This window comes from Biomphalaria glabrata, chromosome 10 (genome assembly GCF_947242115.1).
Source record: "Biomphalaria glabrata chromosome 10, xgBioGlab47.1, whole genome shotgun sequence".
Classification (NCBI taxonomy): Eukaryota; Metazoa; Mollusca; class Gastropoda; family Planorbidae; genus Biomphalaria; species Biomphalaria glabrata.
The window spans coordinates 26,139,631-26,422,205 of record NC_074720.1 but is presented as its reverse complement, the minus strand read 5'-3'; the positions used below and the strand labels follow the sequence as shown (position 1 = coordinate 26,422,205).

Sequence of the window (282,575 nt, the reverse complement as noted above, 5' to 3'; positions counted from 1 at the left end):
AATACACTATGATCCTATCACTTGTCTCAGTACACTATGATCCTATTACTTGTCTCAGTACACTATGATCCTATCACTTGTCTAAGTACACTATGATCTTATCACTTGTCTAAGTACACTATGATCCTATCACTTGTCTCAGTACACTATGATCCTATCACTTGTCTAAGTACACTATGATCCTATCACTTGTCTCAGTACACTATGATCCTATCACTTGTCTCAGTACACTATGATCCTATCACTTGTCTCAGTACACTATGATCCTATCACTTGTCTCAGTACACTATGATCCTATCACTTGTCTCAGTACACTATGATCCTATCACTTGTCTAAGTACACTATGATCCTATCTCTTGTCTAAGTACACTATGATCCTATCACTTGTCTAAGTACACTATGATCCTATCACTTGTCTCAGTACACAATGATCCTATCACTTGTCTAAGTACACTATGATCCTATCACTTGTCTCAATACACTATGATCCTATCACTTGTCTCAGTACGCTATGATCATATCACTTGTCTCAATACACTATGATCCTATCACTTGTCTCAGTACACTATGATCCTATCACTTGTCTCAGTACACTATGATCCTATCACTTGTCTCAGTACACTATGATCCTATCACTTGTCTCAGTACACTATGATCCTATCACTTGTCTCAATACACTATTATCCTATCACTTGTCTCAGTACACTATGATCCTATCACTTGTCTCAATACACTATGATCCTATCACTTGTCTCAGTACACTATGATCCTATCACTTGTCTCAGTACACTATGATCCTATCACTTGTCTCAGTACACTCTTATCCTATCACTTGTCTCAGTACACTATGATCCTATCACTTGTCTCAATACACTATGATCCTATCACTTGTCTCAGTACACTATGATCCTATCACTTGTCTAAGTACACTATGATCCTATCACTTGTCTAAGTACACTATGATCCTATCACTTGTCTCAGTACACTATGATCCTATCACTTGTCTAAGTACACTATGATCCTATCACTTGTCTCAGTACACTATGATCCTATCACTTGTCTCAGTACACTATGATCCCATCACTTGTCTCAGTACACTATGATCCTATCACTTGTCTCAGTACACTATGATCCTATCACTTGTCTCAGTACACTATGATTAATCACTTGTCTCAGTACACTATGATCCTATCACTTGTCTCAGTACACTCTTATCCTATCACTTGTCTCAGTACACTATGATCCTATCACTTGTCTCAATACACTATGATCCTATCACTTGTCTCAGTACACTATGATCCTATCACTTGTCTCAGTACACTATGATCCTATCACTTGTCTCAGTACACTCTTATCCTATCACTTGTCTCAGTACACTATGATCCTATCACTTGTCTCAATACACTATGATCCTATCACTTGTCTCAGTACACTATGATCCTATCACTTGTCTAAGTACACTATGATCCTATCACTTGTCTAAGTACACTATGATCCTATCACTTGTCTCAGTACACTATGATCCTATCACTTGTCTAAGTACACTATGATCCTATCACTTGTCTCAGTACACTATGATCCTATCACTTGTCTCAGTACACTATGATCCCATCACTTGTCTCAGTACACTATGATCCTATCACTTGTCTCAGTACACTATGATCCTATCACTTGTCTCAGTACACTATGATTAATCACTTGTCTCAGTACACTATGATCCTATCACTTGTCTCAGTACACTCTTATCCTATCACTTGTCTCAGTACACTATGATCCTATCACTTGTCTCAATACACTATGATCCTATCACTTGTCTCAGTACACTATGATCCTATCACTTGTCTAAGTACACTATGATCCTATCACTTGTCTAAGTACACTATGATCCTATCACTTGTCTCAGTACACTATGATCCTATCACTTGTCTAAGTACACTATGATCCTATCACTTGTCTCAGTACACTATGATCCTATCACTTGTCTCAGTACACTATGATCCCATCACTTGTCTCAGTACACTATGATCCTATCACTTGTCTCAGTACACTATGATCCTATCACTTGTCTCAGTACACTATGATTAATCACTTGTCTCAGTACACTATGATCCTATAACTTGTCTAAGTACACTATGATCCTATCACTTGTCTAAGTACACTATGATCCTATCACTTGTCTCAGTACACTATGATCCTATCACTTGTCTAAGTACACTATGATCCTATCACTTGTCTCAGTACACTATGATCCTATCACTTGTCTCAGTACACTATGATCCCATCACTTGTCTCAGTACACTATGATCCTATCACTTGTCTCAGTACGCTATGATCCTATCACTTGTCTCAGTACACTATGATCCTATTACTTGTCTCAGTACACTATGATCCTATCACTTGTCTCAGTACGCTATGATCCTATCACTTGTCTCAATACGCTATGATCCTATCCTTTGTCTCAGTACACTATGATCCTATCACTTGTCTCAATACGCTATGATCCTATCACTTGTCTCAATACGCTATGATCCTATCACTTGTCTCAATACGCTATGATCCTATCACTTGTCTCAGTACACTATGATCCTATCACTTGTCTCAATACGCTATGATCCTATCACTTGTCTCAGTACACTATGATCCTATCACTTGTCTCAGTACACTATGATCCTATCACTTGTCTCAATACGCTATGATCCTATCACTTGTCTCAATACGCTATGATCCTATCACTTGTCTCAATACGCTATGATCCTATCACTTGTCTCAGTACACTATGATCTTATCACTTGTCTCAATACGCTATGATCCTATCACTTGTCTCAGTACACTATGATCCTATCACTTGTCTCAGTACACTATGATCCTATCACTTGTCTCAATACACTATGATCCTATCACTTGTCTCAGTACACTATGATCCTACCACTTGTCTCAGTACACTATGATCCTATCACTTGTCTCAGTACACTATGATCCTATCACTTGTCTCAGTACACTATGATCCTATCATTTGTCTCAGTACACTGTGATCCTATCACTTGTCTCAGTACACTATGATCCTATCACTTGTCTCAGTACACTATGATCCTATCACTTGTCTCAGTACACTATGATCCTATCTCTTGTCTCACTACACTATGATCCTATCACTTGTCTCAGTACACTATGATCCTATCACTTGTCTCAATACGCTATGATCCTATCACTTGTCTCACTACACTATGATCCTATCTCTTGTCTCACTACACTATGATCCTATCACTTGTCTCAGTACACTATGATCCTATTACTTGTCTCAATACGCTATGATCCTATCACTTGTCTCACTACACTATGATCCTATCACTTGTCTCAGTACACTATGATCCGTGAAAAAGTTTTACGACTTAAATTCGAACTCAAGGGCCCAAGCTTTCCAAAGGGAACTAAATCAACTTTTACCACAACATCTGTCAAGTACAATTTCTTTCCCTTGTTTCATACCAAACAAACTAATTTTTTACCAATAAATAATTAACTAATTGTTTATGTATTTATTGATTCTTGTTTTGTAAGGTACAAGAAATTGCTAATAATAACTTGATGGAAGATTGGGTGTGAGAGAAATAACTACCAACTTTAACCAGACATACAGAGTGAGTTGATAGAAGCTTTGTCAAAAGTGAATTATACAGTTATATTTAGTATCTTTTGTCTTCAAAATGTATTTTTTATTTCGAGACATCTGGAAAAGCATTTCATACTTGAGTTATTCGAAGTTTTGTTTTTGTATTTCTAGCAAGTAAAAAAAGATTAACACAAAAAAAGGAACATTACTTGTCAAGATCATTTATTGTTAGATAACACACACGCACAGACATATACACACAGATTACATGAAGTTCAATGACAAAATGGAAGCTGAAATTAGATTGGCTACGTCTGATCTTGTCATCCACTTCCGCTGTAGCACTGACACTGGTGCCACTTCGTTAGAAACGATTGTGGACAAGCTACTGACTCCCAAGTGACCTCTGGGTTGTCCCAGCCAAGACCAACTGTGACCTGACCTCTGTGGTTCTGGAGGTTGAAGTGAACTTCGAATCCATGGAGATTGGGCGAGTCTTGGTAGTGGCGAACAGAAATGAAAGTATTGATTGACTTGTGAACAGAAATGAAAGTATTGATTGACAGATGAACAGAAATGAAGGTATTGATTGACAGGTGAACAGAAATGAAGGTATTGATTGACAGGTGAACAGAAATGAAGATATTGACTGACAGGTGAACAGAAATGAAGGTATTGATTGACAGGTGAACAGAAATGAAGATATTGATTGACAGGGGAACAGAAATGAAGATATTGATTGACAGGGGAACAGAAATGAAGGTATTGATTGACAGGGGAACAGAAATGAAGGTATTGACTGACAGGTGAACAGAAATGAAGGTATTGATTGACAGGTGAACCGAAATTAAGGTATTGATTGACAGGTGAACAGAAATTAAGGTATTGGTTGACAGGTGAACTGAAATGAAGATATTGATTGACAGGTGAACAGAAATGAAGATATTGATTGACAGGTGAACAGAAATGAAGGTATTGATTGACATGTGAACATAAATTAAGGTCCAAAGAAAGAATCAAATAGTAAAGTATATTAAACATAGAGAAAATACACAAATATATAAATAAAAGTTAACTTTACTCTGTACTCTACATAAGTTCATTCTGTCATCTAGATCGGTTTACTCTGTCATCTAGATAAGTTCACTCTGTCATCTAGATCGGTTTACTCTGTACTCTACATAAGTTCATTCTGTCATCTAGATCGGTTTACTCTGTCATCTAGATCGGTTTATCTGTCATCTAGATAAGTTCACTCTGTCGTCTAAAGTTCCTTCTGACATCTAGGCAAGTTCATTCTAACATTAAGAATAATTAAATCTAACATCTAGACTCTGTCATCTAGATAAATTCACTCTGACATCTAGACAAGTTTACTCTGACATCTAGACAAGTTTACTCTGACATCTAGACAAGTTCACTCTGACATCTAGACAAGTTTACTCTGACATCTAGACAAGTTTACTCTGACATCTAGACAAGTTCACTCTGATATGCTCATTCTGTCATCTAGAAGACCTAATGCTCAAGCTTCTTACTTGTGCCAGGTTTTCCAGTCTGAGAGCACCATTCTGGACTTTGGCTAGACGTGCAGACATTGGTAATCATAAATATATGCGGTGTTAAGACAACTGGTGGTGGTCCAAGCACTGCACCGTAGCCACCGCCTGGGAAGGATACCGACATTCTGTTGAAACTAGTTGACATTTGTTTTGAGACTTTATTTTAATACATTTGATTTGAAACTTTATTTTGTGACATTTTGTTTTGAGACTTTATTTTGAGACATTTGTTTTGAGACTTTATTTTGATACATTTGATTTAAGACTTTATTTTGAGACATTTGTTTTGAGACTTTATTTTAATACATTTGATTTGAGACTTTATTTTGAGACATTTTGTTTTAAGACTTTATTTTGAGACATTTTGTTTTGAGATTTTATTTTGATACATTTGCTTTGAGACTTTATTTTGGTACATTTGATTTGAGACTTTATTTTGAGACATTTGATATGAGACTTTATTTTGAGACATTTGTTTCGAGACTTTATTTATTGTGATACATTTGATTTAAGACTTTATTTTGAGACATTTGTTTTGAGACTTTATTTTGGTACATTTGATTTGAGACTTTATTTTGAGACATTTGATATGAGACTTTATTTTGAGACATTTGTTTCGAGACTTTATTTATTGTGATACATTTGATTTAAGACTTTATTTTGAGACATTTGTTTTGAGACTTTATTTTAATACATTTGATTTGAGACTTTATTTTGAGACATTTGATTTGAGACTTTATTTTGATACATTTGATTTGAGACTTTATTTTGAGACTTTATTTTGAGACATTTGTTTTGACACTTTATTTTGATACATTGATTTAAGACTTTATTTTGAGACATTTGTTTTGAGACTTTATTTTGAGACATTTGTTTTGAGACTTTATTTTGAGACATTTGATTTGAGACTTTATTTTGAAACATTTGTTTATTAGACTTTATTTTGAGACATTTGTTTATTAGACTTTATTTTAGACATTTGATTTGAGAACTTTTACAGAATTGATTTTTGTATAACGCAATTTTCATGCTTTAATCTCTGATCCAATCACTTTATGCAAATGTGGATTTTTTGGAGAAGGTTTCCATGCTGCCTTTAGCAACACAACTCAGCTCAAGCCGGGATTTGAACGCGAAGGCACACATCGCACATATTTGTTTTGAGACATTTTTTTTTAGAAATTTGTTTTGAGACATTTTTTTTTAGAAATTTGTTTTGAGACATTTATTGAGACATTTATTGAGACATTTGTTTTGAGACATTTATTGAGACATTTTTTGGAGAAATTAGTTTTGAGACATTTTTTTTTAGAAATTTGTTTTGAGACATTTATTGAGACATTTATTGAGACATTTATTGAGACATTTATTGAGACATTTATTGAGACATTTATTGAGACATTTATTGAGGCATTTTTTTGAGACATTTTTTGAGACATTTGTTTTGAGACAATTTTTGAGACATTTGTTTTGAGACATTGTTTTTAAACATTGTTTTGAGATATTTTGTTTTGAGACTTTTGTTTTGAGGCATTCTTTTGAGACATTTGTTTTGAGACATTGTTTTATAAAATTGTTTTGAGAGATTTGTTTTTAGACATTGTTTTGAGACATTTTTTGACACATTTGTTTTAAGACATTGTTTTTAAACATTGTTTTGAGACATTTTGTTTTGAGACTTTTGTTTAATAAAATTGTTTAGACATTGTTTTGAGACATTGTTTTATAACATTGTTTTGAGACATTTGTTTTGAGACATTGTTTTAAGACATGTATTTTGAGACATTGTTTTATAACATTGTTTTAAGACATTTGTTTTTAGACATTGTTTTATAACATTGTTTTATGACATTGTTTTGAAACATTTGTTTTGAGACATTGTTTTGAGACATTTGTTTTGAGAAATTTGTTTTGAGACATTTTTTGAGAAATTTGTTTTGAGTAATTAGTTTGAGACAATGTTTTGAGACATTTGTTTTGAGACATTTATTGAGACATTTTTTGGAGAAATTAGTTTTGAGACATTTTTTTTTAGAAATTTGTTTTGAGACATTTATTGAGACATTTATTGAGACATTTATTGAGACATTTATTGAGACATTTATTGAGACATTTATTGAGGCATTTTTTTGAGACATTTTTTGAGACATTTGTTTTGAGACAATTTTTGAGACATTTGTTTTGAGACATTGTTTTTAAACATTGTTTTGAGATATTTTGTTTTGAGACTTTTGTTTTGAGGCATTCTTTTGAGACATTTGTTTTGAGACATTGTTTTATAAAATTGTTTTGAGAGATTTGTTTTTAGACATTGTTTTGAGACATTTTTTGACACATTTGTTTTAAGACATTGTTTTTAAACATTGTTTTGAGACATTTTGTTTTGAGACTTTTGTTTAATAAAATTGTTTAGACATTGTTTTGAGACATTGTTTTATAACATTGTTTTGAGACATTTGTTTTGAGACATTGTTTTAAGACATGTATTTTGAGACATTGTTTTATAACATTGTTTTAAGACATTTGTTTTTAGACATTGTTTTATAACATTGTTTTATGACATTGTTTTGAAACATTTGTTTTGAGACATTGTTTTGAGACATTTGTTTTGAGAAATTTGTTTTGAGACATTTTTTGAGAAATTTGTTTTGAGTAATTAGTTTGAGACAATGTTTTGAGACATTTGTTTTGAGACATTTATTGAGACATTTTTTGGAGAAATTAGTTTTGAGACATTTGTTTTGAGAAATTTGTTTTGAGACATTTTTTGAGAAATTTGTTTTGAGTAATTAGTTTGAGACAATGTTTTGAGACATTTGTTTTGAGACATTTGTTATCTCAATGTTTCTCATTATGTACTGGACAATGCTTGTAGACTGTACTAGACATGATTGTAGACTGTACTAGATATGCTTGAAGACTGAACTAGACATGCTTGTAGCCTGAACTAGACATGCTTGTAGACTGAACTAGACATGCTTTTAGACTGAATTAGACATGCTTGTAGCATGAACTAGACATGCTTGTTGACTGAACTAGACATGCTTGTAGCCTGAACTAGATATGCTTGTAGACTAAACTAGACAATGCTTGTAGACTAGACTTTACATGCTTGTAGACTGGACTAGACATGCATGTAGACTAGACTTTACATGCTTGTAGACTGACTAGACATACTTGTAGCATGAACTAGATATGCTTGTAGACTTAACTAGACAATGCTTGTAGACTGGACTAGACATGCTTGTAGATTGGACTAGACATGCTTGTAGACTAGACTAGACATGCTTGTAGACTAGACTTGACATGCTTGTAGACTGGACTAGACATGCTTGTAGACTAGACTTGACATGCTTGTAGACTGGACTAGACATGCTTGTAGACTAGACTTGACATGCTTGTAGACTAGACTAGACATGCTTGTAGACTGGACTAGACATGCTTGTAGACTGGACTAGACATGCTTGTAGACTAGACTAGACATGCTTGTAGACTAGACTTGACATGCTTGTAGACTAGACTTGACATGCTTGTAGACTGGACTAGACATGCTTGTAGACTAGACTTGACATGCTTGTAGACTGGATTAGACATGCTTGTAGACTGGACTAGACATGCTTGTAGACTGGACTAGACATGCTTGTAGACTGGACTAGACATGCTTGTAGACTGGACTAGACATGCTTGTAGACTAGACTTGACATGCTTGTAGACTAGACTTGACTTGCTTGTAGACTAGACTTGACATGCTTGTAGACTGGGCTAGACATGCTTGTAGCAACGTTATAATTAGATCACCAGATATTTCCACTGGCCGTCTGCCTGTAGTTCCTGCTGACGTCAGTTGGACATGTTAACTCGCGTTTCTATTCTCCCTTCACCAACGTTTTGTCCCAGTTTGACATTAAAGAAAATATTCACGCAGTGCCACTGATAACATCTACGGTCGTACAGTTTGACATTAAAGAAAATATTCACGCAGTGCCACTGATAACATCTACGGTCGTACAGTTTGACATTAAAGATCTATTCACGCAGTGCCACTGATAACATCTACTGTCGTACAGTTTGACATTAAAGATCTATTCACGCAGTTCCACTGATAACATCTACGGTCGTGCAGTTTGACATTAAAGATCTATTCACGCAGTGCCACTGATAACATCTACGGTTGTACAGTTTGACATTAAAGATCTATTCACGCAGTTCCACTGATAACATCTACGGTCGTACAGTTTGACATTAAAGATCTATTCACGCAGTTCCACTGATAACATCTACGGTCGTACAGTTTGACATTAAAGATCTATTCACGCAGTGCCACTGATAACATCTACGGTCGTACAGTTTGACACTAAAGATCTATTCACGCAGTGCCACTGATAACATCTACGGTCGTACAGTTTGACATTAAAGATCTATTCACGCAGTGCCACTGATAACATCTACGGTCGTACAGTTTGACATTATAGAAAATATTCACGCAGTGCCACTGATAACATCTACGGTCGTACAGTTTGACATTAAAGATCTATTCACGCAGTGCCACTGATAACATCTACGGTCGTACAGTTTGACACTAAAGATCTATTCACGCAGTGCCACTGATAACATCTACGGTCGTACAGTTTGACATTAAAGATCTATTCACGCAGTGCCACTGATAACATCTACGGTCGTACAGTTTGACATTATAGAAAATATTCACGCAGTGCCACTGATAACATCTACGGTCGTACAGTTTGACATTAAAGATCTATTCACGCAGTGCCACTGATAACATCTACGGTCGTACAGTTTGACACTAAAGATCTATTCACGCAGTGCCACTGATAACATCTACGGTCGTACAGTTTGACATTAAAGATCTATTCACGCAGTGCCACTGATAACATCTACGGTCGTACAGTTTGACATTATAGAAAATATTCACGCAGTGCCACTGATAACATCTACGGTCGTACAGTTTGACATTAAAGATCTATTCACGCAGTGCCACTGATAACATCTACGGTCGTGCAGTTTGACATTAAAGATCTATTCACGCTGTGCCACTCATAACATCTACGGTCGTGCAGTTTGACATTAAAGAAAATATTCACGCAGTGCCACTGATAACATCTACGGTCGTAAAGTTTGACATTAAAGATCTATTCACGCAGTGCCACTCATAACATCTACGGTCGTACAGTTTGACATTAAAGATCTATTCACGCAGTGCCACTCATAACATCTACGGTCGTACAGTTTGACATTAAAGATCTATTCACGCAGTTCCACTGATAACATCTACGGTCGTACAGTTTGACATTAAAGATCTATTCACGCAGTGCCACTCATAACATCTACGGTCATACAGTTTGACATTAAAGATCTATTCACGCAGTTCCACTGATAACATCTACGGTCGTACAGTTTGACATTAAAGATCTATTCACGCAGTGCCACTCATAACATCTACGGTCATACAGTTTGACATTAAAGATCTATTCACGCAGTGCCACTGATAACATCTACGGTCGTACAGTTTGTCTGAGGCGATGGATGGATGTCAAAGGTTCCACTCCCTGAATAGTTAACAAAAAGAGATAGGAAAATGAGTAAGGTAAGTGGTAAGGCTAGCTTCAATATTGCTCACAATTTATGTAGACAAATGAAGCCATTTTCCGACGCATCAAAAAAAGGTTAAAGATAACCTTCAAATTAACATTAATTAATGTAAGTACGGCCGTACGGGTTTCCAATAAAATTGTTTCAGGTCAATTTCATTTCGTTTTTTTTTTTGTTGCCTTTTTAGGTCACGTGTCCAGCGACACGTGTTGGAGATTAAAATGGCCTCAGTTTGAATTAGTTTGGACATCACTGATTTAGACCAACAAGAAGAAATCTGTGCAATTAGAAATATTTTTACCAATTGTGTGTGTGTGTGGGGGGGTAGAGGTATCTTTAAAAGGTTTCTGTGCTTTGAAAATTCGCTGTTTCTTTCATTTGTCTGGACCAGTTGGGAGAAATATGGGTGGAGGAGAAAGAAAGGGGTATCAGGGTGATCGCTTTTAAAATGTATTTATAAAATTAAAAAGTAAGTGATCTGACTTCGACCTGAGGCTGAGGCCTCCCCAAGCCAATACAGTAACCACTGTACCTGTAATAGGCTTCAGAGTTATTTACAAACTATTCTTTCTACAAACAATAAAGGGGACTAATTCAGCTTATACCACCTTTATAAGTCAAGTACAATTTCTTTCACTTGTTCGAAATTTTAAACAAAATAATAAATTACCAAAAGATAATTTACTAATTGATTATTATTTTTTATTGTTCTTGTTTTGGCGGGTAAAAGAAATAATTGTCCAAAATTTCAGCTTGATCCGAGGTTGGGAAAAATAACGTGTACACACTTTTTACCAGACAGAAAGAGTGAGTTGATGTAAGCTAAAAATACACAGATCTTGGGTAAAATACTCGTCAAAGAAAATACTGTAAATGTGTACTTTCACATGCCTTGTTTGAGGTCTTCTCTTTCTATAGCCTGTATCGGTTTTGATCCCAACTGCCCGTATGTTTGTGCTGAAGTTTTTCCCCCTGTCAGTGACACTTAGAGCCTAATGATGGCAGTTTGGTTGAAATACAGAGCTAAGAAATGGAAAAGATACATAAGGAAAAAAAGTACTTCCGGTCCATCTTAGTTTGGATCAAAGAAACGAAACGCTTGTAGCGATATCGACCATGGGCGGGGTCTGGGGGGATATTTTCCCCCCCCCCCGGCCCCCTCCCGCTAAAAAAGTATATTTATATGTATGTATGTGTGTGTGTGAACATAATCTTTATTACATTCTGACCCATCATTATTTCTAAAGATGTTTATTGTGCCCTAGAATAGGTTCTTCTTGGAGTTAGTGGAAAAATTGTAGACTCCCCGCCATTGCCAACAAGGAGTCTGGGGGAGCGCTAAGAGCTCCCCCTAGCGCGTAGCGGAGCCCCGCCGCCGAGCACTATTTCTGGTATTGAAAGCCAACAGAATGCATATTCTGAGGTATCTACAGTGCATTTTCCTGCTATTAAAAAGTTTTATTTCAAACACCTAATGTGTTATTCTTATTGACCCTCCCGTGCCGTTCGGCGCATTAGCCGTTCAAGCTGTTTCCTCAAAAATCGTCACTGGTAATGTCTGAAGCCTGTTCCCACCTGCTCTAAGGACCTCCATGAATGTGTGGCGCCAATTTGTACTAGGATGTCATTGCAATTCTTATGCGTAATTCATTTTGTCGGAGAACATGTCCCGCAAACCTCATGCGACGCTCTGTCACAATCTTACCAAGGGGTCGACTCCCAGTTCGGCATAGCATTTCCTTGAGTGAGACCCGATCTCTATAACTGACTCCTAAGATCTGTCTTAGCTATCTTTGTTGAGCCACATTTAGTGTTTTTCAATGTCGGCAGATGACTATTCAATGCACTTTATTAATGGAGCCCCGCCACTGGTAGAAATGTGTAACTTCTCTTGAATACGCTCTTGGAATTAGGTGACTGTAGTTTGCTTTAGATTTTATATTGAAAAGGGAAGTTCTATCGTCAAAATCATCTGTTGGTGGTTTTAAAATAAAAAAGCTCTGGAGTTGTTGTTTTTTAAATTCAAAACCCCATTTAGCTACGGTCATAGAATTTAGTAACTGTAGTTTGCTTTAGAATAATATTGAAGATAGAGGTTTTCCACCTCAAAACGCTCTGTAGGGGGATTTTAAACTCAAAACCATGGGGGGAGGGAGTTAAACTTTTATATAAGCCATCTGTAGGAGAGGGATTTAAACTCAAAACCCCCAATTGGCTTGGCTACGCTCAAATAATTTTAGTGTGTATGAAGATGTATTTTTTAGCATCAAACCCCTCTGAATGGATGTTTAAACTCAAAACCCCTTTTGGCAAAGCTCTTAGCATTTTAAGTGTGTAATTTGCTTTTTTCTTACATTGAAGATGTATTTTTTAGCTTCAAACCCCGCTTTAAACTCAAAACCCCTTTGGTTACGCTCATAGATTTTAGAGTGTGTAATTTGTTTTTTTTTATATTGAAGAGGTATTTTTTACCTTCAAACCCCGCTGAAAGGGGGTTTAAATTCAAAACTGAGTCAAAACCCATTTAGCTACGCTCATAACATTTTGAGTGCGTAATTTGCTTTTTTTTTTATATCGGGTATTGAAGAGAATTTTTTTTAGCTTGAAACCCTACTGAAACCCTAAAGTAATTAGTGCATTTAAAACAAAAACAAAAACAAAAAATGAACGGTTCCATCATTCGGGGTGTCATTCAATATAGAAAGTGCCAATCCTACGAAAGATTTAAAAAAAAAACGGCATTATTCCGTAATTTTGGAATCTGGTGAAAGAAGCTTCTCGCGCCTCAAACTAATGAAGAATTATTTAAGCTCAACAATTCTCAAAGATAGATTGAAACATTTGGTAATTCTTGCTGTTGAGCGTGATCTATGTAGGAAATAGAATTTTTATGATATACTCTATGACTTCGCTACACACAAGGCTCGTAAAGTAATTCTGTACGTAGGAAAGGATGAATAAAATGAAAAGACGAATGCATTTTCTAATATAAACTCTTAATTTTCACTTATAATCCGTATCCCTACACAAACTGGGCCCAGCGAATTCTGTTTCGCATAGGGCCCCACAATGTTTAAGTCCGGCCTTGCTATTTAGTGACGGGTGAATATACATATTAGATTACTTGTTCTCTTTCCATGACTTCTTGGTCACAATGGTTAAGTCCGGCACTGCTATTTAGTGTTTGTCAAATGTTTGACATGTTTCAGAGTTGAAGGACGAAGGGAGCGGGCAGAGTTTGAGAAATCCAAACGACAGTCCAGTGCGCAAACCGCACGTCCAGGCAGTCATCCGTAGTGACCGGTGAATACTAGTGTCGCGGGCCACATGACCGAAAAGAACAAAAACGTAATGAAATGGAACTAACACCATTTTATTAGAAACCCGTGGATCTAGCACTGACATTAATTAGTGAGATGTTTGAAGTTTGTCTTCTTTTCTACCCTTCGGAACAATGGCTTCATTTCTCTACTTACAATATGAGCAACATTCTATCTAGCTTAACCACCGACTCATTTTCTTATCTCTTTTTGGCATCTATTCAATCCTTCAATCTCTAGGCGAAGTTTAACAATATTTTATTCGCGGATCAAATCAAGAATGCTGCCATATTTGTTTGTTGTTCTTTAAACAGCCACACTATCTTTACAAATCAAATACATTGGCTCATTGTCATGTTCCGCTAAAAAAAAAAAAGAACCTTTCACTTTCTATTAGATTATACATTTAGTCTCATTTCATAAACATACAAAGGTCATGTTACCAATCCATCAGAGAAAAAGTTAAAAAGTTAACGTAGGTAAAAATAACTTTATCAACCCTTTGGAGAGGGGATTTTCTACACTTTGTGCCGTCGTTTCGGGCCGGATGTAAACACTTTGCGGGCCGGATCTGGCCCGCGGGCCGGATCGGGCCGTATTTTGGGTATCACTGCTATAACGGACTCCTAAAATCCGTCTTAGCCATCTTTGTAGAGCCACATTTAGTTCTTTTCAATTTCATTGCACTTTATTAAAGGAGCCCAGCGGGTTTTTAACTAAAATATACCTGGAGTTGTTTTGTTTTTAATTCAAAACCACATTTAGCTACGGTCATAGAATTTGTTGACTGTAGTTTGCTTTAGAAATAATATTGAAGAGAGAGGCTTTCAACCTTAAAACGCTCTGTAGGAGGATTTTAAACTCAAAACTATCTTGAGGGGTTTTAAACTTAAAAAAAAGCAACTTGGAAAAGTGGGGTTGAAACTCAAAGCCCCCCCCCCCCCCATATTGGCTTGGCTACGCTCAAAGAATTTTAGTGTGTAATTTGCTTTTTTTTCTATATTAAAGATGTATTTTTTAGCATCAAACCCCTCTGAAGGGAAATTTAAACTCAAAACATCCAATAGGCTTGGCTACGCTCATAGCATTTTGATTGCGAAATTGTTTTTTTTTTAATTTTGAAGATTTATTTTTTAGCTTCAAACCCCGCTGGCGAGGGGGGGGGGGGGGTTAAACTAATATCTCTTTGGCTACACTCATACAATTTTGAGTGTGTAATTTGCTTTTGTATATTGAAGAGGAGATTATCGTAAATTTTGGAGAGGGGTTTAAAATCAAAATCTTCCTTAGATGTGCTCTTGAAATTTGGGGATAGTCGTTTGCATTTTTTTTATTTTATAGAAGAGGGGGATTTAATTGCAAAACCCCCTGGTAGGGGGTTTCAAACTCAAAACCCCAGGTAGGGGGTTTTAAACTCAAAACCCTTAGGTAGGGGGTCTCAAACTCAAAACCCCTAGTAAGGGGTTTTAAACTCAAAACCCCTGGTAGGGGTTTTCAAACTCAAAACCCCTGGTAGGGGGTTTTAAACTCAAAACCCTGGTAGGGGGTTTTAAACTGAAATTCCTTTGGCTGTGCTAGGGCATGTGATGGTTTAGTATTAAAAATACCTAAAATAAACAAAATTGAACCCCTACCCCCCCCCTGGCTACGCCCATGGCTGGGTGTTTCCTCAAGTGTGGTTTGAATTTGATTATAGAAATTATCTTTGATGGTATCTTCTGCATCCTCTGTAGGGGCATATACTTAGATGGTAGTGATTTCATTTGGGTTTGTGTGAAGTCGAGCTGTAATGATGCGGTCGCTGACTAGCTTCCAGGTAATTAACGCTGAAGTTGCTATTTTAGACATGATGATTCCTACACCACCAATTTGCTCCTTGTCGTGTCCTGAAGATATTATGGTCTTGCCATCATTAATTATTTGTCCACTTGATGTCCACCGCATCACGCAGATCCCAAGGATGTCCAGCCGGTAAGTGTCAAACTCTCTTAAAAGTTTGACCAAATTACCGCATTGGTTCAGGGTTCTTACATTCCATGTGCCTTTAAATGGAGAAACCTTCAACGAGATAGATTACATTTGCATCCCCAAACGATGGAGGTCATCTCTATTAGACGTGGGACAAGCAGAGCAGCGGATATTAGCTCAGACCATTACCTTGTCAGTGGCAAATGTAAGCTCCGACTGAGACGCCAACCAAAACGAGCCACACGACCCCGCCCATTTAATGTAGACAAGCTTAAAGACTGCAATCTTGCAGCACAGTTCCAATTGAAACTAAAGAACCGCTTCGAGGCTCTTGCAGATATACTGAACCTCGATGAAGAGTGGGCCAACTTCAAAGATACCACTATTGAGTGCGCGGAAGAAGTTATCGAAAGGAGGTGAGGTTCATACAATGAACGGTGGATACAAGACAGAACATGGAAATTGATCGATGAGAGGAAAGAGGCCAAACCTAGACGAGATCAGAAAAATGAAACACAGGATCGCAGCCTAGCGGAAGAAGCCTATAGGGAAGCAGATCTGAAAGTAAAGAGAAAGTGTCGGCGAGATAAACGGGACTGGATTGAGCAGAAGGGACAAGAGGCACAAGCAGCTGCAAGCAGAAATGACACAAAAACTCTCCATCGCATTGTCCGAGATCTCACTGGAGCAAAGAGTGGACATGGAGCACCGATAAAAGAAAAGCGAGGCAAAACTTTGCTAACTAAAGAAGAACAGGATGCAAGATGGGTAGAGCACTTTAAAGAGACCCTTAACCAACTGTCGCCAGACCTGACCTACACATTCAAGGACACCTCTCCGGACAATGATCTCAAGGTCAAGACAGGCCCAATAACTACAGAAAAGGTTACCATGTAGATGAGAGGCTCAGAGAAGAACAAGCAGGCTTCCGAAGAGGCAGATCATGTGCAGAGCAGATTTTCGTTTTACGAAATATCATAGAACAAAGTCTTGACTACCAAAAACGGCTAACGATCAGTTTCGTAGACTTTAAGAAAGCGTTTGATAGTGTCCACCGAGAATCACTATAGAAAATAGTTAGAGAATACGGCATCCCAGAAAAATTCATTCAGATCTCACGACACCAGTCTACTTGCTGCATTAAAACAGAAGAAGGATCAACAGAGTTTTTTAGCATCGAGACAGGTGTGAGACAGGAGTGCAACTTATCTCCATTCCTTTTCCTCCTAGCCATCGACTATATAATGAGGAGAGCAATGAACCAGACTGCCTTTGGTATTCCATGTCGTGAACAAAACCGAATGACGGACTTGGACTTCGCCGATGACGTTGCACTACTCGGGGTTACAAATAAATGCATACAAGAAATGACGGACCGCCTAGATAGAGAGGCACCCAAAACTTGGATAAGACTAAAATTTTGCGAGTAGGGTATAAAGCAAAGGGTGCCCCCGTCAGAATTTGCGAGTCAAAGCTTGAAGAGTTGGACAAGTTCACTTACCTTGGCAGCATCATAACAAATGATGTAGCGTGCCAAATAGGAAAGGCAGGGAGCATTTTCCAAAGGCTGCAACCTATTTGGACAAGCCAAGCCATTGGACTCGAGACAAAAATACACAATCGTCATTCCAACTGCAACATATGCAAGTGAGACATAGAAGTCATCTGTCAAAATTGAGAAAAGACTAAATGTGGCTCAACAAAAATGGCTGTGACGAATTTTGGGAGCAGTTACACAGATCGGATCTCAAACAAGGAAATCCTATGCCGAACTGGGAGTCGAACACTTAATGATGTTGTGACAGAACGTCGCATGATGTTTGCGGGGCATGTTCTACGACAAAATGAACTACGCATACCAAGAGCTGCAATGACATGGAGGCCAATACGAGGAAAACGCAAACACGGACGTCCTCGTATTACTTGGCGACACACCTTCATGGAGGACCTCAGAACAGTGGACACCAGGTGGGAGGAAGCTTCAGACATTGCCAGTGACTAATCTACACGGAGACAGCTTGCCGCCCAATGTGCCGAACGGCGCGGGAGGACCTAAGTCTAAGTTTGCTTTAGATTTTGTATCAAAAAGGTAAGTTTTATTGTCAAAATCTGTGGAGTTTTTTTTTAAATTCAAAACCCCATTAGCTACGCTCATAGAACTTGGTGACGTGAAGAGAGAGGTTTTCAAACTCAAAACTCTCTGTATGAGGGTATTTAAATTCAAAACCATCAGGAGGGGTTTTAAACTTTTTAAAAAAGCCCTCTGGAGGAGGGGGTTTAAACTCAAAACCCCTCTTGGCTTGGCTATGCTAATAGATTTTTAGTGTGTAATTTGCTTTTTTTTTTTATATTGAAGAGGTATATTTTTAACTTCAAACCCCGCTGGAGGGGGGCTTAAGCTAAAAACGCCCTTTGGCTACGATCATAGCATTTTGAGTGTGTAATTTGCTTTTTTTTTATATTCAAGAGGTATTTTTTAGCTTCAAACTCCATTGAAGGGGGGTTTAAACTCAAAAACCCTTTGGCCACGCTAATAGAATTTTGAGTGTGTAATTTGCTTTTTTATATTGAAGAGGTGGTTTTTAGCTATAAACCCCGCTGGAGGGTTTTTTAAACACAAAACCCCTCTTGGCTACTCTCAAAGAATCTGGTGACTATTGTATGGATAGTCTTATATTGAATAGGGGGTTTTATTGTACATTTTGGAGGGGGGTTTAAAATCAAAGTCTTCCTTAGTTATGCTCATGGAATTTGGGGATTGTCGTTTGCATTATTTTTTTTTTATTGGTTATGTTTTATAGAAGAGGGGGGTTTGATTGCAAAACCTCCTGGTAGGGGGCTTATAAACTCAAAACCCTCTTGGCTGCGCTGGGGCAAGTGATGGTTTAGTATGAAAATCTCACCTAAAATTAATAGAATCAAAGCAAAAAATCAGTCCCTAAATTCCGCCCCCCCCCCTTAGGTGGGGATTTCATTTCGGGGGGGGGGGAAGTGAACCCCCTGGCTACGCCCATGATATATATATAAAATAAAGAATAAGCATAGTTGTAAAAGTGCCAGGTGAACTGTAGTTGATGACTAGGTAGACACAAGTCAACTGGAATTATTTGACTGAAAGTGTCAGACTGTCGTCCTAGTAAGTTGTTACTTTCCTACTATGGTCATTTGTGATGGACTCAAATAAAAGGGGAAATCTTCCGCTGGATAGCCCCGCCCGGCTAGACAAACGTCTGACCGGTGTCACTTAGATAATTGTGTAGATAATTACTAGATATCTAGCAGGTTAATAGATACACACTTAGAACGATACACCATTATTGTGTCGAAAACCACTGGGGCCGTTAAAAACGAAATAACTAACCTGTTGGAGTCAACTTGACACATTGACCACAGTTGTGACCACAGAACGCATTGTTACCCCCATCATCAAAAAACTTTTGATTAGGTGCCGCAACGTAGTCAGCCAGGTTCCAGGCAAAAGGAGCGTCTGTGAAGAAGTCATGAAGATGTCAATGCTGTTCTCCATGCAGCTTGTCATGTTTGTCATGCAGGCTATGTCAGTAGCACATTTTAAGTCAGTGTGTCATGTTTGTCATGCAGGCTATGTCAGTAGCACATTTTAAGTCAGTGTGTCATGTTTGTCATGCAGGCTATGTCAGTAGCACATTTTAAGTCAGTGTGTCATGTTTGTCATGCAGGCTATGTCAGTAGCACATTTTAAGTCAGTGTGTCATAAAACCGTTTTTAGTTATGCCGTATAAGTTGTGTGTCATGACATCAATTCAAAATCAGTATGTCATGAAAAGGAGGCGCGGTGGCTGAAAGATTAAACGCTTAGCTCCCAAACCTGGAGTCCTAGGTTGGGATCGCGATGAAAACTCTGATTTTGAATTTCGGAATTTCTATGGCGCCCACGAGTCCATCCAACTCAATAGGTACTTGACTTTGGTTGGGGAAAGTAAAGGCGGTTAGTCGATGTGCTGGCCACATGACACCCTGCTCGTTAACCATTTGCCAAAGAAACAGATGACCTAACCATCATCCACCCTATAATGGGTCAGTGTGCAAATTTAAATCAACATGTTATAACAAGTCAGTGTGTCATATTAAATCAGCGTGTCATAACGGGTCAGTGTGTTAGATTACATTAGTGTGTCGTAGGAAGTCAGCGTGTCAGCTGGAGTCAGTTAAACATAATTCATAAGTGAGTCATCATTGCGTCATTATAAATAATATGTCAAGAAAAGTCAGTGTTTCAGTTTTTAATCAATGAATCATGACTACACAGTGTGTCAACGCAAGTCAATAAGCATTTCAGCCAAAATCAGTTTGTCTCAACAGGTCAGTGTGTGGCAGAAATCAGTATTTCATTTGAAGCCCTCAATTAAATCCTATGGCTTGTACATATTGTCAATACTGACTCAATAACAGTTAACTGAAGAAGTGGAACAACGCTGTCTTCCACTAGCATTCCCACAATACACAATGACTACTGCCACTATAAATCACCGACTTTAGGAAATGCAATATTTACCCTGCGGGGAGAGGAAAGATTTATGTGGAAAAAGAAAAAAAACATGATATTTTCAATGGTCGTTAAGAATATGTGTGCATGTGTATGTGTGTATGCGTTTGTGTGTGTATGTGTGTATGCGTGTGAGTGTATGTGTTTCGAGTTTTAAAAAAAAACAACGTAGGTGGACCACTACAGTTAACGCTTGTTCAAAATCTGTAAATCACAAAAACTGAAAGCTTCTTGTTAAACGTTGAGATCAAATTTCGAACTAATCATTGCCACTTATCTCCCCTATTGCTCAAATTGAGTTATGGTTCTTTGTTTGTTTTTACTCATAAATCTTTTCTTGAAATATTCTCAGAATATTTAGTACCACGTGACTCAAGGCTGTACTTTCATTTTTTTATTTCACTTGACTCAAGGCTGTACTTTCATTTTTTTATTTCACTTGACTCAAGGCTGTACTTTCATTTTTTTATTTCTCTTGACTCAAGGCTGTACTTTCATTTTTTTATTTCACTTGACTCAAGGCTGTACTTTCATTTTTTTATTTCTCTTGACTCAAGGCTGTACTTTCATTTTTTTATTTCACTTGACTCAAGGCTGTACTTTCATTTTTTTATTTCACTTGACTCAAGGCTGTACTTTTATTTTTTTATTTCACTTGACTCAAGGCTGTACTTTCATTTTTTTATTTCACTTGACTCAAGGCTGTACTTTCATTTTTTTATTTCACTTGACTCAAGGCTGTACTTTCATTTTTTTATTTCACTTGACTCAAGGATGTACTTTCATTTTTTTATTTCACTTGACTCATGGCTGTACTCTAAATGTTTTTATTTCACTTGACTCAAGGATATACTTTCATTTTTTTATTTCACTTGACTCAAGGATGTACTTTCATTTTTTTATTTCTCTTGACTCATGGCTGTACTCTAAATGTTTTTATTTCTCTTGACTCATGGCTGTACTCTAAATGTTTTTATTTCACTTGACTCAAGGCTGTACTCTAAATGTTTTCATTTCACTTGACTCAAGGCTGTACACTAAATGTTTTTATTTCACTTGACTCAAGGCTGTACACTAAATGTTTTTTATTTCTCTTGACTCATGGCTGTACTCTAAATGTTTTTATTTCACTTGACTCAAGGCTGTACACTAAATGTTTTTTATTTCTCTTGACTCATGGCTGTACTCTAAATGTTTTTATTTCACTTGACTCAAGGCTGTACTCTAAATGTTTTTATTTCACTTGACTCAAGGCTGTACTCTAAATGTTTTTATTTCACTAAATGTTTTTATTTCACTTGACTCAAGGCTGTACTCTAAATGTTTTTATTTCACTTGACTCAAGGCTGTACTCTAAATGTTTTTATTTCTCTTGACTCATGGCTGTACTCTAAATGTTTTTATTTCTCTTAATTTATGGCTGTACTCTAAATGGTTTTATTTCTCTTAATTTATGGCTGTACTCTAAATGTTTTTATTTTTCTTAATTTATGGCTGTACTCTAAATGTTTTTATTTCTCTTCGAGAATTTCTCCTTCTATTTGAGTTTGAAACCCTGTCGCTTGAATCCCCTGTCGTCCTTTACGGTGACCTTCATTTCTAAAGGACAGTCTCAAACTTATCAAACAAAGAAATACATTCTGAGTCTAGATGTACTAGAGCCTAATCTTTTAGTTCTAGTCAACAGTTTTACAGAAGCATTTTTTAAAATTTACATCTAGAACGAATTTACAGCTAATAAGTCTAGGTTGCAATCATAAGCCAAAGTCTATACATTTAAAAAATTATACTGAAGTGTAGGTATGTATTATATAAAATGTTCTACCTAAATCTGTTGGTCCACACCCACATGCTCCCTTATGATTGTCTGTATACAGTCGGACACTTGCACAAGGTAGGCCACTATACTTCAATATGCCATGACTGTCATTGTGACATCTGGAACTCCCGAGAACCACACCTGAGGAGAAAGTGAATAAAGTATGGAGCATTCATTCAAAACATCACAGTGCAAACACACATCTAAGTACATTAACGTACACATCAACACATCCAGGTACATCACAGTACATATCAACACATCCAGGTACATCACAGTACACATCAACACATCCAGGTACATCACAGTACATATCAACACATCCAGGTACATCACAGTACATATCAACACATCCAGGTACATCACAGTACACATCAACACATCCAGGTACATCACAGTACACATCAACACATCCAGGTACATCACAGTACACATCAACACATCCAGGTACATCACAGTACACATCAACACATCCAGGTACATCACAGTACACATCAACACATCCAGGTACATCACAGTACACATCAACACATCCAGGTACATCACAGTACATATCAACACATCCAGGTACATCACAGTACACATCAACACATCCAGGTACATCACAGTACACATCAACACATCCAGGTACATCACAGTACACATCAACACATCCAGGTACATCACAGTACATATCAACACATCCAGGTACATCACAGTACATATCAACACATCCAGGTACATCACAGTACATATCAACACATCCAGGTACATCACAGTACATATCAACACATCCAGGTACATCACAGTACATATCAACACATCCAGGTACATCACAGTACACATCAACACATCCAGGTACATCACAGTACATATCAACACATCCAGGTACATCACAGTACATATCAACACATCCAGGTACATCACAGTACATATCAACACATCCAGGTACATCACAGTACACATCAACACATCCAGGTACATCACAGTACATATCAACACATCCAGGTACATCACAGTACACATCAACACATCCAGGTACATCACAGTACATATCAACACATCCAGGTACATCACAGTACATATCAACACATCCAGGTACATCACAGTACATATCAACACATCCAGGTACATCACAGTACACATCAACACATCCAGGTACATCACAGTACATATCAACACATCCAGGTACATCACAGTACATATTCAGGTACATAACAGTACATATCCAGGTACATCAAAATACACAGATGAATATCCAGGTACATCACAGTACACATATCCCCATTTATGACTGTGTAAACATCTGTAAGTGTATTTGCGTCTCTTTCTCATTCACCATTTTGTTGTAACTTTTAAGTTCTTGGTCTTCAACACACATAATTGTATTCTGTACTATTTGCTATGATCTAAATTGGAGGTACATATGAGGCGGGTGTACACCACTAGGCAACTACTAATGAATGTCTTACCACTGAAAACAAGAAGGCAAACAAATTGGCGTAACATTGAAGTAACAAAACATTGGTACACTACAAGACACGACTGAAATGACTATTCTATCAAGATTTGACCATGATTGTAGATGTAGGGCACAGATTTGTTTTGTAAACAATTTTTAGCGTCCTACTTTTTCACTCTAAAACATGACAGTAAGAGTGTACGTTCCTAAATATAGATTTATCTTCCAATTTGACTTCGATGTACATTTCCAACACACACAGAACAGAACCTAGACCCCACACTATCTCATGCACTGTGGGCAGACGTGGGTGGTAACACAACTTTAGGGGCCAGAAATGGTCCATGGGTCGTAGTGTGGGCATCACTTTAGTAGATAATAATCTCCAGTAAAAATCATATCTCCTATAGTCTTCACATGTCCAATAATCGTCGTCTTTTTTAAAGTAACGTCTGTATTATATAAGATAAGATAAGATAATAGTCATACCTTATCTTGTGTTATAGATTGCAGACGTTTTTTTCAAAATGAGAAGATAATTACGTCCTATGTCAATATAGTTAAGCACGTTAAATCAGTGACTTAAACTCTGCTAAGTCGTTGGTTTTCCTGGCAATTCCATTCTCTAATGGCACTAGGGAAGAAGGAGCATTGTACGAATGTGTCCTAGCATATGTAATGTAATGTAACAAGCCTATCTCCTGTAACAATCCTATCTCCTGTAACAATCCTATCTCCTGTAACAATCCTATCTCCTGTAGTAGTCCTATTTCCTGTAAAAATCATAAGTAACGCGATAATCCTATCTCCTTTGATAATCTCCTGTATTAGTTCCTAATGACTTGAGTTCCTGTGCTTGTAGTGAAACTCGGAAAAGCTTTCATCACAACGTTTCACACTTTCTCTCCTAATTGACGATGCTAACGTTGATTTGACCTCATTAACCAAATTGATTTTTGGATTTAAAAACTTTACTTTGTGTTGTGTAAAAAGAGCATGCATTCCCCTAGACTTCGATACCAACTAGAACATTGTCTGATCTACAAACAAACGAGTTATTGAAGTTTAACCAGAACAAGACACAGTAAAATTCAAATGAGCAAAAAGAATGATTTTATTGGACTGAGGAAAATAATTACGGAGAGAAAGAGTTAAACTAAGTTTCAGAAAGTAAAACAAACCGAATGGATACCCAGAACACGAAACATCAAGTAGTAGATGGATACTGCAATGTAGCTTTGTATCAAGTAGTAGATGGATACTGCAATGTAGCTTCGTATCAAGTAGTAGATGGATACTGCAATGTAGCTTGGTATCAAGTAGTAGATGGATACTGCAATGTAGCTTGGTATCAAGTAGTAGATGGATACTGCAATGTAGCTTCGTATCAAGTAGTAGATGGATACTGCAATGTAGCTTCGTATTAAGTAGTAGATGGATACTGCAATGTAGCTTCGTATCAAGTAGTAGATGGATACTGCAATGTAGCTTCGTATCAAGTAGTAGATGGATACTGCAATGTAGCTTCGTATTAAGTAGTAGATGGATACTGCAATGTAGCTTCGTATCAAGTAGTAGATGGATACTGCAATGTAGCTTCGTATCAAGTAGTAGATGGATACTGCAATGTAGCTTCGTATCAAGTAGTAAATGGATACTGCAATGTAGCTTCGTATCAAGTAGTAGATGGATACTGCAATGTAGCTTCGTATCAAGTAGTAGCTTTGTCTTGTTTACTTCGTATCAAGTAGTAGATGGATACTGCAATGTAGCTTGGTATCAAGTAGTAGATGGATACTGCAATGTAGCTTCGTATCAAGTAGTAGATGGATACTGCAATGTAGCTTCGTATCAAGTAGTAGATGGATACTGCAATGTAGCTTCGTATCAAGTAGTAGATGGATACTGCAATGTAGCTTCGTATCAAGTAGTAGATGGATACTGCAATGTAGCTTCGTATCAAGTAGTAGATGGATACTGCAATGTAGCTTCGTATCAAGTAGTAAATGGATACTGCAATGTAGCTTCGTATCAAGTAGTAGATGGATACTGCAATGTAGCTTCGTATCAAGTAGTAGCTTTGTCTTGTTTACTTCGTATCAAGTAGTAGATGGATACTGCAATGTAGCTTCGTATCAAGTAGTAGATGGATACTGCAATGTAGCTTCGTATCAAGTAGTAGATGGATACTGCAATGTAGCTTCGTATCAAGTAGTAAATGGATACTGCAATGTAGCTTCGTATCAAGTAGTAGATGGATACTGCAATGTAGCTTCGTATCAAGTAGTAGCTTTGTCTTGTTTACTTCGTATCAAGTAGTAGATGGATACTGCAATGTAGCTTGGTATCAAGTAGTAGATGGATACTGCAATGTAGCTTCGTATTAAGTAGTAGATGGATACTGCAATGTAGCTTCGTATCAAGTAGTAGCTTTGTCTTGTTTACTTCGTATCAAGTAGTAGATGGATACTGCAATGTAGCTTCGTATCAAGTAGTAGCTTTGTCTTGTTTACTTCGTATCAAGTAGTAGATGGATACTGCAATGTAGCTTCGTATCAAGTAGTAGATGGATACTGCAATGTAGCTTCGTATTAAGTAGTAGATGGATACTGCAATGTAGCTTCGTATCAAGTAGTAGATGGATACTGCAATGTAGCTTCGTATTAAGTAGTAGATGGATACTGCAATGTAGCTTCGTGTCAAGTAGTAGATGGATACTGCAATGTAGCTTCGTATCAAGTAGTAGATGGATACTGCAATGTAGCTTCGTATCAAGTAGTAAATGGATACTGCAATGTAGCTTCGTATCAAGTAGTAGATGGATACTGCAATGTAGCTTCGTATCAAGTAGTAGCTTTGTCTTGTTTACTTCGTATCAAGTAGTAGATGGATATTGCAATGTAGCTTCGTATCAAGTAGTAGATGGATATTGCAATGTAGCTTCGTATCAAGTAGTAGCTTTGTCTTGTTTACTTCGTATCAAGTAGTAGCTTTGTCTTGTTTACTTCGTATCAAGTAGTAGATGGATACTGCAATGTAGCTTCGTATCAAGTAGTAGATGGATATTGCAATGTAGCTTCGTATCAAGTAGTAGATGGATATTGCAATGTAGCTTCGTATCAAGTAGTAGCTTTGTCTTGTTTACTTCGTATCAAGTAGTAGATGGATACTGCAATGTAGCTTCGTATCAAGTATTCACTTTGTAATGTTTACTTCGTATCAAGTATTCACTTTGTAATGTTTACTTCGTATCAAGTAGTAGCTTTGTCTTGTTTACTGTGTATCAAGTATTCACTTTGTAATGTTTACTTCGTATCAAGTATTCACTTTGTAATGTTAACTTCGTATCAAGTAGTAGCTTTGTCTTGTTTACTGTGTATCAGGTATTCACTTTGTAATGTTTACTTCGTATCAAGTAGTAGCTTTGTCTTGTTTACTGTGTATCAGGTATTCACTTTGTAATGTTTACTTCGTATCAAGTATTAAAAATTGTAACAATGTTTGCATTGTGGTGTTTGGAACTTAATTGTAATACGACTAACCTTATTTTCCTCACACCTTTACCTACATTCTTGTAGAAAATATTTGAAAAGGTACTTTATACAAGCAGACATATTTTTAAAAAAAACTCAATGAAAGCAAGACAAAAAAATAAAATCTCTATACGTATTTTTTTATTTACCAAGCTTATATTTACTCACTCTGCTGTCTGGTAAAAAGTTTGTACACGTTATTTCTCCCACACCCAATCTCGGGTCAAGCTGAAATTTTGCACAATTATTTCTTTTACTTGCCAACACAAGAATCAATTATAAAAAATTAAACTATTATTAAATTCATCATATTTCCTTTGCGTTCCTCATGGAACATATATATAGTTCGTCCATCGTGGTTCGATGATGACCACTTTGTCATCAAGGGGGCTGAGGGCTTTGCACTGGGGTTTTATGCCTCCTCATGTGGCTGGTGAGACCTATGTGAGCCGGGATTGTTCGGCTGCACACTGGGCAGGTTATTCAAGCTGGAGCTAGTGTCATTGGCCTTGCTTTTCTTTTCTGGCGTTTTTATTCTGTCAGCGTTGTTCTTTTTTCCTCAGCAACCTGTGCGCCAGTTTTCACAGCGCGACGCCATGATGCTCTGTCATGTGCCTCTGTCTCCCAGGTGCCTGGATCTATGTTGAACGCCTTCAGAGAAGCTTTGAGGGTGTCCCTGAAGCGCTTTCTTTGACAACCTTGCGAGCGCTTTCCTTCGCTTAGTTGGCCATACAAGAGTCGTTTAGGGATTCGGTGGTCTTCCATTCTGTAGACGTGAGCTGCCCATCGCAGCTGGGACTGCATCAGGATTGTGTGGATGCTTTGCAGACCCGCTGTTCGAAGGACTTCTGTGTCTGGTATTTTGTCTTGCCATTTGACATTTAGTATTTTTCTCAGACATGTCATGTGGAAGTGGTTTAGTTTCTTTGTATGTTTACTGTACACTGTCCATGTTTCTGAGGCATAGAGCAATGTAGGGAGGATGACGGCTCTATAGACCCCTAGCTTGGTGTTTGTGGTGATACCACGTCTGTTCCAGACATTTGTAGATAGTCTGCCGTAGGATGCACTGGCCTTGGCGATACGCAGGTCGATTTCACTATCGATTTTTCCATTTCTGGAGAGTGTGCTGCCAAGATATGTGAATCTGTCCACTGCGTTTATATCCTTTCCATTTATAGTAATGCTTGGATCCGAGTAGGCTTTCCCAGGAGCAGGCAGATATAGACTTCAGTCTTGTTCGTATTGATGGTAAGGCCAAAGTCTGAGCATGCTCTTGAGAAGTCACTGACGATGCTCTGCAGATCGTTTTCAGAGCAGGCATTTAGGGCACAGTCGTCAGCAAATAGCGAGTCTCTGATTACTGCTGCATTTGTTTTTGTTTTTGCTTTAAGCCGCCTCGGGTTGAATAGGTCATGGAACATAGGGTCTTAGTAAAAACACGCCACTCTCCACGGTCTCTTGCTAGTTTTTTAATGGCTTCCCAGCTCTTTCCTGTCCTCTCGGCTTTATTTAGTACACTGCGCTGCCATGTTCTTTTTGGTCTTCCTCTACGTCTTGTGCCCAGGGGGTTCTACCCTGTGACTTGTCTAGCTCTGGTGTTGGTATCTTTTCTAAGGGTGTGACCAATCCATCTCCACTTTCTAAGATCTGCACTTCTCTATATTTCTCTGTCCACCCATCTCCCACAGTTTGGTGTTTTCTATTTTGTCGTACCAGTGTATTTTTAGGATATTTCTCAGACATCTGTTAACTAGTTAATTAACTATAGGTAATTAATTATTTAGTTTGGTATCTCGAACAAAAGAATTTCTCTTATCAGCTGTTGTGAGACATTGGTCCAAAATAATGCTAAGCTTATAAATAAAAAAATCGCATGTGAATGTATGAATAACTTTGTTTTAGATGAAGTTCATTAATTATAGTTGCTTTGAAAAAATGATCATGGGTCTTGTCATAATAGTCATAGATCTATAAAATTTTTGACTAGATTTAAGTCTAGTATACTATATAAACCTATATACACGCTGCCATCGGGACCTCACCAAGGCTTTCGACACGGTCAATGGTTAATGGAGGATTCTGGCCAGACTCGGATGCCCACCTATGATCCTATCCATTCTCAAGCAGTTTCATGTGGGACAAAATGGCCAGATCAGACACAATGGTGACCTGTCTGATCACTTCACAATAGAAAATGGCGTGAAGCAGGGCGGTGTACTTGCTCCTACTCTATTCGCTATCTTCTTTGGCGTAATGCTGGGTCAAATGAGGCAAGGATTGCAAGAAGGCATCGACATCACGTTTCGTTCGGACGGCAATCTTCCAAGTCTACTATGCAATACAGAAAACAAAAGAAATGGTCATAACAGAGCTTCTCTATGCCGATGATTGCGCCCTGCTAGCTCACAATGAACATGATCTCCAGATGGCGGTCAACGAATTCGCATATGCTGCCTCCTCTTTCTGTTTATCTATAAACCTCGGGAAAACAGAAGTCTTGTTCCAGAAGTGACCCAATAAAACCTTCTCAGCCCCCAAAGGTCACCGTAAATGGACGTCTCCTTAACGTGTGTAGACCACTTCACATATCTAGGAAGAAAAGTATCGAATGACACCTCACTCTCAAGGAAGTTGATAACCGTCTGACCATGGCCAGTAGTGCTTTTGGACTCCTCCAGGCGAGAGTTTGGCGGAATAGATCGCTCCGCCTGCCTACAAAAAAATATTTACCAAGGAGTGGTTCAACCCTTCTATATGGATCTGAGACATGGGTATTATACAGAAAACAACTAAGACTACTTGAACGCTTTCACCAAAGATGCTTGAGCTCCATCATAAACATAAGGTGGGCAGACAGCACTACAAACAGCGATGTCCTTGCAAACGCCGGTATGGACAGTATAGACTAGTATAGAGGGACTTATAGTCCGACAGTTACGCTGGGCAGGAAACGTACCCTGTATGGGGGACGAACGTATGCCAAAAGCAGTCTTTTTTGGTGAGCTAAAAGGAGGTTGACGTAACAGAGGTGCCCCACGGAAATGCTGTAAAGACGAGATAAGCCGCTTACTTGCCATAGCAGTCAGAGAGCACCTGGTTGCATGCGGTCTCAGAACGAGACAGACAGCTGAAGGTCACTCACAAAGGACGCGGGATGCACATTTGAGACCAAAAGGAAATACGCTGCCGAGGACAGACGCAGACGTCGAAAAGAAAATCTTAATCGACCACAGGCGGACAATGGTAATGCTTGCCCTGATGGGAAAATATGTAGCTCACAGCTGGGTCTGCGTATCGACGGGAAATATTGCATTCCTCATGACTCGATGACAAGCCTTATTATTATTATATTGGCGTTGAAAAGTAGATCTATAAATAGATGTATATTCAATATTGTATAGATAGTAGATCTACTGAGTCTGATCTACTAGTTATTGAATTTTTCTAGATCTAGATATAGACTCTATATAGAATAATCTAGATCAGTGGTTCCCAAACGTTTTTGTCTCGTAGACCCCTTGCCATCTTTTCTGTTTTTCGGTAGACCCCCTACTTAACTTGCAAATTTTTGCAAATTCATCAACATTGTTTTAAAAACTTATTTCTAACTGTAGCGAGTTGAAGAGTGAAAAGTAATTCAAAGCTACACATGAAGTTATAGAGATATATCTTTGTATTGAAAAGATTCAAATTTAAACTAATTAAAATAACAATTAATATGTATTGCTTTTTCACCAAACACACTGGAAATGTTTTTTCAGGTTTATCATCCACTGCTACGGATATTATGTTTCATATAGAAATTGTTGTTCTATGAAGTAGTCCTTGAAACATTAATTATTTAATTTGCCTTAAGAATCATTGCAACAGTTTTCGCCAAATGTAGTTTCTTGTGTGTTTCTTGATCTACCACGTGTGGCTCAAACATGGGCTGCGCTGAACTGTTTCCACTAAGAGGAGAAGGGGCGAAGGCAAGTAACTGGCACCCAAACCAGTAAGTTTCGGGCAGGAAGGGCTCATTAGCCTTGGCTTGCTACCCACCTAGCAGAAGGAAAACTGAATTCAAAACTCTGCTACCTTGCAACTATACCCAAACATGGAAAAGGTTTTGTGGGTCAACCCTGAGGAAAAATATGGAGCCGACGACCCTTAGGTAGTTTGCAGCTAACAGCACTATACCCTGTCAGAACCCGATCCCAAACTGTATATATGTCGTTTGCAAAGAATTACATAAGAAACGTTTAATTTTATAACGCATGCCACCGATGTGCTCTTGAATTGTAGTGTTGCTAAAAGAAATTCTTTTATTAATCTCAGACGTAGGTTTGTGTAAAACAGTGTTTAAAACTACAGCAACTGGTAAAATCAATGTTTTATCTCTAATGTTTTCCGTATTTCGCTATAAGTAAAGAGATGATGATGATGAACGAGATATTGCAAGACGCTCACAAACCATCAACTTCTCATTATGATGTCGAAGAGAGATTTTGTGGGTCTATCTAAACTTTATCTTTTAGTGTTCGAAAGTTTTTCAAATCTTTATCAATTTTGTCAGTGTGGCATTGTCTCAGATGATCCTCCAGTGTCATTGGTTTCATATCATCTTTAAAAATGCACTAACGCAACCGCTTGCTTGACAAGGAAGGAAGGAATCCCAATTTAAAATAATCCACGCTGTACAGTCTACATTGCTTTTTGTGAAGCATTAGATACGTGTAGACAAAATGAAGCTATTTAAATAAGCATTGACATTGAATACAACAATTTTTCGTTTGAATAGCAGGATAAATATTTAAAAGATTGACTAAGGTGCAAATCATTTTTTTAGCAGTCTCTTAGTGTATGAAAGAATTACATTAATGGGTTGTAAACATTATTTTAAGCCACAACCTGTTTAAATGAAATCTGTTATCGTAGACCCCCGTGGACACCTCATAGACCCCCTATTTATTTTTTCACTTTCGTAGACCCCTTGGAAGTCTTCGTAGACCCCTGGGGGTCTATATAGACCACTTTGGGAATCACTGATCTAGATAGTAGATGTAGGCCTATCCTAATTAATAGACTTTAGTATGGTAGAACGAGATTTAGACTAGTGACAATCTAGTCTCAAGATAGAATCTAGGTTTCTATACTAGATTCGATCTGAAATGTAGATCTAGATATAGAGTCTACTTAATGACAATGGCCTTGATTCCGAAGATTAATGATGAGTGCAGTGTTTACTATTTATTTGAATGTTTCACGAATCACATGTGCCCATGTGGTGATATGACTACGCATACGGTATACGCAGAATGGCGTGATCTGTTTTCGCGGAACCTAGTGCGTCTTGACGGCTTTTGTAAGTTTGTCTGTTGTGCTGTACGAGATGAAAAAAAATATGTTGATTCTAAAGTTCTAGAACAATAGATCTATTCCACTTAATTTATTAACATAAATCGACTAATTTCATTTATAATATGTAGCTCTAGATCTACTTTTTTACCAGCGCATTCATACAGATTTTAATATATAAATTTATTTACTCTAATAAAGAGATGTAATTTAGATCTATACGGTGTTAGCGAAAAAAAAAAAAAAAAACTAACCTGGATTTTTCTAAAATTTGATACTTACTGAGTAATAGTAAAACAGCACCTACCTAAATGAATCTTAAATAGAGAGCAAAGACCTATATTTATTGTAGTATATATAGGTCTGTGATTTTATACTATATAACTTTCGTAACTTTTTCTATAGAGAAATGACTTTTGTAATTTCTTTTACTGAAAATTTCGGCTATTAAATTTGTATGTGCAGCAACAAAGCCCATTGGTAAAAATATTTCCAATCGCACAATTTTATTATCGTTAGTCTAGATCTAATTCCATGAATATAAGCTTTTTTTTTAAAAAAAAAGAGCATTTTTTGTATTATGTTTTTTTTTTATCCTTTATTTCAATATAAGATTATAGTGTGAACGATCAAACGGAATAAGTCCGAATAGGACAAAATATTTGATCCATCAATCGAACACTATAGGTCACAGCTAATCTGTACTCTAAGGATTTGTGATTTAAAGTACATACACTAGCTCCATCTACATCCGGATTAGACGTCTGTCCACACGTCTCACGTCATCTCTCTGTTTCTAGAATCTAGAGTCTATTAGATGGTATATTAATGCGCATAGTCCAGTCAGTGCTTCTGACACAGTTTCAACACTAAGACTAATCGGTCATCACATCTTGATGCACTTTAACCAGAGTTGAAAGACATTTGTGTTTCCGTCCATTTGATCCTCAGGTTGCAGTCTCTCTACAAACATGAGTCTAGAAGGAGGACAACATCGTGTTTTCTTTCTATTCAAAAAGTGTGTCTGTGTTCGGAGTTTTGTGGCAGTGTGTGTATGTGTACATTAGTTTCTCCTCCAAGGGTGAAAGTGTTTTAATGTGTGGTTGAATGTGGATGTTTGCTCTGTCCTAGCTGCTAACAAAACAAAACCCATTTACTAATAATGTCTGGCTGACACTCAAGTTTTCTTCACTTAAGGAATGAACGAAAAGGTTTTTGTGTAGTCAAAAATATACTTTTTTTAAAACACTTATTTCAGTAAATAAATAAATCGATCATTGTTTTGTGGTTTAAATCAAACAAAAATCTATCACTCAATGCTCTTTCGACAGACCACAGTAAATGATGCAATTAAATGAAGATATTGTATAATGTGTAACTGACCGATCTTACGTATGGGGTCGGAAGCCCTGATTGAAATTCAGAACAATAACCAAAATGTAACTTCCTCAAATCTATTATATCAAGTTCTTGGCACTGACCATTCATTCACAGTTATCATCACTAATTTTCCCACTTGCCGTGGACGATAAACTACGAAAATTTAACCTGTTCTTACTAAAGTGAAGGCTAGAAAATCAAAGCCATTCTCAAGATCGAAGCCGCAGCGGTTAAAATATACCCAAAAGGATTTTGTATTCGTAAATCTTAGCAACTATGTATTTGACATCCGATATTTCAATGTCTAAAGTACACAACAATAATTCCTTCCGCTTAAGCATGTGTCAACACTTTCATTCCGATATGAGATTTATGTATATTTCTAAACAGATCTACTAGATATTTAATGTAATTCTCCTCTAGGTGTAGATACTTGTCAGAGTGAATGTGAGGGATTATCCTTAGATCGTTGTGATAATCAAATGTGTTTTTACATCTGTATTAAAGCCTGTGTGTGTAGAACTATTTTAAAACGACTAGATCTACAAGTAGTCCTCTTTTGTAAAGCAAACATTAAAAAGACCTAACAGTTGTAAAGATTGTGATATTTTATTAATTTAAGTATTAGCTCAGTCAATCCTACAGACTTCTGGTGCTCACAAATATGAAAACCTAGAAATGACTCTCTGAAATCAATTTCTTTGGGTAGTTCATCATTGGAGTTCACTAAAAAATAAAACTCATTTAATACACTTTTGAATACTTCTTGAGTGCAGTCAGCCATGATAGAGATTGGCAAAGATTTGACCTGCTTTAGTATTTTTGCTGAAATTGCATTGCCCAGCAGGTCTATTATCTCGTTTTGAATCTGTGGGTCGAGGTAAATGGTTTGTGTCTTCTTAAGTCAAAACTAACATTCACAATGCGATGAATTACTTTCAGTCTGTAACTTGGACAATGTGCTCCTTGTTTGCAACGTTCTCAGTCGTTCCTATTGTCTGTATGTTTGGCAAGCTGATGAAGTGAAGTTATAAGTAGACCTATTGTCTGTATGTTCGGCAAGCTGATGAAGTGAAGTTATAAGTAGACCTATTGTCTGTATGTTTGGCAAGCTGATGAAGTGAAGTTATAAGTAGACCTATTGTCTGTATGTTTGGCAAGCTGATGAAGTGAAGTTATAAGTAGACCTATTGTCTGTATGTTTGGCAAGCTGATGAAGTGAAGTTATAAGTAGACCTATTGTCTGTATGTTAGGCCAGCTGATAAAGTGAAGTTATAAGTAGACCTATTGTCTGTATGTTAGGCAAGCTGATGAAGTGAAGTTATAAGTAGACCTATTGTCTGTATGTTCGGCAAGCTGATCAAGTGAAGTTATAAGTAGACCTATTGTCTGTATGTTAGGCAAGCTGATCAAGTGAAGTTATAAGTAGACCTATTGTCTGTATGTTCGGCAAGCTGATCAAGTGAAGTTATAAGTAGACCCGTTATCTGTATGTTCGGCCAGCTGATCAAGTGAAGTTATAAGTAGACCTATTGTCTGTATGTTAGGCAAGCTGATGAAGTGAAGTTATAAGTAGACCCGTTATCTGTATGTTCGGCAAGCTGATGAAGTGAAGTTATAAGTAGACCTATTGTACCAGCTGATGAAGTGAAGTTATAAGTAGACCTATTGTCTGTATGTTCGGCAAACTGATGAAGTGAAGCTATAAGTAGACCTATTGTCTGTATGTTAGGCAAGCTGATGAAGTGAAGTTATAAGTAGACCCGTTATCTGTATGTTCGGCAAGCTGATGAAGTGAAGTTATAAGTAGACCTATTGTACCAGCTGATGAAGTGAAGTTATAAGTAGACCTATTGTCTGTATGTTCGGCAAACTGATGAAGTGAAGTTATAAGTAGACCTATTGTCTGTATGTTAGGCAAGCTGATGAAGTGAAGTTATAAGTAGACCTATTGTCTGTATGTTAGGCCAGCTGATGAAGTGAAGTTATAAGTAGACCTATTGTCTGTATGTTCGGCAAGCTGATGAAGTGAAGTTATAAGTAGACCTATTGTCTGTATGTTCGGCAAGCTGATCAAGTGAAGTTATAAGTAGACCTATTGTCTGTATGTTTGGCAAGCTGATCAAGTGAAGTTATAAGTAGACCTATTGTCTGTATGTTTGGCAAGCTGATCAAGTGAAGTTATAAGTAGACCTATTGTCTGTATGTTTGGCAAGCTGATCAAGTGAAGTTATAAGTAGACCTATTGTCTGTATGTTTGGCAAGCTGATGAAGTGAAGTTATAAGTAGACCTATTGTCTGTATGTTTGGCAAGCTGATCAAGTGAAGTTATAAGTAGACCTATTGTCTGTATGTTCGGCAAGCTGATGAAGTGAAGTTATAAGTAGACCTATTGTCTGTATGTTAGGCAAGCTGATGAAGTGAAGTTATAAGTAGACCTATTGTCTGTATGTTCGGCAAGCTGATGAAGTGAAGTTATAAGTAGACCTATTGTCTGTATGTTCGGCAAGCTGATGAAGTGAAGTTATAAGTAGACCTATTGTCTGTATGTTCGGCAAGCTGATCAAGTGAAGTTATAAGTAGACCTATTGTCTGTATGTTAGGCCAGCTGATCAAGTGAAGTCATAAGTAGACCTATTGCTGTGTCAGGGTATAAACCCGAGAACATTAAAACCATCCGAACGACTATCCAGTGCACAGACCAGACGGCGAAGAAGCCATTCAAGTAAAAGACACTATTCCATGATCAATGTTATTCTTGCTCTATCTTTAAAGGTTTTGTTATAAACCTCCTTCCTAATGCAGTCACGATAAGTAGCACAAAAGTCAACATCTTCAACGTTTCTCTAAGTAACAGAATAGGCTGTTTCTTTTTCTTGATTAATATCTAATTGTAAGTATAAATCTAGATTTCTGGTAATAGAAAAATGAAAAAGAAAAGTTGCTTACTTTAAAAAAAAAAGAAAAAAAAATTAATACTAACAACGGTTTAATTAACATGAAGAAAAAAAAACACAAAAGAAAGAATAAGACCCAAACGTCACCACCATTACAATAAACCTGGTGAAAGCAGTTCCTTACATCAAGGCTGTCCAAGCCATTTGTAGACAGACTCTAGCTGAAACCACGGATTAATGTTTTGAAGTTAGTATAAAGTTTGATAACGTTTAGGAGATTTTAAGGAAACTTTTCTTACTATGCTGTAACCCCCCACCCCTAAGGGATCTTGTAGGACAGGCCACAATTGGTCATTATAATTAGTCAGGGCCCAGGAGTAATGAAACCCATACGCGCCATGTAGTGCCGTATTTAGCTTTTTGAGACATGGGGCCCCAAATAAGTCCAGATATCATATGTAACTACTAAATATTTCTTGGAGGCCCTAAGCTAGAGCTTATGTTGCATAAAGGTGTGGGCCCCTTAGTGGTCGTGAACCCAGGTTCATTGAATCCATTAGCGCCATGGATGCTACGCCACTGCTAGTGCTTTAGTGAAAGAAATGTATTTAGCACTAGATAGACCCAAGCTATCGGCGAAGTAACATACACGGGGCATGTGAACTAACAGACACGGGGCATGTGAACTAACAGACACGGGGCATGTGAACTAACAGACACAGGGCATGTGAACTAACAGACACGGGGCATGTGAACTAACAGACACGGGCATGTGAACTAACAGACACGGGGCATGTGAACTAACAGACACGGGGCATGTGAACTAACAGACACGGGGCATGTGAACTAACAGGCATAGGCATAGGCATTAGGCGGCAAGCTGTCTCCATAAAGATCTGTCACTGGCAATGTCTGGTTTAACTATTAATATCGGTCAAACCCGGGTATGAACTTCTTAGTGTCCGACAGTCACGCTGGGCAGGGCACGTCACCCGTAATGGGGACGAACATATCCCAAAGGCATCTTTTTAGGTAGCTGAATGGGGGTGGCTGTAACAGAGATGCCCCACGGAAACGCTTCCTTAGAATACTAACGCAATTGTTTTTATGTCTCTTTGGAAAAAATATGCTATTTTACTTTGTTACAAAATGCATGTTTTACCCTATAACGTAGAGATTTTGCGTCACTTGATGTTTCGTACTAAAGACTTAATGAATATATTAATTGCAATATTAATGTCTGAACGAAACCATTGAGAAGTTACACTGTAAAGACTTTCTTCCAAGCCTATAATAACCCAATACTTTTACGCAATCAAAAACGACACAACGTTGAGACTGTAGGAGGACTTAAGAGACTTTCTATTTAATCGCCATGTACAATTACATTTAGAACTAACAGAACACAAAGCAACTCTTCAGATTTGTAGTCTTTACCCGATCATTCATTCTCGTAATTACAAAACTATTCCCATAATGACTTCGGGTATCTACCCTTCCTTAAGAAATGTTTCAACCGAACGAGGCTCGGTCACGTGGAATTAAGACGTTAAACAGGTAACATTACAAATCAAAAGAATAGGTGTCGTCACGTGTATCCCATTAAGTCAAAGTTAGTACTCAAGCACGCGCCACTGAATAATTGGTCAAACAAACGCAGTCTCTTAATGGAAACATTTACACTCATGTCACTTTGACGTCACAAGGACACATTCTCCCACGTGACCTCGGGATTGTCTCAGCCTAAGGTCGTGGTGATCTGACTGGGCATGGTTCTGGAGACCACAGAGGACCTCGCAGCCATGGTCATTGACTCTAACTGTAGAACTAGATGAGTGAGTTTGAGCCGATCAACCCGGCATGGGGTCATGCAGATAACTCTGACACTCTGCCATCATGGTAGACTTCAGACAGACAGCTGAAGATTAGAGGACATCTGTTACTTCGCTTACAACTGATTTGAGTCATTTAATGGAGGCTTAGTCCAAGATTATTTAAAATTAGATATAAGAGGGAGGAAACTGCGACTCATTAGGAATCGGAGGTGACAAACAGTAGAGAAACAAAGGCGGGGTCAGAAGGAAGGCAGTAGTAAGAGAAGTCAAGGTCAAGTACAGTCTAGGTCAGAGGTAAGAAAAAATTCTCTCTTTCTCTCTCTCGCTCTCTCCATACACACATATATATATATAGTTCGTCCATCGTGGTTCGATGATGACCACTTTGTCATCCAGGGGGCTGAGGGCTTTGCATTTGGAGGGGGGGATGACAAGTGACTTGCACAGTGACACACATATATATGTATGTATGGAGAGTGAGAGAGAGAGAGAAAGAGAGAGAGACTTGCTCGGGGCTCAAGGTGACCTACATCCACGAAAACTTTGACCAGGCATCCTACAAAATGATGTCCAAAGAATGGGACAGAGGAAATGACTGTATGAGGTCATCTTTTACAGAAACAAAATGCTTCACATTAAATTGAGACTTAAGTTTGACTTTTGTGCTATAGACTGTTTCTAAAGAACCCCAAGAACTGTAATAAAAAAATTGTTTGTACTTTCATTCTCGTCTAGACCAAAATACAAATGTTATTCTTTATGCTGATCTTGTGACCTTGAAAAACTTTTTTTTTTTGTTTTTTAAAGTTCAAAGGTAAACCATGTTCTTTGATTGTGAAGTTCTTGATCTGACATTATACAAACTTCTTAGAGCTGTTACTCTAGAATAGCTTGTAACTCTTTACAGTCTTTACTTTGATATTGGTTGTAAGAAGTGGAGGATGTATCTCTAACTAGCTATTTCTTATGTGAAAGTAAAAACAAAATCAAATAAAATGTGGTTTGGCTTAACTTGCTTGTGTGTTTGACTCAAACAACGAAAAAGACTCTTGACCTCCGACCTTGTCTCTGACATTGAGATTCAACATTTTATTGAAAACTATTTTGTAGCTTCAACAGATTTTTAGTTGGTAAAAAATATTTTCAGACAGCGAACATTTCTTGTAACATTCAAAAAGTTTGTATGTACATCTTTCGAGGTCTTCCAACGTCTGTCTTCGACTTCCTCAAGGTCACATTGACAGTTAGTTATTTCCACTTTTAGTTTCATATTTCTTTTTTTTTAACATTTGTTTTACACACACACACCCAAACCCATTGTAAACTGCAATATGAGCTCTTGGTTTCTAGCTCCCACGTGACTTGTGTCCTAAAATTCATTCAAAGAGAAAACGACCAAATGGTTTCCATAGAGACAGAATATATATAATCAAAACATTTCCCCTCCTCTCATTGCCAATGTTAGTTAGTTACCATGACAACTGACAAGGACAAGCTTGTGGAAGACCGACTTTTAGGTTCCTTCTCTTCTAACAGAGTGGAGATCCAAACATTGAAAACTTTGTCCCTGTTTCTAGTGGAGCATCTTTCTGGTGCCGAGGTCCGCGGCGTTCCAGTACCACCTCATCGTGGTCGCCGCGTGAACACTCCTGCTCTTAAAGGAGTGACCAAGGGTACTGGTTGCTTGCCGCTGATGAATGAGTGGGATCCAACCCACCCCAGGGACTAAGCCCTTAAACACTAGGTCCCTCCTGATCTTGCAAATAAACATCTGTGGGGTAATACCCAAAATGTTAGAGCTCTCAAAACTCCTCCACGAGAGGGCAATAGACGTGGCTTTACTACAAGAGACACTAACTGGCAAACGCAATGCCAGTATTACCGGTTATACTGCATTTAAGTGCAAGTGCACAGACTGCCGGGGGCTCATTACTTACGTACGCAACAACCTGGTTGCTACACAAGTCCCCGGTCCACGAGTGCATGGGCGTACCGACGCCATCACCCTTGAGGTACATAAACTCGGGCGTAAACTCACGGTAACTAATCTGTACAACCCCCTCCCCCAAGCACGAAATTAGTCTCGAATATGACTGTACTAATATCAATACTCACAACGTCATCACAGGAGACTTTAACGCTAAGTCTCAGCAGTGGGGCTATGATTCAACCGACTCGTCGGGACATAAAATCCATGAACTTTTTAATAACTCTAATTTGTTCTGTCTGCAAAATAAACATACTCCCCCAACTTTATACCATACTGGAAATGGCAGCCAATCTAGACCAGACCTTACTCTAATTACAGCTAATTTAGAATCTCACACACAGTTCCAAGTCCTAGACGACATTGGGAGCGACCATAGGCCCATATTAGTTACAATTGCCCTCTCAGAGGCCAGTGGTGTAACCCCAAAAGCTCTGCGTAGGTGGAGTTACACCAAGGCGAACTGGCCAGCGTACGAGGCAGCAGTCGACACTGCCCTTATGAATCTAGCGGTGGAGGAGAGGGACGTCGATACTATCTACGGCGAAATAACAGCAGCTATGTTGGGTGCGGCCAAGAGGTTTGTCCCGCGGACTTATCCTGGTGTAAGGCAGAAACGCGTGTGGTCTCAGGAATTGAATAAGCTGGTCCTGAGACGTAAGTGAGCCCGGAGGCTTGCTGAACGGAAGGGTACCCCTGAAATCCGGCGGGAGTACAATCGGCTCTGCAGAGCCACGAGTGAACTGGCCCGACGCGTCCGGTCGGACCATTGGAACGCTGCCTGCGCCGGGATGGATCTTCGGGACTCCTCGAAAGCCTGGCGTCTTCTGCGAAACCTTGAGGTTAAAGATACAGCGCGAACGGCTGCCCCTCTATTGTCTCCCAGAGGGCCGGTCTCAACGGTAACCAAAATGGCCGGCTTGTTGAATCGACATTTTGCTAAAATCAGCAAGCCCGAAAAGAAGTCTGCCATGTCCAAGGCCCTCAACAAAGAACGTAAAAGACTCGAGAGGGAGCCAGATGAGCCTGAAAGCCAAGCAACGTGCAACGCGCCCTCTGTCGTGCTGAGCTGGACAGAGCGATAGCTAAGTGTAAAAATCGAAAAGCTCCGGGGCCAGACAAGGTTACCCCTGAGATGGTAAAACACTGGAGTTTATGAATCGAACCTCGGCAGAGTCCAGACTGCCCGGGGCCTGGAAGAGTGCTGTCATTGTGCCAGTCCTTAAGAAGGGAAAAGACGCGACTAACGTGGAGTCCTACAGACCCATTTCACTAACCTCAACTCTTGGCAAAGTTGCTGAGCGAATGGTTAACGAGAGGCTACTTTGGTCCTTTGAGAGTGCCGGTATCCTGGCCCCAGAGCAGGCCGGCTTTAGGGCAGGCTTGAGCCCGATCGACCAGGTCACAACATTCGCACAAGAGGTGGCCGACGGGTTCCAGAGGTCTGAGAGCACATATGCAGTGTTCATAGACCTAAAACAGGCTTACGACCGTGTGTGGAAGCAAGGCCTCTATCTTAAGTTAAGAGCCATGGGTGTGCGGGTCAAGATATACAATTGGATACAATCCTTTCTGTCTGGGAGGAGCACACGTACAAAATACCAGCACTCCCTTAGCAAGCCAAAACAACAACTCAATGGCCTGCCGAAGGGCTCCGCCCTGTCCTGTACACTTTTCATAGCCTTTCTTAATGATTTGCCCAGCTCACTACGGTCCAAAAAACTGTGCTGATGACATTGTCCTCTGGTCAACCGGGAAGAAAGCCGACCAAATCCAGGCGGCACTTCAGGCAGACCTCCATACCATCTCCTCGTATTGCGACAAATGGCAGATTTTGATAAACATTGCCAAAACGACCTGGTCCCTGTTCAGCCTAGGGATCGACATTCTTAAGGCTCCATTCGAGCTTCAACTCGTTGGCTGCGACTCCAACGTGAAAATACGCCAAAATATTTAGGGGTACCCTGGACAGAAAGCTGACAATGCTCCAGCACGTCCAGGAAGTTGAATGAAAAGCCTCGGAGAAGTTAGCTTTACTAAGAAAGCTGGCCAGCACAAAGTGGGGTGCCAAAGCTGACATGCTACGCACATTGTACTTAGGGGCAGTCAGATCACAAATAGAGTACAGCTATACAGTTCAAGTATACCCTAGTAAAACTGCCCTCGAATCACTAGAGCGAGTACAAGCACAGGCCCTACGGTTCATTTATGGCACCTTTCGGACAAGCCCAACAAATCTTAACAAACGTGGCACCCTTACATCTTAGGAGGGAGAGGGCAGTACTTACGGCCTACGAGCGCTACAAAAGGGGCGACTCTAGGCTACCCACCTCAATTTTAGTGCGACAGTGGAGAGAGAGGAACCGCATCAAAATGCGATCGTTCCTCCATATTGCGGCCAATTTGTCTAAATCAGCTGGGCCTATTAGGAGAATTAGTACGTGCCCTCCGTGGAGGAGATTGCCGGCCCCACAAATAAACCTGTCCCTGATAGGGCAAGAGGGAGCCACCAAGAGGCGACTAACACCTGCCATTCTCCAAAACTTGGCACCCATAACCATAAAATCCTACCCATCAGATGCCATTTTCTGCTACACCGATGGGTCGGTACTGAGGGACCCCGACAGATCGGGGTTTGGCTCCCTTATCGTCTACCCCGACCGGACTGAACCAGACAGGCTCTCTGGTCCATGCGGCTACGCATGTTCCATGGACGCCAAACTCACAGGGATAACTTGGGCGTTCGAGGCCATTAGGGCCCGAATGCTCCAACACGAAACTAGTACCACTACGGTGGTGCTTGTCACTGACTCTCGCTCCAGTCTCCAAGCTATGGGTTGCGGCGGGGGAGGGTCGCCCGTAATAGAAGAGGCAATCGGCGCCGCAGATAACATCCGCCGAGCTATTGGAGCTGTCGTTTTCATGCAGTGGGCGCCTTCACATTACGGCTTGAGGGGCAATGAAACGGCAGACGCCCTCGCAAGGGAGGGTGCTTTGGCAGCCACACACCTCGAAGTACCAAGCACGTACTTACAAGCAACGGCACAAATCCGAGCACACATTCATCAGAAGTGGTTAAAGTCCTGCGAGGAATCCGACAGAGCACGTGGTGTCTGGCAGCGCATGCGTCACCCAGATCGCGACGATCCATTGTGGCGACTGAGGAGGTCAGAGCAGTCAATTATTGCGCAGTGCAGAATGGAACACTGTCCTATTGGGGCATACTTTGCCCGGTTCCGCACGAACTTTGACTCCCGATGCCGTCACTGTGGAGAGAGCGTCGAAACAGTGTCACATGTCTTGTACGAGTGTCCCCAGCTCCGCGAGCTAAGGGGGGACTTGCCTATGCAGTCACTCGACTTGTATGGTAGCTATGAGGCACTACGCCGGACGGCTAAGTTTCTTGCCAGAGCACTACGGGAGGACTAGTCCTTCCTGCTCTGATTTTTCAATAGGAGTTCATCTCAGGTGCCGAGGTCTGCTTAGTCCAGCAGTCAGGGCCCCCCTTAGGGCACTGCAACCTATGCGGTCACAGTGGGCCCCGCACTGTCATAGGCCCCGTGCTAACTCTAGTTGTAAAGTATTAAATTAAACCATTTTAACTTAACAGGGTCTCCGCTGCCTCCTGATTTTCCAGGAGCTCCTGGAAATCTCCTGAAATTATTAAAATATAAATAAATAAATAAATTATGGCTTTTATATAGCGCTACTTTCATGCTTATATCATGCTCAGAGCGCTTTGGTCCAATCTCAGTTGTGGACCTGTGGGGGAAGGGGGAGGGGGTATCAAGGAGAAGGTTTTTCCATGCTGCCTTTAGGCGCTCAGTAAACACAACTCGAGTCGGGTGTCGACCCTCGAGCCCCCTTCATAGGTAGCCAAGCCAAGCTATGTTCAAGCGCACATCGCCTCTCGACCACGCTTCCTGAAAACTCATAAAAATGTCCTGAAAAATAGACAAAATTGTCATTTCGGGGGTGTCATTCAATATGGAAAACGTCAATTCTACTCGCGATAAAACAAAACGTCAATGTCAGCTTTCATTGAATACAAATAAGGCAAAGTTTAACCAAAACAAGAAGTTCCAATACTTTATTGACTGTAATAGTCACTGGCATATAATTATAGATATAAATCTCTTACAAAAAAATCAAAAGCGATATTTTACTAGTCGATAGTAAATCGAAAAGGCAGGAATATTTATCGGCTTTTTGTTAGAAAACAACCTTCTATTGTAGATGGTTCGTAAATTAATTTGACCGTGATTTTGTACTTAGTAAAGTTTGAACAAAATGCAAAGACGTATTTATTTTCAAACAAAAAAAAATCTTAATTTTCCCTTATTATCCTTATCCCTATCCAGACTAGGCTTCGCCAATCCGTTTCGCATAGGGCCCCGCAATCTGAAGGACCGGCCCTGTCAGCAGTTTCGGGGATCTTTTCAGATGTTCTAGCTGTTGGGGTCAGTTAAAATACATGGACCACAATTGCGTTCGTACCAGGTCATGTCTCCACTGTCAGCAACAAAATCTTCATGAAGTCCAAATGATTACCGCACAGTTGAACTAACATCCATTGCCATGAAATAGTTTGAAAACTATGTACTTCAACAACTTCTTTAACACCCTAAATCCTCACCAGATTGTCTACAAAGCAGCCAAAGGGAACAGAGGATGCAATTCTGTTCCTTCTACATCCGCTGTATCAGCATCTCGATGCACCCAATTCTGTTCCTTCTACATCCGCTGTATCAGCATCTCGATGCACCCAATTCTGTTCCTTCTACATCAGCTGTATCAGCATCTCGATGCACCCAATTCTGTTTCTTCTACATCAGCTGTATCAGCATCTCGATGCACCCAATTCTGTTCCTTCTACATCAGCTGTATCAGCATCTCGATGCACCCAATTCTGTTCCTTCTACATCAGCTGTATCAGCATCTCAATGCAACCAATTCTGTTCCTTCTACATCAGCTGTATCAGCATCTCGATGAACCCAATTCTGTTCCTTCTACATCAGCTGTATCAGCATCTCAATGCACCCAATTCTGTTCCTTCTACATCAGCTGTATCAGCATCTCGATGAACCCAATTCTGTTCCTTCTACATCAGCTGTATCAGCATCTCGATGCACCCAATTCTGTTCCTTCTACATCAGCTGTATCAGCATCTCGATGCACCCAATTCTGTTCCTTCTACATCCGCTGTATCAGCATCTCGATGCACCCAATTCTGTTCCTTCTACATCAGCTGTATCAGCATCTCAATGCACCCAATTCTGTTCCTTCTAACATCAGCTGTATCAGCATCTCGATGAACCCAATTCTGTTCCTTCTACATCAGCTGTATCAGCATCTCGATGCACCCAATTCTATTCCTTCTACATCCGCTGTATCAGCATCTCGATGCACCCAATTCTGTTCCTTCTACATCAGCTGTATCAGCATCTCGATGCACCCAATTCTGTTCCTTCTACATCAGCTGTATCAGCATCTCGATGCACCCAATTCTGTTTCTTCTACATCAGCTGTATCAGCATCTCGATGCACCCAATTCTGTTCCTTCTACATCAGCTGTATCAGCATCTCGATGCACCCAATTCTGTTCCTTCTACATCAGCTGTATCAGCATCTCAATGCAACCAATTCTGTTCCTTCTAACATCAGCTGTATCAGCATCTCGATGAACCCAATTCTGTTCCTTCTACATCAGCTGTATCAGCATCTCGATGCACCCAATTCTGTTCCTTCTACATCCGCTGTATCAGCATCTGGATGCACCCAATTCTGTTCCTTCTACATCAGCTGTATCAGCATCTCGATGCACCCAATTCTGTTCCTTCTACATCAGCTGTATCAGCATCTCGATGCACCCAATTCTGTTTCTTCTACATCAGCTGTATCAGCATCTCGATGCACCCAATTCTGTTCCTTCTACATCAGCTGTATCAGCATCTCGATGCACCCAATTCTGTTCCTTCTACATCAGCTGTATCAGCATCTCAATGCAACCAATTCTGTTCCTTCTACATCAGCTGTATCAGCATCTCGATGAACCCAATTCTGTTCCTTCTACATCAGCTGTATCAGCATCTCAATGCACCCAATTCTGTTCCTTCTACATCAGCTGTATCAGCATCTCGATGAACCCAATTCTGTTCCTTCTACATCAGCTGTATCAGCATCTCGATGCACCCAATTCTGTTCCTTCTACATCAGCTGTATCAGCATCTCGATGCACCCAATTCTGTTCCTTCTACATCCGCTGTATCAGCATATCGATGCACCCAATTCTGTTCCTTCTACATCAGCTGTATCAGCATCTCAATGCACCCAATTCTGTTCCTTCTAACATCAGCTGTATCAGCATCTCGATGAACCCAATTCTGTTCCTTCTACATCAGCTGTATCAGCATCTCGATGCACCCAATTCTGTTCCTTCTACATCCGCTGTATCAGCATCTGGATGCACCCAATTCTGTTCCTTCTACATCAGCTGTATCAGCATCTCGATGCACCCAATTCTGTTCCTTCTACATCCGCTGTATCAGCATCTCGATGCACCCAATTCTGTTCCTTCTACATCAGCTGTATCAGCATCTCGATGCACCCAATTCTGTTCCTTCTACATCAGCTGTATCAGCATCTCGATGCACCCAATTCTGTTCCTTCTACATCAGCTGTATCAGCATCTCGATGCACCCAATTCTGTTCCTTCTACATCAGCTGTATCAGCATCTCAATGCACCCAATTCTGTTTCTTCTACATCAGCTGTATCAGCATCTCGATGCACCCAATTCTGTTCCTTCTACATCAGCTGTATCAGCATCTCGATGCACCCAATTCTGTTCCTTCTACATCAGCTGTATCAGCATCTCAATGCAACCAATTCTGTTCCTTCTACATCAGCTGTATCAGCATCTCGATGAACCCAATTCTGTTCCTTCTACATCAGCTGTATCAGCATCTCGATGAACCCAATTCTGTTCCTTCTACATCAGCTGTATCAGCATCTCAATGCACCCAATTCTGTTCCTTCTACATCAGCTGTATCAGCATCTCGATGAACCCAATTCTGTTCCTTCTACATCAGCTGTATCAGCATCTCGATGCACCCAATTCTGTTCCTTCTACATCAGCTGTATCAGCATCTCGATGCACCCAATTCTGTTCCTTCTACATCCGCTGTATCAGCATCTCGATGCACCCAATTCTGTTCCTTCTACATCAGCTGTATCAGCATCTCAATGCACCCAATTCTGTTCCTTCTAACATCAGCTGTATCAGCATCTCGATGAACCCAATTCTGTTCCTTCTACATCAGCTGTATCAGCATCTCGATGCACCCAATTCTGTTCCTTCTACATCAGCTGTATCAGCATCTCGATGCACCCAATTCTGTTCCTTCTACATCAGCTGTATCAGCATCTCGATGCACCCAATTCTGTTCCTTCTACATCAGCTGTATCAGCATCTCGATGCACCCAATTCTGTTCCTTCTACATCAGCTGTATCAGCATCTCGATGCACCCAATTCTGTTCCTTCTACATCAGCTGTATCAGCATCTCGATGCACCCAATTCTGTTCCTTCTACATCAGCTGTATCAGCATCTCGATGCACCCAATTCTGTTCCTTCTACATCAGCTGTATCAGCATCTCAATGCACCCAATTCTGTTCCTTCTACATCAGCTGTATCAGCATCTCGATGCACCCAATTCTGTTCCTTCTACATCAGCTGTATCAGCATCTCGATGAACCCAATTCTGTTCCTTCTACATCAGCTGTATCAGCATCTCGATGAACCCAATTCTGTTCCTTCTACATCAGCTGTATCAGCATCTCGATGAACCCAATTCTGTTCCTTCTACATCCGCTGTATCAGCATCTCGATGCACCCAATTCTGTTCCTTCTACATCCGCTGTATCAGCATCTCGATGCACCCAATTCTGTTCCTTCTACATCAGCTGTATCAGCATCTCGATGCACCCAATTCTGTTCCTTCTACATCAGCTGTATCAGCATCTCGATGCACCCAATTCTGTTCCTTCTACATCCGCTGTATCAGCATCTCGATGCACCCAATTCTGTTCCTTCTACATCAGCTGTATCAGCATCTCGATGCACCCAATTCTGTTCCTTCTACATCAGCTGTATCAGCATCTCGATGCACCCAATTCTGTTCCTTCTACATCAGCTGTATCAGCATCTCGATGCACCCAATTCTGTTCCTTCTACATCAGCTGTATCAGCATCTCGATGCACCCAATTCTGTTCCTTCTACATCAGCTGTATCAGCATCTCGATGAACCCAATTCTGTTCCTTCTACATCAGCTGTATCAGCATCTCAACGCACCAAATTCTGTTCCTTCTACATCAGCTGTATCAGCATCTCGATGAACCCAATTCTGTTCCTTCTACATCAGCTGTATCAGCATCTCGATGCACCCAATTCTGTTCCTTCTACATCAGCTGTATCAGCATCTCGATGCACCCAATTCTGTTCCTTCTACATCCGCTGTATCAGCATCTGGATGCACCCAATTCTGTTCCTTCTACATCAGCTGTATCAGCATCTCGATGCACCCAATTCTGTTCCTTCTACATCCGCTGTATCAGCATCTCGATGCACCCAATTCTGTTCCTTCTACATCCGCTGTATCAGCATCTCGATGCACCCAATTCTGTTCCTTCTACATCAGCTGTATCAGCATCTCGATGCACCCAATTCTGTTCCTTCTACATCAGCTGTATCAGCATCTCGATGCACCCAATTCTGCTCCTTTTACATCCGCTGTATCAGCATCTCGATGCACCCAATTCTGTTCCTTCTACATCAGCTGTATCAGCATCTCGATGCACCCAATTCGTATGCACTAACCCTGAATCATTGACTAGGGATCATCAAAATGATTAAGACATAGATATAGATATAGAGATCAAAACGTCTGTCTAGTCAATGAAATTTTGTCTTTTTTTTTTTTTGAACCTTTTGTGTGTGTGTGTGGAAGGTTCTTTTTTTTTCAATTTTTTTTTTATTGAACAAGGAAAACTTTTTTTAAAAAAATTAAAAAACAAGATTACAAAGAGAGGCGGCCCTCATAGAATTCACCAATGGACCAGGAATATTCAAGCCATAGTCTTGTTTTGATCGTTTAAAGTAATACAATTTTAAAAATCATTTGTCGTTATTTTGCTACTACTGCTCCCCTAAGCTGTAAGGAGATAAGCTATTTCCTTAATGCATTATAGATGTAAATCTTGTTCAAATTGTTTAATACATTTAAACCTAAATATAGATCTAGATCTATATCTGGCCTCTATTTAGTCTAATGTTGTCAAATGTATAATGAGGATATGTTATCAATGCGCGCTATAAAAGTAGTTCTTATTTTTACTTACAAAATCTTTTTTTTTTTAAACTACATTTCAATCGGTATTCTATTCAATGAGTTAGTTAATAAATGGAAAATATATTTTATAATGATTCATTGAAACTTTTTCCATTGTGAACTTAGATGCAAATTTTGCGAATCTATGAATGAAGCTTGAGTTATTATTGAAGAAGTCCATGACCTTTTAAAAAAAACTTAATCTCGCCTTCAGTTTTTCATTGAAAAGTGGTGTATTTTTTTTGAAAACTCTGCTTGCATATATAATTTTACAAATTAAATGGTTCACTTTCGGAAAAGAAAAAGTAGCCATTGCATCTAAACTTTGAACGATCTAAAATATCATGATGTCTTATTTTCATTTTCTCTTCTAGTTTCTCAGATCCAGACGGACAGACAGGCCACACAAAACTAAAAGAGTCTATTTGATGAAACCATTGTTAGAAATTTCAAATATATTATTATAGTTACATAGTTAATTATAGTTTATAATTATGAATTATGAGATTAACTCTGATTGGTTCGTTGGGGAAGTTTGGGCATTATATATTGGGATGGCTGCAAGTAATTTTGAAAAAAACTAAAATAATAATGTAGGAAATGATTATATGTATATATGTTGTTGGATGTTTTGTTGTTGTTTGTGGTTCTTTACCTGGTTTAACCGAATGAGAATTAATGAAGATAATATAATTATATTGTACAGTGGTTTACAATAATTTTTGATATTTAAAGGACGTTCGATGAACATCGAACTTGGGGGGTGTTACGGTCGTAGCCCAGCATGGTGCGAATGGGAAAAAAGGTGTGAATTTGGGTATTGAATGGAAGGATGTTAAAAACAGGAAGCCAAAAGGAGATGGACAGGATGAGAGATGCAATGTCCATGTTCACGTAACTTGTTATAATATTAAGAGTATTTCTAGAGTAAAACCTGAAAGTGTCTTGTTATTTTGAAGAGACTTGTGTCGTAACTTTTCCCCTTTCGGTGGCCGCTAAAAATCTAATTAAATAGATAGAGCCTCTATGAATGCGTTGTTAATATTACAGATCTAGAACTACACATTATAGATGAGATTAGTTGTATGTTGCTTCGGAACGAGACAGCAGGAGATACTTACAAAGGTCGACAGACAGAGAAAAGAATATATATCGACCACCGGTGCAAAACAGTTATGTCTACTCCAAGTGTGGCAAAATATGTAGGTCGCAGATGGGCTGCGCAGCCACACGAAATACTGCATTCCTAATTAATATTTGAACTCAAAGACAAGCCTTATTATTAAAATGTATAGAGTTTGGGTGTATTAATTAGTGATGAAGCTTTTAATGCAAGAGTTGAATTAGTCAAAGTAGTTGATTTTATATTTTAGTAAGATAATAATGTTATATCACTGAACGTTAATAAATAATTGACTTTGATGTAGTCCAGCAATACTCCAAAATTATGGAAAGTAATATTTTATTTTGATACTAAATTATTACACTATAAATCTAAGCTTTAAAATAAATTGTACATTTATATTTAGACTTCAATGCTCCGACTTTTATGTCCTAAAATATATTTGATGAAACCTTCTTTAGAACACTAAATCAATGATTTCAGGTCTATCAGGGACAAGGGCGGTTTTTGACTTTGCCAAAAAATCAATGCATTACCTTGTAACCTAGAGATTTAGGATCATTTGATGTTACATGTAGTAAAGAGGTTTTCAAAAACCCATAACGAATACTGCGCAAAAAACATTGTGCTTCAATGTTCCTAGATTGACTAAATGTCAGAACGTAGCCATTTGAGAAGTTACTCTGTAAAGACCATCTTCTAAGCCAATCATAGGCCAATTATTGCTTGACGCAAACGTTGCAATGACTCGACGTGAGCAACGGTTTGGCTTGACTTCAAATTCCCTTGTACAGTGACAGTTAGAACTGAACATAGTAGCAAATCAGGGAGGGGGGAGAGGGGGAAGCGGAGAAATGAAGGTGCTGCTTGTATTTGATATTTTTAGGTTTTCGGCACAATTTAGGCCATGTCGTGCCCGCTACTAGTAGAAAGTGAGAGAGACTGAAGAAAGAGTGAGTGCGCCGTGAAATTTCCATGTAACAGACACACTAAGCCGGTGTATATATATATATAGTTATAGTTATTGATATAGTTATAGTTATTGATATAGTTATAGTTATTGATATAGTTATAGTTATTGATGTGGTTATAGTTATTGATATAGTTATAGTTATTGATATAGTTATAGTTATTGATATAGATATAGTTATTGATATAGTTATAGTTATTGATATAGTTATAGTTATTGATATAATCTTGTAAAGCTCACTGGCGACTCGTGATGCACATTGGTGTGGGTAAGAAAGACGGGCTACGTGATATGAAGATGCTGTTTGAACCATTACTTTATTTTCTCTTGATTTGATGACTTAGTTCATTATTTATCTTTATTATTAGCTCCCTTCTCCTTCTCAATTTATAACACTTTATATATATATTTTGTTTTTACATTTTATTAATTCATTATGTAACGGAAAAACCTAATGTTTAAAATCTCATTAAAAATAGATATTAAACACTATACTCTAATGTCTTTGGCTAATCCCTGATAAAAAAAAACGCGTATACATTTTAAAGTACTCTTTCTCTGCAAATATGGCAGACTTTTAGATCTATTAGTGTATTAATATTGAAGAAGATAGAGGCCTCAACAAAAATGCTGCACAGGACCTTCACTTACTAAAATCCGGTACTTTTATACACATCATATATAATTCCCCGCTTTTTTGTCGCTCGCTATTTTGTCGGGAAAGTTTGCGCCATTTTTTCGGTGCTATTTTTTCCAGGCTATTTTGTCGGGTCACATGACAACTCACATCCAAAATTGACATGCAAGCAAAATTTCAAGACAACAGAGACTACTCTCAAATGGAGTGATGCAGAGCTGAGTCCTGACTCCAAGACTGTGGGAAGAAACTGGTAGAAATTTGGAACGCCAACATCAGCTTATTTTTCTTCAGAACAGTGTCACACTGCGTCCAGCAGCCTAGTTCCATCTGGACTTCCTCTGGAACGTTTTTTACGTCAACTGCGAACGGAGTGGCAACTAGGAAAAACTGTGGTTCGAGAGCAGTGAATTGCTAAAAGTGGTGTTCAAAATCTTCCAGTAGTCTGGAGAGGATGTCTACGTAGTCTTTCAGGCGCTGTGGTTCAACCGTAATGCTCCGTAGAAAAGACAAATGAGCCAGGTTTCCATCTGCCAGCTGAGTGGCCCACAAAGTCAGCTTGCATCTAAATGATTTGATGCGGTCAAACATCACGATTATCAGCTGCTTTGTGCCCTATAGTTGTGAATTGAGTGCATTGAGATGTTGCGTGATGTCAGTAAGAAATGCAAGATCCGACAAAATATTGGGTCACTGAGCTGAGGTATGTTTCCGTCTTTCATTGCCATGAACAATGCTTTTTCCTGTCTCAGTTCAAAAAATCTCTGCAGCACCTTTCCAGGACTCAACAATCTGACTTCCGTATGATAAAGCAACTCTCCGTATTCCGTTTCTAAATCAGCTAGAAATGACACAAACTGTCTGTGGTTGAGACCCCGTGCACGTATGAAGTTCACCGTCTTAGGACAACATCCATCACGTTCTTCATTTGTAGACTTTTGCCACAGAGTGCTTCTTGGTGCAGAATGCAGTGTATGGCTGCAAAAGGTCCCGACAAGCTGAGCTGATTCTGTTTATCTATCATTGATCCAACAACACCAACCTTCTCTGAACACATTGCTGGTGCACCGTCCGTAGCCACTGAAACAAGTTTTTTTCCCACGGTAGCCCACACCTGTCAATACAAGCTTCCGGTTCTTGAAACACGTCGCGTCCAGTCGTCGTTCCTTTCATGGTAGTAAGTCCAATAACTCTTCAACAATATTCAAGTTTTCGTCGACCCCACGAATGAATACGGCACAGTATGCGGTGTCTGTTACACAAGTAGACTCGTCCAGTGCAATGGAATATGCTGCAAAGTCTTTTGCAGCGGCAATCAGTTTCTGTTGAACATTGGTCGCTGACTCGGTGCTTTCAACTGTTTTCACAGACAAACGTATGCCTTCGAAGAGCTTCTTTTTCTTGGGGCAGATAATTTCACACGCCTGTAGCATACACTCTTTTACAAACTGGCCTTCAGGGAATGGTCGTGATGCCTTTGCTATCATCTCGCTAACAACAAAGCTTGCCTTCACAGAATCTTGACACATGTACCCCATCCCTCCCCATCTCCCTCTCTTTCTCCTGTTTCGCTTGCGCGTGGCCTGATTAAACACGCGGCCAAATGGTCGGAGCAGTGGTATGATGGTGCCCAGATTCTAGCCGCTAGCGACTAGCGGTTAGAAGCAGGCCACCGTTCACACAGCTTCTGCTGAAAGCCTAAGCGGTCGGTGGACGACAGTGACACCTCATTTACTGATTTGTGCAGTTGTAAATCATTTCACGGCTTATATGTGGTCATTGTAAATTTTATGTAATTTTTTAAAATTCGCGGACGAGACCGCGGGCCACACAAAATAGTTTCGCGGGCCCGCGGGCCACGTGTTTGAGACCCCTGTACTAGAGCATCAGCCACGGCATTGCCCCTCACGCCGAAGTGCGAGGGCACCCACTGCATAACGATGACAGCTCCAATAAGTAGGCGGATGCTATTTGCGGCGCCTAATGCCTCTTCCACCAATTTGGACTTTCCCCCTAAGCCAGCCATGGCTTGGAGGCAGGACTGGGAATCGGTAACCATTACAACGGTTATCTTTTCGCGCAGTTTTTGGAGCACGTGATTGAGGGTATTGGTTATCGCCGTTAATTCTGCATCAAAGCTACATGCGCCGAGGCCGCATGTGCCTGACAGCTTTTCTGGGTCGAGGTCTGGGTAACAGATATAGGCCCCATACCTAGCTCTTACGGGGTCCTTCATGACCGACCCGTCTGTGTAACAGTATATGGCATCGGCCGGGTAGGTCTTTAGTGTGTCCAATGCCATTTTCCTTAGTAGGTCCGGGTGTGTGTGTCTTTTTGTGGCCCCCTCCAACCCATGTATAGTGAAATTTATGGGAGGGATGGGCTGTCTCCTCCAGGGCGGGCACGTGCTTATCCGTCTAATTGGGACCCGGTCAGTGGAGAGGCCAGCTTGTGCACTCAAATTTGTAGCGCAGTGCATAAATGATGTCCGTTTTATCCTGTGTTTTTCTCTCCAATGACTGACTAGTGTATGGGTCGGGAGCCCTGGTTCGCCTCTTTTGTAGCGTTCCAGGGCTGTTAGCACGGCGCGCTCTCTCCTCAGGCTGAGAGGAGCCACGTTGGACATAATTATATTATATCCATCAGAATCCTCCACTTTATTTCCCCTCCATCAAAAAGCTAAACTCCTACACCTACGCTGTCTAAGGAGACTTCATCAGGTGAACAGATTTGACCACATATCAGACTTTGAAATCCTACAGTTGTCACATATGAACAGTATCAACGCCACAGCAAAAAGTTGCCATAACAATTGGTGGGATATGTCATCCGTATACCAGAAAATTGGCTTCCCACAGGACTTCTTTATGGGTAGATGTGAGGAGGAAAGAGATCTTACGAGGGACAACAAAATCGTTACAATGACATTTAAGAGCTCCCTCAAGGAGTGTGACATATTAACTAATTTCTACAAGAATAGTTAGAGCCGATTTTGAGAATCGTATCCACACAGATTTTTGTTTTTGCTTCAGACTTTTTTTTTTCTTACGAAGAATTTGCAAGTTGAGAAGAGGAATTGTAGAAGTATACAAATATAACAAAATGAAAATGATTGAATTATAAGTTTTATTGTTCTTGTCGCCAAATCAACTCAAACATTCAAATCGTCATGAGAAAACATCAAATGCGAACTAATTATTATCCAATCAAGTTTAACATCCACAAAAGTTGACTTTAATGACATTCACACTGACGATAATTGTTGGCTAAATCTCCAGGACAGCCGACTTCTTCCCAAGTTGTCTCAATGTTGTCCCAGTTCAAGTTATTCACTACTTGACCGTTGTGGTTTTGAAGATCAAAGTGAACTTCATAGCCGTGAGCGTTGACCTGACCTAAAACGACAAAAATTCAGGTAGCTTGAAGACCTTTAAAGATAGAAATGAAATAGCCTCTAACCCCATGAAGCATAGTATCTCTACCCTCAATCATGTTTAGATGTTTTCGAAAATAAATTATCTAATATACAAAGTAGAAAGTAAGGCGTATGTATGTATGTATGTATGTATGTATGTATGTATGTATGTATGTATGTATGTATGTATGTATGTATGTCCCCGTATAGAACTCAAAACCATTTGACCGATTTAGATAAAACTTGGCAGAAATGTTCCTTGGATACTAAATTAGACCGTAGTGTATGTATTGTAGCCCTAAAACAAACTTAAGACCCTCCAAAAAAAAAGTTGCCCAACTCTATAAAATTATTGTATCTTATAAATCTAGGCCATGTTTACTTGCTGTGTCTAAATTACTCTAAATGATGAGACAAGACCGAGAGGTCACGCATGCGCAGCAGAGATGAAAATCTCTAGACCTAAATTAGCTCTCATTCAAGAAAACATAATTTTGTTATTTTACACATGGACATACAAACACGTGTCTATTCATTTCATTATTTGATTCATATTAACATTCAAATTTGAGTTCACAAAACATTTTTTCCATAAAATCGTTCGCTCTAAATGTAAATAGCTTTAAACGTCTTGACATACTTTCCCGTAACTTGCGGCACCATTATATCGCGTAGTGATACAAATGAAATGAACGTCAGAGGTCATAATATCGCAAATTATAAAGGCAAATTATTAAACTAATAAACTACTTACATAATACAATTTACTTTCCAATGTGTTTTTTTTAAAGCATTTAAGCCTACAACTACCGATCTGGTTTTAATTTTAAGTCTTTTTTTTTCAATTTAATTTTTTCTTTCAGATTACTTATGCGCATTTAGATCTCTTAACAACATAGCTACGAAATGATGAATGAAACACGGCTTATGTATCTAGGTCAACACATTACACCTACTTTTAGGTCGACACAAGCTCACATCACAGTGTTTATAGTCTTTTACTATAATAGGCTCAAAGTGGCATTCAAATTGTTTAGATTCTAAATCTAGAGCTACATAAAATTAAACTAACAACGTTATATAAACAATTACATTCACGCGTTCAATTTGATTATAAAATATTAGATGAATTGATTTATTTTTTAAACTATCATCTTTTTGTTCACGTCATTATTGAGTATTCAAACGGAATCAATGCATAGAGAGAAACACCCGGACAAAATGAAAGCTAGTTCTAAATACAATTGTAATAGTTATACAGATATAGTGCATCTGTTACACTCAATTGAATTTGTATAAAGTCACATGGAAAAAAAAATTATATTTCATTATGTTTTCAACTATAGATAAATTTAAGAGGTTCTAATCACGACAGTTCGTTGATAGCACTTGTGATAGTCACGTGATGCATACAAAATATAATTAACAGGGTTGGATATTGCGTGAATACTAAATCAAAGTTTACATACACTGGTTCTACTTACTAGAATCTGGTAAGTTGGACAGATCTGATTGGTTCTACTTACCTGAGTCTGTTCATTTGAAATGATCTGATTGGTTCTACTTACCTGAGTCTGTTCATTTGAAATGATCTGATTGGTTCTACTTACCTGAGTCTGTTCATTTGAAATGATCTGATTGGTTCTACTTACCAGTGCCTGGTTTGCCACGCTGACCACACCATTCTTCGTTTCCTTGAATCGGGCAGTCGTTGGTGACAAGGAAAACCCGAGAGTTCAAATTAGGAGGAGCTCTCCCCAGACCAGGAACAAAGCCACCTAGCGAGAAATGTCATTGTCTTTACAGACACAAGTTATTGGTCATTGATAGACAAACATAGATTATTTTTTTTTAATAAAGGAAAATTAGAAAATAAAAAATAATTTAAAATGAAATCAAATAAAGAAATCGATGATCTTATAAACATTGATGAACTTAGAAACAGACATCTTTTCAATGGATGCTAAAGAGTTCTTGTGCACTGATGAATTGATTTCTAGGCTAACTAAACTAAGCTCTAGCCAAGGGCCACCGACAGATTGGGGGCCCACCCAAAAAATATACGAACGCGAATGTCACATATGCTTAACTACTTAATAAATACTGTATCAATCACGTTTAAAATCCAATGCCCAACTTTCAGTGTAATTTTAAATATCTAATTCTTATTGTATACTAGAACTAGAGCGTGTAATAAGTTCTTTTACTTTGTACAAGGGGATTCCCCATGTGTTCCCCAGTGATGTTGCATGCGCATAATCTTAGTGAGTGTGCTAGGCAGAAGAGACAATATTTCAGAAGTTTTCTTTAGTTTATAGGACCACACCTTGCTGTGCAGTCGGGGGAGGGAGTCTCTGGGAGAAACAACTGCCTTTGGAGCTCAGTAAACACAACTTTGTTCAAGCGTACTTAGCCTATCGACCACGCTTCCCGTTGTTGCTGTTGCCAAGAACATGCTGTAAATTCACAGTTTCTCCCACACAGAGCTTCTCTTTCTCTGGTGGAAGAGGACAATCTAAAAACCTCTAAAGCATTATTATAATCCAGCAAGTCTACCCGCCATCAGGGCCGGTCCTAGCAATTGCGGGGCCCTATGCGAAACGGAGTGCTCGGGGCCTATTCTGGGTAGGGATAAGGATAATAAGTGCAAATTAAGATTTTGTATTAAAAAATAAATTCGTCTTTGCATTTTATACATTCTTAACTAAGTACAAAATCACGATCAAATAACTTTACTTTACGAGCCTTGTGTGTAGCGAAGTCATACAGTAGATCATCAAAATTCTGTTTCCTACATAGATCACGCTCAATAGCAAGAATTGCCACATTGTTCAATCACTCTTCATGAATTGTTGACCTTAAGTAATTCTTGATTAGCTTAAGACGCGAGAAACTTCTTTCATAAGATGCCAAAGTTACAGTTCAAATCTCAGCTGCAAGGAGTAAATTGCAGTGTTCACAATTCTGTTGAAACATTTTATCCTGTAGTCATCTTCAGCTTTTTGATGTATGAAGTTTTCCACAGATTTATCATACTGCCTTTTTCTTTGACTTTTGGCTGGAAAGATTGCAACAACATCCATGTTTCCAGCCAACTTCTTTTCGCTGTCACAAGAAGAAACAACAGGAAGAAACGTAAAACGTTCATACACAACCACAAGCTCTTTCACTTCAACCCTTATCTGAGAGATACCAATAACATCTGCTCGTTGTGACTTAAGTCTGGAGTACAATCCAATATCACTGCATTCTTGATGTCTCGAAGGATATAATTCACAACAGCATCAGCTACTACAGTAATAAGTTCGTTTTGAATCTTCTTTCCCAGGTAACGATCATGAATTTCTGTATTGGTAACACGTCGAAGTTGTTCCCCCATTACTGGATCAAACTTTGCCAGTAATTCTACTAGACCAAGAAATTCCCATTACTTGGCTTTTCAAGTCTTTCAATGGTCCCTCTGAAAGCTAAATTGCGCTTCGCTAGAAATTGAGCAATTGCAACTAGTCCAACGTTTAGTTTCAGAATAAAGCATTTCCTGGTGAACTTTGTCAATGTCTTTTTTTTTACTTAGTCTTGCTCCAGCTTCACAGCAACTGGTCATGGCGTCTTTTTTCATGCTCTGCTCGCCTTGTGGTACAGCTTTGCCACTGGTCAAATCCGTCATTTAAAAAGGAACTTTTTTGTTTTTCCAGTAGACGACAGTAGAAACAATAGATTTTGTCTGCTGACACAGAATATATCAGCCAAGGACGCAAAACACTTTCACCATTACTCAGGTTTGGTTTGCAATGCACAATGCATCCTTATTTTTCGGAAAATTCTCCAAAGTAATCTCAGGTGGATCTTTTTGTAATAAATAGTCAATACAAGATCTTTTCATTTTTTCTAGACACATGGCAGGATAATCCAGATTTCTCAATGAATCGACCACATTTAGCTCATTATCTATAACTACATGTTGATCAGTTATTACATTATTGCCTTCATTTCTTGCGACATGCTGATCAGTTGTTAGTGTTACATCATTCTCTTACGACATTCACCACTGCAGTTTTTGCATTCTTCATAGAATCTGTTTCAGCTGTCTCACTAGAAGTGCTATGTTCTCATTTTCGGGTTTTGATCGTTTTAAAAACGTATTCTAGTTCTATTGGAACTTTCGTTTCGGTTAAAATTCGCACTATTATTATATTTTTATTTAAATATGAAAGCTGACAATGCTTTTTTTATTCGCGTAAGATTTGTGTTTTCCATATACCAATTTTGTCTTTTTTTTTTGAGATTTTAAAAATAATATCAACGACTTTTTCGTATATTTTGCATCATTATGCAATTACAGATATATTTAGCGCGGGGCCTATGAAAGCGCGGGGCCCACTGCTTAAGACCGGCCCTGCCCGCCATTGACGGTACACCAAAAATGCAGACACTGAAAAGTTTATTAAAATTTAATTGATAATTTTCTACACACGATTTGCTTCCTCGGCTATGTCTGACCATATGTTTGTTTCTTTATTCCAAGGAGTGACTTGAATCTAAAAATTTCTTTAAAATGTTGAAATTATCATCATTTTTTTTTTATAAACTAGATTACAAAAGAGTTTGTCTTTCTATTTACGTTTAAAACCAGTAGCCTAACTAATTTGTTCTCTACCTGTGGGAGTCAGTCGGACACATCTCCCACAATTCCGTCCACACCAGGTTCTATCTCCACCGTTATCAAAGTATTTCTGACTGGCTGCTGCAGTGAGGGAATTCATATTCCAAGCAAACGGCGTGTCTGTGAACATGAAAACATCACATTGAAAACATTCCGAGGAAAACATTGGCCACAGTCAAAATAAAATCTCAGAATATCAATTTTAATGAGAACATTTTTAGAAATGTTAATTTGATCAATAACTATAGAAAGTGATACATCAAAATTAACCTTTGACATTTATATAGTAAAGAAGGTGGTGCCTTATACGAACCTCGTTATGACTTGCGAGTCAGTTTTTATAAATCATGCTAGTAGCACGAGAGGAAACCAGGATGTACAATGTCTTTCTGCTAGCATTTGGCGGGAATATCTATCAAGTTCTTTGTTTCAAGTCATAAATGTGTACCGGCATGATAACAAATGTATTACATCCTAATGTCGTATGGAATTTTCGTTCAAGATTCACATAATTCTGTCATTAATTTTTGGTAAATAAACTAAAAAATGTTTGTTTGTTTTTTATTGAGGTAAAATTGGGCTTTCAAAAAAAAAACAACCCAGAGATGTCATCAGTAAGAAAACTAATCCTTGGTCAGCTACTTGAAGCTCAAGAGACTCATGGGAAGTTAACACTGTCTGGTTTTCATTCCTTCTTTCCTCTAGACGTTGAGACTTGTGTCTCTGTGCTCTGAGCTCATCGCCAGTAGGAAGTCGCGAACGATGAAAACTTTGTCTCAGTAAGATTGAGATCGAAATAATCTAGACAAAAGTTTGAGTGTGCAGCCCACAGTCCTGATATTGAGCCCTTCCTATTCCCGCAACATAATTATTGAGAGAAGTCAGTCAAAAGTCGTATTGTTCTGGAGATACCATCAGACTGGTTATAATACATATTATCTAAACAAAACTAAGTAGACATCCAAACAAAACATCTCTAACAGAGCAAAGAGACTATTGTTCTCTAATTCCTATCCAACATTACCTCCTCCTGGTCCACATCCACACGAACCTCTGCGGCCGTCGTCGTATCTAGTTGTGCTAGCACATGGCTTACCGTTGTAGCGACGAACTCCACTACCATCTGGTTGACAGAGCTGGTCTCCTCTGACCAAACCTGCAGGTTAAGTCAAAAAAATAAAGTGGTCATTTTTTTCTTTAGTTTTCTCTCAACCAAGTTTAAACAAAAAGAATTATGTACATTTTCTGTTGTCCTCGTCCAGGAAATAACCAACCGAGCCTATCGTGTAGTTTAAACAACTGACCTTGTAGCTGACCAAGCCTCTCGTGTGGTTTAAACAACTGACATTGTAGTTGACCAAGCCTCTCGTGTGGATAAAACAACTGATCTTGTAGTTGACCAAGCCTCTCGTGTGGATAAAACAACTGACCTTGTAGTTGACCAAGCCTATCGTGTAGTTTAAACAACTGACATTGTAGTTGACCAAGCCTCTCGTGTGGATAAAACAACTGATCTTGTAGTTGACCAAGCCTATCGTGTAGTTTAAACAACTGATCTTGTAGTTGACCAAGCCTCTCGTGTAGTTTAAACAACTGATCTTGTAGTTGACCAAGCCTCTCGTGTAGTTTAAACAACTGATCTTGTAGTTGACCAAGCCTCTCGTGTGGATAAAACAACTGATCTTGTAGTTGACCAAGCCTCTCGTGTAGTTTAAACAACTGACCTTGTAGTTGACCAAGCCTCTCGTGTGGATAAAACAACTGATCTTGTAGTTGACCAAGCCTCTCGTGTGGTTTAAACAACTGATCTTGTAGTTGACCAAGCCTCTCGTGTAGTTTAAACAACTGATCTTGTAGTTGACCAAGCCTCTCGTGTGGTTTAAACAACTGATCTTGTAGTTGACCAAGCCTCTCGTGTGGTTTAGACAACTGATCTTGTAGTTGACCAAGCCTCTCGTGTGGTTTAAACAACTGACCTTGTAGTTGACCAAGCCTCTCGTGTGGTTTAAACAACTGACCTTGTAGTTGACCAAGCCTCTCGTGTGGTTTAGACAACTGATCTTGTAGTTGACCAAGCCTCTCGTGTGGTTTAAACAACTGACCTTGTAGTTGACCATGCCTCTCGTGTGGTAACTGATCTTGTAGTTGACCAAGCCTCTCGTGTGGTTTAAACAACTGACCTTGTAGTTGACCAAGCCTCTCGTGTGGTTTAGACAACTGACCTTGTAGTTGACCAAGCCTCTCGTGTGGTTTAGACAACTGATCTTGTAGTTGACCAAGCCTCTCGTGTGGTTTAAACAACTGACCTTGTAGTTGACCATGCCTCTCGTGTGGTTTAAACAACTGACCTTGCAGTTGACCAAGTCTCTCGTGTGGCTTAAACAACTGACCTTGTAGTTAACCACGTCTCTCGTTTGGTTTAAACAACTGACATTGTAGTTGACCAAGCCTCTCGTGTGGTTTAGACAACTGATCTTGTAGTTGACCAAGTCTCTCGTGTGGTTTAAACAACTGACATTGTAGCTGACCAAGCCTTTCGTGTGGTTTAAACAACTGACATTGTAGTTGACCAAGCCACTCGTGTGGTTTAAACAACTGACCTTGTAGTTGACCAAGTCTCTCGTGTGGATTAAACAACTGACCTTGTAGTTGACCAAGTCTCTCGTGTGGATTAAACAACTGACCTTGTAGTTGACCAAGCCTTTCGTGTGGTTTAAACAACTGACATTGTAGTTGGCCAAGCCTCTCGTGTGGTTTAAACAACTGACATTGTAGTTGACCAAGCCTCTCGTGTGGTTTAAACAACTGACCTAGTAGATTATTAAGCCTCTCGCACAGTTTCAACAATTGACCTTACAGTTGACCAAACGAGTATATTTTCTCACATTTTCTGTCTCGATGAACTTAAATGAACATTGCTTTTATCTGAAGTTATGGTAGAATTATATTTGATAATGGTGGCGAGCTAAGGATTGAAATGCTTCTAGTGACACCTATCTGTAGTTACTCAAAAGTCTTTGGATTTTCTGGATTTACTTATTTTACATACAAGATGAGATACAATGAAGTGCCACATCACCCAATGTAAGGTCAGCATACCCAGAGTAAAAGGTCAACACAACCAGTTCAAGGTCACAAACCCAGTGTAAATCGGTCATCACAACAATTTAAGGTCACTACAAAAGTGTAAGGTCACCACATCCAGTGCCAAATAGGTTCATTACAATCATTAAAAAAAAGTTATCAAATCACTCCTGGGTAAAATAACCACTCCGAAAGTAAGATCGGCACTCATAGTATAGTTTTTACGCACAGTGAAACGTCACTACACCCAGCGTAAGATCTCGATAATAAGGAAAAGAATCTTAGATCTATCTTATTAATGCTAGGCTATTAGAATTGTTGTTCTCTTTCTAATTTTGACCTCGTCTAAAGCTAAGCGGAAATGACGTAAGGCATATTAAAATGAGAAAAAAAGAATTTACTTTAAAAGTACGGAATTGAAAACAAAGATTGGAGGTAAAAGAAACCTATGTACGAAATTTCATGCGTAGCCTTACGACAGTATAAGAGCTTTCTTGATCAATCAGTCAGTAAGTCAGTGGTAGTTTGCGTTTATATATATATTGATTTATATTTATACCAAAAAAAAAATTCAACTAAATACACATTTTTTTTAAACAAATGCTAAATTCACTTTATAAAATAACCAAACAAAAACATAACAGACTTTTGACCAATGTTTTTAAACGTGAACAAAGACCAAGATTGTGATTATTATTTTGTTTGTGTATTTTTATCCCATCCAAGGATGTTCTTTCAACCAACTCTGATCTCCTAGAATATGCTTGAGTCTAGAAATGAGATGAGAGATTTCTTACCCAACACAAGAACGGCTACAGCTAAACCAAACCTCATCTTGATTCAACGTTTACAGATGGTTTTCACTTGATAAGTGTCGTGCGCCGCTGGGGAGATTTAATTAAACTCAGTTAATTATTGAAGTAATTAGTATTGATATCGGTAGTTTTAGTACAGAGTTTCTCAAACCTTTATCGGTGGCGACTCGCCTAAATTTCAACATTTTCTTTCGCACCCCTTTAGCCAGATGGAATAGGACCACATTAGGGTCGGAGGGGGGGGGTCTGGTTAGAATGAAAATAAACGTAAAGACTTATAATTATAACACCATGTTCAGGTTTTGAAAAGAAATGTTACTTCTTACTTGAACTAGTATTTGATAAGTAGCAGGTTACCCTCCATCCAGCAAAGTGGTCTGGAGGACATCTGTAAACTGCCCCAGCGGGATCACAGTTGGAGCCCCCGGCGTCAAGCTTTTTCTACATTATGAGCTTTAGAAATTCTTTCTGCTAGCATATTCAATTCCGTTTTCTCTTTCAAATAAAACAGCATGTAAATAATTTTTATAATTAAAAAATGTTTACATACGACTTTTTTTTATGTAGATGAAAATTGCTCTCTAATTTGCAAGAAAACATTTCAATATCGACCCGCACCAGCCATTTTTTTTTACTTTAACAGTAAGGAATTTTCGAGAAATTTTTAAACTGCTTTCTATGTAAAATGTGTCCTTTTAGAGACATCGTGTAGAATGTGTCCTTTTAGAGACATCGTGTAGAATGTGTCCTTTTAGAGACATCGTGTAGAATGTGTCCTTTTAGAGACATCGTGTAGAATGTGTCCTTTTAGAGACATCGTGTAGAATGTGTCCTTTTAGAGAAATATTGGAAATAAAATACAAAGTTTTGATAGAAAGCTTGCGGGTTTTTGCTATACACTGTCTTCAGGTTGCGAATCTGTCAAATTCGGTTCTTATTGAGTGCATAGGAGGTAAAAGGAACCTGATTACGAAATTTCATGCAAAACAGTTCCAGTTTAAGAGATATCTTGATCAACTAGTCAGTCAGTGGTAATAAATAATAATAATAATAATAATAAAAGCCGCTACCTTTATTGTCATCGCGTACCGCTATCTCATAATTTAAGAAAAACTGAGTTGGAAAAACTATCTAAGATAACAATATACCCCATTGTTATATCAACCGAGTGGGATAGTAACAATTGACCTCACAGACACTTTCAAGGCCCTTAACATTCTTCGATGGACTTTGTTTCCTTTTAACGAAACTCGATCCTGGCAGCGCCAGAGAATGAATACTTATTCGTTTCTAACATAATAGTAATAATAAAAATAATAATATATATATATATATAATAAAGCGGACAAAATAGCGCCGACAAAATAGCCGAAATGAAATTTCCTGACCAAATAGGCAAGACAAAATAGCGCGGACTTAAAAATGATGTGTATAAAAGTACCGAATTATTAGTAATTTAATGTCCTGGGTAGCATTTTTAACCCTTTTGCACTGAAGAAAAAAAAAGTGTGTTGAATACGCAGCGGGACTTTATGAATGGTGAACATTAGTTTTGAAGGTTCCACGACAAATTGTTGAAACACCTTTCGTTCACCGACAAATCTTCGTCCACCCGACACTTCGTTCACCGACAATTGGCTCACGACAAATGGTTCACCGACAAATCGTTCACTGGATAGTTACATATTGTTGATATTTATTTCTGTATATAGGCTACTTTTAATCTAAACAAATTCAACACGCGTCGATGTGGAAAAAGGCGACTAGGAAAAAATATTTGGGTTCAAAACTCATCTCAGTTGTACTTATACTTAAAAATGTCTCCTGAATTCTAAATTTTAAAAACAAAGTCTTTCTTGAAATAATTTGACAAATTTATGCCAGAGAATAACAATTGTCTAGCCTGCGCAATTACATTGACTCTGTTGCCAAATTTGAGAGTTCTTTTTGAACAGTCCTGTTTTCCTCGAAATAGGTGAGGGGGTGGTAGGGTGAAAACAATTCATCAAGTAAGAGTCCTCTCTCCATTTTATAATTATAGCTATTAATTGCACTTGACATTAGAGAATAGTGGGTGGGGCGATTCTATATTTCTCACCGACATTCGAACCCAGGACCCCAGGTTCGGAAACCAAGCACTTAACCACTTAGCCATTGCGCCCCCTGGGCTAGGGTTAGGCTTAACATTAAAGTTGTTTATTGGCATTTTAAAAACATTTCACCTTTTGTCGCGCATCTGCTGATCTTAATGACAATGTTGAACCCAGTCTGTTGAAAATGTTTAGTTCATTGTAGTCATTTGTTGCATGTTTAATGAGAGTTGCATTATGGTTTATTTGTGGTCATTTGGTGTTCTAATGTTGTAAAACTACGTGACATTGTTACGATTAAAACGTTTGATAGTAAATTTTCTTGTTCTTCTCTAGTTGTTGTCAGGTAATGTCATGTGTAATGTCATGTTTAGAACTAACAAATTGACTCAGCGACTTATCTCTCAGAATTTCTTTTCATTCATCGACGAAATGTTCATGTACAGATTTAAAAAAAAAAAGTTTTATTTAAAACAAGTGAAATATTTTTTTTATTTTAAAGTCAATTCCTGATTTACATTCAGGCGAATTGGTTTGAGCACATCTCAGACGTTTGAAATCCTACAGTTGTCACATATGAACAGTAGCCACGCCACAACACACACAAATTTCCAATTTCCCAATTTCGATTGGTGCGACATGTCGTCCGTACACCAGAAAACTGTCTTCACATAGAACTTGTTTTAGGGGTAGATGTGGGGAGGACAACGCTCTGACGGGGGACAACAAAATCGTTACAAAACACGTTTCAGAGCTCCCTCATGGAGTGTGATTTAAAAACTGTCTAATTTCTAGGAAATTTTAGGGTTTTGTTTTTTGCTTCCGACCTTTTGTATTTTGCAATAAAGAATTTGCAAGTTGAGAAGAGGAATTGTAGAAGTATACAAATATAACAAAATGAAAATGATTGAATTATAAGTTTTATTGTTCTTGTCGCCAAATCAACTCAAACATTCAAATCGTCATGAGAAAACATCAAATGCGAACTAATTATTATCCAATCAAGTTTAACATCCACAAACGCTGAGTTTAATGACATTCACACTGACGATAATTGTTGGCTAAATCTCCAGGACAGCCGACTTCTTCCCAAGTTGTCTCAATGTTGTCCCAGTTCAGGTTATTCACTACTTGACCGTTGTGGTTTTGAAGATCAAAGTGAACTTCATAGCCGTGAGAGTTGACCTGACCTAAAACGACAAAAATTAAAGTAGCTTCAAGATCTTTGAAGAAAGAAATGAATCAGACTCCAATCCCACGGATTATAGTATTTCTTCCTTTATCATGTTTAGATGTTTCGGGAATATATATATATATATATGCAGTAACGACCTTAGGGGGTGGCAAGTGCCGCAACCGCCCCAGGCCCCGGGATAGGAGATTCCCTTGTCATCATCAGGTTCGAAAACCAGTTCTCATAAACTAGGACTTTGTTGCTCAATATTTTTTGAAAGCCTTTTCCTGCATCTATGTGATATCAATGACCATGTAAGCTCTTAGCATGACATTTTTGGTTTCGAAATACTGTTCAGTTTCGCTTAAGATAGTTTCTTATGATCTGTACATTCTAAGCGGTTATCACTGTTTAACAGTTCACCCTGGTATAAAATAAAACAAGTAACCGAAAGCAACCAATCAAAATCACTTATTTCGTAAATAAAGAGTCATACAGTTCTGTTATATTTCATTGCAGTATAAAAAGAATAGGTACGTATACACTAAATATACTGTTACTTTCGTCCGCCATAGACAAACAATTTGACGATGACGTATTCATTTTCCCAGTAGAGCTACTGTACATTTACATCGTGTTACAGTGTACAAAAAAAACAACAACAAAAAAAAACAAAAAAAACAACAACAACAAAACAAACAAACAACGCGAATATATTTTTTGTTCATTGGAAAGTGGGACCTGTGAAGTCAATGGACCATAGTAGCTCCTATTGTAGGCCTACACTTTGGTCTAACAGAAAAGACTAAAGACAGTATTTTCTATTCCTAGTAAGTTGTTAAACGTGATAGCTACTGGAGGCCAATTAGCAGACGAAAGCTGCTGCCACTGGAAACATCTTGATAATAAACATTCAGCAGCACGAGGTTTCTGTCAATCACGTTCAAATGTTTCTAAAATGTTTTAAATGTTTCGGATGTCCCTTCAGAGTTGAAGATAATGTACTTCCTAGTCCAAACCTCCACGACGGGGGATGGCAGCGAGCAGGGTAGGAACTTGGGACCATTGAGACGATCGAACAACAGTCCGGCGCGCATACCGCACGGCAAGGCAGTTATATATACTGATATACTGATACTAACCCTTTTAAACCCAACGGCCCCAGTATGTTAAAGTCAACAACACCAAATCGTCAACTCGAGTACTATGTAAGGGTGCTCCACAAGGTTGTGTACTTTCTCCTGTACTGTACACTCTTTACACTAATGACATAAGAAGCATCTATGATTCAGTTAAACTCATTAAATTCGCTGATGATACTGCCATGGGTCTTATTTCAGGAGACGAAACTCAGTATCGAAGCTCGATAGAAGAGTTTACAAACTGGTGCACCGACAACTTTCTAGTACTGAATGTCACAAAAACTAAAGAACTTATAATAGATTTTATAAAGAAAAAACAAACTATACGTGAAATGCAAATAAACACTACATCTATAGAACAAGTAAAGGCATATAAATATCTAGGCGTTATCATCAACAACAAGCTTTCATGGGAAGACCACCTCGGAACTCTGACAAAGAAAACAGCCCAGCGACTCTTTTTTCTATACAAACTCAATAGCTTTAAACTAAACAAGAAGATCCTTGAGACCTTTTACAGCGCGACTATACAAAATCTGCTAACATACGGAATAACCTGTTGGCAAGGCAACGCCTCATCTAAACTCTTGCGACGTCTAGAAAACATCATTAAAAAGCATAAAAAATTACACTCACAACATTACCAAATTTAAAGGAACTTTTTGAACAAAAGTGCCTAAGAAAAATCGAAAAAATCTTGGAAGACAACGGCCACCCGCTCTATCAGAACTACGTCAGGTCGTCGCGAAGTGGGCGACTGCTGTCAATCAAAACAAGAACGGAATGGTAAAAAAACTCGTTCGTACCTCACTAGGTCAGACTCTATTACCTCCACTCATTGATCAGGGAACATGAAATGCACCAAGATACCTGTGTGTAGTCGCTGAATGAACTCTTTATGTTGTCTGTTGTATTTATGTGTATTTTTCTGTTGTGTTGTCTTTATATGAGAAAAGAGTCCTTGTAATCACAACAAATTTCCGTAAGGATCAATAAAGCAGTCTTAGTCTTAGTCTTAATTATGAGTCTGCGTGATTGAACTCCAATGCCCAATGGTAAAATTCCACTTTCAGACCTTGCGATCTAAAGGACAGATTTGGTCTACGGTTATGCAAAGTCAGGTACCCTTTAGAGATGGATGGACTCAGGGGTGCCCTAAAAAATCTCGAAATTCAAAATCCCAGTCTTCACCGAGATTCAAACCCAGGACTCCAGGTTCGGAAGACAAGTGCTTAACCACTCAGCCACTGCGCCAAATGATACTGCAACGGATAACTTGATGCAAGAAAAAATTACAAAAGAAAAACTGCATTCGCGCGCAGTCTTAGAAAGAATTCTAGCGATTGTTCAGTACCTTTTCCAAAAAAACAAAAACAAACAAGGTTACAAAGACAGTTTGTGTGGAAACATAAACTGAAAATAGGCCCCAGAAGTGGTCCACCCAGGCAGGTAAAAAGGCAGGTTTCCATATTATCAGAATGATATTCTATCATAGACAAATGACAGAAAATAATGAAGAAAAAAGGTTAACAGATCTTGTGTGGTGCCCCAGCGATCCAATAGAATACGGGAGAGGTGAGCCTCAAGTGATTTTTACTATTAATAGTGAATAGTTGTAAAAGTGGTGTATTTTTATGAAAAAACTGCTTGCAAACAAAAACAAACAAGGTTACAAAGACAGTTTGTTTGGAAACATAAACTGAAAATAGGCCCCAGAAGTGGTCCACCCAGGCCTCAAGTGATTTTTACTATTAATAGTGAATAGTTGTAAAAGTGGTGTATTTTTATGAAAAAACTGCTTGCAAACAAAAACAAACAAGGTTACAAAGACAGTTTGTGTGGAAACATAAACTGAAAATAGGCCCCAGAAGTGGTCCACCCAGGCAGGTAAAAAGGCAGGTTTCCATATTATCAGAATGATATTCTATCATAGACAAATGACAGAAAATAATGAAGAAAAAAGGTTAACAGATCTTGTGTGGTGCCCCAGTGATCCAATAGAATACGGGAGAGGTGAGCCTCAAGTGATTTTTACTATTAATAGTGAATAGTTGTAAAAGTGGTGTATTTTTATGAAAAAACTGCTTGCATAAGTGATTTAAAAAATTAGATTTTTCGCTTTAAGAAAAGAAAAAAGTAGCCGATGCATCAGAACTTTCGATGGTCTAAAATATTGTGATGTCGGATTTTCACTATCTTTTCTGCTTTACGAGATCTAAACGGGACGGACGGACGGACGGACAGACATTCCACCCAAACCTAAAAGCGTCTTTTCCCCATTTGGGGGCCGCTAAAAATAGAGCATTTCGTGGGAGAACAGAGAAAGTTTATGCACCGAGCAACGTTCAGTTTTTAGACTCGGTTGAGATGCTTGACGAATTCGACCCAACCAATCAAAACGAGCTTACGGACCTGTTGGTCTTCTTTCCCGTCATCCATAACTACACGCTTGATGTTTGCCACAAAGAGCAGATGTCTTTTAAGTAGCGATTTGGGGACTTACTAGATCCAGAAGTTAAGGTGGGGAGCCTGTGTAGTTAAAAGGCCAATACTTTAGTACGGTAGTATGTTTCGTAACAAAAATAAGGCTTACAGCGTTAGAGGCGGACGATCGCGTTAGCATGACGTGAAACGATATATATATATTGTCTACCCTTAGGGTTCAGAGGGCCCCGTATATGACATTCGCCCAGGGCCCCGCGCACTGCTAGGGCCGCCTCTGTATATATATATATATATATATATATATATATATATATATATAATTTGAAGGTCGTATTCACAATGATATGGTGCACCTGTTACAGTCAAATGACGTTGAATTAAGTCAAAAAATAATCCATATTTCATTATGTTTTTCAACTATATATAAATTGAAAAATTGCCTTTAATGTTGTCACTATAGTTTAGTTCTAAATCTAAAATGTTCAGAGATTTCAATCACGTCCGTTTATTGATAGTCTTGTGGTTCATAACAAAGGATGCTACATATGTACTAAACAGGGTTAAATATTGCATGAATACTACATCCACATTTACATCCACTGGTTCTACTTACTAGAGCCTGGTTTTCCACGCTGACCACACCATTCTTCGTTTCCTTGAACAGGGCAGTCGTTTGTGACAAGGAAAATCTGAGGGTTCAAATTAGAAGGAGCTCTCCCCAGACCAGGAACAAAGCCACCTAGCGAGAAATGTCATTGTCTATAAAAAAGATTAGGACTACTCTATAAAGAAAGAATGTTTCAAAAGCTATTTGACAATTCAAATGAAATAAAGAAATCGAGGATGTAATATAGATCTTTTGAATCGATGGCAAAGATTTTATTATGATAGGAAGTTGAACTTGACTTCTAGTCATGTGATTTAAACAATCTGAGTGTGGCTATAAAGTTTGAAGCCAGTAGTCCAATGTTTGTCCCTACCTGTAGGGGTCAGTTTGACACATTTCCCACAATTCTGTCCACACCAGGTTTTATCTCCACCGTCATCGAAGTATTTCTGGCTGGCTGCTACAGTGAGGGAATTCAAATTCCAAGCAAACGGCGTGTCTGTGAACATGAAAACAATCATTGGTCAGTTACTTGAAGCTCAAGAAAATCTCAACAATGTATTGTTTTCATTTCTTTTCTTCTTTCTCCTAGAAATTGAGACTTGTGTCTGTCTGCTCTGAGTTCATCACCAGTTGGAAGACTTTTAACGATGAAAACTTTGTTTCAATAAGATTAAAATCTAAATGCTCTCGACAAAAAATGCTAATCCTGGCCCTTCCTATTCCCACATTATCATTAAGACAAGTCAGTCGAAAGTCGTTTAGGTCTGGAGATACCATCAGACTGGTAATAATAGTTATTATCCAAACAAAACTAACTAGACATCCAGAGAAAATCCACAAAGACATCGAAACAAAACATCCCAAACAAGCAAAGACAATCTAGTTCGCTAATTCCTATCCAACATTACCTCCTCCTGGTGGTCCACATCCACATGAGCCTCTGTGACCGTCGTCGTATCTAGTTGTGCTAGCACAGGGCTTACCGTTGTAGCGACGAACTCCACTACCATCTGGTTGACAGAGCTGGTCTCCTCTGACCAAACCTGCAGGTTAAAGTTAAAACATCAAGTGGTCATCTCTCAACCAAGTTTAAACAAAAAGAATTATGTACATTTTCTGTTGTCCTCGTCCAGGAAATAACCAACCGAGCCTCTCGTGTGGTTTAAACAACTGACATTGTAGCTGACCAAGCCTCTCGTGTGGTTTAAACAACTGACATTGTAGCTGACCAAGCCTCTCGTGTGGTTTAGACAACTGATCTTGTAGTTGACCAAGCCTCTCGTGTGGTTTAAACAACTGATCTTGTAGTTGATCAAGCCTCTCGTGAGGTTTAAACAACTGACCTTGTAGTTGACCAAGCCTCTCGTGTGGTTTAAACAACTGATCTTGATGTTAACCAAGCCTCTCGTGTGGTTTAAACAACTGATCTTGTAGTTGACCAAGCCTCTCGTGTGGTTTAAACAACTGATCTTGATGTTAACCAAGCCTCTCGTGTGGTTTAAACAACTGACCTTGTAGTTGATGAAGCCTCTCGCGTAGTTTAAACAACTGACCTGTAGTTGACCAAGCCTCTCGCGTAGTTTAAACAACTGACCTTGACCTAGATCTGAAGTTATAGTTATAGTTAGAATTACATTTGATAATGGTTGCGAGCTAAGGATCAGAAAGGTTTCTTTACATAAAAAGGGTGAGACCTGTTTGTAATGCAACTACACACAGTGGAAGATCACCTCACCCAGTGGAAGATCACCACAACCAGTGGAAGATCACCTCACCCAGTGGAAGATCACCTCACCCAGTGGAAGATCACCTCACCCAGTGGAAGATCACCACAACCAGTGGAAGATCACCACAACCAGTGGAAGATAACCTCACCCAGTGGAAGATCACCTCACCCAGTGGAAGATCACCTCACCCAGTGGAAGATCACCACAACCAGTGGAAGATCACCTCACCCAGTGGAAGATCACCTCACCCAGTGGAAGATCACCTCACCCAGTGCCTAAAAGGTCGCCATACACAAAGTAAAGTGACCATACCCAGTGCCATATAAGTCACCACAATCATTGTAGTGAAATCAATACAGTATAAGGTCACCAAACTCAGTGCCAAAAAAGTAAACAATTCCAAAAGTAAACACTCCAGTTTAAGTTCACCACACCAAGTACCAACTATGTCACCACACCCAGTGTAAAAGGTCACTACAATCAGTGCGTATAAGATCACAACACCAAGTGACCCTACCCAGTGTAAAAAGGTCACACTCCTGGTGTAAAAAATGTAATAACACCTACTGTAGTGAAATCAATCCTGAATAATGTAATCACACCCACTATTAAATATAGTCACCACACCCATTGTAAGGTCACAACACCCAGTGTAAGGTCACCACAATCAGTAAAAGGTCACCACAATCAATGAAATGTCACCACAATTAGTGTAAAGTCACCCCATCAGCGAAAGGTCACCCCAATCAGTGAAAGGTCACCACAATCAATAAAAGGTCAGCACACCCAGTGTTGGTGTGACTTTATTTTAGGGGAAATTATATTTGAAAAATATTTAGTGATGATTTGTTTTACCAAATAGATTCATATGTATGTAATGATAAGCTATGAAATGTTTACCATAAAACTTTAAATTAAACAACTATTTTTTGTTCGTTCCCATTTCAATGTGCGTGGAGGCTAAAACTGAAGAAAGAATCGTATGTAGTGATAACTTGTTGTTCATGCATGAATTGTTTATTATTTTTTCAACTCAATGTTACACAAATATTTTTTATTACTAATTAATATAATAATAGTGAGCCAGAGGGGTCGCCTAAGAGTTTGTGTGAAAACATTAAGTCCCTTTGATAATTCTTGTTTATATGTTGTGTTTCTTCGATGAGTATCGTGAAACTGTGCGTTTCTATCCGTAATGTATTGTTGATATATCTGGTTATTCTCTTAGTGCTTCTAGACCAAAACGACAGAATCACGGAGAACATTCCCCTAAAGACAAAACCCCTTGCTGGAACATCCGGTGGACTGGTGGGCAGGGTTCTCACTTTGTAAACGAATTAGAAATGTCTCACTCTCTTTCTGGCTCTCACATTTGTTTCAGTCTCTCTCTCTCTCTCTTCTTTCTTTTATTTTTTTTTCTCTCACTGATCTAACAGAAAACCTGGATCTCATCACACTTTGTAGAAACGTAATGGAGAGAAATTTAAAAAGGTTGAACTCGAAAAAATAATCAAAACAAATAAAATCCTCCGAGACAATTATTTTATTCGATGAATCATAGACCAGTCTCAAATCTACATCTTATTTATTTTGCACCACAAACATGTTATAAATACAGCAATTCGTGTAATTAAACTTGAAAGAAAGGAGATGTAAGTTTTCTTACCAAACACTAGAACTACTGCTGCTAAACAAAACCTCATCTTGACTGAGCCTGTAGAGATGACTTTTAGCTGATCAGATCTTGACTGAGCCTGTAGAGATGACTTTTAGCTGATCAGATCTTGACTGAGCCTGTAGAGATGACTTTTAGCTGATCAGATCTTGACTGAGCCTGTAGAGATGACTTTCACCTGATAACATCTATGACTCGATGCTACTTTTAAAGAGTTGAATTTGTTTATCTTATAGCCGTTTTATAGCTATTCAGTGACCTCATATTGTGAACTCAGATTTGACCTTAATTGTACTTATTTGTACTATAGAACTCTCTTTTTGCTTTAATCTGATTACCGGAAAACATTTCAACTTTAATAGAATCAAAACATTTCATATAAATATTTTTGAATGTATAGCTCTGTTAGTTTGAAAAACAGATTTTGGAGAATGTTGACTTTCACATGTGAATCTGCCAAAGGACCAAATACGTCGGTAAAAGACCAAAACATTTCATTACATTCTTGTACATTCGGACTCTCACTGGTGTCGACAATCGTAGATATGCTCTAGTAGTGGTAAAAAAGAAAGGAATCAAGTCTTATTCGAAAAATGCGCATTGTGGAAAGATGTTAGGATATTTCATAGAAAACCTCGTCATAGGACCAATCAGGAGATACAATAACGATACAGATAAATGGTTTGTCATTTATTCATTTAGCAAGGATATCTCACTGGGAAGGAATACGTCAAAGTCCTTAGCCATGTTTAGCTTTAATCCACAAAGACAACATGCAAGGAAGGAATACGTCAAAGTCCTTAGCCATGTTTAGCTTTCAACCACAAAGAGACATAGCATCGTCGTTATTTGCCTAGCGAACAAATCTGACCTATTGAAACTGAAGAACAACTTGAAGAAATGTGAGCGGTGGTCAGACCGAAAGCTGTATTTCAAAGATATTGAAGGAGACCTGCAATGTCCCCATATACAGGCTTGACTAAACAACACATAGAGTTTATCTCTAGAAAAAGAGCGGCCGCGAAAGAGAATCTTCTACTGCAAGCAACAAAATGTTACGAATCTCACAAAACAATTTCCCCTTGCTCAAATTGGTGATACTGGATGAATATAAGTCCCTGATGTCGACCAAGGTCGTACAGATTGCCTAAAGGACTTAGCGGTTGTTGTTGCAATAGAAGACTTCTATAAACTGGCAAACAAAAAATGGTGGTCACAAGCAGCTTTACACACTTCAACAGTTTGTAATCTATAACTTGGTACATGGGACTGTATAAAGCTAACAACAATGAAAATGAAGAAAACGGGACCAGTCACTATGTATTTGTTCCTTTGACATTATTACCCAACGCATAAGTCAAGTGATCTATCTAGCAAATAACGCTTAGTGTAAGAGTGGCGCTTCGTCACAGTATGAAGTGGGTGTTTATATGAGACTCTTAAAGGAGCCCCCCCCCCCTGTACATGCCCTGTGCTCCACTTCTGCCCTCAGCCAAAACATGCCTACTACAAGACTTATTTTTAGCATCTATTCTTAGACAATCAACCAAATTACAGAAATTTTGAGAAATTATCCTTTCCTGTCCTGCCTATTTAGCGGCCCCCCGAAAGCTGAAAAGACGCTATTAGTTTTGTTGGTCTGTCTGTCCGTCCGTCCGTCCCGTTTATATCTCGTAAACTAGAAAAGATATTGAAAATCCGACATCATAGTATTTTAGACCATTGAAAGTTCTGATGCAACGGCTACTTTTTTCTTTTCTGAAAGCGAAAAATCTAATTTTTAAAATTCAATTATGCAAGCAGTTTTTTTCATAAAAATACACCAAACTATTCACTATTAATAGTAATAGAAGAAGCAGAGCGGACCGTAAAGAGCTGGAAAACCGTCAAAATACTAGCAAGAGACCGTGGAGAGTGGCGTGTTTTTGTCGAGGCTCTATGTTCCATGAGGAACCCAAAGGAATGATGATGATGATGCAAGCAGTTTTTTCATAAAAATGCACCATACTTTTAATAGTAACAAACACTGGAGGCTATTTAGTGAGGGAGATGACTATTTCCATATTTTTAGAACATTTATTCAAACGGTTTTAGATTTTTTGTCAGTTAGGTAAGTTCTGTTATACTAACAACTACATTTACAATAAAAAGAAAAAAAAATAGTATGCATATAAGTGAAACATAATTTAAAACAACAACTAATAAAGTAGTTTTTCATATTATCGCATGAACGGCAGAGTAACACTATAGTTATTGAATACAGAACTAAAGGATTGATTGATTTATTTATCGCCATTTATCTTCCAAGGAACGGAGTGTGGATTCGTGACATCATAATGACATGCTAGTTGGAGCTCTCTTTCAATTCCCGACCAGTGCATCTACCCCCCCCCCCCCCCCCCAATCCAAGATTTCAAAACTATTCGAAACATTTCTAGCGTATTTACGTCTTTTGGTAAAACAAAAACCTGAGAAAATGTTGGAGATTGAATTACACTATCGAAGTCCTGGCTAGACATTAAAAGAAAATATTTTTAAAAAATATATATATACTATTGAACTATCAAAATCCTTGCTAGAAATTAAAAGAAAATGTCGCATTCTCGATTGTGCTATCGAAGTGCTTGCTAGAAATTAAAAGAAAATGTAGCAAACTCTATTAAACTATCGATGTCTATGCTAGAAATTAAAAGAAAATTGACCTTGATAGATAAAAAGTTATGTTCTTTTTGCAACGAGTTTTTGCCCTTGGTTCTTGTAATTGACATTTAGTGTTTAATAGTAACGTACTTGCTCCGAATTCTAACATACACACAACACAGAGACCTTTTCTTTCTGAATCCCATGCATAACAGAGGCCTACAATTGGAACAAACAGAATCATACACACACATAACACAGAGGCCTACAATTGGAACAAACAGAATCATACACATAACACAGAGGCCTACAATTGGAACAAACAGAATCATACACATAACACAGAGGCCTACAATTGGAACAAACAGAATCATACACATAACATAGAGGCCTACACTTGGAACAAACAGAATCACACACATAACACAGAGGTCTACACTTGGAACAAACAGAATCACACACATCATCATCATCATCCTCAAACTCCATTAGACTGGGGGCTTGAGAGGCTCAAATCCTCTCTTGCAAAAGCCCTGGACAGAAACCTTGCTGTCTTGCGTAGTGCATAAATGTCGCCATACAGGTCGAGAATTTTGGCTTTCCCAGACCTGTCGAGACGGAGATCAGCAAGTCTGGGGCAGTCAAACAGAATATGAGGCACGGTTTCCTTTTCTTCCCTGCAGCGGGGGCACCGTGAATCAAAATTTGGCCATAGCCGCGAGAAATATGAGCCAACAGGACAGTGACCTGTCCTGCACTGTGCTATAATAGCTTGCTCAGGCCTGGACAGCCTCCACCACGGGGAAGTGCGGTCAGGGCGCCTCATGCGCTCCCAGACTCCACAGGCTTTTTGGGACTTGTCCCAGCACTCAAATCACTTTTCCATTTCTGTTTTTTGTATTATAGCCAGGACTTGATGAAAGCTTACAGCCTGTTCGGTGGGTGGAATTTGCCCTTCCTGGTGGGCCAAAGAGTCTGCAATTGTGTTGCCAGTCACACATATGTGACTCGGTACCCACTGCATTATTACAGGGGTGCCATAGCGTTGTTTTAATGTTATGTGAAGCCATGATGACAGTGTTGATATTGGGGGGCCATGGTCCGGTCTTTGCAAAGCCTGTAGTATAGATTTTGAGTCAGTGACCACAACAATCTGTGTTGCCCTCAAATGTCCCTCGCCGAGTTGAGAGCCAATGACTTTTAAGGCTTCACAGACTGCCATGGTCTCCGCATCAAAAATGCAAACACTACCACACGGTCAAAGATTTTGACTGTGTAAGAGCCAAGAAAGTCGATGTAGGCTCCATAGCCTGCTCTTCTAGAATCTATTGATGCCGACCCATCAGTGTATGCAAAAATAGCATTGGGCTTGAAGGTATTAATGGTCTCCAGACAGGGGCGTAACTAGGGATTTGGGGGCCCGGGGAAATTGACCTCTTTGGGGGCCCCTTGCATTTTGACATTCGACATATGACATGAGATAATGTACGTAAAAATATACAAGCCCCAAATCAAATTGGTTCAGTATATCAGTAAACTTAACAAAAAGTAATCATCTTTTAATGAATAATACCGTTGTTTATTAGTTAAATAATGCACAAGTGACAAATCTAAATTGATATCGCTTCACGTCGTGCATTCTGTGCAGCAAAGACATCTATAACATCAACTACATCGATACTTTCTAGTATTTGTGACTTCCCTGACATTAAAATCATGATAAGCCTTTCTTTCGTCATTGTGCTCCTGAGATAGTTTTTGATGAGCTTGAGCTTTGAGAATGATCTCTCACATGACGTAATGGAACTAGCCTGAGTTAGCGGTATTCGGAGGAGGTTGCAAAGCTTGAGCACACGTAATTCCCATATGAATCCTGTTTCCTTAATATGTCTATTGGTGATTGTATTACTGTTTGTTGATGAAAAGTGCTCGTGCATCAATGACATAATTGAAAAAGCGATTTTCCATTTATTTCATCATACAAACAGGAAAAGTAGCACAGTTTGTCACAAGCGTGTCTTCATCTAACAGGTGTCTTGGTTCAAGAAGAAACCCAAAGGTATCCATTTTCTTTCCAGCCTTTGGAATCTGCCCTTCATCTCCATATGAAATCTGTCCAGCACATCTGTTGCAACACGTTTGAATTGCAGCTCTATTGACAGTCCTACATTAGAACTCAACTTCCCATCAAGTCTTTTCTTTCTTCTGGTTGTTTTGATTACACGGAATCCATAGTATTCACTACCTTCTTTTGCTTTTTCGATGGATTGGGTTTTTATCAGTTTCTCATCATTTTGCAGAAAGCATGAAAGGGTACTAATTTCTTTAGCAGCTTCCCGTATATGCAGTTCAGACTTTTGTAGTTTCTTCCGAACTATATTAATTGGGCGCAGGAGCTTTGACCAGAATTCAAGATAGGCAAAAAATTCTTAATTTTCCACTGCATGAAGAAGATTCTGTGCTAATATTATATGGTATTACGTCATTGTTGGTTGTTTATGTTTTGTGCGAAAGCAAGAGGATTCAGAGCATACAAAAGTGGGAAAGATCCGTATCTCGTAATGCTCGAGTATAGAAATACTCCGATAAGCGGACTGCCGTATTCACAATCACAACTGCTGACGAGTAGAAGACTCAGGGAATGATTCCAACTGATCACAAACTATTGAAACCATCGGTAGCTGAAAATGCAGACATTACTCAACGAACGACAGATGAAAAGCAAAGTGAAATACGAAGCAAAAGCAAGACTACCTAAAGATTATTCTGTCGGAGAGTTCGTCTAGGTCAAACATGCCAGAAAGCAGTTGTCATAAAAAAAAACATTCAGCACAAAGATCTTACACCATAAAGACAAACGGAAAAACATACAGAAGAAATCAACGCTTTTTGAATAAGAGTTTCGATGCGATGAAGACATCTCTGGGTACTATGATACCGATGAAGACAATGAACTGCAAACTGTTGGAACAAACGAAACAGACATTTATAGACCAACGTTTAGAGAACTTGTTGTGCCAGTCAAGGCAACAAGAAGTGGACGAATTGTTAAAGTTCCTAGTAGACAGGGCTGGCCTTAGACCACTGCAACATATGCGGTCGCAGTGGGCGCCGCGCTTTCATAGGCCCCGCGCTAATTCCAAGTGTACATTATTAAATTAAACAATTGTAACGTATATAAAATAACAAGGTTTTCGCGACCTCCTGATTTTCCAGAGCCTCCAGGAAATCTCCTGAAAGGGCAAAATATACGATAAAGTCCTGAACTTTTTTTGAATTTATTAAAATCTCCTGAAGAATAGACGAAATTGACATTTTGGGGTGCCAATAAATAAAAAAGTGGCATTGCGAGCTTTCATTTGATAAAAATTTATTGCAGAGACGAAAGAAGGCCTATTTTCTAATTTAAAAAAAAATAATAATTTTGACATTATGCTTATCCCTACCCAGACTAGGCCCCGCGCGATCCGTTTCGCATAGGGCCCCGCAAATGCTAGGGTTTAGTGGATATCACTCTTAAGAACTTTAAAAGGAAGGGTGTGATAATAACTTCAAAAGGAAGGATGTGTTAATATTATATGATATTACGTTATTATTTTTTTTTGTATGTTTTGTGCGAAAGCTAAAGGATTAGATGTAAATAAAAAGAGAGTTTCCATTGGATTGAGGAAAGATGAATAAAGGGGTAATAACTCGAGTGTGAAGTTTAATTCTGAAATTATAGACGCCAAACCCGAATAATGGACTATTTTAGCATTATTAAGAATAACTTTTAGATCTGTTATACTCGATTCTGTAAATTTTGCTTCAAGGTTAATTAGTGTAGCCATATAATACTCGCCATTTAGCTCTATTATTAGTAAAGGTAACAAGATACCTGAAATTCGCTGTATATAATGCAGTTTTATTCGTGGCAACAAAGTTTAAAATGTAACAAAATTGAACTCTGTGGGAAAAAATATTTTTAAAATGTGAACAAAGATCTAGGCTTAGTCTTTGTGATAAATTTAATCCATAAATGTTGAAAAAAAAGACACCTGTTGACACTATTTGTCAATCAAATATATTAATTTATGTATTTACAAATAAATTTCGGACACCCATTTGGGCCCCCCCCCCAGGTGGGGGCCCGGGGTGATTTTAAAATTCTCCCCGCCCCCATCCCCCCCCCCCCTTAGTTACGCCACTGTCTCCAGAGCTAGGATTTGAAGGTCGTTAGATGAACGCCTTTGCTTAGTGGCATTAGGGTCTACTAATTTCAAGCGTATGTCTGGGGTCGTTGGGCGACACCAAGTGGGAAGGGGATGAAAGCGTTGAATATTTTGTCGGTTGGTGGAGAGGCCAGCTTCATCAGATAGTCTAGTGGCATGATGCATAAAAGACAGCATCTGGATACGTCTTCTGCATCTCCAACCATCCACTAGTTTTCTAGCTGGGAGGTATTCATCCAGCCTTTTATACCGCTCATAGCAGGTCAGTACTGACCTTTCCCTCCTAAGGTTTAGTGGACCTATATTAGCCATTATTTCAGCCGCATTTACTGGACTTGTCCTAAAGGTTCCACAGACAAATCTTAGTGCTTGGGACTGTATTTTATCAAGTTGTTCAAGAGCAGTCCTAGAGCCAGGTAGGCTGTAGTCTATCTGTGATCGGACTGCTCCTAAATACAGGGATCGGAGCATGTCTGCTCGGGCTCCCCACTTCGTGGATGCCAGCTTCCGCACAATGCAAAGTTTCCCTGAGGCCTTTCTTACAACATCCTGGATGTGCTCACACATTTTTAGTTTGCGATCTAAAGTTACACCAAGGTACTTGGGTAGCTTTTCCATGCTGAGAGCCACTCCGTTGAGGGAAAGCTGGAAAGGTTGCCCGAGAATGCCAGTCCCGAGCGTGAACAGAGAATAGACCGTCTTGGAGGTGTTTATTTCTAGCCTCCATTTTTGTGTGTATGAGCAGAGCGTATGGAGATCTTCTTGTAACACTTTTTGTATAGAGGTTACGCTCCTTCCGGATTTTCAAAGGACAATATCATCAGCATATAGCAGCTTTTGGCATTTTAGCTGAGCAGGTAGGTCATTTATGAAGGCCGTGAAAAGGCGCATGACAGGACGGAGCCCTGGGGTAGGCCGTGCTCGAGGGTCATTTCCCCTGAGACATCTCCGTACATCCTTGTTCTTATTGTACGCTCTTGTAGGAAGTATCTAATCCAGTAATATATCCGTCCCCGCACCCCCACGGCTATTATCTTATGAAGCAAACCAGGCCGCCATTCTTTATCATATGCCTGTTTTAAGTCAATGAAGACTGCGTATGTGCTTTCGGTCCTTTGGAATCCAACTGATACGCTCTGTACAAAGATGTTGACTTGGTCTATAGCGGACATTCCAGCCCTGAAACGAGCCAGTTCTGGAGCTAGAAGACGGGCACTCTCAAGGTACCAAACCAGACGCTCATTTACCATTTCTTCAGCCATCTTTCCCACACAAGATGTGAGTGGGATGGGCCTGTAGCCCTCAGCAGTGGAAGCATCTTTTCCCTTTTTTGGTATAGGAACAATGGTGGCACGTTTCCAAGCCCTGGGAAGATGACTATCTTCCCAGGTTCTATTTACAAATGCCAAGAGCACGGCCCTTCCTTTTCCCCCTACATGATTAAGCATTTCGGGGGTGATACCATCCGGCCCGGGAGCCTTTTTAAGCTGGCATTTCCTTATGGCAGCATTAAGCTCGCCTATAGAGAAGGGGGATTTCATCGTTCCCTCAGCACTTTCGGTCTGTGGTTCATTTCGGTCTTTTTTTTTTCATCAGCTTTGCAAGCTTTATCAATGGCTTTGGACATTGGGGACTTCTTGGCAGCCTTGTTGATCTTAGCAAAATATTTGTTCAACAAGATGGCAATTTTCTTCTTTGATGAAATGGTTACCCCACTGGGTGAAGATAATGGGGTTGCTGTTTTTCGTACGCCCAGCGTTTTCGAGATTTCTCAGATGACTCCAGGCCTTAGAGCTATCCTTTAGGTTTAACCTTGCACAGGTGTTGGTCCAACGTTCTCGTTTTTCCCTGTTAACAGACGTTTTGACTAGTAGGCTGAGTCTGTTGTATTTCTGCTTGAGTGTTGGATTGTTTGGGAGTAGGAGGAGAGTGTTTATTTTGCAAAAGAAAAAGGTTAGTAGAATTGCACAGGTCATGAACTTTTTTTACCAGACTGATCAGTGTCATCATAGCCCCAGGAAGGTGAATGGGCATTTAGATCTCCAGCTATGATAGTGTCTACAGTTATTGTCTCTCTGACATCTAAAGCCAGTTCTTGTTTTGGTGGATTATAAACATTGATGCACTTGAAGCGTCTATTATTTTTCCAAATTTATAATAGCAAAGTGTCTGTCCTCCCCTGACTCAAGTCTGTGGACACTTTCTTGGCGACCAGAGCATTAGCCACCAATGTAACAAGGCCTCGGCAATCCCCACAGGAGCAGCGGAAAACAGAGTACCCGGGTATTGAGACACTTCTTGTAGTAAGGCAACATCCACACACTCTTTGTGGAGCAGGTTAGTTATTTCAAGTGTCTTTGGAATAAGTCCTCGGACATTACATTGAAGGACTTTGAAAGTTTTAGCATCAGATTTGGAAATTTGGGGATCATGTTGCTTTATCTTTCCAGCTAAATTAGCGTGGGGGATACTTACTTTCCCAGTATGAGGTGATGGTGTTGGGTTAATTTTTTCTGAGACTTTTGGTTTTTTAATTGTTGTGTTTGTTTGGGGGAAAAAGGATGTTATCAGGGTTTGTGTGTTGGGAAGAACGGTAGCTCTTTTTTCACAACGTGGCCCGTTCTCCCTATGTACCAACGTTGCGAGGCGATTAGTAGCACATTTTTCGATGCCAGGCCTAATGCCATTTACCTGGCCAGCGGAGCCTGTTAGGGTCTGCTCAGACCCGCTTTTCTTTGTAATTTTACTCGACATTGGTATGGGTTCCTCCAGGGGGAGGAGATTTGGGTTGCCCCTTAGAGCGAGCAGTGAAAACAGTCCAGCCATGAACATTGGACTATGAATCGATCGAAAGATCAGTTAATTCAACCACTCGCTCGTATGGGCAGGGTTTAATCCACTGAAGTGGAGTGAGGCAAGAGACCTTTTTTTTAACTCTTTCTCTCCGTAATTATTTACCACATTCTGGTGGAATCAACGCTGGTATCGTCAGTTAGGAGAGAAAGAGTTAAAGCCACCAGTTTAGGGCCCGCAAATTTTGATGGCTTGACCCTCTACTAGTCTCCAGGGCGGCGGCTGGTCAGTTCAGCATTAGCTAAAGCCCCGACAGACACAAATTCCTACACCTGACGAGCGTGCAGGGGTTATGTCGATCAGAGCTTAGCATTGCCCAGACCTCACCAGCAGAACTCAGCACCAGGAGAGTGTGAGAGCCTGCTAGGAAAGTTGCGCTCCCGCAACGTTAGCCCTTTTCGGACCACCCTGAGAGCAAAGGGTGGACTTACTCCAGTTACTAGGGGACACCACGAGGAGGTCGGCGGGCACTGTCCCCCAATCACACACATAACACAGAGGCCTACACTTTCAGATACATATAATGTAATTGTCAGTCAAAGCGACATTTTCCAGTTAGTTCATCAATGACCAATGACACAAGCAATGGTTAGGCCTACGCGTGGAACTTTCTACTAAAGATGGGAATCGAACCCATCTTTTAAAGATCCGGTTTGGTTCGGTCAGTTTTAAGTTTGGGTTCGGTTTGGTTCGATGACGATAGTACGGGTTCGGTCAGAACTAAAGTTCGGGTTTGGGTTCGGTTCGATGTTATGAAATTAGGTAATTGCAAAAACTATGTACATGCAATAATATTCAATTCAATTTATTAGATAACAAGATTACAAAGAGAGTTTATGTTGTTACACAAACTCAGGGGCGCCCCCCTTGGAGTAGGATCCCTGTCGGAGCTTGTACTTCGGCAACGTCTGCTCGATGTCCCAGCACAGTTACCAACAGAGCTATTGGCATTTTCATTTGAATTTAACTAGAATGAGCATGTAGATCTACCTAAATGAAACTTCTGATTTAGCACTCTTAAGATCTATATCTACTAGATCTAGATCTAAAATATAAATTTGGAACAATGTAGATGTAATTTAGATAAGATTTATGTAAAAAAAAAAAGCCTAGATAATCTATTAATAGACTGAATGCAATATTAAATTTAAAAATAATAGATTAGTTTTAGTATTTTATAACATTGCAATATTGATCTAGACATTTGGAAATAAAAATCTACACATTAAGTGTAGAAATTGAAATTATAGATCTTGATCTAGTATAAATCATGGCTGCCTGGTTTTGCGGTATGAGCGCTGGACTGTCGTTTAGATTTATCGAAGGTCCCCTAGGTTCAAACCATGCCCGCTCCCATCCCCCGTCGTCCTGAGGCAGGTTTGGACTAGGAAGTAAACTATCTTCAACTCTGAAGGAATATTCTTAACATGTAAAACAACAAAGATTCTAAACTAGACCTAGAAATTCAGGATCTAGAATCTACAAGGATTTATCTAGAATAAAATCTAAATCTAGTTAAAAAAATCTAGCTCTAGTGTAAATAAAATCTAGATTACATCTAAACCTAGCTAAGTAAGAATAGCACATTAGGTTTTTGAAATAAAAAAATTTAATAGAAGGAAAATGCACTGTAGATACCTCAGAATATGCATTTTGTTGGATTTCAATACCATAAATAGTGCTGGGCGGCGGGGCTCCGCCCCGCGTTGGGGGAGCTTTTAGCGCCCCCCCCCCGTCCCCCTTTCTGACAAAGTCGGGGAGTCTACAATTTTTCCACTTACTCCAGGAAGAAGAAATTCTAGGGCACAATAAACGTCTTCGAAAGAATGAAGGGTCAGAAGGTAACAAAGATTATGGACACATGCATACATATAAATATTTTTTTTGTGTGTGTATTGTTTGAATAGTAGAGTTTATATTTGTTCATGAATATTCCTAAAATATTTTTTGAATATTGCTATATGTTCGTGAAGCCAACTTGGTTTCTTAATTTTATCTGAAAATGTCGTCATTCAAAGTAGAAGATTGAAATACTTTTATCTAGTGGCAATTTACTAAAACTTAAAAAATGTTAAATTATTCTATTGAATGTTAGTTTTAACTTTTTTTTATATTAACAGTTACATATCAATATATTAACATATGTAGGAAAAAGAAACTCTAATCTAAAAGGCGTATTACCTTGATTGTTAGTTTGTTGATCAAATCAGAAACGTTTACGAGCTGCAAGATCTAAGGACAACAGAGACCTTCCGATGACAACAACGGAGTAAGTATTTAAAAATAGAAAATGGGATTCCCGAATTCAATTTCTAACGCTGTTTCTGTTCTTAAATTAGAAGCAAGCTAACTATAATTTGTCTATATTTAGTTTGCCAGCGTTAATTTTGAAGAATTTATTTATTTGTTTTGTTTCAGTGCACCTTTAGTTTCTTCTTTCCCACTTTGTGCCCAGCGCCTCCTTACCGCCTCCTTTTGTGCCCAGCGCCCCCTTACCTCCTCCTTTTGTGCCCAGCGCCCCCTTACCTCCTCCTTTTGTGCCCAGCGCCCCCTTACCGCCTCCTTTTGTGCCCAGCGCCCCCTTACCGCCTCCTTTTGTGCCCAGCGCCCCGTACCTAGGAAAATTGTTAGAGCTGTTCTCGAGATCCTTGTCCAGGTTCCGTCTTTTTGATACTTTTGGATGTTTTAGGTCCAAAGAAGAGTTTGTAAGCTGAAAAGAAGAATTGTTAAAAACAACATTTTAAACATTTTATTGGATTAGATTTATATTTGTTGGATCACTAAATATACAATGAAACTTACAACTAAAATCACAACTAAACATCAAACTAAACATAAAATGAAACATACAACTAAACATACAACTAAACATACAACATAACATACAACTAAACATACACCAAAACATAGAACTAAACATACAACTAGACATACAACTAGACATACAACTAAACTTACAACTAAACATACAACTAGACATACAACTAAACATACAACTAAACTTACAACTAAACATACAACTAGACATACAACTAAACATACAACTAAATTTACAACTAGACCTACAACAAAACATACAATTAAACATACAAAAAAACATACAACTAAACACAACTAAAATTACAACTAACTTAAAATTACACCTTTAACAAAACATACAGCTAAACATACTACTAAACATACAACTAAACATATAACAAAACATACAACTAAAATACAACTAAACATATAACTAAATATATGACTAAACGTATGACTAGAGACAGCGACATTGATCGAAACACAAAAGAATGACAATAATTTGAAGATATAAAATAGACTTAGACTTTCACTCGGCAAAACGTGTCCGAGCACTAACAGCCCACGAACAGGATTTCAACTATCTACTGGGTTTGTGTTTGTGTTTGTCCCAACAATTGCCTATTTGGTACGTTTTACATCTACTTTGTAGTCCATTCTTGATTCTAGTGGATTCTAAAGGACTGAGTCACATGTCAAGAACATATTTAGCTGGTCTTGATCTAACAAGGAACTGATTGGGCCTACCATGGTTTAACAGAGAACTAATGTGGTTGATAGCTTACACTAGTTTAACAGAGAACTGATCTAGCTGATGTAAACAGGTGCTTACACTTATTTTCAAAGTTGCTGTTTGACCTGATATTAAGTGCGTGTCAAGAAGCCTAACAACTGGTCTGCAGCAGACGTTGTTGCTGTGAGCTGACAATCAAACTTAATGCAGTCAAGGGGCCTGGGATTTACTGACCTGATGTATGAATAGAATAAATAGAATGTTTTAAGTGTTTGATTAATCAATGTATAACATATTTGTCTACGTGGCATTGTCCGAGAACTGTCGCGCCTGTTGCCACTTGTATCCGCATTGAAATGAAGCACTGCATAACTGGCGATGAACGAAACGCTGAAACGTTTGTTATTTGAAACCATATGGAGGAAACTACAGACCTAGAGACCTATCTCTATATTCTATCTAAAGATCTGTGGATGAAACACTAGGCTTCAGACACGCGCATTAGTAAAGAATTAATTGTATTCAACTAATGAAAGAAATACTCAAGAACGACTACCATCCCATTCTGAACTGGCTGCCTAGATCCTTTTTAATACCGCTAATTAGTTCCCCATTTGTTTTTAAATAAGTTTTAGTCAAAAAGTGATAGTCTAGTGCTACACACATGTATGCTAAGAAAATTTGATTCTGCTAAAAAGTTAACACAAATGATTCTATACCTTTTAAAAAACAAAGCTCATCAACTCTTTCCTCGTATGATCAGAAAGTTAGCTATATATAATTGTTCTGCCAAGTATGGGAATCTTGAATAGATTAAAACAGAAACTGTCGCCTGATGCGCATATCTTGCCGCGGTGTGACAGCTTGCGTGCCTCAATGACCCTCAGAGCTATACCGGCGGGAGCTCATCACTCCTGGCAGGTACTACCAAGCCGGACAGGTCTGTTAGGAAAGAGGCCAGACAAAAGGTGCATCCCCCTCCCCGGACATAAGGGTTGTGCGAGAGGCCAACAACCTGTCCATGGAAAGGAAGTCCTACGGTATGGTTCTGAAACATAGAGAACAACTGAAACAACCACACAAAAAAAAAGAAACAGACCTTCATCAACAGATGTCTGTAAAATACACTGGTATGACAAATTAGAAAACACCAAACTGTGGGAGATGTGTGGACAGAGAAATATAGAGAAGTGCAGATCTTAGAGAGAAAGTGGAGATGGATTGGTCACACCCTTAGAAAAGATACCAACAACTGAGCTAGACAGGCCTTAGAGTGGAACCCCCAGGGAACAAGACGCAGAGGAAGACCAAAAAGAACATGGCAGCGCAGTGTACTAGATGAAGCCGAGAGGACTGGAAAGAGCTGGGAAGTCATTAAAAAACTAGCAAGAGACCGTGGAGAGTGGCGTGTTTTTACTGAGGCCCTGTGTTCCATGAGGAACGCAAAGGAAAGAGGATAGTTGATACACCAAGAGCTTACTATTTATGATTTTTCTGCCAGGTATGAAACTCTTTTATACATTAACACACAATGTAATGATAAAAAAATGCAGCTCCATTAATCTACAGAAGCAACTATATTGAAAGCAATTGAGTCTTTAGTGTCTCCGGTGTAGAGGTTCTACACACAGGACGAACAAAGTCTTGGACAATTGGAGCTTACGTTTGGAGTACGACATTCAGCGAGTACAAGCCAAATATTTTTTTTTTAATTCTTTTTGAAAATATTGCTCTAAACCTGGTGGTGAGACAGATGGGGGTAGTGCTGTGTAGTTTTAGACTACGCCAATCGCTCTAGGTCAGCGCTAGACGAGCGGTCAACCGTGACGAGTGACAGTACACGACTTTTCGGCAAGGGTCTGTGGCGTAAATATTACGCACGCAAGTCACGGCGAAAGTAATCAACCTGAGTGGTCAAGCGACGTTCCATCTGGTTCTGGAAGGCCTGTAGGGACCCTATATAAGAGTGAGTGTGTTAAGAGTCAAGACACTTCACGTGACCTCGCAATGTGACCAGTACGAGAAGAAGTCAGAACCAGCACGGTGTGTGAAGTCAGTCCGGAGCAGAGGCAAGGTTTTTGTACAGTCAGTGTAATGTTGTTGTCAACTGTACAGTATTTGTGATATATTTGAAATTAAACTGTTACTTTGGAGCCCTGAGTTGGGAGGTTCTTTAAGTTCGTTGTGTCGTGTGGTGCAGTTTGAAGAGAGTCTGGATAGTGGAGAACGTTACAGTACAAAAAGTTATATAAGGGGAAGAACTCGGCACTAACAACTATAATTATCAATAATGTATAAGTTATTTCCCTTATTTGATATCAAACAAACTAATTAACGACCAATAAGTAATTGACTCACTGGTTAGTTGTAGTTTTTTAAATTGATATATGTTTTGATAGGTTCGACAAAGTTTTAACTTAGTCTGAGATTGGCTGTGAGAGAAATAGCGTGTACAATCGGCGCCTTCGACATTGTCACGGAGGTCACGGTACAAGCATCTAAGGGGGACCAAACCCTACATATTTAGCAATATCTGAGAATACTGAAGGATTAATTTCCCTTATTGGTATATCCAACTGTGTACATAACTACCAGTTATTTTGACTAATTGGTTAATTTATTTTTTATTCATTCATGTATGGTGTATGCAAAGTTTCAACTTGATCTGAGATATGGTGTGGGAGAAATAACGTGTACAAATGTTTTACTAGACAGACAGACAGAGTAAGTTGATATAAGCTTTTTAAAAATGAAATATATCAGCTCTTTGATTAAATTTCGAGTTTTAGTGCCACCCCCCCCCACACACACACACACACCAGTAAGGGAAAAATCCCATCTGTTTTGTGTAGTCTGTCCGTCTGTCATTAGTTTTGTGCAGTCTGTCCGTCTGTCTTTAGTTTTGTGCAGTCTATCCGTCTGTCATTTTTGTGCAGTCTGTCCGTCTCTCTCATTTAGTTTTCAAAAATTCAAAGAGCTATTGAAATATGACATAATTTATATATTGTAACTTGCAAAGTTTAGGTTCAACTAATATTTGTCTTCTGAATGCGAACCATTTCATTTTTAAATTAATAGTGTACTTATTAAAACAAAAAATAAAGGTAGTCCTGGCGAGTGTTAGATCTATTCAACAAAGGAAATAAAGTGGGTTCCATAATTTACCAGTAGCCACAAACTGTCTATTGTAGAATGGATATGATATGTTTTGGAAGACATTGTTTATGTTTCTAGCAAGTCAGAAAGTTGCACTACATAAAGATGGAATATTAGACAAAATTAGGAACATAAAATTTATTCATTTACATTTTTAAAGTCACACACTTTTTTTCGATGTGATGTGAACCCTTACTGTACATTGAGTCGGAGAACAAATACCCCATTTCCATGGCAATATCGCTCCGGGTTTTCCTTCTACAGAATTTAAAATTAGGCTGGAAAAAAAAAGAGACAAAGTCGAGACTCCATGACTCGATGTGTTTGTTATTTACTTGATGTGTTTGTAATTTACTTGATGTGTTTGTTATTTACTGGATGTGTTTGTTATTTACTGGATGTGTTTGTAATTTACTTGATGTGTTTGTTATTTACTGGATGTGTTTGTAATTTACTTGATGTGTTTGTTATTTACTGGATGTGTTTGTTATTTACTGGATGTGTTTGTTATTTACTGGATGTGTTTGTTATTTACTGGATGTGTTTGTTATTTACTGGATGTGTTTGTTATTTACTCGATGTGTTTGTTATTTACTGGATGTGTTTGTTATTTACTTGATGTGTTTGTTATTTACTGGATGTGTTTGTTATTTACTGGATGTGTTTGTTATTTACTTGATGTGTTTGTTATTTACTGGATGTGTTTGTTATTTACTGGATGTGTTTATTATTTACTTGATGTGTTTATTATTTACTGGATGTGTTTGTTATTTACTGGATGTGTTTGTTATTTACTGGATGTGTTTGTTATTTACTGGATGTGTTTGTTATTTACTGGATGTGTTTGTTATTTACTCGATGTGTTTGTTATTTACTGGATGTGTTTGTTATTTACTGGATGTGTTTGTTATTTACTGGATGTGTTTGTTATTTACTGGATGTGTTTGTTATTTACTGGATGTGTTTGTTATTTACTTGATGTGTTTGTTATTTACTTGACGTGTTTGTTATTTACTTGATGTGTTTGTAATTTACTTGATGTGTTTGTTATTTACTCGATGTGTTTGTTATTTACTCGATGTGTTTGTTATTTACTTGATGTGTTTGTTATTTACTGGTTGTGTTTGTTATTTACTTGATGTGTTTGTTATTTACTCGATGTGTTTGTTATTTACTGGATGTGTTTGTTATTTACTTGATGTGTTTGTTATTTACTGGATGTGTTTGTTATTTACTGGATGTGTTTGTTATTTACTGGATGTGTTTGTTATTTACTGGATGTGTTTGTTATTTACTGGATGTGTTTGTTATTTACTTGATGTGTTTGTTATTTACTTGATGTGTTTGTTATTTACTCGATGTGTTTGTTATTTACTCGATGTGTTTGTTATTTACTTGATGTGTTTGTTATTTACTTGATGTGTTTGTTATTTACTGGATGTGTTTGTTATTTACTGGATGTGTTTGTTATTTACTGGATGTGTTTGTTATTTACTGGATGTGTTTGTTATTTACTGGATGTGTTTGTTATTTACTGGATGTGTTTGTTATTTACTTGATGTGTTTGTTATTTACTTGATGTGTTTGTTATTTACTCGATGTGTTTGTTATTTACTTGATGTGTTTGTTATTTACTGGATGTGTTTGTTATTTACTTGATGTGTTTGTTATTTACTGGATGTGTTTGTTATTTACTTGATGTGTTTGTTATTTACTGGATGTGTTTGTTATTTACTGGATGTGTTTGTTATTTACTCGATTTGTTTGTTATTTACTGGATGTGTTTGTTATTTACTCGATGTGTTTGTTATTTACTTGATGTGTTTGTTATTTACTCGATGTGTTTGTTATTTACTGGATGTGTTTGTTATTTACTGGATGTGTTTGTTATTTACTTGATGTGTTTGTTATTTACTGGATGTTTTTGTTATTTACTGGATGTGTTTGTTATTTACTGGATGTGTTTGTTGTTTACTGGATGTGTTTGTTATTTACTTGATGTGTTTGTTATTTACTGGATGTGTTTGTTATTTACTTGATGTGTTTGTTATTTACTTGATGTGTTTGTTATTTACTCGATGTGTTTGTTATTTACTTGATGTGTTTGTTATTTACTGGTTGTGTTTGTTATTTACTCGATGTGTTTGTTATTTACTTGATGTGTTTGTTATTTACTGGATGTGTTTGTTATTTACTTGATGTGTTTGTTATTTACTGGATGTGTTTGTTATTTACTGGATGTGTTTGTTATTTACTGGATGTGTTTGTTATTTACTGGATGTGTTTGTTATTTACTGGATGTGTTTGTTATTTACTGGATGTGTTTGTTATTTACTGGATGTGTTTGTTATTTACTGGATGTGTTTGTTATTTACTAGATGTGTTTGTTATTTACTGGATGTGTTTGTTATTTACTTGATGTGTTTGTTATTTACTTGATGTGTTTGTTATTTACTCGATGTGTTTGTTATTTACTTGATGTGTTTGTTATTTACTTGATGTGTATGTTATTTACTGGTTGTGTTTGTTATTTACTGGACGTGTTTGTTATTTACTTGATGTGTTTGTTATTTACTTGATGTGTTTGTTATTTACTTGATGTGTTTGTTATTTACTTGATGTGTTTGTTATTTACTTGATGTGTTTGTTATTTACTCGATGTGTTTGTTATTTACTCGATGTGTTTGTTATTTACTCGATGTGTTTGTTATTTACTCGATGTGTTTGTTATTTACTCGATGTGTTTGTTATTTACTGGATGTGTTTGTTATTTACTTGATGTGTTTGTTATTTACTTGATGTGTTTGTTATTTACTTGATGTGTTTGTTATTTACTTGATGTGTTTGTTATTTACTTGATGTGTTTGTTATTTACTTGATGTGTTTGTTATTTACTCGATGTGTTTGTTATTTACTTGATGTGTTTGTTATTTACTTGATGTGTTTGTTATTTACTGGATGTGTTTGTTATTTACTCGATGTGTTTATTATTTACTTGATGTGTTTGTTATTTACTTGATGTGTTTGTTATTTACTCGATGTGTTTGTTATTTACTCGATGTGTTTTTTATTTACTTGATGTGTTTGTTATTTACTCGATGTGTTTGTTATTTACTTGATGTGTTTGTTATTTACTGGATGTGTTTGTTATTTACTGGATGTGTTTGTTATTTACTCGATGTGTTTGTTATTTACTCGATGTGTTTGTTTTTTACTCGATGTGTTTGTTATTTATTCGATGTGTTTGTTATTTACTTGATGTGTTTGTTATTTACTCGATGTGTTTGTTATTTACTTGATGTGTTTGTTATTTACTTGATGTGTTTGTTATTTACTTGATGTGTTTGTTATTTACTCGATGTGTTTGTTATTTACTCGATGTGTTAATTATTTACTTGATGTGTTTGTTATTTACTCGATGTGTTTGTTATTTACTCGATGTGTTTGTTATTTACTCGATGTGTTTGTTATTTACTCGATGTGTTTGTTATTTACTCGATGTGTTTGTTATTTACTTGATGTGTTTGTTATTTACTGGATGTGTTTGTTATTTACTGGATGTGTTTGTTATTTACTTGATGTGTTTGTTATTTACTAGAAACTGTTTGTTATTTACTTGATGTGTTTGTTATTTACTTGATGTGTTTGTTATTTACTTGATGTGTTTGTTATTTACTCGATGTGTTTATTATTTACTTGATGTGTTTATTATTTACTCGATGTGTTTGTTATTTATTCGATGTGTTTGTTATTTACTCGATGTGTTTGTTATTTACTTGATGTGTTTGTTATTTACTTGATGTGTTTGTTATTTACTTGATGTGTTTGTTATTTACTCGATGTGTTTGTTATTTACTTGATGTGTTTGTTATTTACTTGATGTGTTTGTTATTTACTTGATGTGTTTGTTATTTACTGAATGTGTTTGTTATTTACTGGTATTTGTTATCTAATGTTATCTGCTACTTACTGATATTTGATATTTACAGTTTTTTTTACGCACTGATATTTGTTACTTCTGATAATTGTTACGTACTAATATTTGTGATTGAACTGATATTTGTAATTGACTGCTATTTGAACAGACTTGATGTGTTTGTTATTTACTTGATGTGTTTGTTATTTACTGGATGTGTTTGTTATTTACTTGATGTGTTTGTTATTTACTGGATGTGTTTGTTATTTACTGGATGTGTTTGTTATTTACTCGATGTGTTTGTTATTTACTTGATGTGTTTGTTATTTACTTGATGTGTTTGTTATCTACTGGATGTGTTTGTTATTTACTTGATGTGTTTGTTATTTACTTGATGTGTTTGTTATTTACTTGATGTGTTTGTTATTTACTTGATGTGTTTGTTATTTACTTGATGTGTTTGTTATTTACTTGATGTGTTTGTTATTTACTGGATGTGTTTGTTATTTACTGGTATTTGTTATCTAATGTTATCTGCTACTTACTGATATTTGATATTTACAGTTTTTTTTACGCACTGATATTTGTTACTTCTGATAATTGTTACGTACTAATATTTGTGATTGAACTGATATTTGTAATTGACTGCTATTTGAACAGACTTGATGTGTTTGTTATTTACTTGATGTGTTTGTTATTTACTGGATGTGTTTGTTATTTACTTGATGTGTTTGTTATTTACTGGATGTGTTTGTTATTTACTGGATGTGTTTGTTATTTACTTGATGTGTTTGTTATTTACTTGATGTGTTTGTTATTTACTTGATGTGTTTGTTATTTACTTGATGTGTTTGTTATTTACTCGATGTGTTTGTTATTTACTGGATGTGTTTGTTATTTACTTGATGTGTTTGTTATTTACTTGATGTGTTTGTTATTTACTTGATGTGTTTGTTATTTACTTGATGTGTTTGTTATTTACTTGATGTGTTTGTTATTTACTTGATGTGTTTGTTATTTACTGGATGTGTTTGTTATTTACTTGATGTGTTTGTTATTTACTGGATGTGTTTGTTATTTACTGGATGTGTTTGTTATTTACTTGATGTGTTTGTTATTTACTTGATGTGTTTGTTATTTACTTGATGTGTTTGTTATTTACTCGATGTGTTTGTTATTTACTGGATGTGTTTGTTATTTACTTGATGTGTTTGTTATTTACTTGATGTGTTTGTTATTTACTTGATGTGTTTGTTATTTACTTGATGTGTTTGTTATTTACTTGATGTGTTTGTTATTTACTTGATGTGTTTGTTATTTACTTGATGTGTTTGTTATTTACTCGATGTGTTTGTTATTTACTTGATGTGTTTGTTATTTACTTGATGTGTTTGTTATCTACTGGATGTGTTTGTTATTTACTTGATGTGTTTGTTATTTACTTGATGTGTTTGTTATTTACTTGATGTGTTTGTTATTTACTTGATGTGTTTGTTATTTACTTGATGTGTTTGTTATTTACTTGATGTGTTTGTTATTTACTTGATGTGTTTGTTATTTACTGGATGTGTTTGTTATTTACTTGATGTGTTTGTTATTTACTGGATGTGTTTGTTATTTACTCGATGTGTTTATTATTTACTTGATGTGTTTGTTATTTACTTGATGTGTTTGTTATTTACTGGATGTGTTTGTTATTTACTTGATGTGTTTGTTATTTACTGGATGTGTTTGTTATTTACTCGATGTGTTTATTATTGACTTGATGTGTTTGTTATTTACTTGATGTGTTTGTTATTTACTTGATGTGTTTATTATTTATTTGATGTGTTTGTTATTTACTTGATGTGTTTGTTATTTACTGAATATGTTTGTTATTTACTCGATGTGTTTATTATTTACTTGATGTGTTTGTTATTTACTTGATGTGTTTGTTATCTACTGGATGTGTTTGTTATTTACTTGATGTGTTTGTTATTTACTTGATGTGTTTGTTATTTACTTGATGTGTTTGTTATTTACTTGATGTGTTTGTTATTTACTTGATGTGTTTGTTATTTACTTGATGTGTTTGTTATTTACTTGATGTGTTTGTTATTTACTGGATGTGTTTGTTATTTACTTGATGTGTTTGTTATTTACTGGATGTGTTTGTTATTTACTCGATGTGTTTATTATTTACTTGATGTGTTTGTTATTTACTTGATGTGTTTGTTATTTACTTGATGTGTTTGTTATTTACTTGATGTGTTTGTTATTTACTTGATGTGTTTGTTATTTACTGGATGTGTTTGTTATTTACTGGATGTGTTTGTTATTTACTCGATGTGTTTATTATTTACTTGATGTGTTTGTTATTTACTTGATGTGTTTGTTATTTACTTGATGTGTTTATTATTTATTTGATGTGTTTGTTATTTACTTGATGTGTTTGTTATTTACTGAATATGTTTGTTATTTACTCGATGTGTTTATTATTTACTTGATGTGTTTGTTATTTACTTGATGTGTTTGTTATTTACTTGATGTGTTTGTTATTTACTTGATGTGTTTGTTATTTACTTGATTTGTTTGTTATTTACTTGATGTGTTTATTATTTACTTGATGTGTTTGTTATTTACTTGATGTGTTTGTTATTTACTTGATGTGTTTATTATTTACTTGATGTGTTTGTTATTTACTTGATGTGTTTGTTATTTACTCGATGTGTTTATTATTTACTTGATGTGTTTGTTATTTACTTGATGTGTTTGTTATTTACTCGATGTGTTTGTTATTTACTCGATGTGTTTATTATTTACTTGATGTGTTTGTTATTTACTCGATGTGTTTGTTATTTACTTGATGTGTTTGTTATTTACTTGATGTGTTTGTTATTTACTTGATGTGTTTGTTATTTACTTGATGTGTTTGTTATTTACTTGATGTGTTTGTTATTTACTCGATGTGTTTGTTATTTACTTGATGTGTTTGTTATTTACTTGATGTGTTTGTTATTTACTCGATGTGTTTGTTATTTACTTGATGTGTTTGTTATTTACTTGATGTGTTTGTTATTTGTTATTCTTCGCGACAGCAGGTTGATGCCAGAAGACCAAATGGTCTGAGCAGAGTCAGTCCACTTTGATGCGGCACGTCACACCGCTGGAGTCCAGCCACCGAAGTCTGCTGGCTTAACTTCACGGGATCAGCTTGTGATGCACGTTCGTAGACAACTCGTTGGCCACTGGTTCCCGCATTGCCTTCAGTGGGATACGCACACTCGTCTGTTGTTGTAGTGGGATATACGGTTCTATAAGTGTGTTCGTGATCTTAAAGAACAAGTGTGTTGTGTGTTAACTTCTGTGTGTATGTTCATTGGAAGAGAAGTAGCCAGGAATACTTACATTGAACGTTCTGGCTTGAACGTGTAGACTTGATTTCAATAAGGACTCTTAGTAAGTGGACACTTCAATACAGGGACAATAGCAGCTAGAGAGTTTGAATATATATATTTATATATTAAATACAGACATGTTTGAATAGAAAAAATCACCCTGGTATACAGATAGATAGATAGATAGATAGATAGATAGATAGATAGATAGATAGATAGATAGATAGATAGATAGATAGATAGATAGATGGATGGATGGATGGATGGATGGATGGATGGATGGATGGATGGATGATGGATGGATGGATGGATGGATGGATAGATAGATAGATTGATTGATTGATTAATTGATTAATTGATTGATATATAGATTGACAGATAGAATGATAGATAGGTTGGTTTGTTGGTGGATTGATTGATTGATGTGTAATTTAATTGGTCCTCCTCAGCATCAGTCAGTATGGCTTTGAGCTTTACTATTAAGCGTTAAATCGTATAGTCTAGTCAACTAAAACATCAAAATTGGCCACATGTGGAAACAAACAAAAAATATCGACGTTGTGACTTGATGTATTTCGCTTCTCGTTTATCTTTAATTGTCTTAAAATGTCTGGAACAGATGAGGTATCACCACAAATACAAATCTAGGGATCTATCGAGCTGTCATCCTTCCTACATTGCTCTATGCCTCAGAAACATGGACAGTGTACAGAAAACATGCAAAGAAACTGAACCACTTTCACATGACATGTCTGAGAAAAATACTGAATGTCAAATGGCAAGACAAAATACCAGGTACTGAAGTCCTTCGATGAGCGGGTCTGCAAAGCATCCACACAATCCTGATGCAGTCCCAGCTGCGGAATGGAAGACCGCCGCATCCCCAAACAACTCTTGTTTACCCAACTAAGCGCTCGCAAGGCGGTCAAAGAAAACCCTTCAGGGACACCCTCAAGGCTTCTCTGAAGGCATTCAGCATAGACCCAGCAACATGGGAGACAGAGGCACATGACAGAGCATCATAGCGTCGCGCTTTGAAAACTCTCACACAGGTTGCTGAGGAATAGAGAACAACGCTGGCAGAAGAAAAACGCCAGAGAAGAAAAGCAAGGCCCACGACACTAGCTCCAGCTGGAATAACCTGCCCAGTGTACAGCCGAACAATCCGGGCTCACATAGGTCTCACCAGTACGATGAGGAGGCACCAAACCCCAGTGCAAAGCCCTCAGCCCCCTGGATGACAAAGTGGTCATCATCGAACCACGATGGACGAACTATATATCTTTAACGCCCAGTAGCTAATTGAGTTTAGAGGATGTGCAGATTGTGTTTTCTACAAAACAAAATGCTTTTCATGCAATTTATTCATGTTTATTCTGCCCAACAAAAGCACTGAATTAAAAAAAAACAACACATGCAACAACGAGAGATAATTATATATTTCACATTAGTTTTGTAAAGTTATACTTCGATCTTTGTCACGTCACACGAAAATGAGCACACAATAATCCTAATGTTTCGACAAAATTCTAGATCTAGATTAGAATTAGAAAAGAAATGTATTAATATCAACATTATTGATTCAGTTTTTGTAAAACTTTTTTCTCACAGGGTAAATAAAAGTATGATTCAACAGATACTTGTTTTACTGGCTTTCTACGGTAAGATCTACTGCATTCCTTTCAGACGTGCTTCATTGGGTTGTAGCCTAAGTATGTTAGTGTTAAACAGTGTTCATACATTATGTACAAACAATATGTACAAACAATGTGTACAAACAATGTGTACAAACAATGTGTTCAAACTAGTATACTCATTAGTACGACGCATCAAGTGATACAAAATCTCTACGTTATAGGCCGTGCACCTAGTAACAAAGTGTTTCCTAAGAGACTGAAAAAACATCGCGTTAGTATTCTAAAGAAGTGTTATTGTGTGGCATCACTGTTACGCTCTGTTACGCCAACCACCTTTCAGCTCACTAATAAAAAAATTGCCTTTGGCATATTTTCGTCCCCCATACGGGATAAGTGCCCTGCTCACACTGGCGGATCCAGGGGGGGGGGGGCGGTAGGGGCGATCACACACCCCCCCCACTCGGCCGACCCCCCCCCCCCGAAGGGGGGGAGCGGACGAATTTTAGTATAGAATTCACACAATTTGTATACGAATTTATTACTTATGTTAATAATATATACTAATTATTTATATTTCAACCTATTTTTAGATTATTTCGCCCCCCCCTTCTAGTATTTTGGCCGATTTGGTAGGGTCGGAAGGGGGCGATGGCATCAATCTGGCCCCCCCCCCCAACCATAAACTTTCGAGTGGGGGGGCGGTCATATTTATTTGTAGAAATCACAACTTGCTAACAGAATCAATGAAATATCTACATGATTAAAACTTGTTATTGGTATTTTAACCGGTCTTTATATTATGTAGTTCACCTGTTGACCGATTGGAAGGGGAGGAGCGAATACCTCTACTGCCCTTCCCATCTAAACCCTTTGTGTGTGGGGGGTGGCGGTGCTGTTGTTATGGAGAAATCATAGTATGTGAACAAAATTAGTCGAATATCTATATAATATAAACAGGTGGAAGTGCGATACATGCAATCACCTTCCCCCCATCGGACAAACCAATACTTTTTCTTTTTGTATTATAGTAAGAAATTACATAATTTAAAAAATCTGTCACTAATATAATTTATATATGCTATAAAGTAAATTCTTATATCGAGTCGACCAACCCCTATTCTTTAATGCAAAATGTAATCATTAGCAGAATTTATATTACCGCCCTTCCCCTTTCCAGACAGAGTTTATGAAATTTCACATGAATTTATCATAACTATTTTAAGAAAGACTTTGCTTTGGAAAAGTTATAATTCAAACGAAATTTTTCAATATAACAGTCACGGTTGAGATGAGTTCAAAAGCCAGATAATCCTTTCCTAGTCGACTTTTTCCAACCTTTACTCTATCTCATATTTTTCTTTAAATAAATTTAGGACTATAACTCACAATTTATGCTTGAATTTTATTGAATATTATTAATCGAATTTTTTTTTCGGCGGCGATCCTCAAAGCCTTAATCTAAATATGTGGGGTATCTTATCTTTTCAAAGAACAAATCGGTTGTATTTGCAATGTATTAAAGGACTGTAAATTCATATTAGAATATATTTCCACATTATTCAAAAGGTCCTTTATAATAGAATAAATAATGAGCTGTAGGTCAGGAGAATGCGTTACTGCAGTGAAGAGTGTCAGAAAACGCTTTTAGCGTCGAGGCTTCACTGATGAATAATAAGCTGTAGATGTCAGGAGAATGCGTTTCTGCAGTAAAGAATGCAAGTAAACGCTTTTGGGTTCGGGGCGAACTGATAAATAATGAGCTGTAGATGTCAGGAGAATGCGTTTCTGCAGTGAAAAATGCAGGAAAACGCTTTTGGCGTAGGGGCTTCGCCCCGAACCCCACTAATATGTAATGAGCTGTAGATGTCAGGAGGATGCGTTTCTGCAGTGAAAAATGCAAGAAAACGCTTTTGCGTGTCGGGGCTCCACTGAGGAAGCTTACAGCGCTCTCCCAGACCCCCAAGCTTGCAAGAGAAAGGCCTCCACATGACTGTTTTTTTTTTCTGTTTTTTTTTCGCCGAAGATTGAGAAACAGTCTTATTTTATTCTCATATATCGAATATATATATATATATATATATATATATATATATATATATATATATATATATATATATATATATATATATATATATATATATATATGCTGTACGCACGTTTATGCATAGGGTTAGGGTTTACTGGGCGTTAGGGTTAGGGTTTGGAAAAAAATCGCCCCCCCCCACTCCAAAGTTCTGGATCCGCCAGTGCGGCTGCTCAGCGACTACAAGAAGTTCATACCATTTCGCAAGAGTATCGCTGTTTGTAGTGCGGTCTTGACTCCGTATGTCCATGTGCAAATATATTTGGTGAAGGCGTTCTAGAAATATTATTTGCTTTCCATAAAGTACTCATGTCTCCACAAAGAGGGCTAGAGAACCACTGCTTTGGATTTTGTAGGCAGGCGAGCAATTTATTTCGCCACACTCTCGCTTGGAGTCGTCCAAAAGCAGGACTATCCCTGATCACCTATCAACCTCCTAGCAATGCATCATTTGATACTATGCTTCCCAGATATTTGAAGTTGTCTACCACTTTAAGGGATGTCTATGCGCGGTGATCTTTGGGCTGAGTGGGTTTTATTGGGTGACTTTTGGAACATGACTTCCGTTTTACCGAGTTTTATAGGTAAACCAAAAGAGGCGGCAGCGTAATGAAAATTCGTTGACCGCGATCTGGATATCATCAGGGCCGGCCTTAGGCCACTGCAACCTATGCGGCCGCAGTGGGCCCCAAACTTTCATAAGCCCCGCGCTAATTCTAGATGTAAATTATTAAATTAAACCTTTAAAACTTATAATTGGGTTTCCCGTGGTCTCCTTGTTTTCAAGAAACTCCTGGCAATCTCCTGAAATTATTAAAATCTCCTGAAAACTTATAAAAAATGTCCTTTTAAATAGACAAAATTGTCTTTTTGGAGTGTTAATCAATATGTTTAACGCCAATCCTACACGCGATAAAAAAAAAACAGGCATTGTCAGCTTTCATTTAATAAAAATGTAATGCAAAGACGAATTTATTTTCTAATACAAAATCTTTATTTTCACTTATTATCCTTATCCCTACTGTTACGGTCGTAGCGCAGCACGGTGTGCATGAATAATGGTGCGAATTTGTGTATTGAATGGAAGTGATGTTTAAAAGGGGAAGCCGGGAGAAATGGACAGGAAGAGAAATGAAATGTTCGTATTTACATAACTTGTTGTAATATTTAAGTATTTATAGAGTAATAACCTGAGAGTGTATTATTATTTCGAAGAGTCTTGTGTCGTAACACCTACCCTGACGCGCAATCCATTTCACATAGGGCCCAGCAAATGGTATCATGAGTATCATGTTCAGTGTGTGCAAGTAAGGAGTAGATAAGCTGTGTTATGACCATTTCCTTTGTTTTAGTACGGGACAGTAGACTTCGAAGCTTTAACTCATTGCATTATTTCACCAGCAAAATAATAACAAAGTAAAAGCTACCTACGGGTCTACGCAATTAAAGTGTAAATAATTTATAAAGCCTTTAAAACACATTAACTAATCATAAATCGACAAATTTAATTTCATTATTTTTCTTTCATAGTTTAATAATAGATCAATCTACAATAAGATGGTGCGCAAATGTTTAATGAGGCCAATCGAATCATTAAAACTTTTTCTTGTTTGCTAAAAAATGTCTTAGTGTACTGCTGTGAGCATAGTGACGTAAGCGGTGTCAAGTTTTTTTTCCTTTGACGTCATACAGAAAATTTTCATTCATAAAACATTCTAGCCAAAATTAATTTTTCGATAATGAGACATTTTAAAACCGATATAACGGTCGACCTCGAGTTTTCCCGATGTGGCCAATGGAGAATTTGTTCTCATTATTATACACATACCTTCAAATTTTAAAGAAAATCGTTAGAGCCGTTTTCGAAATAAAGTTTTTTAAGTTGAACCCCTCATCTTCTATAAAACAAAACAAAAAAATTAATAACGCAAACGACAATTCCAAGAGTATAGCTAAGGAAGATTTTGATTTTAAAACCCCCTCCGAAATTAACGATAAAACCCCCTCTTCAATATACGACTATCATTTTCCAGTCAAAAGATTCTATGAGCTTAGTCAAGAGGGGTTTTATGTTTTAACCCCCCCCCCCCAGCGGGTTTGCAGCAAATCACCACCTCTTTCATATAAAAAGAGCAAATTACACGCACAAAATTCTATGAGCGTAGCCAAAGGGGATTTCAGTTTACCCCCCCCCCCTTTTTTTTCAGCGGCGTTTGCAGCTCAAAAATAACTCTTTAATATAAAAAAAAGCAAATTTCGCAGTCAAAATTCTATGAGCGTAGCCAATGAGGTTTTGAGTTTAAACCCCCCTTCAGTGGCGTTTGAAGCCAAAAATACCTCTTCAATATATATATATATATATATATATATATATATATATATAAAGCAAAGCACACACTCAAAATGTAATGAGCATACATAAAGGCGGTTTTGAGTTCCCCCCCCCCTCCTTCTTTTTCAGCCTGGTTTGGTGCTAAAAAAAATCCTTTTAAATATAAAAACAGTACAAAAATTCTATATTCTAATTCTACACAGTAAAAATTCTATGAGCCCTAGCCAAGCCAAGGGGGGTTTTGAAATACCCCCTCCAGAGGGCTTTTTAAAAGTCTAACACCCTCCAGGAGGTTTTGAGTTTAAAATCCCCCTACAGTGAGTTTTAAGGTTGAAAACCTACATCTTCAACCATGGGCGTAGCCAGGATTTTTTTTCGGGAAGGGTTTTGGGGGGGGGGGGGATTCCCCCCCTACCTACCCCCCCCCCCCGGCGAAAAAAAATTATATATATGTGTGTGTGTGTGTGTGTGTACATAATTAATCTTTATTACATTCTGACCTTTTCGGAAGACGTTTATTGTTTATTGTAGACTCCCCGCCCTTGCTAGCAGAAACACCTCCGGGTGAGTGGAAAAAGGGCTTGCTAATTAAAATACCAAAGAGTGGAGATCTATCACAATGTGAGAAATGGCGAGGCATCACTTTGCTGTCAGTACCAAGCAAGATTTTTACAGAATCCTACTAAACAGAATAAAGGGAGCATGTGATGAACACCTAAGGGAAGAACAGGCCGAATTCAGAAAAGGGAGATCTTGTGCTGACCAAGTAGCTACACTCAGGATAATTGTAGAACAATGTGTCGAATGGCAATCTCCTCTCTATGCAACTTTTGTTGACTTTGAAAAAGCTTTTGATAGTGTCGACAGAGAATCTATCTGGACTGTAATGAGACATTATGGGATCCCCAATAAAATAATAACCATAATCAAGAACCTTTATGATGGTTTCACCTGCCAAGTAACCCACTGTGGCAAGCTGTCAGAGGAATTTCCAGTCACAACAGGAGTCAAACAGGGATGTCTTCTTTCACCACTCCTGTTCCTTCTAGTACTGGATTGGGTCACAAAAGAAGCCTACTCTAACGCAGGGAAAGGAATCCAATGGACTCTCACACAAAAGCTGGAAGATCTGGAATTCGCTGATGACATAGCCCTATTATCACACAGACTACAGGATATGCAAGAAAAGGTCACAGCTTTAAGCGAAGTAGGAAAAAGAGTAGGCCTCAAAATAAACCACCAAAAAACTAAAGTACTTAAAGTAAACAATAAACAAAGTGGAGACAGTATTGGATTCTCAGACAATAGACCAAGTAGAAAATTGTATATACCTTGGGAGTGTAGTCAGTATATCAGGTGGAACAGATGAAGACATTAAACGCCGTATAAATCTAGCACGTCAGACATTTACACAGCTAAAACCAACCTGGAAATCTCCTTACATCTCAAACAAGACTAAACTAAGAATCTTTAACTCTAATGTCAAGGATGTCCTACTGTATGGTTCTGAAACATGGAGAACAACTGAAGCCACAACAAAAAAAATACAGACCTTCATCAACAGATGCCTGAGAAATATCCTAAAAATACACTGGTATGACAAAGTAGAAAACACCAAACTGTGGGAGATGAGTGGACAGAAAAATATAGAAGTGCAGATCTTAGAGAGGAAGTGGAGATGGATTGGTCACACCCTTAGAAAAGATACCAGCAACAGAGCTAGGCAGGCCATAGAGTGGAACCCCCAGGGAACAAGACGCAGAGGAAGACCAAAAAGAACATGGCGACGCAGTGTACTTGAAGAAGCAGAGAAGACCGGGAAGAGCTGGGACACCATCAAAAAGCTAGCAAGAGACCGTGGAGAGTGGCGTGTTTATGTCGAGGCCCTATGTTCCATGAGGAACTCAAAGGAATGATGATGATGATGATGATGTGTGTGTGTGTGTGTACATAATTAATCTTTATTACATTCTGACCTTTTCGGAAGACGTTTATTGTTTATTGTAGACTCCCCGCCCTTGCTAGCAAGGGGGTTTGGGGGAGTTCGCAGCGCTCCTCCAGCGCCGAGCACTATTTCTGGTATTGAAAGCCAACAAAATGGATATTATGAGGTATCTACACTGCATTATCTTGCTATTAAAAAGTTTTATTTCAAAAACCTAATGTGCTATTCTTACTGACTTAGACCCTCTCGCGCCGTTGGGCGCATTTTCCGGCAAGCTGTTTCCGCAACTCTTATTTTGCGTAATTCATTTTGTCGGAAAACATGTCCCGCAAAACCTCATGCGACGCTCTGTCACAACCTTACTAAGGATTCGACTCCCAGTTCGGCATATGATTTCTTTGATTTAGACCCGATCTCTATGACTGACTCCTAAAATCTGTCTTAGCCATCTTTGTTGAGACACATTTAATGATTTTCAATTTCGGTAGAAGACTATTCACACTAAATTAATGGAGCCCAAGCCACTGGTAGAAATTTGTAACCTTTCTTGACTACGCTCTTGGAATTACATGCCTGTATTTCGCTTTAGATTTTATATCGAAAAGGAAAGTTTTTTCGTCAAATCATCTGTTGAGGGGTTTTAAACTAAAAAATCTCTGGAGTTTTTTATTTTTTTTTTAATTCAAAACCCCATTTAGCTACGATCATAGCATTTGGTGACTGTAGTTTGCTTTAAAATAATATTGAAAAGAGAGGTTTTCAACTCTAAACGCTCTGTAGGGGAATTTTAAACTCAAAACCATCTGGAGGGGTTTTAAACTTTAAAGAAAAAGCCATCTGGAGGAGGGGGATTTAAACTCAAAACCCATTTGGCTACGCTCATAGATTTTATAGTGTGTAATTTGCTTTTTTTTTATATTGAAGAGGTACTTTTTAGCTTCAAACCCCAACTGGAAGGGGGAGGGGGGTTAAACTCAAAACCCCTTTGGCTACGCTCATAGAATTTTAAGTATGTAATTTGCTTATTTTATATTGAAGATGGGGTTATCGTAAATTTTGGATGGGGTTTTTAAATCAAAATCTTCCTCAACTGTGCTGTTGGAATTTGGGGATTGTTGTTTGCATTTTTTTGTTTTGTTTTATAGAAGAGGGGGATTTAACTGCAAAAACCTCTGGTAGGGGGTTTAAAATTCAAAACCCCCTGATAGTGGTTTTTAAAATCTCAAAACCCCCTGGTAGAGGGTTTTTAACTCAAAACTGCCTCGGCTGTGCTGTGGTAAGTGATGATTTAGTATTAAAATCTCACCTAAAATAAACAAAATGAAAGCAAAAATCAGTCACTTAATTCCGGGATTTCATTTCGGGGGGGGGGGGGGGGGGTTTGAACCCCCAAGAACCCCCCCCCTGGCTACGCCCATGTCTTCAACATTATTCTAAAGCAAACTACAGTCACTAAATTCTATGAGCGTAGCTAAGGGGGTTTTGAATTTGTTAATAAAAATTCCAGATAATTTTTTTAGTTTAAACCCCTCAACAGATGATTTCGATGATAAAACTTCCCCTTTGGATATAAAATCTAAAGCAAACTACAGTCACCTAATTCCAAGAGCGTGGTCAAGAGAGTTTACAAATTTCTACCAGTGGCTGGACTCCATTAATAAAGTGCCGTGAAAAGTTATCTGCCGGAATTGAAAAAGACTAAATGTGGCTCAACAAAGATGGCTAAGACGGATTTTAGGATTCAGTTATAGAGATAGGGTCTCAATCAAGGAAATCCTGTGCCGAACTGGGAGTCGACCCTTTAGTAAGGCAATTTAATAATAAAACACATTTATTTTACACTATTTACAATTACCATAACTTTTTTCTATGTTTGACTTCATCTCATCATCTCTGCCTGTGGTCCCTTCTGGGGCATAGGCCACAAACCAGCTTCCTCCAGACATCTCGGGTCTGGGCGAGTCTCTCCAGCTGTCCCCACTTCTTGCCCATCTGCTTGGCATCTGCTTCCAAATCGCGGCGCCATGTGTTCCTCGGCTGTCCCGTCTTCCTCGTTCCTTGGGGTTTCCAGGTTAGGGCTTGCCTTGTTATGTTAAATGCAGGCTTGCAAAGGGTATGACCTATCCATTTCCAGCGTCTCTGAAGGATATCTACTTCAATGGGCTGCTGTTTTATTCTTTGCCGCAGTTCCTCATTCGAGATCTTGTCAGGCCAGCGGATCATAAGAATCTTCCTCAGGCAAGTATTGATGAATACCTGGATTTTTTTCATGGTGGTGATGGTGGTTCTCCGGGTCTCTGCTCCATAAAGCAGTATCGGCTTAACAAAGGTGTTAAAGAGCCTGATCTTGGTGGTGGTGCTTATTTCCCTAGATCCTCAGGTGTTCTTCAGCTGATGGAAGGCTGCTCGAGCTGTACCAATGCGGGTTCTGACATCTGCTTCTGTTCCTCCATGGTGGTCAATGATACTGCCGAGATAGATGAAGCTTTCCACCTCTTCCAGCGCCTCAACTTCGACTGCAATGGATGTATTGTTGGATGCCTTTATCTTGAACACCTTTGCTCTTCCCCCTGTTTATGGTAAGACCAATTCTAACTGAATTGTCTGCAACAACTTTTATCTTTTCCTGCTTCTGCTGCTGTGTGTGAGAAAGTAGAGCCAAGTCATCTGCAAAGTCAAGGTCATCTAGCTGTTTCCACAGTGTCCATTGTATACCATTCCGCTTCTGGTCTGTTGCTGTCTTCAAGACCCAATCTATGGCTAGTAGAAACAAGAAGGGAGAGAGTAAACAGTCTTGTCTCACTCCTGTTTGGACTTTAAATGGGTCTGTCAGTTGTCTGCCATGCACTATTCTGCAAGTCATACCCTCTTGATGATATTAGTAATTTTTTCAGGCACTCCATAGTGTCTCAAAAGTCTCCAGAGGGTCTGTCTGTCTGTCTGTCCACACTGTCAAACGTAGAGAGGGGAGTTCCATTCCATGGACTGTTCCAAAATTATGCGTAGTGTTGTTATCTGATCTGTGCGTGATCTCTCCTTTTGAAAGCCGGCTTGTTAGTCACGGAGATGTGGATCTACAGCATCTTTTATTCGCGGTTAAATACTTTTCGTGGAATGGACAGTAGTGTTATCCCTCGATAGTTGGAGCAAGTACTAAGATCGCCGTTCTTTAGGAGTTTGATGAGGTAGCCCTCCTTCCACTTTGGTGGCACTTCTTCTTTTTCCCATATCTTGCAGAAGAGAGGGTAGAGTAACTTCACACTGGTATCAATGTCTGCCTTTAGTGCTTCAACTGGGATGCTGTCAGGTCCTGCAGATTTGTCATTCTTCAATTGCTTGATTGCCCTGCGAATCTCTTACTTGGTGGGTGCACTGCATTTGATAGGTAGGTCTCTTGCAGCTGGCTGTATCTCTGGTGGGTTTTCAGGATTAGGTCTGTTAAGAAGCTGGAAATGCTCAATTCATCTCTTCTTTTGTCCTTTACTGGTCTCTCTGACATGGCAATTTTTCCTGATAACTCTTTAATGACTGAGTACAGGTCTTTGGTACTGTTCTGAAGGGCTGCTTCATCTGCCAGTGCTTTAATGTAGTTTAGCCTGTCTGTTCTGATGCTACGCTTGACATTCCTATTTCAGCATATTCTTTTTGTGCTTTACCTTTAGCTGCTCTTGTTTTACTGTTGTTCACGCCTGCTTTCTTCTCTCTTCTTTCCTTGATCTTCTGAAGAGTTTCTGATGAGATTCATTCCTTGTGGGTGTATGACTTGGGACCCAGTACTTCTTGGCATGTGGAGGTGACTGTTTCTTTAACTTTCTACCATGTCTGTTCTACTGTCTCCTCTTCTAGGAGCTCTTCTAGGAGCTGGAACTTGTTTGATAAGGTGACTTTGAACTCTTCTTGTTTTGTGCAGTCTTTCAGCGCATTAGTATTGTAGTGTTGGCGTTGGCTGGGCCCACTTGTCCAAGTCTTCTTCAGCTTCAGTTTCACTCGAGCGCACAGAAGAAGATGATCTGAAGAAACATCTGCTCCTCGTCTGACACATACATCCTGAAGAGATCGACGGAACTTCTTCACAAACATGATCTATTTGGTTCTCTATTGATAGTTCAGGTGATATGGTCTATTTGTTTCTCTGTTGATAGGTCTGGTGATATGGTCTATTTGGTTCTCTGTTGATAGGTCAGGTGGCATGTTCTATTTGGTTCTCTGATAGGTCTGGTGACATGCTCTATTTAGTTCTCTGTTGATAGGTCTGGTGATATCCATGTTCCTTGTGTATTCGTTTGTATGGGGAGACAGTTCCTCCAATCATTAAGTTACTCGTGGCACAGATATCTGCAAATCTCTCTCCATTTTCATTCATTTCACCTAGTCCATGTTTTCCCATAATCTCTGTTGTCATTGCCAACCTTAGCATTGAAATAGCCCATTATGACGAGGATGTTTTTTTTTTGGTCTGTCATGTAGGATGGTAGTCAGCCTGTTGTAAAAACTTGTCCTCCTCTTCACAGTCGTTTGTTGGGGCGTAGCATTGGACAATGTCTAAGATAATCCTCTTCTGCACTATGTGGAATGTGGCTGTTATTATCCGTGGTCCATGCGCTTCCCATACGATAAGTGCACTCTGAGCCTGCTTAGACAGCAACAGGGCTAATCCCTGGGTGTGTGTAGCGACTTGCTCATGTCCTGAGTATAAAAGTAGCTCACCCGAAGTCAGTCTTTTCTGCCAGAAACCAGTCCATCTTGGCTCATTGAGTCCTAGGATGGTGAGCTTGTACCTTTCATCTCAGCTGCCATTTGCGCTGTCTTCCCAGTCTCATACATGGTCCGAACGTTCGGTGTACCAATAGTGGTGGTGGTCCTTTTAGAGATGATGGTCTTCGGCCTGTCAGCTTCCAGATGACTCTGGCTTTCACTGACATGCGTCTTAAACCTTCCAGCTGGAGGTCCATCCTCTCCCAGGTCCGTGACTTCTGTTGATTTGCTGTTTGGTGTTTCTGTAGCTAGTGGTTGTTCTACAGGGTAGGGTATCTAACCCTACGCCCAGCCCTCCTTTCTCAGCCGGGCTTGGGACCGTTGGTGGCTGAGTTATGTGTTCAACTTCTATCAATGAAAATGCATACGTGATAGATCAGATATAGACATTACGATAGCAATTTTATACATTAGCAAATTTAAATTTACCTAAGCCTATGAACGAGAACAAAATTACGCTTGGGGGTCGCTGCTTAGTGGAGATTCGTATTAAGAGGTCGCGGCACTAAAAAGGTTGAGAACCGCTGCTATATAAAGAGCGGAGGTGTCACACTCAAGACGGGTTTAAAAGGGGGTTCAGTACGACGGCAGTACAAGTCCTGGACGAGGCGGAGAGGCCAGTGCAAGAGTTGATACGGCGGTACGGTTGTTAACGGAGAAATATTTGTACAGTCTTGTGTTACGTGCTGCTACAGTATTGGTTGTGATTTATTGGACATTAAACTTTTACATTATTTGGAGCCCTGAGTTGTCAAGTTCTTTAACTTTGTGGTGTCGTGTGTTGCAGTTTGCAGAGAGCCTGGATAGTGAAACTCTTTACAATATATATTAGGGGTGCACCGGATTGTACTTTTTGATATTCGGCCGGAGCCGAATATTGCCGAATTGTAAAATAGGATATTCGGCCGAAGCCGGAGCCAAATGCCTACATGTCTTGAAAATAGCTTGTGTTGTTGAACATTTTGCAAAACTGTTAAATACCATACCTATATTTGTGTTAATTTTCTTTTTCCTTTTATATACCTTATTGTTTTATACTCTGTTACTGATTGATGAATTTAAGCTTAACAGTATTTTTAAACAGCTAGGCCTATTTAACTAATCTGTATAGCATGTGTGTGTGTGTTTATGTACGAGGCCACCAACTGTAAAGGGTGTGTGGGGAAGGGTAAATATAAAATATGTAAGTATATATTTTACTAGTTACTAATGTAAATCTCTCAAAAGTAAAGTGCAATCTAGCTTGTATAGTGGGTGGATGTATGTATTCATGAATTTCAGACCAACAACTGATCATCAAGCTTGTAATTTTAAGTCCAAGGACCTGGTCTGGTTCTAGATTCAAGGGCTTAATACTGATACATCTTCCTTAATTGTTACTGATTTTATTCGTGGTTTAAGTAACTGTTACAAAAGGGAACGATAGTAAGCCTATGGATGTCAGGTGTGTAAAAAGTCGACCTGGCCTGATACACAGTAGTACGCATCGAATGTAAAAAAACAAGATTACAAAGAGAGTTTGTGTTACACAAACTCAGAGGCGGCCCCCATCGAAGTCGGATCCCTGTCGGATCTGCATATTCGCAAATAATATTCAAGAGGTGATTTATGAACACTCGATAAATGGCTCGTAATGATGAAGGCGATTTTTATTCTAGCTAGGCCGTGTGACGTAGTGTTTTTTTTCCTTTGACGTCATATGGAATGAATTCTTTAAATGAAATGCTTAAAGAACGCACTCGGTGCACCAAAGTCTATGAACACTCGATAAATGGCTCGTAATGATGAAGGCGATTTTTATTCTAGCTAGGCCGTGTGACGTAGTGTTTTTTTTCCTTTGACGTCATATGGAATGAATTCTTTAAATGAAATGCTTAAAGAACGCACTCGGTGCACCAAAGTCTATGAACACTCGATAAATGGCTCGTAATGATGAAGGTGATTTTTAGTCTAGCTAGACCGTGTGACGTAGTGTTTTTTTTTTCTCTCTGACGTTATATGGAATTAATTCTTCAAATGAAATGAAAAAATAACTCGGTATAGTAATGTTTATTAAGCCTCGTTATGTGACTCGCGTTTAAAAAAGGAATGATATCTTGATTTAGATCTAATCTAGATTTTTTAAACTAGATCTAGATTTTTATTACAGTATATCTAGATCTGGATTTATATTCTAATTAAAATTATTTTAGAGTCTAGATCTAGAATTTCTAGATCTAGTTTAGACTAAAATAGACTAGATTAAGATGTAGAATTTCAATTTCTAAACTTAAAGTGTAAAAAAAGTGTAGATTTTCATTTCCAAACGTTTTGATCGATATTGCAATGTTTTAATATACTAAAACTAATCTACTATTTTTTATTAAATTTAAATTTAAATTTACGGCAAATGAATCTTTGAAACATTATTACTTTTGACCATCAAAATTAAATCACCTCTTGAGTATTATTTGCGAATATGCAGATCCGACAGGGATCCGACTTCGACGGGGGCCGCCTCTGAGTTTGTGTAACACAAACTCTCTTTGTAATCTTGTTAGGAATAAATTTATTTTTTGGCAATAAATTTTTGGAATTTGTCGAAAAAAAGAAAGTTTTTTTCTATTCGGAAAATATTAAGGAGCCTCCGCTCCTACGTTGCCCCTTAACCTCCAGACCTCCAGATCCGGCCCTGAATATATCTGAATATCTGTTGATCAGGCAATACATAACAACCATTACATATGAGCCATTACATATTACAAGACGTGAACCATTACATATTACAAGACGTGAGTCATTACATATTACAAGACTTGAACCATTACATATTACAAGACGTGAACCATTACATATTACAAGACGTGAACCATTACATATTACAAGACGTGAACCATTACATATTACAAGATGTGAACCATTACATATTACAAGACGTGAACCATTACATATTACAAGATGTGAACCATTACATATTACAAGACGTGAACCATTACATATTACAAGACGTGAACCATTACATATTACAAGACGTGAACCATTACATATTACAAGATGTGAACCATTACATATTACAAGACGTGAGTCATTACATATTACAAGATGTGAACCATTACATATTACAAGACGTGAGGCATTACATATTACAAGACGTGAACCATTACATATTACAAGACGTGAACCATTACATATTACAAGACGTGAACCATAACATATTACAAGACGTGAACCATTACATATTACAAGACTTGAGGCATTACATATTACAAGACGTGAACTATTACATATTACAAGACGTGAGTCATTACATATTACAAGACGTGATCCATTACATATTACAAGGCGTGAGTCATTACATATTACAAGACGTGGACCATTACATATTACAAGACGTTAGTCATTACATATTACAAGACGTGAGTCATTACATATTACAAGAAGTGAGTCATTACATATTACAAGACGTGAGGCATTACATATTACAAGACGTGAGGCATTACATATTACAAGACGTGAGGCATTACATATTACAAGACGTGATCCATTACATATTACAAGACGTGAGTCATTACATATTACAAGACGTGAACCATTACATATTACAAGATGTGAGTCATTACATATTACAAGACGTGAGTCATTACATATTACAAGACGTGAGTCATTACATATTACAAGACGTGAGGCATTACATATTACAAGACGTGAGGCATTACATATTACAAGACGTGAACCATTACATATTACAAGACGTGAACCATTACATATTACAAGACGTGAACCATTACATATTACAAGACGTGAGTCATTACATATTACAAGACGTGAACCATTACATATTACAAGACGTGAACCATTACATATTACAAGACGTGAACCATTACATATTACAAGACGTGAGTCATTACATATTACAAGACGTGAGTCATTACATATTACAAGACGTTAGCTTCCAAATTTACGTTTGATCCTCTCGTCCTCAGTCCAACCACTGACATCAGAGAGGACGTGCACCGAGGTCACATGTCATTTGAACCAGACACTGGTCAGAAATAGCCTCAACCAAGGGGACATAACCAAAGCATGTCAGTAAGTTGATATAAAACTCAAACAGCTCATCCACATCAGCCACTAATTCATATTCACCCACACTCACATTTACCCACACACTCACATTCGGAATCAAAGACAATGCCTTTTTATTATTACAAAGTTTATATCAATTCACTCTGTCCATCTATCTGTCTGTCCATCTACCTGTCTGTCTATCTACCTGTCTGTCTATCTACCTGTCTGTCTATCTATCTGTCTGTCCATCTACCTGTCTGTCTATTTACCTGTCTGTCTATCTACCTGTCTGTCCATCTACCTGTCTGTCCATCTACCTGTCTGTCTATCTACCTGTCTGTCTATCTACCTGTTTGTCTATCTACCTGTCTGTCCATCTACCTGTCTGTCTATCTACCTGTCTGTCTATCTACCTGTCTGTCCATCTACCTGTCTGTCCATCTACATGTCTGTCTATCTACCTGTCTGTCTATCTATCTGTCTATCTACCTGTCTGTCTATCTACCTGTCTGTCCATCTACCTGTCTGTCCATCTACCTGTCTTTCTATCTACCTGTCTGTCTATCTACCTGTCTGTCCATCTACCTGTCTGTCCATCTACCTGTCTGTCCATCTACCTGTCTGTCTATCTACCTGTCTGTCCATCTACCTGTCTGTCCATCTACCTGTCTGTCTATCTACCTGTCTGTCCATCTACCTGTCTGTCTATCTACCTATCTGTCTATCTACCTGTCTGTCTATCTACCTGTCTGTCAGGTAAAAAGTTTGTACACACCAAATCTCGGATCAAGCTGAAATCTAGCAGAATAATTTATTGTACATGACAAAAAGAAGAATCAATTAAAAAAACAAAAACCAATTAATGTCAAGACTCATTTTCATGCTAAATGTACCCAAGTCCTGGACAATACCACAATGACACATACAACGATAAAATAAGATTCAGAATGCCACTTTACCGACATATAACATGTTTAATTACATCATTTTCACTATAATACAGAAAAAATAGTTAGAGTCCACACTTAGACTATATATATCCAAAAAGTCCAACTGTCCTGGACTAGGAACAAAACACACTGCTCTCATGAGTTACATTGTGTTTTACAAAACATCTCACCAAATAAAAACAACCCAAAACAATAACAGTTTTGAAATCAACAACCTGAATTGCCCCCCTTCTCCTCTACAGTAAACAGGAGACCCAGGCTGACCAGAACTCAGTCCTGACAAGCATTAACTATTGGTAATAAATTTTTTTAGTATTGAACAAGGAAAATACATTGCACTTGACTGATGTGGTATAAGTTGAATTAGTCCCATTTATAGTTGTGTAGAGAATAGGTTCATAGCTTCAAAGTTTGAAACTAACAATAGATAGCTAGGAAACCTATTTCTATAAGCACTTGTCTTAGTGGTTAGTATATTGGCTTGAGCTGAGGACGCATGAGTTCCAATTGAAGTCGTACACAGTTTTAGTATAAAATACATTTCTGACGGTAACAGATTCTTTCTTCCCCACTCATTTCCCAACTGGTCCAGACAAGTGATAACATTACAGCGCATCGAGAAATCTCAAAGTATGAATTGTGCTAAACAAAAAAAAATGAGATCAGTGTGACGGACCTCGTGTATGACATGTATAAGTGGCTTGTTTGGTGTCTAGGGGATGATTATTTTTGAATTGCCACACACTGGTCCACCAGAGATAAATCAGGAGCAGACACGCAACGAGATAACCAATGAAGAAAGATACAAATAATGTAAGATTAAAGAATATTTATTTACATTAATATACGAAGTAGAATAAAATAGGGGAGGGGATTTGCATCTCGTTAGCAATATTGTATCATACTAAGCACTTAATTAGAGATTATGTCACTTTTGTCCTCTACACTTAGCTGGTTGTCCTGCGTGTATAGCAGCTGGAGGTCTTGCAGCTGGAGGTGGCGCTCTAGCGGGTAGAGAATCGCCGGTGATTCAGTTCTTGTGGAGCCTGAATCCAAAGTTCTGATATCTGTAGTGGGCACAGTAGGGCGGGTGGCCGGCTACCGTGGGCACAAGGGTACTGCGGGCAGAGCTGATCTGCCGAGGGCAGCGTCGTTAGCAGGATACGTCCAGTGAGTTGCGGAGATCTGGCGGAGCTATGACGTCTCGCTTAGACGCGGGGTCTATAGGGACGTCGTGCCTAATAGGATTGACAAGTGGACTGTCAAATAGGCAGGCAAGCAGAGCCGATAGTACCAAGTAAATAGGTGACACTATGAAGCAGTAGGCAAGTGATCCGATAAATAGGTGAGTAGATCCAAGTAGGCAGGAGATGATACTCAATAACAAATAGGCAAGTGATCCGATAAATAGGCAGACACCTGAGGGAGGCTGGGGATAAATAAAGACAAGTTAGGACATGTCTCTCATGCAACTTATTGATGCCCTCGCCTGAGGTGCATTCGTCAGATTGGTAAAAATGCTTTTGAGTACAACGGGGAGATGATGACAAATGGGATTGGAAAAATAGATGGCTGATAATGGCAATATAAAATGTACATAGTAAAGGAGATGATAATCTCAATGAAACAACAAAGTTGGAAGAGAAAAGGGGGGGGGGGAATGGACGGTGGTCAGCGACCATGACGGTTTGTCTACATATGGCCGTCGGTCATGAACAATGGAGCGCGCTTGAATGGAGAGGGTATCCGTTCAAGGGGCGCAACTCTCGTTAGAGTAAAATGAGTAAAGGGGGAGATAATTCATATATCTTCTCTAAGCGCAGTATTAGTGCGCTGGTAAAATTATCAAGGCGGTCAGTCGAGATAAAGGGAATAAAATAAGAAGTACAAATATATACATGGTTGCATCAACGATCAATAAGCAACGCAGCATTAATAGATTAATGCAATTCATAAATAAATACATAGGACATGTTTATGTTTTCTACTTACGCCAGTGAGAAATACACAATGCACTAATTAAATATAAATGAAATAAGTAAAATACACATGATAATATTAAGTGAGAAATATACACAAAGTAATTAAGATGGAACTTGTGATTAAGTTCGGCTTACCACCAGGTATTCCTGTAAGAGTAAGAATAAATGAAATAGTCCAGATTCGACTGTTCAGCGTGAATGAGAAATGAGAGAGTGTCTGTACCGCCTTATTCTACCTTATAAAGGTCTGGAAGAGGTGGGCGGAAACAGGAAATGCAATAGGCTAAGGATTATCTCTCACGTGGAAGGGTCAAGAGGCGTGGTGACACGAATAATCTCCTTGATCAAAGAGAGACGTGGGTGGAGAAGAAGTGTATTCCATCCAAGGTGGTTTCTAGGTGAAAGTCGAACATCCGGCGCCGAAGACCAAAGTAAGTGACTGTTTGATCTTTTCTCCGGTTAAGGGGAGATAAACGAGAAGTCGTGGACTGGTTGTCGCCAAGGTGGTGGACTAAGTCTAGCGATAAGAGGAAAAGGGTGGGGTTCGTGATAAAATGGGGACAAGAGGGGAAAATAATTGAAATAAAAAATAATAATAATTATTAATGCTGTAATAAAATTGAGTGACTGACAGCAAGCTTTTGACTTGTCACAATCAAAAACCAAAGTAAAAAATGCACTAACCAGATAATTTCTGTACGCTGATGATGCAGATATTTTCGCTGAATCTGCTACTCAGCTTCAGAACCTGGTTGACAGATTATCGACTGCATGCCAGAAGTTTGGCTTAAATAATAGTCAAAGCAAAACCAAATTACTAGTTGAAAATAATTAAATAGTTACTGCACTTGACTTGACCATTAATGGCCAACCACTGGAAATTTGTTGACCATTTCTGCTACGTTGGCTTTATTATTTCCAATGATGTGCTACTGGATAAAGACACCAACAACAGGATGGCCAAGGCAATGGCTGAAGAAAAGAGTGTGGGGCAAGACAATTACAAAGCCTTACCAGACATGTGTGATTAGCTCTCTGCTCTACGGAAGTAAAACATGGTCAGTCTACTGATGACAGGAAAAAAAGCTAAATATATGCTTAAGGCGGATTTTTAAAAAAAATAATGTGGCAAGATAACCAATGTGCTACGACAGGTTGCCAGGTCATCCATGATTTTTATCAGCAGCAGACGCCTTGGCTGGCTTGGTCATGTTGCTAGAATGCCAGTATGTCGACTCCCATAAGACCTTCTGTATAGTGATCTAATAGAAGGCTCGAGAGCAGCATGGCCCCCACTAGTAAGGTGTACTGGAATGACTTCTTTAGTCAAGGCCACCACTAGTAAGGTGTACTGGAATGAATTCTTTAGTCAAGGCCTCCACTAGTAAGGTGTACTGGAATGACTTCTTTAGTCAAGGCCTCCACTAGTAAGGTGTACTGGAATGACTTCTTTAGTTAAGGCCCCCACTAGTAAGGTGTACTGGAATGACTTCTTTAATCAAGGCCCCCACTAGTAAGGTGTACTGGAATGACTTCTTTAGTCAAGGCCCCCACTAGTAAGGTGTACTGGAATGACTTCTTTAGTCAAGGCCTCCACTAGTAAGGTGTACTGGAATGACTTCTTTAGTCAAGGCCCCCACTAGTAAGGTGTACTGGAATGACTTCTTTAGGCAAGGCCTCCACTAGTAAGGTGTACTGGAATGACTTCTTTAGTCAAGGCCCCCACTAGTAAGGTGTACTGGAATGACTTCTTTAGTCAAGGCCTCCACTAGTAAGATGTACTGGAATGACTTCTTTAGTCAAGGCCTCCACTAGTAAGGTGTACTGGAATGACTTCTTTATTCAAGGCCTCCACTAGTAAGGTGTACTGGAATGACTTCTTTAGTCAAGGCCTCCACTAGTAAGGTGTACTGGAATGACTTCTTTAGTCAAGCCCCCCACTAGTAAGGTGTACTGGAATGACTTCTTTAATCAAGGCCCCCACTAGTAAGGTGTACTGGAATGACTTCTTTAATCAAGGCCCCCACTAGTAAGGTGTACTGGAATGACTTCTTTATTCAAGGCCTCCACTAGTAAGGTGTACTGGAATGACTTCTTTAATCAAGGCCCCCACTAGTAAGGTGTACTGGAATGACTTCTTTAGTCAAGGCCTCCACTAGTAAGGTGTACTGGAATGACTTCTTTAGTCAAGGCCCCCACTAGTAAGGTGTACTGGAATGACTTCTTTAGTCAAGGCCTCCACTAGTAAGGTGTACTGGAATGACTTCTTTAGTCAAGCCCTCCACTAGTAAGGTGTACTGGAATGACTTCTTTAATCAAGGCCCCCACTAGTAAGGTGTACTGGAATGACTTTAGTCAAGGCCCCCACTAGTAAGGTGTACTGGAATGACTTCTTTAGTCAAGCCCTCCACTAGTAAGGTGTACTGGAATGACTTCTTTAATCAAGGCCCCCACTAGTAAGGTGTACTGGAATGACTTTAGTCAAGGCCCCCACTAGTAAGGTGTACTGGAATGACTTCTTTAGTCAAGGCCCCCACTAGTAAGGTGTACTGGAATGACTTCTTTAGTCAAGGCCTCCACTAGTAAGGTGTACTGGAATGACTTCTTTAGTCAAGGCCTCCACTAGTAAGATGTACTGGAATGACTTCTTTAGTCAAGGCCTCCACTAGTAAGGTGTACTGGAATGACTTCTTTAGTCAAGGCCTCCACTAGTAAGGTGTACTGGAATGACTTCTTTAGTCAAGCCCTCCACTAGTAAGGTGTACTGGAATGACTTCCTTAGTCAAGGCCTCCACTAGTAAGGTGTACTGGAATGACTTCTTTAGTCAAGCCCCCCACTAGTAAGGTGTACTGGAATGACTTCTTTAGTCAAGGCCTCCACTAGTAAGGTGTACTGGAATGACTTCTTTAGTCAAGGCCTCCACTAGTAAGGTGTACTGGAATGACTTCTTTAGTCAAGTCCTCCACTAGTAAGGTGTACAGGAATGACTTCTTTAGTCAAGCCCCCCACTAGTAAGGTGTACTGGAATGACTTCTTTAGTCAAGTCCTCCACTAGTAAGGTGTACTGGAATGACTTCTTTAGTCAAGGCCTCCACTAGTAAGGTGTACTGGAATGACTTCTTTAGTCAAGGCCTCCTCTAGTAAGGTGTACTGGAATGACTTCTTTAGTCAAGGCCTCCTCTAGTAAGGTGTACTGGAATGACTTCTTTAGTCAAGGCCTCCACTAGTAAGGTGTACTGGAATGACTTCTTTATTCAAGGCCCCCACTAGTAAGGTGTACTGGAATGACTTCTTTAGTCAAGGCCTCCACTAGTAAGGTGTACTGGAATGACTTCTTTAGTCAAGGCCTCCACTAGTAAGGTGTACTGGAATGACTTCTTTAGTCAAGGCCTCCACTAGTAAGGTGTACTGGAATGACTTCTTTAGTCAAGGCCTCCTCTAGTAAGGTGTACTGGAATGACTTCTTTAGTCAAGGCCTCCTCTAGTAAGGTGTACTGGAATGACTTCTTTAGTCAAGTAACGAAGTATCAAATGCCACAGAGGATTTTTATTTTCAAAGTGTGTGTGTGTGTGTGTCGCTTTATCAATGATACGATATATGTTTGAGTGCCAGATGACAACGATATTTTGATGTTACGATGAAATTATGTTGAGCAGACAATGCTTTTGAAATGTTTTAATTTTGTACATTTCTTGTCAAATGAGATCAGCCATCATCAGAAAACACAGGTCACAAAAAAAAGCTGTCAGCTCTGCTGCAGACTCAATCTACCAGTGTCTTGTATGCTAACGGTTTTTCAAAGAAAATATCTGACTTCGTAGCTATCTTCCAGTTGATTAGAAATAGGATTGTGCTGATCTTCCAGTTGATTAGAAATTAGATTGTGCTTATTTTCCAGTTGATTAGAAATGAGATTGTGCTGATCTTCCAGTTGATTAGAAATGAGATTGTGCTGATCTTCCAGTTGATTAGAAATGAGATTGTGCTGATCTTCCAGTTGATTAGAAATGAGATTGTGCTGATCTTCGAGCACGAAGAGCTATTATTAATACTAGTCGACCGGCGGCGTAGCATTCGCCGCTATTTTGCTGGGCCGGCCTTAGGCCACTGCAACCAATGCGACCGCAGTGGGCCCCGCACTTTCATAGAACCCGCACTTTCATAGGACCCGCGCTAATTCAAGGTGTATAAGTTATTAAATTAAACCATTTTATCACTTAAAACAGATTTCCCGCGCCCTCATGTTGATTTACCAGGAGCTCCTGGAAATCTCCCGAAATTGCACAATATACGAAATAGTCCTTAAAATATACGGAAATATATAGACAAAATTAGCCGTAATTATGTAATCTGGTGAAAGAAGTTTCTCGCGCCTCAAACTAATGAAGAATTACTTGAGGTCAACAATTTTCAAAGATAGATTAAAACATTTGGTAATTCTTGCTATTGAGCGTGATCTATGTAGGAAACAGAATTATTATGATATACTGTATGACTTTGTTGCACGCAAGGCTCGTAAAGTAATACTGTACGTAGTAATGAATGAATAAAATGCAAAGACGAATTTATTTTCTAATACAAACTCTTAAATATCACTTATTATCCGCTTCCCTACCCAAACTGCGCCCCGTGAAATCCGTTTCGCATAGGGCTCCACAATGGTTAAGTCCGGCCCTGCTATTTAGTATACAGTATACAGCGCTATACAGTAGGACCACCTTGACATTAGAGTTAAAGATTCTTATTTTAGTCTTGTTTGAGATGTGAAGAGATTTCCAGATTGGTTTTAGCTGTGTAAATGTCTGACGCGTTAGATTTATACGACGTTTAATGTCTTCATCTGTTCCACCTGATACACTGACTACACTCCCAATGTATATAAATTATTTACTTGGTCTATGGTCTGAGAATCCAGTTCTATGTCTCAGGGGCGTAGCTAGGAAATTGGAGGCCCGGGGTATTGTCCTCTTTGGGGGCCCCTTGCATTTTGACATTCAACATCATGACATGAGATAATGTACTTAATAAATATATAGGCCTACATTCTAATTGGTACAATATATCAGTAAAATAAACAAGAAATAATCATTAGGTCGAGAGGCCAAGTGCGCTTGAACTTGGCTTGGCTTGGCTACCTAGAAGGGGGCTCGAGGTTCGACACCCAACTCGGGCAGAGTTGTGTTACTGAGCGCCTATAGGCAGCACGGAAAACCAACTCCTAGATACCCCCTCCCCCCCCCACTGGTACACAAATGAGATTGGACCAAAAGCGCTCTGAGCATGCTATAAGCATGAAAGTAGCGCTATATAAAAGCTATAATAATAATAATAAGAAGAAGAATAAGAATCTTTTAATGAATAATACCGCTGTTTTTTGTGGGTTTTTTTGGGGGGAAAATAATACACAATTAACAAATCTCAATTCAAATCCCTTCACGTCGTGCTTTCTGTGCAGCAAAGACATCTATAACATCATTTACATCGATACTGTCTAGTATTTGTAACTTCACTGACATTAAAGCAATGCTAAGCCTTTCTTGCGTCATTGTGCTCCTGAGATAGTTTTTGATTTTCTTGAGCTTTGAGAATGATCTCTGAAGTGATCTGATTTAGAAGTATTCTAATGAATGTTGCAAGGTTTGAGCACACATCATTACCATATGAAGCCAGCTTCCTCAATATGTTAATTTGTGATTGTGGCACTTGTTTGTTGATGAAAAGTGCTCGTGCATCAATGACATTGAACAAGCGATTTGCCTGTATTTCATGAAACAGGAAAAAGTAACACGGTTTTTCATCAGCGTGTAATCCTCCATAGACTCCAAGAGGTGTCTTTGTTCAAGAAGAAACTCAAAGGTGTCCACATGGTTTTCCAGCCTTTGGAATCTGTCCTTCATCTCCATATGAAATCTTTCCAGCACTTCTGTAGCAACACGTTTGAATTGCAGTTCTATTGACAGTACTACATCAGAACTCAACTTCCCATCAAGTCTTTTCTTTCTTCTGGTTATTCTGATTACAAGAACTCCATAGCATTCACCACCTTCTTTTGCTTTTTAGATGGATTGGGTGATCAGTTTCGTCAGTTTTTATCATCAATTTGCAGAAAGCATGAAAGGGTTTTAATTTCTTCAGCAACTTCCCTATGTGCAGTTCAGACGTTTGAAGTTTCTTCTGAACTATATTAATTGGGCGAATGAGATTTGACCAGAATTCCAGATATTCATGTACAGTTCCAAAAAAGGTGACAATTGCTGGATCTATCTCAGCAGAATGAAGAGCTGCCAGGTTCAGAGAGTGATTATCACAGTTCAGAAATGTTGCCTTTGGATTTATTACTAAGAGACGTTTCTGCAGGTCACGTAAGCTTGAGTTTGTTTTTGCAAAATACTTAATAGCTGCTGCTACTCGCTTCAGAATATCTCTCCAATACTGCTGATTTTTTTCTAAATTAGCGCATGAAACCTATGTAACAGTTCATCTGGTTCTGCCTTAAGCTTTTCTTCTTCTAACTTCCTCTTCCTTCTACATGTTCTTTCAGTCTCTCAGGTTTCTTCCATTTTGGTGCAACCAACTCCAGGTTGGCTCAGAAAACAGTACACATGCCAAACAAAACAGACATCCCAAGTGTGGAGAGAAGAGGAGCCAAGATCGGTTGCAGATATTTCCTGTTGGAAGTTTTCTAGTGAACCATGATGTCAAAATTCGTGATTTATTTTGGGTACACTCTACTGGAAACAAATACCGTTCATCTTTGTTTTGGAAAAATGCGCTACCCTTAAACAGAATTTTGCTCGCAGTTCTTCAGATAATATTCTAGGCTGGATATATCCGAAGTCTTTGTACTTAATTACAGCTTCTTCCACTTCTGGAGAAAGTGATTTTGGAAGACCATCACTTAACTCATCATCACTTACTTCAGATGTTTTCTCTGATTGTGGTAAAACGTATTCTTCCGGAGTCTCTTCAGCACTACTTCTCTCATCAAGAGACATTTTGACGTCTTCGACTGCTGTATCTTTGTATGCTGGGCCGCCTCGAGGATTGTGGCCACATGCGTGCAAAATTAAAAAATGCCGCCCCCACCCTTTTTTTTTTAAATTCATTAAGACTGAGCTTGACACTATTCCTAAAGCGCTCTTTGATTTAAATCTATTTTTGTAGACCATTCCTTTTTCTTTCATATTCGTATCGTTGTCGTATTCCCATGCCCTCTAAGATGTTTTATTTTCAATTTTAACTTTGCATTTTTTTTTAAAGAATGTAATGAAAAAGAAAAGAAACTTAGTCTTAATTATAACACAATATTTAGGTGTTATTTCTCATTTATATTTTAAAACACTATGTATAGAATCCAAAAACAGGAAATGACATTTCACCGAAAATAATGGGCTTTTTTTTTCCAAAATAATGTTGTCTACATAAACTTTAAGCGTTGTAAAAGTTTCTTCCTGGAGATGGAAATGAAGGTGCGGCAGGTTTTTGCTCAAGTCGGCAAGGAGTTGAATTCAGGGCGGTACTCGGCGCTAAGCGTATTCTGGCCTTTTTTTCTTAGTAAGAAGAGATAATTTTTTTTAAATGCTAATATTGATGTGTTTTCTTTCAGAACGCACTGTTCATCCTAATAAAAAAAAAAGTCGAGGGCCATATTAAATCTTATAATAAAGAGGCAGCTCTGGCCAATAGTATTATGCGAGCGACATTCTAGGTAGGCCTACATATTGCGCACATACGTCTGTAATGATCGTGATCTTTTTAAGACTATTCTTAGTGTTAAGTAAGACGTCTCAGTGGCGGACGTTTTTGTGATCTTTCCTTTACGTCTTGCTCGTCCAAACTATTGAGCGAAGAAGAGAATTATATATAGATATTAATATTATTATTAAACTCACTGTATATAAATGCCGCCATTTTTACCAACTCCTTCCGTTGAGTTGCTTGACATAGATCTCAAACACTATGATGGAGGACATGTTGTTGTTGTTGTTGTTGTTTACTACTGCAGCTGAGAACGAGATAAAGATCCAATGATTGTGTTTCCTCCCTCAGGTCAATACAACTCTCACACTACAACCGTATAGACACACACGCACATTTTATTTGTAAACATCGGCACGACTCTATATCCACCAGACTCAAAAGATTTAGGCATGCATAGCAATAGAAACATAAAACGCATCGGAGGATAAAATGTGTATAAAAAGTGTATAAAACGTTATGTTGTTTCCTTTGTTCTGTGTTTACTGTCAGGGCTGATTCTCAAATTTAAAAAAAAAAAAGGTGTACAAAAGGTGTTAAAGAGAAAGAGTTCTAGTCGTTGCTTCAAACTGGTAACAAGACTAATGGTCGTGTGATAAATGTAGCTTATGGTGCGATCCCATTCACGCCATTTCGGTGGCTGCCTCTGAGTTTGTTTAAAAACACATACTTTCTTTCTAATCTTGTTATGCTAATCAATCATTGTATCGGAAGAAACTTTCTCACACTGTGAAGTTGAAGTTCAGGTTTCTATCACACTATATCACACTAATTATAGAATCTTCATTTTCAAACTTACATCGCATTCAAGAGTGAAACGTTGCGACATTCCTAAATGTTCTAATTACATCACGTGATAGAGAAGTGTCCATTGAAATCATTCACTATTGTATCCTGATCATTAATCGGATAAAAGCGTTAACTATAAAAAACTGCATCAATTATTTTGAATCAATCATGTAGTCAACTTTGGTTCCTTTTCCCTATATAACATAATTAGTTCATTACAAACGGATTCATTAGCTAATTAGTTATTTTATTTATTGATTCATCTGTTGTCATTGACAGTGATTAAATGTGCAAATTATCTTTTGTATCCTAGAATGTAAAGTTAGAGAAATCATGTGTACAACAAGAGTTTTACCAGACAGACAGACCAAGTAACTTTAAATAAGCTCGGTAAAAAATGAATGCCCGCCTGGGCAGAAGCCACCCACTTTTTACCGCCATTCTTCTTCCGAGTACTTTTGAAAAATAATTATCTTCCTTGTGTACTTTTATTTGTTCATCTTTTCATTGGTACTTCCTCTTTGTTTTCCAGCCTTTTAAACCGGACAATAGTGTGTCAAGAAGAAGTAATAGATCAATGTCAAAGTAACATGAAATGGAAGTCACTACATCTGACATCAGCTCAAAATAGTTTACTCAGCAGACGTGAAGAATTTCAAAACAATTGTCACAGTAGGTGATCAGCTTTGAATTCCCTCCCTTTGTTCCTTAAGTCTGCCTTGTGAGACACACATGTTTTTGTTTTGCTTCAAAACGTACATTTAGACAATAAGTGTTCAGAATTTAAAAAAAAGGACTACGTTTTATTAATAGAAATTTGTAACGAATTACCGTTCTCAACATTTGTTTAGCATTGCACAACGTTTAACTAGCAAAGTTTAGCATTGCACAACGTTTAACTAGCAAAGTTTAGCATTGCACAACGTTTAACTAGCAAAGTTTAGCATTGCACAACGTTTAACTAGCAAAGTTTAGCATTGCACAACGTTTAACTAGCAAAGTTTAGCATTGCACAACGTTTAACTAGCATATTTGTTTTGTTCAACTTTTACGTTTGAACTTTTTATTTTCAATTAAAAAAAAAAAGTTTTTGTTAGTACCCTAGACCTAAACTACGTGTCTCTGGTTTGTACAAAGTATAATCATGTCAATAGTTAAAATGTCTTTCAGTAGATTTGAGTACAATCTATTTTATGCAGGTGAGATCATGTGTGCAGATATAGGTCAGTGTAGAATATATATGGAGAAGATTGCCGAAGCGATGGAGCAAGACAGAGTGTTCGAAGCCTGTGGGTAAGTCACGCCCTACACTAAGATCAAATACACTTTAAAAAACATTTCTAAAACAGCATGTAGTATTGTATTGTTTTTTTCTTCCTAACTATTGTGACCTTCCCAAACCATTTCCCTCAGCTGTAGAACTTACGACAAAACAAAATGTCTGATTAAATAAGATTCAAGGTTTAGGATACATTAAAAGTATGAACATTTTTACAAAGCTTATATCAGCATCAAACCTAAAATCAACTCACTTTGTCTGTCTGTCTGTCTGGTAACAAAAAATTTGTCAGAGGAAATGCTCCCGTCGCCTCTGCGTGGCACCTCCGTGGAAACGTCCGCCCGGGGAAGTGGAAAGGCCAAGTACGAGAGCAAACAGGGCTCCCAGTGAGCTACCCCACAGATATGTTCTAGCCAGTGTACCTGCACGTGGTGGGGATGTGAGAAAGGCGTGCTAACCAGTCCGATACCCATTGCGTCGATACCCAACGGGGGTCATACAGGTGGTGATGACTCCCCGACAGGGGCAATTGCACATTATAGGAATATGGAGGACCAGCCGTGGGCTCGGCTTCCGGCCTCGCATGGGTGAAGGAACACATTGAGTTGGCTTAAGGTACCGTGTCCCATGACCAAACGGATGATCATCTTGTTGAAGGTCTTCAGACAAAGAGGTCGGTGAAGGAACACATTGAGTTGGCTTAAGGTACCGTGTCCCATGACCTAACGGATGATCATCTTGTTGAAGGTCTTCAGACAAAGAGGTCGGTGAAGAGCCTATTCCTCATTCTGACCACGAAATAAAATCCTGTCCATAAAAGGGATGCGTTTCATCTCGAACCTTCAGTGGACATCTATACGGTAAAAGTGTAGACTCGTTCTTTCTCCCACACCCAATCTCGGAATCAAGCGGAAATGGTGCACAATTATTTCTTGTATCTGACCAAGAATCAATAAAAAGAAAGATTACAAAGACAGTTAGTGTGAAAACGTCTCGACTGTTTTTTGTTATGTCCGAAATGGATTTGATGAAACCTTCTTTAGAGCACTTGAAGCAATGATTTTAAGTCAATCAGAGAAAAGTGCGCCATCAAAATCCCATTCTGTACCCTAGAGATTTAGCATCTTTTGGTGTACGATAAACAAGTTTCGCCAAAAAGCGAGATCTTATTGATAAAACAATGAAAAAAAACTGTAACGTGACAACCATCATGAATTAAACATGAGATCGTAAATTATATAGAAGAGATAGAGCACCACGTGGCTAAATGTTGTTTGTTTACGATTGGTGAATGAGGTCTATTTATAACAATATTTCCCAGAGCACACAGGTCCATTGTTTGTGTGTAGCGCAACTTTCATGCTTAAAGAATGCTCAGGGCGCTTGGTCCAATCTCTTTTGTGGACCAGTTGGGGGAAGGGGGGTAGGGTATCTGGGAGGTTTCCGTGCTGCCTTTTCAAAGGCTCATAAAAAAAATAATAAAGTTGCTCGAGTCTAAATTTGAACTCCAGTTCCTGAGCCTCTGGAATGGAAGGTACTTAAAAAAAGAAAGTTTTATAGTTATCTATTGTTTTTTTTAGGAAACCTCAGAATTAGCGCTATTCAATTTTAGCTTTGTCATCATAGGAATCCTTGGGCCTTATAGTTATCAATTGTTAGTTTACAATTTTTTGCAAACTATTTTACTCTCTACAAAGGCTTTTTTTACCTTAAGCTTATTAATTTTTTTTATATAAAACAAAATAGGTGAACCGACAAAATAGCGTCGACAAAATAGCGCCAAATTTCCCGACAAAATAGCGCTAGACAAAATAGGGCGGACTTATGCCATATTTGCAGAGAACAAAAGTACTTTAAATTTTATATCATTCCCCTTTTTCACCAATGTTTAAAATGCATAACGTACTAAAAATAAGATTTTGAAATGTGGTGACCCCGTTCAAGCAGTGAGGGAATTTCTAGGTGACATTTCCAGCCATTTAACTTGGTGAAAGTTTGTGTGTGTGTGTGTGTGTGTATAAATCTGACAAGTATCTTTGCCTGTTTTCAAAATACACTTTTGGAATGTAAATAAATGATATATTTTGAGATTGTTCATTTTAGCTTATTATAATTTTTGTTTACTGTTTGCATATTTATGTTTGAAGATATCTAAAGTGTTTCCTGCAAAATGACTGAAAAATAATGATAACATTAAAATATTGGCTCTATTCCTATTTTACGATATGTAAAGTATTTCTTTCAAAATGACTGAAATATATTTTTTCTGCGCTATTTTGTCGGGGTACCAACACAATAAAATAATTAAGAATAATTGATTTGCTACTTTGTTATCTTTTTTATTGATTCATGTTTTTGTCATTGACAATGAGGACCTGCAAAGTTTCAACTTAAATAAAAACTGGGAGAAATAACATTCGCGGGATTCCACCCAGACAGACTGACTTGATATAATATAGATATATTTAAAGAAACTCTTGCATTAATTAATTTCTTCTAGGCCTATAATAAATGCTAGAAATCTGTTCATGATTCTCTAACAATGTCTCCAGCTACCTGAAGGCCAATATCCAGTGTTTAAGGTTGGCGGTGGCGGATTGTAATCGTGAAGACTCTTTTGATCCTGTCATGCTGGACAACTACACATTAACTTTGAAAGATTCCGAAAACAAATGGCAAAAAGACTGTGACAATGTGTATATCGTCCAAGGTTAGTCAGTGTGACAATGTGTATATCGTCCAAGGTTAGTCAGTGTGACAATGTGTATATCGTCCAAGGTTAGTCAGTGTGACAGTGGGTATAGTGTCCAAGGTTAGTCAGTGTGACAATGTGTATATCGTCCAAGGTTAGTCAGTGTGACAGTGGGTATAGTGTCCAAGGTTAGTCAGTGTGACAATGTGTATATCGTCCAAGGTTAGTCAGTGTGACAATGTGTATAGTGTCCAAGGTTAGTCAATGTGACAATGTGTATATCGTCCAAGGTTAGTCAGTGTGACAATGTGTATAGTGTTCAAGGTTAGTCAATGTGACAATGTGTATATCGTCCAAGGTTAGTCAGTGTGACAATGTGTATAGTGTTCAAGGTTAGTCAATGTGACAATGTGTATATCGTCCAAGGTTAGTCAGTGTGACAATATGTATATCGTCCAAGGTTAGTCAGTGTGACAATGTGTATAGTGTCCAAGGTTAGTCAGTGTGACAATGTGTAGTGTCCAAGGTTAGTCAGTGTGACAATGTGTATAATGTCCAAGGTTAGTCATTGTGACAATGTGTATAGTGTTCAAGGTTAGTCAATGTGACAATGTGTATATCGTCCAAGGTTAGTCAGTGTGACAATATGTATATCGTCCAAGGTTAGTCAGTGTGACAATGTGTATAATGTCCAAGGTTAGTCAATGTGACAATGTGTATATCGTCCAAGGTTAGTCAGTGTGACAATATGTATATCGTCCAAGGTTAGTCAGTGTGACAATGTGTATAATGTCCAAGGTTAGTCAGTGTGACAATGTGTATATCGTCCAAGGTTAGTCAGTGTGACAATATGTATATCGTCCAAGGTTAGTCAGTGTGACAATGTGTATAATGTCCAAGGTTAGTCAGTGTGACAATGTGTATATCGTCCAAGGTTAGTCAGTGTGACAATGTGTATATCGTCCAAGGTTAGTCAGTGTGACAATTTGTATAACTTCCAAGGTTAGTCGGGATCTTTGGGCGCCTCTGAGTCTTCCCTCATTAACCGTTGACCACAGAAACAGACAACCTTTATATCATCTGCCCCATAGATCTCAAGGTCTGAAAGGGGAACTTTACTTTTTACTTTCCAAGGTTAGTCATTGGGATACATGTCTATGCCTGTTTTCCAACGTTGAAGGTAATATTGAAACAGTGACTTGTTGAATAGATTTCAAATATTGAACGTGGACCTCGTCTAACGTCCATTGGTCTGGAAATCAATTCATTCCAAGTATGACATCAGCGTTGACTTATGGGATCAATGTCACGATAGAATGAACATACCTGCCTTTAATGGGATCAATGTCACGAAAGAATGAACATACCTGCCTTTAATGGGATCAATGTCACGAAAGAATGAACATACCTGCCTTTAATGGGATCAATGTCACGATAGAATGAACATACCTGCCTTTAATGGGATCAATGTCACGATAGAATGAACATACCTGCCTTTAATGGGATCAATGTCACGATAGAATGAACATACCTGCCTTTAATGGGATCAATGTCACGATAGAATGAACATACCTGCCTTTAATGGGATCAATGTCACGATAGAATGAACATACCTGCCTTTAATGGGATCAATGTCACGAAAGAATGAACATACCTGCCTTTAATGGGATCAATGTCACGATAGAATGAACATACCTGCCTTTAATGGGATCAATGTCACGATAGAATGAACATACCTGCCTTTAATGGGATCAATGTCACGATAGAATGAACATACCTGCCTTTAATGGGATCAATGTCACGATAGAATGAACATACCTGCCTTTAATGGGATCAATGTCACGAAAGAATGAACATACCTGCCTTTAATGGATAGACTAATGTTCAACTGTAGACCAGCAGCTAAAACAGCTTCATCCCCGTAGTGGAAAAGATAAACTTGCAAGGGAGCATCATATACATAGGAAGGAAAATCTCACATGAAAGTCCAGGCGTAAACCCAGAAACCGCCGCGATCTCAAACATAAAGACCAATGGCAGTGGCGTCGTTAGGGTGTTGAAGGGCGCGGACCGGGTGACATCCATCAAGGGGTAATAGAGAAGTCAAAAGAAAACAATTTTGCCAATGCTGAATATATTTTAAAGAATTTTTTTTTGTAATTGTAGTTGGGAGTGATACCATTCTGTAATCACACCTAGTTTTACCTGGTATAAGCGGTCTGTCCATGGAGCTTCAATGCCCAATTTTTGTAACATTTATTCTGTTATTAACATCTATAAGACCTGGACTATGCCGACTCCATTTGCAACAAAGGGCTCAGGCCAAACTGACCAAACTCTTGGAAGTAAAGAAGAATATTGAACTTCTAATCAACAAAAAGAAAACAGGAGTTATGAAGATCAATAACAAACAAGGGAACCCAATCGTACTATAGGTAGACTCTTTGTTACAGAGCACTTCACTTATCTGAGAAGTAAGGTACACTGGAACTGTTGACGATGTACACAATCGCATTGATCAAGTTAGGTTTGCCTTTGCCACTCTTGAAACTATCTGCCTCTTGGAAGCACTGTCTCTGCAGAACAAGATCCAAATCTTGAACACAAACATTAAGTCGGTTCTTTGATACAGTTCTGAGACATGGAGAGTCACGAAAACATATATGGAAGAACTCCAGACCAGAAACAGTTGCCAACGCCGAGTATTATGTGGCCCGAAAGGAACCAAGCAAATAACCATAGCCCAGAATATTAAAAAGTGAGAGTGGAGTTTGATAGGAAACGCCCTGCGAAAACCAGCTACCAATGTTGCAATGCAGTCACTTGATTGGAATCCGCTAGGAAAGAAGAAAGTGGGCATACCCAAGCAAATCTGGAAGAGTTCGGTTATCAGTGAAGCTGAGAATACTGGAATGACATGGGAGCAGATGAGGAAGGCTGCTCAGAGCCGAGTTTGGTGGAGAGGTGTGCGGCCCTATGCTCCCCTGGGAGATCTCAGGAATAAGAAAGTAGGATGTTCTTGATTTGCTTCCTCTTTGATACCATTTGGATGAACTGAGAGTCGTTGAGCGCCATCATGTTGACCTATGGATGTACGAAATATCCTATAAACGTTTTAAAAATCTCTGAACAGGGAAGCTAGATATAGAACCTCGTTTGGGTGTCTAGGGACCGAGTTCATTGCACTGGCGGCGATGTAAGAAAGTCCAAGCAAGCAAGTCATTATCCACACACCGTTCGTCAAGGGGCCTTTTTTTATGGCGAACACATACACGGCTGATGTGTTACAAAGAAGAAACGTGTGAGTTTCTCCGGTGTGCTCGGCCTTTGGCCTCACTTCTGTGATAATTTACATCTGCTTGCTTGAATCTTTCCCAGACAGAGGTTAGTTCGGACAGGCAGATAGAGGCAAGCTTCCATAGGCCTAGAATGCTTTGATGTATATTCTAGTGCCTCAATTTCGGGGCAATTACAAAGAATAAGAATCGTGTCCTTTCGTTTTAAACTTGGTTGAAAAGAAATAAAAATGCTTTTCAGCGCCCTCGTAAGGGGAAAAAGCCGCTATTAGGTTTGTGCAAAATGTCCGTCTGTCCCTCTGTCCGTCTGTCACACTCAGATCTCGAAAACTAGAAAAGATATGAAAAATATTATTTCATCATTAAATGCGGCTTGAAAAGCTTAGGTGCAACGGCTACTTTTGGTTTTCTAAAAGCAAACCGTTTAATTTATAAAATTAATTATGCAAGCGATTCTTTCATAAAAATACACCAATTCTAAAACAATTAAGTAAATGTAAGGGAGGCAATGTTACAATATGCTAACAAAGATGGACAATTTTTGTGTATTTTTAGTATGACTAAGTCAAATATATTTATAAAATGTACAGTCGGTTGGTCGGTCTGTCCGTCACGATTAGATTAACAAATAACACTAGAGGCTATAGTAAATCTGATTTAACTTTTAATTTTTCATTCAGAAATATTGTATCTATAATAGATTGTTCCGGATGTTTTGTGAAAAAACAAATCAATTCCATTGAATATTTGTTTGCTCATCTAACTTATATTAGATTTTATTTCCATGCTTAAACGTTGCAAGAAACACATGATCTTTAATATATTGTTCCGGTTTTTTAATGTAAATAGCATATAAATGCTAAATAAAAATATCTATACTGATTTATATTTCATTAACTATAAAGTTGTTCTGGATATTGTTTTATAAACAATAAATTATGTCAAATGATTGTTTGAAATCGCATTTTTGACTAATATTACACTTATATTCTTTGACACTACGTCACTATAGTTTATTTATCAATATCAATTGTTCCGAATTTTTAACTTAAAACAAATTTATGTCAAATAATTTTATTTTGTTCAAAAATATCGACAATAGGTTATTCGGGATTTTAAAATAAGAGTAATTTACTAGAAACGATTATTGAAAATCACTTTTTAGACTTATTTTACAGTTAATTTTCTTGCCGAAACATAATAAAAGTTGTTTAATCGGTAAAGAATGTTCCGGATTTTGTTTCGAAAAAGAAATTGACCTACATTACCTTAATTTTCTTACAAATCGACGCCAAAAATGATCCGAATTTTATATGAAAAATCTAATAACGCTAATAAATGTTTGAAATCCCTCTTCTAATAAATAAAACAAATAATTTTCTCATTTACGAAAATTGGTTGTTCCGGATTTTTTATGAAAAATAGTTCAACTCTATTTATGTAAAATCGCACTTCTCTCTTACACTACATTTAACTTTGTAGCTAAAATGTTAGAAAATCTAATTATCGTTAATATTATGCTCCGATTTTTAAGGAAAACAACTTTCTTACACCAAAGTATGGTTTGAAAAAATCTCCATAAGGCTATGGTACATCTAATTTTCATAACAGACTATCCCACAAATTTAATTAACGGTATTTGATTAATCTGGAACTCTTATTTTCTCTCACTATAAATATATAAACATCCGGAACAATCTATTATAGAAACTTAAAACCTAATGCGATGTTTCGGAAGGGAAATTAAATTTTAATCAAATTTTCAATAGCTTTTAGTCTTTTTTCTCTCGCTATTAACATGACGGACAGACAGACTGACAGACAAAACAAAAAAAGCGTCTTTAATCCTTATATATATATATATATATATCCCATCAAATGAAATGCTAAAAGAACAAACTCGGTGCACCAATGTATATGATCCCTCGAGAAGCTGCTCGTATAGATGACATTTTTTAGTCTAACTAGGCCGTGTGACGTAGTAGATTTTTTTCCTTTGACAACTCGGTATAGTAATGTTTATTAAACCTCGTAATGTGACTCGCATTTTAAAAAGACAATAGCTAGATTTAGATCTAATCTAAATTTTTTACACTAGAGCTAGATTTTTTTACACTAGTTCTAGATTTTTTTTCTTACACTTGAGCTAGATTTTTAAAACTAGATTTAGATTTAAGTTCTAATTAAAATCATTATATAATCTAGATCTAGAATTTCTTGGTCTAGTTTAGAATGTTTGTTGTTTTACATGTTTCGGATGTTCCTTCAGAGTTGTAGTCCAAACCTCCCGTAGGACGACGGGGGATAGGAGCGGGTAGAGTTTGAACCTGGGACCATCGAGGAATCCAAACGACAGTCCAGCGCGCAAACCGCACTACCAGACAGCCATGATTTAGACTTGATCAAGATTTATAATTTTAATTTCTTGGCTTAAAGTGTAGATTTTTATTTCTAAAGTCTAGATTGTCAATATGTCAATATTGCAATGTTATAAAATACTAAAACTAATCTACTATTTTATTATTTCATATTGCAATTAGTGTAGGCCTATTCATTGATTATCGAGTGTTTTTTTTAAATATAAATCTTATCTAAATTACATCTACATTATCCCAAATATATATTTTAGATCTAGATCTAGCAGATATAGATATTGAGAGTGCTAAATTAGAAGTTTAATTTAGGTGGATCTACATCCTCATTCTAGTTCCATTTAAATGAAATGCTCAATACCAAAAGATTATCTAAAATCGTTCTTCTGACATATTTTACATATCCGGTAGTTGTCATTCCGTAATGTGTAGGTATATTATCAATAGTAGGCTATTAGTTTGTAACCAGTTTGTCATTAGATTAAGAGCAATGCCTGGTGGTGCGGTTAGCGCGCTGAACTGATTATCTCTACGGTCTCGGTTTCATACCCTGCTGGATGCCATCCTCAGTCGACCAGCGAATATGCGGATCCGACATGGATCCTTCCCACGGGGGCCGCCTCTGAGTTTGTGTGGTAACACAATTTGAAATCTTGTTTTATGTCTAAGATTGCCTATGAAATTCTGTCCCCTATTATTTTGTTCAAAGTCAAAGCGTTGACATATTTTAGGCCTACATGTGTGTGTGTGTGTATGTTCAAAGTCAAAGCGTTGACATATTTTAGGCCTACATGTGTGTGTGTGTGTATGTTCAAAGTCAAAGCGTTGACATATTTTAGGCCTAGATGTGTGTGTGTGTGTATGTTTAAAGTCAAAGCGTTGACATATTTTAGGCCTACATGTGTGTGTGTGTGTATGTTCAAAATCAAAGCGTTGACATATTTTAGGCCTAGATGTGTGTGTGTGTGTATGTTCAAAGTCAAAGCGTTGACATATTTTAGGCCTACATGTGTGTGTGTGTATGTTCAAAGTCAAAGCGTTGACATATTTTAGGCCTACATGTGTGTGTGTGTGTATGTTCAAAGTCAAAGCGTTGACATATTTTAGGCCTACATGTGTGTGTGTGTGTATGTTCAAAGTCAAAGCGTTGACATATTTTAGGCCTACATGTGTGTGTATGTGTATGTTCAAAGTCAAAGCGTTGACATATTTTAGGCCTACATGTGTGTGTGTATGTTCAAAGCAATGGTGCATATTTGTTGTTGTATTTTCTTCTAGGATCCTACGTGACGGGCAGTCATGTCTACAACATGTGTACTCGGACAAGTTGGTCGTGGTGTCTTGTCTTCGTGTCTCTTCTAGTGGCCGGCACCTTTCTTGAGTGTTCCCTGACGTTTGACAAGTTCTTCTTAGTGCTGTCTTAATATTGTATTTGTATACATCTCAACCTGAAATGTTTCATTGAACATTTTTATAAAGGTGAAGTAAGTGAAAGATACAAAACCAGCAGCTACCCGCAACCCTTTGTTGATGGGTCAATGTGACCTCTGGTGGTCTGCTATCCAAAGATCACTTTGTTGTTTTCTAATGCTTCAGTAGCACAGTTGATGACCTTGAAATTACTACTTCCATTTGTTTTTCTTGCTCACGGTTAGCAGACTTATATAACAAAACAAATTCAGCTGTATCACAAGTCACAACTATTGACTTTCTCATGCCCTTTGGGTATCAAGGGAGACAATATGTTTACTACAATCTGAGGAGAATTAATGCCTTTTTTTTTTTCCTCATTAAGATATTAAATTCTCTTGTCGCTGTTTTCTAATGGAACTGAACTTTGCTGTGATCTAGACAATAGGGCATGTATCGAGCTCATTTATGCTGGATGTACATGGAACAAATGTGATATATTATTATTTGATACTATATAGATTCAAGAAATGTGTATCAATATTTAAAACATGGGCGTAGCCGGGAATTTTTGTTCGAGGGTGCATTTATTTTTCCTTTTTTTTCTCTTTGTGCGCGCACGCACACACACTTACGCACACAGAAAAACACACACATATATACATACACATACACATATAATATATACAATATATATATATATATATATACTATAAAGTAGAAAGTAAGACGTATGTATGTATGTTACGAATAGAAATCAAAACCGTTTCACCAATCTTTATAAAACGTGGCCCTCTATCCTCATAGACGATAACAAGCTAGATGCCATAAATGAATTCTGCTATCTGGGATCCACAATTACAGATGACCTGTCTCTAGAAGAGGAGATACAAAAACGCATAGGGAAGGCTGCCTCGACCTTCGCTAGACTCGGGTCAAGAGTTTGGGAAAACCAGAACCTCACTTCAGCGACCAAAATGGAAGTCTACAAGGCATGCGTTCTGAGTACGCTACTATATGGCAGTGAGTCATGGATCACCTACACAAAGTAAGGGAGAAAACTAAACTCATTCCATTTGCGATGTCTCCGTAGGACCTTGAAAATCACATGGAAAGAAAAGTGTGCAATACTGAGATCCTTGCGTGGTATTCCTAGCATCTTTACAGTCCTCAGACAACGCCGCCTACGCTGGCTTGGACATGTTCACCGGATCCTCCATCGATCCCGAAAGTAATCCTCTATAGACAACTCGCGACTGGCTCAAGAAAAACTGGTCGCCCTCACCTCCGTTACGTGGATGTAATAAAACGGGACCTCAAATCAGTGGACATTGATACAGACCACTGGGAAGACATAGCCCTAGACGGCACTAGATGGAGAGAGACAGTGAACAAGAAAGCTAAGGACAGCGAAAAAACATGGGCCACAGCTCTGAAAGAATAGCGTACCATGCGAAAAATGGCCAGCTCCTCTACCACCAAAGCGAAAGCCACCTTAACCTGCGATACTTGTGGACGGGAGTGTCTCACCAAAATAGGGCTCCACGGCCACATGACAAAGTGTTTGAGATGAACCATAGTCGCTCTACGACTGAAGGAGGCCAACTAATGGAGCCCAGCGACTATTATCACAACGATAATGACATTCGGTAATTGTATTTTTGCTGTAGGGGCCTGGGGAAGGCTGCTCACAGCCGAGTAACAGATAACCTTTAAAAGAAAAAAAACTGGCTATGATCATGGAATAGGGCCATTGTAACTTGGTTTTAGTTTTTGTTTTAACCTACAAAAAAACATAATTCAGTGACTACAGGTTTACTTTATCTTTTTTTTTAAGGAGGGTTAGGGCGTTTTGACCTAAGAAACCCATCCAGACTATGATTATGACATCTGGTCATCGTATTTTCTTCTATAGCTTTTATTATTGAAGGGGAGATTTAACCTGGCTAGTTTTTTTTTTTTTTTTTTTTTATTGAAAGGTTTTAACCTCACAAGTCCCCTCCCCCCCTTTTTTTTTTTACTACGGAAGTGGAATTTGGTCACAGTAACTTATCTAATACAGACGTTACTTCAAAAAAGAAGATGATTACGTCCTACGCGTCATACGTAGTTGTGGTATATTTTTAATTAGAGGTACTTTTAGGGTCAAAACACCCCTCTGAGGGGAAAAGGGAGTTTAACAGTAGGCTCTACAAATAAAGCAAAACTAAAGCACCCCTTTACTTTTTTTTTTTTTTTTTGCTTTTGAAGGCTACGATCAGGACTTAAATGACTAGTTTTTTTGCTTTTGAAGGCTACGATCAGGACTTAAATGACTAGTTTTTTTGCTTTTGAAGGCTACGATCAGGACTTAAATGACTAGTTTTTTTGCTTTTGAAGGCTACGATCAGGACTTTAATGACTAGTTTTTTTGCTTTTGAAGGCTACGATCAGGACTTTGATGACTGTAGTTTTTCTATATTTTTTTTAATTAATGGAATTCGGTCACCATAGTTCTGCTTTAGTTTTTTGGTTTTGTTTTATTACAGGGGGGTTTCAGCTCAGAACCACGCGTGCCCAGCGTAGGGTTTAACCTCAAAACCCTAAGGGGAAAAAAAAGCAAAACTAAAGCACCCCTCTGGTTTTTAAATTTTTTTTTTATTGTGGGGCGTTTTAAAACCTCCATCGGCTAAGATTATGGAATTTAATGACTGTCACCAAACACCCATCCATGCGGTATTTTTTTCGGAGGGGGGTTTGAAGCCCGACCCCCCTCCCCGGGCTACGCCCATTATTTAAAAGAATGTTATCTAATGGTAAGAAAGAAGGAAATGAACATTTCTGTGTTGACTGAATTGGATCAAATGTGCAGTGTGCAAAATGTCTGTATATTTACTTGAAGTCAAAATGTGTTCACTATACATCATTTGGTAGATTAGTGTTCTCATGGTTGGCTCATGGAACTATACTAATTGGCTTGTGATTCGCGTTGTTTATTTCGTGCCTAATGTATTGAACCTTGTGATTACGTCACAAACCTTCTTGTTTGCATAGGTGTGTGTCATTAAGCATCTTCTAAATTATGTAGGTGTGTTCCATTAATTTAAGTATCTTCTAGTTTATGTAGGTGTGTGTCATTAAGTATCTTCTAGTTTGTGTAGGTATGTGTCATTAGCCTAATTATCTTCTAGTTTATGTAGGTATAAGTCATTAGCATAATCTTCTAGTTTATGTAGGTGTGTGTCATTAAGTATCTTCTAGTTTATGTAGGGATAAGTCATTAGCCTAAGTATCTTCTAGTTTATGTAGGTGTGTGTCATTTAATATATTCTTGTTTTTCAACTTTTTGTGTGTAAAAAAAATGTTTTTGATTCTCGTGTTTGCAGTAGCAAAACAAAAAGACTAAGTGATTCTATTAGATCTAGGACTAAGATATGATTCTATTAGATCTAGGACTAAGACGTCACTAAGTTGACTAAGATATGATTCTATTAGATCTAGGACTAAGATATGATTCTATTAGACTAGATCTAGGACTAAGATATGATTCTATTAGATCTAGGACTAAGATATGATTCTATTAGACTAGATCTAGGACTAAGATATGATTCTATTAGATCTAGGACTAAGATATGATTCTATTAGATCGAGGACTAAACTAAGATATGATTCTATTAGATCGAGGACTAAACTAAGATATGATTCTATTAGTAGATCTAGGTCCTAGGACTAAGATATGATTCTATTAGATCTAGGACTAAGATATGATTCTATTAGATCTAGGACTAAGTCTAAGACGTCTAAGATATGATTCTATTAGATCTAAGACTAAGATATGATTCTATTAGAATTAGATCTAGGACTAAGATATGATTCTATTAGATCTAGGACTAAGATATGATTCTATTAGATCTAGGACTAAGATATGATTCTATTAGATCGAGGACTAAGACCTAGCAGAGTGCCTACTGGGGCAAAGATGTCAGTATTGTCAGTCACTGTTCTAGTGGTAATTAGTATGAATGACAATGACAATGCTACTTAAATAAGGAGGAATTGATAAATAGTTTTGTTACTTGTAACAGAAAAAACAGCCATAAATGAAGTCAATGTGTTAAATAACTTGTAGAATTGTTAGTCATTGGACGTTACATCACATTAACTCATATGTTCAGTAAGAGTACATTAGATGTAACCTTGTATGTTCCATAAGAGATGAATCAAATTTAGCCTTGTATGTTCCATAAGAGATGAATCAAATTTTGCCTTGTATGTTCCATAAGAGATGAATCAAATTTAGTCTTGTATGTTCCATAAGAGAAGAATCACATAATTTTAGAATTGTATGTTTCATAAGAGATGAATTATGTGCAGCCTTGTTTGTTCCATGTGAGATGAATTACAAGTAGCCTTGTGTGTTCCATAAAAGATAATTTACATGCAGCTATCCTTGTATGTTCCATAAGAGACGACTTATGTGTAGCCTTGTATTTACCATAAAAGATGAACTATGTGTAGCCTTGTATGATCCATTAGAGATGAATTACATTTAGCCTTCCATGTACGTTCCATAACAAATAAATTATGTGTAGCCTTGTTTGTTCCATGAGAGATGAATTATAAGTTGCCTTTTATGTACCATAAGAGGTGAATTAAATAAAGCCTTCCTATTATGTTCCATGAGATGAATTACATATAGCCTTAGTAGAATGTTCCATGAGATGAATTACATATAGCCTTAGTAGAATGTTCCATGAGATGAATTACATATAGCCTTAGTAGAATGTTCCATGAGATGAATTACATGTAGCCTTGTATGTTCAGTAAGAATTTGATTGCTTGTATGTTAAGTGAAATGTGTATTAAATGTAGCCTTATAATTTATATTTCACATGTAAAAAGCTGAATCAAGGAAATAAATTTGTTTAAAGTGTTTGTTGAATGTACTTGTGTACAATGAACTAGATGTAAAGTTGTTGGAACACCCAGCTCCAGTTGGTTTATATTTACAACATGTACACAAATACACTTTGAAAAACAATATTCTCTGAAGTCACATCCAGAAATGGGATCACACAGCCATTCTTCTCAAAGTAAGACAACAGAATAAAAGTCAGTATTCCCACCCCCCCCCCTTTTCTGTACAAACTAAAATAGATTCTTGCCTGCAACAATGTTGTTTGTTCTATTGTTATCTTGCACATTTGTATCTTTTGGTTGATAGTAGTGCTCCCTTATTTGTACAATGTCCCAAGATTTGCATAAACTCTGAAAACATGTTTGTATACATTTACTGACTTATAAGCTCATCAAGTGAAAAATGTTTCTATTTTTAATACCCAAAAAAATGTTGAACTGAAAATAAAGCAACATTTCTATAAGTTCAGTTCCTCCTGTTATTCATTCAAGAATTTCATGACAGAGTGAAAGCAATGTACTGAACAAACATCTCAACAAAATAATATCATGAGTTAAATGAAAACATACTGATTGAACAAAACATGTCCTAGTACTCAAACTGACAAAAAGGCAACACTAACCAGTGTACATAAACATTTTTAAAAAATACAAGTCTGTATTAGTTAGTCTTTTTAGCAATATTGAAACTGAGTGGCCTAGAGTTAAAGTATGTTTTTATATCCTAGATGTCACAGGTTGAAAGCAAGACACTTTTTACCCTTAGTGCTAGATGTCACTGGTTGAAAGCAAGACACTTTTTACCCTTAGTGCTAGATGTCACAGGTTTAAAGCAAGACACTTTTTACCCTTAGGGCTAGATGTCATGGTTTAAAGCAAGACACTTTTTACCCTTAGGGCTAGATGTTACAGCTTAAAAGCAAGACACTTTTTACACTTAGGGCCAGATGTCACAGGTTTAAAGCAAGACACTTTTTACCCTTAGGGCTAGATGTCACAGGTTTAAACCAAGACACTTTTTACCCTTAGGGCTAGATGTCACAGGTTTAAACCAAGACACTTTTTACGCTTAAGGCTAGATGTCACAGGATTAAACCAAGACACTTTTTACCCTTAGGGCTAGATGTCACAGGTTTAAACCAAGACACTTTTTACGCTTAAGGCTAGATGTCACAGGATTAAACCAAGACACTTTTTATCCTTAGGGCTAGATGTCACAGGTTTAAACCAAGACACTTTTTACACTTAGGGCCAGATGTCACAGGTTTAAACTAGGGCCAGAAACTTCAAAAATTGGAGACAATGGGCACTATGCACAAGTAAAAGTCTCCCTTGCATTTATGGACTTAAGTTATTAAACTTTTGAACAAGTAGATCCCACAACTGGTCACAAGACTGACTTTGTGTCACTTCCTGTGAACATGAAACTCTTCTATTTGTCTATTACATGAGTTGCTGAACTAAAAATTACAACAGAAATTGAGTTACTAATGTTGTCATCCAATAACTATGAATTCTTAAAATATCTAAACCTTGAAAAGTATTGATTCTTTGCTCCTATAAAAAGGAGAGAGATTCTCGATGACTCATTACCAACAAAAATTAAAAACCATTTAACATTTCTAACAGTTTGCTAATTAGAAATAAAATAATTCTGATATTTATAGAACAAATACAAATTATATTTCCCAAATTACTTTTTTTTTAAAGAGTAAGCAGTTGATGTCAAAATCAAAAGAAACAGATTACAAATATTAGTCTATTCATCTGATGAGACACCTTCAATGAAACAGATATCTTGTAATAAAATAAAAACAATGAGATTAAACATAAACTGTATGGAAAATTGCATTTTAATTCAAAGAAAACAATGTGAAAGAAAACTTCAAATAGACAGTATTTTTTTTCAATGTAAACCAATAGAAAATAGCAATAAAAAAAAGATAAGACTGAGCAAAGATTACAACTAGGTCTAGTAGCACCAGACCCTAGCAGTTAATGTGGTTTAATAAATTTTGGATTCTTAACATAATTCTTAGGACAACATATTAGTAGCTTACATTATAAGACATTCTGTGCATATATAATTGACTTCAACTGATTTCACAAACTAAAATACTTCATCTATTGTTCATTACAACTGATTATAACACCCAAACTATAAATAAAGTTCAGAATCAATAGACATCTGCCCTTTTTTTATTTTATTTATCATATAGAATTTCTTTTTTTTTCTAAATTGTGATGGCTACTTTAGGTATGGGAAAAGACCTTGGATATATAGATATTGCAAATTATTAATAAATATACATTTCTTATTCTTTTTGCTGCTGAGCTGTTAGGCTCTTGTGAAAAAAAAATGCTTGAAATATTTATTTATAAAAAGAAAATTAGAGAAAGGTTTAAAAAAAACAAAAACGTTTGTGAAACAAAAAAATTCCGTTAGTTTCTAGTTTGAGTGACAAATCAATCCAAATGAATGAAGACAAACAACTGACATTAGTAAGATGGTTGATGGGACGCATGGCTAGCTGATGGTGAGATTTTAGAGAAATGATTAGAGATGGGAACTGTGAAGGGTGATGACAAAACACTGACTGTAATCATGTTGCAGACTAAAATAGAAAAGTTACAAGTCAAGTTAACATCACTTTGTACTTCTAGTAGTATTAAAAGTGTTTTCTTAGTAACAACTCTTTTCCTTGAATACTGAACCAGTTCATGAACCAGTGACTCGTAGTCCAGCAGTATTTGAGCAAACTATTTTATTCCTTTGATGTATTCTCAACATTTGTTGCTACACTCTAGTTTTTACATGTGACTTTTGTGACAAAGTTCTAGCCAACATCACAATTACTTGTGTAACTTCCCCATCAACTTTCTAAACGTCCAAATGAAAAGTAGTACATTGAATTATTTACAGAGAACTAAACAGAAAAAATGTTAACTATAGATTCTTGATAAGATATTTATAAGTTAACAATAGATGGGAAAAAAGTCAAACTTTCTTTTCATATAAATTTTTTAGCAACTTTTAAACTAACAAAACAGTGCTATGCCAGTTTAACAGCCAGACAGATGGCAATGCTTAAGTTTTCTGTTATGTATTATTTAAATAATGAATGTATTTGTTAGCAATGATCAATCATTGCACAAAAGAATTTGGCACAGTATTACAACACCTAGAGCAAGTATAGTGACACATTTTTGTTAGATAAGGATAAGACTCTGGATGTTACAAAGGGGCCTGGTGATCAGATTCCAAAAACATTCTTTATTAGCTATAACAAAGAGATATGGGTGTCAGAAAGCACCTTCACTATAAGTAAACAAATATTTGACCATAAAGTCCTGACTGATCTCTGTGTAGATTTTCTATTCATTATCAAACATTTTCATCTGAGTTATGTTAACTATCAAATTAAAGCCCATAGCAACTTGAACACTTTGTTCAATCTTTATCTTAGTGAAAGTACAAACAAGTTCAACTTTAAAATCAGATCAGTCTTAGTTTTGAAGTTAGCAATGAGTTCTCTGTCAAAGTGTAAGGTCAGCACTGGACACTGTCCAGGTGGTTAGAATACAAGTGTAAGAATATCACACAAACTACACTTAGGTCAGTTGACAATCTCTCCACTTGATTCACAATGGGCATAAGGTGTGTCCACCAACTGGCCATTGCCATGTAGATAAAATGCTCCTCCGAAGTCAGCAGCTTGACTTCCTAACAATGAAGTTGACAAAATACTGAAGTCTTTGATCTCTTGGTATTCATTCTTAGACCTAAGAGCTATCCATCAATTCTGGCAAGGCATTGTTCTGTGGAAAGAAAAGACATTTTATTCTTTACATGTCTTGAGGCTAATGCTCATTGTCAGAACACAAACAAATTCTTTAAATAACATAAGTATTTTCATATTTTGACCATTTCCATGTCCTAATTTTGATATTAGACCCTAAACCAAAATTCAACTCTGAAAAGATTGGACATAAATATTGATTTATTTATAATTCTCATTGAGCATCTTTAAAAGAATAAACCAAGTGTGAGTCAGTTTAAAGAACAGTACATTGACTCAAACTGTTTTATTACACAACTCTTAATAACTTTTTCATCAAAATCAATTTTAAAATTAGCATTGAAATCTAGTTATCAACAACTTTGTCAGATTTGATTAACATTATGTATTAATAAGAAAATGTTGTGTAAAAATAATTATAACAATCTGAAAAAACAACAACATTAAGTTTCATCCATTTGAGAGCAATTGATGTTATTATAAAATATGTCAAACAAAAACATTTTTCCACTCATATTACTGCTAGTCTGGCACTATTGATTCCACTGAAAAAGTTGATACTAGAATCTTTAGTACTTAGCAGACTTTGTTCAACCTTAAATGTAAACACAACTTTTAGTGTATGATAGTAATACTTTTACATGCTTCATACAATTTAAATTAAAAATTGGATTGAAATTAAGTATAAACTAAATATAGCACAACATATCTAAAAAAAAAGTCCTAGGGCTTTATGGGATTAAAATATACACCTCCAAATGAGGCTTGTAGAAGTTAGTTTGACAGTCACCTCAAGAATTAGTTGACAGTTGACATTTACCTAAAAATATAGTAATATATTAATCTACCTTTAAATCTTCCCTGTCACTGTCAGGAGCCTGTTCAGTGATAGCTATTATATTGTCAGACATGTCACTTTCTATATATGTTTCAGTCACCTCAAGAATTAGTTGACATTTACCTAAAAATATAGTAATATATTAATCTACCTTTAAATCTTCCCTGTCACTGTCAGGAGCCTGTTCAGTGATAGCTATTATATTGTCAGACATGTCACTTTCTATATATGTTTCAGAAGATGTTACTGTAGCCTCCATTGTAACATCCTGACTCTGCACATGACTGTCATTAAGAGGAGTACATTGTCTTGAGCTGCACAAGTCAGACTCTGTGTCCATAGCTGCTATGTTAAAGGCCACCTTCTCAGCTAAAGCTGCAATAGGATTGCTCTGTCCTGACCAACTCTCTGATGACTTGCTGGGGGAGACACTAAGGTCTGACTTCAGACTTTCATTATATTCCTTGCTGTTCAAATGAACATTAGTTGCTTCAGAAGGAGAGGCTGGGGACCGACTAGAATTGTTCATTCCTGACTCACTGAACCTGTTCAAAGATGCTAGCTCATTGGACTTGTTCTCTAATGCCTGAAAGATAGGTGGTGAGGGAAAGCTGCTGCAGTGTGTTGGGGATTCCTTGGTGCTCTTGTAGACAGAAGAAAGCTGACTTTTTTCTTCTGCAGCTTTAGCATCTCTATCAATGGATTCCACAACTTTCTCCATCCTGTTCACCCACTGATGGAGAAGGTCAATGCGTTCATTGACTGTATTCTCTGGGATGGGACTCAGTTCACTGTAACCAGGGCCCTTGCGAACCAGTTTAGCCTCTGGAAGATGGGCTCCCAAAGCATTTTTGATCAAAGGCAAATTCCTGATGACTTGAGCTGGGTTTAAGCGGTGAGAGGCACTGTCATCTAACACCTTCTCAATGTCTTCATCTTCCTCTTCAATAGACTCCTGTCTGGAGGCTGGATCACACATGTTGTTAAGCCTGCGTGCTTCATTACGTTTGGGAGACATTGGGATGTCTGTGGGCATTCGTTCCTCTTGGCTGGTGCTTGACCTAAGTGAGTGGCCTTGACCTTTATGAGTGAAGAAACAAACATCCAATTAGTTAAAAGTAACACAAAAGTTTCATATGAACATCTTGTGCTTTATAAGGCAAAACTAAAGTCCAATCTCTTCCATAGACTACAGACTAGCACCATGCTTACTTCTTCATAACAATCTACCTTATATTTCAAAAGACATTCTAAATAAAATCCAATGTGAGAAAAAAACATCACAATTTCCATACCTTGATACTAGTTGAATATGTTAGGTGAATCAAAACAATGAAGACTTCAATTAGTATTAGAAATAAACTAGTTCTAATCTAATCCAATGTTAGCTCTAGATGTGGTTACATTGAACAGTCATCAAGTAAATAAAGAATATTCCCAGTTTGGTCAAACCTTTACAAAACTATGCATGACATCTAAGTTGTATTGAGCATGTTTCAAATGTTGGGTTTCAATGCATTGTACAAATAACATAGTTTCACTTATTTCCAGGTTAAGGTTTTAAAGTGGTGACAAATCCAAGTACTTTTTTTTAAATATGGTGATCATAGCGAAATCTTGGTTACCAGTCATTTCATCCCCAATTAATTTTTTTTCTCAATCATTGTGTAATGTTGCTGTTAAGGCTTTAGCACTCATTTCATCTAATATATAAATATGTTTATTTAGAATGCCTATGGATAGTATTTACATAGTGTTTCCCTTCCCTTCTTCATTCTTATGGAGAAATCTGCTGATGCAAAGTTTAAAGCAAAGTTTGAAGTACCTTTCTTTGCCTTTCAATATGTTACACATCCTAATTCACACTGTATAAGCTCATCTTATAAATACAAATGGCTGAGATGCTTTATAAAAAATTTTGGCTAGAACTATTCCCAGATGAGAAAATTTTTAAAATAGTAACTTTTTTTCATGACAAAACAAAATTTTAAATTTTCAAGATTTAAGACTCTATTCAAAACAAAGCAATGAAATTTATTGTAGGGGATGGCAGCCTGAACATGGATATGCAGTCTGGACTGTCATTTTGAAGATCCTGTTTAAGATCCTGCAACCATATTCCAATAGGTTTGGGCTAGGATGAAATACTCTTCCAATCTAAAGGAACACCCGAAACAAGTCAAACAAATGAGTAGGGTAAGACTGATACATTAAAAACAATTGTTGAGAAAGCTGACATCCCAAGATTAAAATAGTTCACAATGTTGAGTGCCAATTGGTTAAACATCTCAGGCTCAGTAAAAGAGGTTGTAGCAATGGCCAATGAAAGGACTCAGAAGAACACTGGAGCAAATAACACTGTGAACCAACCTGTGACACACTTCTGCAGGCTAGCCATCTGTCTAAACATGCCAGTAAAACAAAGGCCTTGGGGACTGTATCCTAAAGCCAGTGAGTCAAAGCTCAAGAGGCAGCCAAGACTGAGAAGATATAGGTCAACTGACCACCTTCTTAAGATGGTTACCCGTCACACCAGAAAGAAAGAAGTAAATAGTTAGAAAATTTATTTTTAATAAATCTTTCTTTCCAATGTAAATACTAATTTAATTAAATACACTGACTATTTTGACAATTTTTGTATGTTTAAGCGATAAACTTAAAATAACGAAAACATAAAGAATGTGATAGTAAAACAATTTTTTAGGGATTAATGGTAAAAAAAAGTTCTCTGCATCAATGTATGTTAAACATCATTCTTGTATCAAACATTTGAAAACAATATTTCCCTCAAAGTGATTTGAATCTATTTCCCTCAAAGTGATTTGAATCTATTTCCCTCAAAGTGATTTGAATCTATTGACAGGCACAACCGTGTCAAGTGGATAATTTTTTAATGTCCTCAAAAGTTGTGAATGCTATTTATAAATATATACAAATGAGTTTTAATTTCTCTGTTATGAAAAATGTTGAAAGTTAAGGCACCTCTTTATTGCTCTTTGTCAGTGTCAGATGTAAAACATAATTTTTCTTTGGAGGGCACCTGCAAACATTTCACTATTCACGTTTCAAAGACTGACTTTGAATGTTTTTTGCAAACTCTGCTTCTTTTTCTACCATATGCTACAATTGGGCAGATAAGTCCTCACACAATGACCAATTTCAATAATGGTGTCCCTTCTTTACAATGTTTTAAATCACTATGCTGAAGCTAATGGACCTCATTCACTAAAAGGAATTGTCACGTAATAACCATTGTTGATTGAAATTAGGTTGTAGGTTGTTAACAAGGGATGGGGAAGCACGGCCCTTAATGTTTTTTATGATTGATGAATGAGGTCCCTTGCAGTTTGATCAAAGTAACCTGTGAATGGTTTTCCTCCTGGTTTGCTGACACACTTGCTGGCAGGTAGCATTGAGAAAGCATTTCTCTCTACATTACTTTCTATTGGGAAATGTCCATACGGTTCAAGACACAGCTCCAACCTGTCATCATACCTATTGTACACAAAAACCTGGCAACATAAAAGCACAAATCATTTACTGCTCTATAAATTTAGTAGAAAATATGTTAATTCTTTAAACAAATTAAATGGCGTACATTTCACAATATACCGGTACCTAAAATAAATGTGAATCATCAGTTCCAGTTGACATCTAAGGATACAATGCAATATATATATATATTATAGCTTTTATATAGCGCTACTTTCATGCTTATAGCATGCTCAGAGCGCTTTTTGGTCCAATCTCATTTGTGGACCAGTGTGGGGAGGGGGTATCTAGGAGTTGGTTTTCCGTGCTGCCTTTAGGCGCTCAGTAAACACAACTCTGTCCGAGTCGGGTGTCAAACCTCGAGCCCCTTTCTAGGTACCCAACCAAGCCAAGTTCAAGCGCACTTGGCCTCTCGACCACGCAATGTCAAGACATTAAGTAGATCTTCAAGCATTTTAGATGTTTAGTAAATGATATTTAAACTTGATTTTCAAATACTTCAATGAGGACTGAAGAATAAAACTCTGTAGGATAGTTGGGACGACATATGCAAAGATGAGCAGCACCTGATAAGTGATAAAAATGCTGTCTTGTACCACCAAAACAAGCTCGTTTTAGGACCTTGATCTACCATCCCAGCTCAATGGTAGATTTATGCCGCTAATAGTTTTCATTTAGAGACACATTCAAGAGTGACCAGAAGAAGACTTTTATATTGTTATAAACCTGGTGGTGGCACAGATGGGGGTAGTGGTGTGAGTTTATCAGCCGATGCAAATCGCCCCAGGCCAGCGCTAGACGAGCAGTCAACTGTGACGAGTTACGACAGTCGAGTGTCAAACAGGACGGTTCGGGAATGATCGCCATCGTGAACAGAGCTCAGGGGCGTCACGAATGATGTGGTCATGTGACGAAGCTAGAAACGTCGAGCGGTGTTCCGTCCGTTCTAGAAGGCCAGTAGGGACCCTATATAAAGAGCGGAGGTGTCCAGTCAAGACGGTTCACGGCAGGGGTTCAGAACACGGTCGACTACAGCACAGTTCAGCGGTGTGGTTCTGTACGGAGCATTACGACGGTTCAGTGCGGAATACTGTAAAGTACAAATGAGACGAATGGCGTCTTGATCTTGGTCTGTGATCGAGTCCGACACAACGAGCCCAGTGTGTGAAGTCAGTCCTGAACTGTTGAACCCAGTGCAAGCCCGGAACGAGACGGCGAGGCCAGTGCAAGAGTTGATACGGCGGTACGGTGTTATCAGAGAGATATTTGTACAGTGTACGTGTTGCCAATATTGGCTGTTATTTATTCAACTATTAAAGTGTTACGTTACTCTGGAGCCCTGAGTTGTCAAGTTCTTTACGTTGGTGGTGTATGGTGCAGTTTGCAGAGTGCCTGGATAGTGAGATTCGTAACACTGGTGTCAAAAGTGGGATCAGATCAAATCGGATAGGAACGGATCTACTATGGCTCGTCTGAAACTGCTGTACGAACTCAAAGTGAAAGAACTGAAGCGAGAGCTACGTGATCGAGGGCTAAAGACAAGTGGAAACAAAGAAACCTTACAAGCACGCCTCCGGGAAGACATAGTGGAAGAAGAGGAAGATCCAGACACTTATCTTTTTTCAAGTAGAACCAGATATGGAGGAGCTCTTGAGCTCAATGCTAGGAAACATCAATTCCAAGATAGCCGCCATGAACCAACGTATACCTGCTGTGGAGGAGAAAATCATCAATACAGACGTTTGTTCAGATGCTAAAACCAGTGAGAGGAGCCTTGGTGGTGATCATGAGAACCCATTGAAACCTGATGAAGCCGTTGAAAGTCATATGCAAGTCGAGAGATACCAGCAAGGTTTGATCCCAACAGACGTTGGTCCAGCTGCCAAGACTGGAGAGGGAAGTCCTGATGGTGGTCAAGAGAATCCAAGGAAGCCTGACGTCGAAGTTGATGGAAATTTGCAAACGTTCAATCCACCTGGCAACTTGTCCTTCCAGACTTTTAAATGACAACAGCCATTGTAGAGCAGCGTGATCTGTCCTAAGGATAAATTTTTGCCCATATAAGTATTTGTGAAAATGTTGTATGGCATCCACAACTGCCAGTAGCTCACGTCTTGTAACACAGTAGTTTCTCTCGGCTTTGGACAAGCTCCGACTAAAGTAAGCTATAACCCTCTCAGTTCCATCTACGCTTCTTCTGAACAAGGAGCACTTCTTTGGATTCAATTTCATTCCAGCGTTTCTAATTCTTTCTAACACTTTCTTCAGGTTTGCAATATGTTCCTCGAAGGTTCTGCCTATGACGATAATGTCATCTAAGTAAACAAAACACGTGGTCCAGTTAAGTCCTCTTAACACATGCTCCATTAGTCTGTCAAAGGTGGCTGGGGCGTTGCAGAGGCCAAAAGGCATCACGGTAAATTGCCAGAGACCATTACCAGCAGAGAAGGCTGTTTTATCTCTGTCCTCAGGGTGTAGTCCCACTTGCCAGTAACCGCTCTTCAGGTCAAGGGTGGAAAAGATCTGTGACCCAGCAGTGTGTCCAATGTGTCGTCAATCCTAGGAAGCGGATAGCTGTCCTTGTGTGTGGCGTCATTTAATAATCTATAGTCAACACAAAATCGAGTGGATCCATCTTTCTTCTTTACCAAGACGATGGGTGAACACCATGGACTGTTGAATGGTTCAACAACCCCCTGCTGCCTCATTCGTTCTATCATGTCCATAGCTTCTTGGTGTTTTGCTAGCGGCAGGCGACGTGGTTGCTGTCGGATGGGCCTAGTGTTTCCTGTGTCTATTCGATGCTGGATCAGGTTTGTTCGCCCAAAGTCCATTTCATCAGATGGCAATATGTCGGAGAACTCTCTGAGGAATCATTCTGCTTTGGTGTACTGTTCTTTTGACAAGATCGTTTTGACTTCTGCCAGAAGTTTAGTAACCTGTGGTTCGCTGGGTTTGAGTGTTCCGTCGGGATTTTCACTGCTGCAGTTTCATATCATCTCTAAAGCATGGCAACCAGCGATGATGCTACCTTCCCGTAAATGTTTCTCTACTGTGCAGGCAAGGTTGTATTTTCTACCAACTTAACCCTTCTGACTTAGCCATCTTCTTCATTCTCGTCGCCAAGCAAGGGTACTTCAAGGTCTCCACATTGTAAAGTGCCTCCGCCGATATTCAGGGAAAAGCCCTATTATGCAGTCATCTGTGACGTCAGCAATCAGGAATTCGTGTTTGAATGACTGATTCCCGATCTCGACTGTTATGTCGATCAGGCCTTTTATGGGCATCAGTTCTCCGCTGGCTGTTTTCAATGAGTAGGCTCTAACTGGCGTTTTCTTGCTAATGTCCACTTTATCCGTCCGGAAGGCACGACATGGCCTAAATTGTGCCGATGTGCCTCAAATCAAAAATCAAAATCATTATCCATCCGGATGACTGATCGTGAGGCACCAGTATCTAGGAGGAAGTGAAAGTTTTGACATCCAATTTTTCCGATGACTTTCAGACTCTTACTCTGCCCTAGCACGGCATTTTCATTTAGAGACACATCCAATAGTGACCAAAGGAAGACTTTTATATGCTCCCCTTTTCATTTAGAGACACATCCAAGAGTGACCAGAAGAAGACTTTTATATGCTCCCCTTTTCATTTAGAGACACATCCAAGAGTGACCAGAAGAAGACTTTTATATGCTCCCCTTTTCATTTAGAGACACATCCAAGAGTGACCAAAGGAAGACTTTTATATGCTCCCCTTTTCATTTAGAGACACATCCAAGAGTGACCAGATGAAGACTTTTATATGCTCCCCTTTTCATTTAGAGACACATTCAAGAGTGACCAAAGGAAGACTTTTATATGCTCACCTTATGCACAAGAAAGTGGAAGATACAAAGCTAGAAGATTTTTTATTCTCTAGTCATCTTTAATTACATCATTCTCACAACAATCTTTCAAAAATATTCAGAGAAAAGACACTACCACAGTTTCTACTTTGATATAGTCATTCTCAAGACAATCATTCACAGGCACTCAGTGAAAACAGGCTAGCTCAGTTTCTACTTTGATATAGTCATTCTCAAGACAATCATTCACAGGCACTCAGTGAAAACAGGCTAGCTCAGTTTCTACTTTGATGTTTGTGCAGGAGGTTGGTGCTAAGAAATAATAATCTTCTATTCTGGAGAAACATCTAAATCTAATCTGTCAATAGACTTTAGAGTACATAAATTAAAAACATTTTTTTTGTTTCTACCAGAAACAATTCTATTAATTTCACTTAAGAACATTTCCAGCTTCTTTGAGACTAGTTAAGCTTTTTTTTGTAGAGGCAGTAGTGATTTGCAAGAAAAAAAAAACAACTTTTAGTTTGAAAAGCATTCTATAAATGTGTATGCCCCACATGTAGATCAAATTTTCTTGACCCCACCCTATTTTTTCTATCCCATTTCAACCTGAGAGCCCAGGTCCTCACTAGTGAACCTTCAGATAAACGTGTACCTTGTGGGGTAAGAGAGGTAACTGGCAATGTTTGCCATGCTCCAGGCCCATGTCTCTCTCAACCTGCTTGTAAAACAAACCATTGACAGAAAACAAGTGAGGCCTCTGAATCACATAGGGCCACAATTCTTTGTTGTCAAGGGCAGCAGTCAGTGCCAGGGCAGATAATGAGTGATCTAAGTTATCTCCACCTGAGTACAAACAAAGATAATCTTCATTTTAATCAACAAATACAATTCTTTAATCAGCTAATCAACAATTTTGTACAATAAAACTGGTTAATATTCCTTAATTTATGGGTCTTAATACATACACAATTTTGTACAATAACTAGTTAATATTCCTTTGTTTATGGGTCTTAATACATATATAATTTTGTACAATAACTAGTTAATATTCCTTTGTTTATGGGTCTTAATACATACATAATTTTGTACAATAACTAGTTAATATTCCTTTATTTATGGGTCTTAATACATACACAATTTTGTACAATAACTAGTTAATATTCCTTTGTTTATGGGTCTTAATACATACATAATTTTGTACAATAACTAGTTAATATTCCTTTGTTTATGGGTCTTAATACATACACAATTTTGTACAATAACTAGTAAATATTCCTTTGTTTATGGGTCTTAATACATACACATTTTTGTACAGTAACTAGTTTATATTCCTTTGTTTATGGGTCTTGATATAAAAAGCAAAAAGAGAAAGGAAGATGTGTCAGAAGGAAAATAGAAAAGAAACTCATGCCATGGACATCTCCCAACAAATTCACTGGTGCCAATAGAAAAGAAACTCATGCCATGGACATCTCCCAACAAATTCACTGGTGCCAATAGAAAAGAAACTCATGCCATGGACATCTCCCAACAAATTCACTGGTGCCAATAGAAAAGAAACACATGCCATGGGCATCTCCCAACAAATTCACTGGTGCCAATAGAAAAGAAACTCATGACATGGACATCTCCCAACAAATTCACTGGTGCCAATAGAAAAGAAACTCATGACATGGACATCTCCCAACAAATTCACTGGTGCCAATAGAAAAGAAACTCATGACATGGACATCTCCCAACAAATTTACTAGTGCCAATAGAAAAGAAACTCATGTCATGGACATCTCCCAACAAATTCACTGGTGCCAATAGAAAAGAAACACATGCCATGGGCATCTCCCAACAAATTCACTAGTGCCAATAGAAAAGAAACTCATGACATGGACATCTCCCAACAAATTCACTGGTGCCAATAGAAAAGAAACTCATGCCATGGACATCAGTTGTTGTTTTTTAAATATATAATTGGCTCTGTGTTTTTCTTTTTAATTGTTTTCCCTTTTTTATTCTAGATTCTTACAAACAGCAATACAATACAATACAATACAATGAACAGATACTAAATATTAGTAATAAGCTTAACTTTTATTTTGTTTCAGTTGTAGAAGTAATAAATCAATGAGAAAATCACTCAATTAGATGAATAAGGGTAACAGATAGAAACATTTCCTGGATGCGCATCTAACAAAAAACAACAACCACCTTCTCATGTGATAGTCTAGACAATCATTAAATTAGATAAAATCTTAGAATGTTATAGATACATAGTATTTGGACAGTTAGATAAGAAACATTTTGCTCCATTGTTGTTTACATGGGTATTTGACTAATTTAAAATCATCGTCTTTATGTTTTCTAAAACTAAAATATAATTAAACCTGTAAGGCAAAGGATGATAAATGTCAATGAAAAGGGATCTTCTTATTTATAATACAACAATAAATAAATACTTTTTTACCACTTGTTAGCAAAGGATCCATCAGTCCTTGTAAAACTCTGTCAGAGGCTTCATCAAACTCTCCTTCAGCAAAGGATGTCCATGAAAGACCTTTGCTTGGTGTCAGAGGATGGATTATTTTCCTAACATCAGCTGTGGGTAAAACAAAGAGAAACAAATGAAATTACCCAACTAGTGTAACGATGGAATGTGTACACAATAAAAGTTTGTTTTTTTATCATTTAATTAAGATGTTGTTTCAAAACAGGTCTTCCATCCTATGCTTTGTTTTGGTAGATGAAATGTTTAATGGATGTTTAATATATATCAATATACCTAACTTTGTCTCTTATGTCTTATCTTATGAATTACAGATGTTACTTCAAAATAGAAGATAATTACGTCAAATGCATTTCAAATGCCAATCTAGTTATGCATGTTTATCATAGACTTCAACTCTGATAAGACACTTGTTTGTTTTCGAATATTTTTCGCTGAAACTGATTTTTTAAATAACTGAACTATTAATAAATTGATTTAAGAAATATTGGCCATGGCCAAGCCTTGCTTGATAGCTAAGATCGTGAATGAATGAATCAAAGATTATAATAAAGATTTGAAGGGTGATAAAAATATAAAAAAAATAGTAAAGTTTCTAAATTCAAATTAAAATGTGGCATGATGTAACTCTAAATTTGAAACATTTTCATTTAATACAATGACTCTGACTAGAAACAAAATACTCTAAACTTTAAATATGAAAGATATATAATTTATATTTAAATTGATGTTATAAAAACATAAAAAGACTTGCGTTAATCAGAAGAGCTATTTGGTTTATAACCAAAGAATATTGACAGAAGAGAAACATAAAGTGTCAAACAAAATCAGTAATGACAATGGGTTGAAAGAGATTATACAGATATACCATTAAGCACTAATAATGATGGAGCTGTGAATGTGCACAACCAAAGTTCTCTGGTTCACAAGCTATCAAAAGAATGATTAGTCCACTCATTATCTTGACAACTAATTTTACTTCTAGTAACTCTGACAACTGTACCCCCTAAAGATTATTTTGCTCAGTGAAATCACCTCTAACAGTTTGTATTTCCTGCTTGCCAATGTATGGACTTGTAGAATCTTATAGGTGTTATAATAAGGAGTTTATTCTTCTTTCAGTCTTAGCAATCAGCACCCAGCTTTCCCCAATCTTAGAATATGCAAGTCATGGAAGGTGTTAATTCTTCTTTCAGTCTTAGCAATCAGCACCCAGCTTTCCCCAATCTTAGAATATGCAAGTCATGGAAGATTACAATATTAATTGTACTGAGAAAGTGAGTTCATCCCTTGATATCCCTTTGACTGAAACTATCACTTACAAAAATCAAAATACAAAAGTAAAAAAACAATTTTATTCCACATGAAACTTCTTGCCTGTTTAGCAGATTTCCCAGATCTACAGGAATACTAATGCCTTAGTACAATCTCAATGTTTTAGTTTAGTAATTATATGAACTCTAGATTGGCACATAGAGATTAGGAAATTTGTAAGAGGCAACCAGGTTTTGAAAAAACATGTGCATGAAAAAAAAAATACACATTCTAATAATCGTTTTAAAAACAATAATCTGTTCCTTACTTGAAACTTTAGCAGATTTAGCTTTAGGTTCTAATTGATCAATAATATCTAGCATGATCTTATCGCCAGGCTGTATGGGCACCTTGAAATCACTCCCAGAACCAGGGGGAGGTTTAAGTTCTCTTGGTGGGAAGCCATGCCTGATCCTCTGGTTGGTAGGTGTTACACCCAGTGAGGAGGATATCAAAGACTGCAGTTCAGTGAATGTACACTCCGATGGCAGATCAAGAGTTACCTGGATAAAAGAAAAAAAAGTTGTTTTTGGATAATTATAATTACTTTTTAACATATGACTAATTAATTTTGTTAACACATAAACATAAAACTATTTTCAAAATGACAAAAACAAAAGACATAAAATTAACATAAAAAATAACTTGTTAAAGGCATCTATAAATGTGTCCCAAGAAAGTATCTTTAAAAATAAGTTTCAAGATTATAGGTGAAAAAAGACTAAAAGAAAAAGTGCTTTACTAATTAATACTGAAGAAAAGAATGATATACATATATATACTAAATATAAACCCAATGCTATTTTCTTGGGGTTAAAGATCTTATAAATAAGGTGGTTAAAAAAAATAAAAAATATGAAATTACATTTCTGCCATCAGAAGTTGACAGCCTGATTCTCTTATTGGTGGCAAGGGGGTTAGAGAAACCAGCTGCTGTATTCCCTGAACTTGTGTTGGAGACTGAAGACTGGTTGACTTGAGTTTTCTGTGGACAACATCAATACAAATACTTCACAGTGTCAAGCATTCCAACAAAAGTGTCTCTATTGAACAAACTAGGTTGTAGGGTAAAATAAAGTCTTATTCCAATAATGCAGGACTAAGTTTAAGTCAATCAATATGATGACAAAATTGGACATGAATTTATGTACATAAAGAACATAGTCCAAAGATATCAGAGTTCATAAACATTATGAAATTATTTAGTTTTATTGGTGACATGTTTTAAAAGTGAACGAAGAGTATAACGATATGGTTTTGAGGCAAAAGTTTGACAAATTTCTATATCATACTTTGTCTTAAATACTCAGAAAGACACAAAGATGATGACATGTTTTTTTTATTCCATATGCTAGGACTAATTCTTATAAGTACTCTTTCTTCCCTAGTGCCATTTGAAGAATGGGTTCCCTGAATCAGCAAGGAAAACTCATCAGATAGATCAGGGGTGGGCAACATTTTTGTATCGAGGGCCGCATTAAAAAAAAGTTTGACAATGGCGGGCCGCATATATATATATATATATATATTAGAAAGATAAGCTTGCTGTGTAGAATGTCTTTTAATTCATATATATATGTTTTACGATTTTTTTTTAATTGCTGTTGTCTTTTTATATCACAATATCCCCACAAATATACAGTTGTACTTAATGTGCAGTATTTTATTTCTAAAATTCGTGCATAATTTTTCTTAACTGTGAAACTATCTCACTAGTTGTTACCCCTGTGTATGACTGCTGTCAAATTACAGTTTGTCAATATTGACCAGTGATTATACTTGTTTAGTTTCCACAAAAAATGCTTGCTCACTGATGTTCCGGAGGTTAAATGTCGGGACGAGCGAGGCCTTCCCTTGTGGAGCATCACCAGAGAATGCTGACCATGTCCTTCAATGGTGCATACTAAATCAAGGGACCCGAACAGGACTCTCCAAAGACTATTCGTAGGGCTGCCTCATCTGGAAACCACTACGCGGTTCCTCTCAGATATAGGATTGCTGATCTGAACCCTTCAACATGTAAAATGAGAACGAAGAAGAAGAACTGATGTATGTGTACCCAAATAGTGTGAACAGCAGCAAAGTTTTTTTTAAGTGTGGAAATACAGCTTCTGGTACCCATAAAACTCCCGTGGTAGTGATGACTGGAACTTCTCATTGCTTTGAGTTATGTCCTCTGGAGCTGAATCGGCTTCTCTTAATAAATATTGTACTTTTAATCATTTCACTAAAGATGGTTTCACCTTTCAGCAAAGGAAAATGACAAAAAAACTTTTTTTTTTGCTTGCCTGTATAAATGGGAAAGCCTTGTTTGAAAAGATTTAACATGCATTTACATTTCATATGTAAACAATCAATTGCAATAGCAATTACAAAGTACGGGTGTGAAATTTTGTCTTCCACTCTTCATTAGAAATATTGTTAACAAGGTCACAGTCAAGTAACATGACAATTTCATCCTTGAGATTTTATATCCTTCTCCTTTGCATTGCCCATGCTAAGCTAGCGGATATATTGGATCATTTATTCATAAATCAGAACTACCCGTGGTTAACTCCCCTAGTTTTCTACTTATTGCTTCCCAATATAATGTTTAAATTATATGCAGCTTTGAGCAAACTTTCCTGTTTCAAGTTTATGGTTTTCAATCAAAGATTGAGCTCTATCAGTTGTTACACTTGCCATCTTGTTCCAAACCTACCCAATACTCAGACATCGTGTCTTAAATTGAGTGTATAGCCAATAAGCATAATCTTCGTTTACTTAAAACATTTTATAATGAGACAGTTTCAATAATTTATATAGATATTTTTTAAAATATTTGCCTTTTTATATCTATATACTGTGTGCACATCTGATTTCTGTACGTGTCGGCGGGCCGCATAAAACACCTCGGCGGGCCGCATGTGGCCCGCGGGCCGTAATTTGCCCACCCCTGAGATAGATTGATAGATTTAAATTTTGTTTAAATAGAAATATGAAATGATCCATTTCATATGTTCAGCTTTTGTTGAGAGGAAATATAAATAGCATAGTGTTGCATCTCTTTGTCTCTCTTTTATATTTAGAACTGCATCACATCTTTAATATCAAAGAGGGTGAGGAGTAAACAAGAAGTTTACATAACAATCCACATTCCTATCATAGAACACACTAGTATATGACAAACTTGAATGTCAAACATAGTGAAGGTTATCCAAAACCTGTTGGAAACAGATAGGCATGTAAAGTGGGGGGGGGGGGGGGTGTGTGTACTGCAGTTCACTCTGAACATCTTAGGTTTTAGCACAAAACAGAAACAATCCAACTGTGGTCCCCACAAAGTACTTTACATTGATATTCAAAATATATTTCACCTGGTTTCCACTTTCAGGAGAGTGTCTTCGTTCTGCAGTCATTTGATCAGAGAGTTTCCTCTGCTGTTTTGGGGCATTAGCACTGATTTGTTGCCTCACCTTTTTCTCAGCTTCACTTTTGGTCAATTCTTCTTTGTGAACACTCTGAGCAAAAGTGAGAGATAAATAATAAGAGAGAGTAAAAGTAAACATTTCAAAGGAGAACATTGCAATATTATGTATAGAGAACAAAAAGTCAGCAACAGAATATTGTTAAGTTGTTTATGTTGTATAGTCTAGTTTTGTTGGTGTGAAGTGAATTCTAGATAAAAAGAATGATGAATAAATTCTTATTAGTGCAAACATGGAACTACAATGAGAAATGTTCATTTAACATGGAACTACAATGAGAAATGTTCATTCAACATGGATCTACAATGAGAAATGTTCATTCAACATGGATCTACAATGAGAAATGTTCATTAAACATGGAACTACAATGAGAAATGTTCATTCAACATGGGACTATAAGAAATGTTTAATTTTAGTTTCTAATATAATTTATAACCATAACTTTCAGGAATGTGTAAAATTATGAGATAAAATTTAGAAAAAGGTCAGAAATTTTTTAAATAAAAGACTATATATTATTATTAAGTGTAAAAAAAAATAGCAATGCAATATCATAAACACTTATTTATGAACACTTATTTATGAACACTTATTTATGAACACTTATCTGAAACACTGTTAAAAATGAATCTCAAACATGTGTCTCAGCTACCTGATGACCAGTTAGAATGACTTTAGACACAGTGTCTGCAGACCAGGAAGCCTGATGGTCATTCATTGCATGCTGACTTGCAGAAGTCCTGCCACTACTCTTTGGAACAATGCTGTTGGTATCCATCTCAGGTATTTGAGTCTGTTGCAAGATTTGATCCACAACTCTCTGAACAAGTCTCTCACTGCCAAATTCACCTAAAAAGATTTTCATAACATGAAAAATGTTACATTCTAAGTCAGATGAAAATAAGAGAGAACAAAAACTTTGGTTTTAATGCAAGAATGTTATATGGCTAGCACAAAGATGGCTGCCTGGTCATGCAGTATACACAATGGACTGTCATTCTGTCGTCATGATGGTCCCAGGTTCATAACTTGCCTGCTGCAATCTCCCGTCGTCCAGTGGGAGGTTTAGACTAGGAGGTAGATTTTCTTCAACTCTGAAGAAACATCCAAAACATGTACAACATTTCTACAAAATGTTTACAAGACCAACTTTTTTTCTATCAAAAAACAGGTAACCATCAGGAATTAGATGAAATCAGAGATTTTCACTAATATTATAAATGTATATTGGATGAAAGGAATAGACGAAATGATTGGATAATATTTTGAAAGACAGGTTCAATAAGAATGAGATGCTAAATATTTCAAGAGACAAATCTCAAGATATTAAACTACTTACCAGGGAAAAGTTCTTGCACCAAATTCTGAGCCAATTCATAAGCATTACTGTTGAGGTTTACATCTTCCTGGTCTTGAAACCAGTCCAAGACTCTAATAAATGATCTGCCTCCCCACTCCAAGTCTACTTTTACACTTGTTCAAGTAAACAAAATAAAGAGTTAGTATTAGTCAAAATCAAGAGTAGGAAAAATAAAAGGGACAAGCTAAATTTTAGAAGAAATAAAACTCCCTCCATGGCGCCAATAATGTGGAGCATAAATAGCAGTGACAAAAAACTTTTGGTTGTTTTGTCTGTTTGGATGTGCATCTTTAATTATCAATCATTTCTTTTTTTAACTTTTTTACTGAAGGTATTCAATACTACAACCAAAAAAAAAAATGTTTACCATTTTATATAATAGTGATTTGCTTATCAAATCACTTTTTTTGTTGTTTTTTTTTTTGGGGAAATGAAAATCTAAAACCTCAGGTCATATTTTTGTGTTTGATGTTTATAACCAAGACAAATGAAAATATTTACCGTTTAGATGTCCCATCATACTCATGTCCATTATAGAAATGTTTAAATCCACAGCTGCACTTGTTAGACCTTGTTGTTGTCCTGTCACCATTTTTGTAATGAACTTTGTAGTTGGCATCTACTAAGCGAAACTCTGCTTCAGGTCTACAAATAAGAATGTCAAGCTAATGTCAACATCTGATAGTCTCAAGGTCACAGATACAATGCACTGTTAACATGGTTTAAACAAACAAAAAGGTTAGAACATAATGTCTTGTCAAATTTAGGACATTTTAGTGAAGAAGTCTGCAAATAATTTAGATCAAAATCAATTTAAATCAAGATGAATTAAATGTTGATTGAAATTTTAAGAAAGAAAAATAAATATTTAATCCTAATATCAGAAAAAAAAATCTAAATATCAATATAGAAAATGAGAAATAAACATTTTAACTCTTTGGCTCAGGAACAATGCACAGGACGTTGACTTAAAGTGAGCAAAAGGTCGGATCAATGCTAAAATCATCGCTATTTAAAATTAATTTTTTCGTTTGTATTTCTCCAATTCAAGTTTTTATTGCTTAATTTTATATAGAGTTTGTTTTGTCTAGATTTGTTCCACCAAGAAATATGGGTGTCAACCTGGACTTAGTCAGCACTGCATCTAATGAGCTGGAATGTTGTTTTTTTTTTATTTATGCTGACCATAGGATTAAACTTAACACCCCTGCTAGAATAAGATCCATTTTCAGAGAATGGAGACCTATAACTATCAAGAAAGACAGAGTATGTAAACACTGTAGGTCAGGGAGAACAGTTTATATTTGCGCTGGATGGGAATCGAACCCACAAATTCATATTGACTGCTTCCATGAATATCGCAGCTAGAATGAATAGTTAAATACTAAGTACATGAAGAACTTTAGAAGAAAATACAATACATATATAGTTTTAGTGTAAAAGTTTTTTGCTCCAAGTGTGTTGCTTTTTTTATGGGCTTTTTCGTTAAAGTAGTGACATTGGATTTTTAGTTCCAGTTTATTATTTTTTGTGTCTATTGCTGTTTCTTCTATGGTGTTCTGTAATAAATGGATAAAAATGAGAAAAAAAGTTCATTGGATTCAATTTGGACAATAAATTTCTTATTACATGCACTTGGATGGATATTTTCAAAGTCAGTTGATGAGTTTTTTAAATTTTATATTCAAAATCCAAAATTACAACAACAACATGATTGATTTACAAACTAGAAAACTTAAGGATTAGAAAGAGCATGCATTTCTCTTTAATTCTATATCAAAATATTTTTTTTCCAATAATAACTAAAAAAGTTATACAAGTTAAAGCGAAGTGAAGTAGCGCACTCCGAAATGGCAGAAAATTTAATTCCGTCCAAACATGGAAAATAATTCTGGATAATGCATTATGTACAACAAAAAAATAGGTTATTGAAAAATTAAAAGAGGGATCATAATAAAAGAGACATTTTATTTTTTTATTTATATATTTACTTTAAAAAAAAAAAAAAAAAAAAAAAACTTTTCTAAAAAAAATTCAGAGCAGCTTTTCCTTGAAACTTCCAATTGAGTCATATCATTAGCATTTCTGTTATATTGTCTGCACAGGAAATAGCCTTAGCTTGGATTTTAAAAAAAAACACTATTTAAACATTTTCTTTTCACAAATCTAAAAATAAAATATTCCTAATTTTTTAAGTTCTTAAGTGCACCAACAATTAAAGTAATGTAAAAATGAAATTTGTTTAAGAGAACTAAATATGCACATCATATGCTCATGTCATTGGAATACACAGTTTTTCAAACAATCCAATAGGTAGTTTATGCAATGCATCACATCCTCTCAAATGGGCCAGTGGGGGGGGGGGGTGTAAGTTGTGGTTATTTTACCAATGTTTTGAAAATGAAAATATTTTAAGTAAGAGAAGTCATTTCATATTCTGATATGGACCTTGTAAAATGTATGGCGTTTTCACAAGAGGCAAGTGCAACAATACTGGCTCAAAACTTTTTGAATTAGACATTTCAAATGTCTCTGTTAATTTGATTCTTTTTTACTTTCTTGTGTCAGAATGGTTCAAATTCTTCTATCATTATGCTGACAATGTTGAGTAACAAAAAATATGTCAGCGAGAAGACATAATCTAGACAATGTTGATCTTATCATGATCAAGCTCATTACAGACTTAGTGCACTATATATTTAGTGTGCTGTATGTACCTTCAATCTTCCTCACATAATATTACTGGCCAGTGCTGCTACCATATTTATTAGACTTTACTTGACCCTTGAACTTTTTTTTTTCTAGAATGAATAAAGAGCCCCAATTGCAAAAAAACACTTCAATATTGGCTTTTTTTTTTTTTAATTCTCTCTTCTTCATTCCAGAAAAAAGCTTTGTAGTCTCCAAAACAAAAAGATTTTCTGAAGTGCAGAATGCAGGAATACACTTTCAGTGCACACCCAGAACACCTTGCTGAATGGAGCAGTGCACACCCAGAACACCTTGCTGAATGGAGCAGTGCACACCCAGAACACCTTGCTGAATGGAGGGAAGGTTTCAGCCTCTCTAAAAATTAATTTCCAAGGAAGAACTTTTTCCAGTATACAATACACTTAAAATGTTGTGCACAAAACATTACTTTCAAAAAAAAATTAAATTAATGGACTAGCTTTATTGCATGTTCTTTATGTAAATTTTAATTCTAAACATAGTGATAATATAAATGAAAAATGAAACTGGAAAATTGTGTTACATTATTATATGGCTTTACATTTCTTTTCTTATTCTTAAAACCTTTCTGGACCCTACTGAGGGAGCTTGCAGTTTTCCTCCGGGTCACTTGCTGCTAAAGGGGGTATGGACAGATTTTTCTTATTTAATGGAGCGCCGCCGGTAAAACTTTGAGAAACACTGATGTAATGTAATAGTTGTACTTATGTTATAGACTGAAGATGATGATTCATTTGTCATTTGTAACAAAAACCCAGCAAATACTCATGCTGGCCATATGCAGGCAGGTGACAAACAGGACCTTATGCATTCTTTTCACAGGTCCAGCATTGAATGTGAATGCAGGCAATATTATATTTTGTAAGGAGGGAGATAGGATTGTGGTATTGATAGTTTTTTATTGACACACTTATATTAGATATGTGTCCTGGGGGGGGAACACACATACTTCTTTCAATGAACAAAACAGGATTTGTATCAACTCTGTAACAAAGTAATACAAGCTGGGCATGTTGGAACAGGCTCTTATGTCATGTTTCAAAGTTAAAATAGTTTTAATAAATTCAAATATATTAACCATCTTACTTTGCACAGTGAGGACAGCCACTAGGTTTGTGAGTTCCTTTAATAACTACTAGTCTATCTTGAGTTGCATCATACAAGGCTTTGCAAACTATAAAGAAAAAATAATTTACAGTTACATTGTTACCATAATAAATAAGTTTGCAGTAACTGTTTTTTGAAAAGCCATTGAAATTTGTTTCACTTAACTAGTTTTTTAAAACTAAAATCTGGCTAAGTATTAAATTGATAATAAAATGCATTACACATTTTGGTCAATTTTTTTTCTAAAACAAAAATAGTGTTACTGTAGCAATCAAATCTATGATTTTTCTTTTTTTTTTTTTTTAACTTCAAAAATGTTTGATTTCCTGGACAGTTACACAAATATTCTAAATATTTCATAGTTCAAAAAAAAATAAATTTTGAACAAAATATTTTTAATATAACTAACTATAAACCTTTAAACAAAAAAAAAATTTAAAAATTCATTTGCAACGTAAATAAAACTACAATAAAAAAAAACAGTATTTCATTTGTATTTGTTAAAATAAATCTCATTGCAAAAAACATAAAAGATAGTATTAAAATACAACAATAAATTGTTTTTACGATTGCAATAAAAAATTTAAAATAAAAAAGGAAAGGAAATGTTTAGAATTTAAGAAGCTTTTCCAAATATGAGGAAAGACTGGCTATGAAAGACAATTGTTGGAAGTGAGAAGGCAAGCAAAAGGTAAAAAAGAATTAAGGATTTAAGCCTAAGGTACATAGATATCTTGTTACCAGTAAAAAGCAGCACCTACCATGAAGTTTGTATGGGACTTTCTCCCTCAGTTTCCCATCCAAGGACACTGCCCGAGCATACAAGTCACCCCCTGGGTATAAACGATCTTCACTGATGTCATTGGCTAAACAGAGGCTGTGACACATTGTACACATGAACAAAAGGCGTTCCTCTACACTGAGTTTAGTCTTGTCCATCAGAAGCTCAATGTTCATACCAAACACAAAACCTATAAATGAGATGCACAGCACTCAAAAAAAAAAAAAAAATTCCTTCACAGAGATTTCAAGAAAGAATATTTCTCATACACGGACGTGTTAAATGTTTTTTTTCTTGCATTTTATGTTTGAACATCTAGTTAATATTGAACTGCTTGGTTGTTTTTTATTTTAAGAGTAAAAAAGCTTGAACTGTTTCCATTAAATTAAATAAATAATTAATCTTATGTCTTGAAATATTCTAAATCTCACCATGAGCTTTAAACACATGATGATACATGTCTGCCAACAATGCTGCTGATATCCTGTTGGTCTTGTCAAATAGTTCTGACATTGCTGCAACCAGACGCTGAAAGTAAGCCGGCTGAGGAGAGTTCCAAGAGACAAGTCAAGTATATGGTCCACAGGATAGATGACTGAGATAGTTTCATCTTTATGAGACAAGTCAAGTATATGGTCCACAGGATAGATGACTGAGATAGTTTCATCTTTATGAGACAAGTCAAGTATATGGTCCACAGGATAGATGACTGAGATTGTTTCATCTTTATGAGACAAGTCAAGTATATGGTCCACAGGATAGATGACTGAGATAGTTTCATCTTTATGAGACAAGTCAAGTATATGGTCCACAGGATAGATGACTGAGATAGTTTCATCTTTATGAGACAAGTCAAGCAGAGATTAAACATATGTATATATATATATTGTTATGAACATAAAGATAAGAGAGCCGAGAACCATGTCTGTATAGTATGGCTTTAATACACTGAATGACTACACAACACACATTTCATGAACACATTCTCACGGACGAGTTACAAGCACATGTAAACATAAGAACGACAACCGATACAGAATATAATTTTCATAACATATATATATATATATATATATATATATATATATATATATAACATATATATATATATATATATATATATATATATATATATATATATATAACATATATATATATATATATATATATATATATATATATATATATATATATATATATATATATATATATATATATATATATATATACAGAAAGGCTCAGGCTGACTGATTCATTCATTTACCACTAATCACTAATTCTTCCACGTGGCATAGATGAGAAAATAGGAAAATTTAACCTGTTATTACTTACCTTATGCCTATAACAGCTAAGCCCTTTCAAAACTGAAACAGCAGTAGTTTATTTCCCCAAAATGATTTTTTTTTTTGCAGTTTTGTACAGTATATTAACATAATAGCAAAAAATTCTACTTCCACTTTTTTTTTGTACAAGAAACATAGAGCCTAACAAATATTTTGTGACAGAATTGAAAAGGCACTAATTTTCTCACTTAGGAGCATTAGCAAAATTTTCACCAAGTTATTTACTTAGAATAATTCTGTGGCATTTTACGTCTCGAGAGACTATCTTTTTCCTTTGCAATTTCTTGTGTGACTAAAGAGGCCAATCCTTAATACACAGCTGCGGTCGCAGGTTGGGCATATGTAATCACAAGAAGCCGCTGCATTTTCACCCTTCTTTTTGCTTCTATTATGTATGGCATCTGCAATCCGAGACCCTTCCTTTATGCTCTCTCTCCATGTGGATCTATCCAGTGCTACTTTTTCCCAGCTGCTAGTGTCGATTTTGAAGAGCTTCATGTCACGTTTGCATACATCTGTATACCGTAAAAGTGGTCAAGCAGTGGCTCTCCTGCCTTCTATTAGATCGCCATGCAGGATGTCTTGTGGAAGTCAACCTACTGGCATTCTACGAATGTGGCCAAGCCAGCCAAGGCGTCTGCTGCTGATAACAGAGCGGCTGTCCTGGTACCCTGCTCTTCGTAGCACTTCCTTATTGGTTATCTTATCTTGCCACCTTATTTTAAAGATCCGCCTTAGGCATCGGACATTCAGCTTTTTTCCTGCCATGAGTAGGTTGATCATGGTTCACTTCCGTATAGCAAAGTGCTCATCACAAAGGTCCGGTTGACTAAGGCTTTAGTACTTAGAATAATTAAGCACTTTAAATGACCATTATGGTTAATTTTTTCAAATTAACTTTTGTTCAATTTGGCAGGTGGGGGGGAGGTGAAAGGCTAGTTTGTATTGTTATGTTTCTCCACTATCCAGGCTCTCTGCAGACTGCACCACACGACACAACCAATCTAAAGAACTTGATAACTCAGGGCTCCAAAGTAACAGTTTAATTTCAAATACATCACAAATACTGTACAGTTGGCAACAACATTACACTGACTGTCCAAAAACCTTGCCTCTGCTCCGGACTGACTTCACACACCATGCTGGTTCTGACTTCGCCTCGTACTGGTCACATTGCAAGGTAACGTGAAGTGTCTTGACTCTAAAACACTAGCTCTTTCATAGGATCCCAACAGGCCTTCTAAAATCGGATGGAACATCACTTGACCACTGGTTGATCACATTCGCAGTAACTTGCATGCATACTATTTACAACACAGGTCCTTGCCAAACTAGTGTACTGTCACTCGTCAGGGTTGACCGCTTGTCTAGCGCTGGCATGGGGCGATTTGCATAGTCTAAAAACACACACAGCACTACCCCCCATCTGTGTCACCACCAGGCTTATATCAGTATCTAGAATCTCATTTGGGTATTGCTTGGTAGAGGAATAGATAGATATTGAAGGATTAATGGGTTATGGCCTAAAATTGTTTGACATATTTCAGATGTACCTACAGAATGGAAGACTATTACACCCTAACCCAAACCTCCAGAAAGACAGCAGAGCATGATGAATGGCAGGGTTGAAATGTGGAACCATCAAGATAGCAGTCCAGAGTGACAATAGAGTTACGGAATAATAACACAAAATGAAGTTCAAACTTGCCTGCAAAACTTTTTCACCACCAATCTGACAGCAGCCTTGTTCATCCATCTTGACATAGTTCTGAATCTCAGTATCTGCAACTCCCCAGGCACGTTGGACCATGAATTTTGGTAATACAGGACATTTTTTACCTGATTAATAAATTGAGCATTACATATATTTTTTTCTTAAGTAGATGATAAAATTCCTTAGAAATAATTGAATGAATAAAGAAGACTCCATGGTCAGGCCAACTAAAGTGTAGAAGTATTAATAGATTACAGTCATTATTATTATTGCTTTTGTACAGCAGGTCTTTCATGCTCCAACAGCACATTCAATCTGGTCCAAAGTCTTTGTTGACAAGTGGGGGTGGGAGGGGGAAGGGTATCCGAGAGAAGGTTTGCTGCCTTAAGAGCTCAGCAAGAAAAATTCATGAAGAAAATGTCTATACTAATGAGGATTCTGATGAGAGCTCCCCTGACACTCAGTTTCACAAATGTATCAATGTAATAAAGAAAAAGTTCCCCTTTCAGACCATGTGATCTATTAGGTTAGGTCATCTGTTTCGTTAGCCAATGGATAATGAGCAGGGTGTCATGTGACCAGCACCACGACCAACTGCCTTTACTTTCCCCAACTAAAGTCAGGTACCCATTAGAGTTGGGTAGACTCAGGAGCGATCTAAAAATCCTGAAATTCAAAATCTGTCTTAATCGAGATTCGAACCCAGGACCTCAGGCTTGGAAGCCACTGCGCTTCCTTGTCAATGTAATAGTCCTGCATTTTCTTGCCACTGCCGATCAAAAACAAATATTAAAGAAAGCACAGTAAGCACACACTTTGGAGTTAGTAATGGAAGTTTGGATAACACATTCAAAGAATAATATTTTCTCAAAAATGATACTATATGGAGCCTAATGCATTAATATTGAAAAAGGCATTAAAGATTTTCATTTTCCTAAATATTTTAACCCACAATGTCATTAAGTTAAAAAAAAACAACATGGCAGATAAATGGCTGTAATGATAAAACAGTGGTGTTGTTTTTTTTTATTCAAGGGTATTCACAAAAGATCAATAATCATACAAAGCACAAAAGATCAATAATCATACAAAGGTAATCTTACAAAATCATGAAATTTAGAGACCTTTCAGGATAGAAGAAGTAGCAAAGGCACATTTCTCATTCCATATGCTTGGACAAATCTGTACAACTGCTCCTTCTTCCCTAGTGCTATTAGAGAAGCGTGGTCGAGAGGCCAAGTACGCTTTAACTTGGCTTGGCTACCTAGAAGGGGGCTCGAGGTTCGACACCCGACTCGGTCAGAGTTGTGTTTACTGAGCGCCTAAAGGCAGCACGGAAAACCAACTCCTAGATACCCCCCCCCCCCCACCGGTCCACAAATGAGATTGGACCAAAAGCGCTCTGAGCATGCTATAAGCATGAAAGTAGCGCTATATAAAAGCTATAATATATTAGAGCATGGAATGGGTGGCCAGAGCTAGCCAGGGAAAGTGCACATCTTTTAGAGAGAAAGAAAGAAGACAACCAAGGGAGGGAGCATACACTATTTTAGACATGAGAGAAATTACATGGAAGCTAAACAGTTCTGTTGCCCTACTATTGTAAAATATCTATTACTATATGTTACCTTTAACCCCTACTAAGGGTATGAAGTGATTCCTTCCAGGACTACTCCATGCTATACAGATTGGTGTGTTTAGAACACCATCTTTGTTCATGCATTCAGAAGGAGAAGAGAAACATGGCAGAAAAATGGCTGTAATGATAAAAGAGTTGTGTTTTTTTTTTAATTACTTTTTTGGTATTCACAAAAGATCAATAATCATATATTACAAAAATTAACTTAACGAAATCCACAAAATACAATAAATACACAAAGTAATCACCACACACAACAGATACTCAATGATTGGATTCTAATGTAAAAAATATTTAGGATTTCTTTCTTGTCTCAATACTATTGATGAAAGTATTTTGCTAAAAGATGTAAAAGCTTAATAGCCCTTGTTAATCAGTAATTTAATAAACAGAGCACTATTTCTACCAGGATAGTTCCCTAGGCTTAGCCTAAAAATAATCTTTCAGGAGAGTTCCCTAAACTTGGCCAAATAGTATTTTATTTCTATCAACATTTTCTCTAGATCTGATCTAAAAATAATATTTCCTTTCTACCTGAATAATCCCCTGGGCTCTGTATGCCTTCCAATGAATCCAACAATATGATTGGTCGTTTCAAGACATTAGCCAAACCAAAAATGTGAATATTTCTTAGACCAGTAGGTTCTGCTCCAATTGGTATGAAATCTGGCTCACACTCTCGAATGATTAGCTGCCACTCACTTTCATCAATGAAATCCTAGAATAAAGGGAAATAAATGTTGATATGATTTTATTTGCTGTCATCCAAAACTTTTTTTTTTAATTTGTGTGTGTAAACATTTGTCTGTATTTCACAACAGGAGTTTCAGACATTGTGTTCCTGTTAGATTTATTTGTAATTATTAACTCAGCCACCATTGATTGATTAGTGATACTAAAACTAATATTTTCAATCTCACTAACAGAAGCCACATAATGTGTGTAGGAATAATATTATATTATTGTTTTAAATAATAATAATTATAATGACAATGGGGTAAAACAAGGCTGTGTCCTAGCACCCACCCTGTTCAGTATAATGTTCTCTTCTATGCAGACAGATGCATTCACAAATAGAGATAACAACAGGATAAATATAACATACAGATTTGATGGTGGCCTATTCAACCCTAAGAGGCTCAATGCAAAATCAAAAATAAAAACAGCAGTAATTAGGCACCTGCTATTTGCTGATGACTGCCCTAAATGCCTGCTCTGAAAATGATCTGCAGAGCATTGTCAGTGACTTCTCAAGAGCATGCTCAGACTTTGGCCTTACCATAAACACAAAAAAGACTGAAGTCTTATATTTGCCAGCTTCAGGGAAAGCCTACTCAGATCCAAACATCAAGATAAATGGACATGATATAAAGGCAGAAGACAGATACACATATCATGGCAGCACACTCTCCAGAAACAGAAAGATCGATGATAAAATTGACCTGCGTATCGCCAAGTCCAGTGCATCCTATAGCAGACTTTCTAAAAATGTATTGATCAGACGAGGTATCACCACAAACACAAAGCTAGGGGTCTATCAAGCTGTCATCCTCCCTACATTGCTCTATGCCTCAGAAATGTGGACACAAAATAGTCTTAAGTTAACTTATCTGTCAGATCTTGTTCTCTATCGAGGCAGAAAAGAAATGAGCTACTCTAGTGTAAAAGCGTGGGAAAGCGGAAGGGGGCGGAGATGTCAGGCAAAGATGAATGGGAAAAGGGGGTACCCATGCCCGAATTTTATAGGAGATACATTGATGATGGCATATGCATAACATCTCTGACAGAGGATGAACTTATCAAATTTATTGAGTTCACAAACAACTTTAATCCCGCCATTCGTTTCACTCATACTATTTCCAGAACTACAGTGAACTTCTTAGACATAGAAATAAACATAACCCAAAATTCTCTGTCTACATCCTGCCATAAAAAAGATACTGACAGCCATAGCTATCTTCTATACTCGTCATCCCATCCACCATCCTGTAAAGATTCTATCCCCTACTCCCAACTTCTACGTATCCGCCGCCTTTGCCAAGACGACAATGACTTCACTGAAAAAGCCACTGAAATGATAGAGTTTTTCTTGCGTCATGGCTACCCTCAAGCTATTTTAGACAAAGCCTTATCCCAAGTGGAGAATCTTAAAAGAGAACAAGCTTTCAAGAAAAAAACAAAATCTGACAATGATGAGAGGCCCAAATTAATATTAACCTACCACCCTCACAATGAGAAAGTAAAAAACATCTTTCTCAAAAACCTGAACATTCTCCTAACAGATGAACATACTCGCGACGTCTTTTCATCCCCACCTCTTGTAGTATTCAGGCGAGACCAAAACCTACAAGACATATTAGCACACACTAAACTCCACAACATTTCAAGTGAATATGGCACTTGGCCATGTAAGCGACGTAACTGTCAGACCTGCAAACACATGCTCGCCACCCCCACCATCACCTGTCCTCAAATGACCATCAAGATCAGTGGCAAATTTAACTGTAATAGTAGAGGAGTCATATATGCTATAATATGCTCAAGGTGTCAGATGGTCTATATTGGAAACACAGGCAGGACCTTAAAAACACGACTCCAAGAACACCTTAGAGACATTCGTAACTTTGCAACTAAGCCCGCCTCTATCCATTTTAATAACACACATCATAGGGGTACCACTGACCTCCTCGTCACTGCTATACAACAATGCAATGACAAAAACACCTGCCTGCAGATCGAAAACAAACTTATTTACATGTCAGGCACCCTCCAACCTAACGGGATCAACAACCAGCACACTTTTATTTAATATGCGATGGACACTAACACTACGGTACCCCCTTTTCCCATTCATCTTTGCCTGACATCTCCGCCCCCTTTCGATTTTCCGCGTTTTTATACCAGCTACTCATTTCTTTTCTGCCTTGATAGAGAACAACATCGGACAGATAAGTTAACTTAAGACTATTTTGTGTTAATTGTTTTTTATTCTATTTTTTGTTTGTTTTGTAGCTGATGAAGGCCTTGTGGCCCAAACGTCCTTTGTTTTACTTGGTCCGACAGGGTTACATATATGCATGTTTTTGTATTTTCTATATGGCCAATTAAGGGAAGGAAAGCGCTAAAAAAGTGGACAAAAAAAACGCTTTAGGGACACCCTCAAAGCTTCTCTTCTTCTTCTTCTAACCAGCTTTATTGCTGCTGAGCTGTGAGCTCTTTTGCAGACTGTGCCAAGGAAAAAAAGTGAAATGAGAAGGAAAACTCCAAACCTCCACTTTGTGGTGATAATCCCCCATCGGGGCTTGGAAATGAACAAGAGTAATAAATAACCCCACTGCCTTTCCACTTGCATTTCACTAAGCGAATAATAGTGGACCTTCCTCCCTCTAGGTGCTTTTTGACGGAGGTCTGGATTGCACTACTTCAGACGGAGGTCTATGTCTCACTACACTCTACTACTGGAGATATACCCATCATGAAGTTTTTCTGGATCTGGTGAATGTGATAGCGTGAAGGGGCCTGGATCCAGGATGTGACGATTCCACAGGGCATACCCAGACACAGTCCACCTTAAGCTTTCTACTGCAGAATAGTTTCATTTGGAGAGCTCTGTGGATGGCGGAGAATGGACCATTGGCCAACCCCACCTTAGCCAACCCCACCTTGTTCCATGGATATTTCGGTTACAGTCTTTAGACCCAGATGTTCTTTTATGTCAGTATTGGAGAAAATTGCCAAGACCAAAAACTTCCTAAAAATGCGGGGATTATATATTTTAAAAAAAAGCCTTAGGAAACATCCAGCCTACACTAAGTGTCAAAGCTTCTCAGAAAGCATTCAGCATTAACCCAGCCAGTTGGGAGACAGAAGCACATGACAGAGCATCATGGTGTCACGCTGTGAAAACTGGCACACAAATTGCTGAGGAAAAGAGAACAGTGCTGGCAGAAGTAAAGTGCCAGAGAAAAAAAAAAGAAAGGCCAATGACACTAGCTCTAGCTGAAATAGCCTGCCCAGTATGCTGCCAAACATTCCGGGCTCACATAGGTCTCACCAGCCAGCCACAAGAGGAAGTACAAAACCCCAGTGCAAAGCCCTCAGCCCCCTGATGACAAAAGTGGTTATCATCGAACCAAGATGAACAAACTAAATTGTTTTAAAAATAATAATTGTGTAATCTCAAATTGCTATAATATCAAAGTATCCAAAGAATGGAAAAATATTGAATATTGTATTATCTTGTATTATCCCAATGTTATAACCACAATATTTTCTAACAAGTTTCTTCCATGACCAACCAATACTTAATTTACTTAATACTGGTACTAAACATAAACACTTAAAATCTGATCACTTTCATACATGTAGTAATAGTTCACATATTTAGGCAGTGTTATCACAAGCAATGGGGATGCACATCATGATGTTGAATGTCTGATAGGGAAGCAAACAAATCCATCAGCCTGGAGACCATGATCCACCTCAATACAATGTTTGTCCTAATGGCCAACTAAACATCTCAACAGAGATGGCTGACAAAGATCTTTGGAATAACATATCAAGATCAAATTCTTTCTCGCACAGTCGCTCATCCCCTTAGTAAAATGGTTACCTAAGAAGTATGAGATTCATGGGACATATCCTTAGGAAAGACATAACACAATTACCAAAGTCAGCCATAACATGAAAGCCAAAAAGAGGAAATCAAAAGCAAGGTTGTCAACGTATAACATGGTGTCACAGCTTTTAGAAGACCTAAAATCTATGGGCACCAGCTGAATGACAGACCTCTTGGAGAGAGCTTGCCACAAGGCGCCAAAAGGTGCAGGAGGATCTAAGTAAGTCATGTAAGTAGGCTACTATAGTAAATGAAATTCTGATTTATAATAAACATTTAATGTAACTTTTAGATCTTCAATCAAAAATTTAATGTAACTTGATTTTCAATTAAAAAAATGTATGTAACTTTAAGATGTACAATAAAAAGTTAATGTAAATTATAGATCTCCAATCAAAAGTTTATTGTGAATTTTAGATCTTTAATCAAACAATGTCAATGTAGATTACATCACAATATTTAGAAGCACTAAAAATATATTTTGTTGGTTCAGCTATGTTAGTAATTTACAGATACAAAATACAGAAACTGCTATTCAAATTACCAAGGACCAAATTTAACAACATGCATAGGTTTGTAAAATATTATATATATTCAGAGCACTAGATCATATATACTCATTAACCAACCAGTTGATGAAATTTCATTAAAAGCAATCTTAAAAACATAATTTAAAAAAAATAGCTCAATAATCATCAAACAAAATAAATAAATGCTGGTTTAATGATAAATTAAAGAAATTTAAAACAAAAGGAAAACCTGTATAGAAAATTTTAAGAAACTATGTCAGAAAGAGTTTATAAAACGTATATTAAAATTAAACACCTAACCCAAAAAAGTAAGCAAACAGCTGCTGAAAGAATACATAAACAATGTTGTATCTACAGATAACAATAAAAACCTATGGTCATACATTAAGTCTAAAAAATGGAATCCACAGGAGTAGCACCATTAAAAGGAGAAGATAACTTAATACATAATGATAATGAGACTAAAGCTAACATTCTAAAACAAATACTTTGCAGCAGCATTCTCAGCAGCAAGAGACAAAGACATATTACTTTATTTGAAACTAAATAGGAAAACATAGGAGATATAGATGTATAAGAAAAAGGGATCCAAAAACTATTAGCCAACATAAAACCAAATAAAACACCTGTAACTTATGGTATTCCAGCTAGATTACTCAAGAATTAAGCAATGAGCTAGCACCAGTGTTCAAAATACTTTTTCAGGCATCTCTTAACCAGGGCAGAATACCAAGGGACTGGAAAGAAGCTAACGTCACCCCTCTATTTAAAAAAAAGGAGAAAAATATGACCCAGGAAACTACAGACCATTATCACTAACTAGAATCACATGCAAAATCCTAGAACAAATATTATTTAGCAACATCTTAAACCACTTAGACAAACATAACTCATTACCAACATAGCTTTAGAAAATATAGATCATGTGAAACAAAACTAATAGGACTAATTGATAATTTTTCAAAAGCCCTAGATAATAATGAGCTAATAGATGCTATTTTATAAGATTTTTCTAAGGTATTTGACAAAGTTCACCACCATAGCTTGCTTAAAAAATTAAAGTATTTTGGCATTGCTGGATCATTACATCAACGGATTCAGAATTTTCTTATGGAGAACAAACTGTAATAATAAATGTCTATAAATCAACACCAATGACAGTAAACTCAGGTGTACCTCAAGGAACAGTCTTAGGTCCACTACTAATATAAGACCTACCTAAATGCATTAATTCAGGAACAAAAGTCAGATTATTTGCAGGCAATTGCATAATATATAGAACAATAAAAGCATCACAAGATACAGAAATTTCACAAAGAGAATTAGATGAATTACATAAATGGGAATCAAATAGGAGCATGTTTTTCTACCCAGCAAATGTCAGTTATTAAGAGTAACAACAAAAAAAAGCTAAAACAAATAAATTCCATGTATCTCATTCATGGTAAACCAGTAACAAAGACTAAAAATTTAAAATACCTAGGTGTTATAATAAATTAAAAACTATCCCAATATTCATGAAATTATTTAAAAATCAAACAAAGCATTAGGGTTTATTAAAAGAAATTTCTACAAATCAAATAATAACATAAAACTTAAATGTTATACAACTTTGATTAGGCCAATAATAGAATATGCATCCTCTGTTGGGATCCCTCAAGAAAACAGGAAATTAGAACAGACTGTGCCAGTGAGAGTCATAGCAAATGAATCTTCACATTTGATAAGAATAACATCTTTAGTAAAATCATTGAATTTAGAAACCTTTCAGTATAGAAGACTTAAAAGTTAAGTAGCTAAGGCATATTCATTGTTCCACAAAGTTCAATAAATGCTCCTTCTTCCCTAGTGCTATTAGAGCATAGAATGGGTTGCCTGAGTTAACCAGGAAAACCAATAACTTAGCATAGTTTAAGTCACTGATTAACATACATGACTAGATTGAACAAATCTTTTTTGAAGTAAGTCTGTATTTATAAGATAAAATAAGTGAACTAACCTGAAACTGCATTTGGTACTTGGGGAAGTTTGTCCTAAAGTGGTGAATGAGGTTCATTCTGAGTGGGTGCCAGAACAGCTGCCATCCCACTAATGCCCTAGATACAGCATGAACTAAACAGTGACCATCACCATCAGCATGTATGGGAACCAATCTTTCCTCATTCTCATTACATTTCTGATGAGTTACATGGTTTACTAAGTCATTACATTTCTGAGAAGTCACATGGTTTACTTAGTTATTACATTTCTGAGTAGTCACATGGTTTACTTAGTTATTACATTTCTGAGGAGCCACATATTTTACATAGTCATTACATTTCTGTTTCAAAAATGAGATTTCATCACTAACTAGATCTTTTCAAACTGATTTCTCATCACTAGCTTGATCTTCTCAGAGATTTCATTACTAACATGATCTTTTCAAACAAATATCTAATCATTAACTTGATCTTCTTAAACAGAGATCTCATCACTAGCTTGATCTTCTCAGAGATTTCATTACTAACATGATCTTTTCAAACAAATATCTAATCATTAACTTGATCTTCTTAAACAGAGATCTCATCACTAACTTGATCTTCTCAAACATAAGCTATCTACTGAATAAAATGTTTAGACTCACCTTAATGATGCCCAGAGTCTGCTTTAAATACTCAACACTTCCACTTTTGTCTCTGCCATAGCCAGGAACATTCATGTGTTCTGGATCTATAAGGAAAGCTCTGTCTGCCAGTTGGGAGCAGTCAAAAATGGATGACTTTCCCATTTCAGTAAGTAGCTTAGCTCTGGGAACAAATTATTTTAACATTATTTAAGCACTTTGCAACAAATTTTAAATGATTATTTATGACTAGTCGACTGGCAGCGTAGCATACGCCACTATTTTGCAGGGCCGGTCTCAGGCCACTGCAACCTATGCGACCGAAGGATCCGCACTTTCATGGAACCCACACTAATTAAAGGTGTATAAATAATTAAATTAAACCATTTTATAACTTAATACAGATTTCCCGCGCCCTCCTGTCGATTTACCAGGAGCTCCTGGAAATCTCCAGAAATTGCAAAATATATGAAAAAGTCCTTAAAATATATGGAAATATATAGAAAAAAAGTTGTAATTTTTGAGTGTCAATCAATATGGAAAACGCCATTTCTGCGCGCTATTAATAAAAACGGCATTATGCATTAGCCGTAATTGTGTAATCAGGTGAAAGAAGCTTCTTGCGCCTCAAACTAATGAAGAATTACTTGAGGTCATAATTTTCAAAGATAGACTGAAACATTTGGTAATTCTTGCTATTGAGCGTGATCTATGTAGGAAACAGAATTATTATGATATACTGTATGACTTTACTACACGCAAGGCTCATAAAGTAATTCTGTATGTAGTAAAGAATGAATAAAATGCATAGACAAATTTATTTTCTAATACAAACTCTTAAATTTCACTTATTGTCAGCTTCCCTACCCAAAACTTGGCCCCGCGAAATCCATTTCGAATAGGGCCCCACAATGCTTAAGTCCGGCCCTGCTATTTAGTGTTTGTAAAATGTTTTACATGTTTCGGATGTTCTTTCAGAGTTGACGATACTTTACTTCCTAGTCCAAACCTCCCGCAAGACGAAGAAGGATGGGAGCGGGCAGGAATTGACAGTCCAGCGCACAGCCATCCGTAGCAAGCTGTGAAAACCTGTTCCCCCCCCCCTTTTTTTTTATCCGCAAAAATAGAGTGATCTTTCCTTTACTTCTTGTTTAAACTGTTGAGAGAAGAAGAGAATTATATATATAGATTTGATATTGAAATACTGTCCTAGTCTAATTTTTGTAACAATGCAAGGACTAGAGGTCATTGTGCAAAGAAAAACATAAAATTCAACACCCAAACTTAAAATTGCTATAGACTTATTTAACAAACCTGAGATCTGGTTCACATTTTAGTTTTGTTACAAATAGTATGGCTACATTTGCTTTCAGAGACTAAGAAAGAGCTACATTTGCTTCTAGAGACTAAAAAAAGACCTACATTTGCTTCTAGAAACTAAGAAAGACCTACATTTGCTTCTAGAGACTAAGAAAGACCTACATTTGCTTCTAGAGACTAAGAAAGACCTACATTTGCTTCTAGAGACTAAAAAAGACCTACATTTTCTTCTAGAGACTAAGAAAGACCTACATTTGCTTCTAGAGACTAACAAAGACCTACATTTTCTTCTAGAGACTAAGAAAGACCTACATTTGCTTTCAGAGACTAAGAAAGAGCAACATTTGCTTCTAGAGACTAAGAAAGAGCTACAATTGCTTCTAGAGACTAAAAAAAGACCTACATTTGCTTCTAGAGACTAAGAAAGACCTACATTTGCTTCTAGAGACTAAGAAAGACCTACATTTGCTTCTAGAGACTAAGAAAGACCTACATTTGCTTCTAGAGACTATGAAAGACCTACATTTGCTTCTCTCCATCGCTTGTGATAACACTACCTAAGATGTGAACTATTACTACATGCATGAAAGTGATCAGATTTTAAGTGTTTATGTTTACAGCTCACATATTTAAAACAAGCAAAATTTTTTTAATCCTTTAACATGTTCAATTATTAAAGGGGACAAAACCTGACATATTTAACTGTATTTGTGAATACTAAAGGATTTATTTCCCTTGTTGGTATCAAACAAAATATTTAATGACCAGTAATTAATTGATTAGATCCCAAGGTCTTAAAGGGGAACTTTACTTTTTAATATTTTTTTTAAATTAATTAACTAATTGATTATTTTTTTATTTAATGATTCATGTATTATCTACGCCAATAAATAATTAAGCAAAGTTTCAACTTAATCCGAGAATGAGGGGTGGGCGAGGAGAAATATATGTAAAATTTTTTGCCTGACAGACTGATTTAAACTTTGTAAAAATAGACAAAAAATATATCTTCAAAAATTTTTATTTGAGTGTACTTATTAAGGGAGAATAAAATCATACAAATTCCAGTCAAAAGATCATATTTGGAATTTGTAATACTTCGTAGATATTTGAATTGACAATATATTCAGTCAAATGGAAGAAGCCTCTCAACTAAGAGGACTTAAGGTGAATGACTATAAAATCATGACATTATCAGGCAGAAGATTATTATGTGAATGTGACTGACCATATGTTTGAAAATGTAAAGAGCTTCAAATATCTTAACAACTAATTTATCACTGGCCACCATTTAGCATCATCTGTAAAGCAACTGTTAAAAGCATTTTGGTTCAACAAATAAATATGTTATAGAATGATAGTCAAAATAAAGAATTCAATAATAACAAAGAATAGAAGAATGTTCTTACGTTCCAGTTACTTTGTCCATGCCATGAGTTGTGAGTAATGGTGACAGCATGGCACACAGATAATTGGAGAGTCCATTCACTTTGCTGGAATCTTGATCAGGAATAGGCATTTGTCCAGCGTCTCTCTGTCTCAATTTCTCCAGCAAATTTTGTATAGCTTCAAGCATTCCTGTGACTTGCTAAAGCATGATCATAAAAAAAATTGTGATTCAGCAAAAAAATATAAAATATTTATATTATTACATGCAGACTAAAACTTAAAAAGCATTTTGAAAAATTATTATTATTTACAAACATTAATCTTTTTTAATTTTACCATCACCATCCAACATTTTAAGAGCTGCAAGTGAGCTGTTACTTTTCTCCTTTTTTATTTAGAATTGGAACTTATAACTTATAATGCTATGTTACGATATGTAACGCTATGTTATAAATATTATGCTATGAATAAGCTTTAATTAGAGATTTTTAAAAAGCCTTTTATTTGCAACACTTTTAAATGAATCTCACCAGATTTTGTAGATTGGACTGAGCATGTCTCTGGCCACATCCTGTACACTCAACACTTGCCTCATGCTCAGGAAAAAACATTTTTTTCTGACAATTAGGGCAGTTGCCACTAATAATATTTAAATTACCCCTCATGATCAAAGAGCCAAGATCTGAAATGAAATGAAACAGAAAAGAAGAGTTTATACCTTTTATCTTTCACAACATAAGTTACATATATGAAATTTTAGCTTTAAAGAATATAACTAGTGGGATTTGATCTCAAAATTCCTATTTGTTTATATCAAGCTGATCACAGATGCATGATTCCTCAATTCCCTCCAAAGTTCCATATCTAGCTAACAAAACGAAAATGAGTACCTGGATTGTTGATAAAAAACCTTGATGGTTGAGGTTAGACAAAAAACATTTATCTCACCACAAAAAAAAATATATTACCAAAGTGCAGACTCACAAAATGCAGGATTTTTAAAAATATTACAATATAGATCACTGCTCAGAGACGTAAGGCAAGGGCCAAAGTAGGAGCTATATATATATATATATATATATATATATATATATATATATATATATATATATATATATATATATATATATATATTTAGGGGTGCATCGGATAGTCACCCCAGCTCAGGCTTCTGGCGAATATTCGGCCTTTTTTCACTATTCTGCCATATTCAGCTCTGGTCGAATATCACTGCCGAATAGTTGGCTGAATAGTAAAAAGTACGCTTATTTAATATGCATAAAGTGGACCTCATACCATTAATGTCTGTTATAGAATGTATTAATATTTATATTACAACATAATAATGTGCTTAAAAATAGGATCTATATGAATATGCACCAAACATCTTTTGTTATAAAGACATATTAATATAAATAGAAATGAAACTTTACATTATAAATGCACGTTACATACAGAGCAGCAATGGGGGGAAGATTTTTTCATTTTGTCTTGACCTTTGGGTGGGTTAGTTAACATGTTATATTCCTTGTCTGTCTAGTTGTGTAGGTATATTTCCAGAGGTAGAGATGAACAACTCCAACCCCTTTTTGATTTGTTTAGTCCATCACATTGAGTTCATTGATAGATAGGTGATAGACAAGTCAGATACGATGGACGTAGGCACTCTCTAGAGGTCACACGAGGGAACTAAGGTTGTTTACTTAGAAGTAAATCTTAATAAGGGAGCTGGACTTCAAGCCATACCCCTACACGGATAACCAGACAATGAGTTAGTTTATTTAGAGAAAAATCTCAATCACTTGGCTGGACTAGAGGTCACACCTCTCCATGTGTGTCAAGTTACTTGGATATAAATCTCATTAAAAATAAGTAATAATTAAGGAAGATGTTTCCTACATACGTTCTTTGCATTTAATGTTTCTTATATAGTTCTTTGCACAATAAATAAAACAAAGATGTGCATGTGTGCGTGTGTGTATTTTTTGCCTTGTATTAAAATCTTTAGAAAGAAAACTAATTTCATTTTTAATTGTATTGACTTACAATATAACGACAACCATTCAGTAAAGTTTAAAATGGCAGAAAATAAATTGATCTAAAGCAGAACAATTAGATCTAGCAAACAAAGAAAAATATGCTGGGGTGTTAAGAAATACTTGACCTCTGTAACTAGTGTACGGGTATAATAGATCTACATGCTTGACTGACCACTCAACATTATTGTGTACATGTCAAAGGACAAAAAATGCGTGATGGTCAACACCATCAACTATACACACTACACTAGGACTACATGTGTAGGCTCACTTCGTCAATCTGAACAAGTGTTAAAATCAGTCGAACACACAGTCTATTTATGTTGTTTTTTGGTAGGGAGAGTGTGGATGATTTTTTTTTTATTAGTTGGTTTTCCTAATGCTCTTAGATCTATACTTGTACAACTGTATCAACATAGATATCAATAATAGGCATACAGACTACAATTAAATCTCTGCTTCGACATCATTCTAAGTTTCAAGCTATAAATAGGTATACTATAAGTATAAGTGATGTTCCTGCTGTTAATAAAATATCGTTTGCCGCAAATGGATTAATTTTAAAGCTATAAAAATTGACCTAGAACGCTTCAGATTCCAACTATAAACTGCTACTATCAGTATTACGCCCTTGAAGCCAGAACCAGAAGTGGTCTTTGGACTTTAAATTACAAGCCTGATTACCAGTTGTCTGAAATTCATAAACACATACTTCCAGCCACTATACAGAGTATACAAGCCGGATTACACTTTTGAGAGATTTACATTGATTGTTTTGTAATTGTTCCTACATTGTTTCATTATTAACTAGATAGAGTTAAATATATAGATCTACTTACATATTTCTAGATCTATAAGTATAATACTATTTCTAGGACTAAAACAATTGTCTCTCTACTAGTCTAGAGTGACTGTTTAGAATAATAATTACTAATAGAAAGTCTCTAGATTATTTTGTTCAAATTATTGATACCCTCCGAAGCTCACCTCAAATAGGCTCAAACTCAAATGTTTAATTTAATATTTAATTCAATTCCTTCGAAAGATATTAAATCATATGATTCAATTCAATGATATACATTTATAATATAGATCTATGTCGACTATGTCAATATGATGAATTAAATGAATATCTAGACATTATATGATCTATCTAGAATAATCTAGATTTTAGATTCTATCCGAGTATTCCGAGTCTATCAATATCAACAGTACAGATATTTCAGAGATATCTTATCTAAAATCTAGACAATCTAATCTAGTGACTAGTGTTACAATCATAGACTAGATCTAGAATAATCTAGTATTCTAGATCTGGCACTAAATCATACTAGATCTGGAATAGATCTAAATAGACTCTAGATTCTAGATCTATCTTGCTAGTGAGTCCAAGTCTTCACTCTAACTCTAGACTCTAGATGAATGTTTATTGTTTTTGTTGGACTCACTAACAGAGTTGCTCAATTGATTTTGTTTTGTAATAACACGAAGGGAGATAATTCGGGAAAACTAATAGACTTCTTGAACTAGATCTATATGATCACATCTTGATTTTTTAAAACAAGAAAACTTAAGAATACTTTAAAAAAAAAAAGACAAAGCCTACCTCCTTTACACAATTTATAGAGCGTTTGTTGTTTTTTTTCTCTTAATAACTAATGAAAGTTACATTTATGATTTAAAAAAAACAACAATGGAACATTTTTTTACCCCGCCTTTCCCCCCGAGAAATTAAGAATGTGGTCGTGGAATCTAGATTGGATTTAGACATTTTAGATCTAGATCTACGTACTTACTACTCTTTAGTTAATAACACATTCCAACGATAAGCCTTTAGAATACTTTAGATCTACATTTAGAGTTAAAGATTAATGGTAAAATAGTACCGACAGTATTAATTTTTAACCTCATGAATCAACAATACCTTACATTCGGAAATTCCCGAATGCGAAAGTTTTTCAAGAACGCGATATTCCTTTCAAAATCGAGCACTTTTACGAATTTGTTCTAACGTATGCAATATTGGCTATAAGAAATGTGACTATCTTTATGTCTTTCAGTCTTTGAGCATTTCATAAGGTTTTGTCTTTCTTTATGTAAATTTTGGTTCAGTATGGTTTATGTAGGTCTATTAATAGCTACTTTACTTTTTATTCTTCTGTACGTACGTGTATCTAAATTTAAATTTAGTGATTTTACTAATATTATGGTCTTGCTCTAATCATATTCATTTGTCTATTTCTAAAAATCCTATACCTATTTGAATATAGGATATGTGTAATAACTATAATATTGATATAATGTCATAAATTTAAAGAACGAAACAGTAAAATAGAATTGACGCTAATTTTACCGTTGTGAAACATTCAATGAATGTAGGTAGCTATAACACGGTACTGTGTCACAATAATATTAATAAAATAACGATTATTTTAAAGCATTTTAAAAATGGAAATTTAAGTAGATGGGTGGATGGAGGGTGACACCCTGAACAAAAAATAACCACATTGGGTGACACCGACACTAGATCTATAATATTTATATAGTATATCATGGGCGTAGCCAGGATTTTTTTTCGGGGGGGGGGGTTGGGGGTGGATTTTTTTCTCCCCCCCCCCCCGGCGAAAGTTTATTTATATGTATTTATGTGTGTGTGTACATATTTCTGATATTGAAAGCCAACAAAATGCATATTCTGAGGTATCTACAGTGCATATTCCTGCTATTAAAAAGTTTTATTTCAAAAACCTAATGTGCTATTATCTTACTGACTTAGACCCTCCCGCGCCGTTTGGCGCATTTGCCGTCAAGCTGTTTCCATAAAATTGTAGATTACCTGCCATTATTAGCAATGGGGTCTGGGGGAGCGCTAGGAGCACTATTTCTGGTATTGAAAGCCAACAAAATGCATATTCTGCGGTACAGTGCATTTTCCTGCTATTAAAAAGTTTTATTTCAAAAACCTAATGTGCTATTCTTACTGACTGAGACCCTCCCGCGCCGTTCGGAGCATTTGACGTCAAGCTGTTTCCATAAAAATCACTGGTAATATCTTAAGCCTCGATCTTCCCACCTGCCATGAGGACCTCAATGAATGAGTGGGGTCAAGTTGTACTAGGATATCATTGCAACTCTTCTTATGCGTAATTCATTTTGTCGGAGAACATGTCCCGCAAACCTCATGCGTCGCTCTCTCACAATCTTACTAAGGGGTCGACTCCCAGTTCGGCATAGGATTTCCTTGATTTAAACCCGATCTCTATAACTGACTCCTATAATCTGTCTTAGCCATCTTTGTTGAGCCACATTTAGTTTTTTTTAAATTTCGGCAGATGACTATTCACTGCAGTTTATTAAGGGAGCCCTGCCACTGGTAAAAATGTGTAACCTCTCTTGAATACGCTCTTGGAATTAAGTGACTGTAGTTTGCTTTAGATTTTATATCAAAAAGAGAAGTTTTATCGTCAAAATCATCTGTTGGGGGTTTTCCACCTCAAAATGCTCTGTAAAGGGGATCTTAAACTCAAAACCATCTGGAGGGGTTTTAAAGTTTTAAAAAACGCCATCTGTAGAAGAGGGCCGGGTTTAAACTCAAAACCCCCGATTGGATTGGCTACGCTCAAATAATTTTAGTGTGTAATTTCATTTTTTTTTTATATCGAAGAGGTATTCTTTAGCATCGAATCCATCTGAATGGGGGTTTAAACTCAAAACCCCTTTTGGCAATATAACGCTCATAGCATTTTGAGTGCGTAATTTGCTTTTTTTCTTCAACTGATGATGCATTTTTTAGCCTCAAACCCCTTTGGCTACGCTTATAGATTTTAGAGTAATTTGCTTTTATTTATATTGAAGAGGTACTTTTTAGCTTCAAACTCCACTGGAGGGGAGTTTAAACTCAAAACCCCTTTGACTACTCATAACATTTTGAGTGTATAATTTGCTTTGTTTTTATTATTAAAGAGGTATTTTTTACCTTCAAACCCCTCTGAAGTGGGGTTTAAACTCAAAACTAAGTCAAAACCCATTTAGCTACGCTCATAACATTTTGAGTGCGTAATTAGTTTTTTTTTTATATTGAAGAGGGGGTTTTATAGAAGAGGGGGAGTTAACTGCAAAAACCCCAAATAGGGGGTTTAAAACTCAAAACCCTGGTAGGGGGTTTTAAACTCTAACCCCCCTGGTAGGGGGTTTTAAACTCAAAACCCCCTGGTAGGGGGTTTTAAAATCAAAACCCCATTGGTTGTGCTGGGGCAAGTGATGGTTTAGTATTAAAATCTCACCTAAAATAAACAAAATCAAAGCAAAAAATCATTCACTAAATTCCGATCCCCCCCCCCAGGGGGATTTCATTTCGGGGGGGGGGGGTTGACCCTGGCTACGCCCATGTAGTATATATTATATATATAATATTCTATATAGTGACCCTTCTGAAAAAAAGCTATATATATATAATATAGGCCTATGTTATTATGTTAAAGACAAACTGAAGAGAACTCTTTTTTTGCTATTTATTGGTTTTGGCTTAAGGTTTAGGTTTAATTAATGTCAATTAAATTAATTAACTACTTGCAGATTATTTCAATATTTCCATTGCTAAATAAAACTACCATCACTAAAAGTAATAAAAGTTTAGATGGATGGATCACTGGCATAAATAATTTGAAAACCGGAAGCATTTTCTATTGCCTTGTTGTGTTTAGCCTAGCAACAATAAGAATCATGGTGTTCGTAAGCTTTAATTTTTAAGTCGATCCTGTGACAACTGTGTGGACACTAACGATTCTGACGGACAATTTTTTTACTTTAGATAACTGATACTAGATCTGTATATAATAGACATATCTGGTTAAGAATTTTGTTTTCTAGAAAATGCACCAGGAGGTCAAATACGCTGAACGACAGGATGCACAAAACTGGCACTTGACTAGTACTGGAGTTGGTCATCACTACCGTCCTGGATATTTTTTCCCAGATTCTGATTTCAAGGTTCTAAATTATTTGTTTAAATAATGACTTTATATTTAGAGCTAAATTCAACATTAAAAAAGATAATAACTACACTCGGTGTTGATTACTTAATAATAATATAGATCTATAATCTAGTATAATTAGAATAATAAAATAGTGTTACCCAGTTCAGGCTGTTGCAATTTAAATGCAAAGACATTATTACTATCGTTCTTGACATATAATGTGATTGTGAGGTATAGGCTACAGGGAATCTGTAATTTATGCTGGTTGTTTTATTAAAATTAAATCCTCAGTAATTTAAGGTGTATATAGAGTTCACATTTTCTAAGAGGTTTAAAATTCATGAAAGAAAGAAATATATTGTAAACATTTTTTTAAGTTTGAGGGTTTAATTGCATCACCATTTTTATTTAAAAACAATTTCTGCAGAACTTGACTGATGGATTCTAAGGGTATGGAAACACACATGACATACAGTTTTCACAGACTTAAGAGACATATGACAAGCTATGGGGCGCCTGCACATGAGTTGTTTCATATGATAGAGTAAATGAAATACTATAGAAACTAGGACAGATTTCTTATTGGATCAATAACCTAGCATTATTACATGTGAGGAGCCTGTACTATGGCTGAATTATACTTGGGAGGTGTCTGTTCAAAAGTTGACCACAGCTTCTGACAGTGACAGTATAGACGTCTATATGTCTGTGAAACAGTATTTCTCAAACTGACAAGGAAGGATGATGTTCTCACAACTTGGGGGGGGGGGGGGGGCAATAAGACCAGTCAATTTACTTTTAAAGAGCAAATTTTTTTTAAATAGTAGTTATAAGTCCATTAATTGCAGGTTTCAAAATTAAACAATTATAATAAGAAGACAATGTTTCAAAAAATAAAATATTGTTATAAACCTGGTGGTGGCACAGATGGGGGTAGTGATATGTGTGTAGTCAGTCGATGCAAATCGTCCCAGGCCAGCACTAGACGAGCAGTCAACCGTGACGAGTTATGACGGTCAGCCGAGATGAGTGTCAACAGGACAGTTCGGGAAGGATCGCTGTCCTGAACAGAGCTCAGGAGCGTCACGAGGGATGTAGTCATGTGACAAAGCTAGAAATGTCCAGCGACGTTCTGTCCATTTCTAAAAGACCAGTAGGGACCCTATATAAAGAGCGGAGGTGTCGCAGTCAAGACGGTCCACAACAGAAGGTTCAGAGCAGGGGTTCAGAACACGGTTGACTACAGCACAGTTCAACGGTGTGGTTCTGTATGGAGCATTACGACAGTTCAGTGCGGAGCACTGTCAAGTACAGTTGAGACGACTGGCGTCTTGATCTTGGTCTGCGATCGAGTCCAACACAACGAGCCTAGTGTGAGAAGTCAGTCCTGAACAGTTGAACCCAGTGCAAGCCCGGAATGAGACGGAGAGGCCAGTGCAAGAGTTGATACGGCGGTACGGTGTTATCAGAGAGATATTTTTACAGTGTACGTGTTGCCAATTGTACAGTATTGGCTGTTATTTATTCAACCATTAAATTGTTACGTTATTTTAGAGCCCTGAGTTGTCAAGTTCTTTAAGTTGGTGGTGTATGGTGCGGTTTGCAGAGAGCCTGGATAGTGAGATTCGTAACAATATTGTTGTTTTCTTTAGGAATGACCTTTTAAAATATAAACAGTTTTTGCAGGAAGTGTCTACAATAATATTGAATCAAAACTTTTTGAAGAAAGCATATCAAAGCACCATTCTGCTAGACTTTGCCTAAATCAAAACAGTATAATTTATTCCAACTTTCATACATTTTAAAGTTGAAAACTTTAGTGTATGTAACAAAAGAAAAGTCTGTGACTTAACACGAAGATAATTTTACAAGGGTCATGTCCAGTTCAGACATATGTGTGCTATATTTATCTAGAAAGTCTGGCCCTTGTGGCCTCCTTCTTTCTTTTTAACTTATTGGGACATCTCACCCCTTTTTTATTATAGAACTTTTTTTATATGAACTCATCTTACTATGAGAAAAGGTGCATGGTAGACATCAGAACGATGAATCTCTACAGCTCAGCATGTATTGGCAGGAAGAGGAACTTGATGCCACTCCAGTTTAAACTACAAAACACTTTTTCTAAATTCAAAAGAAAGTTAAAGTTTGAGAAACACTGCATTAAAACTTCTCTCAAACATCTTGTAAAGAATAGTCTGAAGCACTGGTTTATGTGTGGGACCTTCAGGACAAGCCAAGTTAATTCTGTGGAAATTATTGCAAAAATTGGTCCATGCAGAGGAACTGTCCATACTATAAATGGCATTAGAGATTAGATTTTCACATGTAGGCTACCAATGAGAACATAGAAGGATATGCAGAAGATGTTTCCAGTTGAAATCTTTTATGTTTTCCAGAAAAATATTAATGGATTAACCTAAGCTGGTATAACTCACTAAAAGATTCACTGCATGACTGAAGTGATTCAACTCTAGACAGACTAATCCAGTGCAAAGAGACTTCCTGATGTTTAGTCCACTAAAACAGCATTCTAGCTTTTCTTATTTTTTTTATTGAAAATCTCCATGCTTCTTTAGCATTTTTGTCATCATTTTTTTAATCAACTTCTTGGAGAAAAATTCCATTCTGTCTTTTAGGCAGCTTAATAATACAGCTCTTAAATCTCAAATGACCTAGTTTCCATTGTTATTTGAATTTAAAGCTTCTTAGTTAGATAGAAAAACAGTTAATTCCATGCAGCCACAAGCCCTCCCACAAAGTTATAATCTTATTTACTGTTTAGTTTAATTCCCCATATTTTTTATACTAGTTCATTAAGATAATAAGAAAACCTTATCAAAGGACTGATGATGATGTGATGAAAAATAAAATGAGTGTGAAGTCAAAATTAAAACAAGAAAAACATTGAAAAAACAAAGCTTATATTAAGTGTAATTGTATGAATTAGTTTGGATCAGTCATGTACTTATATGTATGATTGACCTAGACATATAAATCTGTGAAATAATAAATATATTTACCAATTGTTTTTATCTTTTATCTTTCTCAGTGCGCTATGATCCTATCACTTGTCTCACAACGCTATGATCCTAACACTTGTCTTGACCAGTTGGGTAAGGGGGAGGGTAGAAGGGTGTATGTTTGTGAATGTTAACAAGATCATTTTTTAAATGCATTAAAAAAAATTTCACTCAGGGCTCAAGAGTCCTCAAGGGGACTAATTCAACTTATACCACCACATCAAGTGTGATTTCTTTCCCTTGCTAAAAAAAGCAACAAAATAATTAACTTCCAATAGTTAATTAGCTAATTAATTCATCTTTTTATTTTATTGATTCTTGTGTTTTCAGGTAAAAGAAATAATTGTGCAAAATTTCAGCCTAATCCAAGATTGGGTGTGGGAGAAATAATGTGTACAAACCTTTTACCATACAGACAGACAGAGTGAGTTGATATAAACTTTTGTAAAAATTAATGTCACACATATATAGAACAAGCTAATAGCTAATGATGTAGTTATTTTTTTTTTATATAAAACAAACAATGAACCAAACTTATGTTCTATGATCTCTACTGATAAAAAGGATTAATCTAACTTCTAATTTTTGATGATTCATTTAGCTAATCTCAGAAATTAATTTAAATCAAATGCGAGATTTTTTATAAAACTTTTTTTTAATTGCTATTTCCTGATAAAAGCCAGCTACTAACTTTTTGTTTCATGCTTTTGCTACTCACTATGACTAAATATTTATAAATTATTAGACACTTCTTAGAGAGCCACTTCCTGCTCCACTTGCAAAAGAGGATGAAGTTACAAAAGAGAAGCCTTTCCTTACAACCAATGAATACTATCATGATAAAAAGTTTCCAGGTCTTCTTTACAAAGATAAAGAACACAAAAAAGCACCAGGGCACTGGAATGTTACTTACGTCAAAGATCTTGCAGAAAAGGTAATATAGGCCTAGAGAGAGAAAAAGTATGGTTCATTATTAAAACTAAAAAGCCTATATTTTATTCTTGAGCTATAACTTGCAAATGTTCCATTTGAAAAAAAAAAATTCAAAGTTTCCATACACATCCATCAGATAGTTAAATCATTAACACTAGTCATTCATGTCATAAAAATATAGAAATTGTTATTTTGTTATTTCTTTTACTTTTCTTTGGTTTAGGTTATATAAAAGTCCTCAGTAATTTCCCTTTTTTTTTTTTTTTTTAGCAAAGTTTTTGAAAATATTGTTCTTTAAAATATATATATATATATATATATAAACCTTGAATTTTAATTATTCATTCAGAAGAATATACAAGGCAAATCACTCATTTTCAACCAAGTTTCTATTATGAGATACCAGGAAAAGAAAAATAATGTGTTAGTTATACATGTACAACTACTTCATAATTGAGCAGGCAAACACCAAGAAATACTTTTTGAGCTGGTTTTCTCTTTGAGACATGATTTCATAGCTAAAATTGAGGGCTCTACCAGTCTGTCTTTAAATACACTACTGTAGATGGCTACTGATATAAAGTTCACGGCTTGATTTTACAAATCATCAAAGAAAAGAATGAAAGAGATACTCTAAGAACACTTGAACAATGTTTTTTTTTTATCTTTCCTTATTATAAAACCACAAAAAAAAGATAATTTATTTGCATTATTGCCTGGATATTTTGTTTCCAAACAGATCACATATGTTTCTGTAAAACACTGGATTTTTCATTATATTCACTGATAATTATATTTACTTGATTTAATTGTGGCAGTAATCTTTAACTCGTTCTCTCCGTAATTATTTACCACATTCTGATAGAATCAACGCTGGTAGCGTCTGTTAGGAGAGAAAGAGTTAAGTAAATTTTTAAAAATTGAATTTCATAAAAATAATTTCAACTTATTTTAGCTAGGACAAGGTGGATGGCGCAGGCCTTTAACAATGGGAAATCAGTTAAGTGAAATGAAAGATAAATATCAAGCCCAACCACCTGAAGTCAAAGACAAATATGCATTTCAGGAAGTTTATCATCCACAAAATTTTCTGTTACAAGATCATCACAAAGAAGGACCATCTAAGGTAACCTTTCCATAATGCATTACATTATCCTGTTGTTGTTTTTTTGTTTAAAATAGATTTTTTAAAAAAAGGAAAAGATTATCCATATCTCAATTATTTTGTCAAACAGTTTACAATTTATTTTTATGCTTAAGTGTTTAAACAATCATTGAGAAAAAAAAGTAAGGATGCCCTCTTAGACCTGATCTTCAGGGTAGATGATAAGTTTGTTTCTATAGAAAAGAAAGATTATGTGTAGCTAGTATAACAAAACATTTTGCTGTGTGCTTGGAGGAGTTCCGAAAAGGAGGCACCCTGACTGCATTTCCCCAATGTGGAGGCTGTCCAGGCCTGAGCAAGCTATGTCATGTGAACATGAAGGAGAACTATTACAGAGTACCAGAACATCGGCAGCAAGAAATGTCACAGATTCCAAATAGAGTCTTCAATTATTGATCTTCAGGACCTAGTGATAGTATTATGTTCATGACTGAAGGTTAAAACAATCTATCTCCTTTTTATAAAAAGGCCACTGTCCTGTTGGCTCATGACCAAACTTTGACTCACGATGCTCCTGCTGCAGGGAAGAAGAGGAAACTGTGTCTCATATTCTGTTTAACTGCCCCAGACTTGCTGATCTCCCCCTGACTTGCTGATCTCCATCTCGACGGGTCTGGGAAACCACAAATTTTTTACCTTAATGGTGACATTTATGCACTGCGCAAAACAGCAGGTTTTCTTTTCAGGGGCTTTTGCAAGAGAGGATTTGAGCGTGACCTCCGTGACCCCGATTTGAGCCTTTCACTCAAATGGATTTTTTTTTTAAAGATAATACCATCTTTAGATAACTTATAGAGCGATTATTCTGTTTTCAATAGCTAATGAATGTTAAATTTAAAAAAAAGTAACATTTTTTACCCCGCTTCATTCACCCACCCACCCCTTGAGAAAAATTCTGGTTAAGCAAAATGTTCCCAAACATTAATTTATTAATCTCTTGAATGAATATAGCCTACATATGGAAATATCTCAACATGTATTAGTCTGTTCAAGATAAATATTTTCTAGTCCTTTAGCCAAATTTAAATTAATTTCTCTTTTTACTTTGAAAAATTATTATGATCAAACTATGTTTTTTTCCAGTGTGGCCAACAAGCTAGTAATTCTTTTCTCAAGAATATACATCAGTTGTCAAATTTCTAGAAAAATCATTTGAACAGTTTTTGAGAACCCTGTCCACCCTTGCGGTTCCAGGTTCCGGTTAATGTGCAACCTGAATAGAGGAATTAAGAAACCTGATAATGTCTTCCTATGCATTTTGCACACCTTGCCTAGAATGTATGTAGGGAAAGCATCCTAGTCCTCCTATGTATGCAGGAAATAGTCAAAACAAAACAAAATTTATTTGGTGGGGGTGGGGGGAATGTATAATATAATGGTATAATGCAGCACCAAAATGGCCAGCTGCACCAAAATGTCGGTTACCAGTATTGGCAACCACAATGACAAACAACCTTTTCACTCCATGTTAAAGAGAAAAAAAAATATATGCACTATTGGCTGTCTTAAAATCTATATTTTTCAGTGATGTTTACTCAGAATAAATTTGTAATGTTTCTATGATCAACATTATTCATTCCAAAGGAATATTTAACTCTTTCTCTCCTAATTGACTATACCATTGTTGATTTGAACTCATTAAATTAAAATAATGTTTGATTTTATAAACTTTATATTATATAAAAAGAACATGCATTCCTCTTTAATTTTTACCAATTAAAACATTTTCTGATAGCAAATGTCAAAGTTATTTAAGCTTAATCATAACAGGGTAGTGAAATAGTAACGAGCAAAAATGAAGAATTCCTTCAAAACGTGGAAAATAATTATGGAGATAAAGAGTTAAGGCTTACTACTTTTATTTAAAAATGGGGAATCTTGAATTTAATGTGTATTTCTGCACAGGTAGGTGTAGCCAGCACACAGAATCCCAAACTTCAAGGCAAACCATTTTATGTGAAAGATAAAGGACTGCTGAACATACTTGACCCGTATCTTAGCACAACCCAGCGGGACCACAGAATGTTCACACCAGCTGAACTTAATGATTACCCCAAAAAAGATATACCCACCTTCTGGGAATGTGAAAATTATCCAAAGTCATGGGGTCATGGCTTACATCACAAGTGAGATTGAAATATAATTTTGATGAAGAATCAGCAATTATGAAATCTATTAATTGATATATAGGTTAATTTGAAAAGTTTTGTTGAAATTATAAATTGCATTAAAAATACCTTTTCAAATAATATATCTATTAAGAAAAACCTAAAAACTTTACATTAATTAGAAAATATTTCTAAAATCCTTAACATAAATGTAAATAGTGGTCTGTAATTAAAGACTTACTTCAAATTAGCTCAATGAAATAGCTGTAAGTCAATATGTTTCATCATTAAACTATGAAGCCAAAGCTACTGATCCCTTGTTATTAAAATGACATCTCTAGCCCACTACCTAAAGACAATGTCCCAAGGGAGAAGTTGCCAATGCGAGATGAAATGATCTTTCCAACTGCTACAAAGATTCCTCGTATACCCAAATCTGCAGTTCCAGTACCACATACGTAAGTATTTATTCAAAGCATACAAGAAATGTTGCATCCATTAAGTATAGACATGAACTCATGTTCAAAGTAACTAGTGCTACCAAGTGTCAAAAGTGCAGCTAGTTATTAGTGTTGAGTTTATTTTAATTCATTTACAACTGAATAAAACATCTTAGTTGCATGTGAATAACATTTTCTGAATGTTTGACAGCACAGAGTTGATACTCTTTCCACAGGGGATTAAAAACAGTGTATGATGATTCATATCAGTTCCCCAGTCATGTGAACATGAAGGAGAACTATTATTGCCCTGTAGACCCTCCCTTCAAGTTGCCTGATCCTGGGACCAAGTCTGTTTACACGGCACCAAAGATGTACAACACAGAGTACCAGAACATTGGCAGCAAGAAGCCAGTCACAGTTTCCAAATAGAGTCTTTAATGATTGATGTTCAAGACCTAACTATAGTATTATGTTCATGACTGAATGTTATAACAATCTATCTCCCATTTATAAAAAGTACTTTTCAAGATATAAGAAAGGTTTCTTTTTTTAGGGTGAAAAAAATGATCAAATTTGAAGTTTATAAAAAACAACAACTAATGTTTCCTAGAACAATCTTTACATGTTTAGATCACCAGAATGGTTGTCTTTAAAAAAGTAGATATTTCCATTTTATTCCTTGCTTCACTAAGTTACGATTCACTTTTCTGAGCAATTTACTTAATTAGTAGTTTGATTGGTCAATCTAAGCTTTTTAAAAACTCGTATAAAACAAAATGTCTCCATTTGAATGAAAGTATCCCATATAAAAGTTAACACAAACACTTGGTCAAAAATGTTATGGTTTGATTAAAAAAATAAATAACTAGCAAAGGCTCTCAGATATGACAAAATATTCATTTTGACTTTATTCATAAAATGTATAGTTTTCTCACATACATCACATTATATACATTTTTATTTTTAGAATAAACTGCAACCATTTTTTATTTATAACTAAATGTTTGAATGCTTTCAAATGTAACCCAGACTAAAAATGTGTCTACTTCCCCTGTTAACAATATTTTAATACAAACTTTTAGATGTTATATATTTTTAAGGTTTTGCATGGCTGAAGGGTTTTCCTATTTCCTTTTGAACACCAAGCTATGAATATGCTCAGTATAGTTTATTGCCCTTGCCCACAGGATCATCATTTGAGAACAGGATGCATTAACCATTATTTACATTTGAAACCAACCACAAAGCTGTACCACTGTGGAATCTGTTTCAATTTCAATCTATTAAAAGATTTAGTTTTTGGGTCAACAGCCAACATTTTTATACAATAGTGAAGAATAGCAATATTTCACTGGCAGAAGTGAAAATTGTCTAGAAAGGACAGAGGTGAATGGTTCAAAAACAATATTTCAAAAAATATTTATTGTAATATGGTTGATAATAGAAATGTTTTTAAAAATGATCCTAGATCGATGTTTCATTTTAGAACTTTGTAACAGCTTGAAAACAAATACATTTCATTTTGCTAAGTGACTTTGTTTTCAAATTTGATTTTTTATAGTTTAGGATATATATAATTAAGAAAAAAAGGGTTAATTTTCTTCATTTAACTATTGATATATATTGTGATGAATGTATATTTTATTTACTCATATTAATAAACAACAAAAAACGTCATAGTAAAATTTGAACTTTAATACAAATTGAATAAACAATCATTACACTGTACAAAAAAATATCACAGTTTCTCAGTCCACATTAAATTAATAATGTTTGATTGCTAGAATCAACAGAAGTTAGATATTTGTACAATCACTTTACATAAAAGTCTACATAAATTGAAGTTACTTTAACAGGACCAAAGATGCTGCAAATGGATTCTCCTGCAGGTCTTGTAGTCGACAACTTATCAACCACTTGTCTATCATTGGTTTGGCTTCATATATTTTGTCATTTTCAATGCTGTCTTTGAGACTATCAATCTCTGACAAATATCTTTAAAAGAAGAAAGAAAACAATTTATTTCACCCAACAATAGTTATTTGACCTAGTATAAATAAGGCTTGTCTTTGAGTCCGAAGATTAACACTTTCAGAGTAGTGTTGCTCTCAGGGAGTAACTTTGATGAATTTTAAAAATATATTTCCTTTTTCCATGCTCAGTTTAAATTTACTAAAAAAAAAATTCTTGAATAATTTATTTTAATGATTACAATTTTTTTAACCAATTCATTTTCCTTTAAAATCATATCAAATATGTCAGATTATATAATAAAATTTATAAGTTACATTAGTTTTAATAACACTAACCCTCTTGCACATTTTTGTTTTACCTGGAAAACTCAATTTGTTTTTTAATCAAAATAATTTGCACTGAAAAAGTTAAGAAGAAGTGCAGCATTTCATTTGGCTGCACATTCTTTGCTGCGATCTACATGCCACATTCAGCACAGACATAACCATTGTCTGCCGGTGGTCAGATTAGGTTCTCTATAATCTACATCTGTTCTCAGCTGTAGATTTCCTTTGGTGTCAAAGGTGTATCCTGCGACATTTGTAATAAATCTGCTTTTTCGTTTGGAAGCCGCCTTCTGCCATGCAAATATTATCAGTCTCTGACAATGCACATGTTTACATGTAGTCATAAAGATTTACATTTGTCAGAAATGACTATGCGTCAGACATTTTTGTGAAAGGGTAGCACCAACCTTCTAGTGATACCAAAAAAAAAAAAAAAAAGAGTTACCAGTGCATTCATAAAACTTTACTGAAGCCTGCCTGGTTGTGTGGTATGCGCTCTGGAATGTTGTTTGATGGTCCTGTCTTCCTGCAGGAGGTTTTGCATAGGATGTAATAATCTTCAAATCTGAAGAGACATCCTAAACATTTTACTAGCCCCCTAGGTTTTTTGGAACAAAGCACTAACAGCTTAATTACATGTTCTGCTCTATTATAGAGATAGCAAGAAATTTCACACTAAGATCTGTTATGGAGTAAATGATTAAAACGAACGAGTATAAATCAGTATATAAATGAAAATATAAATAACTTAGAAATCTATTTATATAAATAATATGAGATTAATATGAAATAATATGAAAGAGAACATCTAACAGGTCTCCCAAGAAGCACTCTAAAGATCAACTCAGTTAGTTTGCCCTCAATGACATAGAGGAAAACAGCTGGCAGCAAATGGCTTCTGAAATATAGACAGCTAGACAACTGTAAGGAAAGATGAAAGACATATCCTTGAGACTCTTGAAAGACATATCTTTGAGTGAAAGACATACCTTTGAGACTCGAAAAGCTATAGCCAAATACAAGCGCAGATGGCAAAAAGGATAAGTTTTGTCTGCATCAGATGTAACAAAATATGCTTGTCACAGCTGGGTATGCATAGTAATGTGAAATACTGCTCACATCCTTAATCTTGGGACTTAAAAAGTCAATGCCTCAAAAGACTCACCTTTGAAAGAGTAGCATCACTTTTGAGTACTTGTATTTTCCTAATCTGACATCAAGCAGCTCTGTTCTTTCTAAACTGTCTTCACTTCTGTAGACTTGAAGTGTTCTCATTGACACTAATTCTCTATAACAATAAACTTCAAAAATACTATTGGATTTTTAAAGCTTTTTAATTTTTTACATAGAAAGTTTCAGATGAATTATACTTGTTAATGATAAAAGTTTGTATCTTCATGTTATGAGTGTATTTACTTTTCTAGTAAAATTTAGTAAAAAGTATTATTATCTGTAAACGGACTCTTATAGTTCAACACCAAGGCAGTGCTTTTTGGTGAGCTGAAACGTGGTTGGCACAACAGAGGTGACCCCTGAAAACATTTTAAAGATCAGTTTAGGAGCCAACATGCTTTGACTGACATAAAAGAAAACACCTGGCAGCTTCCGAATGAGACAGCTGGAGACTTATTACAAAGATACACCTTTGAGACTAAAAGGAAATCTACAGCAAAGGATAGATGTAGAAGACAGAAAGAGAACCTAAGCCAACCAGTTATGTCTGAGCTGGATATGGCAAAATATGCAGCCAGGACTGCATAGCTACAAGAAATAGTGCATTCCTCCTAATCTCTGGACTCAAAGACAAGCCTTATTATTATTATTGTAATAAACCTGGTGGTGACACAGATGGGGGTAGTGGTATGTGTAGACAGCCGACGCAAATCGCCCCTGGCCAGCACTAGATGAGCGGTCAACAGTGACGAGTTAAGACGGTCAGCCACGATGGTTCAGGAAGGATCTGTGTTGTAAATAGAGCTCAGCAGCGTCACGAGGGATGTCATGTGATCAACCAGAATGGCGAGACATTCCATCAGTTTATAGAAGGCTTCTAGGAACCCTATATAAAGAGCGGAGGTGTCACAGTCAAGGCGGCTCAGTACTGTCTGGTCGACTACAGATGACTTGGTTCAGTGGTGTGGTTCTTTATGGTGCATTACGACAGTTCAGTGCAGATACTGTCAAGTACAGTCAAGAAACCTCGTTTTAGTATGAGACAGCATATTGATCTTGATCTGCGATCTGGTTCGACCCAACCAGCCCAGTGTGTGAAGTCAGTCCTGAACAGTTGAACCCAGTCCAAGTCCGGGACAAGACAGAGAGGCCAGTGCAAGAGTTGATACGGCGGTATGGTTGTTAACAGTCTGTGTTACATTTTGCCAATTGTACAGTTGTGATTTATTTGACATTAAACTATTACGTTATTTTGGAGCCCTGAGTTGTCAAGTTGGTGGTGTCATGTGGTGCAGTTTGAAGAGAGCCTGGATAGGGAGATTTGTAACATTATCATTTTTGTAATAAAAGACAACTAGAGAAGAAATGGCCAAGGCCTCCTTTATATCATTATCTGATGCAGATGACTTTGCATCATATTTTCATATATATATAGCTCCAAAACATTGTGGAAAGTTTTGACCTACATATAAAGTCGAGTAAAGAAAAATAGACATAATTTAAGTTTTTTCTTCAAGTTGGAAGATTAATGAGGCGCACAGTATTTCACGTGGCGACACAGTCCCAGCTGTGACCTACATAATATAGTTTTATTATCACAAAATTTTACACAACCCTTGTGAGTCAATCTCACACATTATGTTATACACAAATTCCAACCTTTATCACATCAGTAACCTTCAATTAATAAAAATGAGAGCATTATTATCCTGAACTTAATAGGAGAAAAATGATGACTTCTTTTGTTCACATTTGGAGCTGTGAATAATCTAGATTACATACAATGCTTAAATGACACAAAACATTTTCATCTTAATAAAAATGGTTTATGCATATGTGCAAATAATATACAAGTTTAATGTTAATGAAAGACTCAAAGTAGCTATTGCACCTACAAAAACATTTGAAACACTAGGAAAATAATCATATTTTCAGAAGATAATATGAAACACAAAATGCTTTTTTCATCCTTTTAAAAATGGTTTCTATAAATAATAACGATAATAATAATCTTTATTGTCCGTATGGAAATTTGTCTTACAATTTGTGCATTACACCAAACAAAAAACATTATAACTATAAGAAACCAAAGTGTACATTCACACCAGACTCACTCATAATTTACATGTGACAAAGTTTATACCAGATTGTTCTTATTTAATGATTTGATTGCCAGGGGAACAAAAGAGTGTTTGTGTCTGTTTGTCTTTGTTATCAGTGTCTTGTATCTCTTTTGTGATGGTAAAATCACAAAATCCTGACACAAAGGGTGATTCTTTATTTCATGGATCTTGTTAGCTTTTTTAGAGATGTTTGTCTCAAACAACTGTTAACTATGCGTTCATTAGATATAACATTGTTTACCCTAACCCTCTGAGATCTCTGGGTCAAAAATTCATTAGCCCATAGTATTATGTATGGACTAATCTTCAACGCTTTCATCTTTTCAATGAGTAAATGAAGTTGTATAGTATTAAAAGCTGATGAGAAATCAATAAAGAACAATCTTACATAAGTGTTCGGTAAGTCCAGATGTTTGTAGACACAATTTAAAATATTTAGGATGGCATTGTCTACGCCTTTACCCTTTTGGTAAGCAAATTGTAAAGGGTCTAACTTATTATAAAGATCATTCAGAAGAAACATTTTAACCAATTTTTCTAAACATTTAGACACAATGGAAGTAAGTGAAACAGGTCTATAGTCATTCATTTCCTTTGGTTTGGAAACCTTTGGCACAGGTACAATTATAGATGACTTCCACACAGGTGGTATCTCATGGTTTAGTAATGAAGTAGAAAAAAATATCTTGGAAAGGTTCAGCTAGTTGTTCAGCACATTCTTTTAAGATTCGCCCTTTTATTCCATCAGGCCCACCAGCTTTCATTGGGTTGACGTTTTTGAAAATGTTACAAACTTGCTCTTTGGTAATCGCTAATTCTAAACAGTTGTTAACATTGACATCCTCAAGGGCCTTGAGTCTTCGATAATTAAAATCTTTCGCGTCGAAGTGACAATAGAAATCATTTAACTCGTAGGCTAATGTTTTTTTGTCTCTTGTAGCAAGATTATTTTTAATTTTGACTTGTGCTCCTGCCATTTTGTTCATGATGTCCCACGCCTGTCTCATGTCACTTGTCTTAATTGAGTCTTCCAGCTTGGTGCGGTAGTTTCTCCTCCCTTCCTCAAGATCGACGTTGAGATTTCGTTGAGCTATTTTCCTTGTCTGTCCATCGCCACTCATATATGCTCTTTTCTTTTTGATTATTTCCGGTTTTATTTTTGCAGTGACCCATGGTTTATTGTTGGGGTATATCTTGATGCTCTTAGTACTGACACACATGTTTTCACAGAATTTGATGTAATTTGTCACTGTGTCTACCCATTCTTCCAGATTTGAAGTGGTCTCTTTAAACAAATTCCAGTCAGTGCAGTCTAGACATCCCTGTAGTTTGAGAATATTGCCCTGAGTCCATTCTTGCACATGTGTGCATTCAATAAGCAAAAACAAGAGCACCATGCAGATGATATTAAGATCTTCCACTAATGTTTGTTAATTCTGAGATACGGATGACATAAAGATGTTTCAGTAGGTGCTTATTACTTTTGAGAGAAGGTTGTACATATCAAGAACTGCCTTCTAGTAACAGCTATTTCAACTCCACAATAAAGATAATAGTTAATTCAGATTTTCAATAGCTATTCAGTTTTTTATTTTAAATGAACAGACAGAACTTTTGTCAATAAAGAAATAAAAACAGCTAAAGCTAAATTTTTAAATACTGATATATCTAATAGACTTTTTACAAACCTAGCATTTTGAAGAAGCCTCAAGCAAATGTAAGCCAGTTTGTTTAATTGAGGTGGAAGGTCTTCAACTTCAGAATTGCTAACTTTCCATTTTTCTAACTGCTTCAATCCATTGGTTCCCTGAGCCTCTTTTAAGTATTTCTCAAAACATGACCTGATATTTTCAAGATAAAAAAATGACAAAAATGATATTTTTAAGATAAAATGACAAAACTAAATTATGACAGTGTGTGAACAATTAAAACCCTTTTATTGGAAAAATGTGAAATATACATGTTTCACACTGGGTCTGTCACTCTTGGTAGGAGAAAGCTTCTGTAATGTAACGTTCAAGAAATGTACAAGGAAAAAAATATTTCCCTCATTTCCACAAATAGGGATTTTCTTTGAGTTGTTGTATCAAGACTCATGTCCACAGATTCAACTCTTCTTGGATTTGTCAGTATGTATCATTTCAAAATCGCCAAAGGTCTACTGTAGCTGTTTAAAAATTGAGTGTCTATATTTTTCTTTTAAGAATGATGTGTGGGTCTATATTTTTCTTTTAAGAATGATGTGTGAGTCTATATTTTTCTTTTAAGAATGATGTGTGAGTCTATATTTTTCTTTTAAGAATGATGTGTGAGTCTATATTTTTCATTTAAGAATGATGTGTGAGTCTATATTTTTCTTTTAAGAATGATGTGTGAGTCTATATTTTTCTTTTAAGAATGATGTGTGAGTCTATATTTTTCTTTTAAGAATGATGTGTGAGTCTATATTTTTCTTTTAAGAATGATCTGTGAGTCTATATTTTTCTTTTAAGAATGATCTGTGGGTCTATATTTTTCTTTTAAGAATATAGTGTGAGTCTATATTTTTCTTTTAAGAATGATCTGTGGGTCTATATTTTTCTTTTAAGAATGATGTGTGAGTCTATATTTTTCTTTTAAGAATGATCTGTGAGTCTATATTTTTCTTTTAAGAATGATCTGTGGGTCTATATTTTTCTTTTAAGAATGATGTGTGAGTCTATATTTTTCTTTTAAGAATGATCTGTGAGTCTATATTTTTCTTTTAAGAATGATCTGTGAGTCTATATTTTTCTTTTAAGAATGATCTGTGGGTCTATATTTTTCTTTTAAGAATATAGTGTGAGTCTATATTTTTCTTTTAAGAATGATCTGTGGGTCTATATTTTTCTTTTAAGAATGATGTGTGAGTCTATATTTTTCTTTTAAGAATGATCTGTGAGTCTATATTTTTCTTTTAAGAATGATGTGTGGGTCTATATTTTTCTTTTAAGAATGATGTGTGGGTCTATATTTTTCTTTTAAGAATGATGTGTGAGTCTATATTTTTCTTTTAAGAATGATCTGTGAGTCTATATTTTTCTTTTAAGAATGATCTGTGGGTCTATATTTTTCTTTTAAGAATGATGTGTGGGTCTATATTTTTCTTTTAAGAATGATGTGTGGGTCTATATTTTTCTTTTAAGAATGATCTGTGGGTCTATATTTTTCTTTTAAGAATATAGTGTGAGTCTATATTTTTCTTTTAAGAATGATGTGTGGGTCTATATTTTTCTTTTAAGAATATAGTGTGGGTCTATATTTTTCTTTTAAGAATGATGTGTGTGTCTATATATTTCTTTTAAAAAGGATAACATGTATGCTTTTCTTTTCAACCTTAATGTGAAGAAGACAAAATCTTAAACCTTTTGAGCTCAGGCTCAATTGGACTATTTCAACCAGTTTTTGTTTTAAATCTATTTTTTCAAAAATAACACCAAGGAGTTTTCTACTAAGTTAAAGATTTGACAAGTACTGAGAAAAAATAATTTTAAACTTATCATTTTCACAAATTACTATTTTGTTAAAACTGAACTATAACTTTCATTTGCATAATTTGCATTTTGTAATAACATTTATAAGGAATTAAAGAACAGTCTACATTGGGCAGGTCACCTTGAAAGAATGTCAGATAACAGAGGAGCGAAAATTGTATACAGGCAAAAACCAAAAGGCTGGCAACCCAAAGGCAGACCCGAATGCAATGGATTGATGATGTGGAGGCAGATCTGCAACAGCTTGGGGTTAGGGCGTGGAGACAAAGGGCACAGGAGAAATCTGAATGGAAGGATGTGTTGAAGCAGGCCAGAGCCCTCCATGGGCTGTAGCGCCACTGGGATGGATGGATGGATTTATAAGGAATTAAAATATAGACCTTCCCTCAGGGAACAGTAGCAGAAAAAAAAAAGAAGAGGCAGAAAAAGACAGCGATGGGAAGACAACATAAAAGAATCACTGAAGAGATTCTAGTCAAGGCAAAAAGGAGAAAGATAGTCAACAAATCTTGTGTGGTGTCCCAAAAGAGAGAGATATCTTTATGCCCACAAAAGTTTAAGATACCAAGCAATGCCTTGGATCAAAGTAACTTCTCAAAGACCTCTCTACTAAACAAAAATAAAAAATAATAATGTTCATGTATCAGAAAAACTTGACTAACCAATCATAAACTAATTGATACATTAAAATTATATTCCGTCTATGGCCAAGCCACACTAATTGAAAGCGTTGTTAATCATTCACTTCATCTTTTTGTGTACACAGGTTGATCAAGGATCTCTCATATAATTCAGAATATATTCACCAAGGTTACACAGCTGTTAGACATAAATTGCCTGACTGGTAAAAGAAAAGCCAATGCTACTAGCATGAACTGATTATTGTCACTCCTATTATTCACTTATATTAAAGTTTTTCCATGAAACCAATGAACAATAAATACACTAGTCTGTAATTTAAGACTCACTTTGTCAGTAATTTATCACGAACCCTACAAAGTTCTTTCCACTCAGGGCTTGCCAGATACAGGGCTTTAGTATCACTCAGAAATAAAGTTTCCACACATCTCTGATCTCCCATCAATAACAGTTCACAATAACGTTGCAGCTCTAGCACAGTGTAGTCCACAAACAATTTTTCACTATTCTAGACAAACACAAAAAGTGAGATTTCAGTTTCTACTTATAACACTAGAAAGACTGTTTCTAAAATTCACCAACAGATAAATTTTTTAAAACTTTTATACCAAAAAAACATTATACTAGATTAAAATTTACTTTCATCTTGAGCTGCTTAAATAGATTATATCAAATGTCCACATTGATTTCCTATGTATGTTCCAATCAGTAAGTATTGTAATAAAGAGACACAAAAACGTTCATTCCCTTGGCAATTAAATTATTGAATAACAAACAACTTTGTGATGTTACCTTCAGTGTAATGTTTGAATGAAACTAGAAACTTGTGCTATTGTTGCACAATGGTAAAGCAAATTTCATCAAGGAAAATAAAGACGTTTGTTAAGACACAAGACTCTTCAAAATAAACAGACGCTCTCAGGTTCTATTTTAATAAATACTTTAGATGTACAATTCTACAACTACAATGGCATAAATATTTCTTACATTCTATACATCTATATAGTTCAAAATTTAAATAGTTTTTCATTAAATTTTATTTTATTACAAAGCTTATATCAACTCCCCTAAGTCTGTCTGGTAAAAAAGTTTATACACATTATTTCTCCCACACCTAATCTCAGATCAAGCTGAAATTTTGCATAATTATTTCTTTTACCTGACAAAAAAAGAATAAATATTAACTAAAAAAAATTGAGTACTGGTAATTAATTATTCTTTTTGGTATGAAACAAAGGTTTGAAACTAACAATAGTAGGCATAGTTGTTAGCATGTTAGTTTGAAGAGGCTTGAGCCCTCAAGTTTGAATTCAGGTCGTTGAATCTTTTTTTTTTAAATAAACACATTTAACAAATGATCACAGTAACATTCACACAGATACCCGTTTCACCCCCAACCCTTTCTCAACTGAGCCAGACGTGATAGTATAATTGCGTTTTGAGAACGCTAAAAGCATGAAATTGTGCTAAACAAAAACAATTGGTAAAAATATTTCTAATCGCACAGATTTATTATTGTTAGTCTAGATCAGTGATATCCAACCTTACTCAGGATATTTTAATTTCCATTACTTGTGTCCCGAGCCACATCACATCACAAACAAAATGAAATTAACCTATTTGATAAGAAACCCTTGGATCTTGTACTTACATTGATTAATGGAATATTTAAAAGGGATACTTTTTTTACCAGTCAGAAAATGACGTTGTTTCTCTACTTTAAATGTGAGCAACATTGTAGCTTAATTTACCACCAACCTATTTTCTTGTCTCTTTTTGAGAAATATTCTCATTAATCCTTCATTCTCTAGGCGTGGTTTAACAATCTTTTATTTGCTGCTTAAATCAAGAATGTCGTTATATTTGTTTTATAATTCCATGTAAATGTTTTTTTTTAAAGAGGCCACACTTTTTTTTATAAAACAAGCATGTTGGTTTATGAGCATATTTCACAAAAGAGTGAAGATCTGTCCACTTTTCCTGGAAGATTACCATTTCATAAACATAAAAATGTTTAAGGTCATGGTACCAAAATTAATCCATTAGAGAAAAAATGAGAGCCCTAAAGTAGGTAAAGATATATTTTTCACATTTTTTTGGAGGGGATGATTTTCTATATTTTGTACCGATGTTTCAGCAGGGCTGGATGTTCACAGGCTGTATTATGGGCATCACTGGTCTAGATATATTACAAATTACTAATGCGTAGGGCGTAGTAATCTTCTTTTTTGAAGTAACGTCTATAATCTATTTATTGATGCATTTCTTTAATAATAACATTATTTTTTTTATTGTTCCCATTGAACTACATCAGTGATACACAAATTAAGACCCACAGGACACAGATAATATCTTGCTAGTATACAATCATATACACAACTATATCTATTTATTCCACTTAGCTTACTTTGATAGTTTGTCTAGGAGGATCCAAACTTAGCATCTGGGTTGTTTTAGCTTGATAGACAATAAAAATGTCTTGGTCACTCTGAGCAACACTGCAGTTGTATCTAAAATTAGATGGTATGTAACCAAATTGTCAAATCAAACCATTTAGGAAATATAATATTTAAAAAATACAACTATTCTGTCAATATGCTACTATTTTTCACACATAAATAATGTCAAAATATATATATGTTAGTGATAACTTTCAGAAAAAAGAAATTTTCAATGTAATCATTCCAGTGTTTGTGTCTAGAATGTACCAACTGAGCAACTATTACTAGTACATATTTGAATGACCTAAAGGTCAGTGGGGTTGATGGGGGTTTTCAAGTGGGTATTTTATACAGCCAACATTAAAATTAAAAGAATTTAAAAGTTAAGTTCCCTTTTCACACCTTGCGATCTATGAGTGATCTATTGTGCAGATGAAGTAAAGGTCATTTGGAGGTGCTGTGGCTGAGTGATAAGGCACTGGGGGTCCCAGGATCAAATCCTGGAGAAGATTTTTACTTACCGGTTCTTTAGGGTGCCTCTGACTCCTTCAAGCTGACATTAGTTGGGGAAAAGTAAAGATCATTGTGTTGGCTAAATGAAACCGTTGTTAATCATGTGTCACAGAAACAGATAACATTAAGATGTACTAATGGGATACTACTTAGAACAGGTAGTGTACAACTTGAATGTCACTATTAGAACTGGAGGACTCAGCAGTGAAATCAAATGTTAAACTTTTAAAATTACATTCTCAGGCAGGGGTTCTCAACCTGTGTGCTTTTTTTTTTTGTAACAATTGTATTGTCGTGCAATAAATAATTTTAACATTTTAAATAATAAATATTTTTTCTAGGCAGAAATTCCAGCACTTCATGAGATATTTGAAAAGCATTTTCATTTATTTTTACTTGCTTCTTCATTGTTTTATAGTCAATGTTATTGAAGGTAATATTTTCATAATGGAACAATATGCTATATATGTAACTTTGATAAAGTTGCTTCATTTTTAGAAAAGTATAAAATCATGTGTAAAATATTTGTGATTTCATTGTGATGATATTGGTCTGGATTTCAATGTTTGGTACAAAATGTGTCACCAAAAGTCATCAGAAATCATTGTATGATTCATCGACAAATATTAGCAATGCACTGCCACAAGAATTACAAGAAGCAATGAAAACATCACTGCAATGATCAAATGCAATATGGCTCATTTGTCTGAAAATATCAGATCTTTCAAAATGATGCTTCAATTTTATCAGACAAAATAGGATGAAAACAAATATTTATATGTTTTCAATATTACCTGCTTTCTAAGAGGAATTCTTCAAAATAATATTTGCGCATGCTTTTCAAATCTGCTGGATTTACACTTGTTAGGAGTGTCCATTCAAACTCAAAGTTCAAATGTTAAGAATTAAGACATGACAGAACACGTTTATTGAACTTATTAATAGAGATGCAATGAAAAATGATTTCTCTTCAATGTCAATTCTTTATGTCATATCCCGTTTTGTCTGTGTTGTGACATTTTGTTTTCCTTTCTAATAACATGTTTTTGCAAAGCATAGTTTTCCAGCAGTTTAGATTTCAAGTCTAAAGACAAAAGTAGACTTGATGAAAAGGATGACATTCACTGTGATCTTGCAAAGACTGCTAATAGAATTCCTAACCTATGAAATAGAAACAAGCTCAACCTTCGCATCGACTTTGTCTTGCATTCACTGGCTATCACAATAGTATTGTAGCAGTGTAGTTTACTATCTTTCTTTCTGCCTTGCTTTTCAAATATTCACATAAGTATACAACATGAATTTGGGGAAAGCGCAAAAGAAAATAAAATAAATGGTAGTCATAAAAAAAAATATTATTTTTTATTTAATTTAATTATACGCAGAAATATATTTTAGACAAAACATAATTTCATGTTATTTCATACTTGACATAAAGCTTTGGCAATGCTTATTATATATATCAGATATATCTCTACATTATGATTACAATTTTTTTACTAAAGCATTATCAAAAAGTGCTGTTACTTTAGAATTTTTATTCACAGTTTGGGGTTGCCGCATGGTGGGAAACAGTAAAAGGGCGCACTGAGCTAAAAGGTTTAAAACCGCTGTTCTAAATCCTCATCCTCATTTACATGTGACAAAGTTTATACCAGATTGTTCTTATTTAATGATTTGATTGCCAGGGGAACAAAAGAGTGTTTGTGTCTGTTTGTCTTTGTTATCAGTGTCTTGTATCTCTTTTGTGATGGTAAAATCACAAAATCCTGACACAAAGGGTGATTCTTTATTTCATGGATCTTGTTAGCTTTTTTAGAGATGTTTGTCTCAAACAACTGTTAACTATGCGTTCATTAGATATAACATTGTTTACCCTAACCCTCTGAGATCTCTGGGTCAAAAATTCATTAGCCCATAGTATTATGTATGGACTAATCTTCAACGCTTTCATCTTTTCAATGAGTAAATGAAGTTGTATAGTATTAAAAGCTGATGAGAAATCAATAAAGAACAATCTTACATAAGTGTTCGGTAAGTCCAGATGTTTGTAGACACAATTTAAAATATTTAGGATGGCATTGTCTACGCCTTTACCCTTTTGGTAAGCAAATTGTAAAGGGTCTAACTTATTATAAAGATCATTCAGAAGAAACATTTTAACCAATTTTTCTAAACATTTAGACACAATGGAAGTAAGTGAAACAGGTCTATAGTCATTCATTTCCTTTGGTTTGGAAACCTTTGGCACAGGTACAATTATAGATGACTTCCACACAGGTGGTATCTCATGGTTTAGTAATGAAGTAGAAAAAAATATCTTGGAAAGGTTCAGCTAGTTGTTCAGCACATTCTTTTAAGATTCGCCCTTTTATTCCATCAGGCCCACCAGCTTTCATTGGGTTGACGTTTTTGAAAATGTTACAAACTTGCTCTTTGGTAATCGCTAATTCTAAACAGTTGTTAACATTGACATCCTCAAGGGCCTTGAGTCTTCGATAATTAAAATCTTTCGCGTCGAAGTGACAATAGAAATCATTTAACTCGTAGGCTAATGTTTTTTTGTCTCTTGTAGCAAGATTATTTTTAATTTTGACTTGTGCTCCTGCCATTTTGTTCATGATGTCCCACGCCTGTCTCATGTCACTTGTCTTAATTGAGTCTTCCAGCTTGGTGCGGTAGTTTCTCCTCCCTTCCTCAAGATCGACGTTGAGATTTCGTTGAGCTATTTTCCTTGTCTGTCCATCGCCACTCATATATGCTCTTTTCTTTTTGATTATTTCCGGTTTTATTTTTGCAGTGACCCATGGTTTATTGTTGGGGTATATCTTGATGCTCTTAGTACTGACACACATGTTTTCACAGAATTTGATGTAATTTGTCACTGTGTCTACCCATTCTTCCAGATTTGAAGTGGTCTCTTTAAACAAATTCCAGTCAGTGCAGTCTAGACATCCCTGTAGTTTGAGAATATTGCCCTGAGTCCATTCTTGCACATGTGTGCATTCAATAAGCAAAAACAAGAGCACCATGCAGATGATATTAAGATCTTCCACTAATGTTTGTTAATTCTGAGATACGGATGACATAAAGATGTTTCAGTAGGTGCTTATTACTTTTGAGAGAAGGTTGTACATATCAAGAACTGCCTTCTAGTAACAGCTATTTCAACTCCACAATAAAGATAATAGTTAATTCAGATTTTCAATAGCTATTCAGTTTTTTATTTTAAATGAACAGACAGAACTTTTGTCAATAAAGAAATAAAAACAGCTAAAGCTAAATTTTTAAATACTGATATATCTAATAGACTTTTTACAAACCTAGCATTTTGAAGAAGCCTCAAGCAAATGTAAGCCAGTTTGTTTAATTGAGGTGGAAGGTCTTCAACTTCAGAATTGCTAACTTTCCATTTTTCTAACTGCTTCAATCCATTGGTTCCCTGAGCCTCTTTTAAGTATTTCTCAAAACATGACCTGATATTTTCAAGATAAAAAAATGACAAAAATGATATTTTTAAGATAAAATGACAAAACTAAATTATGACAGTGTGTGAACAATTAAAACCCTTTTATTGGAAAAATGTGAAATATACATGTTTCACACTGGGTCTGTCACTCTTGGTAGGAGAAAGCTTCTGTAATGTAACGTTCAAGAAATGTACAAGGAAAAAAATATTTCCCTCATTTCCACAAATAGGGATTTTCTTTGAGTTGTTGTATCAAGACTCATGTCCACAGATTCAACTCTTCTTGGATTTGTCAGTATGTATCATTTCAAAATCGCCAAAGGTCTACTGTAGCTGTTTAAAAATTGAGTGTCTATATTTTTCTTTTAAGAATGATGTGTGGGTCTATATTTTTCTTTTAAGAATGATGTGTGAGTCTATATTTTTCTTTTAAGAATGATGTGTGAGTCTATATTTTTCTTTTAAGAATGATGTGTGAGTCTATATTTTTCATTTAAGAATGATGTGTGAGTCTATATTTTTCTTTTAAGAATGATGTGTGAGTCTATATTTTTCTTTTAAGAATGATCTGTGAGTCTATATTTTTCTTTTAAGAATGATGTGTGAGTCTATATTTTTCTTTTAAGAATGATGTGTGAGTCTATATTTTTCTTTTAAGAATGATCTGTGAGTCTATATTTTTCTTTTAAGAATGATCTGTGGGTCTATATTTTTCTTTTAAGAATATAGTGTGAGTCTATATTTTTCTTTTAAGAATGATCTGTGGGTCTATATTTTTCTTTTAAGAATGATGTGTGAGTCTATATTTTTCTTTTAAGAATGATCTGTGAGTCTATATTTTTCTTTTAAGAATGATCTGTGGGTCTATATTTTTCTTTTAAGAATGATGTGTGAGTCTATATTTTTCTTTTAAGAATGATCTGTGAGTCTATATTTTTCTTTTAAGAATGATCTGTGAGTCTATATTTTTCTTTTAAGAATGATCTGTGGGTCTATATTTTTCTTTTAAGAATATAGTGTGAGTCTATATTTTTCTTTTAAGAATGATCTGTGGGTCTATATTTTTCTTTTAAGAATGATGTGTGAGTCTATATTTTTCTTTTAAGAATGATCTGTGAGTCTATATTTTTCTTTTAAGAATGATGTGTGGGTCTATATTTTTCTTTTAAGAATGATGTGTGGGTCTATATTTTTCTTTTAAGAATGATGTGTGAGTCTATATTTTTCTTTTAAGAATGATCTGTGAGTCTATATTTTTCTTTTAAGAATGATCTGTGGGTCTATATTTTTCTTTTAAGAATGATGTGTGGGTCTATATTTTTCTTTTAAGAATGATGTGTGGGTCTATATTTTTCTTTTAAGAATGATCTGTGGGTCTATATTTTTCTTTTAAGAATATAGTGTGAGTCTATATTTTTCTTTTAAGAATGATGTGTGGGTCTATATTTTTCTTTTAAGAATATAGTGTGGGTCTATATTTTTCTTTTAAGAATGATGTGTGTGTCTATATATTTCTTTTAAAAAGGATAACATGTATGCTTTTCTTTTCAACCTTAATGTGAAGAAGACAAAATCTTAAACCTTTTGAGCTCAGGCTCAATTGGACTATTTCAACCAGTTTTTGTTTTAAATCTATTTTTTCAAAAATAACACCAAGGAGTTTTCTACTAAGTTAAAGATTTGACAAGTACTGAGAAAAAATAATTTTAAACTTATCATTTTCACAAATTACTATTTTGTTAAAACTGAACTATAACTTTCATTTGCATAATTTGCATTTTGTAATAACATTTATAAGGAATTAAAGAACAGTCTACATTGGGCAGGTCACCTTGAAAGAATGTCAGATAACAGAGGAGCGAAAATTGTATACAGGCAAAAACCAAAAGGCTGGCAACCCAAAGGCAGACCCGAATGCAATGGATTGATGATGTGGAGGCAGATCTGCAACAGCTTGGGGTTAGGGCGTGGAGACAAAGGGCACAGGAGAAATCTGAATGGAAGGATGTGTTGAAGCAGGCCAGAGCCCTCCATGGGCTGTAGCGCCACTGGGATGGATGGATGGATTTATAAGGAATTAAAATATAGACCTTCCCTCAGGGAACAGTAGCAGAAAAAAAAAAGAAGAGGCAGAAAAAGACAGCGATGGGAAGACAACATAAAAGAATCACTGAAGAGATTCTAGTCAAGGCAAAAAGGAGAAAGATAGTCAACAAATCTTGTGTGGTGTCCCAAAAGAGAGAGATATCTTTATGCCCACAAAAGTTTAAGATACCAAGCAATGCCTTGGATCAAAGTAACTTCTCAAAGACCTCTCTACTAAACAAAAATAAAAAATAATAATGTTCATGTATCAGAAAAACTTGACTAACCAATCATAAACTAATTGATACATTAAAATTATATTCCGTCTATGGCCAAGCCACACTAATTGAAAGCGTTGTTAATCATTCACTTCATCTTTTTGTGTACACAGGTTGATCAAGGATCTCTCATATAATTCAGAATATATTCACCAAGGTTACACAGCTGTTAGACATAAATTGCCTGACTGGTAAAAGAAAAGCCAATGCTACTAGCATGAACTGATTATTGTCACTCCTATTATTCACTTATATTAAAGTTTTTCCATGAAACCAATGAACAATAAATACACTAGTCTGTAATTTAAGACTCACTTTGTCAGTAATTTATCACGAACCCTACAAAGTTCTTTCCACTCAGGGCTTGCCAGATACAGGGCTTTAGTATCACTCAGAAATAAAGTTTCCACACATCTCTGATCTCCCATCAATAACAGTTCACAATAACGTTGCAGCTCTAGCACAGTGTAGTCCACAAACAATTTTTCACTATTCTAGACAAACACAAAAAGTGAGATTTCAGTTTCTACTTATAACACTAGAAAGACTGTTTCTAAAATTCACCAACAGATAAATTTTTTAAAACTTTTATACCAAAAAAACATTATACTAGATTAAAATTTACTTTCATCTTGAGCTGCTTAAATAGATTATATCAAATGTCCACATTGATTTCCTATGTATGTTCCAATCAGTAAGTATTGTAATAAAGAGACACAAAAACGTTCATTCCCTTGGCAATTAAATTATTGAATAACAAACAACTTTGTGATGTTACCTTCAGTGTAATGTTTGAATGAAACTAGAAACTTGTGCTATTGTTGCACAATGGTAAAGCAAATTTCATCAAGGAAAATAAAGACGTTTGTTAAGACACAAGACTCTTCAAAATAAACAGACGCTCTCAGGTTCTATTTTAATAAATACTTTAGATGTACAATTCTACAACTACAATGGCATAAATATTTCTTACATTCTATACATCTATATAGTTCAAAATTTAAATAGTTTTTCATTAAATTTTATTTTATTACAAAGCTTATATCAACTCCCCTAAGTCTGTCTGGTAAAAAAGTTTATACACATTATTTCTCCCACACCTAATCTCAGATCAAGCTGAAATTTTGCATAATTATTTCTTTTACCTGACAAAAAAAGAATAAATATTAACTAAAAAAAATTGAGTACTGGTAATTAATTATTCTTTTTGGTATGAAACAAAGGTTTGAAACTAACAATAGTAGGCATAGTTGTTAGCATGTTAGTTTGAAGAGGCTTGAGCCCTCAAGTTTGAATTCAGGTCGTTGAATCTTTTTTTTTTAAATAAACACATTTAACAAATGATCACAGTAACATTCACACAGATACCCGTTTCACCCCCAACCCTTTCTCAACTGAGCCAGACGTGATAGTATAATTGCGTTTTGAGAACGCTAAAAGCATGAAATTGTGCTAAACAAAAACAATTGGTAAAAATATTTCTAATCGCACAGATTTATTATTGTTAGTCTAGATCAGTGATATCCAACCTTACTCAGGATATTTTAATTTCCATTACTTGTGTCCCGAGCCACATCACATCACAAACAAAATGAAATTAACCTATTTGATAAGAAACCCTTGGATCTTGTACTTACATTGATTAATGGAATATTTAAAAGGGATACTTTTTTTACCAGTCAGAAAATGACGTTGTTTCTCTACTTTAAATGTGAGCAACATTGTAGCTTAATTTACCACCAACCTATTTTCTTGTCTCTTTTTGAGAAATATTCTCATTAATCCTTCATTCTCTAGGCGTGGTTTAACAATCTTTTATTTGCTGCTTAAATCAAGAATGTCGTTATATTTGTTTTATAATTCCATGTAAATGTTTTTTTTTAAAGAGGCCACACTTTTTTTTATAAAACAAGCATGTTGGTTTATGAGCATATTTCACAAAAGAGTGAAGATCTGTCCACTTTTCCTGGAAGATTACCATTTCATAAACATAAAAATGTTTAAGGTCATGGTACCAAAATTAATCCATTAGAGAAAAAATGAGAGCCCTAAAGTAGGTAAAGATATATTTTTCACATTTTTTTGGAGGGGATGATTTTCTATATTTTGTACCGATGTTTCAGCAGGGCTGGATGTTCACAGGCTGTATTATGGGCATCACTGGTCTAGATATATTACAAATTACTAATGCGTAGGGCGTAGTAATCTTCTTTTTTGAAGTAACGTCTATAATCTATTTATTGATGCATTTCTTTAATAATAACATTATTTTTTTTATTGTTCCCATTGAACTACATCAGTGATACACAAATTAAGACCCACAGGACACAGATAATATCTTGCTAGTATACAATCATATACACAACTATATCTATTTATTCCACTTAGCTTACTTTGATAGTTTGTCTAGGAGGATCCAAACTTAGCATCTGGGTTGTTTTAGCTTGATAGACAATAAAAATGTCTTGGTCACTCTGAGCAACACTGCAGTTGTATCTAAAATTAGATGGTATGTAACCAAATTGTCAAATCAAACCATTTAGGAAATATAATATTTAAAAAATACAACTATTCTGTCAATATGCTACTATTTTTCACACATAAATAATGTCAAAATATATATATGTTAGTGATAACTTTCAGAAAAAAGAAATTTTCAATGTAATCATTCCAGTGTTTGTGTCTAGAATGTACCAACTGAGCAACTATTACTAGTACATATTTGAATGACCTAAAGGTCAGTGGGGTTGATGGGGGTTTTCAAGTGGGTATTTTATACAGCCAACATTAAAATTAAAAGAATTTAAAAGTTAAGTTCCCTTTTCACACCTTGCGATCTATGAGTGATCTATTGTGCAGATGAAGTAAAGGTCATTTGGAGGTGCTGTGGCTGAGTGATAAGGCACTGGGGGTCCCAGGATCAAATCCTGGAGAAGATTTTTACTTACCGGTTCTTTAGGGTGCCTCTGACTCCTTCAAGCTGACATTAGTTGGGGAAAAGTAAAGATCATTGTGTTGGCTAAATGAAACCGTTGTTAATCATGTGTCACAGAAACAGATAACATTAAGATGTACTAATGGGATACTACTTAGAACAGGTAGTGTACAACTTGAATGTCACTATTAGAACTGGAGGACTCAGCAGTGAAATCAAATGTTAAACTTTTAAAATTACATTCTCAGGCAGGGGTTCTCAACCTGTGTGCTTTTTTTTTTTGTAACAATTGTATTGTCGTGCAATAAATAATTTAACATTTTAAATAATAAATATTTTTTCTAGGCAGAAATTCCAGCACTTCATGAGATATTTGAAAAGCATTTTCATTTATTTTTACTTGCTTCTTCATTGTTTTATAGTCAATGTTATTGAAGGTAATATTTTCATAATGGAACAATATGCTATATATGTAACTTTGATAAAGTTGCTTCATTTTTAGAAAAGTATAAAATCATGTGTAAAATATTTGTGATTTCATTGTGATGATATTGGTCTGGATTTCAATGTTTGGTACAAAATGTGTCACCAAAAGTCATCAGAAATCATTGTATGATTCATCGACAAATATTAGCAATGCACTGCCACAAGAATTACAAGAAGCAATGAAAACATCACTGCAATGATCAAATGCAATATGGCTCATTTGTCTGAAAATATCAGATCTTTCAAAATGATGCTTCAATTTTATCAGACAAAATAGGATGAAAACAAATATTTATATGTTTTCAATATTACCTGCTTTCCAAGAGGAATTCTTCAAAATAATATTTGCGCATGCTTTTCAAATCTGCTGGATTTACACTTGTTAGGAGTGTCCATTCAAACTCAAAGTTCAAATGTTAAGAATTAAGACATGACAGAACACGTTTATTGAACTTATTAATAGAGATGCAATGAAAAATGATTTCTCTTCAATGTCAATTCTTTATGTCATATCCCGTTTTGTCTGTGTTGTGACATTTTGTTTTCCTTTCTAATAACATGTTTTTGCAAAGCATAGTTTTCCAGCAGTTTAGATTTCAAGTCTAAAGACAAAAGTAGACTTGATGAAAAGGATGACATTCACTGTGATCTTGCAAAGACTGCTAATAGAATTCCTAACCTATGAAATAGAAACAAGCTCAACCTTCGCATCGACTTTGTCTTGCATTCACTGGCTATCACAATAGTATTGTAGCAGTGTAGTTTACTATCTTTCTTTCTGCCTTGCTTTTCAAATATTCACATAAGTATACAACATGAATTTGGGGAAAGCGCAAAAGAAAATAAAATAAATGGTAGTCATAAAAAAAAATATTATTTTTTATTTAATTTAATTATACGCAGAAATATATTTTAGACAAAACATAATTTCATGTTATTTCATACTTGACATAAAGCTTTGGCAATGCTTATTATATATATCAGATATATCTCTACATTATGATTACAATTTTTTTACTAAAGCATTATCAAAAAGTGCTGTTACTTTAGAATTTTTATTCACAGTTTGGGGTTGCCGCATGGTGGGAAACAGTAAAAGGGCGCACTGAGCTAAAAGGTTTAAAACCGCTGTTCTAAATCCTCATCCTCACAATGAATGTGGCTATAATTTCTTGCAATAGAGTTGTACATTTCTAAACTCTTAAATATACAAAGAAATCAATAAAGCAAGTGTGGACTATAGTTACCTTTGACTACCAAAAGGACAAACCAAGTGAACTTTGCCTAGTTCTCGTTTTACTTTTTCAACAGCAGTCACCCACCCATCAGTTTCTGTTGTAATTGAAGCTTCTTCTTGTTTCAAAAAGCTTTCTTCATAAAGGGAAGACTTTGTCATTCTTTTCATCTGTTTCTCAAGACATAATTTCTGATGATGTTCATCAATCAAACAGCACACACGTCTGCCTACTTCTTGTGATACTTGTTGCCAGTTACGAGCCTTGTTTAGTGGTGTACCATCAGGCAACAATAACTCGGTGGTATTTTCAAAAGGTAAACACTCTTGCTTATTGAAATCTAAAAAGTTTTTCATCCAAACTATTTTGAAAAAATACCAAGTCTTTGTGCTGGAGCCATCTTCACTGCTTTCACTGTCACCCTGAACTTTTTGTTTGAAATTTTTACCACAAAATTTGGAATCACATGAATGATCACATTGTGAATAGTTATTTGTTGATTCTGGCAAAGAATCCCTTACACTTTGGGCATACCCATGCCAACCTCTCTGATTGTTAACACTGTATATGAAGACAACAGAGCCTTGTGAATATGCACTAACAAGGAGATCCTTAGGGTGAGGTGGATTAGAACGATCTTGGCAGGCCCATACTCCTGTCTGAATGCAATGTTGTAGGCTCTCAAGATTAGCACATTTACAGATAAAATAAGTTACTGTATTGGTAAATGGCATGCTGAAAGGGAAAAAAATGTTTTGTAAAACTTTTGATAATAATAATCATCTAGTCATTTTAATATTTATTTGAATCATTTTTCAATCTATACTGTCTATAGATTTATCACAAATTTATTATTTTAATAAATAAAACAAAAAGAGTCTATTAGATGTTAAATATAAAGTTAATAAAGGCTAAACTCATAGGCTAGATAGCCTAACTTAACACTTTAAAATACACTAATAATCTAATATAATTTATATATGCTGTATAATATATTATAATAACAATTAAGAGTCAGCCTTACACTTACACAAAAAGTTTTGACAAATGAAAGTCAGACTTAGGTCCTTAGGACTTACTAATTAAAATTAGGTCTTGATTAGTAGAATAAGTAGATACTAGGACTAGACTAGATCTACTCTAGTAGATGTAGAGTATATCTATTTTATTATTCTATATATAATTATATATTAATATAGTCATATAGATAGATCTATAATCTATTCTATATATCTATTTAGATCTAAGTACTGGTTACTCTATCTTAATTCTTATCTTAGTCTTATCTAGAATCTAGAGTCTATCTGATCTAGAATGTTTAGTCCAATAGTGTAGTCCTAGATCTATATATACTAATATAGATCTATGATTCTATCATCTAGACTAGGTCACTAGAGTCTAGATCTATAATAATCTATATCTAAATCTAGACTAGATCTTATCTATCAAGAATCAAGAGACCCGAAACTCTCTTATTTATTAGTCTTACAAAAGAAAAAACTAGATATCATCATATAGATCTAGTGATATAGTCACAGTGAGTTGAGTGAGAACTGCCTGATCTGTGCGGTTCATCTCAGTCTCAGATATAGACTCTACGATTAGTTAAAATTATTACTGATCTGAACCCTTCGACATGAAAAATGAGAACGATGAAGAATAATATTTTTACTCGTCTTTTATACTATTAATTAAGTATTAGATCTATATTATAGAATCTAGATCTAACAATGTAGAGAAACTAATGGGGTGGAATAGAATCTAGGTCAGTGATTATAGTATGTAGCGGATCCAGAACTTTGGAAAAAGGGGGGGGGGGGCGATTTTTTTCCCAAACCCTAAGCCTAACGCCCAGTAAACGCTAACCCTAAGCATGAATGCACGAACAGCATGTATGTTTGTTTGTTTGTTTTACATGTTTCGGATGTTCCTTCAGAGTTGAAGATAATTACTTCCTAGTCCAAACCTCCTGCAGGACCACGGGGGATGGGAGCGGGCATGCAGGGTTTGAACCCGGGACCATCGATAAATCTGAACGACAGTCCAGCGCGGAAACCGCACGACCAGGCATGTATATAACCCATTTGTATATTATGTCGCACACAGACTCTGATCTCCAATTTTATCATTAGTAAATATAAAATGAAAAAGGGTAGTATCAGGTGGGAGGGGTGATACATGCAATCGCCTTCCGCCCATCGGACAAACTAATACTTTTTTTCTTTTTGTATTTTAGTTAAGAAATTACAAAATTAAAAAAAATATATGTCACTAATATAATTTATATATGCTGTAAATATAAAAGGAGCGAGCTAGGATTAACGTTTTCACTCTACCATTGCACCCTCGAATCCCCTTTCCAGACGAAAACATGACGTTTTAAAACAGAATATTATGGTCAAATATGGCGACAGCGTTTATGTAATTTCACACAATATTTTAAGAAAGACTTTGTTTTGGAAAATTTAGAATTCATACGAAATTTTTCATTATAAGAGTAACAATTGAGATGATCGAGTTCTGAACCCAAATATCATATAGTCACCTTTTCCCAACCTTTATTTACTCATACTGATATTTTTCTATTGTATAAAAAAATTTTGAGACTATATAACTCAATATATTCTTGAATCCTAAAATGCAGTAGAAATGAGTAGAATATCATTTAATTTCTCCTCCCAGTTCCCAATTTTTTGTTTAGAGCTTTGAATTATAGTTATAGGCCTACCATATGTAACAAAAACCAATAAGTTACAAACATATTATGCCAATTGAACAAAATCTATCACTTACAAATACGCTTTTTTTTTTAATATTATTTTACGAATACATTTTATTTCGGCGGCGATCCTCAAAGTCTTAATCTAAATATGTTGGGAATATTATCTTTTCAAGGAACAAATCGGTTGGATTCGCAATGTAGCGTAAGGGCTTGTACATTAATTTTCATAATGGAATATTTTTCAAGTAAAACATTATTCAAAAGGTCCTTTTTTAATAAGATGAATAATGAGCTGTAGAAGTCAGGAGAATGCGTTTCTGCAGTGAAGAATGCAAGAAAACGCTTTTCGCGTCTGGGCTTAGCTCCGGTCCCCACTGTGAGAGCTTATTATATAGTGCTACCCCAGGCCCAGACCACATTGCTGTCAAGATAAAGACCTTTTTTTTTTTTTTTCGCCAAAGGTTGAGAAACACTGTTTTTTTAAAAAAAAAAACGTATATATATATATATGCCATTATATGCTGTACGCGCGTTTATGCTTAGGGTTAGGGTTTACTGGGCGTTAGGGTTAGGGTTTTAAACCCCCCCCCCCCCTTTTTCCAAAGTTATGGATTCGCTAGTGGCTGCGTAGCCACGGGAAATACTACATTCCTCATTAAACTCCGGACTCGAAGACAAGTCTTATTGCATTAATTACAAGCCTTATTAGACATCTAGTAGTGGACTAGTAGGCCTTATACAATCTTACTATCTATATATTTATGAGTATGACGAGTCGCTGAAGAATATTTTGGACGCTCTTTTCAAAGTAGGTTTAAAAATATTACTACAAATAATCATCCAATTGATACGTTTATATCTGGGAGAATTCATTCTGTGCAGTATTCTACCCTTTTTCTTCGCAGCTAATCAAAAGAATTCTTGCAAATTGGTAATTTTTTGTTGTCAAAATGGCTTCAACATCTCAGAAGCCGAAAAAGGGCATTTTAAAACACTCAGGAAGTATAGATCATAGGTAGATCACTTTATTAAAAATAAAAAAGAAATGAAAAGTAAAAATACATGTGTAGTCCAGTTAATGTTAGAGTTAGATCTAGATAATAGCCAAACGCAATTGATATTAATTAATCTAAATCATATTATCTTCACTTCAGTCGTAGTTACACACAGTGTTACTGTTAGTTAAGTCAAATGTAGTACTGTAGGCTGTGCGAGTCAGGCGAGTGTTACAGTAACAGTGTTGCACACACTTCACACACAGTCACTGAGTCAGTGACAGACTGAGACACCAGTCACAATTTGACTCAGTGATTGAGTAAACAAAACACCTAACATTAGATTTTTAGATGAATTAGTAACAAGTGAACACAGAGGGCAAGGGGAATGTTACGTAGATTATTCTAGATCTAGCCTAAAAATAAATAGAAGGCTAAAATATAAATATTAAATTGCATTTAAAAAGTTACAATACTACAATAGACTGAATAGTCTACTAAAAACTAAGTCTACTTAATACAGACCTGCCTACCGTTACGCAAAATGCGTATTCGTTACGCAAAATCTCCCAAAAATGACCGTCAGTACGCAAATACGCATTTAACCCGTCGCGTTACGCATTTCGTATCCTTTCCCCCCTCTCTTGACTAGCTTACGAGCGGTCACGGAGGTCACGCTAAGCCGTTCTGTTGGGGGGGGGGGATAAACAGAAAAGGTGGGGGAACACATTGTGTCCAGATCTATACGTTGATTGGTTCTTAATAGCAATTAGATTTAGTCAAGAAATGAAGAACGCGAGAGTGAGGGAGTGGCGGGTTGGTACCAGGTTGGTACCGTCAGTTAGCTGATACACCAACGTGACTTTTTTTTTTTGTAAGTTCATTAGTAGAAATTAATTATGTTGAATCCCTGATTCCCGTATTTATTTGTATAGAAAAAAATATCGAAATGCTATCGATTCAAAACACATTGAGTGACATTGTAGATATCTAGTCTAGATCTGGATTCTAGAGCTAGATAACTTGTTATACAGAAATAGATCTAGCTAGAGCTAGAGTCTAGCTAGTCATTACGTTATGTCATGATTCTCTACATTAGTAATTACTCTAGCCTACAATCTAGTTGTAGATCTAGTATGATTAATATCATTTTAGATTGACTAGATTCTAGATCGATAACATCTACTACCATCTAGTCTCGATCTAGACTAGATTCTTAGTATAGAATAGATCAAGGATGAAGGTAGGCCTACGAAAGTTTGGAGAGTAGACCTACGTTTGTAGCGGATCCACGGCATCTGTAACACTCTTGAGCCCAGATCTAGCGACTAGCGTAGATTATATTTATTATATAGACATAGATCCAGATCTAGTCTAGATATTATCTCTATTGTCGTATTGATCTAGATTTAGATTGTAGATCTAATCATGACATCTAGATCTAATATTATATATATATATATATATATATATATATGACAAAATAGTGGATCGCGTAAGTGTTACGCATTCTGGTGCCAAAATACGCATTTTGACCATCAGCGTTACGCATTTGGACTTTTTTTGGTAGGCAGGTCTGTTAATAAGACTTTTATCACTTAATTAAAGTTTAAGGATTAGAAAAAATATTAATCTAGAATCTAGATTCTAGAATCTACATGTCGGAGGGTTCAGATCAGTAACCCTATAATATATAATCTGAGATGAACTGTGCAGTGGTTTTCAGATCAGGCAGTTCTCCATTATAGTTTTTGTTCTGTAGGAGAGTTTTGGGGCCAGAGTCTTGTTTGGGCCTCTTGATATATACTATGCAGCTGTGAAGGACATGGTCAGCATTCTCTGGTGATGCTCCACAAGGGCAGGTTTAGCTCGTCCCCACTTTAAGCTTCTGGAACATATATTGTCTCATTCTGTTGCTACAGTTTCTGAGTATAAAAATTATGCGTTGGTCATGTCAAGATCCTTATACATATAATAGATGTCCTTTTTTTCCTTTTTTTTTTTTTGTAATTGGGATGTGAGCTGGTCCAATTCTCGTTTATTCTACACTCTATTATTTTCATCTATTATCTTCTGGGTAGAGAGGGATTTTCATTTGTTTGTTCATTCTTCCATCTTTGGCCAGTATGTCTGCTTTTTCATTCTCAATGTGTGCTGGATTCCATTGAAGAACAGTTTCCTTGCTGTTGATGTTAAGGTTTCCAAGAGCTGTCCTGAGTTGTTTTATTTAGGATGTATCCGAGTTTTTCAGGCTTTGAAGGACTGTTTTGGCATCGGTCAGTAAGACAACTTGGCTGTTCGGTGTACATGGTAGTTTATTAATGTGGTAGCTGCTAGTTCCAGTGCTTGCCTTTCTGGTCTATGGCTGTCCAAGAGATCACCAGTTGCGACTTTTCCAGTCTTTCTTCATTGGGCCATTCAATTAGTATGCTAGCTTCTCCATTTGTGTTCGATTTTTGAGAGGATCCATCTGTGCAGATTCTGATCCATTGGTTGTTGGGGTAATGGAATTTTAGAAAAGAGTTCTCTAATTCCTTGATCGGATCTGATATTTTTGTTATGCTTTCGATGCTCTCTCTTATAGGAGGGAGGGAACTCTGGTCCCAGGGAGGAAAAGCATTATGCTGCTTCATTGACTCAATAGTTATATTTCCTAAGTGGTATTTCCTTTTTAGGTTCTGTGATTCCTGAATAAAATGAGGTTTTTTTTTAGTCGGTTTTGGGTGCCAGTCTTGTGGATTTTGGATTGAGTGGTTGCCTGTCTAAGGTTTCTATTTCGGTGAATTGGGACAGGGTTTTTCTTTCTCTTCTTTCATCCAAAGAGACGAGGGCAGCAATTTCCTCCATAGCTCTAATGGGTGTTGTTTTTATAGCCCCTGTCATAATTTTAAGGCTTATATTTTGCACCTTGTCTATTTTCTGTAAGTTGGTTTTGGCTGCTGAGCCCTAAGTTAATAATATTAGTAATCTATAATAAATTTCTAAGTTATCAATGACTGACTGACACATTCATTGATCATGAGATTTCTTAAACTGCCGTACTTATTCACATCAAATTTCGTACATTGGTTCCTTTGTAAAATTTTTTTCAAAAATGTTTTACATGTTTCGGATGTTCCTTCAGAGTTGAAGATAATTACTTCCTTGTCCAAACCTCCCGCAGGACGATGGGGATGGGAGCGGGCAGGATTTGAACCTTGGACCATCCAGCGCGCAAACCGCACGACCAGGCAGCTATCCTTTTACCTCCTGGGTGCACACTAAGAACAATTTTTGAGAGATTTGCAACCTGGCGACTGCCATTCAGGAAAAAAACAAAAGCCCTATCAAATCTTTGTCTACATAAAAAGCATTTTTTAAAAATATCACGACTTTTGTATTATTAGGCAAGACGGATACCTGCTTCCAAATACCCCTTACCTCACCATCCCACCAAAAAGATTGGACCATAGTGAATACTATAAGAATAAAATTTTGCACTATTATTAGGATATTCACTATTAAAGTATTACAATGCAATTCATAAATATTCATTGTTTTTATTAGTACTTTAATAATGCACAGATTCTTACAAACACTTTTATGTAGATTGATTTATTATTGAACTATGGAAGAAAAAAATGAAATAAAATTTGCCGATGTATTATTTTATTATTGTGGCAGTTTTTTTAATGGGAGGGGGAGGAGTTGTTATGGCATGATTAGAAATTAGTTGTTGGTTTTGAAAATAGTTGATGTTTTGACTTTAGAGACAATGACTTGACTAGTAAAAACTAGACAAGGTTTTGAGAAATATAAACAGATACATGTGTAGACAGACTACTCATAACAGCTTTAGAGAGAGGAAGCTTTTTATGAGCCTAGAGATTGAGACATTATTCAACTTCTTGGTTGATATTCAAGATCAGCTTCCACTAACTAATCTTGTTGGCCTTTTGCCTGTGTTATTGAATTTCATTATTTGAGTTTTACCTCCATTGACTTAGCTGCATAAAACGCTTAACAACATTTTATAAATTGTTTACACTTAATTGCGGAGAGCCATGTAAGTGGCTTTTACTTTGGTGACAAGGCTAATAGAACCACCTACAATAAGAAGGTGTGCAGATGTTTAATAAAGACCTATTGATTCATTAAAATTTGTTTATGCTTGCAAAGAAATGTTTAGTGTAGTGCTGTATGCGGTGACATAAGTGGTGTCAAGTTTTTTTTTTCCTTTGACATCACAGGGAAAATTTTCATTCATAAAACATTCTAGCCAAAATTAATTTTATGATAATGAAACATTTTCAAACTGATTTAATGGTTTTCCTTGAGTTTTCCTGATGTGGCCAATAAGCTGAGAATTTTTTTCTTATTTATATACATAGACCTTGAAATTTGAAGAAAATCATTAGAGCCCTTTTTACCGGCCCTTGAAAGGGGAAAAGACACTATTAGTTTTGTGTGAAATGTCTGTCCGTCCGTCCCGTTTAGATCTCGTAAACTAGAAAAGATATTGAAAATCCGACATCACAATATTTTAGAACATTCAAAGTTCTGATGCAACGGCTACTTTTTTTTTCTGAACGCGAAAAATCTAATTTTTAAAATCAGTTATGCAAGCAGTTTTTTAAAGAGAAAAAGCTAATTAGTATGTATTATATGTTAGACCTAATTTAAAACGAATAGTAATCTTGTAAATGTCATTTTCCTGAACTTTTTTTTTTTATTGCGGAAATTTTTGTTTTTTTTGTTTTGAGGATTTGATTAAGAGATTGAGCCTTTTAAAACAATTAGATCAATTATAAGACATCAGTTAGGCCAGGGGAGGCGTGGTGGCTGAGCAGTAAAGTGCTTGGTTTCCGAACTGGGGGTCCCGGGTTCGAATCCTGGTGAAGACTGGGATTTTCAACTTTGGAATCTTTGGGCGCCTCTGAGTCCACTCAGCTCTAATGGGTACCTGACATTAGTTGGGGAAAAGTAAAGGCGTTGGTCGTTGTGCTGGCTACATGACACCCTCGTTAACCGTAGGCCACAAAAAACAGATGAACTTTACATCATCTGCCCTATAGACCACAAGGTCTGAAAGGGGAACTAGTTAGGCCAGGTTCACATCTAACTTTGCATTCACTTTCACCTATCCTTTGATCTGCTGGACCGTTGGGGCACTACACAAGATCTGTTAACCTTCTTTCTCCATTCTTATCTCTCATTTGTCTTTGATATAATTTCATTCGGATGTTCTTTCTGAAAATATTGAAGCCTGCCTGGGTGGACCTCTTCGGGGGCCGATTTTGAGTTTGTGTTTCCACACAAACTGTCTTTTGTAACCTTGTTATAATAAAGTTTATATAAATATATCTATATATATACATACATACAAGAATTGCTCACTTAAGAGTATAGGATAAGACTTTGTTACGGCGGAGAGTTGGGGGTGTGGGGGGAAGAGAAGTGATACTCTAATTCACGGGCCGTTCCAATTCAGCTTAATAGATACTCGATTTGGCTGTCCAAAGGAATATATATGGGGGAGCGTTTACTTTTCTATTATTATTGTTATAAGTAAGAAAAAAAATGAAGTATCTAATAGCCTGGAAACTAGGCGTAGCTGGTGAGTAATGCTAGTATTTGAATATTTAGACAAATTTGGATCGTATCCTAGACTTCAGAGTCTACAAAAAATTTACAAAATTATTTTATCAATGGATAAAGAGTGTTTACAAAAAGTACAGTATACTATATAGTATACTATGCCAACATTTTAAAATGACAGTACTCTAATAAAATCAAATCTAAAGTAACTAAATTATTTTAAATTATTTAAATTTAATTTAGTCTCTGATCATTGTTAAAAGATGTCCAATGACAACAAATGTATCCTTGTACAACTAGTAGAAGCAGCAATGTACATTTATCAATTCAAGAACATTTCTGTTAGCCCCAATGTTGGCTAAGCATGCTTGTGGAAATCAGGTTAATTTGTCCTAGTTGTCCTATAATTTTTGGGTTAATGAATGACATTGGTAATTTAACTTCTGATTGCATATAAACAAAGTCAACTTGCAAGTTTCATTTGAAAGAAAAGATCACATTCTTTTTTTTTTTATTTTTTTTTATTTTATATGTTTTGTATGTTATTCCAGATTAGAAGATTATTACATCCTAGTGCAAACCTCCCACAAGACACCAGTTTTAGCTTTATATCTATCTGTGACTATGGAGATGACATTCCAGAGTGCATACCACATCACAAGGCAACCCTCTGTTTTCAATTTTTCTTCAGCACAAAACCTGGGCTATACGGGATCTAAAATAGGATTTAAAAAAAAAATGTTTAAAAAGAAATTAGTACATTGATGAATGCAGTACTTAAAGAAAAAAAAAATTTATATGTGATCTTATCATTTTAAACACAATCTGTTTGAAGCAGCTTACCTATATAAAACGAAAAAATTAAAGATTAGAAAAAAAAATTTAGTCAATTGAACTTAAATGCTTTAAAAACTTCATATGCCAACATTGTAAATTGTTTTTAAAAATTCCCCCCCCAAATTATACAAACATAAAGGCCATTTAATTTTATTATCAAACAAAAATACAATAGTTTTAGACCAATGCAAAAGTGTAACTGATTTTCTATGAGAGAAAATATTATTATCTGTCTTATTATCCAACTACCTACCAAAGTAGTGGGTAAAAAATAATGTGTCTACAAATAAGATTCTAGATTAAGTCATAAGTAGTAAACATTGATAACCAGAAAAAGACCCCCTAAATTAAATCATTAAATATATCTTGTCTATGTGATTGTTAAGAGAATGTATTTTACAGCTTGATCTGCGTTTCTAATGAAATTACTGATCTTTATTCCTTATTTTCTGACCATGTCTGCATCATAAAATGTAAATGCATTATAGTGTTCTTAAAAATGTATCCATATATATATATATTTATATTTATATAAAATCTTTGGTCCTGATAACTGACTGATCATCACTAATTCTCCCACTTGCTGTGGACAATAAAAATACAAACCATTTAACCTGTTTTTTTATTAACTGATGCATAGGACAACAAACCCATTTTCAAAATGGAAACCGCAGCAGTTACTTTGACCAAAAATGATTGTTTTATTTACAATTTCTACTAACTGTCTACATTAGAAAACAATTTATTAATATTAACACCTTTTTTGTGTGTGTGCAACTTTCTTTCATTCAGACTATAGTTAATGATAATGTGTAGAACAATTAAAAGTTGATGAGATCTAGATCACCTAGCATATCTCTATTTTAAAGCATGAATTATAAATTTCTAAAAATTGAAGAACCAATGAAAAGTGTGTGTAGGTTGTTTTGCTTTTTTTTTTTTTTGAAAAAAAGTGTGGGGGGGGGGGGGGGTATAATACAGTTTGTGAAAATAGGAAATTCTAAATTTAGTGAGTCTCTAGATCTAGATCCATGACTGACAAAATAAAAGTTAATATGTTGTAGTGTTAACTAAGTTGTGAATAGTGATTTTCTTTTTTCAAACTGTTATTTGTAAATATTGTATGTATATGTGGGGGGATTATAGTACAGGGAGATGGAAGGCTAGGAGTTGTTACTGCATACTCTATTATAGGGGCTGCATGCCCTTTGTTTGTTGGATGAAAGACACAAAAAAGGATTTAGAATTTGAGGGCTAGAAAAATGTTGTTATGTTGGCCATTTTATTGATGGATTTTAGAATGTTCTAGGCAAAATAAACATATTTATACCAACTAATTCATCCCTAGTGTAGCACAGGTATCAGCTAGTATATATACACACAAAAAAAAGCTAATATTGGGTTTTTATTTTCTTAGACCATTATTTCATTGTCCATAAATATACTTGAAGTATTTTAGTACTGTATGATTAGTTGTTGTTGTGAACCATTCTGCTTTTGATCTTCATTATTCTCTTAGAACAAGTAGCCTTCTATCTAATCTATCTCATTGATGGGTTTTAACTTAAGTTAGCCTGGCATTTCTTTTTCCATAATCCATCCTATATATTACTGATGGCATATCCTACAGATCACTGAAAAAATCCAAGTCTAAAAAATCCAATTCATCCTCCTGTTCATGTTTTGAGTCTGATGATAAGTAATCAACTTTCCTGCAGAATTCTAATTTACTTTGAGTTTGTTGAAAACATTTTTTAAGTATTTACAATTTTTTGCACTTCCTTTATAAATGACTATATGAATAATATTTACCTCTTAATTTCCTCTTTTGTTTAGAACAATGTTGTTGTTTTGAAAATTGTTATTTTTCTGTAACTGCCCAGAACGCAAATATGTTAATTATGTCTATTATGTCACCTAATTTGCTTTTATTTCAAGATTTTCCAACATTTTTATATTATGATTTTATTCTTGCAGTCTTATTTAGTTCACATTCTGAGGTGTAAACTAAAAGACCTTTTTTATATAAAGTATTTCATAAACACTGGCTCTGCTTAGAAACATTTGTACAGGATTTTCAGTTCCAAAAGTTTTTGTTGATCATCTTATTTATACTGTAGACAGTTTATAATTACATTTTTTTAAATGTTCAAATCAGTCTATGATCAGTAGATTAGATAGAAATACTATGGTTATATTGAAGTCTAATGAGTCAAAAAATTTAAGAATAATATCTTTAAAAACAATAGAACAATTGACATGAACAAATGCTTAGTCATTCAATAATATAGTAAGCATAATTTTACAAAAATCTAAAAAAGCAGTTGGTACTAAATGGATAGTTGAAGGTTAAAGTTAGTACTAAATAGATAGTTAGTTGAAGGTTAAAGTTAAAGTTAGTACTAAATAGATAATTGAAGGTTAAGGTTAGTACTAAGTAGATAGTTAGTTGACGGTTAAAGTTAAAGTTAGTACTAAATAGATAGTTAGTTGACGGTTAAAGTTAGTACTAAATAGATAGTTAGTTGAAGGTTAAAGTTAAAGTTAGTACTAAATAGATAATTGAAGGTTAAGGTTAGTACTAAATAGATAGTTAGTTGACGGTTAAAGTTAAAGTTATTACTAAATAGATAGTTAGTTGAAGGTTAAAGTTAGTACTAAATAGATCTATATAGTTAGTTGAAGGTTAAAGTTAGTACTAAATAGATAGTTAGTGGAAGGTTAAAATTAGTACTAAATAGATAATTGAAGGTTAAAATTAGTACTAAATAGATAGTTAGTTGACGGTTAAAGTTAGTACTAAATAGATAATTGAAGGTTAAAGTTAGTACTAAATAGATCTATATAGTTAGTTGAAGGTTAAAGTTAGTACTAAATAGATAGATAGTGGAAGGTTAAAGTTAGTACTAAATAGATAATTGAAGGTTAAAGTTAGTACTAAATAGATAGTTGAAGGTTAAAGTTAGTACTAAATAGATCTATATAGTTAGTTGAAGGTTAAAGTTAGTACTAAATAGATAGATAGTGGAAGGTTAAAGTTAGTACTAAATAGATAATTGAAGGTTAAAGTTAGTACTAAATAGATAGTTGAAGGTTAAAGTTAGTACTAAATAGATCTATATAGTTAGTTGAAGGTTAAAGTTAGTACTAAATAGATAGATAGTGGAAGGTTAAAGTTAGTACTAAATAGATAGTTAATTGAAGGTTAAAATTAGTACTAAATAGATAATTGAAGGTTAAAGTTAGTACTAAATAGTTAGTTGACGGTTAAAGTTAGTACTAAATAGATAATTGAAGGTTAAAGTTAGTACTAAATAGATCTATATAGTTAGTTGAAGGTTAAAGTTAGTACTAAATAGATAGTTAGTTGAAGGTTGAAGCTAGTACTAAATGGATAGTTGAAGGTTAAAGTTAGTACTAAATAGATAGTTAGTTGAAGGTTAAGGTTAAAGTTAGTACTAAATAGATAGTTAGTTGAAGGTTAAGGTTAGTACTAAATAGATAGATAATTGAAGGTTAAAGTTAGTACTAAATAGATAGTTAATTGAAGATTAAAGTTAGTACTAAGTAGATAATTGAAGGTTAAAGTTAGTACTAAATAGATAGTTAGTTGACGGTTAAAGTTAGTACAAAATAGATAATTGAAGGTTAAAGTTAGTACTAAGTAGATAGATAGTTGAAGGTTAAAGTTAGTACTAAATAGATAATTGAAGGTTAAAGTTAGTACTAAGTAGATAGATAGTTGAAGGTTAAAGTTAGTACTTAATAGATAGATAGTGGAAGGTTAACGTTAGTACTAAATAGTTAGTTGAAGGTTAAAGTTAGTACTAAATAGATAGTTGAAGGTTAAAATTAGTACTAAATAGATAGTTAGTTGAAGGTTAAGGTTAAAGTTAGTACTAAATAGATAATTCAACGTCAAGGTTAGTACTAAATAGATCTATATAGTTAGTTGAAGGTTAAAGTTAAAGTTAGTACTAAATAGATAATTGAACGTCAAGGTTAGTACTAAATAGATCTATATAGTTAGTTGAAGGTTAAAGTTAGTACTACATAGATAATTGAAGGATAAGGTTAGTACTAAATAGATCTATATAGTTAGTTGAAGGTTAAAGTTAGTACTAAGTAGATAGTTAGTTGAAGGTTATGGTTAAAGTTAGTACTAAATAGATCTATATAGTTAGTTGAAGGTTAAAGTTAGTACTAAATAGATCTATATAGTTAGTTGAAGGTTAAAGTTAGTATTAAGTAGATAGTTAGTTGAAGGTTAAGGTTAAAGTTAGTACTACATAGATAATTGAAGGTTAAAGTTAGTACTAAGTAGATAGTTAATTGATTGTTAGAGTTAGCACTAAATATATAGTTAATGGTTTATTGAAGGTTAAAAAAATGTTGAAGGTTTAGTCAATTCATTCTATTAATATTCGCCAAACAATTTTTCTGCACACCTGAACTTTCACATGTTTAGTTCTAAAAAAGAACAGAAAAAACTTTCAAATCATTTGTGTTGAAGAGCTTAGGAAAGTACATGCTAAATACTTATTATCATAAGTTGTTTGGTTTCAAATTAGACTTGCAACTGTAAATCCCTTTTAGATAAAAGAAGCTTTCCCATTATTACTGGTATTTCAAAAAAATTCTCTGTACATACTAATATCTATGGAACAATTGACAGTGTAGTCTGTGTTATGTTCTCATTTGTAATGGCACTGCTATTTGGTTGTCCACAGTAAGAAAGAGATAGAATGGGATGAGATGAACATCCTTGCCACATATCATCCTCCAGACAAAGACTATGGTTTCATGAAGGTAGATGAACCCCCCACTCCTTACAACCGGGCAGCTGTATCTGACACTGAGGATGAGACTGGTGGGGAAAGAAAAGGAAGTGTTACCTCCCTTGGAGAATTGGACCCAGCTTTGTTAGCCAAGAGGTTAGTACTGTAAAGAGATGACAATAACCATCAGTTTTATGTTAATGTCTGCATTGGTTCAAACATGCTTTCCCTACATGTTTTTTAATCAAATTTTTATTTATTGTTAGCGGAAAATACTTTTTGGCATCACCATGATTTTCTAGTTGTTTTACTTTTAGGGCAAATATTTTCCTGGCATCTATGTGGGAACATCTGTAGAGTAGAACATAAAGGCTAACAAACAAATAAAAGAATAAACTGGCTTCCAGTTTGGGGTAGGGATTCAGAAGTCTCACTAGTCCATAATTCAGTTACACATTGTGGGGGGGTGTCTGCCTACAATAGTCATCTCCTTCTTAAATTGGTGATCACATAAGTATTTCAACAGTTTCATGGAGTGCATGGGCCACTTGAAACCGGGAATGAAAATGACAGAGTGATGCCATGTCACTTAATACATAAACTTCTTCAGAACATTACACATTATTTTGTTGTTATTATGCTTTTATTTTCTCAGTGTGTGAGAAGATATAGGTACTGATTTATAAAGTATTCAATACCTATACTGTCAGAACTGATATATTAAACCAAAGAATTCAATACCTATACTGTCAGAACTGATATATTAAACCAAAGAATTCAATACATATACTGTCAGAACTGATATATTAAACCAAAGAATTCAATACATATACTGTCAGAACTGATATATTAAACCAAAGAATTCAATACATTTACTGTCAGAACTGATATATTAAACCAAAGTATTCTATACCTTTACTGTCAGTATTTTGTTCACGTCCAAATTGATATCTCACATCCAAGCTTATTCTCTTATTTTAGAAGAAGGTAAGGAATTAACATTTCAATGTACAAAAGTCACAAAACACAAATTTATCTCCAATTAGAGAATAAACTATTCTATTTTTTTTGTATTAGTTCTTTAAACAATAATATTCTCATAGTTTTAAAGAATTTGGATAAGCTTGCATCTTTTTCTAATCTCACTAGTACCAATAGTTGACTTCTCTCTATTGCTTGATTGTGTTTGTCTTAAACTTGTTTAGGCTGGAGGATAAAGGGGAGACCAGTAAAGAAAAACACTTTTATGGTGTCACAGATGATGATGATGATGACGCTGAACATGAGAATGAAACAGAAGAGGAAAGAAGTAGGATTTCTTTTTCACATTCCAATTAATTTATAAATGCTAAGAAATATTTTTGTTTGTCATCAGAAACATATAACAGTGATGGGAATTTTCAAAAAATTTTTGGAAGTTCACAAATTTCTTCTGATTTATTTTTCTAACAAAAAATCTGATTTTTTCCCCGATATTTCTTTGACAAAAAAAATAATCTCATTTTTTTCCCCAATTAAAAAAAAAATGAAAACAAAATCAGATTTGATTATTTTTCCATTTGCGGAAGAATGCCAAACAAGAATTGATTTGCTTTGGACATGTGCACACCTGTTATCAGTCTATTGACAAAGTTAAAGTTCTTTTTTTTTTTTTATCTCATTTTCTTTAGTCCCTAGTCCTAGATCTAGAGCTAAAAGTCTAGATCTAGACTGATTTGAATCAAGATGATCATTATCAACTGAGATGATCTTCAGTATATAGAAATGATAGATCTACTAGATTTATGGATTACCACATAGATTTAGATTTATATTACTTTTTATTTAGTTTAGTAGATAGACTCTTAGAAATGTACATCTAGAATCTTGATCTAATAGTGAGTAATATATTTTAAATATATATTTAAATTTTTCTATATCTAATTCTAACTAATAAACTAAAAACTACTGCTTTAAATACTTTACAAGCCCAGTGTAGTAGTGCCCTAGTCCTAGAGACCCACTTCCTGCAAACAACTTTAGATCTATCTGCATGAAAGTGAATCACACAAGGAAGCCTCATATGCAGTTATATTATTGAACATTGTCTCCCTCTAAAGTATTGCTCCTCATCTGGTTGTTCTTGCACAAGAACTCAGAACAGAGATTCAACAGCTCTCTCTCAGTTGCTTTTTAAAGCATTTTTAGTGAACCAATGGAAAGTTCATTTAATTCATGTACTATTTAATGACCAGTGAAACAAACATATTTTTGAAACATTTAAAAAAACTCAGCATGTTTTGATTTTCAAACACATTAATTCTTTATAGTTGTTTAAGAGAGAGAAGTTGTTACAATACCAGTAAAGCAATTATCTATTATAGAATATTTAGACTGCCTGGACCAATATAAAACAGCAAAAAGCTGTCAAGTCCTCTCATCTAAATGTAGTGCCTTGCATGCATTGTGTGTGTATGTGTACAGTAAATCTCATGCTGTGTAATTAATATGTAACATTTTTGAAAGAAAATATGAAATAGAATTAATTCTACATAATTTAAAGAGAATTCAGCAAGTTCTTATTTAAGTTGCTGTGATTGGCCAGTTCAAAACGTGGGTTTTAGAAAATTTCCTACAATTTTTGCAAAGTCTGTTCCCATTACTGATATAAAGAAGTTACTCTGTCAGATTTAAAGATTTATCTAAGATGGAGGTCATTCATTTGTAATTAAAGTATTGAGTATTGTCTAAAAAACATTGTATAACAATAAACAAGAATAACTTTTATTATATGTGACAAGTTAAGGTGACATAAGAGTTCTTGTGTCTGTGCTTTCAAAGCATCACAATATTCTTCATCCTTTTCAAATGACATGTTTTTCATACATTTTGTTTTATTTCTTTAAAATAATTTTTTGTTATTTTTGTCTTCTGATAGAAAAGAGGAAAGCATTTCTGCTTAAGAGGAAAATGCATTATAATGAATTCCAGGCAGTTCAGCTAGCAAAAAAATTAATGGCAGAAGAGGATGACGATGATGATGCCTTAAATGCTAAAGCAGAGTCCTTAGAAAAAGGTAACAGCCAGGCATCTGATAATGTTCCAGAGAATGATGAGGCTGATGAAGAAGATTGAACATTGTTGGCCCTCAGTAATTGCCTAATTTGTCTTCATTAATTATGCACATTCATGTGTAAAAGCAAAGACTGATGGTAAAAAAAGACCTAGAGAGATAAAGGGGTGCTAGCTTAAAAAATGAACTCTCTAGAAAGTGTGTTGGCCATTCATTAGGAATTCACAACATAGTCTTATCCTCTTACTGAAAACAAGCATGACAACCGTTGTGCAAGTTTGTTAACACCAAACATTGTTTGTTTTTTAATAGGAAATGTAGTTTTGTTTTTTAAATGTTGTTCAATGTACATTATTTTAAAAAGAGCACATATGTGAGTGGCTGTAAGGGAGTTGTCTTTCTTTGTGTAAGAGTGATTGGTTAGGTTTGGATTGTTTAGACAATGTTTATGTTCTATTGTGTTCTATGCAGCATGGTTATTTTGATGTCAATGGAAGAATATCTGAGGAAAGAACTAAAAACTTGTATGAAATAGCAATAGAACTTTTGCTGAACATTACTTCAGTTCACTTTCTGTAAGCAATAGTATATTAAAGTCTTATTTTATATTGTTTTCAATATTTTATATTATTCCTCTATTTTGCCACTGAAGTATCAGGTACTTTTTAACTGCTCTGGTTTTAGAAGCACACATGAAAATATGAATTGGTGTGACAGTGACTGTGGAAGTAATATTACTAAAGAATGAAAGAAAGATTTCATTTGATTTTGTTTTACTCGAATAGTGTCAGATATTTAAATTTCACATCAGTTTTGTCTTTGTGCTGCATAATGGTGTTACATTTTTTCTGCTCCAGATAAAGCCAAGTCAGTTAAGCCCAAGGCATGGTGAGTGTCCATAACACTTTCACTTGGCTAATAGTTGATTTGGTTCATTTTTAGTTTCTTGCCAATTCTTTGGTTGACAAATATGTTTTATTTTTAATGATCAAACAATCATGTCCCTCTTTGTTTGGATATTCCTATTAATGCTAAACTCTGTTTGCTCCCTTGGTGACACAAGTTAATAGCTAAATATTCCCTTGATCCATGTATTTGGATTTATTGTTTTTAGAGCTTTAGTTTTGAACTACCAAGATTTCTGTTGATACTGTTTGAATGAAATACAAACCTATTGAATTACTTAGCTTAACTGCACAGACATGTTTGTCTCAGTTTAAAATATTTCTTTTGTATTTCATTTCTCTTAATGAGCTTTAATAGCCATGTTGGTCTTTCAAGTAGTACACACAACTTATTGGTTGATATTTGTTTGACCCATGTATTTGTGATACTAGTTCTCATTCTAATGATGATGTCATTGTTATTATGTGATGAGATTCTTATGTTTTATTATGTGGTAGCAAATAGGTGATTTGTTTGGATTAGGGAATCTTTTAATGTTAGTTTTATTGACATTTTAGAATGATTGAGTTGGTATTCTCTAAGAGAGACAGAGACTCAACAAAGTTAAACACAAGCATTCTCTTCTTTACCCCCCCTCCCCCCATCCTTTTTCTCATTGTTTTGGAAGTTCATAGGTTAAACTACTTAAACTTGAACAGTAACACTCAAGTAGTGCCATTAGAATTAGTTCTTAAGACTTTGAGCTACAAGGTTTGAATGATGAGTGGGAAATGGGGAAAATTTAATCAACACGACATTTGCATTAGCAATGCAAGGCTAGGAGTTGAAACTCTGTGTTTTGAAAAGCTGATTCTAGAAACATATCTTGGAGTTAAACTTGCCCAAGCAAGAAGAATTAGTCATAGTTGACTGATCACTACCTGAACCTACATGCTGCAATTTTTCAAGTGTTCAATTTTGGATGATGTTTTGGTTGTGAGATTAGTTAAATCAAAGTTGTTGTATTTTTTCTTTGTCTTGTTTTTGTTTTCATCTCAATGTAGCAATCATTTCAATTTCATAGTTCAATGTATTTTGATTGTTTAATTAAATTGTTAATACTTTGTTAGAATTGAATATAAAAAGTGTGTGTTATATTACTAGTTTCTTGTCCGCAACAAAATATCAAATATAATTACTTATCTTAATAGTGTGACAATCAGACTTGACTAAATCACATGGTACATCTGGAAAATCATTGTGCAGTAACCATTTCATTCCAGCAGACTTATTTGGTAGAGTTCATCTTTTATTTTGGTAGTCTCAGCCTTACTAATGAGTGACCTCTTCCTACTTTATTTTGGCCATCCCACTTCCCTCTTAGTCTGAGACATTACTTGTAAGACGTTCCAGCTCACTTCTACCTTTTAGTGTCTATGGCAATGGGCTTAACTATTCATATCTATCTTTTAGCTTGGGGGTGGAACTTGTGACACTGATTACTACACATGAATTAAACATGAAGTTGCACTTTAAAACAAAAAAAAAAACATCTTTATAAGTCCTGGGTTGATTTTTACTTATTTTAATCTATAAACCATGAGACTTTGTTCTAGAAATAATCAATGGATTGGAAGGAGAAAATGCCAATGTAAATTTTGTCACCTAAGGAAATATTCATGAACAAAAGTATGTAAGATTTCGTTAGTGTATAGCTGTGTAAACTGCTTTTTTTTTTAATTTCCCAGGTGTATGGTAACTTGATAGCTACTCTAACAGGCATGAAAGCCTGGGCTATTTGAACATAATAAGTGACTATATCCTGTCAACACAAGTCTTATGTTGTTTTCAAACTTGTCTTAATGTATGACTTTAAAGTCAGATAATACAGATACACTTGTACTTGGAAAGTTTGTGTTTCACTGTTCCTTATTTACTTTTTTTTTTGTTGGCTGGTAACAAAAAATATTTTATCATTTGTATTTCTTTTCCAACATTGCATGTTGGAATCAAAGGAATTGAATTGTTTACAGAAACAATCAATAACTATCACCCATTTAGACAATGTAATCAAGTATTTCAAGTTAGATAGATTAGTCCTATAGACAAGTAATTCTGTGTAGAATGATCCTATTACATCTCCATTAAATGAAAGAGAATCTACTTTAAAGTCTTCTGTTGTGTAATGGAGCATTGCTGATTTCTTCCATGTAAAATTGCAAGGGCATAATAAATGAGTCATTGTTGTGTTCATAGTAAGTAGACTGACTTGTTAAATCTTGTCAATGAGTTTTTAAAGCCTGCATGCTCATCTCATCAAGTTTGGTTCTACCACAATGAAAACTTTATGCAACTCTTTGCTTGATATTTGATTATTATGACTTGGTACTTTTGTTACACATCAAAATATTGTCTGAGTTGGTATACACTAGTATTGTCTGCCAGGTGGTGCTATAGCAAGTGTACTTTGGTTTTTCCATACTTGATACTATTAATCAAATAACTATTTAAAAATCAGATTTATCTAACAACAAAGTGCTCCAAGAGATTAACAATACATTAATTTGTTGTAACACCACCTAGTAGAATTATCCTTTTCCTTCATCCAGTAATTCTCTTGGAAGCTTAATTTAGTTTGATATCGCCACTTTCATAGATTATACAGGAACCAAAAATTAAAAACTTTTACAAAATCTAATAATAAGCCATTACATTTGAAACAGAGAACTTTACTAGTTCATAGTCACACATTTAAGATGATAACAAAATGAACTATTTTAAATCTTTAATTTTTTTTTATTCCTTACAAATGTATTGTTGAGGTCAACCTTTTTAAAAAATGTTTTTATATGTATTATCTGAAAAAACAACTGCATCTAAGTATGATATCACTCAAATACTGATCACTTGGTTGTTGACAGTCTGAGTATGGAAAGGTGAATTGTAGTAAAATGTCTCTTGTACTCTACTCTAGTTTACAAATGCTGTTACTTTTAATTCTCTGTTCAGTGTTTTATTTCCAAGTTGTTTGCAACCAGCTGTTCTATTAAACTGCTCATTGTAAATAACATTCAATGTTGCTTTGATGTGTTGCAGTTATATCTAGTTACTTAGTCCTTTACAACAGTCCTACCCAACCAGCCTGTGGGACATTGGACTTTTGCAAAACAACACAAGAGGTTAGGCATCAAAATACCCAATACTAAAAGAACACAATTTATGTGTTTGTTCTACAAAAGGTCTCTATTTGCTACAGAAGCTTGAATGTCAAGTACTACATATCACTTAGTAGGATATTTTCTGTTGTGAAAAGATTAAAGAGCAGATTCAAAGGGCTATTAAAAACTTAATTTTTACTCAATTCCTCTGGAATGAGGTTTTGTTTTTGTTTAAGTTATGTATGGCTTGGAAGCAATAAAAAAAAGAAGTCTTGTCAAGTCAGAAACTGGTGACCACAAAAGATGTGCACATTAGAAGTTGTGACATGCATAACATTAAATAACTTGCATCCAAGAGGCTGATCAAATTACAATGACTCCCTTAAGTCCTATCAATAAAGCTTCCTTTTCACATCTTCATCCAAACAGATAAGAAGAACTCAATGTTTCTGGACTGAAGCAACCTTTATTTACATGGAGGAGGTCATTAAGACATGAATGAAATGTTCCTAAATCTATGTAAAGATGATCTATAAATCAGAGTGGAACTTTGTCAAACTGATAGCAAGATGTAAGCAAGATAACTGTAATGTTTTTTTTTAGTTATGTTTGAATCATAATGTAGAATATTTCTATTTTAATCTTTAATTTTGTTAAAAATCAAATGAAATGAAATTATTAAAATCAAAGAAACTACAGGCAATTTTTCTCTGCAACTTCTGCCAAGAATTAACTTTGAATATCTATAGACTAGCATAGCTTTTTATTTCATTTTATAATTGTTTTTACTTGTCATTCAAACTATTTTAATTGAATAAAAATGCATTCACTACAAAAAGACTAAACCTTCCATCTCATTGTGTGGGCCAAACATTGCCTTGGTTGTAAGTGAAGTGCAACCCCAACTCTCCCCCTTTTTTTAGTTCTTTGGTTGACTAAGCAAATGATTATTACAAAGACTATTGATAGATGAATGTGACTTGTGTTGTAAGTAATATTTGACAATGTCATGCTAGAGATCTATGTACTTGACACACAGGACATTAATATCTAAATCCAAATATATTTTTTTAAAAGCATTTTATCAACTATGTGACTTGGACTATTTCACTTCTCCATGCCAGTCATTTGGCCAGTAATATAAGTTGCTGGGTTTTTTTTTTCCTTTGTTCCTAGTGCTCTAATACTAGATCTTACCATTAAAATTCTATGTACAAAGTAAAATGGATGTGGTAAAATAATACATTCAGTCAAAATATTTATTTCTAATGATGTGTACATGTTGAACAAAGCAAAATTTGCTCGTGGAACTGTTTTGCTTGTAATAGGTGTGATTATATTTCTTCTGAATTAAATCAGGCTTTTTATTTTTTAAGCTACCAATGCTATTGTATTTTTAACATACATCAAGATTGGGTAACTCAAGCTCTGACAAGCCCTTTCCCCATTGTCTCCCTTAAATTTAAGTATTTTGTTTTATGTTAGAATAAAAACTTACCACAAAAGGAAATGTGTTAATATTTTTTTATTTCCATTTATAAACTTGTTTCTGACATATATTAAAAATGGGAAATATGGTATTCATTGAAAAAAATGTTTCTTTTAATACTATGAAATCTCACAGTGCAGGCAATTTGATAATAATATGCAAACTTATTGAATATATTCTTATAGAATACAATACAAAGATGAAACGATTTATTTTTCAATAATACACAATGTCATGTCATAATATGTACAAGTATTCACTTATAATGATTCCCATTTAAACCAAATCCTAAGTAATCCTTCTACACAAAATATTAGCCTGCTATAACTGCAGTTTTATTGAAATGTGAACCTTTGTTTGATAGTATTCTACAGCTGGTCATCACACTTGGCTGTGTTGGAATGTTCATTTTTTTCACTGTAGCCCTTTTTAAATCTTTCAATGCAATGGCCCATATTGTAATGTTGTCCAGATTAATACACATATTTGGCCTGTGATTTCAAATACATTTGCTTTGATCAAACAGTTTGATAGAATCTCCCCATATATATAATATATATTATATATATTTTATATATACATATATACTCTGTTTTTGGGCCATCATTTATGGAATAGTTGGGTAGGGATATCCCTTTCTATAACTGCACATACTAGAGCACCCACCCCAATCACAATGTTTGGCCCATTGTTCTAGTAGCCTTTTAGAAAAAAACACCTTTACTTTGCTCCATCTTCAGAACAGTCTGAATGGGACACTCCCTTCCACAAATTAGTCTCCCCCTTATGAGCACACAAAAACATTTCTAAGTTCATCCTTCAATATCCCATCCTTACTTGTTTACTCTATCAGTTGTTTGTCAAGTGTTATCCACTATTTCCTATATTCTTGACACTATGCAGAAGAAATTCTATCAAAATCCAAATATATTTTTTAGAAGCAATTTATCAACGTATGTGATACCATAATCTTGGCTGCCTGGTTGTGCAGCATGCATGCTGGACTATCATTTGGACATCAAGATGGTCCTGGGTTCATACCCTGTCCACTTCCATCACCTGTTGTCCTGCAGGAGATATTGACTCGAAAGTAGATTATCTTCATATCTGAAGGAACATAAAACATTAATTAAAATAACATTCACTTCAGGAGTTTACACACCTCAGCTTACATTCACTTCAGGAATTTACACAACTAAGATTACATTCACTTTAGCAGTTTACACACCTAAGCTTACATTCACTTCAGGAGTTTACACACCTCAGCTTACATTCACTTCAGGAGTTTACACACCTCAGCTTACATTCACTTTAGGAGTTTACACACCTCAGCTTACATTCACTTCAGGAGTTTACACACCTCAGCTTACATTCACTTCAGGAGTTTACACACCTCAGCTTACATTCACTTCAGGAGTTTACACACCTCAGCTTACATTCACTTTAGGAGTTTACACACCTCAGCTTACATTCACTTTAGGAGTTTACACACCTCAGCTTACATTCACTTCAGGAGTTTACACACCTCAGCTTACATTCACTTCAGGAGTTTACACACCTCAGCTTATATTCACTTTAGGAGTTTACAAACCTCAGCTTATATTCACTTCAGGAGTTTACAAACCTCAGCTTACATTCACTTCAGGAGTTTACACACCTTAGCTTGCTATTCCATTTTTTGAAAAATTAGAAGACAATAAAATGCGACTTAACATTAGTATTTTGTTACTTTTTAAAACATGGCACAAAAAACAAAACAACAACTTGGGAATGATGACCATAGTGATCATTTGTAATAATAATAATAATAATATGTAAAGGAAGATGCTTGTAAATGATAGGGAATAACAGTAAAAAAAAAAAAAATCAGATTTGTTGAAAAAGTGGGGGGGAAGTAATCACGTCTGAGTCAGGGTTTGGATTTTAAACACTGGTCTAGTGGAAAGGAACAATTACTCAAACAGTGCATGCTCTCTATTATGGGTATAGAACAAATACTATTCTGACAATGACTTTAAAGAGGCACTATTTATTGATTTGAAATATTAGCCAGATTTAAACTATCTTCTCTGTGCTCCCCCCAAGCAGTGGTTGTAAGACCAGTTTAGAGATCAGCTTACTGTGACTGACATCAAGAATACCACACCACAATAACTTTAATCTTCTTTATTTATTCATTTACGCAAAAAGAAAATCTAAATCGACCACCTGCGGACAATGGTTATGCTTGCCCTGGATGTGTCAAAATATGTAGGTCACAGCTGGGGCTGTGCAGCCAAGGGAAATACTGCATTTCTCACAAATCTCCGGACAAGTCTTATTATTATTATTCATTTTTGTTACGTACAATAAATAATAGTTGAAAGTTTCAACTTGATCTGAGAATGGGTGTGGGAGAATAAAGGTGTACAATGATCTAAGCAGACAAAACCCCACATATTTAGTCATACCTATTAATACTGAAATATTAATTACCTTCATTGATCAGAGAATGCATTTGGGAGAAATAACCTTTTAAATTTTTTACCAGACAGACATTGATATAAGCTTTGTAAAAAGAAATATGCATGTGACACAACATAACTTAATTTCTAGCAGACTTGAAACAGATGTGACATTATTTAATGGTCACAAGTGAGTCTCTGTAATGCAGCTCACATGTCTCAAAGGTAAATTTTATTATATGAAAAGAAATTATTGAGTTTAACCCTCCCCCCCCCCCCCCCCAAAAAAAAATTAAAAAAATAGTTATATCATATTAACTATTGTAGAATAACATTGTCATTGACTCAAGACCAACTTTGATTAGTTACTGGTAGAGTTCAGACCAACTTTGGTTAGGTATTTATAAAGTCAAGACAAACTTTGGTTAGGTATTTGTAGAGTCTAGACAAACTTTGGTTAGGTACTGGTAGAGTCTAGACAAACTTTGGTTAGGTACCCGTAGGTCTAGACAAACTTTGGTTAGGTACTGGTAGAGTCTAGACAAACTTTGGTTAGGTACTGGTAGAGTCTAGACAAACTTTGGTTAGGTACTGGTAGAGTCTAGACAAACTTTGGTTAGGTACTGGTAGAGTCTTGACAAACTTTGGTTAGGTATTTGTAGAGTCTAGACAAACTTTGGTTAGGTACTGGTAGAGTCTAGACAAACTTTGGTTAGGTACTGGTAGAGTCTAGACAAACTTTGGTTAGGTACCTGTTGGTCTAGACAAACTTTGGTTAGGTACTGGTAGAGTCTAGACAAACTTAAGTTAGGTACTGGTAGAGTCTAGACAAACTTTAGTTAGGTACTGGTAGAGTCTAGACAAACTTTGGTTAGGTACTGGTAGAGTCTAGACAAACTTTGGTTAGGTACTGGTAGAGTCTAGACAAACTTTAGTTAGGTACTGGTAGAGTCTAGACAAACTTTGGTTAGGTACTGGTAGAGTCTAGGGTCTAGACAAACTTTGGTTATTTAAAAAACAAAACAGAAAAAAAAATGAAGTCATCGTTTTACTGTAATTGTTTCTATAGAAACAATGCATAGAACAGTACAAACATTGAAATAATATATAATTAGAATGAATGATAATCACAATTATAAATATGTATCAAAAGAAAACTACTGAGACATGCCAATAAACTAAAACAATTGTAAAAATAAAACAAAAGAAAGCAAATTCACAAAAAAAAAAAACAACAGATAATTGGATGGATTGTTTCAATTGTAGATAACAGTGAGTTTTGAACAAACTGAAAACAATACATTAATATACTTTTAAAATAAAATACCTAGACTTATAGTTGAGCATTATCACATTTTTAAGCTATTCCCATCCCTCAATGCCAATGAAGTGACATTCATTTGTTTCTTTAGTTCCAAGTTTCAATTCATAATAACCAACTGGAATTTGCATTTCAATTTTCTTTAACATTCTGATATTTAATGAAAACAATATTAATTAGACAATGCTTCCTAATGACAAGAAATGAAAATTGACTATTAGTGTCCAAGATGTGCAGCTCATTTCAATGTAACTAATGAATAATCAAAGTCTTAAAGAGGCGTCATGACAGTGATTTAAATTCAGAGATATGGCGCCAAGTCAGAGATTTAAATTCAGAGGTATAGACAAAGATTTTAATTTAGAGATAGAGATGTACAGAAAGAGATTTGAATTCAAAAGTATATGCGTACAGATTTGAATTTTCAAGCAAAAATAAAATCCACAACAATGTTCAGAGAAATCAAATGAATTACAATAAAAAGTGATAATCCTAAATGACCAATGTATACACATGCTTCAACCTAACTCGACACAATGAAGGGAGAGTTTAAAGCCATTAGAAAAGTATAATTTAGATAACATCAAGATGGAACTGTAGTCAAGGTCACAGTATATTGGTAGGGCCATCTGTTCATCCTTAGATTCTCTATTGTGACTAGATTGAGCAGAAATGTCATTTGGAATGGAAAGAAGCAAAAAACAAAAATGCCTTTTATTACCCTACAAAGCTTGTATGATTGAAACAATCATACAAGCATTGAACTACACACTTAGATCTGCTTCACCAATACTACCAATAGTTATTGCCACCAAGTGACAGGCCAGTTGAAAAATAAGTCATAAAGCATAATAAGAAAAAAAAGTCAATGTTTTATAAATAAATTCAGTGTTAATAAAATGGAATGTACGTTTTAGTGAAACATTTTAATTACAGCAATACATTAATGTGCGTGCATATTCAACACACACAAAAAATCCTACTTCAGAAACTAGACATTTCAACATTTTCTTGAAAGAATCAAACAGACAATGGCTCTACTTGTAGGCTGTCTTCATCACCTAATAGAAAAAAAGCAACAGATCTTTTTTATTCATAAAAATAAAATAATAGTATAATAATAGTCCACAAAATTAAAGTGGAGTTTGTATCATAAATAATCATAGTAAAATTGGCTGAAGCTTATATCAAATACCATTTGCCTCAGAACTTTAATACATAAAACTAATAAAGATTATTTTACAAAATGGTTAATAAAATAATGGAAAAATAATTTGGCAATAAATAAATAAAAAAAAAGTGTTTATAAAACTAGAATTTGTCATTCATTAAAAACATAATTAAAGCATTTTTCATAGCCCACTCAGACCAACACTAAATACATTGAATAACGCAATACATAATTGAAAATAAACAAATCAATACACAATTGAAACTACTAATCAACAGCAAACAAGCCAATACATAAATTTAACTTAACAATAGGTTACAAATCTAAATTGGGAACAACTTTGAAAAAAAACAACTGAATTATTAAAAAGTTTAAACTATAAAGTATTTGGAACAAATCTTAAAGTTAATGTCACAAACACACAAGTCAGAAAATGAATTTTTTTTTGTTTGAATATTTACATTTCTGTACAAGTCTGGGTAAGAATAAAACAAAAAAAAAAACCTTACAAAAACATCAAATGAAAAATTAAACTTTTGGTATATGAAAATTCATTTCTCTGAAGTGGCATGATTGAAGATTCTTACATAATGAGATTCACACCAGATTATATCTTGACATTTTCACATGGGTGCCGGTAATGAGGAAGAGTCTTTAAAGTGAAGCAAATCAAAATGACTATCATTTGCTATTAAAATGAAAACAATCCATGGTTCAGTCCAATGTAAAACTAAGAGTTATTTAGAAAGGGGTACCGGTAATGAGGAAGAGTCTTTAAAGTGAAGCAAATCAAAATGACTATCATTTGCTATTAAAATGAAAACAATCCATGGTTCAGTCCAATGTAAAACTAAGAGTTATTTAGAAAGGGAGAGAATAACATTCTGAAATTGCTGTACTAAAAGGTAACACTCGAGATATGATGCTATAGATATTATCAATAGACATTATTTTACTTGCTTGTTAACGTTAACAAAAGTCATCTGAATGCTAAACTATTAAAAACATGTCTACATATGACCAAACATCCAGATCAGATTAAATTATTGTCACATATTAACAAGCATATATACTACAATGGCCCTCTGATATTATTGTCAAAGAATAAAGTAAGCAGTTGCTTTTTTTTTTTTTTGTAAATGAATTTGGTGATTATGTACAAAGTAGTTTCTGTCAAAAAATCAGAGATGAAATTCTGTTGATTGCTTCTGACATTTTAAACAATTTTGATCCTTTGAATATAAGTATATTGTACACTACATTGATCCTCTTTTAAGAAATCGACTTTTCCATCAGAAAGTTTGTTGATGATAGTACTATATACTAGATGTTTTTTGGATACAATGTATAAGTTCAGTGCGCCAATGACTCCTATAAGATAACAAATAGCCAACAATTTCAAATAGAGATCATGATAAAAGCAATCTGTCCACAAGACAATACAAAGATCATGATGTACTTGAAGTATAATGTCAACACTAGACACAAGGCTAAGACCAATGCTGGTTAAATGAAGTCCAGAAAAGCTTATAAAAAAAGCAGCACTTTTAAACAATTTTGGTTGACTTCGACAAAAAAAAAAAGTCTTACAGATTCCTTTATCCATCAAGGAGAATAACCTTATAATTGTCTTTATTGCACTCCTCTATATTCCCATTTGCATCTCAGCAAAGCTGTAGAAATTATCAATCTGAGTCTCAGCAGCTGCGACAGATTGACTGACAAATACAAGTCCAGTTGTTCCTTTCATTAATTCCAAGATCACAGACTGACAGAGTGACACACAATTGTCTCCATTCATCTGAATGCCAATGACTGGACCTGTAAACAGAATGTTTGTTTAGATATGAAGATATTAAAGAAATTTAGGAACATCTCTAGCATAACAATATCCCTTAGAATTGTACAGGTATATTTAGCAATTGCTAAAGTGGTTTTGTTAAACTAAGAATTTACTATTACTATGGATAGATTTAGTCAGTTTTAGCTGGTCATATAGATTTAGTCACAGTTCTAGCCAGTCATATAGATAGATTTAGTAACAGGTTCTAGCTGGCCATATAGATAGATTTAGTCAGTTTTAGCTGGTCAGATAGATATAGCCACAGTTTTTGCTGGTCATATAGATAGATTTAGTTACAATTCTAGCTGGTCATATGGATAGATTTAGTCACAGCTCTTGCTGGTCATAGGTCATATACATAGATTTAGCTGGTCAGATAGGTATAGTCAGTTTTTGCTGGTCATATAGATAGATTTAGTTACAGTTCTAGCTGGTCATATAGATAAATTTAGTCAGTTTTAGCTGGTCAGATAGATATCATCACAGTTCTAGCTGGTCATTTAGATGGATTTAGTCAGTTTTAGCTGGTCAGATAGATATAGATAGATTTAGTTACAGTTCTTGTTGGTCATATGGATAGATTTAGTCACAGCTCTTGCTGGTCATATAGATAGATATAGTCAGTTTTTGCTGGTCCTATAGATAGATTTAGTCACAGTTCTAGATGGTCATATAGATAGATTTAGTCACTGTCCTAGCTGAAAGATTTAGTCTGAGTTTTAGCTGATTGGAGGCGCAGTGGATCCAGGGTTTGAATCCTAGTGAATACTGGGATTTTTAGTCTTGGAATCTTAGGGCACATCTGAGTCCACCCAGCTCTAATGGGTGGGGGAAAAAGTAAAAGCAGTTGGTCATTGAGCAGGCCACATGACACCCTAGTTAACTGTAGGCCACAGAAACAGATGACCTTTACATCATCTGCCCTATAGACCACAAGGTCTGAAAGGGTAACATTACTTTTTTTTTTACTTTAGCTGATCATATAGAAAGATTTAATCAGAGTTTTAGCTAGTCATATAGAAAGATTTTATCAGAGCTCTAGCTGGTCATATACATAGATTTATACATAGATTTAGTCGTCAGTATTTATTCTTAGTTTTTTTTTTCTAGCCTTCAGTTTGCTTCATTTTTTTGTGTCAGTTAAGTTTGCAAAGAGGTGCTGATTTAATGTTTTGATTCAATAGTGATCCTTCAAAAACTAAAAACAATTAGGATTTGGTCATGAAAACATTTTAATCTTGCTATGAAACTGCACAATACAATTTTTAATTTCTGTCAATATGTATACCAGTGAAGCATGGGGGAAAATGAAAATAATGAATCTTGGATTAATATTTTTCCATTAAAAAAAAATCCTTTTTAATTGCCTTAAGCTGACTCTTATTTAGCAGACAGTTTGTAGGTGGGCAAGCCAAGTATTTGCAATGCAAATGCTTAGATATCCCAGGATTCTTTTCAAGTTGAGACCCAATCAGAATTAGGAGATCATTAATTAACAAATCCTATACAAAGTTTTCTTTTTAATTGTTTAATATACATACAGTCTTTAATATAATCTTTACATCAACATGGAAACGTCAGATACCCTTTACCTGGTTTAGCCGGCCAGTCAAAGCCGTTTCTGGGGTATGGCAGCTGTGCATGCTACAACTACTAGGAGCCAAGGTGAGAGCTGGGTACCAAGTGGGGACCAAGAGTGAGCCAAGCTACCCTAGAGGTGCTACCCCTCCTAGATACCCCATAAACAGTCTTAGATAAAATCTTCATATAACATTTAATTATTTTATTTTACTCTAGATATTTTTCAATTCTTTTTGTCTAATTCTCTCTACACAAGGCTTATCTCCCCTTAGCCTGGTAAGTTGTTTTTTCTATATATTCTATATAAAAACAATATTAATTAATTAAAATGGTCAATTTTTCCATTGATTCATCTTTTGTTAAGGGCAATAAACATACTTCCATCTTGATCCCAGAAAGTGGGTGAAATAGTGTGTACAATATTTGTACGGTGTGTACCAGATATAATTTTTGTAAAATATATTTAAGAAAAAAAACAATTGTGGCATGCATCTAAAATATCAAATGTGATTAAAATTATAATTATAAGGAGTACTTAAATGTCATCCAGTTTGAGGGAGCTGTTTTGATGACATTTTATAATATAGATTATTAACTCTTACTCTGCTTCCTTGTTTGGTGCAATGCTGAGTCCAGGCAGAGAATGCATGAAAGTATCCAGGTCAGTTTTCCGATGTGTTCAACCTTCGGAGCATACTGTCCCATTCTAAAACCAAAGAAGCCATCTAAGGCCCCTAAAACGCTTCAATCAAAGAAGCCTCTGATCCATAATGGGCATACACTGGCAGGACTACCTTACAAATAACCATGTTCTACTGGATGCTGGTGTGGATAGTATAGAAGCACTACTTACCACTTGACAACTGCAATAGGTTGGTCACTGCTTAGGGGATGACCACATTCCAAAAGCGATCTTTTATGGCAAGATTAAAAGAGGATAGCGTGTCAGAGGTACCCCCTAAGCTCTATAAAAATCAACTGAGGCAACATTTCACTCTCACTGCTAAAGAAGAAATTATCTGGCAGCAGAAGGCCTCCAAAAGAAATATTTGGAGAGCTTTCATGAAGGCCAAAGGACACATTAGAGACATAAAGAAAAGTCCTAGTTGAAGACAGGCAGAGAAGACATAAAGAAAAGTCTTAGTTGAAGCCAGGCACAGAAGACACAAAAAAAGCCTTAGTTGAAGACAGGCACAGAAGACACAAAGAAAAGTCTTAGTTGAAGACAGGCACAGAAGACACAAAGAAAAGCCTTAGTTGAAGACAGGCACAGAAGACATAAAGAAAAGTCTTAGTTGAAGACAGGCACAGAAGACATAAAGAAAAGTCTTAGTTGAAGCCAGGCACAGAAGACACAAAGAAAAGTCTTAGTTGAAGCCAGGCACAGAAGACACAAAGAAAAGCCTTAGTTGAAGACAGGCACAGAAGACATAAAGAAAAGTCTTAGTTGAAGCCAGGCACAGAAGACACAAAGAAAAGCCTTAGTTGAAGACAGGCACAGAAGACAAAGAAAAGTCTTAGTTGATGACAGGCACAGAAGACATAAAGAAAAGTCTTAGTTGAAGACATGCACAGAAGACACACAGAAAAGTCTTAGTTGAAGACAGGCAGAGAAGACATAAAGAAAAGCCTTAGTTGAAGACAGGCACCGAAGACATAAAGAAAAGCCTTATTTTAAGACCAGGCACAGAAGACAAAAAGAAAAGTCTTAGTTGAAGACAGGCACAGAAGACATAAAGAAAAGCCCTAGTTGAAGACAGGCACAGAAGACACAAAGAAAAGCCCTAGTTGAAGACAGGCACAGAAGACACACAGAAAAGTCTTAGTTGAAGACAGGCACAGAAGACATAAAGAAAAGTCTTAGTTGAAGTCAGGCACAGAAGACACACAGAAAAGTCTTAGTTGATGACAGGCACAGAAGACATAAAGAAAAGTCTTAGTTGAAGACAGGCACAGAAGACATAAAGAAAAGTCTTAGTTGAAGTCAGGCACAGAAGACATAAAGAAAAGTCTTAGTTGATGACAGGCACAGAAGACAAAGAAAAGCCTTAGTTGAAGACAGGCACAGAAGACAAAGAAAAGTCTTGGTTGATGACAGGCACAGAAGACATAAAGGAAAGTCTTAGTTGAAGACAGGCACAGAAGACAAAGAAAAGTCTTAGTTGATGACAGGCACAGAAGACATAAAGAAAAGTCTTAGTTGAAGACAGGCACAGAAAACACACAGAAAAGTCTTAGTTGATGACAGGCAGAGAAGACATGAAGAAAAGTCTTAGTTGATGACAGGCACAGAAGACATAAAGAAAAGTCTTAGTTGAAGCCAGGCACAGAAGACACACAGAAAAGTCTTAGTTGAAGCCAGGCACAGAAGACATAAAGAAAAGTCTTAGTTGAAGCCAGGCACAGAAGACATAAAGAAAAGTCTTAGTTGAAGACTGGCACAGAAGACACACAGAAAAGTCTTTGTTGAAGCCAGGCACAGAAGACAAAGAAAAGTCTTAGTTGAAGACAGGCACAGAAGACAATGAAAAGTCTTAGTTGAAGCCAGGCACAGAAGACATAAAGAAAAGTCTTAGTTGAAGCCAGGCACAGAAGACACACAGAAAAGTCTTAGTTGAAGCCAGGCACAGAAGACATAAAGAAAAGCCTTAGTTGAAGACAGGCACAGAAGACACACAGAAAAGTCTTAGTTGATGACAGGCAGAGAAGACACACAGAAAAGTCTTAGTTGAAGCCAGGCACAGAAGACACAAAGAAAAGTCTTAGTTGAAGCCACGCACAGAAGACACACAGAAAAGTCTTAGTTGAAGACATGCACAGAAGACACACAGAAAAGTCTTAGTTGAAGACAGGCAGAGAAGACATAAAGAAAAGCCCTAGTTGAAGACAGGCACAGAAGACATAAAGAAAAGTCTTAGTTGAAGTCAGGCACAGAAGACATAAAGAAAAGTCTTAGTTGATGACAGGCACAGAAGACAAAGAAAAGCCTTAGTTGAAGACAGGCACAGAAGACAAAGAAAAGTCTTGGTTGATGACAGGCACAGAAGACATAAAGGAAAGTCTTAGTTGAAAACAGGCACAGAAGACATAAAGAAAAGTCTTAGTTGAAGCCAGGCACAGAAGACACACAGAAAAGTCTTAGTTGAAGCCAGGCACAGAAGACATAAAGAAAAGTCTTAGTTGAAGCCAGGCACAGAAGACACACAGAAAAGTCTTAGTTAAAGCCAGGCACAGAAGACATAAAGAAAAGTCTTAGTTGAAGCCAGGCACAGAAGACACACAGAAAAGTCTTTGTTGAAGCCAGGCACAGAAGACACACAGAAAAGTCTTAGTTGAAGACAGGCAGAGAAGACATAAAGAAAAGCCCTAGTTGAAGACAGGCACAGAAGACATAAAGAAAAGTCTTAGTTGAAGTCAGGCACAGAAGACATAAAGAAAAGTCTTAGTTGATGACAGGCACAGAAGACAAAGAAAAGCCTTAGTTGAAGACAGGCACAGAAGACAAAGAAAAGTCTTGGTTGATGACAGGCACAGAAGACATAAAGGAAAGTCTTAGTTGAAGACAGGCACAGAAGACATAAAGAAAAGTCTTAGTTGAAGCCAGGCACAGAAGACACACAGAAAAGTCTTAGTTGAAGCCAGGCACAGAAGACATAAAGAAAAGTCTTAGTTGAAGCCAGGCACAGAAGACACACAGAAAAGTCTTAGTTAAAGCCAGGCACAGAAGACATAAAGAAAAGTCTTAGTTGAAGCCAGGCACAGAAGACACACAGAAAAGTCTTTGTTGAAGCCAGGCACAGAAGACAAAGAAAAGTCTTAGTTGAAGACAGGCACAGAAGACAATGAAAAGTCTTAGTTGAAGACAGGCACAGAAGACATAAAGAAAAGTCTTAGTTGAAGTCAGGCACAGAAGACATAAAGAAAAGTCTTAGTTGATGACTGGCACAGAAGACAAAGAAAAGTCTTAGTTGAAGCCAGGCACAGAAGACACACAGAAAAGTCTTAGTTGAAGCCAGACACAGAAGACATAAAGAAAAGCCTTTGTTGAAGCCAGGCACAGAAGACACAAAGAAAAGCCTTAGTTGAAGACAGGCATAGAAGACACAAAGAAAAGCCCTAGTTGAAGACAGGCACAGAAGACACAAAGAAAAGCCTTAGTTGAAGACAGGCATAGAAGACACAAAGAAAAGCCCTATCGACGGTTCAAACCCTGCCCGCTCCCATCCCCCGTCGTCCTGCGGGAGGTTTGGACTAGGAAGTAAACTATCTTCAACTCTGAAGGAACATCCGAAACAATGTAAAACAAAAAACAAAAACAGGCAGAGAAGACACAAAGAAAAGCCTTAGTTGAAGACAGGCACAGAAGACACACAGAAAAGCCTTAGTTGATGACAGGTACAGAAGACACACAGAAAAGCCTTAGTCGAAGACAGGCACAGAAGACACACAGAAAAGCCTTAGTTGAAGACAGGTACAGAAGACACACAGAAAAGCCTTAGTTGAAGACAGGCACAGAAGACACAGAAAAGCCTTAGTTGAAGACAGGTACAGAAGACACACAGAAAAGTCTTAGTTGAAGACAGGCAGAGAAGACATAAAGAAAAGCCTTAGTTGAAGACAGGCACCAAAGACATAAAGAAAAGCCTTAGTTGAAGACAGGCACAGAAGACATAAAGAAAAGTCTTAGTTGAAGACAGGCACAGAAGACATAAAGAAAAGCCTTTGTTGAAGCCAGGCACAGAAGACACAAAGAAAAGCCTTAGTTGAAGACAGGCATAGAAGACACAAAGAAAAGCCCTAGTTGAAGACAGGCACAGAAGACACAAAGAAAAGCCTTAGTTGAAGACAGGCATAGAAGACACAAAGAAAAGCCCTAGTTGAAGACAGGCACAGAAGACACAAAGAAAAGCCTTAGTTGAAGACAGGCATAGAAGACAAAGAAAACTTACATAGACCACAGCAGACAATGGCTTTGTTTGCATCAGATGTGGAAAAATGTGCAGGTTGCAACTAGGTTAGCCATGTGAGACAATGCACTCATCCTTAACCTTTAGAATTGTTGACATTGACATTATTATTATAATATATGCAAAATTGATTCACCTTGCTGTACAGCCTTCACATAAGAATCAGATCCGAAAACTCTTCTAGCATCCTCTGGGCCCATGGAGACTTCTTTTGTTTGAACAAGTATACAATTAGCCTGAATAAAAATTAAAGCATAATAGAAAATATAAACCAATAGTGAAAGGATAAGATAGAAATATTCCAATCTTATTAGAACATTGAATTCAAGATTCTCTAATGTTCATTTTTTTAAATCCTATATAAATATGTTAGTGTACAAAATAAGCTGTTCCTACAGCCCAAGAATTAAGGAAGAGATGAGTAATTCACATGGTTAAACAGATAGCCCTAAATATATTCATTAGACTTCTAATAATAAACAATTGCAATATTTTTCCTATTACAACTTTCACTGTGTCACAGCCTCTAATTTCCAAAACAGACTGTAATGTTGAAGTAAAAGATATCTCTTCTGATTGGGTCCATAACTAGTCTCATTCTCAAATGTGCCTAAGTGATTTTTTCACACACTCTCCTGACTCCATAATCAACTTCTTCACATCTGTCAGTGGTGCATACTTATATTTTTCTATGGTCAATTCTTTTTGTGTGCTGAATCCTAGAATTCACCTTCTATGGTGAATTTGTTTTGTTGAGTCTCTTGCTCAAAATGATGGAATTGATTCTTTTGCTCTTTTCTAGTGTTGGTTCACCCACTGTTTAGGATGAGTGGTGTGAACTGTTACTACAATCCTACAGTAGTTTAGATAAAATAGTTTGTAGAGTAGCATTGCAAAAGATGATGGATCCCTGCACAGGAGCCAGCTGTGTTGCATCCTTTTTTACCTAGAGTGCAGAATATGACTGGTGTTGTGTTGGTAGTGTGACACTGTTTTACTGAAAATTAATATATATAAATATATTATCATTATCTGGAATATTGTTCATAGCACCAATATGCGATGTTATCATTTAGTTCATAGTAAATAAGTCATCATATTAAATGTTATATTGATTTTGTTGACAGCTCATCAGTTATTCATTAAGTACAAATGGTTACATTGAATGTCAGGGACCCAAGCAAACAAGCCAAGGCTTAAAACATACCCTGAAAACTAATACATTTGATAGCAAGTCTAATGAATCATGGATATTGTCTAGACCTTTAGCTTCAGAATGTTTCAAGATATTATCCATTTAGCTTTCTGGAATGTTATTGGTCTGCTGTCATTTTGTTGTCTTCACAAGCTTCACAAAGCTCGCCAGAAAGATCAGAGTTTTATTTTGGCCAAACCAGGATTAATTTAGAAAGTTAAATGTAGACATTGCAATGCTCAACAAAATGATCTGGTTCTAGCATCCTGACACTACTTTAAATGTGGACATGTTAGGTTGCATACATGAACAAGAAAATCAACAAAGAGACTTACATCATGGGATTTGATGGAATGAAGGAACTTTAAAGCTCTTTCACTGGAGCCGCCATCATTGAAAAACACAAGCAGACAGGACTAGAACAAAGAAAAGTCACTTCATTAGAATAGGCAGGCTTTTATATCAATATATAATTGCAAAACTACAAAGTTTGCTAATATTTGTTTGTGCTTTATTCATTATGTTACGATCTTTTAAAGCCAATCAGATGAATTATTTAGGTAATAGTAAAAAAAAAAGTAAAGTTCCCCTTTCAGACCTTGTGGTCTAGGCCAGATGATGTAAAGGTCATCTGTTTCTGTGGCCTAGGGTGAACAAGTGTGTCATGAGGCCAGCACAATCATTAGGTAATAAAGAATAGTCTCCCTTTTTTTGTAAAGGAAAAGGGAGGGGGAAGGGGCTGTCTTTTTTTTTTTATCTCTACACAATTCAATGAAACTTTAGAAAACAATTCTAAATTGCTTAGACATATTAATAATTTTGAAGGACATTACTAGGGATTTGTTATCCATAAAATGAGCATATAGTTCATTCCACGTTTGAAAACACAATGATATTAAAATGTATCATTAATTCTTTGATACAATTATAAAATAAATGTTCCCTCACTATAATTAGGTTATATCATTGCACACTTTATAAAATCAATGCAGTAGCTAGATTACTTCACAAATGACATAATCAAATGAGCCAAACTACCTCTCTGCTAAGTTTTGTCCTCTTGCCCCAGGTCATTGGGACCACACTATTGTTCTCATCAGTTTTGATCTGCATTGATTCAATCTCTTCCCCCTGTGGAACTGGGACAAAGTCCTCTACTTTTGAATCCTAAACAAAAGTAAATTACAAGAAATAGAACACATTCAATGGCTAAGACTTTTTAAAAATTCTTTACAATTTATTCTTCTTTTTTGTTTAAACTCTATAATACACTTGTCTTTTGTATTCATTAAATGTTGAGTGTGGGTCTTTGACCAAGCCATTGCTACCCAACTCATTCCTTCTAAAAACTCTTCCATTCTTCATACATGCACAAATACATAATGTAGAAAAAAACAGGCTGTGATCATTTGGACAAATGAATATCAATCTACAAAAGTGTTTTTTGATATTACACTATGTGATGCTAGAAGAACCTAACCTTTAAAACAAGAATGACTTATATTGCATATACATAAATGATGATAAAAAGTTCAAAACAAACAGTATGGCCATGTTTTCTTTATTAATGAGGCCACAGAAACATATTTCAAACCTTCAACAGGTTTTAAAATGTCTGACCATTCATTGTGTGTTTTTATTTCAAGAACGTTATGTAAATATAAGAAAACAAAAGTTCAAGAACAATTATTGCTTTATACTTTTATTCAGATTATAGCCACTAAGATTCGTTGTAAAAGGCTAGGTTTTACAATATAAAGAAAAATATTTTTAAAAAAACTAACCACTGGTAAATAGGAGAAATTGAGGTCCTCTCCTGGAACTGGTGTAAAGTCATGAATATTAGACCAATTATTATTGAAGATACTCAGTCCAGCTGACTTGAAGTGAGCTGAAACAGAAAATAAAAATAGCATCACACTTACTTCTGCAGCTTTGTTTGAGGGGAAATAAAAAAATAGTAGAAAGAAGGAAATCCTAGTTAGAACTAAATGATTTCTTGAAAATAAATAGACAAATACTATTATGTATTCAGTAAACAAAACCAAATCTAGTTCAAAAGTTCACAAAACTTAACAGCTATGAAAAAAAACAACCTAATTACATTATATGCTAAAAAAAACACACTTACAGTCCAGTTGTGAGTAGTAATATCTGTAACAGGCAAACTTCATGCGGCTGGAGGATTCAATGATTGGCTGCGTACCACACAGCAAGAAAGTGTCTATCTGAAAGCAGTCCCTGGTTCTAAACTGCTGGCATGCTACTACTACCCTGCACTGTTTACAGTCACGGATAAAGACACTGGAAGTGTAACAATAGATAAAGATCTCAACTTGAAAAGTAATAATTAAGCATAACTTGGAGATTTTAGATGATAATAATGAATGAATACATAGTCTATTTATTAGTGTTTTTTTTAACTTATAAAATTAAAGTCATCTTTATTTTTAAAAAAAAAGAAAAATTTTAAAAAACTTAAGTGAAGATAGTTAGTATTGCTAGAATAAGGATGTGTATATTAGTAGATATTAAAATCATTGTTTCATTTCTTGATAAAAAAAAGCTTCAAGTAATTAATAATTTATTAGTTTAGCCAATCTTACTGGATCTGGTACATTAATGTTTTATATCCATTAGAGAGTTTTAAATAACTATATAGGCAGAAAAGACATAACAAAATATCTCTTTCTTAGCAGAAGTAGATGTTTCTTAACACAGCGAATAGCACATGACCCCAGACAGGAAAGACATCTCAGGACTTTCAAGAGCCAGCAGACATGAGACAGGAAGCAGTAAGTAGACAGGAGGAGATTCTTTACCCAGAAAACATAAAACAGGAGATTCTTTACCCAGAAAACATAAAACAGGAGATTCTTTACCCAGAAAACATAAAACAGGAGATTCTTTACCTAACAGACATAAAGCAGAAGGTACAAAGTATATGCTTTGAATGAGGGCAGAAAGAAAATCACTTACAATGTATAAGTATTGTTAGGATGCGATTAGGAATTTTTTGTGAAAAATTATTTGTTTCATCAAAAAGGTAAAGTGAATATGACATGACTATTAAAAACAAGACGAGGATTTGAAATGTAATGAAAGTAAACACAGAATACTCTGCAGCTTTAGAGAGAGGTCGACTTTAGTTTCTAGAGTAGATAGACATTCGATGGTTCCCTTCATTACAGATTAATTTTGTTCAACATCGTTCATCAGCACTGAGTATTTTCTGCACTGTGTTATTTGTTATTTGAGCTTTACCTCCATTAAGACACAAGACACGGTGTGAAGGTTCCTAATAGTATTATTCAACAAAGCCTTGATAAAGATTGCCTAGCACTTAAGTTTTGAAAATGAGAATCTTACAATGCATCCCATGCAGTATGTCATTCATGTTTAGTTCTTTTGAATGTTTGCTAACACATGAAGTATTATAACCAATACCACTGTATAGCAAATAATTACTTTTATCAAAATGATGATGTTGGTAAAAAGAGTACAAACCTTGACTTGATTGGCCCAAGAAAGATGCTACAGTTGATACAGTCATCTACATTAACTGTTGCAATATGATCAAACACATAGATACTTGAGTCCTGGAAACAGAGTTGATGCTTTCTATAACTACTTGAAAACGTTTAACATAAAATGTTCAAACATTTACACAGAATTAGGAAGAATTGAATGTGTTCTCTATGTCCTTTTATACCAAATTGTCAACATTATTTTTATATGTTTCTACAGATATAAGGTTTAAATGAGCAATTCAATTTCTTTTTGTTTCCCACTATACTACATAAAAACAATGCCACATTTAAGCTTTACAGTTTATTCACTAGCTTAAATAATGTCACTGACAAGATGCACATTATTTAGAAAGACCTCAAGATTATGCTTGTCATATGAACATGTCACTTGAAATGATTTGAATTTCTAATACTTAATTACTTGCGATGAACTTTTAAATTTTTTACTTTTTAATTTTTTTTTTATTTTTTTTTTTTGGAATAAGCTCAAATGATTAAATGAGCAACTGACTTAAATAGTTCACTTATACCCTACATTGTTAAATTATGCACTATGTTCAACTCATAACAGTTTATGCTTCAGAATAAAAGAAAATGATAAAACCAAAAATGAGATCACTCAGAGAGATTCCATCAGATTTGTTCAGGAGTTCATGCCACACTTCCTGCTTGAAACTTTAGACCCCTCATACACACACCAACTGGACAGAAAATATGAAAAACATGCATATATGTAACCCTGCCGGACCAAGTTAAACAAGATGTTTGGGCCACGAGTCTTTGTTTTTGAGTCTTTGAACCAACTGGACAGAATGAAAGTCAGTTCTCTGTCTAAAAGGATTCCAAATAGAAGCAGACTTTTAGGCTAGAATGAAGCCAATGTCTGAGCACCACAGAAAAATCTTCTCATTTTATCTTCAATAAACTACCATTATTAGCTTCAACAAAATTAGTATTTCTTTCATTCCTGGTATCTATTCATTACCTTATGCATCCAATAGAGAAACAACTTTGTTTCCCCATGGGCCTATCTTTCTATAGACATTTGGGGAGGAGGAATTAGATCTAACTCTAGAATAGATATGTTGTTCTTTAAAAACTTAAGGTATTTACATCAATGATGAATGAGTAAGAGCAAGATTCAGTCTTCTGTTTCAAATGTTTGTATACTATACATTGTGAAATGATGAATGAGTAAGAGCAAGATTCAGTCTTCTGTTTCAAATGTTTGTATACTATACATTGTGAAATGATGAATGAGTAAGAGCAAGATTCAGTCTTCTGTTTCAAATGTTTGTATACTAGACATTGTGAAATGATGAATGAGTAAGAGCAAGATTCAGTCTTCTGTTTCAAATGTTTGTATACTATACATTGTGAAATGATGAATGAGTAAGAGCAAGATTCAGTCTTCTGTTTCAAATGTTTGTATACTATACATTGTGAAATGATGAATGAGTAAGAGCAAGATTCAGTCTTCTGTTTCAAATGTTTGTATACTAGACATTGTGAAATGATGAATGAGTAAGAGCAAGATTCAGTCTTCTGTTTCAAATGTTTGTATACTATACATTGTGAAATGATGAATGAGTAAGAGCAAGATTCAGTCTTCTGTTTCAAATGTTTGTATACTATACATTGTGAAATGATGAATGAGTAAGAGCAAGATTCAGTCTTCTGTTTCAAATGTTTGTATACTATACATTGTGAAATGATGAATGAGTAAGAGCAAGATTCAGTCTTCTGTTTCAAATGTTTGTATACTAGACATTGTGAAATGATGAATGAGTAAGAGCAAGATTCAGTCTTCTGTTTCAAATGTTTGTATACTATACATTGTGAAATGATGAATGAGTAAGAGCAAGATTCAGTCTTCTGTTTCAAATGTTTGTATACTATACATTGTGAAATGATGAATGAGTAAGAGCAAGATTCAGTCTTCTGTTTCAAATGTTTGTATACTATACATTGTGAAATGATGAATGAGTAAGAGCAAGATTCAGTCTTCTGTTTCAAATGTTTGTATACTAGACATTGTGAAATGATGAATGAGTAAGAGCAAGATTCAGTCTTCTGTTTCAAATGTTTGTATACTAGACATTGTGAAATGATGAATGAGTAAGAGCAAGATTCAGTCTTCTGTTTCAAATGTTTGTATACTATACATTGTGAAATGATGAATGAGTAAGAGCAAGATTCAGTCTTCTGTTTCAAATGTTTGTATACTATACATTGTGAAATGATGAATGAGTAAGAGCAAGATTCAGTCTTCTGTTTCAAATGTTTGTATACTATACATTGTGAAATGATGAATGAGTAAGAGCAAGATTCAGTCTTCTGTTTCAAATGTTTGTATACTATACATTGTGAAATGATGAATGAGTAAGAGCAAGATTCAGTCTTCTGTTTCAAATGTTTGTATACTAGACATTGTGAAATGATGAATGAGTAAGAGCAAGATTCAGTCTTCTGTTTCAAATGTTTGTATACTATACATTGTGAAATGATGAATGGCACAGTCCGTCTTTTCAAAAATGTAAATGAAGACAAACATTCTCTAGAGCTTGAAAACATCCACCAAGAGAATGCAATGTAAAAACACAAGAGAGAAGTATAAAGACAAATGTTAGAGAGATACATGAGTGTTAAAGAGTGATGCAAGAACACTACAGGAGAAGTGTAAGAACACTTTTAACCTGACAATTCTGTATTACTATTTGTTCACCATTCACAGAGCCAACATGTTTAATAACTGTTTCTCCTTTTTTGCCATCAATGATAAAATCACTGGCTCTTGACCTGTCACGTTTATCCCTATAAAGTGTAAAAAAAAAAAAAATGGAAATTAATTTTTTTATACGATGAGAATCAAAGAAAAAATTTTCATTTTAAATTTGAATCATACTTGCATTTTGCCATAGTTGATTTTTTTAAATTAATAAAATGGTTTTTATTTTCTTTATATATTGAAGTTTATTGAAAGAATATCATAATTGATATCAATAACAATCTTCTGATACAATTCAATTGTAATATTACTGTCTTCATCATGATAATATGTGGAATGTTAATTCATGGTCCTTCAAAATTTAGTAGTTTGCTTTTAAATGACAAAAGGGTTGTCTCTGAGGAGACTCTTGCTGAAATCCCACAGGAAACAGTAAAAGGGAACTTGATGAATGCACAAGTCTAGTTGAAAAGCTCATGAGACTTTAAGCAGCTGGCTCTAATTGTCTTCCAGCAGAACCTTTTAAAATGGGTGGTGCTGCTCTCTTGGAGAGGTTAGAAGACCTCACCACTCTGTACTGGGACAAAGTACTATCCAGCCTGAACTTTGTGATGCCCCTGTACAATAAAGGCAACAAGCCTGACTGCTCCAATTACCTTGAAATTACTTTATTTACAATAGTGGGATAAATTCTTGCCTGAAACTCCTTGACAGACTGACCAATTCTATAGTAGGCAATGCTATGTGCTCTCTGAAAGTCAGTTTAATTTTCAGGCTGGTAGAGGTACAATGGACAAGATTTTTTGTCTTGTGTCAAATACATAAAAAAAAATGCAGGCAGCAGAACCTGGACTAGTACACTGCCTTCATCAATCTCAACAAAGCATTTCACACAGTGAGTCGCGATGACTTGTGGAGGACTCTTATCTTGGTTTAAATGCCCTAGAAGATTCATCACTATTCAGAACAACTGCATATGGGTAAAAAAGGTCAAAACAGATACAATGATGACCTATCAGTTCATTTCTCTATAAAGAATGTGTGAAGCAGGGTTGTGTGCATTTTTTGTAATATTCTTTAGTGCAATGTTAAATAAAATTAGGGGACGTATGCATGAGGCAAGGGCATCCACACTATTGGTAGCATACATCACTTGCTCTCACATATACTTAAAGAGTCAGAGATGATTGCAACTGAGCTACTCTATAGTAGTAGTCTATACTTAGTCTTGTGTCTAGATCTAGATAATTTATTCTAGATTCTATTCAATCTATTGTATATTCAACTTCTTTTCTTATCTTCTTATCTTATATAATACAGACGTTACTTCAAAAAAGAAGTTGATTATGTCCTACGCGTCATGCATTTAGTCATGCATATTAACCAATGACTTAAATTCTGCCAAGTCACTGGTTTTCCTGGCTAGCTCAGGCAACTCATTCCATGCTCTAATAGCACTAGCAGACCTGCCTACCAAAGAAAGTCCAAATGCGTAACGCTGATGGTCAAAATGCGTATTTTGGCACCAGAATGCGTAACACTTACGCGATCCACTATTTTGTCATATATATATATATATATATATATATATATATATATATATATATATATATAATATTAGATTTAGATGTCATGATTAGATCTACAATCTAAATCTAGATCAATACGACAATAGAGATAATATCTAGACTAGATCTGGATCTATGTCTATATAATAAATATAATCTACGCTAGTCGCTAGATCTGGGCTCAAGAGTGTTACAGATGCCGTGGATCCGCTACAAACGTAGGTCTACTCTCCAAACTTTCGTAGGCCTACCTTCATCCTTGATCTATTCTATACTAAGAATCTAGTCTAGATCGAGACTAGATGGTAGTAGATGTTATCGATCTAGAATCTAGTCAATCTAAAATGATATTAATCATACTAGATCTACAACTAGATTGTAGGCTAGAGTAATTACTAATGTAGAGAATCATGACATAACGTAATGACTAGCTAGACTCTAGCTCTAGCTAGATCTATTTCTGTATAACAAGTTATCTAGCTCTAGAATCCAGATCTAGACTAGATATCTACAATGTCACTCAATGTGTTTTGAATCGATAGCATTTCGATATTTTTTTCTATACAAATAAATACGGGAATCAGGGATTCAACATAATTAATTTCTACTAATGAACTTACAAAAAAAAAAGTCACGTTGGTGTATCAGCTAACTGACGGTACCAACCTGGTACCAACCCGCCACTCCCTCACTCTCGCGTTCTTCATTTCTTGACTAAATCTAATTGCTATTAAGAACCAATCAACGTATAGATCTGGACACAATGTGTTCCCACACCTTTTCTGTTTATCCCCCCCCCCCCAACAGAACGGCTTAGCGTGACCTCCGTGACCGCTCGTAAGCTAGTCAAGAGAGGGGGGAAAGGATACGAAATGCGTAACGCGACGGGTTAAATGCGTATTTGCGTACTGACGGTCATTTTTGGGAGATTTTGCGTAACGAATACGCATTTTGCGTAACGGTAGGCAGGTCTGCACTAGGGAAGAAGGAGTATTTGTACAAATTTGTCCTAGCACATGGGACGAGGAATGTGTCTTTATCTTTGTGTCTTTCAGAGTATTTTATTAAATTTTGTTTTTGTATTTGAAGATTATGGTTCAGTGTTTTATGTATGATTGCTACTTTACTTTTGAGCCTTCTGTCCTGAAGGCTTTCTAAATTTAGTGATTTTACTAAAGGTGTTACTCTAGTCTAGTCAAATGTGAATATTTGTTTGTTATGAATCTCACGGCTCTATTTTGTGTCTGTTCCAGTTTCTTAATGTTTTCTTGAGTTGAGGGGTCCCAAACGGAGGATGCATATTCTATTATTGGCCTAACCAAGGTTAAATAACATTTTAGTTTTATGTTCTTATTTGATTTATAGAAATTTCTTTTAATAAATCCAAATGCTTTGTTGATTTTTTTGTAGTTTCATCAATATGTGGATTCCATGACAGTTTTTCATTTATTATAACACCTAGGTATTTTGCGTTTTTAGTCTGTGTTACTGGTTTGCCATGAATAAGATAAGTGGCATTAATTTGTTTTAGTTTTTTTGTTACTCTTAACAACTGTCATTTTTCTGGGTGGAAAGACATGCTCCAATTTGATTCCCATTTCTGTAATTCATCTAATTCTCTTTGTAAAATATCTGTGTCTTGTGTTGTTTTTATTGTTCTATATATTATGCAATCGTCTGCAAATAATCTGACTTTTGTTCCTGAAGTAATGCAATTTGGTAAATCATTTATGTAAATTAAAAATAGTAGTGGACCCAAGACTGTTCCTTGAGGTACACCTGAGTTTACTGTTATCTGTGTTGATTTAGAGCCATTTATTATTACAGTTTGTTCTCTCCCTATCAGAAAATCTTTAATCCACTGATGCAGTGGACCATTAATGCCGAAATATTTTAATTTTTTAAGCAAACTATGGTGGTGAACCTTGTCAAAAGCATTAGAAAAATCTAGTAAGATAGCATCTATTTGTTCACTATTATCTAAACCTTTTGAAAAATCATCAATTAGTCCTATTAGTTGTGTTTCACATGATCTATATTTCCTAAAGCCATGTTGGTATGGTGTGAGGACATTATGTTTGTCTAAGTGGTTTATGATGTTGCTACATATTATGTGTTCTAGGATTTTACATGTGATGCTGGTAAGTGATACTGGTCTGTAGTTTCCTGGGTCAGATTTTTCTCCTTTTTTAAAATAGGGGGGTGACATTAGCTTCTTTCCAGTCCTTTGGTACTCTGCCCTGGTTAAGTGAAGCCTGAAAGAGTATTTTGAACACTGGGGCTAGCTCATTGCTTAGTTCTTTGAGTAATCTAGCTGGAATACCATCAGGTCCAGACGCTTTATTTGGTTTGGTGTTGGCTAATAGTTTTTTAATTCCATTTTCTTGTACTACTATATCTTCTATGTTGTCTACTTGGTTCAAATTCAGTAATATGTCTTTGTTTCCTGGGGCTGAGAATGCTGATGCAAAGTATTTGTTTAGGATGTTTGCTTTAGTTTCATTATCATTATGTATTATGTTATGTTCATCTTTTAATGGCGCTATGCCTGTTGTTTCCATTTTCTTAGACTTAATGTATGACCATAGGTTTTTGTTGTTATCTTTAGATATTACATTGTTTATGTATTGACTCTGCAGCTGTCTGCTTACTTTTTGGGTTAAGTGTTTAATTTTTATATACTTTTTGTAAACTCTTTCTGCATTAGTTTTTTTAAATTTTCTATATAGGTTTTCCTTCTGTTTACAAAGCTTCTTTAGTCTATTATTAAACCAGCATTTATTTTTATTTTGTTTGATGTGTATTTAGTTGGTATATGAGTTTCTATAATGCTTTTAAGATGGTTTTTAATGAAATTCCAGAGGTCATTGACTGGTTGGTTAATGTCTTTTTCTAATAAGAATGTTTGTTGAAAGTTTAATGCAGCTTGGTGTAGTTGTGTTAGGTTACATTTATTCCAGAGTAAGATTTTTCTTTTGGGTTAGCAACTTAGCTAGACTAGAATAGATACTAGATCTAGATTTTAATCAAGAGTTTAGTCTAGAATACTGAATTGATCTAAGACTCAAGATCTAGATTGAAAGAATCTAATTCTAGTATTTCTGGTCTTAATCTGAAGACTGAAGAATTGAATTCAACTTTAATTAATAGATTCTAGAATCTAGATCTACTTTATATCTTTATAGATCTATATACTATCTTAACTATCTAGACTAGTCTTTAATTAAATTTAAAATTATTAATAATTTTCAGCTCACCAAGAATAAACTTTGGGTTCTTCTGTTGTTTCTTCCAAAGGCATTTGCCCGTTATTTTTCTTCAAACAAGACAGTATACAACCCATTATTAATTCAAAGGTTGCAAGTTTGCTAGATCTAGATCTAGAATTGGATATGTTAGTATGTAGATGCTATATCTATATCATATCTATACCCCCGGCTTGTCAAAGCTTGATTGGAAACATAACAAGCCAAAAATAAATGGAAGAGCTGGAGTAAATGCCGATATCACCAATGGTTGGCTAATATTATATATTATTTTTTTGCAAGCACACGTCTATTCATATGTAATCGTTTGTTTGTTGTTGTGTATCTAGCTAGAACAGTTGTCTTGGAAATCAGTGCTGACAAAAAAAGCAAAGTACAATTAAGATTCTTGATCTTTGTGTAGAAGATAAAATGCGAGCTGCTGCATAAAGTTATATGGCCAAACATTAGATTAGAAGTTAGACGTTGACTCCAAGAGTGTAGCCAGGATGTTTTTTTTCAAGAAGGGGGCGGGGGTTGGGAGGGAATTTTTTCTCCCCCCCCCCCCCCGCCCCGCCCAAATTAGTATATATGCATGTATACGTGTGTGTGTGCGTGTACATAATTAATCCTTATTACATTCTGACCCTTCATTGTGTGTGTGTACGTGTACATAATCTTTATTAAATTCTGACCCACTTTTATACACAGTCCTGACTTACACACTTCGTTTCATACACAGGCACACACACTGCACTACTAGCCACTCAAAACACATACACTTTTACTATCACATCTCCCTCCTAGAAAGCATTTAGACATTAATCGACTATACAAATGATTTCTCTGTCTCACTATAAACATACGGACATTAGTAAACTGAATAGCCTACATGTTAAACACAACAGAATGTTCAATTGATAATATTATCAATAGTAACAATGTAAATTATAAAATGTGTAGTAAAAAAAAACAACAAGAGTTTAGGTTTACTTGAGAGACATTGATTATATCTAAATTGCATAATAATAAAAAGATGTACATGTATTTACTGGACCTCATTCACCAATCGTAAACAAACAACATTTAGCCACGTGATTCTATATATCTTATATACAAATTATGTAATCCATACAGGCTGTCACGTGATATGTAGCCTATTTTTCATTGTTTTATCAATATTATGACGTGGCTAAATGTGTTTATTTACGTAACATACTGGTGGCCGAACTTGCTAGCCATATCGAGTTATCAGTGGCGGCGGATCGGTACTGGTAGTCTGTTCCTGTTGCATGTTTGTATCGCTCCTTTTCTCTGGCTGTGTAGGTTGACTATTGATGACTGTCTCTGTGGTGTCCATTTCAAAAATATCAGGCATGACCCTTGACCTTGTACATGTGTCTCTTTCTATTTCTTCAGTATGTTACCCCATTCGGTGTTTTTACCCAGTTGGATCTTGGGGTCTCCGCTTCACAATGTCCCGCAAACCTATGCCTCGCTCTGTCACCTTGCCAAGGAATCGACTCCCAGTTCGGCATAGGATTTCCTTGATTGAGACACGATCTCTATAACTGACTCCTATAATCCGTCTTAACCATCTTTGTTGAGCCACATTTAAGGTTTTTACTTTCGGTAGATGACTATTCACTGCATTTTATTAATGGAGCCCAGCCACTGGTAGAAATGTGTAACCTCTCACGACTACGCTATTGGAATTAGGTGACTGTAGTTTGCTTTAGATTGTATATCAAAAAGGGAAGTTTTATCGTCCAATTCATAGTTTGTGAATAAAATTAGTTGAATATCTATATAATATAAACTACGTATTAATATGAGACCCATTGTAAATATGTCGTACCACACTCTAATCTCAAATTGTATCATTAGTAAATTTAAATGAAAAAGGGTTGTACCAGGTGGGAGGGGCGATACATGCAATCGCATTTCCCCCATCGGACAAATCAATACTTTTTCTTTTTGTATTATAGTTAAGAAATTACAAAATTAAAAGAATCTGTCACTAATATAATTTAGGCCTATATATACTATAAATTAAATTCTTATATCGAGTCGCCCCATACCTATTCTTTAATGCCAAATGCAATCTTTAGCAGAAATTAGTAAAGGAGCGAGGATTAATCGTTTTCACTCTACCGCCATTCCCATTTCCAGACAGAGTTTTTGTAATTTCACATGAAGTTATCATAAGTATTTTAAGAAAGACTTTGCATTGGAAAAGTTAGAATTCAAACGAAATTTTTCAGTATAAGAGTCATGATTGAGATGAGTTCTAAACTCAAATAGCGTTTTCATAGTCGCCTTTTCCCAACCTTTACTCAATCTGATATTTTTCTAGCTAAATAAATTTGGGACTATTACTCACAATTTATACTAGAGTTTTCTTGAATACTATTTATCGAATAAGTTTTTTTTCGGCGGCGATCCTGAAAGCAAAAATCTAAATACGTGGGGTATCCTATCTTTTCAAGGAACAAATCGGTTTTATTTGCAATGTATTATGGGCCTATAAATTCAAATTAGAATATTTTTCAAGTACAACATTATTCGAAAGGTCGTTTTTTAATAGTATGTATAATAAGCTTCAGGTCAGGAGAATGCGTTTCTGCAGTGAAGAATGCAAGAAAACGCTTTTGGCGTCGGGGCGAAGTCCATTTATGAGTAATGAGTTGTAGATGTCAGGAGAATGCGTTTCTGCAGAGAAGAATGCAAGAAAACGCTTTTGGCGTCGGGGCTTCGCCCCGAACTCCATTGATGAATAATGAGCTGTACTTGTCAGGGGAATGCGTTTCTGCATTGAAAAAAGCAAGAAAACGCTTATGGCGTCGGGGCTTCGCCCCGAACTTCACCAGAGAACCTTATAGCGCTGCCCCAGTTGTTTTGTTTTTCGCCGAAGGTTGAGAAATGCTGCTTTTTTTATTCTCATATTTATATATATATATATATATATATATATATATATATGTGTGTGTGTGTGTGTGTGTGTGTGCGTGCGTGTGTGTGTACGTGCGCGCGCGCGCTGTATGCACGTTTATGCGTAGGGTTAGGGTTTACTGGGCGTAAGGGTTAGGGTTTGGAAAAAAATCGCCCCCCCCCACTCCAAAGTTCTGGATCCGCTAGTGTCTGGAGGAGGGGGGAATATTACTTGAACTATCACAGCACCTCTATGAACTGTCACAGTACCTCTACGAACTGTCATAGCATCTTTACGAACTGTCATAGCTCCTCTACGAACTGTCATAGGAAGACAACGCAAGATGCTGATATTTTACAAAAAGAATTAGAAGAATTACAGAAATGGAAATCAAATTGGAGCATGTCTTTCCACCCAGAAAAAAATGTCAGTTATTAAGAGTAACAAAAACAAAACAAAAAAAAACAAACTAAAACAAATCAAATTTTATTCTTGGTAAACCATCACACACAGACTAATAACTCAAAATATCTAGGAGTTATAATAAATGAAAAGTTATCATGGAATCTCCATATTGGTGAAATTATTAAAACGTTAAGCAAAAAAAATTTAGTTTACCAAAAGAATTTTTTTTATAAATCTAACAAGAACCATTTAATTTTGTTAGGCCAATATTAGAATATGCATCCTTTGTTTGGGACCCCTCAAGAAAACATAAAGAAACTAGAACAAATACAAAATAGAGAAGTGAGATTTATAACAAATGAATATTCACATTTGGTTAGAGTAGGCCCTAATATCATTAGCAAAGTTCCTAAACTTAGAGACACTTCAGGACAGAAGAATAAAAAGTAAAGTGATTATAATACATAAAAAACTGAACCATAATTTACAAAAAGAAAAAAAAAACCTAATCAAATTCTCAGAAAAACACAAATGTGAGCAGGTCAGGAGGCTCTGGATAGACCTTTTCTCTGCTCAGCATTAAATTTATAAACAGTAGGCAGATGTTAGCGCTACTGGGTGGGTTTCATCTGTGACACCTCAGTCTACGACCAAGGGGCTGCAGCGGTTCTCAACCTTTTTAGTTCCGCGACCCCTTTTTACAATTGGCCACTATGAGGCGACCCCCAACCGTAAAATGATACTTTCGCTAATGTTATAAAATCGTATTCATGGTGTAAATATCTGATATGAATTGTCAAAGCTGTATTTCGTTATCATGAAACATTAAATAGTTCAGCTTATAAACCTGCCTTTATTTACTTGTATATCACGTGATCCCCATATTCATTTTTATACTAATATGGCAATTGTGGAAGCACTACGGTGCATAGTAAACAGCTAAGTCAACTGTATTCTACATTGGTACAAAATTTTTGCACCAGTTGGGACAAATATCAACGACATTGTGAAGGTTGAACTTGTTTCTGTTTTACCAGATCAGAAATTTTAGGATAATCTTAACAAGATCAGAACGAATGTCGTCATCTCCATCAAGTCTACTTCTGTATGTAACAAGTTGAAAAATTATATTTCACAAAGATATGTTTTGGGACATTGAACTCATTAAGGATGAAAAAGATATCAAGTTTTACAGTGAGTCTTTTCTGTTGTTCACTTTCACAATTATAAAGTGCATCCAACTGTGGTTATGTTTTATTAAAAATTGAAATTCAGACCAACATCCAAGCATATTTGGAGCAGCAACTTTGTAAACACTTGAACTATTTTTGCAAGAGATTTGATACTTTTTCATCAATGAACATGTTTGTCAAATACATGACGTGCTGTAGTAGTCAGTTCAAGAAGATTGCAAAAGAGAAACCAGTCTTTAAAATCAACATCCTCACGTAAACAAGTAATTGTGATCAAACTGGATGATAAATATTGAAAGGGAGCCACACCCTTCACAAGTCTGCATCGAACATCACAAGACATGCCTTCACCTGGAACCCCGAAGAATACATGGCGCCGTTATTTGGAAGCCTATGCTAAGCAGATGGGCAAGATGTTCTGGACAGTTGGAGAGATTTGTCCAGAATCGAGACGCCTGGAGGAAGAAGGTTGAGCGAATGCCCCGAACCAGACCAAAGGTAGAGTTATAAAATTTCCAGAATTATCTGATCGCTAAATCACCAGACATGTCAGATATTCGGTCATTAGATACGGAGATTGAACTTAATTAAATAGATCTAGTTAATACGGCTCCAGTTATTACTGGTACTCGAACAATGTAACAAAGTCATCAGCTATGATGTGAGGTTTCATAGCTCTAGCAATTCTGATGTCCACAAAATAAGAAGCTTCAACCGTTCGACGACTGCTAATTTTTTTAAATTGTATTTGCCAGCAGTCAAGTTTGGGCTTTCTTGACCCAGTTTACATTTCAAATACTGTAGGTTGTTGTTAATATCAAAATGACTTCCACTTTCTTCAGATTCATTGATTCAGATAACGTCGTTACAAATGACTCATTGTGATTTCTCAGTTCTTGCTTTAAAACCATATCGTCAAAAATCATCATATTTTCTTTTCTTAACGATCACTTTCAAGGGTAGTTCCACAACAAAACGATCCTACTTTTTCTAGCACAGACTATAACTTGAAGGTGTAGTACGGTACTAATTATACACGGATATGGTTTTCAATTTCGTGAGAAAATCTTCCCATGAAATTGAATCAGCAATGGTGTAACGTTGTGTCTTGACACACCGTTTGATGAACAGTCATTGAAACTGTTATTAATACTTATTCTGCGAGAATAAAAGTTTGGAATGATTCTGATTCCGTTGTTTACAACATTTATTTTCAAATGACAAATATATTTTAAAAAAATAAATAATGTATCTACCCATGAAAAGTTTTGCTCAATGTCAAGTTTTTTAGACAAAAAATCTATTTTTCCGATTGTCTTAGGCGACCCCTGGAAAATCGTCATTCGACCCCCAAGGGGGTCGCGACCCACAGGTTGAGAACCCCTGGGCTAGAGTCGCCTAAGTAACCAGACATACTAGACTATACTAACTTAAACTAAATGAAAGCACCAACGAAACTTTACTTTAGGATAAATAAAACAAAAAGATACTTTATTTACATACAAAAAAAATCAATAATAAAATATATATACACTTACCACTACAACTGCAACTAACTAAAACCCTCTAAATCTACGACACTACCAAACACCAACAAACTAACCAAATCAACTAACACAACTGTTAAAACCAACTATCTAACTAAATCACTACAACTACTACACTAGATCTTGATCTACACAAACACACTACAATAAACTAGTCTAGATCTACAATATTCTACTACTACAACCAACCCATAACACTAACACTAAAACAAGAACATCTTGGTACCTTACTATTCACTAAGAACAGACTAAGCCACTAGATCTAAGCCGACTAAGGCAACACTACAAAAACAAAATCAAAATAATGAAAATAACACTAGATTCCCTAGATCTTCAGAAGCAATAACAATAGTAGTAATAAATGCAACAGAGTAACAGCAGCTTAAAGCAGCAATAACACACGGGCAGCAGCTATATTCAGCAGCATGTATTTCAGAAGTAATAATAGCCTGCAATACATAAATGCAAAAAGGCCGTCCCAGGTACAGAAATATAGAATTGATTAAATAATCATATGCCAGATCACTAAGATCATCAACTGTCACACAGACAGCGATATACTTTACTGACCGCTGGTCAACTGTACAGGATGTAGCATGGGTTTAACTATTTATACTACCCGCCCTAACCCATATAAAAATATGCGGAAGTACAGTTATAAAATCTGACACTAAACCTATAAAAATAAAATACATAAAAATAGCACTAACCTATACAACAAAAATACATATAAAAATAGCTCTGGGAGCGCAAGCTCACACAAAGATAGAGGCAAATTTTTTATTGCATACGCTAGAACAAATTTGTACAAGTGCTCTTTCTTCGCTAGTGCCATTAGAGAATGGAATGAGTTTCCTGAATCAGCCAGGAAAATCAATGACTTAGCAGATTTTAAGTAATTGATTAGCACGCATGACTAAATTGATACATGAAATGCGTAGGACGTAATTATCTTTTTTTTTAAGTAACGTCTTTACTATATAAGATAAGACTATCATAAGACATCCTTTTTGTCCTCTGTAGGAATCCTTTGTCCGAAAACGTGAAAATGTTAAATATTTAGTCCTACTATCTTTCCTGCAATAGCAGATTGTTCAGGAATTCGTCGTAGCATATCTTCTAGTTCAAACACAAAGCTCATTAATATTGAAGAAAAATTGATGAAATAATAGTTTTGAATGTGTGTGTGTGTGTGTGTGTGTGCGCGTGTTTATTCTATGCGATTAAAAAGAAACCAGAAGATAGGGGGGGGGGGTATAATGTTAACGTCCAAAGTGCGCTCTAGTTTATAGACGCAGCTTGTAATGGAGAACAAACTCACATTGACTGACTGAGATTTTTCGGACAAGTAAATTTAAATTAAAATATGCATGGGTTTTCTCACATAATCTAAGTTTGCGCAAAGGAAACTCACCTAGTCTCTTAAATTATCAAACGGACTCTCCCGAAAATTACGTACGCAGGCTCCTTTTATGCTTACCTCTACTCTAATAGGTTGTCGCTAAGTTACAGTATTGACAAATTCGCAGCCAGAACGCCGTAACCTTTGTATTGTACTTTCTGTGTTTACCGAAAGGTTTCATTCTAAATATAAATTATAAATAGAAATAACACAGTATTCGGCATGTTAACAGAATAATTTCGTTCTTTTTCCTGAAGTGAACTTATTGTCCTTAAGTCATGTTTTAGTTTCATGTTCGTTTCCTTTTACGACATGGTTGAAAATCCTGGGCCAGATCTTCTATATCCATTGGTTTACATACAATTATTTTCTTCCTTGAGCACTGTCCATGGTTACCAGAAGTCCTGCAGAAGAGGGACATGGGATCTTTTTTGTCTACCGTGGGAGACATTGTGCAAAAACGTGAAAATGTCCAGCAACTACTATGTTTCCTGCAATGTAAGATGTTTTTTTCCGAGACATCACTGACTGTAATGATTTCACGCGTGTACAGATAAGATTAGCAGTTGTAGGATGGTATTATTTTATATTTTCATTAGTTCTATAATACACAGGTATATGGGGGAGGGTGAGCATTCAAAAGGGGTTAAATAAACAAATTGTCATTTGCCAAGATAAATGTGCGGGGAACGGGATTAATGCTTTCATTGAATTTTTTTTACCTGTAGGTCTGAAACTGATGGTCTAAAGAAATGTGTGCGGGTTCTAGTTCCGTACATTGCTTGAATATTTTTTGATTGAAGGATGTAAAAAAAAAAAGGTAAAACCAACCAAAGATTTTAAATCTAGAATTCAAGAGCAGTGTCTGGTGAGGGGTCGATGGAGGATGCCAACAAAAAACTAGAGATTGTCATTTTAATAATAAAAAAAAAAGGACCAAAAGTATGAAAGTGGGAGGAGCTAGGAGGTTTCCGTCGAGAAGCAGTAGAGCGAATATTTCATAGTTTGATCTTAAATTGAGAAGCCGAAAAAGATTGTACGCAGTTGTTAGGGGGAAAGGGTAATAGTAAAAGTAATACTAGAATTACGTCGGAAAAGTATGTGTGCTTGTTTGTGTATCGGGGGCGGGACGTTACCTATAATTCATTCCAATTCAAGTCAAAAGTCTATTTCAGAGAACATTACAATGCGCAGGTTAAAAATAAGGGGATTCCAGAGAGAGAGAGAGAGAGACAGAGAGAGAGAAGAAAGAGAACGTGAGCATTTTATTGTCACAGATACCATAATTCACGGACTAAAAAGTATGTTAGGGGAATTGTTAAAAAAGGAAAGAAAGTCCGTGCCATACTAAACAATATAAAGACAAGAAACAAATCAACGGGCGTAGCCGGTGTGTGCAATGCTAGTATGTAATATATTTGTATTACAGCCTTTGACTTACTGACATATTTACCAAAGAAATTGTAAGTCAAGTTTTTCAAATTCCTTACATAGCCGTCAGGAAGGGAAATAGGGAAAGGATGCACCTTTTGTCTTTCACCCATCTCAATATTGAAGAACTTCATTCTGTTCTGACGCAGCAACTCAATTGACTGTAGAGATATCGTAGAATCTTGACAACTTGTTGCTGGATGCCATATTCCAATCCAGAGTGATTCACGATGGACGCTATCGAAACCTTTTTTTTAATTCCATGAAACTGATAGTCAGCCTTCGTTTTTATTGTAGGCTTTAGACGAAGATCTGTTCAGCGCAAAGTCTGCCTCTTTGGAAGCCTGATAGCTGTTCCCTAAGCATTTCATCTGCGGCCTGGTGAACGAATAGTCGTGGAAGCCTTCAGCAGAATTCCAACTCGAGACTCCTCAGTTCGGAAGTTAAGCTTTTTACCAAACAGTCACCACTCATTGTCTATAAAGTTGAGTAGGATAAACATTATAATGCTTTAATGTCTTTACAGTATTGACGCCTACATCAACACCTCTGTTTTTTAGCGGTCCCCGAAAGGAGAAAAGACGCTATTAGTTTTGTGTGGCCTGTTTGTCCGTCCGTTCCGCTTAGATCTCAGAAACTAGAAGAGAAAATGAAAATCGGACATCATGATATTTTAGATCATTCAAAGTTCTGATACAATGGCTACTTTTTTCTTTTCTGAAAGTGAACCATCTAATTTATAAAATTATATATGCAAGCAGATTTTTCAAAAAATTACACCCCTTTTCAATGAAAAACTTCAGGGGAAGTAAGTCTAATTAGAAAGTTCACAAGCGTCTTCATTAATAAATCAAGCTTCATTCATAGATTCGCGCATTGGTACAAAAAAAATGCATATAAGGTCAAGATTGAAAAAGTATCAATGGATTATTATAAAATAAATTTTCCATTTATTAACTAACTCATGGAATAGAATACTGATTGAAATGTTTTTAAAAAGAATTTTAATACGAACTTCGTTTCAATTGTAAGTTTACAAAAAACAACAAAAAAAAAAAAAACAACAACAACTTCATACCGCGCAGTTTTCACACATCCTCATTAGGCGATACACTTGACAACAATCTAAATTATAATAAATAGAGGCCAGATCTACATAGATGTAGGCTTATATTTATAATACGAGTTCTAGTCTAGATGTAGTAGATTCTATATCAAGATTCTAGATCTAGATCTAGATGTAGATCTAGACTTAGATCTAACTCTAGATCTAGACTTAGAGACAGATCTTTTTCTAGCTCTAGACTTAGACCTTGAATCTAGATTTAGATCTAAAACTAGGTCTAGATCTAGCTAGATCAATGTCTAGTTTGTATGACAAATGACAATGAAGATATTTTTATTTGTGAGGTGTGTTGATATGGTGCGCAAAGGTGCACGCGTTCAATATAATAAAGATCATTCTCCGCCATGACACTAATGGTTGTTGTTGGTTTATTACTGACTGAACCTAGATCATAATTAACATGGTGGCAGCGGTGTATTAATGATCAGAGGTAATCATTAATCAGTATATAAAGGTTTATTGTTTGCAATAATAAATAGGCAATTTAACAATTCAAGGCTACGCCGTGCAATGGCAGCTAGAAATTTCCTTCCTGTACCCGAGCCGCTCGAGGTAGAAGGAAACATGGCCGCTAATTGGCAAAAGTTTCACCGGAGCTGGCGAAACTATGAGTTAGCCATTAAATTGTCGGAAGAATCAGAGGAGGTCAGAGTGGCCACATTTCTAACAATTATAGGAACAAAAGCGATGGACATATATGAAGGTCTTGAAATTGAGAAGGGAAAAGAAAGAAAGATGGAAGAAATAGTGAACAAATTTGAAAGTTTTTGCATTGGAAAAACGAATGAAACTTATGAGCGCTATGTATTCAATACTCGTGAACAGCAAGAAGATGAAGACATTGAAAAGTACATAAGAAATCTGAGAAGACTAGCAAAAACGTGTAGTTTTGAACGCCTGGAAGATAGCTTGATTAGGGACAGAGTAGTTCTTGGTGTTAGACATGGATGCCTCAAAATGAAATTGTTACAAGATAGTAGTCTCACAGTGGAAAGGGGCAGAGAAATTCGCAGAGCATACGAGACCGCCAACAAACAGTTGAGACAAATACAAGCCGACCCTCCAATCATTGAGAAAGTATCAACACCCTCAAGAACAAACATTCAGAAAGGTAAATGCAGGTATTGTGGAAGGATTCACGAATACATTAAAGAAAAGTGACCTGCATGGGGTAAAATGTGCCTAGCGTGCAAGGGGAGACATCATTTTGCTGTGATGTGCAAAAAAAATAATTTAGCAGGTGTCAGATGATATGTCTAACGATGAAAGACAGCTGCAGTCGGACACAAGAGATGATGTCATGATGGTAAAAAATGAATGGGTGATGTCTTTGGAGAACCACAAAATGAAAAGGATGACAGCAGTTATGACAGTAAATGGTCACCGTGTAAGGTTTCAAATGGATAGTGGAGCTGATGTAAATACCATCAAGGAAAAATACGTAAATAAGAATCTGATAGAAAAGGCAACGCAAAGATTACTAATGT

General features: G+C 36.0%; 9 protein-coding genes across 23 annotated transcripts; 3 read left to right on the top strand and 6 right to left on the bottom strand.

The window, feature by feature from the left end:
• Positions 1 to 3,816: 3,816 nt before the first annotated feature.
• On the bottom strand, positions 3,817 to 24,023 carry LOC106073125 (endoglucanase-like). 2 transcript variants are annotated; one of them, XM_056044946.1, is made up of 5 exons: positions 23,867 to 24,023; positions 22,422 to 22,556; positions 19,433 to 19,558; positions 5,150 to 5,278; positions 3,817 to 4,144 (listed from the first exon to the last, which is right to left on the bottom strand). In XM_056044946.1, the coding sequence occupies exons 1-5, from the start codon at positions 23,901 to 23,903 to the stop codon at positions 3,876 to 3,878; spliced, it is 696 nt and encodes a 231-aa protein (XP_055900921.1). In that variant the 5' UTR covers positions 23,904 to 24,023; the 3' UTR covers positions 3,817 to 3,875. The 2 variants fall into 2 exon arrangements, with proteins under 2 accessions (XP_055900921.1, XP_055900922.1); XM_056044947.1 differs by having other exon boundaries at positions 3,817 to 4,107.
• Positions 24,024 to 56,061: 32,038 nt separating this feature from the next.
• On the bottom strand, positions 56,062 to 65,017 carry LOC106054465 (endoglucanase-like). The gene is made up of 5 exons (XM_013210341.2): positions 64,912 to 65,017; positions 62,055 to 62,186; positions 61,025 to 61,150; positions 58,020 to 58,145; positions 56,062 to 56,347 (listed from the first exon to the last, which is right to left on the bottom strand). Exons 1-5 carry the CDS (start codon positions 64,946 to 64,948, stop codon positions 56,187 to 56,189), a joined length of 582 nt encoding a protein of 193 aa, XP_013065795.2. The 5' UTR covers positions 64,949 to 65,017; the 3' UTR covers positions 56,062 to 56,186.
• A 2,906-nt stretch (positions 65,018 to 67,923) lies between these two features.
• Positions 67,924 to 76,001, bottom strand: LOC106054464 (endoglucanase-like). 2 transcript variants are annotated; one of them, XM_056044685.1, is made up of 6 exons: positions 75,952 to 75,993; positions 75,784 to 75,831; positions 73,299 to 73,433; positions 72,761 to 72,886; positions 72,394 to 72,519; positions 67,924 to 68,209 (listed from the first exon to the last, which is right to left on the bottom strand). In XM_056044685.1, exons 2-6 carry the CDS (start codon positions 75,818 to 75,820, stop codon positions 68,049 to 68,051), a joined length of 585 nt encoding a protein of 194 aa, XP_055900660.1. In that variant the 5' UTR covers positions 75,821 to 75,831; positions 75,952 to 75,993; the 3' UTR covers positions 67,924 to 68,048. The 2 variants fall into 2 exon arrangements, with proteins under 2 accessions (XP_055900660.1, XP_055900659.1); XM_056044684.1 differs by having other exon boundaries at positions 75,784 to 76,001.
• A 23,264-nt stretch (positions 76,002 to 99,265) lies between these two features.
• Positions 99,266 to 143,405, top strand: LOC129928788 (uncharacterized). 3 transcript variants are annotated; one of them, XR_008780248.1, is made up of 7 exons: positions 99,266 to 99,538; positions 101,089 to 101,138; positions 116,192 to 116,293; positions 128,290 to 128,429; positions 128,957 to 129,050; positions 131,589 to 131,746; positions 138,675 to 143,405. XR_008780248.1 is itself a non-coding variant. In XM_056044683.1 (7 exons), exons 2-7 carry the CDS (start codon positions 101,102 to 101,104, stop codon positions 138,818 to 138,820), a joined length of 681 nt encoding a protein of 226 aa, XP_055900658.1. In that variant the 5' UTR covers positions 99,269 to 99,538; positions 101,089 to 101,101; the 3' UTR covers positions 138,821 to 143,405. The 3 variants fall into 3 exon arrangements, 1 of the variants encoding a protein (XP_055900658.1); XM_056044683.1 differs by having other exon boundaries at positions 99,269 to 99,538; positions 116,192 to 116,297; XR_008780249.1 differs by lacking the exons at positions 99,266 to 99,538; positions 101,089 to 101,138 and adding an exon at positions 104,229 to 104,504 and having other exon boundaries at positions 116,192 to 116,297.
• A 694-nt stretch (positions 143,406 to 144,099) lies between these two features.
• Positions 144,100 to 188,067, bottom strand: LOC106054444 (deubiquitinating protein VCPIP1-like). 4 transcript variants are annotated; one of them, XM_056044676.1, is made up of 22 exons: positions 187,926 to 188,067; positions 184,621 to 184,772; positions 184,111 to 184,289; positions 181,403 to 181,565; positions 180,779 to 180,955; positions 174,166 to 174,349; positions 173,621 to 173,749; positions 171,987 to 172,117; positions 169,367 to 169,478; positions 168,916 to 169,125; positions 168,134 to 168,221; positions 164,819 to 164,962; positions 164,297 to 164,430; positions 163,610 to 163,806; positions 162,847 to 162,990; positions 160,356 to 160,475; positions 159,759 to 159,993; positions 158,138 to 158,269; positions 156,332 to 156,522; positions 151,702 to 151,852; positions 148,492 to 149,420; positions 144,100 to 147,521 (listed from the first exon to the last, which is right to left on the bottom strand). In XM_056044676.1, exons 2-22 carry the CDS (start codon positions 184,753 to 184,755, stop codon positions 147,486 to 147,488), a joined length of 3,921 nt encoding a protein of 1,306 aa, XP_055900651.1. In that variant the 5' UTR covers positions 184,756 to 184,772; positions 187,926 to 188,067; the 3' UTR covers positions 144,100 to 147,485. The 4 variants fall into 4 exon arrangements, with proteins under 4 accessions (XP_055900651.1, XP_055900653.1, XP_055900652.1 ...); XM_056044678.1 differs by having other exon boundaries at positions 187,922 to 188,048; XM_056044677.1 differs by lacking the exon at positions 187,926 to 188,067 and adding an exon at positions 187,461 to 187,575.
• Positions 188,068 to 188,077: 10 nt separating this feature from the next.
• LOC106054445 (uncharacterized) lies at positions 188,078 to 200,310 on the top strand. 3 transcript variants are annotated; one of them, XM_056044682.1, is made up of 7 exons: positions 188,078 to 188,208; positions 190,999 to 191,118; positions 194,874 to 195,062; positions 196,017 to 196,187; positions 198,132 to 198,352; positions 198,676 to 198,792; positions 199,011 to 200,310. In XM_056044682.1, exons 2-7 carry the CDS (start codon positions 191,002 to 191,004, stop codon positions 199,204 to 199,206), a joined length of 1,011 nt encoding a protein of 336 aa, XP_055900657.1. In that variant the 5' UTR covers positions 188,078 to 188,208; positions 190,999 to 191,001; the 3' UTR covers positions 199,207 to 200,310. The 3 variants fall into 3 exon arrangements, with proteins under 3 accessions (XP_055900657.1, XP_055900654.1, XP_055900656.1); XM_056044679.1 differs by lacking the exon at positions 188,078 to 188,208 and adding an exon at positions 188,228 to 188,251; XM_056044681.1 differs by lacking the exon at positions 188,078 to 188,208 and adding an exon at positions 188,484 to 188,504.
• Positions 200,311 to 200,457: 147 nt separating this feature from the next.
• Positions 200,458 to 223,440, bottom strand: LOC106054443 (uncharacterized). 2 transcript variants are annotated; one of them, XM_013210295.2, is made up of 10 exons: positions 222,997 to 223,439; positions 221,979 to 222,701; positions 219,704 to 219,806; positions 217,626 to 217,804; positions 214,802 to 214,954; positions 210,932 to 211,034; positions 208,854 to 209,032; positions 206,062 to 206,214; positions 202,243 to 202,365; positions 200,458 to 200,772 (listed from the first exon to the last, which is right to left on the bottom strand). In XM_013210295.2, exons 2-10 carry the CDS (start codon positions 222,698 to 222,700, stop codon positions 200,622 to 200,624), a joined length of 1,866 nt encoding a protein of 621 aa, XP_013065749.2. In that variant the 5' UTR covers position 222,701; positions 222,997 to 223,439; the 3' UTR covers positions 200,458 to 200,621. The 2 variants fall into 2 exon arrangements, with proteins under 2 accessions (XP_013065749.2, XP_013065750.2); XM_013210296.2 differs by lacking the exon at positions 202,243 to 202,365 and having other exon boundaries at positions 222,997 to 223,440.
• A 2,113-nt stretch (positions 223,441 to 225,553) lies between these two features.
• LOC106054442 (protein phosphatase inhibitor 2-like) lies at positions 225,554 to 245,480 on the top strand. Of its 4 annotated transcripts, XM_056043304.1 has the most exons (7): positions 225,599 to 225,703; positions 233,728 to 233,796; positions 236,828 to 237,031; positions 238,081 to 238,184; positions 239,793 to 239,930; positions 240,785 to 240,815; positions 242,561 to 245,480. In XM_056043304.1, exons 1-7 carry the CDS (start codon positions 225,639 to 225,641, stop codon positions 242,574 to 242,576), a joined length of 627 nt encoding a protein of 208 aa, XP_055899279.1. In that variant the 5' UTR covers positions 225,599 to 225,638; the 3' UTR covers positions 242,577 to 245,480. The 4 variants fall into 4 exon arrangements, 3 of the variants coding, with proteins under 3 accessions (XP_055899280.1, XP_055899279.1, XP_055899278.1); XR_008780039.1 differs by having other exon boundaries at positions 239,793 to 240,815; XM_056043303.1 differs by having other exon boundaries at positions 239,793 to 245,480.
• A 3,458-nt stretch (positions 245,481 to 248,938) lies between these two features.
• LOC106054440 (protein XRP2-like) lies at positions 248,939 to 271,286 on the bottom strand. 2 transcript variants are annotated; one of them, XR_001215421.2, is made up of 10 exons: positions 271,065 to 271,286; positions 266,208 to 266,325; positions 263,489 to 263,580; positions 262,113 to 262,285; positions 261,766 to 261,872; positions 261,020 to 261,148; positions 260,317 to 260,397; positions 258,923 to 259,022; positions 251,986 to 252,216; positions 248,939 to 250,285 (listed from the first exon to the last, which is right to left on the bottom strand). XR_001215421.2 is itself a non-coding variant. In XM_013210292.2 (9 exons), the coding sequence occupies exons 1-9, from the start codon at positions 271,148 to 271,150 to the stop codon at positions 252,041 to 252,043; spliced, it is 1,062 nt and encodes a 353-aa protein (XP_013065746.1). In that variant the 5' UTR covers positions 271,151 to 271,286; the 3' UTR covers positions 248,939 to 252,040. The 2 variants fall into 2 exon arrangements, 1 of the variants encoding a protein (XP_013065746.1); XM_013210292.2 differs by having other exon boundaries at positions 248,939 to 252,216.
• Positions 271,287 to 282,575: the final 11,289 nt, after the last annotated feature.

Bases quoted from the DNA above. Each gene is read 5' to 3' on its own strand.
- LOC106073125 (XM_056044946.1), bottom strand. From the start codon at position 23,903: ATGTTACGCCAATTTGTTTGCCTTCTTGTTTTCAGTG. The intron at 19,559-22,421 runs GTAGAACATTTT...ACTTCTTCACAG, and splicing joins GTGTGGACCAACAGATTTAG to ACGCTCCTTTTGCCTGGAAC. The intron at 5,279-19,432 runs GTTAGTTATTTC...TATCCTTCCCAG, and splicing joins TGTCAAGTTGACTCCAACAG to GCGGTGGCTACGGTGCAGTG.
- LOC106054465 (XM_013210341.2), bottom strand. From the start codon at position 64,948: ATGAGGTTTGGTTTAGCTGTAGCCGTTCTTGTGTTGG. The intron at 62,187-64,911 runs GTAAGAAATCTC...CTTAACCTGCAG, and splicing joins TGTAGCCGTTCTTGTGTTGG to GTTTGGTCAGAGGAGACCAG. The intron at 58,146-61,024 runs GTAGAGAACAAA...ATTTCTCGCTAG, and splicing joins TGTCCGACTGACTCCCACAG to GTGGCTTTGTTCCTGGTCTG.
- LOC106054464 (XM_056044684.1), bottom strand. From the start codon at position 75,820: ATGAGGTTTTGTTTAGCAGCAGTAGTTCTAGTGTTTG. The intron at 72,887-73,298 runs GTAATGTTGGAT...TCATGTTCACAG, and splicing joins ATGTGGACCACCAGGAGGAG to ACACGCCGTTTGCTTGGAAT. The intron at 72,520-72,760 runs GTAGGGACAAAC...ATTTCTCGCTAG, and splicing joins TGTCAAACTGACCCCTACAG to GTGGCTTTGTTCCTGGTCTG.
- LOC129928788 (XM_056044683.1), top strand. From the start codon at position 101,102: ATGATTCAACAGATACTTGTTTTACTGGCTTTCTACG. The intron at 101,139-116,191 runs GTAAGATCTACT...TCTCGTCCTCAG, and splicing joins TGTTTTACTGGCTTTCTACG to TCCAACCACTGACATCAGAG. The intron at 131,747-138,674 runs GTTAGTCAGTGT...ATTTTCTTCTAG, and splicing joins CAATGTGTATATCGTCCAAG to GATCCTACGTGACGGGCAGT.
- LOC106054444 (XM_056044676.1), bottom strand. From the start codon at position 184,755: ATGAGGGGTAATTTAAATATTATTAGTGGCAACTGCCCTAATTGTCAG. The intron at 169,479-171,986 runs GCAAGTTTGAAC...AACTCTCCTCAG, and splicing joins GTGGTGAAAAAGTTTTGCAG to CCGGCTTACTTTCAGCGTCT. The intron at 149,421-151,701 runs GTTACTTTGATC...TCACTCATAAAG, and splicing joins AGGAGGAAAACCATTCACAG to GTCAAGGCCACTCACTTAGG.
- LOC106054445 (XM_056044679.1), top strand. The intron at 191,119-194,873 runs GTTCTAAATTAT...ATAAATTATTAG, and splicing joins TCCCAGATTCTGATTTCAAG to ACACTTCTTAGAGAGCCACT. The intron at 196,188-198,131 runs GTAACCTTTCCA...ATTTCTGCACAG, and splicing joins ACAAAGAAGGACCATCTAAG to GTAGGTGTAGCCAGCACACA.
- LOC106054443 (XM_013210295.2), bottom strand. From the start codon at position 222,700: ATGCCATTTACCAATACAGTAACTTATTTTATCTGTAAATGTGCTAAT. The intron at 206,215-208,853 runs GTGAGTCTTAAA...TGAAAATATCAG, and splicing joins CGTGATAAATTACTGACAAA to GTCATGTTTTGAGAAATACT. The intron at 202,366-206,061 runs GTTTGTAAAAAG...TTATTGTTATAG, and splicing joins AGGCTTCTTCAAAATGCTAG to AGAATTAGTGTCAATGAGAA.
- LOC106054442 (XM_056043303.1), top strand. From the start codon at position 225,639: ATGGCTTCAACATCTCAGAAGCCGAAAAAGGGCATTTTAAAACACTCA. The intron at 233,797-236,827 runs GTAATCAACTTT...GGTTGTCCACAG, and splicing joins TGTTTTGAGTCTGATGATAA to TAAGAAAGAGATAGAATGGG. The intron at 237,032-238,080 runs GTTAGTACTGTA...AAACTTGTTTAG, and splicing joins CCAGCTTTGTTAGCCAAGAG to GCTGGAGGATAAAGGGGAGA.
- LOC106054440 (XM_013210292.2), bottom strand. From the start codon at position 271,150: ATGGGTTGTATACTGTCTTGTTTGAAGAAAAATAACGGGCAAATGCCT. The intron at 263,581-266,207 runs GTTAAAAGTGTT...CTCTGTTTCCAG, and splicing joins TAGTAATACAGAATTGTCAG to GACTCAAGTATCTATGTGTT. The intron at 261,149-261,765 runs GTTAGTTTTTTT...ACTTTTGTTTAG, and splicing joins ATTTCTCCTATTTACCAGTG to GATTCAAAAGTAGAGGACTT.